This window comes from Protopterus annectens, chromosome 1.part0 (genome assembly GCF_019279795.1).
Source record: "Protopterus annectens isolate FY-2018-M chromosome 1.part0, PAN1.0, whole genome shotgun sequence".
Lineage (NCBI taxonomy): Eukaryota > Metazoa > Chordata > Ceratodontiformes > Protopteridae > Protopterus > Protopterus annectens.
In genome coordinates, this window is record NC_056725.1 from 1,164,712,061 (window position 1) to 1,164,962,060 (window position 250,000).

The following is a 250,000-nucleotide window of genomic DNA, read 5'->3' on the forward strand; positions in this document are numbered from 1 at the left end:
TCACTAACAAATAGTTTAATAATTTTAGAAATAAACAAAAGTCTAAGTGAGCTCGGGGATTAGAGGCTGATGAGTTGAAGTAGGCTCTTAGAACAAGAACATTTTCTCTTTGATTGTCAAATAAATTGTACATATGTTTGTATTACTTCTTGGAGGGTTGATAGAACTTTGTTGTGGGGGGAAAAGGTGAATGAACCACTGCTTATCACAAATAGAAGCAAAAGCAATAGAAGTAGAAGCCCAGCACACAACTGTGTGAAATCTAGCTTGTTTAACATATTCAAGCTGTACTCAAGCATGTGGGTTTCTTGTGTAAACATAAGCTTGAGGGAAAATTATATAAAATGCATAGAATAACTTTTTCTTTGCTTAGACATCATTTAGATTCAATTAGGAGCTACATATATTTGTCATTAAATATTTATAACTGGTTGTGACACTATGAAAATAATACACTATAGCAGATGAGTGAGTAATGATCAATCAGATGTTGAAAGACACCTAATAAAGTGTAGGAATGGTTATGCTCAACTTGGAATGACAGACAGTTTTGTCTGCTATGGAGTAATGTGGTTAATCCTCTTGTGCAGGATGTCTGAAAATAAAGTATGTAGTATCTTAGGTTCTAATCCTTCCTGGAACTTCTGTGAAAGAAACAGTAGTCTCTAACTCCAGACCCGGAAATAAACACCCGCAAATAACACACTTGCCCTAGTATTCCCAAGGATAATCTATTATAACTAACTCAGACCTAACCACAAACACCAAACACAAACCTCAAAACATGACAAACCAGATTATGTACAGGCAAGTACGAGCCACTTCCTAAAAACTCTAATGACATTTTCAAAATAGGAAGATATCTGACAGTAATGAGGAAAGAAATAAATTCAAGACAGGAAATGCACACTTTAATAGCATAACAATATGGGTATGAATATGAAAATTTATCTCCAGAAAAAATTAAGAATATATTTCAAAAACATGGCTGAAGGTGGCCTTATTGAGGAAGTGACTGAATGTATAGAGCCCATATTACAGCAAAAATTACATTAAAATACAATAGTAAGATTATTTATAGTGACTGCGTGTTCAAGTTTCATAATACCCTTATTCTTCAATATTTACTCTAGAGATAACAGCATGTAGGCATAGCAGTCTGTTATACATATAGTCACTGAAACATAGTAAAGGCATGTGATCACACAGTCATTGTTGTCAAAAGTAACTGTGCTATTTTGTGTACCATTGCATGTTTGAATAAGGCACTGCTTGTTTTACATCTCTGTTTGTATAATTTTAGATTCAAAAAAGAAGGGATGGATTACTTTAACTGGGGCATTATTTGCACCAGGATCAAAGGAACATCACTAATAAATATATATATATATATATATATATATATATATATATATATATACACATGGGTCTAGGACTATTCACTGAAAGCACATTTCACTGAAACACATTTGACTGTGCACAATTCACTGAAAGCTCAATTCACTGAAAGCACAATTCACTGAAACACATTTCACTGAAAGTTATATATGGCCTTTTCCCCACTGTAGTGTGACCCTGGAGTTAGTATATATAGTAAAGGGAGGTGTGGGGGCGTAGCTACCCACCTATTTTAAATATTTTGAACTATATACATGAATACTTGCAATTCCAATAAATTACTCTTTTCTGAACTTAATATATATCCAAATTATTTGGGGGGCTACGCCCCCCACACACCCCTTACTATATATATACTAACTCCAGGGTTGCACAACAGTGGGGAAAAGGCCATATATAACTTTCAGTGAAATGTGTTTCAGTGAATTGTGTTTTCAGTGAATTGAGCTTTCAGTGATTTGTGCAGTCATTTGACTTTCAGTGAAATGTGCTTTCAGTGAATAGTCCTAGACCCATATATATATATATATATATATATATATATATATATATATATATATATATATGTGTGTGTGTGTGTGTGTGTGTGTGTGTGTGTGTGTGTGTGTGTGTGTGTGTGTGTGTGTTTATACGAAATACAGCAAACACACACAATACTAAATATATCACCATCTCAACTGCCCTAGCTCTTACTGTTACCTGTAAATGATTGCATACATATATCCAAATGCCAAAACTCTTGGTATATCTGAAAGTTTCAACAATAAAATGTCATAATCACATATAACTTGCTCACGTACAATTGTAAAATACCACTACTGTTATATACCACTACTGTTATATACTACTACTGCTATATACCACTACTGTTATATACCACAACGGTTATACACCCCTACTGTTATATACCCATTACCGTTATATACTACTACTGTTATATGCTACTACTGTTATATACCACTACTGTTATATACTACTACTGTTATATGTTATTACTGTTATATACCACTACTGTTATATACCACTATTGCATTATGCTACTACTGTGTTATATACTACTACTGTCATATACTACTATTGTTATATGCTACTACTGTTGTATACTACTACTGTTATACTCTAAGACTGTTATATGCTACTACTGTTATATACCAATACTGTTATATACCACTACTGTTATTTACTACTACTGTTATATAATACTACTGTTATATGCTACTACTGTTATATAGTACTACTGTTATATGCGACTGCTGTTATATAGTACTGCTGTTATATACTATTACTGTTATATGCTACAACTGTTATATACCACTAATGTTATATGCTACTACTGTTATATGCTACTACTGTTATAGACTACTACTACTGATATAAGCTACTACTGTTATATGCTACTACTGTTATATACTACTATGGTTCATAGTTCATAGGTTAGTACTAAGCTAACTGCCCTTGCGGGTCATTTTAAGCCTAGCCAATCATCCCTTGTGAGCCTCAAACCCTGCACCTTGTGTTTGTAAGGCAAACACCTTAACCATTAGGCCACCCACCCAACCCAGTGGTGGTATATAACAGTAGTAGTATGTAACAGTAGTTGCATATAACAGTAGTAGCATATAACAGTAGTAGCATATAACAGTAGTGATATATAACAGTAGTGGTATTACTACTACTGTTATATGCTACTACCATTATATACTACTACTGTTATTTGCAACTACTGGTATAAGTTACTACTGTTATAAGCTACTACTGTTAAATGCTACTACTGTTATAAGCTACTAGTGTTGTATGCTACTATTTTTATATACTCCTACTGTTATATACTACTACTGCTAGATGCTACTACTGTTATATGATACTACTCTTATATACTATTGCTGTTATATACCACTACTGTTACATACTACTACTGTTATATACTACTACTGTTATATACCAGTACAGTTATATACAACTACTGTTATATACCACTACTGTTATATATCACTACTGTTATATGCTACTACTGTTATATACTACTACTGTTATATACCACTGCTGTTATATACTACTGCTGTTATATGCTACTACTCATATATTACTAATATTATGTAAAACTACTGTTATATACCACTGCTGTTATACGCTACTACTGTTATATACTAATACTGTTATATACTACTACTGTTATATGCCACTACTGTTATATACTACTACTGTTATATACCACTAATGTTATATACTACTACTGTTATATGCTACCGCTGTTATATACCAGTACTGTTATATACTATTACTGTTATAAACAACTACTGTTATACTACTACTGTTATATGTTACTACCGTTATACGCCACTACTGTTACATGCCACTACTGATATATACTACTATTGTTATGTACTACTAATGCTATATGCTACTACTGTTATGTACCACTACTGTTATATACCACTACTGTCATATGCTACTAATGTTATACCCTACTACTGTTATAAGCTACTACTGTAATAAGCTACTACTGTTATATGCTACTATTGTTATATACCATTACTGTTATATACTACTATAGTTATATACTACTACTGTTATATGCTACTACTACTTTTATATACCACTACTGTTATATGCTACCACTGTTATATACAACTACTGTTATACACCACTACTGTTATATACAATTACTGTTATATACCACTACTTTTATATACTACTACTACTGTTATATACCAATACTGTTATTTGCTACTACTGTTTATTGCTACTACTGGTATATACCAAGACTGTTATATACTACTACTGTTATATACCACTACTGTTATATACTACTTATATGCTACTTCTGTTAATTGCTACTACTGTTATATACCAGTACTGTTATATACTACTACTATAATATACCACTACTTTTATATACCACTACTGTTATATACTACTACTGTTAAATATGACTACTGTTATATACCACTACTGTTATATGCTACTACTGCTAATTGCTACTACTGTTATATACCAGTACTGTTATATACTACTACTGTTATATACCACTACTGTTATATACTACTACTGTTATATACTACTACTGTTATATGCTGCTACTGTTATATGCTACCAATGTTATATACCACTACTGTTTTATACCACTACTGTTATATACTTCTACTGTTATATTCTACTACTGTTATATGCTACTACTGTTATATAGTACTACTGTTATATGCTACTACTGTTATACACTACTACCGTTATATGCTACTACTGTTATATGCTACTACTGTTATATACTACTACTGTTAAATGCTACTACTTTTATATACTACTACTGTTATATGCTACCACTGTTATATACTACTACTGCTATATGCTACTACTGTTACAAACTACTACTGTTACATAGTACTACTGTTATATGCTACTACTGTTATATGCTACTACTGTTATATACTACTACTGTTATATACTACTACTATAATATACTACTACTGTTATATACCACTACTGTTATATACTACTACTGTTATATACCACTACTGTTTTATGATTCTACTGGTATATACCACTACTGTTATATACTACTATTGTTATATAGTACTACTGTTATATGCTACTACTGTTATATGGTACTACTGTTATATGCTACTACTGTTATATACTACTACCGTTATATGCTACTCCTGTTATATGCTACTTCTGTTATATACTACTACTGCTATATGCTACTACTGTTATATGCTACCTCTGTTATATAGTACTACTGCTATATGCTACTACTGTTATATGCTACTACTACTTTTATATACCAATACTGTTATATGCTACCACTGTTATATACTACTACTGTTATATACCACTACTGTTATATACTACTAATGTTATATACTACTACTGTTATATGCTACTGCTACTTTTATATACCACAACTGTTATATGCTACCACTGTTATATACTACTACTGTTATATACCACTACTGTTATATACTACTACTCTTATATACTACTACTCTTATATACCACTACTGTTATATACCACTACTGTTATATACTACTATTGTTATATACTACTACTATTATATACCACTTCTGTTATATGCTACTACTGTTAATTGCTACTAATGCTATATACCAGTACTATTATATACTACTACTGTTATATACTACTTATATGCTAATACTGTTAATTGCTACTTCTGTTATATACCAGTACTGTTATATACTACTACTGTAATATACCACTACTGTTATATACCATTGCTGTTATATACTACTACTGTTAAATACTACTACTGTTATATACCACTATTGTTATATGCTACTACTGCTAATTGCAACTACTGTTATATACCTGTACTGTTATATACTACTACTGTTATATACCACTACTGTTACATACTACTACTGTTATATACCACTATTGTTATATACTGCTACTGATATATACTACTACTGTTATATACCACTACTGTTATATACCACTAATGTTATATACTTCTACTATTATATACTACTACTGTTATATGCTACTACTGTTATATAGTACTGCTAGTTAATAGTAGTTTTTTTTTTTTTTTTTCCCAAGATGTGATGTATCTTTATATTGTATTTAGAACTCAACTATCTTCCTTTTTTTGCATTAACAATGTTCATATGTCTGTTATGTACTTGGAGCTTTTCTCCCCGGGCCTCCGCTGAAAATGGACATGTATCCAGTCGGACTCTCCCGGTTAACAAATGTAAAATAAATAAATAAATAAATAAATAAATAGTACTAATGTTATATGCTACTACTGTTATATACTACTACCGTTATTTGCGACTACTGTTATATGCTACTGCTGTTATATACTGCTACTGCTATATGCTACTACTGTTATATACTACTACTGTTATATGCTACTACTGTTATATATTACTACTGCTATATGCTACTACTGTTATATGCTACTACTGTTATATAGTGCTACTGTTATATGCTACTACTATTATATGCTACTACTGTTATATACTACTACTGCTATATGCTACTACTGTTATATACCACTATTGTTATATACTGCTACTGATATATACTACTACTGTTATATACCACTACTGTTATATACCACTAATGTTATATACTTCTACTGTTATATACTACTACTGTACTATACTACTACTGTTATATACCACTACTGTTATATACTACTACTGTTATATACCACTACTGTTTTATGCTTCTACTGTTATATGCTACTACTATTATATACCACTACTGTTATATACTACTACTGTTATATAGTACTACTGTTATATGCTACTACTGTTATATGGTACTACTGTTATATGCTACTACTGTTATATACTACTACCATTATATGCTATTACTGTTATATGCTACTACTGTTATATACTACTACTGTTATATGCTACTGCTGCTATATGCTACCTGTGTTATATACTACTACTGCTAGATGCTACTACTACTTTTATATACCAATACTGTTATATGCTACCACTGTTACATACTACTACTGTTATATACCACTACTGTTATATACTACTACTGTTATATACCACTACTGTTATATACCACTACTGTTATTTACTACTACTGTTATATACTACTACTACTGTTATATACTACTACTGTTATATACCACTACTGTTATATGCTACTACTGTTAATTGCTACTACTGCTATATACCAGTACTGTTATAAACTACTACTGTTATATACCACTACTGTTATATACCACTTATATGCTACTAATGTTAATTGTTACTACTGTTATATACCACTACTGTTATATACTACTACTGTTATATACCACTACTGTTATATACCACTACTGTTATATACTACTACTGTTAAATACTACTACTTTTATATACCCCTACTGTTATATGCTACTACTGCTAATTGCCACTACTTTTATATACCAGTACTATTATTTACTACTACTGTTATATACCACTACTATTATATACTACTACTGTTATATACCACTACTGTTATATGCTGTTACTGTTATCTGCTACTACTGTTATACACCACTACTGTTATATGCCACTACTGTTATATACTACTACTGTTATATACTACTACTGTTATATGCTACTACTGTTATATAGTACTACCATTATATGCTACTACTGTTATACGCTACTACTATTATATACTGCTACTGTTATATGTTATTACTTTTATATACTACTACTACTACTGTAATATACTACAACTGTTATATACTACTGTTATATACTACTACTGTTATATATCACTACTGTTATATACTACTACTGTTATATACCACTACTGTTTTATGCTTCTATTCTTATATGCTACTACTGTTATATACCACTACTGTTATATATAATACTACTGTTATATGCTACTACTGTTATATGGTACTACTGTTATATGCTACGACTCTTATATGCTACTACTTTTATATACTACTACTGTTATATGCTACTACTGTTATATTCTACCTCTGTTATATACTACTACTGCTATATGCTACTACTGTTATATGCTACTACTACTTTTATATACCAATACCATTATATGCTACCACTGTTATATACCACTGCTGTTATATACTACTACTGTTATATACCACTACTGCTATATACCACTACTGTTATAAACTACTACTGTTATATACTACTACTGTTGTATACCACTACTGTTATATGCTACTACTGTTAATTGCTACTACTGCTATACACCGGTACTGTTAGATACTACTACTGTTATATACCACTACTGTTATATACCACTTATATGCTACTAGTGTTAATTGTTACTACTGTTATATACCAGTACTGTTATATACTACTACTGTAATATACCACTACTGTTATATACCACTACTGTTATGTACTACTACTTTTAAATACTACTACTGTTATATACCACTACTGTTATATGCTACTACTGCAAATTGCTACTACTGTTATATATCAGTACTGTTATATTCTACTACTGTTATATACCACTTATATGCTACTAGTGTTAATTGTTACTACTGTTATATAACAGTACTGTTATATACTACTACTGTTATATACCACTACTGTTATATGCAGCTACTGCTATATGCTACTAATGTTATGCACCACTACCATTATATACCACTTCTCTTATATACCACTACTGTTATGTACTATTACTGTTATATGCTATTACTGTTATATAGTACTACTGTTATATGCTACTACTGTTATATACTACTGCTATTATATGCTACTACTGTTATATGCTACTACTGTTATATTCTACTACTGTTATATGCTACTATTGTTATATACTACTACTGTTATATGCAACTACTGTTATATACTACTACTGCTACATGCTACTATTGTTATATACTACTGTTCTATACTACTACTGTTATATACTACTACTGTTATATGCAACTACTGTTATATACTACTACTGCTATATGCTACTACTGTTATATACTACTGTTCTATACTATTACTGTTATATAGTACTACTGTTATATGCTACTACTGTTATGTAGTTCTACTGTTATATGCTACTACTGTTATATGCTACTACTGTTATGTACTACTACTACTGTAATATACTGCAATTGTTATATACCACTGCGGTTATATACTACTACTGTTATATACCACTACTGTTTTATGCTGCTACTGTTATATGCTACTACTGTTATATACCACGACCGTTATATACCGCTACTGTTATAGACTACTACTGTTATATAGTACTACTGTTATATGCTACTACTGTTATACAGTACTACTGTTATATGCTACGCCTGTTATATACAAATACTACTATTGTTATATGCTACTATTGTTATATACCACTACTGTTATATGCTACTACTGTTATATGCTACCTCTGTTATATACTACTACTGCTATATGCTACTACTGTTATATGCTTCTACTGCTATATAGTACAACTGTAATATGCTACTACTGTTATATGCTACTACTGTTATATAGTGCTACTGGTATATGCTACTACTGTAATATACTACTACTGTTATATGCTACTGCAGTTATATACTACAACTGTAATATACTACTACTGTTATAACCCACTACTGTTACATACCAGTACTGTTATATACTATGACTGTTATATACTACTACTGGTATATACTACTACTGTTATATGCTACTACTACTTTTATATACCAAAACTGTTATATGCTACCACTGTTATATACTACTACTGTTATATACCACTACTGTTATATACTACTACTGTTATATACTACTACTCTTATATTCCACTACTGTTATATACCACTAATGTTATATACTACTATTGTTATATACTACTACTGTTATATACCACTACTGTTATATGCTACTACTGTTAATTGCTACTACTGCTATATACCAGTACTATTATATACTACTACTGTTATATACCAATACTGTTATATACTACTTATATGCTACTACTGTTAATTGCTACTTCTGTTATATACCAGTTCTGTTATATACTACTACTGTAATATACCACTACTGTTATATACCATTTCTGTTATATACTACTACTGTTAAATACTACTACTGTTATATAGCACTATTGTTATATGCTACTATTGCTAATTGCTACTACTATTATGTATCTGTACTGTTATACACTACTACTGTTATATACCTCTACTGTTACATACTACTACTGTTATATACCACTACTTTATATGCTGCTACTGATATATGCTACTACTGTTATATACCACTACTCTTATATACCATTACAGTGATATAGTACTACTGTTATATGCTACTACTGTTATATACTACTACCGTTATATGCTACTATTGTTATATGCTACTACTGTTATATACTACTACTGCTATATGCTACTACTGTTATATACTACTACTGTTATATGCTACTACTGTTATATACTAATACTGCTATATCCTACTACTGTTATATGCTACTACTGTTATATACTACTACTGTTATATACTACTACTGTTATATAGTGCTACTGTTATATGCTACTACTGTTATATGCTACTACAGTTATATACTACTACTGTTATATGTTACTACTGTTATATACTACTACTGTAATATACTACTACTACTTTTATATACCACTACTGTTATATACTACTACTGTTATATACCACTACTGTTTTATGCTTCTACTGTTATATGCTACTACTATTATATACCACTACTGTTATATACTACTACTGTTATATACTACTACTTTTATATGCTTCTACTGTTATATGCTACTACTGTTATATACTACTACTACTGTTATATGCTACTACTGTTGCATGTTACTATTGTTATGTACTACTACTGTTATATGCTACTACTGTTACATGCTACTACTGTAATGTACTACTAGTGTTATGTGCTACTACTGGTAAATGCTATACTTCTACTGTTATATGGTTCTACTGTTATATGCTATGACTGTTATATACCATGACTGTTATATGCTACTACTGTTACATGCTACTACTGTTATGTACTACTACTGTTATATGCTACTACTGTTATATGCTACTATTGCTATATGCTACTACTGTTATTATTTCTAATGGAGCTTATGTTCCCAGGCCTCAACTGAAAAGGGGCTTGTTTGCCTACTCAGGCCTTCCTCGTAACCAAATGTAAATAAATAATAAATATTTTTATATGGATGTCTTCTATTTTGTTGAATACATATCTGACTGGAATACAGCACTGTGAAATGCAGCGACGACACATAAGGGCGAATTAACATTTGTGCGAATCCTATAATGTCAACCCAATTGCCAGTATTCCCAGGTTTGGATAGTAGGACTGGGTGAAGTGCTTGTTAGTTGATGTAAGACAGGAATGGGTAAGGTAAAAAGGTAAATATTAAAATGTTGAAAAATGAAAAAGTGGCAGTAGCGAGCAAAGTGAAACTGGAAACTTGGAACACAAATTCTGCAACTTCTGAGAAACACAATGTTATTTATTGTAGATAAGCGCTTTCGGTAGAGAGCAATCTCCCCACCTTCATCAGATCACAATTTAAAAATGAAACATCACACATTCTTATATACATATGCATCCCAGTCAATTAAAGAAACAATTAACAAACTTAACAAAATTAATACAATAAAGAAATTGGTTGTTAACCAATCAGCCACATTATCTAAGCCATTCTTGTTGAATAAACCGTTTAAAAAATGGGTGTTGTGTTATGGGATTGTGTTGATACAGTTATTGAGAAATGTTTCTTTATAAATAATTTTTGGTTTATTTAGGTCTATATGGGTTTTTTAAACCATAAAAAATTTTTCAGTCCCTTTCTATTTCCCTTTACTTCAATGGTTAATAACCTTTTTTCCTAAGAAAGTCTTCAGAAGACTATTTAAACAGTTGCCTTCTTCTTCTTCTTCTCTCTCTTTTTTGAATATATATAAATTTCCCCAAAAAGGCTCTGTAATGGTAGCCTTTAACACACATATATTCAATACATAAAAAGCATGCTGTTCTAATGGATAGTGGTTTTATAGTACATTAGATTTTTATAGATTTTTATAGATTTTACAGCTTATATGTTATATATGATGATTTTTCAAATTCGTCATTACAAAGAGGTTTTACATACATTCTTTTTACTTGTAGTCTTAAACAAGTACGAGTGTTCTATATTTAAATTAATTTAAATTAAATTAAAAGACCACAATAAGAAACAAGGTTTTTTACGGTCATTACATTAATGTATTTACACATATATATACTTTTTTAAAATATTTTTAAACGGTTTATTCAACAAGAATGGCTTAGATAATGTGGCTGATTGGTTAACAACCAATTTCTTTATTGTATTAATTTTAAGTTTGTTAATTGTTTCTTTAATTGACTGGGATGCATATGTATATAAGAATGTGTGATGTTTCATTTTTAAATTGTGATCTGATGAAGGTGGGGAGATTGCTCTCTACCGAAAGCGCTTATCTACAATAAATAACATCGTGTTTCTCAGAAGTTGCAGAATTTGTGTTCCAAGTTTCCAGTTTCACTTTGCTTGCTACTGCCACTTTTTCATTTTTTTCACCAGTTTGGCGTTTTTGTGTTTGTAAATATTAAAATGTGTATGAGTTGTCAGAGCTCACACAACAGCAGGAATGTAGAAAATGCCCTTTTTCTACTGTTGTTCGGTTTCATAGTCATATAGTAGCGGGGGGGGGTATAGTTCCGAAGCCCCTTCCTCACATATGGGGTACTGATGTCTCCCTTCTAAAAAACAGTGCTTTGTGTTTATTTTATGTGTCAGATATTCTGTGTGAGCACACTCTTTTATGGTGCTTTATTTCTGTGTTCAATGCTCTTTGTATTCAGTCTGTTTTGTTCTGACTTACTTTCCTGATAAATGTATATATACATATATACATTATATGCATATACACACATACACACACACACACACACACACACACACACACACACACACACACACACACACACACACACACACACACACACACAAGGTATATCAGACCTTATCCCATTCACATCCTTGTCTTTACCATGCTATGCACCACCACAGAGTGAGCCTTTTCAAATGCTGTTCCTGCATTATGGAATGCTCTCTCATTCCCTTCACATATATTACCCTCCTACAGCCTTTAAACCAGAATATGCAACTATAGCTTTTAGTGCAAATGCTTTGAAAATTATTAACCTTTTTCTGTACTTTTTTCGTCAGTCATACCTTCACTGAATTATTGATCTCATCAACAGAAAATGCAGTTTTTTCATGAAGATATTTACTCAAAACAATTATTTTTATGAAACTCGCATTTGATGCCTCAAAATTCAGCTGTTACATTAAAATCGACTGTAATCTGTATTGTGTTACTTGTATGTGACTTATATTAAAAGTACAAGTTCTTCTACATGTTTCCTCATTTATCATTGCATAATTGTGACTTTTTTACCTTAAGGGTCTTCTAGACAGTTAACTTATACAGTAATTTTAACGATAGTTAACTATAAAGTTAACTTTTTGAGAAAATACACAATTAATTACAGCTACATCCTGCAAATTTTGCAAATTTAATTTCTGAAATGATTTCATTTTTATGTATTTTGTATATGAAGGGGATGTTTCTGCTATCAGGGTCCTTTTAAGTGTTTTCCACAACCCAAAGGAACCATCCAACACATTCAACTAAAGGAATGATTATAAGCTTTAGTAGTGACGGCCTGGATTATACAGCAATGTAAAAACACAGGGGAACCCTGTGGTTAGATGAAAGCTAAATAAATCAACACTGTATGGAAAAGATACAGAAAGTGTACATGTAATTCTTTAACTATTATCAGCTAGAAAAGTGATGAAGAAAATTAAAAAGAAAAATGGTGTTATAATAATTCAAGTTCTTTCTAGGTATCTTGAACACACAAACATTTAAATCAAAGGGTGAACTGTAAAGTCTCCTTAAGATAACCATGCACGATAACAGGATTACTGCTATATTACAGCTACGATGTCAGAATGTAAGGTTGCAATACATTTTTAAGTTAAATACAACGATTGCCTGGCAGCACTGCTCCAACTGGCCTTTTGTATAAAACACTATAGAAAAAAGTAATTTTAAAATGACTTAGCTGCATATTTCAGAAATCAGAGGTAGCAAATGCATCAAAATGATATGTAATTACCAAAACTCTTATTTTAAATAAACCAATATTCATAAAATGACTGTAATGTGTTAAGAGTTATGACTCAATGCAGCATACATATTTTCAAATATTCTATGAGCTTTATATTATAAAATGCACAAAAAATGGAAGACAGCCTCAGGATCTCCAAATAACTCTGAACTTAAAAAAGAACTATCAATAGGAGCACATAATCAGTAACAGTATAATACTATTTACAAATGTGTCTTATATTTTAATCTTGTATTGACATCATCTGCTAAATGGAAAATATTTCCGGAAACATTTCATGACTGGGGTATCTCTTTGTTTTTTCCAGTAATGTTGAGTTGTCATTCATCCTGACAAAGAGAATATTCTGAAAAGAAAATTTTGATAAAGTGAATTAACAAATCAGTGAGTTAACTATAAGTCTTAGTTTCTTAAAAGTATATAATTTGGTGTTGCATTATTTTTATTACCTCCTCCTTGGAACCATCTTGGGTCACAGCTCACCAGCTCAACATACTTCCTTTCAGAAATAAGAAATTAGTGCATATGTTTTAAAATAAAACAAAAACAAACATAAAAAGTTTAATTTTTATATTCATGTCCAGGAATCACATTTGTCTGAACATTAAATACTCAGATCTCAGATGAAATGCACTTTTAAATACCTAACCGCAAGCAGACTGAAAATGATTAGATTTTACATCAAACTCCCATTACTAAATATCATTTCTGGGAAGAGCACCAACACACATTGACATATAATAAATTTTATTTTATTTTATTTTATTTTATTTTACATTTGTTAACCGGGAAAGTCCGACTGGACACAGGTCCATTTTCAGCAGAGGCCCAGGGAGATAAGCTCCAAACAACAAATACATAGAATAACAGGAAATTACATGGAACATTCGTTTCATGTTATGAGAGCTTTCATTGCAAACACACAAGGAGATGATACATACAGTATGGAACACATTAAATTAACAGTTCATACAAAAGTCAAACACTGAGGTATAGAGTATCAAAAGACATCTACTCAAAACACCTAAAAAGAGGCAGTATTACATATTCATGAAACAGACTGTCTGAGAGTAGTTGGGGTACAGAAGAGTTAACTTTTTAAGGGTTAGCCTGGTGAATGGCATGAGCATAACCAATTATTCTGAAAATGGTTTTTCAGGAGTTTTTTAAACTGAGTAGTGGAGGTGGTAGAGATTGTATGGCTTGGTAGGATGTTCCATTTTTTGGCAATGATGCTGGCAAAAAGGGATGTACCAGCATTATTTCTATGCTTGATGACTTTTATGAGGTTTATATCAAGGCAAACATTTTTAAGCTGTTTGACATAACTAAAAAGTCTGCAACAACGTATTTGTGTTGAATGTGGGAAGATGCCATTCTATCTGACACCATCAGCTAAGTGATCTGATTTGCAAGTTGCATGCAGTGTTCTGGTGTCTACACACACACACACACACACACACACACACATACATATATATATATATATATATATATATATATATATATATATATGTGTGTGTGTGAGTGTGTACTGAGAGGGTGAGAAAGAGAGAGAGAGAGAAAATAATGGCTGTCGTATACTTCTTATATTGGAATTCTTTTTATTTAGTCATGTACATGATGTAAAACTAAATCCAGTGACTGTATTTTTCTTTGGGACATTACAATGACTGCATTTTTGTAGTCGATGATGCTTCACATGCTCTTAAACTTATGATAATCACCTCTAAGACTGCCACTTCCTGAAGAAATAACATATTTTGTCTTACGTTGTTACTTAGTTGTTAATATGCACGATTATGATCAGGTCTCTGATCATAAATACACTTTTTATCTGTTTTGAGACAGGGATGCCAAGAAATTCACATAAAGATTGAAGCTTGAAAAGTAAATCTTGGTATCCATGTTAAGAACACATAGTAAGGATTATGTTCAATAAGGCCTGATCATAATCCTTTGTAGTGCATGGCACTTTATCTCCTTCATGTATTACCAGTTAGAGAAGAAAAGTGTAGAGATGCAAAAGGTTTTGCCAGCTTTTGAAGCTTTTGAGAGGTGATAAAATATGCAGTGCTGCCAAAAACAGCAGGCAGAAATGAAGTGTCCCCCTGAAGAATGAACAGCTTTAAAAGCTGGATACTTTGTTCTGCCACATGTTTTGTTTATAAGTGTGGCAGAGTGAAGTATCTATCAGCCTTTACAGCTTTTTTTACCTTCTGCTACCTTCTGCTGGTATAATTTGTCAGCCAGCACCATCCTTTGTTAATCTCTAGTGCAAGACCCAGTGTCTACAATAATCAACTGGGTTCTATGCCCTAAAATGTAATAAATTATATGTTTATGCAAAAACAACACAGGTGGATGATTTTCATTTATCTTATTACTAAACTGATAACAACAAGTCCTGGAAGTAGACAAGGATAACGTCTGAGCCACAATTATTTCCCCTCAGCATCTGATTAATGTATTTATTGCTGTCCTCTTAGATTTGGGGCATAATTACTGGCATCAAAATTTACTATTTTATTTTTACCTGTTGTTAGGGTACCATCTTAAAAGTAAACCAGAAAAGGTCTTTGATTATTTCAAGTAATTATGAAGGTAGAAGTGACAACTGACTAGAAAGTGTGGTAGGTGAATATGAGCAATGGAGGCTAGATAAGTGACTGAGGCTAGGTTAAGCAGACTTCAGGGAAGACAAGGAATATGGAATCACAAGAGAAGAGAAGAGACCTTGGGCCAAATTCCAAAAGAAAGTTGAAAACAGCACAGTGTGCCAAAGAAAGATGTTGGTGAACTAATGGTGATGTTATTCCATAATGGCTGGGGTACTACATGCCATACTAGTGGAAGATCTGCAAATACATCCCAGAAGGCAGCCAGCATGGCACCAAGTGAGTCTACTGTTACGCCAGCTCTCAGACCAGGAAATAATAGATGCAGGTTAGGCAGAGAGCTTGTACAGGATGTGTGGAGGCTGTGTACAGGCTATGTGCAGGATGTGTACAGGTTGTGTGTAGGATGTGTACAGGCTGTGTGCAGGATGTGTACAGGTTGTGTGTAGGATGTGTACAGGTTGTGTGTAGGATGTGTGCTCCCCACAACTTCATGTAGCTTGCAGGGTAACCTAGTCCCAGTAGAAGAAAAAGTGTGCTTGAATCTGGATATACTGGCCTCTGAGACATTCCAGCAGCATATGGGTGATGCTGTAGGAGTGTCCCTGGCAGTGGCTAATCATATTCTGGGAGAGTTCCTGACTACATCCAATTCCCATCAACAGCCATGGAGTGCAAGACTGCCATGGAACAATTCTATGCAATAGTCAGTTCTTCCCATGTCCTTGGTGTAACGTACCAGTAAATAAAACAGCATCATCTGGTTCTGAATGTCATATTAATAGAAAAGGGTTTCCATTGCTCAGTTGCCAGGAAGTATGCTCAACAGATGGTCTAATTATCAATATCATTGCAATATACACTGGTAGTGTGCACGATGCAGCCATCTTGAGGGAAAGTGAGCTGAAGTACACTTTCTAACTTGGTGACTTTCCAGAGGGGCTCTTACTTAGGTTTATAGGTTCATGGATTAGTACTAGGCTAATTGCACTTATGGGTCATTTTAAGCCTAGCCAATTTTTCATAGATTAGTACAAGGCTGACTGTCCTTGTGGGCATTTTAAGACTAGTTAATTATCTTGTTTGAGAATCAAACCCTGCACTTTATGTCTGTAAGTTAAACAACTTAACCTTTATACTAACTCCCCACCCTTGGTAAGTACAGGACCACAGCAATGATGTAAGACGAAGAAAGACTGCCAAAAGAAAGCAAGGAAACCATTTTTTTCAATAAACAGGTGACTGCAGTTACCCACTGTAGCCTTGGCTCATGACAGCATACAGACCCCTATTAACACCAAGACACATAACTCCACTGAATGGGTTTTTGGTGTGCTGAAAGCAAGAGTCAGATATCTGGACACATTTAGGGGGAGCATTGCAATACACACCAGAAAAGACTTCACAAATGGGCACTGTGTGTGCCATGCTGTACAACATGCTAACAACAAAACATGGTGGCCTGCCAGTCTTAGGTGTGAATGACCTACCCCATGAACTCCAGATCTCTGATGTGGAGCTATCAGAGCTGTCAAAGGGTGATCAGAAGGACACAAGGGTGAGAACATTCAGGCGTGGGTGACTGAGGCTGTGGCCATATATTCTATCTCAAGTGACATGGCAGTGTCTGCCTCATAACTTTGAATCATAACCGGTCACACATACATGGATAAAGCAGTGATGTTCACATAATGTTGTCCCATCACAGCAGCACAGGACACAACTACAGGAAAGAGACAGTAGTTGTCCAGATGGAACACCATACATACCATAACCACAATATAACCTCCCAAACATTAAACACATAAGTGTGCTAAAGAAATGAATGCATCTGTACAGCTACAGACTAACAGTAAGCACTGGACCACTTTAGGTAAGGTACATCATCAAAGGTTACCATACTGCCATGATGGCAATGTAGGCTGTAATCATATGTAATGTTAGTTTGTGAAGATAGCAGAAGCATTACTGTCAGTATATCAATGATTCTAGGAATGTGCATTAGTGGGATGTACTGCCAACAGCAGAACCTAAATGTGGGGTGTTGTACAGTAACAATGAGATGCAGTACACACATCATAGGAATGTGTAACATTGTAGGACACTAGCCTATGCAGCAGACAGCAGCAGTGATACTAACAAAATGGTAAGGTGTGATAACAAAGCCACATACTTAATAAGGTACATACATGTACGTGCCATGCCTGTCCTGTCCCACAAAAGGCAATAGTGTAATGCACAGGTGGGTGCAATGGCATGAATCATCTATATGTACAAATGTGTGCTATGCAACAAAGTATCAAAGCACAAGTATGATATAGCAGCCATGGAACAATGAACCTGCTATCATGTGCATTGGATGAGCCACCATATGTATAGGAAATATCTGCATAAGCAAGTATGAATGGAAATGCACACATGAGAAGTACACTTCATCAAGAGGATATCAAAAGTGAGAATTGAAATCACAGGTGCATGTTGTGTGATGGGGAAGAAGTTGCAGTAGTAAAAGAAATTGCCACAAGTATCACTGGTGTGCAAAATGAAGTACACCAGTACAATAATGGCAGACAGCAATGGAATATTAAATATAGAAATCAATGACATACCTATGAGGCTTTTTGCTGATGCTTTGGAGATATGGCTGATGTATGGTAGTTAGCAAGAGCAGGTCAAACAGCAGCAAGATGGTAATCATGTTAAGCAGTAAAGTTGTCAATTTATTAAAAAAGCTATCACAAGAACAAATATGTACAACACTGACACTTCCTGATGTCAGTCTACTATGTAAGCCGCATGTATAGAAAAATCCTGTGTCATCAAACAAGTCATAAACCACTAACAGCTAGAGCAGGCAGTGGCAGGCACGGTGGTCATCATTGGAACAGGATTAGGATGACCCAACAGGACACAGAATGGGTTAACTGCCATTACCACACTAAAGCCATCTAGGGCACCCATGATGATGGCTCACACCATTATCTTGGATGCCCCTGCCACATCCAGAAGCACTATGCCCACTGTGCTGTACTAAGGAATTGGATGCGATGACACTTTTAAGTTAGGATGCAGTATGAGTCTGAGCAGCACTTTGATGTGTATGTCTGGACTTGACTGCCAGGTTCTGAACAGAGTCACCAACAGCAGACGTGTGGACACATTGCAGCACAGACAATGATGTTCAAGAGTCACCCCACCAACTGGAGGAGATCTACTCATGAGTGTCAGGGCATTTAACCCCTGCTTTATATTATGAAACTGCTCCAGCACCACTGTGAGAAGGCTTTCAACACAGCATGCCATCATGTTGTACAGTCACTGTTGCCATTACCGCCCCATGCCTGCTCTGCTGACCATCATGTAACACAAGGAGCTGGTGTGCTACATGATCAGTAGCATGAACAAGTGCATCATTGCCATGTTGTTGATGTGAATGTTCTTGTGCCTTTATGAATATATGTACACCATCAGATACACATCCATGCACATCAGCTCCATTCCCACATGCAGTTCTATGGATAGTATCACTCCATTGTGGGGAAGAATCACCATCACTCCAAGGCTCTACTGGGGAGACAACAGGCCAAAGTCATCATCATGACAATGTCTGATGCCCCAATATCATCAGACTGGCCTGACACACTTTCCTTCCAATTAATGGCTATACCATGAACCACAAGACTGTTCTCTCCAGGGCATATCAATGCTGACTTCACTGCAGTGTCTTGTGTCTCACTGGCCATTCTTTCTGAATTTGGCACATCGCATCCCTCCTCAGGATTAGTGGATGGGTGTCTGGAGGAGGCAGGAAGGGGATGTGCTGCAAATACAGGTATGATGCATGTCATATACATTGACAGTGTGCAAATGAGGCAGGACATGAGTGAAACAGTCTGACAATTCACTAAAAACATAGAGCACTAATGGATTTACCTGATTGTTGTGGCCATGGGTGCTTCAATGACCCTGGAGAGCAATAAAAATCCAGTTAACCAGCAAACACATAATGATGCCAATGTAAAACAGCACATACATCCTGTCTCACGTGACATGTCCTTCTCTGACTCAACCACTGGTGGTGAGAACAGAAATGCCACTGTGATGTACAAACAGACACATACACAAGTCTGTATGAAGATCACACACACACACACACACACACACACACACACACACACACACACACACACACACACACACACACACACACACACACACACACACACACCATCAGGGTGCATATAAACTGATGCATGCAACACAATCAGAGTAGAGATACACATACCTGACAGCTGAAGTGGTTGGCAGGAATGCAAAGTCCCTATGCAAGTGAATAAGCATTAGTACACATATGTTTACAATGACATTTATGGGTATCTCAATATAACACCAATAGAGACTGTCTTACCTCTGAGTTGGCCAGCTTCCTTCAGTAATGGGCTTAACCTAGAGATTAAAGTGGAACATGAGCAACAAATGAATAATTATCACTCTTTACATCAGGCAGTGGCAAGTCAATGGTTACATCTGACCTTTTCTGAGTACAGAGACATGCACCCGAAGGCCAAGGACTTTGATCCAAAAGAGATGGCCTTCTGCAATTGAAAACAACATCATTACACATATGGTCACATTGGTACTTAAGGAAATCTCAGTTTAACACCTATAAAGTTTGCCCTCTGAGGTGACCAACCTCAGTTACTGGTGTGCTGAACCTGTAGGTTAAAGTGGAAAATGAGCAACAAATCAGTAAATATCCCTCTTAACATCAGGCTGTGGCAGGTCAATGGACATACACACAACCCTATCTAACAAGAGAGACAAGGCCAAGGATGCTGTTCTGAATGGGATGGTCCTATACAGATGTAAAACACATCAGTACACACAGTGCTCACAGTGTCACCTAAGCAATGTTCATTTAACAGCACTTACAAGCAGTTTTAACAGGTATTCCCTCAGCCATGTTGGGTCACTGGTGACAATGCTGGTTTGCCACTGTGAAATGCGAACTAACAGATAAGAAGTGTGAATGTATATCTGTGAAATACACACGTGGTATGATGTCCTGCATGTGAACAGTGTACATACCATTATGTGTCAGGACAGTATCCTCAATCCCTACCTCAGGAATATGATGATCTTGGCAGGTGGTATGGTGAGAGGCCAGAAATAATGCAGTTTCATCTGGAGGAGGTACTGGTGGTCTACCACTAGCGATATTCCTCTCCCTCTCATATCAGTGGAGCCTGTTGATTGCCCTGGGAATCATGTTTGGGCAACAGCAATGACTGGCATCCTAAAAGCAATTGTATCTCCCCCCCACAGCATTCACCATGTTGATTATGTTCCTCCATACCTGATTCCTTCAGAATATATCACCTGTCCAGCCTAGTAAATTCCTACCATATTGTTGCAAGGCCTCAAGTATAATTTCATTTTCCCTGTGAGAAAAATGATCACTTGTGCTGCTAGTGAAATCTGTAAAAATAAAAGGTGCACACTGCACATCTCAGGATGCATACATGTAGTATACCTATAGTCAGATCAGCATTAAAAGTATGGGAAGGTTTAATACTCCATGAGTACATTTTACTGCAGTGCAAAACAAAATATGTCAATTTACTATGTGTACTGCCACCATGTCCAGGTAATTATAGCAAACATTCACATTATCCAGCAGGTGATGCTTATCTCATTAAATATAAAGTACATGTGCTACACATACGCCCCGATCCACAGCTTAGGATATATTATACATCCAAAGATGGGCTTAGAACCCAGTTCTGTTGGAATGTTGACAACCTTATATGCTGCACATTACCACTACACCATCATTTCAGTAACAATGTTTATGGGTTATTCACACTTACATATGCAGAGCCAATTATCCCTGCCATATCACCTACACAAATGTCAATACAGTAATTCACACAGAGCTGCATAACTATGTAATGTACCTGCATATGATCAGCATATGCATCCATCGGTGTCAAACAGCACCTCAATACATTAAGAACATATGACCTATGCATCATAGCTCTGATGATTCAATGTGAACACAGAAAGAGGGTTACAGGCTGAACCTCTGAACGTCCTACCAGTCCCATTGAATGGCATGGGAGCTTTCAATGTTAAGACTCAGCATCAGTAGATATCTCAGACCATAATTATTACGATTGATTTGGAGAAAGTCTCGTAAACCATTGTTATCTGGAAACTGTACTATGGACTAACAAGTAGAACGGTATAAACTGTGGGTATGGTCAGACTCCATCTGTATCCACAGTTCACTATATGGCAGAAACTTCACTGGGAATGATGAACATATAACCATAAACATGCATTTGGGGAAGCCAACTCTTACCCTTTATGTAACTTATATGTTCATGTGCAGACAGTTTCATAGGGCCATCTCAATGTAATATGACTGAGGTGGTACACACAAGATGTTCTGACCATCACAGACCAATACTAACCCCTGTTGCTCATAATGGCAACCTAAGCAACTGACTATAGGAAAGCTTACCTTATGGGTTTGACATGTCAGAGAAATAAATCCAACAGTAAGGGCAACTCTGCACACACAGTTATTAAATGCTATTTGCACCATACATAATTAAGGAGCTGCATTAACATGGAATGTTATGGAATTGTGTCAGCAAACATCAGGGTTATTTCTTGAATCTCGGCATCTAAACCAGTCATGTGGCATAAGTGCACAGTGCTCAGTGTAAATGTCCACAAGTTTTCATGGAATGTGAATGTGTAACTCGTGCCCGATTCTTGACAATAGACTGCTACCACCCTATTTTCACCAATTTTAAAAGGTGATAATGATACATTTTCATTTCATTCTCTTGCTACCTACAAACTGAACAATTTTTAGAAAGCATTTTGATCGTTTATACCGATTTAAAGTTTATGTCAACTGATAGGAGACTGCAGCTCATCCAAGTATAGAGATGAATGGAGGAGTAGGCCATGTTGCCAATGTATACGCAATGTGATGCCGGGATGTATGCATTCCAGAGGAACTTCACACAGATCAACATATGTAACAGGATTGCCAGTGAGCTTTATGAACAGAATGGGATCTTCAGGACTGGCGTGCAGGTTTGACACCACTAAAATGACCTGCAGTATAGGGAATGTCAACAACTACAGAGTGGATTGTTGTGGTTCACGAACAGCCCCCAAATCCCTACAGTAAGTGCCATATTTCACACCTTAACACCTATAAAGTACAGTTTTGTACCTACCATAAATGTAGATGTTCGAGGATCCCCATTGCCGCAGTCCTTACTATTGGGTATAGTCCGCATCCAGTCGGCCCGAATACCAGAGTATAAGGCTGACGTCGGTCAGGGCGCATTAGACTGATGTCAGTACGTCAGGGTACTAATGCGCATGACCGACGTCATATCCTCAGTCTTTTCTTGCCCCAGATGTCAGAAGACCCTAAAAAGACAAGGTCCAAAATACCTGCACCAAAAAAAAGTACAATATATACAAGAATATATACAACAAATATAAGCATGTAACCTCACCTACACAACCACCCCTAAACACAGAGGGGAAGGAGGACTGCAGCAATGGGGATCCTCGAACATCTACATTTATGGTAGGTACAAAACTGTACTATGTTCTTCGTTCCCCATTGCTGCAGTCCTTACTATTGGGTAGAATCCCAAAGCAGAGGTAAGGGAGGCTGGCAAATCATAAAGAAGCAGGAGCTGACAACATGCCTTGCAAAACAGCTGTGGCAAAACCAGCCCTAGACTTAGAGTAGATAGGAAGGTGATAATGCTTAGAGAAAGTATGCACTGAACTCCAAGTGGCTGCTTCCAAAATATCCTTAGTTGCCACCCCCCTTAGAAATGCTGTTGAAGTGGCAGTAGCCCTAGTGGAATGAGGCCTAATCCCAGCTGGAATCTCCTTGCCATGATGGGAATAACAAAATGCAATGCAAAAGCCAATCCACCTAGAAATAGTTTGTTTTGACACAGGCTTGCCCTGAACTCAAAGCAAAAGAAACAAACAACTGCTGAGACTGCCTGAAATCCTTAGTCCTGCTTAAATAATAGTAATTGCCTGTGTACATCTAAAGTGTGCAAAATCTTTTCCCCTTTATTTTGGGGTCTGCATAAAAAGTAGGCAAATGAATAGTTTGGTTTAAAGCCACACTAGAAACCACCTTAGGCATAAAGGAAGGATTAGTACGTAATGATACCCTATCCTTATGGAAAATCAAAATGGCTCTACTGCCATAAGGGCCTGCAACTCAGACACCCTTCTTGCAGAAGTAATAGCCAACAGAAAAGCAGTCTTCCATGACAAGTATTTCAATTCAGCAGTAGCCGCGAGGCTCAAAAGGTTGTAGAGTAAGTTTTTCCAACACAAAATTGAGATCCCAAGCAGGAGTAGGAGCTCTCTTATATTCTTTGCCCTCTAAGAAACTGCTTGAACAAAGGATGCGAAAACAATGGTGGGTCACAATCATAATGAGCTGAAATTGCTGCAGCATGAATCTTAATGGAAGAGAAGGACAAACCTTTGTCCAATAACTCAGTAAGGTATTGAAGAGCCACACTCAAATTAGGCTCAGAAACCTGCAAATTCTTTGCTGTACTCCAAAATAAAAATCTCTTCCATTTTACACTTTCCTTGTACTAGGTCTTCTAGCTTCCATAATCACATTTAAAACTTGTTGAGGAAGTTGAGACCTGCTGTGTTTCAACACAGAATATGCCAGGCTGTTAGATGAAGAGAGTGAAGCTTGACATTGAGCAGATGACCATCCTTCTGAGATAACAGATGAGGAATCAGAGGTAAAGGCCATGGAGGCTTCCTTACCAGACTCCGTAGTAGTGGGTACCAGTGTTGCCGAGGCCAATCTGGAGCTATCAAAATCATCCTTGGCCTGTCTTGTCTGACCTTTAATAGTACCTTTGGAAGAAGAGGCAGAGGAGGAAAGGCATACACATGAAGGTTTTTCCAACTGAAAGACAGAGCATCCACTTTCCAAGCTGTGTGATGAAACCCCTTTGTGCAATACTGTGGCAGCTGGTGGTTTAGTGGAGAAGCGAACAGATCTATGTCTGGAGTTCCCCATGACACTGTCAATTTTGAAATACATGAAGATCCAGTTTCCACTGTGGGGATCCATGATTTGTCTGCTTAACACATCTGCTAAGGAGTTCTGTGCTCCAGAAACCTTGCCTGAAGAGTTAGTTGCAAGCTTAGCGCAGTCTCCCATAAAATCATTGCTTGCCTGCATAGAGGATAAGAATGTGTTCCCCTTGCTTGTTGATGTACCACATGACAGTTGTGTTGTCTGTTAGAATCAACACCTGCCCTGGAAGAAGTAACTCCTTGAAAGCCATTAATGCAAACTGGACTGCTAACATCTCCTTCATGTTGATATGTAGATGCTGTAGTCTGGCAGGCCACTTGTCTTGTATCCACTTTCCATTTAGATGAGCTCCCAAGCAATGTCCGAGGCATCTGTCGTTAAAATCTGACTCGCCTCTGGCCGGGTCACAGAGAGTCCCTTGTTTAGGTGACATTCCTGAGCCCACCACAAAAATTCTTTTTGAAGGCAAGGTATTATTTGAATGACAGTGTCCAAATCCTGGCAGTGCTGTGTCCATACATTTTGAGATACCATTGTAGCTTCCTCATATGCAGTTTGGCATTGGGAAGCACCAGAATACAAGATGCCATGAACCCTAATGCTTGAAGGACTGTCCTTGCAGTCAGCACGGACTGATGAGATAGTTGATGGAAGTAAAGTGATAGACTCTTTTGTTTGTCCGGGGTTAAAAAGGCCATCTGGGCTGCTGTATTCAGTCTCACACCCAGAAAGCACATGTCTTGAGAGGGTACTAGACTGGACTTTATTTCGTTCACAGAATACCCTAGGCATCTTAGCACTGCTATGACATATTCCAGATGCTGTAGAAGGTCTTCCTTTTCTTGAGCCAGAATCAGGCAGTCGTCCAAGTAAGGATAGATTTGAATTCCTTGAAGCCTGAAGTAAGCTATCACTGGAGCCAGAACCTTTGTGAATACTCTGGGCAGTAGATAAGCCAAAGGGCAATGCAGAGAACTGATAATGAGAATTTCCAGCATACTTCCTGCAACTTAGCCTTATAGGCACATGAAGGTAAGCTTCCTTGAGATCTAAAGTTACCATCCAGTGATCTTTGCCCAGCAGAGGTAAAAGCTGTTGTAACGTCAACATCTTGAACTTGGGAATGTCCAGAAAAGTGTTGAGGAGAGATAAATCCAAAATTGGTCTCCACGTGTTCCCCTTCTTTGGTACTAGGAACAGGCGAGAATAAAATCCTAGGCCCCTTTCTGATACAGGGACTGGCTGAATGGCCCCCATCTGGAGTAACTGAGAAACTTGCTTGTGAGCCTCTTTTCTTTGTGGAGGAGGAACGTCTGGCATGCCTTTGAAAGGGGCATTGTATGGAAATAAAATCTGTAACCGTGGTGAATGATATCCAACACCCATTTGTCTTGAGTAATTAAATCCCAATTTTCTTTGAAAAGAGACAGTCTTCCTCCCAAAGGAGCTGCCAGGCGAGAATCTACTGGCAGCTGAAAAGACAGGTCATTGGGTCTGTTGAAAGGACTGACCCTGCCCTCACCAGAAGTCTGAGCAGGTGAACTCCCTGTTCTAGGCCTAAAAGAACCCTGAGCCCTGCCCCTACCACGTCTAGACCTACCCCTAGACTGGGAATCATAAGCAGGATATGTCCACCCCTTAGCAGGCCAATTTCTACTAAACTTCGGTGGCTGCACCTGCAAAAATCTTTAACAGTTTGCATAGACTTAGCTTTGTCCTCCATTTTCTTTAAAACTGCTTCCACAGGCGATCCAAACAACACATCAGACTGTAAAGGAGCATCCAAAATCCTTGTCTTAACATGCTCAGCTAAATTCTGATCCTTCAACCAGGCATGCCTAAGAACAGAACTAGTAGCAGCCACCCTCGAGGAGGCCTGTACAGCATCAAAACCACATTGCAAAGAATGCTTACCCACTTGTTCAGACACATGAACCAAATCCAGCAATTCTTTACACTCAATACCTTCCGCCAAAGCATCCACCTTAGATTTTAATTGTGAAAGGAGATAATTCTGATATTTTAGCATGTGAAACTGACAATTCAATGCTCTCATGGCTAGAGTGGAAGAAGTATACACTTTCTTTCCCCACCTATCCAAAGCCCTTGCCTCTTTATCAGTGGGAACAGGATTTTTAATCACAGAAGCTTTAACACCTTTAGGCCCTTGAGAAATAGTTTCTGGGTCCGCCCTAGGACTCTTAAACAAATACTTATGAGCCGGGCACCCTATAATACCTATCAGGCTTAACAGGAGCAGGAGGCAAAGAGTCTGGGTTTAGGGAAGCCTCTGCAAAACATCTTCCACCACATTCAACACAGGAGGAATAGCTAAGGGCCTATGCTGGGGTAAAACAAGAATTCCCTAAGCCTTTTCCTGAATCAGAGTAATCCTGGCCTTCCCATTTAAAGTGCTCCCTCATGGAATGCAGAGTCTCTGAAAATGAGAAATCCTCAGGAGGAGAAGCTGTAGGAGTGGAATCATCCACATCAGAATCAGAATAAGTAGGATACTCCTGCAAGTCTTCATGAAGACTCTGAAGCCTCTGAACACTGTTCAAAACTATCAAACTCGGTTCCACCCTAGGCCTCTTATCAGGCGGGGCATAGAACCTCTAATCATAGTAATCAAATCTTCAGCCATTTTAAGCATATGTTTCTTAGGTACAGAACCGAAATGCTAGGAGAAGCCCCACTGAAGCTGAACTAGGCCTACCTCTCAAAGAAGTTTTGGCAACAGAAGGAGAGGCTCTAACTACCTTGGAAAGAGAGGGAAGAACAGTTACCTGAGAAGCCCCCTCAGCCTGGCCTACCACCTGAGAGGCACATCCTGTAACAGTAAAGTTTCTGCCTGAGACTCCATGGAAACTCCTGGCAAAACCTCTGGCTCCACTGAGCCTTCTAAAGAACCGACGTCCGGGACTGCCGGTTCATCAACCGTAGGCTTCGCTGTTTTGTCCTTGCGCTTCTTGCGGCATTTTATAATTGCAACGCTTCCCAAACACTAACCTGGCACAGTCTAACCTCCTCTTAATAGTGCGTTTGTTAAACCTAGCACAAGAGCGGCAACCAACAACGCGTGCTCAGGCCCTAAACAAGGTATACACAAGGTATGGTAATCCCTATGAGGTATCTGTTTCCCACAAGAAATACAGTTATTCACTTTTTCTGACATCCGGTTAAATACTGAGGCAAGAAAAACCAAAATGTTCCAACTCTGTTTCGGTCTGAAACTCCGGTTTCGGAAATATTTCAGAACGCCAACCTGCACTCGCAAAATTGCTTCTGCATCGGACCATGCGGCAAAAAAGACTGAGGATATGACGTCGGTCATGCGCATTAGTACCCTGACGTACTGGCGCCAGTCTAATGCGCCCTGACCTCTCTGGTATTCGGGCCGACTGGATGCGGACTATACCCAATAGTAAGGACTGCGGCAATGGGGAACGAAGAACATCATTTGTTTATTATTTACTGAAAGTATATTCTATGCTACTAATTTGTGATTCCTAAGTATTCATAGCATATTTAGGAAAAAGTAATGGCATCTACTAAGGTAGTGAAATGGGGTGCACACATGTTTATTATGCTCACACTATTGTTATAATGATATTATATGTATTCTGTGATACCATCATTACATTTGTTGTCATGCAAAACATGAATGAGTATTACCCCATCAATGGCCACATAACTGCACAGTCTGAGGTTATCCATAAATAAGCAATGCCTGAAATACAAGTGTGCAGAAATTTATAGTAACAGCATTCCTCACTCATGACTGTATGTATTTGAGAAAGCTTATATACATTGGTATGTAGTAAAAGTCCCTAATACACCCTGGAAAATGTATATTGTTGATTTGCTCAACTGGTTAATCAATGTAGCAGTTTTGTGTGAAGCTGAGTGATTATTGATTCAAAACCCACAAAAGCAATTTTTTACAAACTTGCATATGCATTAATTTCTTTGCATTAATTCAACAGCTATGATACTGCAATATGGTTGTGTGCTGCATTACTGAAATGTGTACACATGCGTAAGCCACAGATGACTACATATTTCTACATTATCCGGAGCACTTTGATGGTATTCCATATTATTCAGTTTAGTGGCAAGGATCTCTTTGTGCTTCAGTTACATTACTGATGAAAATTATTGACTGACTAAACTCAGTTTTAAATGTTCAGTAATGACTGCAAACATGCAATACCTTCTAAATGAATTAGGAATATGTGAGCAATGCAAGTGGACAGACATTAACTATGGCTGGGTTATGTGATTACATGTGTCTTAAAGCAAATGTGCAGATGGAATATTAAATATGCAGTATACCTGAAAGGATAGCACTCTAGGTACAGCCAGTAATTATATTGTTGGTTTCTTTTGTTTTGGGGTTCTTACACATCAGTCCTCTTGTTTCTGTAAATCCCACCTTTTGTTATGTTAGACATTTATGCAGGTATTGTGCAAAACAGCATCTCTAAAGACATCTTTGTGTTGCAGCACATACTCCATATAGGCCGTGGATGCAGTTGCCCCTCTCACCCCACCCCAGCTACACTGCTACAAATGATACACTCAGATATACATACACACATATATATCAGTATATGTTTAGCTATGCAGATATATGTATTATGTAAGCAGAGATATCATCATAAGTGCACACATAAATCTACATGAGCATTTGTATAGTTGCCTGCATATGTATTTTACATGCATGTATGTGCTGTTAGTTATGTGACAGTCTTACTACATCTCATATCTGAATGTGGCATACATGACACTTTGGTAAGCACAGTCCCCTAGTTATTGCCGTCCATGCACTATTAACCTTGTTTTGTTGTACAATCCACTGTGCTTAATGGTGATCACATCAGTCTTCATATCATTCAGCGGGATTTGCCTGCTGTGCATTCTGTGCTGAATATTCTCTGCTTAACATGTCTGACTCACAGAAACTTATTCTTCTGTATCACAGGACATGCAGCTTGGCAGGTAGCTTAGTGGCCTCTGGTGTAAACATAGGTGACTGTTGTAAATTTAAATTTAGCTTCTTCCAAGTTGATACCAGTTATGACAGTGTATACTTGTATGTATAAATACATATATGAGGTAATGGTACACGTCATTGCTTCAATGATCTTAGCTTTCAAAAGTGTGTATTATCACAATATGTACTAAAATTGTGCCATTTACTATTAAGTGCTGTATAACTAACATAGAATCGTTGCTGTTGTGCAATCTTTATGCTCACTGTATTCTTACAAATGGCAAGGAGAGAAGATGGAATAAATCTATGTGTACTGAGCAAATGCACAGACTGGAAGAGCAGCAACAGGAGCGAGTCATGTCTTCCATGCCCTTAGTTTTGCTGCCTTAGTTGTACCCTTTATTATTAATGTTTTTTAACTGCCTCCATTTAGCACTGTTTATGCAAATGATGTCACTAAATGCAAATGTGTATACAAGCTTCCCATAATGCAACACAAAGATAGATCTCCTACATTTAACTTTTGAGTGCATCACATTTGCTGCACTTACCATTAAGTGTAACCCTGCAGTTTTTATTGTGCTTAAACATCAGTACGTGTTAATTGTGAGAAAAGATGAAGTTTATTGACCCAACTTTAACAACAGTCATCTGTGTTGTCATTCTACTGGGATTTTAAATGTGCTTCTGTTGTGTATATGTTATGTGTGTTTTGAGCTTTTGTACTTGGTGCTTGGTGTTGTTGCTCTTTTGTTATCATGCATTGTTAACACTTTATATGTATAGATTCATAGGTAGGTACTAGGTTATCTGCCCGAGGGCATTTATAAGCCTAGCCAGGTTTTGTCGGCTTTCACCATCCCATTAATTAATTAACTGATCCTCTGTCAAGCAGAGCTAATGAAGTGATCCCTAGGGTGTATTTTCTGTTACTCATCCACCCGTCAAGGTTTCTTTTGAAGAGAGTTAGTGAAGGGCTTTGCCTAATGTAGTTTGGAATTTTGTTCCAAAGCATGGGGAGTCTCTGTGACAGGAATCTATCCCTCCAGCATGTTCTGTTTATTGTTGTGTGAGGTTTAGCTCACTAGAGCGCGTGGCTCGCAGTGACTTGGATTTCTTTAGGTGGAGCATGTCCATCAATTCTGAGTTGGACATGGCTTTGTAAATCAGGCAGAGATCACCTCTGAGTAAGCGATATGCTACTGAATACAGCCGGAGTTTTTTCCATCGGGCTGCATAGGACATATGTTTGAGGCCAGTAATCCTCTTGGTGAGGTATTTTTGTGGTCTTTCCAGCTGTTGGAAGTGTCTTGTGAAGTACATCCCAAATGGGGCATTGTAGTCTATGATGGGTCTAATGAGTGACGTGTAGAGTGGCACTATAACCTCTTTATTTCTAGATGCGAACTCTTTAGTAATTAGATGGGCCACATAGAAGGATTTCCTAGCTACTTTGGCAATATGATTGTCAAAGGAGAGACTACTATCTGAGTCCCCAGATCTCTTATTACCTCTTCTGTATTAAGGGGGCTGCTACCTATGTGTTCATTCGTGGGTGTTTTATGTTTCCCAAACGGGATGACTATGCATTTTTTGGCATTTAGTTTGAGGCCATGACTTTGACACCAGGTGTCCGTCTCATTAAGGCCCTTTTGTAGGATGTCCGTGTCAGCCAGAGAGTCAATTATGGCTCCCAGTTTGCAGTCATCAGTGAACTTGGTTAGCCATAGTCCTCTTGTGTTTGCCTGTACTTCTGAGAAGTATGTGCCGAAGAATAGGGGTCACAGGACCGAGCATTGTGGGACACCACTTGTGACTGGTTTAGAGTCGGACCTGGAGCCCACTATTCTTACCGTGTGAGTTCTGTCTGTAAGCCAGTTGGCAACCCATCTCATAACGTAGGGGTTTATGTTCAGGCTGGTGAGTTTTTCTGTAATACCCAAGTGAAGAATGGTGTTGAAAGCCTTGGTGAGGTCAAGGTAGGCTGTGTGAACCACCTTTCCCTCATCTATGGCCTTGGTGACTATCTTGAAGAAGTCAACCAGGTTTAGTAGGCATGATCTGCCCTTAACAAAGCCGAGCTAGGTCAGATCAAGTGTTTGGAGGTTCTCAATGTCTTTGTTAATGAGTTCCATGATGATGAAGGCTAGTCAGGCTTATGGGGCGATAGTTACTGGGGTCAGTTGTGGACCTTCCTTTGTGGAGAGGAATAACTGCTGCTGTGCACCATTCTATGGGCATGTAGCCTGTGGAGAGGCTGAGGTTGAACAGCTTGTTTAGGTGGGGGTTAGTTCATTCTGTAGTTCGTGCAAGACACAGCCTAGGACACCATTTGGTCCCATTGACACTGTGTTTTTGGCTTTTGAAAGGGCTGTTTTCACCTGTGTGTATATGTGATTTTTGGGACACTTCACTTTTCTGGTATTGTTGTGGGCCTTTTTGGAGGTGAGAGGAGGGTGAAGTTTACACTGAATCTATCTGCCAGGATGTTGGCAATATCAGTAGGTTCAGTATATTTTGTACCATTTTGCACTAGTTCAGTGCATATCTGTGAGTTGCCGCTTAGATTCTTAACATAGCTAAAGAAGGCTTTGTGGTTATCTTTTGAATCCTTGGCTATATTTTTTTCGAAGTTAGCCTTGGATGATTTCATGAGGGACCTTAGTTTCTTACTGATACTGATCAGGGATGTCTTTCCTTCTTGGGATTTGCTTTTTTTCTGAACTAGTTTCCTCCTTCTATTGTATAGCCTGTTTATGGCAGGGGTCCACCAAACTGGTTTCCTTCTCTTAGAGAAGTGAGTCTTGGTTTTGCTAAGGATGGCACAATCCATGCATCCTTGTAGGTGCTCATAGAGTGCATTTGTAAAGGTTTCTGCATCTTGGGCAGCGTTATCCTTTAGGATGGGGGCTGTGAAACTTACCACCTCTGTCTTAAGTAAGGTGAAGTTTGCTACAGAAAACTTTTTTACTGTGGTTTCCTTAGTTGGGGGTGGTGGTGGGGTGTGGACATCCAGAGTGATTAGTTTATGGTCTGATCTAACCAGTGACGGGTTGACCTCCGGTGTGGAACACCCGTCGCCCATGTTGGTGATGACCAGGTGTAATATGTTTTCAGCTGTGGTAGGGGAGTTTACCAGCTGATCCAGGGCATTTGAGTCTATGAATTCCAGGAAGTGCTGGGCCTAGGAGTTTGTACTCGAGTAGTTTTCCCAGTGATTGGTAGGGTAATTGAAATCGCCCAATATCAGGGTGTTTGGTAGGACCTTCATGTTTTCCAGTGTCTCCAGAAAGGTGGAGTGGTGGTCCTGGGTCATGGAGGATGATCTGTAGCAGGCCATAATTTGCACTGCAGATTTGCCCGATGTTAGTTGCACATGGATGATCTCAGAGGTATCATGCTGCACCACTAACCTGGAGGTGTAGGTTTCCTTGATGAATATGGATACACCCCCTCCTTTTGTGTTTTGGTCTGTGTTCTGTGGCTGAAATGTGTGGTATGAGTTGTAGTCCAGTAGTGCTGGGGTGCTCTTTGGAGCCTTGAACCAGGTTTCAGTTACTGCACAGATGTCGACGTTTTCCATACTGAAGAGTGCTTTGAGCATGTGAATTTTGAGATTTAAACTCCTGGCATTGAGTAGCATAACCCTCAGTTTTTTGTTAACTGTGTTGTTTACGGAGGTGGTCTTGGCCAGTATTCGAAAGCCTAGTGGTGACAGGTGCAAGCTGTCTCTTGCGAAGCAAAGCGGCTTGTCGAGCATGTCGTCCCATGCTGACAGACACCGGATCCCCTTTGAATGACACCAGAAGCTTAGCCAATTGTTGAAATTGATCATTCTTTCTTTATACTGAGGTATCATTCTTGGTGAGGGCAGGATGCTGCTCAGGGTCAGGGTCATACCAGCCTGGGCTACATGATCAGAGAGCTCTTCCATGTCTCTTTTTATGTAGTCCAGGGAGGTATGTCTCAGGTCATTCACATCAACAAGAACAATGACAGAGTCATATTTGTACTTTTTCTGGAGTGACCTGAGTGCTTGTGTTATGTGTCGGATTCTGGCTCCCGGCAGGCAGCTAACAGTAACCTTCTGCTTGTCCAGCCTAGTGAGTGGGACATCAGTGTGCCTGACTATAGAGTCACCTATTACTAGTGTGTTAGGTATGTTATTTTGCCTTTAGGGCTGTGATTGTGCAGCACACTGATTTTGTGTTTTATGTGTTGTCTGGTTTGTGATGGGAGTTGTAGGTTATTTGGGTGTCTGCTTTGGAGACCTCTGATGCTTTTGCAGGTTTTTATTTAGAGCCTCCATGTATGATTTTGTGTATTTATGTGTATTTTGTGCCAGTGCTGTTTTAGTAGTATTGTGTTGTATGATGCTGGTGCTCCAATGACTTCATTATGCACTTGTCTTGCCTGTTCATCTATTGCATGGACGGGTGCCATATCACTTTGTCAGTGCTTTTGGCTGAGTTGTATCATAGTATAGTGGTTGGATTCTGCTCTCCTTGCACATACATGTAGGTGCACTTGCATGTGTGCTAGGGCACTTAGCATATTATTTTGCACATTACTATATCAAGATACACTTTTGATGTATGTTGAGTTAATAGAGCTTGTTCAATTATGTCTGACACGAGCATATGTTTCATGATGACAGCTAGATATGTCTGCGTAACCTGCTTGTGTTGAGTGATATTTATGTATAAGTATGAGCTGACAGTGACAGCTATGCACATATGGCCAATTCTGTATATCATAAGGATAATTTGTAAAGTTGTGGCCCAATCATTCCAGTCACAATGTGACCTAAGGATGCCACAGCATTTACCTTACCCATAGTGTACTGTTTCACTACTTTGTATAAGCCTCACTACACTCCCATGAAATGTTTATATGTGACTAATTGTTTCATGGCACATATCCCAATTGGGATATATCAACATGTTTAACAGGTTGTGCATGCTACACTTACATTATTTCCTGTTATTGCATTATTGCCAGCTAAACTTATATTGGGAAGTTGTCCCATTCAAGTGTCTGTCTATCTATAGAGCAATTGGCTTTCCTACTGTGTTACAACCTGCACAGATTGGCTTTGCATGAAAATTATGGTATTGTTTACCATATTTTTGCAGCAGTTGTGTGTGTGTGTGTGTGTGTGTGTGTGTGTGTGTGTGTGTGTGTGTGTGTGTGTGTGTGTGTGTGTTGCCGAGACATGTAGCATGCTATCATTGAGAAACATGCACATATTACAGCAGAATACATCCTGCGTTCCCACATATGTTCCATACAATCATGTCACTGTAGAAGATGGTTTACCATTTTGAGGGGCAAACACAGTCATCTAACTCATTATAGATTAGAACCATCTATGGCTTTAATGAATATCAGTGCAGCACCCAACCTTGTTTCAGGCCTATAACATATACAGCTTGACAGCCTCTCTTGTAATTGTAATATGCATCCTTACAAGCCAATACTGTTAGTTTTATTATTGCAGGAACTCCTTGTGTATGTGAATCATTGTTCTTGTTCAGTAAACATACATTTGTGATTATATTCATATGTGTGCAAGTGTCATGTCAGTATAGAAATTAAGTGTTGTATCTGACATTGTGCAGTAATGTTTGCATACCTTGGCTGATATTTTACTGCATATTTTTATGCACTTGTGTTATGCAAGTGTGTTCCTCCCCAATCAGACTGTGATATTGTCTAACCTAGTCCTTAACTTTTATTGCTGCTGACATAGATGTCTTGCAAATGTGTTGTCCTTATCAATCTGACTGACATAACAGAGAAATGTGTACTGTGTTAGGGTTGGATATAGTGCACATTGTGGCATTACATCTACAGATGGGATAATGCTCACTATGTTTTCATATCCCATAAATGGTTATCTCCATATTGTACACAATTTAGAAATGTTGCATTATTATACATATTGATGTTATCTGTTGCCATTTGGGCTTTGGATTACAATGTTACTGATTTGTGTTTGCTTTCCTATTACAGAGTCCAAGACCTGCCCACCCATCCACAGGAAACAATGCAGGGATGCTTTACCTCTGATGGCAGATTCTGACTCCGAGGACTTGAGACATCCAGACAATGATGATGACAAGGGGCTGGGACCATCAGGGTTATTGATCCAGTAGAGAAGCAATGACAACCTCCACCTCCCCAGCCAGATAACTGAGGGACCAGATTTGAGATGCAATGACAGACATCATCTAGGCCCAGATGCCTGACGTGATGCTTATGTTTTTGAACACATGGCATGGACCACGTGTGATTTCTTCCAGGAGATTGCACGTGAGATCATTCATAATGTTTGACCTAATCAATGAGTTGCCTCTGGACCATAAGTATTGTCTACATGTTCCACTCATGTCATGCTGCAGCCATGGTGTCTTCCACTTAGGTTTTCTTTCAAGTATATGCACATATTTATGCACACTTTCCATACTGTGGTCATGCTTGTGCTGTGTACCTTGTGATCCTCACTTCACAGTCTGGCTCTTATGGCGTCTGCCAATTATCTTCATTTTCAGATGTGTCAATGCCATTGTCACACAAGCTTACACTGTTCTCATTTATGGTGACAGTGCTACAGATATGCAGGTCAGTATTCCTGCAATTTCCTTTGGACTGCCTAATCTGCATGCTGTGGCCCATGATATTGTCATTAACGATCCTATATGACCTTATGTGTGACATCTAGTTGTGACGTATATTGCAGGTCAGCAGTGACCACACAGATGTCATGCTGACAATGCTCACATGATTACATAGGTAATGACATATGGCATGTGTGAGACATTTTACCTGCTAACATTAGGGACATTCCCCACACACCCACTGTGATGGTATCCTGCTGTGAGGGTTTGTGCCGATGGGTGAAAAATGTGTTTACTTTGCACATGTATTTGTTGCCATGCTGGTGTTATGTATGTTTTTGGCATACTTGCTGCATTAGGGAGTTTGTAACATTTGTGACATAGATGTGTCAGAGACTTCCATATTCAATCTGCGCCTGTGTGAAATGTTTCTTGGACCTTTGTGTGCCCTGTATTATCCATTACAATTGTATTTCCATCATTATTGCTTACATTGCTCATCTGTGATTAGCCTGTTTCAGTGCTATATGTCATTAATGGATTACATTGAAGTGCAAAGTGTTTATTCGGTCTTGTTGTTACCTTCTTATATTAATGTCACCTGAACTGTATGATTGCAGTAGCCAGCCTTGTTTTTATGGCTCAAAACTACTGTACTGTGCCTGTAGCTTATTTTCTGCAATGTGTACACCTTTGGTGCCAGTAACACCTATTTACATTCCTCAGCAGTGATCATTCTACATAATATGCTTGCATTGTTTTGTATGCCCCTAAGAACACCCACCCCCAAGTTATGTAGTCATATATCTGACTCTTGCTCCCACTTGTGATGTGTTATAGGTGTGTATACCCCAATGTTCTTTGATTAGTTATACACAGTTACACTTAAAATGTGTATCCCTGTTTGTGAGTATGCCACCTGATCTCTTAGGTTTGCATGGCAGTACATATTGGTATGCGATAATCAACCTATATTTTAGTGCGTGCCTATGCTACTTGTTGTTTACTTGTTGCACGTCTTGTTTGTGAAACTTATACATGAACATTTGCATCCCGTCACATGTGCATGATGCACATGTTAGACACTGGACCCTTGCTGCATTCACCTTGCAGTGTCTTTTATGTCACACTTGCTATCAATATTGTGTTGGGCACAAATACATGTGAGATGGTTTTATTTGGACATGCATGTCCTCTATTTTTATGTGACTGCCTTTTCAGACATGCTTTGCCTTCATACTGTGGACATAATGTGGCCCTTTTCCAGCCCCCTTATAGCTTTTGGCCTTGTTACACATCTACATGTCATATATATATATATGTGTGTGTGTGTGTGTGTGTGTGTGTGTGTGTGTGTGTGTGTGTGTGTTTGTATGCACTTTTATGTACTGTGGCATTATCAGTCTGTAGGTGTACTGTGCTTGCAGGACACTCTGCCACCATAATAGTCTGTCATGCACGTGCAGTTCATATCCACACACTATGGTGGTCATTGTGATGCTTCCACATGTGTGGGATCTTTATTCCACTGACATACTTTCTAGGCTTCCTGCATGCCTGTGAATGAACAGGCCTGCTTATGTTCATTTCTTGTGCTTCTATGATACTTTTAATGTATTTGTATCACCATGTATTTTCTGCATGTCAAATTAACTTTGCATGCTATTGGTGGGGATATGTGTGCTGATTGTTGTGGATGCTCCAGTTGTATGATATGATTACATGACACATATCTACACTCATACCTCTCAACCTGAAAACATCAAAAATCTGGGCAAAGGCCCATGAAAAATAAGTACAATTGGCCAAAAATCTGGACACTGATTAACATAAAATTTGCATACATAATTATGTAACCCCATCCACTCCAATGAAATCGTGGGATACCAACATTCAAATGCAAACTGAAGAACAGACAAATATAAAACAACAAATATCCTTCAGAAAAGGCAAACTAACACAAAATGTGTTATTCCGATAACATTCTAAGTTTATAAGAACAATATTTAAAATCTATCCCTATTTTGGGGTTTATGCTCCCCATTATTTAAGGCTTTGTGCAGATTTCTTGTGTTAGGAAGTCAAGAGGTATGGTATAAAACTGTAATGTTTAACATTACTGACGACTGTAATCATACCTCCCAAATGTCCCTGATTTTGCCTCATATATTTGCCATGTCCCTCATAACACTTTTGATTTTTCTGGTGATTCACTGAGGATTATAGTAAGTCAATAAAGCCAAATGACTGTCATACCTCTTACTGTTCAGAAAATGCAACCCATTGCAAAACCTGTTGTTCTAAATGTGAATTAAAGTAATATTTTAAAATTGTCCCTGATTTTGGGCCTTTGTTTACCCAATTTCTGTTAGCTCTAGTCCTGATTCTTGAGCAAAGACGTTGACAGCTATGACTGCAATCCATTCAGTGATTTATCAACAATTTTACAAGCAACTAAACAAAATTATGAGGCAAAAATATGGACATACTGTAAAATTACTTCAGAGGTATGAGTATGGGTTCAGCAGGACACAAACCCCAATTATAACTGGATCAATATTCTGATAACATTTTTAGTGTAAATTGCTACACAAGACATTAAACAACTCATACCCAATGTGACTTGAAACTTGCGTAAATGTAAACTACTAATAAAGCATAGTGATGACATCTGGGTGCTATGCATTCACCATCAGGATCCATTCCACACCATTTGGTCTCAAACTCAAGTTGGCCACCCAAAGTATTTTATTGCATTGATACAGGCGAAAGCTGAAACTCTCCAGATCTCATGTCCCTCTCGTCCTCTAATAAAAACAAACTCACCTTCATGTCACTTATACCAAATGGCTACCTTCTACTGGCAATATGATGCTGGATAATGGTTTTTCCAAGCTACTGCTCTTACAAAAAAAAAATCCACAGAAAGTTCTCATCCTTTCTACCTTGTAACATTACAGTAAACATTTAATCAAACCTATCACATAGTTGTAATTCCTAACCATTCATTTCACACCTTTATAATCAGAAATGCGACTCTAAATATTACCCTATATATGGTGGTGTTAAAGCATGCACCATCCCTTAGCAACACCTGTATCAGAACTCATTCCATCAATATATTTGTTAGTTCTGCTATGGCCAGATCACTTGGAAATGTCAGTGTGCCACATTACGGGGTACCCTGCATGTGTATAGCACTGTAAGAAAAAAAACAGAAATATTTAATAAGAATAGTAGTAGTGTCTGTCATTCTTTAATTGTGCCCCTTAAAGAAAATGGCAAGTCACTGGCACTGAGAAGGCAGTAAATGTATCAATAAAAATACATATTGATGAAAATGACTTAACAACATTAGAAACATAACACTACTCAATACACATGCATTCTATAGAGCAGTGGTGTTAGGATTTATCATGCAGCGAGCATATCTCTTAACTTGCTAACCCAAAATTCTGGACAAAGCCAAAATTATTGAGGAAAAGCCTCCATATCAGGGACAACTTTGTAATATCATTGTAATTCACTTAAACATTAACAGAACAGAATGTACATCAACATGCACTTTCTTGAACAATAAGAAGTTTGAAGCTCTTATGTCTGGCATTACTGACTGAAATCTGCAGTACTTTATCAGAAAATCAAAAATTATGAGAAGCAGAGTAAAATATCAGGCAACATTGAGGACTTTCTGAGAGGAAAAGGGGCATTTGAGAGGTATTTCAAAAGTGATTTCTTGCAATTTTGGTTGGTACATTTGTGCATGTCTATGAACTGCATCTCAAAGAAACATCACATGCCAACATTTTGTGCAAGCTGGGCATGGATACACTCAGGTACAGACAGTACCGATTTGAACAATGTCCTGCAGCACCTATGGGTTAAGCATGGTGCGTCCGTGTTGATGTTTAACCCTTTACTTACTTGATAATCTCTATTAGTGTTAACCCAGATCATTTCTCTCAACTGTCCAGGGTTTTGCAAGGCATCCCAAATCATTCCTCTAGTCCCTCCATGCACAGATTACAATTCTTTAGTAAGTTGCTAATCACTAATACCATTACAAGGAACATACCTCATCTGGGGTTTTAAAACATTAATATTCCACATTGAAAGGGTTTGTCACACATACTTAACCGATATCCTTTGTTTTTATTTTTTTTTAAATCTCCTGCCCAAGTCTCCAAGTCTGACAAACAGTCAGGCACTGCCTAATGAGGCTGATTTCATCACGCATGACCCTGCACTTTGATAGCATTGTGGAATATGCTGGCGATGCGTGATGATGTTAGCCATAACTTAAAATTGTAAATACAAATTTTTAAAAAATCGGGAATTGAAGGGGCCACTCTGAAATTCATGCCATCCCATTATTTTGGCCTCAAGACTGGTAAATACCAAGGAATTTGGTACATTTGAAAGGTATATTTACACTGCATACCTGAAGACCATCTTTGTTGCCTTTGGCATGTAATATCTTCTGTGACAATTGCATCCCATTTCTCCTGTCCAACTATGCAGTGTGTATACTTATTGGGTTATTACACAGCCACTGAACTTGTTGGCTGCTGTATTGTGGCTTGGCTTTGTGCATAGTTGTTTGTCTCTTGTATGTAGGGTTGGTGGTTCAAGTCTGATGTCTGTTTTATTGCTCCTATATTTTCTTTGCTGGAAAGTTTAAGCCTTACGGAAGCTTGGGTTATACTTGCACTGCTGACAGCCTACTGAGTGATAATGTTTGTTGTTCATTGTGGTATACTGCAATGACAGCAGTCCCCAGTTAGTGATCTCTGCCATATGCCTACCATTGGTTGTACTCCTTTTGATACGACTGACACACAGTTTGCAACATCTCAGCACTGCTTTTGTACATTGATAGGTAATGTATTATTGTGGTGCACCATGGCTGGTATGCATACCTATCCTGTTCATTAACTTTCCTTCACCCATGCTTTGCAGTCCATATGTGTGTGTTGTCTGTATATTTCAATGACCTTTATGCATTCTGCATCCTGCCTGTGTGATGTTTTTACCCACTCTATTTCCCACCTCCACTATATGTAGCTTTTACATACTTTTTATTCTCTAAAAAAGGGCCCTATTCCCACCAAAAAAATCCCATGTCACTCTGACTCTCCCTCTGACCTTCCTCCATCCTCTTCAGTCACCCCACTTGTGTGACCTTCTTCATCACTCTCACCCTATAACAGATTTTCTATCATCCTATTTCCTTGGGGGGGGGGCTGTTACTTGTGTTTCCCCACACATGTCCCTTGTCCTTTGTTGACTACAGTTAGTAATGGTGATGCGGCCATGAATGCCACTTCACCCTAATTAATATTTGTATTCACTTTTTTTGAGATTGCAACTGATTATGCAAATTTATATGTAGTAGTACGTTGTTTCTCTGCTGCTTTTTGTGATGGGATCCACAATATACTGTGGATATTCATAGTATAATGGGATATTGCTGGCGCACCTTTATATTCTTCCAGTCACACATTATGTATATGTTTGTTTGGTTTTGTATACCTGTCAAGCATGTGCCTTGCTAATGCGACTATATCTACTTCTGTGCGCATTTTCATTGGATGCGTTTTTTTATTATGACCGCCGTTGTGGTGACATTACTGATTATCTGTTGTGGCTGCATTATGCTGTGATACACTTTTTGGTTGGATGAGTATTCTGTTCACAACTCAGCACTCTTTGTTGAGTTCCACAAATCTTTTGGAATCTGGCGGATACAGAATTTTTAAAGACAAAAGTGTGTACAAAGGGAAAACGAAAAAAATGATTGGGGAAAAGGAATAGTATTAACGATGTAGTAACCATTTTTGTTGAATTAAAATAAATGCCCCACAGTATTAAATAAAAACTTTAAAAGGCATAAATATTGTTGCACTTAACTTTTGTCAGTATTTGTTGAGAAATGACAGCATGCAACAATACAACAGTGACAGTATACACTAGTGGGAGCTAGATGTAAAGATGCTGATTGTTTACTTGAACAAAATATATAATTAAAAGTAGGCATGAAGTCTCATTACACTTGTTTTTTCAAAGATGCCAAAAAAAAAAAAAAAACAAGCAGAAATGATATTTACTATGCATAGCTAAATATTATTAAAACCGTTGAAGAAAAAGGATGGTAAGAGGTTATTTTGAATGCTGTAATATCTGGTAATTCATTTAAAGACAATTTAGTTCAGACTACTTTTGGCCAAGTCGTTCTGGCTGACTTTTGCTTGTGTGAATGTTGCACTGAGTAAGGGTTTTGTTTGTGTGAATTCCATTTGGTGGAATGGGATTGCTGCACTCTTGTGGATGGCAGTGGTTTTAGGGTTGGAGCTACCATAATGACTGTGGTTAGGATTAGGGTTAGGATTTTGTTTAAGATTATGTTTAAGGTGTGTCTGGTTCAAGTGTTCATATGCTAATATCTCATGACACACTTGCTCTCTGCCACTTACTCTAAATGAAAATTGATTTAACTCCCACCAGCCTACTCTGACTTAATTACATTGCCCTCTCACCAACTGATCCTCCTGAACTGCATAGCTCTACCAGAGCTCTAACTCTTACTCTAAAACTCACACCAAGTTCCTAACTCTAACTGTAGCACTCCCCTCTGTCTCCCTTGCCCTAAAGTCCCAGATCACTCCCTAAACATAAAAATGCAATTACCCTCTCCTTAAACCTAAATAAAGTCTGTGATCACTCCCTAACCCTAAAACTCTGCTCTCACTCCCTAAACCTGAAGTCTCAAATTAGCCCCAACCCTAAAACTCCATACTTATTCCCTAACACTAAACTGTTGTCCTACTCCCTAAAACTAAAACTCTCCTTTTGTCCCTAAACCTAAAGTTCTCAGTAATTCCCTAACACTAAAATTCCCATTCTATTCCATAAACCTAAAACTCCTGCTTCCTAAACCTAACCCTCCCTCCTCATTGCTGTCTTAAACCCTAACCTACACTCTCACAACCTCCCACTCCCTCCCCACGACTGCTGCACTTACCTTGCTTGAACTCAGCTACTGTGTTCAATGCGATGAGGCAGTTCCATTCTCTTCCCATGGCTGCTGCAGCTTGTCTGAACATATAGTCATATAGTGGGGCATAGAGGTCATTGCATACTTTGGATAAGTCAGTGTATTTTGTTGTTTCAGTAATTATGTTTCATTAAAGTAGCCTTCTTTTTTTAATTTTCACCTACCTAGACTACATTAGGTAGTCAACAATCAGTTTGTAAAGAGATATCCTTTATCCAATCTTTACCACTCATTTGTTGCAACTTCTCACCTCTATACAAAGCAGAATCAGTTTGTAAAGAGATATCCTTTATCCAATCTTTACCACTCATTTGTTGCAACTTCTCACCTCTATACAAAGCAGAATAGCTTAGACTCCATTGCATAGATCCTTGGGGTGCCTGATTCCACCACCACAAGTGCCAGATCCTTTTAGTGATGCTGACAAGTATCCAGCAAGTCAGTGTCAAACTTTGAAAACAGCCCTCCACATTTACTTGCGGGAAAGCTAATTGCAAATTACCATCTGTCAGACCTACCCAGACTACTTCTGTTTTGGAATAGCAATCCTCCTTGCTTCCCATATGGACCATCCAAAGATGAATGGCTATTGTTTTCCCTTCTTTTCTGGACTAGAGAGAGACATTTCACTCTTTATAAACTCACTACAAATTGATATAAGTATTTACAATAATTCCTATTGACATTTAAATTAAATGTATCAGTAAATTACTAGTATTTTAATGTGTTTAATGTGGCAAAAAAAAAATTCATACTGAATTAGTTTTCCATATTTTTGCAAGAGCTAATAATACAATTCTTTATTCAGATCATTATAACAACAACACAATTTATGTTCTACTATTACATCTGATGTGGGCCACAGGACCCTGCTTTACTCTCTCATGTATAAGGGGATACATCCCTTTTCTTGCATCATATACAATTGTGGTCTTTCATTTCCAGTTCTCCTTCATACAAATATTCTGTATTGTTAAATGCAAGCATTATCTAAATTATCCGTACTTGGGGGATTTCAGTTTCAGAAGACATTTGCATTCTTTATTTTAGTTATGTCAGGACTGTGAACTGCATCTACATCAGTCACATGGCTGGATGATAGAAAAAAATAACAAACGAGGGTCTTTATTTTGATACCAGTTTAAAAGAATAGTTACTATGGACAACTGATCTCTGTATTGCACTGGAATCCAGAGAATGTGCTGAGAAAGAGGTCCAGGGAGCCAGGCCCAATATTCTGTTCAGTAGATGCTCATTGTGAAGCCTGTTCTTGGGTGTGGATGATGTAGGTCAGGACAACAGTGCTTATTTCCTGTTTGCCCTTGAGGCAAGATGCACTTAGTGAGTTGTTTAGGGATTCATATTTGTGTGCTTAGTTTATACTTTAGACTTCAATCTATTTAGTATCAGTGGTGTGAATGAGAGACCATACTACTGGTCGCCATCAGAGTTTAGTTTTAAATATTTTTTGTGGACAAAGGAAGGGATTCAAGGACTGTAACTTTTGCCCACTGTACTTCACAGTGGCAATTAAGAAATATCACCAGATTCTGTCAAAAGCCTTCCTGGTATTAGCGATAAAAAAAATCCCTCCACACAATTGTCAGCTACAGTTAGAGCATCTGTAATAACTCTCAGGCTGAAAAATGATTGATGTTTGTTGACAAAATTCATCATCACCTCACTACTAGGGAAGCTATAACTTCTCCAGCCAGGAAGCCAATTTTTGCCAAAAGTATCAATATTTATAATATACTATTTGCTATTAAGAAGAGACTTCAGTCTCTATGAGGTTATATTTAGAGTTTTAACAAAAGCACAATATGAACTGCTTGACTCTATTTGTATCTCCTGATATTCTACCATGGAGTTAAATAGCTGGCATACTGAGAATGGCACCTCATGTGTCAATACAGTAAAGCCTTCTCTGCTTCTGTTGCTTTGTTGACAGATGCTAACTCATCTATAGAGACAGGGAGAGCTTGGAGCTCTGCTGCATAAGATGAAAAACTTGTCAGGTTTACTGAAGTCATGTATATTTCTAGTTGGTTTGAGTCATCCCAGCCTCCTGACTAGGGAGTCACCATATAGACAATAGAAGCACTGAAGTGAACAAACTCATATACCATGTGAGTACCAGAGTAATACACTTGAGAAGGCTCTCTATATCATGAGTGAGATGTGGTACTTGGTCTCAAAACTCTGATAAATAAACTGATTAAAACAAAAAATAATAAATTTTGAAATGTCATGTTACACCACTAAGGTGTTTTTACAGGAAGGCCTTTACCCCCATGTACCCCCATGTGGACAGCTATGTCCCCCCACTACTGCTCCTTACATATATTAAGTCTGACATCATGTTTCTGTGATGTGGAATACTCCAAGGTACCACAAACTTGGACTTAGTGTATGTTACTCCCATATTTGCACTTGTAATTCAACTATTCTGAGGCTCACAGTCCTCAAAATCTCAAAATCTCAAAAGACATCCACCAGAGAATGGGCCCCTAAGGAATGGGATATTATGGGGAGCTTGCAGAGTGGCCAGTTTATCAGCGAGAAATGTACCATGAATTGCTCCCACTGCTGCCTATTTAGTACTTGGGAACTGTATTTTCTGAATAATGGCTCTGTTTAACAAGATGTCTTTGTACACAGTATGGGCTGCAGACTCGCCCCCTTCCAGACTCCTGATGGAATGAGTTGCTACCACCTATGTTCTAGTTCCTCAACAACTCTGTCATACTTAAATGTACAAATACTGTGATGCTTTGCTGCAAATGTTTAACAGATCTCCAACATGCATCCTTTAACACAGATTCAGTCCAGGTCCTCTTTATGTGGTCTTGCCTTTGTGTCATGACCCTGATACAGCACCATCACTGAAGATATGAACCTCAGTAATGTTATACAGTATTGAGACTGCAAACCTTCATTGTAATTCTCTGTTTATAAAACCTCCTCCTCCCCTCTCTTCTCTATGCTGTTGCAATCCTAACTAACATACAGTCTACAACCTTGTCTAAACTCCAACAAACATACCACAAAATAGCTAGATTTGCCACCAACTCTCCTTACAACTCTCACCACTGCCTTGCACTCAACTGTCTGCAATGGCTGGAATTCCCACTAGACAACTCCTACTATCTCAGTTTCAAATCACAGCCTCTGTATAATACAAAGCATCTCCCTGCCCATCCCTCTCCACCCTGGTATCCTCTTACACCCAAACTCGTACTCTCCGCACCTCCGACCTCCTAGATATTTACCAACCTAACAAAAATGTTGGTAAACTACTGCAAAACTGCACTGTAGCCTAAGATTGGAACACACTCCCTGCACACATAAGATCCATTTCCCACCCTAAACACGTCAAAAAGGAACTTAGACTACACCTACTTAACACCAAGTCTTGCCCCTGTCAGGACACTACCTAACCCACTACACTACTGTATTTTTCATTCTTACTACAAAGACGTCTTACTCCACAACCTCCTATATTTTCTCCCTTTACACATAGTTTTACTAAAAGAACGCACCCATAAACTGTACTTGTACACCCCGTGTACAGACGTACATACTGATTGCTCTTCTCTAAATACCTCTCTATATTAGAATTCCATCTGTTACAATCATAGCTTTCTCTTTCAACATTCAATTGCTGTATGTATTTTCGCTGCAAAAGTATTCTTTTATCGTGTGTATGTACTGTACACCTCTGTAATTGTCTATATTGCAGCTTGGAGCTTATGTACTATAATTGTCTGTATTGGAACATTTCTCCTCAGGTCTCCACTGAAAATGGGCTCCTGGTCCAGTTGGACTAACGTGGTTAACAAATGTCAAATAAATAAATAATGTCCAGTGATCCAGAAGGTATTTAGTAGGAATCTCTTCTGCTACCACACATTTTGTTTTTTGCACTGAGATTCCAAAAGAAAATCTAACCCGGCTTCTAATCCAGAAGAAGATGAGGGATGGGTTCACTTTTTAACACTTGGGTGCAGACTGAATGTAACATAAAAGTCTGATAACATACCTGCCCACATAAACACAATTGCCCAACAAGTGATACACTTATGGATAAAAAATATACTTCTAATCACAACCTTAGAATATAAAAGTGGCAACTGAGTGAATCCTGGATCAATGCCGGAGAAACAAAGTCTGTCATATCTACTAGAGTGATACATAGTCCCCAAAACAGAATGAAACCTACCAAGTCTGCCCACTATCAAGATAGCCCTACCTTCACCATCACTGATTTGATCTTCCTGAGTCCACTGGCAAATATAAGTAAAAAGAACTACCGTCCTTCAGTCACTGACTAGTAAACGTTCCACCATCATATACCCTCTAAACTAGGCTGATTAGCCAAGCCACAGTGATGTGTTTCTTTTGGGTACACATCTGCAGAAAGATAGCTGAGAATGTGTAAGCACATGTTAACGGTCTTTCTTCTGTCTTGCAGCTTACTGACACTCCATATAATAAGCAGTACTAATCTAAAACTGCCTAGTAGCAGGACACCAGTACTCTGAGACAAGATCACCATGAAAACACAGAAAGCAGATTCACGATCACCATAAAACACTGTAATCAGAGTAAATATTTCACAATAGCAGTTTTGTGCCATGTCCACCCAGATGTACAAGGTCATAAATAAAACCGAAAAAAAGAAAAATATCACACATCTTAATAAATACAATATAAACAGCTCTGTGCAACATGCAAAATCATACCTGAAAGTCAACCTCAAGTGTATGTATGTATATATACATATATATATATATATATATATATATATATATATATATATATATATATATATATATCTCCACACCTCCAACCTCCTAGATATTTACCAACTCCAAAGCAAATGCAAATATGACTCAGTCATTGTCCATGCTGGTGTGAATGACCTGAGACGTACCTCCCTGGAATACATGAAAAGAGACATAGAGGAGCTCTCTGATCATGTAGCCCAGGCTGGTATGACCCTGACCTTGAGCAGCATCTTACCCTCACCTAGAATGATGCCACAGTACAAAGACAAAATGATCAATTTTAACAATTGGCTAAAATTTTGGTGTCATTCAAAGGGGATCCAGTGTCTGTCAGCCTTGGATGACATGCTCGACAAGCCACGTTGCTTCACTAGGGATGGCTTGCACCTGTCACCACTAGGCTGTTGGATATTAGCAAAGGCTCTTGCCACCCCCATAGTGCCTTTTTTAGGCAAGGCTCAAAAGTCAAACCCACCCCATAGACAGCACAAGGAACAAGAAACTAAGGGTAATGCTGCTAAATGCCAGAAGTCTTAACCTCAAGATGCACACACTCTAAGCTCTCCTCAGTATGGAGAACATCGATATCTGTGCAGTGACAGAAACCTGGTTCAAGGCTCCAGGGAGCACCCCATCACTACCAGGCTATACGTCATATCATGCTTTTCGGCCCCAAAACCCGGACCGAACCACAAAAGGAGGGGGAGTTTCCATATTTATCAAGGATATCCACACCTCTAGGTTAGTGGCATTGCACAAAGTATCGGAGACCATCCATGTGCAACTAACAGTGGGCAAGACTGCTTTTCAGTTTATAGCATCCTACAGACCACCCTCTCAAAGTCAGGAATCCCGCTCTGCTTTCCTGAAAACAATGTAGAACATGAAGATATCTCCAAACACCATTATATTGGGCAACTTCAACTATCCAAACATTGACTGGGAGCACTACCCAAGCCCCAGCACCTTAGCCCAAAGGTTCCTGGAAATTATAAACTCAAATGCTATGGAACAACTAGTCACCACTCCCACAAGAGGGGACAACATACTAGACCTGATCATTACCAACATGGGGACTCTATGCTCCACACCAGAAGTATATCCCTCATTGGTAAGATCAGACCATAAATTAATTTCACTGGATGTCCACATCCCGACCCCACCCCCAGCCCAGAAAATCACAGTGAAAAACTTCTCAAAAGCAAACTTCTCACTTCTCAAAACTGAAGTGGAATCCTTCAAGGCCCCAGGGCCAGTGGAAACTATGGCCCAAACTGCAGAAACCTATATAAACGCATTCTACGGACATCTCCAGGAATGCATGGATCATGCTATCCCAAACAAAACCAAGACCCAATCATCCAAAGGCAGGCGTCCAGTCTGGTGGACCCCTGCCATAAATAAACTGTACAACAGAAGGAGGAAGCTACTACATGATAGAGCAAAATCCCTAATAGGGAAGGCATCTCTGATCAGTACTAGCAAAAAATTACGATCTCTTATAAAATCCTCCAAGGCCAGCTTCGAGAGAAAAATTGCACAGGACACCAAAGACAATCATAAGGCTTTTTTCAGTTATATTAGAAACCTGGGATGCAACTCCCAGACTTGTTCTGAGTTGATTCTAAATGACAAAAAATACACTGAACCCACAGACATCGCCAATATCCTGGCAGACAGGTTCAGTGCAAACTTCTCCACCCCCTCCCCCCCAAAAGAGCAAGTATATATCCCGGCAGAGGGCTGCCTCCCAAACATCTTTGATGCTCAGGTGAAGGCCGCCCTCTCCAAAGCAAAAAACACTGCTTCCATGGGACCAGATGGCATCCCAGGTTGCGTCCAACATGAACTCCAAGAGGAACTAATCCCTCAAATAAAACAGCTATACAATCTCAGCCTCGCTACTGGATATGTGCCCACAGAATGGCGTACAGCAACAGTGGTCCCACTCCACAAAGGTGGAGCCTGTATGGACCCTGGAAACTATCGCCCCATAAGCCTGACTAGCTTAGTCTGCAAGGCTATGGAGAGGATCATCATGGAGCTCATAAACAAAGACATTGGGGACCTACAGACACTAGATCCTACCCAGTTCAGCTTTGTCAAGGGCAGATCCTGCCTTTTGAACCTGGTTGACTTCTTCGAAACAGTCACCAAAGCCACAGATGAAGGGAAGGTAGTCCACACAGCCTATCTGGACTTTGCAAAGGCATTTGACACAATACCCCACTCGGGCATCATAGATAAGATATCCAGCTTAAATATAAACCCCTATGTCACAAGATGGGTTGCAATCTGGCTCAAAGACAGAACCCACAGAGTGAGAGTTGCTGGAGCCATGTCAGACTCGAAACCGGTCACAAGTGGCGTCCCACAGGGTTCTGTCCTGGGACCACTCTTGTTCGGTATATACTTTTACGAGGTATAGGCAAACGTGGGAGGACTATGGCTCACCAAGTTCGCAGACGACTGCAAACTGGGTGCCACAATCAACTCTCCAGCTGACACAAACATCCTTCAAAAAGGTTTCACAGAGATAGATAACTGGTGCCAGCACCATGGTTTAAAGCTAAATGCCAAAAAATGTATAGTCATACCCTTTAGCAAAAACAATGTGCCCACAAATTACCACATAGGCGGAAACCCATTAAGTACAGAGAAAGTTATTAGGGACCTGGGGACCCAAGTTGATAGCAATCTCTCCTTTGAAAACCACATTGCCAAAGTGGTTAGAAAGACCTTCTACATAGCCCACCTCATCACGAAGGGTTTCACATCTAGATCAAGAGAGGTAATCGTGCCCCTTTATTCATCCCTCATCAGGCCCATCATAGAATGCAATGCCCCTTTTGGGATGTACATTACCCGACACCCAGGGACGTCGGGAGGCATACGCACTGTACTGATTTCAGTACAACTTATTTAGAAGGGGGGGGTAGCTTTTTAAATGTTTGTTTTTCGCACTTTACTGCACAATGACATCAGCCAGTCGGGTGAGCAGGAAAGGATTAGCGTTATGGACTATTTAGCCATTACACAAGGGGGAGAGGATTGTTTTGGAGACTATTTAGAAGGGCTGGTGAGTTTCGGAAGACCAGAGCAGGAGAGGAGTGGCGAGTGTGTGTGTGTGTGTAAATGCCCCAGGTGGGATGTACTGGTGGTGTGGTAGGGAATACCTCAGGCTTGAACCCTGTACCTTGTATGCAGGTGGTAAAGACCTGAATTCCCTACCCACCACCATTTGTAAAAAAATTGCAGATTTTTGCCTCATATTTGATCTGATCAATATCTGTATCGTATCTGTGGTTTTTAAATATTACAATGCTTGAAATTTGATGGTGCAGTGGTAGCAACGTAGCATTGATGTCTCACAGCTATAGGTTCTTGGGTTTGGTTCTTGGCTGAGGTGCCTTCTTTGTGGGGGGGGGTCTGTATCTTCTCCCTGTGTTTGTGTGGGTTTGCTTTTGTGTCCTCCCATGTTACAAAGACCTGTCTGCATTACTTTTTCCTGGGCCTCTGCTGAGAATTGTTTTTTTTTTTTTGTTCCAAGTCAGACTGTCCTGATTAACAAATTGACAGGCATTTAAATTTAGACTTCAGGTTTCTGAATGTTTACTTCCTTACATATTTGATGGTGCAGTGGCAGTATTGTTGCCTCACAGCTATAGGTTTTCTGGTTTGATTCTTGGCTGGGGTGCCTTCTGTGTGGAGTCTGCATCTTATCCCTGTGTTTGTGACATAGTAAAACAATGTTTTATTCTAGCAATAAATATATACTAACATAACCATTTTATAGCAATTTTTTTAAGTTTATGACTATTTGAAATTTGTCCTTATTTTTGGGACTGTAATACCCTGTTATTGGCTTTGTCCATGTTTTTTGTGCTAAGGTTGACAGCTATGGCAAGAACTGAATTCACTGAATATGTTTGAGGGCTGTATTCCCTCATTATTGGGTTTGTCCAGGTGTTTTGTGCTAAGAGGTTGACAGCTATGGTGAGAACTGAATTCATTAAATGATAGCCATTTAAGTTTCAGTCTTCCTCTCTTTCACAAAGCAGGTGATTTGGCATAGTGGTATGTTCTGACTATTTTGCACAGTAACCTTGGCAGTAAAATGTATGATGGTAACACAGCATTTTATTCTAGCAGCTTTCCAAGATTATACAAGCAATGTTTAATGTGTTCCTTTTTTTGCCCTTTTGACCCACCCCAATAAATTTGGCTTTTTCCAGACTTCTTGTGCTGCGAAGTTGAGATGTAGTTGAGTATTGCGTAGATTTTACAAGGAGCTGAGAGCTGCAGGGGAAGAGAAGTTTAGTGCTGATTATGCTAAGTCAGCTCACGTTGCTAGTAGCACAAAATGTTGTGTACTTGCTTTTAATGCAGAAGGTTGTTGGTTCTACTCCCATAAGGGGTGAATGCTGCTGTACTGAAAGTTAAGACACTAACTATGAGCCTGTTATCAGTTTGCCATCCATTTCCTATTGCAATATTACTAGCTTATTATTAATATAATTTAGGCAATTTATTCCTCAGGGACATCAGACACTTTATTTTTCGGTGAAGTCATGAAATATAAAGGTGATTGCTAGCAGCAACCTCTTCATTAGTTAGATTTATTTAACGTGGAATTATTTAGATGACTTTTTTACTACTTCAGAGATTGTGCATATTATTTACTGATAATGGTGGACTATAAAAGTTTGACTAGACTTTTATGATGGAAATGTTCTGAATTGGGCAGTTTTGTTTCATTGTTTACTGGAAAAATGTTCAAAGCAATAGGAAGGTGTATCAAAGAGCACATGTATGTTTCATATGCAAGGGGCCTATGATTTAAAAGCAGCCCAGAATTAATTTTTATCTGCCACGGGTAAATGTATTTTCTTTGAATGTGGGTTTTAATGTTGTTTCAATGAATGTGAGTTTCAAGGGCAGAGAAGTTTTAATGCCAAGTTTGTTTAGCAGATGTCTTAGTGTTTGTGCTGTAAAATGCAAAATAAAACTTTCAAATGAAGTTCAAATCATCATAGAAGTAAATCAGTATGCACATTAGTGTTTATGGTAAATGGAGTGAAATAGCAAAGTAATGGATCATTGGAATGGCTGCAGGGGGGAGGCTCCATTCGACCATGGTTTTGTGAGGGGAAGGGCGGCGAACTTAGACAGCCCCAGCTGAACTATACCTCCCAACTGTCCAGATTTTCAAAGAATGAATAGATTTTTTGCTTCTTATTTTTGGTTTGTTCCTCAATTTGTGGTTTTCTGGCAAATGATTTAGGAATTAAGTCACTAAATAATGACATTAGTTTCAGACTTTATAACCTTCAGAAAAATGCATGCTAAAATAAGATCTGTTCTATCAACTGTCCCAGTTTATACAAGAGCAATTTTTAGTACTGTTTATATGTTCCCTCAATATATTTGGCCTTGTCCAGATTTATTGCATTAACAGGTTGAGAGGTACATGCAAATAAATTGCTTTATAGAATTAGGCATAGCCAAACCTCAACTGTCCCTGATTTTGGCTCAAAATGTTGCTCTTCCCTAATGATCCCTCCACAAAATAGCAATTTTGGAAGAAAACATAGAGGGTTTACTTTACTTTTATAAATAACTGTAATGATCAGAGTTATACATTACTTTTATTTCAGAAATGCATGTAGATTCTCTAATTTTGTCAGCTGCTCTAAGTTAACTGTGCTCATATTAAAATGGTGTCCCTCCTTTGACAGGTTCCCAGCTGTATTGTCTGGCAATTTTATATTTTTGCATCACATTTTTGGTCCGTTTTCATAAAATTGCAGTTTTCTGGCAAATTAGTGGCAAATTGTTAAAGACTGAAGTTAGAAAATAATGCAGACATTTCAGTTTCAGATTTCATACCTTTCAGAAAATTCGTACTGATGCAAGACCTACTACTATTCTATTATCTTTCTAAGTTTATAAGAGCAATATTTAAAAAAATGTCCTTATTTTTGGGCCTTTGCCTCAGTTTTATTTATGAGTTTGTTGCTGTAAGAGGTTGAGAGGTGTTGTTTGTGTGTGTGTGTGTGTGTGTGTGTGTGTGTGTGTGTGTGTGTGTGTGTGGTAGGTAGCATACCTCTCAACTGTCCACATTTTGCAGAATGTCCAGATTTTTGCCCCATATTTTTGTCTGTTCCTCATAAATTTTGTGATTTTCTAGAAAATCATTGAAGGCTGAAGTTGCTAAATAATGACAGACATTTGAGCTTCAGACTTCATGTCCTTTAGAAAAATTCATACTAGCACAAATCCTGTTATTCTAGCAACTTTCTAAGTTCACGAGAACATCATTTAATATCTGTCCCTGTTTATTTTAGGCTTTGTCCATATTTCTTGCACTAAGAGGTAGGTAGGGGTGTGTGTGTGAATGAAACATCCTAGTTACTGGTAGCAGGTTGTTAGTAATTTACTCAAGCTCAAAACCTGTACCTTAGTTACAGAAAACAAAAGCATAAAGTCTCTACCCCAACTACCATGCTCCATTTTTCAAAGAACTGACATTTCAGGTTAATTTTCAATTCAAGGAACCGAGTTTGAGTGAATTTATATTATATTACTGAAGAGGCATTACAGCGAATGCCTCTTCATCGACACTAAAAGAGCGAACCGTGAATTACGAGAATGGCCATAGCTTGGCTGGGGAGGGGGGTAGCAGTTTGAGAGCTGTCAGTACAAATTTGAAAATCCTAGCTACACCCCTGCCGACACCTGCAGCAATTAGAAAGACCCCAAAAGTATCTCACCAAGAGGATCAAGGGTCTCAAACAGATGCCATATGCTGCTCGGTTAAAAAAACTCCAGCTCTACTCAGTTGCATACTGCCTACTTCGAGACGATCTATGCCTGACATACAAAGCTATGTCAAATCCAGAATTAATGGACATGCTCCACCTCAGTAAATCTAAATCCCTTAGAGCCACACGCTCGAGGGACTTGAACCTCAACACAGAAATAAATAGAACTTGCTGGAGGGACAGGTTCATAACCCAGAGGCTCCCTTCGCTCTGGAATAGAATTCCAGTTCATGTGAGGCAGAGCACCTCACTAAATCTCTTCAAGAAGAATCTCAATAGCTGGATGGGAGATCGTAGGTTTGTCCCAGGGATTACTCCCGTGTCACTATTAGACAGAGGCACAGTAAACTAAACCTTAAAAAGGGCACAGTATACTCAAATCAAGGGGTGGCGTAAGCCATACAGAATCGGGCTAGGCTTATAATTGCCCCAGGGCAGATAGCCTAGTATGAACCTATGAACCTATATATTTTTTATTTATTTTTTATTTATTTATTTTACATTTGTTGACCGGGCTAGTCTAGCTGGAGATATTTCCATTTTCAGTAGCGGCCCGGGGAGAAAAGCTCCACAGAAGTAAGATACATACAGAAAAACCATCATACAAAAATAATAATAATAATAATAGAGTTAGTAATAGAGTTTGCAAAAAACAAAAAACAAGCAAACCCTTCAATGTAAAGTACTACTACTTGAGTTAATTACTATAACATACAATTACAGTCCAGATAACATTATACAAGTTGACACATATCATTATCAGATAAAGTAAACAAGGATTGGAGGTAAGGAAAGTAGAGTAAAAAGAAAATAAGGGAGAAAAGGAAGGGATTGATTGTGGATAAGAGAGCAAGTTAAGGTAGATAACACATAGAGAAGCAGAGGGAGTAGAAAAGAAAGCCAAGTAGAGAAAAGAGAAAGGAGTAAGAGAGATAGTTTTAAATTTAGGTAGTACTAGTGGAAAGTTAATCAGGTTTACTACAGGAACAAAGCCAGTGATTTTGGAAATGCAGTTTAATATTTTGTTTGAAAAGAGGCAAGGATGTAATCTTTGTTATATTAGAAGGTAACAAATTCCATTTTTTCCCTACAGCATTGGTAAATAGTGAGTTGCCAGCATTGTTATTTGATTTTATTGTACTTGTTAGGAGTTTACTAGAAGAGCGGAGAGAGTTGAGATTGTTATAGGGGATTATGAGTTGTGAGAGTATCGGGGTATTATTAGGTTGGTACAGTATTTTATGGGCAATGCAGAGTTGATGGATTATAAGATAGTTTTGAAACTCTAGCCAGCCTAGAAGTTTTAAGTTAAGACAGTGATGGGTTTTATAGGGGTTACCAGTATATATATATATATATATATATATATATATATATATATATATAAATATGTGTGTGTGTGTGTGTGTGTACTGCACATTCGTCTGTGGAGCAATGCACTTACCAGGTTAACAAATACTAAATAAATAAAGTGATCTCTGAGTGTGTTCTGTATGGGCTATAAATATGTACCATAGAATGCCGATTCACAGCATGACACGCTGTGTGAGACATGTTGTAGCCAGTATTTGATGGATGCATTACCTGCCCAGTTCTGCTCTGCAGTGCTAGCATACATGCTTATGTATCCTTTCGGTCACTGCAACAGATACATATAAATCAGTCCGCCTCTGATGCTACTGTCTTCCTCTTCTTATTTAGTTATTTATTTATGGGACTTTTTTTTGCACGACCTCGCACCTTTTTACCTTCATATTTCCGGTACTACTTCTAGAACTAGGACTACTGCATCAGTTGGATGTGAAGAGGAAGTGTAACAGAGCAGAGCAATCAGCAGCTGTAAATATGCAGTCTTAAATGCCAGATCATTTTTTTTACATAGCTGAACTGGGTGGACCAACTGATGAAATAGCAGGGTGTCTCACAGATCACTTAAGTGACCACTTTGGAACCTACTTACTGAGAAATGACAGTAACCCTATTAAACTAATCAGCTTCCACCAAATTTGTAATAAGAAAAATCTTAACTTACAGATTCTTCTTAATATTCTTGAAACAGACTGGACTCCACTTAAGCAACTGCCCTTAGATGTTGCTGTGTAATACTTCAATGGCACCTTCCTTACTATTATAAACAGACTGGCCTTAGATGCTGCTGTGTAATACTTCAATGGCACCTTCCTTACTATTATAAACAGACTGGCCTTAGATGCTGCTGTGCAGCACTTCAGTGACACCTTCCTTATATTATAAACAGACTGGCCTTAGATCAGTGGCGGCTGGTGACTTCAAATCAAAGGGGGGCTGCAGGAGACAGCTGAATGGGTGTGGTCAATGGGGAAGGGGTGTGGCCAACCAGAAAAGGGAGGAGCTATGCTCAAAACCACAAAAACTAACTTTAATTAAATACGCTGCCCTGGGTGGCAAACCATCATTATGAGAGTCCAATCAAGACAAAAATAAGTGTAGAAGAATAACAATATTTCAATGCATTGGCTGCATGACAGCTTACTTAATATCTAGACGGAAACAAAAGGTTGTGAGGCATGAAAAAATAAATTACTTTTTAAATACATTACTGGAATGCCAGTCAAAATCAAGTACAAGCAAAACCAGAAGCACTCAACTCAAACCACTTCTCCTTGCACTGCAGTTCTAATTATAATTTATATTCAGCTTTATTAAAGTACCAAGTAACATGCTGAAAGTAGAAATCTCGGTGATGCCCCCATTTGTAAAAATGTTTCTTATCCAAAAAAGACCTGCTGCCTGACAACTATCTACTTGTTTCACGGGGAAAACATGTAAGTAAAAAATGAAAAGCAAACAAGAAACAAGCTCAAGATACATTGCTTAAAGGATTACTGTACAAGTTATGGACCACACATGATTGGTATTCTGTTTAGTTTACGGGTAAAGTCTGTAGAGATGACTGGAAGTCTCCAACAAGTGTAATGAGCTTTTTAAAATAATGGAATCCTGTCCTTTAATACCCAAGGCTTATACATTATCTAGTCAAGTATTCTCTGCATGGCAACAACAGAAAGGCTTTCAATGTTGGCAATTCTTTAACAGTATGCTTATTAAAGCTTACTTGCATCTTACGATCTCAGACAAACTTACATTATGGTCATTAAAGCATTGCTACTTAAACACAGAGCAACAGGCACTTTGAGTAATAAGCATAAATCAACAGTACAAAAATATGACAGAAACCAGACCTTTCTGCAAAATCAAGGACAGATAAAAGCCACTGTAGTACTTGCGTCTACCTTGGATGGGGGGGAACACACTGCACATTTACACTGCATAACTACTCCTTGCCTTGCTTGGACACATCCAGAGTCAGTACATGGTGGAGTGGGGTGCAACAAGTATGTCACAATTTGAAATGTCTCTGGCTGACTGTGATGGCCCTGACACATGTGTCATACCTCTCAACCTCAGAGCAAGAAATCTGGACAAAGCCATACACAGAAGTGGGGCAAATGCCCACAAATAAGGACAATTTTTAAATATTGCTCTAATAAACTTAGAAAGATAATAGAATAGGTCTTGCATTAGTATGACTTTTCTGAAGGGTATAAAATCTGAAACTCAAATGTCTGTCATTATTTTCTAACTTCAGTCTTTAGTGATTTGTCACTAATTTGCCAAAAAACACAATTTTATGAAAAATGGACCAAATGTGATGCAAAAATATAAAATAGCCACACAATACAGCTGGGAACCTATCAAAGAAGGGACACTTTAATAATAGTACTGCTAACTTGAGCAGCTGACAAAATAAAAGAATCTACATGCATTTCAAGTAATCTATAACTTTGATTATTAGTTATTTCTTAATTGTAAACCCTCCATGTTTTCTTCCAAAATTGCTATTTTGTGGAGGGATTATTAGGGGGAAGAGCAACATTGTAAGCCAAAATCGGAGACAGTTGAGAGGTTGGCTATGCCTAATTCTATAAAGCAATTTATTTGCATGTACCTCTCAACCTGTTAATGCAGTAAATCTGAACAAGGCCAAATATACTGGGGGAACATATAAACAGTACTAAAAATTGCTCTTGTATAAATTGAGACTGTTGATAGAATAACAGTTCTTACGTTAGCATGCATTTTTCTGAAGGTTATGAAGTATGAAACTCTATTTAGTGACTTAATTTCTAAATGATTTGCCAGAAAACTACAAATTGTATGAAGAACAAACCAAAAATAAGAAGCAAAAATCTATTCATTCTTTGAAAATCTGGACAGTTGGGAGGTATAGTTCAGCTGGGCCTGTCTGAGTTTGCTGCCCTTCCCCCCTGACAAAATCACGGTTGAATAGAGCCTCTGCAGCCATTCCAATGAACCATTACTTGGCTATTTCACTCCATTTACCATAAACACTAATGTGCATACTGCTTTACTTGTATGATGAGTTGGACTTCATTTGAAAGTTTTATTTTGTATTTTACAGCACAAACACTAAGTCATCTACTAAACAAAGCAATGCAGTCTCACAATGAAAACTTGGCATTAAAACTTCTCTGCCCTTGAAACTCACATTCATTGAAACAGCATTGAAACCCACATTCAAAGAAAATACATTTTGCCAGTGGCCGATAAAGATTAATTTTGGGCTGTTTTCAAATCATAGGCCCCTTGCATATGAAACATACATGTGCTCTTTGATACACCTTCCTCATTGTACTAAATTATATTCCTTGTACAATATATTCCAGTTGTTAGAGGCCGTTTTACATTTGTTTTGAACATTTTTCCAGTAAGCAATGAAACAAAATGCATGCACCCAAAATGACAAAACTGCCCAGTTCAGAACATTTATCATAAAAGTCTACTCAGACTTCCGCAGTCCAACATTATCAGTAAATATGCACAATTCTACAGTCCACCATTATCAGTAAATATGCACAATTCTACAGTCCACCATTATCAGTAAATATGCACAATTCTACAGTCCACCATTATCAGTAAATATGCACAATTCTACAGTCCATTATCAGTAAATATGCACAATTCTACAGCCCATTATCAGTAAATATGCACTATCTCTGAAGAAGTAAAAGTCATCTAAATAATTCCACATTAAAGAAATCTGTAACTAATGAAGAGGTTGCTGCTAGCAAACACCTTTATATTTCATGGTTTCATCGAAAAATAAATTGCTTGTTGCCCCTCAGGAATAAATTGCCTATATTACATTAAAAAATGATAAGCTAGTAATATTGCAAGAGGAAATGGATGGCAAACTGATAACGGACTCAGAGTTAGTATCTTCACCAAGGAGAACATTCTCAGTACAGCAGCATCCACCCCTTGTGGGAGTAGAACCCACAGCCTTCTGCATAAAAGGCAAGTACACAACTTGTTGTGCTATTAACAATGCAAAGCAGCTGCACTTAAGCAGTACTAAACTTCTGTTCCCCTGCAGCTCTCAGCTCCTTGTAAAATCTACTCAATACTCAACTTCGCAGCACAAGAAAACTGGAAAAAGCCAAAATGTATTGGTGGGGGGGGGGGGGGTCAAAAGCCCAAAAACCAAGGACACAAACATTGCTTGTATAATCTTGGAAAGTTGCTAGAACCATACATTTTACTGCCAAGCTCCCTGTGCAAAACAGAGCAACATACCACTACGCCAAATCAGCTGCTTTGTAAAAGAGGAAGACTGAAACTTAAATGGCTATCATTTAGTGAATTCAGTTCTCACCATAGCTGTCAACCTCTTAGTACAAAACACCTGGACAAACCCAGTAATTAGGGAATACAGCCGTCAAACATTCAGTGAATTCAGTTCTTGCCATAGCTGTCAACCTTAGCACAAAAAACCTGGACGAAGCCAATAACGAGGGAATACAGTCCCAAAAATAGGGACAAATTTCAAATATTCATCTTATAAACTTAGAAAATTTCTAGAATAAAAGGTTGTGTTACGGTTGTGTTACTATGGATTTTCTAAAGAACATGAAGTCTGAAATTCAAATGTCTGTCAATTTTACTGCTGACAGAATAAAAACAATTTTCAGCAGAGACCCAGGGAGAAATACTGCAGACACATCTTTGTAAAATGACAGGGCACCAGAGCTAATCCACACAAACACAGGGAGGAGATGCAGACTCCACACAGAAGGCACCTCAGCCAAGAATCAAACCAGAAAACCTACAGCTGTGAGGCAACAATACTACCACTGCACCATCAAATATGGAAGGACTTAAGCATTCAGAAACCTGAAGTCTGAAATTCAAATGCCTGTCAATTTTATTTAACATTTGTTAATCAGGACAGTTTGACTTGGAACAAAAAAAAAATCAGCAGAGGCCCAGGAAGAAATAATGCAGACATGTCTTTGTAACATGGGAGGACACAAAAGTAAACACACACAAACACAGGGAGAAGATAAAGGGACCACAAAGAAGGCACCCCAGCCAAGAAGCAAACCTGAGAACCTATAGCTGTGAGGCAACAATGCTACAATTGCCCCATCAAATATCAAGCATTGCAGCATTTACAAACCACAGATATTATGAGGAACAGATCAGATCAAACATGAGGCAAAAATCTGCAGTTTTTTTCACAAATGGTGGTGGGTAGGGAATTAAGGTCTTTAACACCTGCATACAAGGTACAGCATTCAAGCCTGAGGTATTCCCTACCACACACAAACACCTGTAGTAGCAAACCACAAAAACTAAGTATACTGCACTGGGTGCCAAACACTTGTCATAAGAGTCCAATCAAGACAAAATGAAGTGTAGAAGAATAAAAATATTTCAATGCATTGGCTGCATGACAGCTTAATATCTAGATGGAAACAAAAAAGGTTGTGAGGCATGAAAAAACAAATTACTTTTTTTTTTTTAAATACATTAATGGAATACCAGTCAAAATCAAGTATAAGAAAAACAAGCAGCACTCAACTCAAACCACTTCTTGCACTGCAGTTCTAATTGTAATTTATATTCAGCTTTATTAAAGTAACAAGTAACATGCTGAAAGTAGAAATCTCTGATGCCCCCACTTGTAAAAATGTTCCTTATCCAAAAAAAGACCTGCTGCCTGACATCTACTTGTTTCATGGGGAAAACATGATCAAAGTAAAAAATTAAAAGCAAACAAGAAATAAGCTCAAGATACATTGCTTAAAAGGATTACTGTACAGGTTATAGACCACGCGATTGGCATTCGGTTTATGGTTAAAGCCTGCAGAGATGATAATGAGACTCTTAAAATAATGTAATTCTGTCCTTTATTACAAATACTGGCATATGCATGCCAATACCCAAGGCTTATACATTATCTAGTTAAGTATTCTCTACATGGCAACAGAAAGGCTTTCAATGTTGGCAATTCTTTAACAGTATGCTTATTAAAGCTTACTTGCATCTTGCAATCTCAGCCAAGCTTACCTGATGGTCATTTAAGTATTGCTACTTAAACACAGATCAACAGGCACTTTGAGTAATAAGCATAAATCAACAGTACAAAAAATATGACAGAAACCAGACCATTCTGCAAAAATCAAGGACAGATGAAAAGCCACTCTAGTACTTGTGTCTACCTTGGATGGGTGGGATTCTCTGCACATTTACACTGCATAACTACTCCTTGCCTTGCTTCGACACATCCAGAGTCATTACATGGGGGAGTGGGGTGTAACAAGTATGTCACAGTTTGAAATGTCTCTGGCTGACTTGTGATGACCCTGACACATTTGTCATACCTCTCAACCTCAGAGCAAGAAATCTGGACAAAGCCATACAAAGAAATGGGACAAAGACAATTTTTAAAATATTGCTCTTATAACCTTAGAAAGCTAATAGAGGTCTTGCATTAGTATGAATTTTCTGAATGGTATGAAATCTGAAACTCAAATGTCTGTCATTATTTTCTAACTTCAGTCTTTAATTACTTGTCACTAATTTGCCAAAAAAACACAATTTTATGAAAAATGGACCAACAAATGTGATGTAAAAATATAAAGTAGCAACACTGGGAACATGTCAAGAAGGGACACTTTAATATTAGTACTACTAACTTGAGCAGCTGACAAAATAAAATAATCTACATGCATTTCTGAAATAAAAGTAATCTGATTATTAGTTATTTCTTAATTATAAACCCTCCATGTTGTCTTCCAAAATTGCTATTTTGCGGAGGGATCATTAGGGGAAGAGCAACATTTTGAGTCAAAATCAGGGACAATTCAGAGGTTTGGCTATGCCTAATTCTATAAAGCAATTTATTTGCATGTACCTCTCAACCTGTTAATGCAATAAATCTGGACAAGGCCAGATATATTGGGGGAACATATAAACAGTACTAAAAATTGCTCTTGTATAAACTGGGGCATAAATCTGGACAAGGCCAAATATATTGGAGGGAACATATAAACAGTACTAAAAATGCTCTTCTATAAACTGGGACAGTTGATAGAACAGGTCTTACTTTAGCAAGCATGCATTTTTCTGAAGGTTATGATGTCTGAAACTAGCTGTGTCATTATTTAGTGACTTAATTCCTAAATGATTTGCCAGAAAACCACAATTTCTGAGGAATAAATCAAAAATAAGAAGCAAAAAATCTATTCATTCTTTGAAAATCTGGACAGTTGGGAGGTATGGTTCAGCTGGGGCTGTCTAAGTTTGCCACCCTTCCCCCTCACAAAACCCTGGTCGAATGGAGTCTCCCTGCAGCCATTCCAATGATCCATTACTTTGCTATTTCACTCCATTTACCATAAACACTAATGTGCATACTGATTTACTTCTATGATGATTTGAACTTCATTTGAAAGTTTTATTTTTGCATTTTACAGCACAAACACTAAGACATCTGCTAAACAAACTTGGCATTAAACCTTCCCTGCCCTTGAAACTCACATTCACTGAAACATTAAAATCCACATTCAAAGAAAATACATTTTACTCGTGGCAGATAAAAATTACTTCTGGGCTGTTTTCAAATCATAGGCCCCTTGCATATGAAACATACATGTGCTCTTTGATACACCTTCCTATTGCTTTGAACATTTTTCCAGTAAACAATGAAACAAAACTGTCCAATTCAGAACATTTCCATCATAAAAGTCTACTCAAGCTTCTACAGTCCACTATTATCAGTAAATATGCACAATTCTACAGTCCACCATTATCAGTAAATATGCACAATCTCTGAAGTAGTAAAAAAGTCATCTAAATAATTCCACGTTAAATAAATCTGTAATGAAGAGGTTGGTGCTAGCAATCACCTTTATATTTCATGGTTTCATCGAACAATAAAGTGTCTGATGCCCCTGTGGAATAAATTGCCTAAATTACATTAAAAATAAGCTAGTAATATTGCAATAGGAAATGGATGGCAAACTGATAACAGGCTCATAATTAGTATCTTAACTTTCAGTACGGCAGCATTCACCCCTTATGGGAGTAGAACCAACAACCTTCGGCATCAAAAGCAAGTACACAGCCTGTTGTGCTATTAGCACTAAACTTCTTTTCCCCTGCAGCTCTCAGCTCCTTGTAAAATCTACTCAATACTCAACTGCATCTCAACTTCGCAGCACAAGAAGTCTGGAAAAAGCCAAATTTATTGGGGTGGGTCAAAAGGGCAAAAACGAGGGACACATTAAACATTGCTTGTATAATCTTGGAAAGCTGCTAGAATAAAATGCTGTGTTACCACCATACATTTTACTGTCAAAGTCCCTGTGCAAAAAAGAGTCAGAACAACATACCACTATGCCAAATCACCTGCTTTGTGAAAAAAAAATGCTGTGTTACCACCGTACATTTTACAGACAAGGTCCCTGTGCAAAACAGTCAAGAGCAACATACCACTACGCCAAATCAGCTGTTTTGTGAACGAGTGGAAGACTGAAACTTAAATGGCTATCATTTAATGAATTCAGTTCTCACCATAGCTGTCAACCTCTTACTACTGGGTTTGTCCAGGTGTTTTGTGCTGAGGGAATACAGCCCTCAAACATATTCAGTGAATTCAGTTCTTGCCATAGCTGTCAACCTTAGCACAAAAAACCTGGACAAAGCCACTAACAGGGTATTACAGTCCCAAAAATAAGGAAAAAATTCAAATAGTCATCTTATAAACTTAAAAAATTGTTATAATAAGAGGTTGTGTTACTATATATTTATTGCTAGAATAAAAAGTTGTTTTACTACGTATTTTCTGAAGACTATGAAGTCTGAAATTCAAATGCCTGTCAATTTTACTTCTGATGGAACAAAAACAATTTTCAGCAGAGGCCCAGGGAGAAATACTGTAGACACGTCTTTGTAAAATGGCAGGATACCAGAGCATATCCACGCAAACACAGAGATAAGATGCAGTCTCCACAGCCAAGAATCAAACCACAAATCCTGCAGCTATGAGGCAACAATACTGCCACTGCACCATCAAATATGTATGAAATTAAACATTCAAAAACCTGAAGTCTGAAATTCAAATGCCTGTCAATTTTATTTAACATTTGTTAATCAGGACAGTCTGACTTGGAACAAAAAAACAATTTTCAGCAGAGGCCCAAGAAGAAATAATGCAGACATGTCTTTGTAACATGGGAGGACACAAAAGCAAACCCACACAGACACAGGGATAAGATACAGACCCCACAAAGAAGGAACCCCAGCCAAGAATCAAACCTGAGAACCTGCAGCTGTGAGGCAACAATGGTACCAGTGCACCATCAAATACCAAGCATTGCAACATTTACAAACCACAGATATTATGAGGAACAGATCAGATCAAATATGAGGCAAAAATCTGCATTTTTTTTACAAATGGTGGTGGGTAGGGAACTCAAGTCTTTAACACCTGCATACAGGGTACAGGGTTCAAGCCTGAGGTATAGCACCTGGGGCATTTACACACACACACACACTTCCTATCAAACAGTTAAAAGCATAACTTCACACACAAGTCCCTATCAAAATGTTAAAAGCACCACACACTTACCTGTCCATTCTCCATAACGTACATCCAAATGCCTGTGCAATAATCCAAAGACCTGTGAGATCTGATGAAACCCCTTCCTGACAAGAGACTCAATTCCTGACTGCTGGTGTTGCAGTCTGGCCCTGATGTGTTTTCCCAGCGAGTCTGTGCACAGACTCTCCTCGTGTTTCCCTACCAGGACTGCCTGGAGCATGCGCAGTAGACTCACAGTAGTCTGGACTACTTTTTCTTTTTTTTTTTAATTTCTTTTTACTTTTTCTTGAGGGGGCTGCAGTCCGGCAGTCCAATAGCACAGGCCGCCCCTGCCTTAGATGCTGCTGTGCAGCACTTCGATGACACCTTCCTTACTACTATAAACAGACTGGCCTTAGATGCTGCTGTTCAGCACTTCGATGACACCTTCCTTACTATTACAAACAGACTGGCCTTAGATGCTGCTGTGCAGCACTTCGATGACACCTTCCTTACTATTATAAACAGACTGGCCTTAGATGCTGCTGTGCAGCACTTCAGTGACACCTTCCTTACTATTATAAACAGACTGGCCTTAGATGCTGCTGTGCAGCACTTCAGTGACACCTTCCTTACTATTATAAACAGACTGGCCTTAGATGCTGCTGTGTAACACTTCACTGACACCTTCCTTACTACTATAAACAGACTGGCCTTAGATGCTGCTGTGCAGCACTTCAGTGACACCTTCCTTACTATTATAAACAGACTGGCCTTAGATGCTGCTGTGTAACACTTCGATGACACCTTCCTTACTATTATAAACAGACTGGCCTTAGATGCTGCTGTGTAACACTTCACTGACACCTTCCTTACTACTATAAACAGACTGGCCTTAGATGCTGCTGTGCAGCACTTCAGTGACACCTTCCTTACTATTATAAACAGACTGGCCTTAGATGCTGCTGTGTAACACTTCGATGACACCTTCCTTACTATTATAAACAGACTGGCCTTAGATGCTGCTGTGTAATACTTCAGTGACACCTTCCTTACTATTATAAACAGACTGGCCTTAGATGCTGCTGTGTAACACTTCAATGGCACCTTCCTTACTATTATAAACAGACTGGCCTTAGATGCTGCTGTGTAACACTTCAGTGACACCTTTCTTACTATTATAAACAGACTGGCCTTAGATGCTGCTGTGCAGCACTTCGATGACACCTTCCTTACAATTCTAAACAGACTGGCCTTAGATGCTGCTGTGTAACACTTCGATGACACCTCCCTTACTATTATAAACAGACTGGCCTTAGCTGCTGCTGTGCAGCACTTCAGTGACACCTTCCTTACTACTATAAACAGACTTGCACCTCCAAGAACAGTTTGTGTCAAAGCCAACTACACACCATGGTTCACCCATGAGACTTGTACCCTCCTAAAAAAAAGGGGCAAAGCATGGCAAACTTGGGCTAAAAATAATCCTTCCAAAACTGTTTAATTTACCAGCAACTTAGAAACAGTGCCAAACACCAAATTAAACTACACAACAACACTACTATTCTAATTTACAATGGAAATATAGAATGAATCCACAACAATAACATACTTTATCCTGGCCAAACCACAACCCCCCCCCAACTTACCAGATAACACAAACAATATTGCTGAACAATTTAACATATTCTTTACTGAAAGTGTTTTAGCATTGACTAAGAATAGCAAGTCTCCCACAATGCCAGCACCCAACAATCCAAGCAATATTGTAGGTGCATTCTCATTTCAGAAAGTCCCAAAACAAACTATTGCAAAACTATTAAAGAAGTTGAAACCCACTTTAATGGCAGCAGATAACTAGCCAGCAGAATATGTAAAATGAACAGCAGACGTTATTGTGTTTCCTGTGTCAATGCTTATAAACCACTCTATAACAGAACAGTATGTCCCAGCTATTTGGAAAATTGCATATATTACACCATTACACAGCGGTAATTCAACAGAACTAACAAACTACCAGCCCATTGCTATACTTTCACTACTTTCTAAAATTCTGGAAAGATGTATCCACTTTCAACTTCTTAAACACCTACTAAACAATAATCTCCCCCCATCATCACAGCTTGAATTCTGACCACATCATAGCGCTATTACAGCTCTTTTACGTTTCACTAATACTATAAATGAATTCAGAGAAAATGGCAAAATAGTGTCTTCAGTCTTTTTGGACATGTCTAAAGCATTTGATACAGTTTCCCATTCTCAGTTGCTTTCCACTCTGAAAAAATTTAATATCAACCCTGGTGCTGTTAACTGGTTTCAAAGTTATCTATCTAGCTGCCAGCAAGCTGTGAAATGGAATCAAGATCTATCCCCACACCTTCCTGTTACACTTGGAGTCCCTCAAGGTTCAGTCCTAGGGCCCCTCCTCTTCAGCATATTCATAAATGATCTTAATACTGCCTCATCTCAAGCATCTATCATACAACAGCAGATGATTCAACCCTCATATGTGCAGCATCCACAATAACTCAACTTCTTACAGTTACACAAAAAGCTTTCTCTGATATTGAAATGTGGCTAGCAAACTCACAACTCATTCACAACCATAATAAATCTAAACTTATGATCTTTCATCCATCTAAACCTACTAACCTCCCAGCTAACTTTTATATAACTGCCAGTAATAATACTAGGATTTTCCCAGATTTAAACTATTAGGCTTCACAATCATCAACAGACTAAAATTTGACATATGCATTTCTAACACAATCAAAAAGATTCACAAGGAAATGGGAGCAATGTATAGAAAAAAATTATTAACAGACGCTGCAAGAATCGCCATAGCTAGAACCCACCTTCTCTCCTCACTCTTATATGCATCCCCCATACTTACCGACCTCAAAAAGTCAGAACTAAGTAAATTAGAATCATGTTATAATAAAATTGCCAAATTTGCAACAGATTCCACACATTCAACCCATCACTGTCAATGCCTCAAAAATCTTTCTTGGTTGGAACTACCTCATGTTAGAACTATAACCAATTAATAATGGCTCACAAAATAATGCACAATCTTAATAACGTACCTTCCCTAAATAATCTTCTACAACCTTACTCTAACATCCGTAGTCTTTGATCTTCTAACAAAGACTTACTCCAAGTAACCAAAGTATCCAATACAGCAGCAACTCTCTTTACTCTAAATTTGTTGCTAAAAATTGGAATACCCTTCCACATAGTATTAGATCCATAAGCAATCTTAATCATTTCAAAATATCTTTCAAAAGATACTTGTTTGAATCTTGGATTTACACATGTAACACTCCAGGTTAATTATTAAGTTAGCATTACTTATACAATTTGTTTGTACATACTAACTCTGTTAACATAGCCCTTCTAACAACACTACTTCTCTATAAGTAGTTACATTCCTAGCTGCAACTTTCACCATGGAAGTATTTCTAACTATGAGCTCCTTTGCCTAGGGGATTCTCCCTGCTTAATTTCCTAACTAATGTTATGTTCCTCCGCATATATAAATTCAACCATCTATTTGTCTATATTCAAGTGTTTAAAGTGTTGTTCTATTTGATACTATGTGCATATGTTTGTTTTGTAAATGTGGTAACCCTCATTTTTTGTCAATTTTGTTTATAATTTCTATTACTTGTTGTGATAATTTGTATGTAAGCTTAAACTGGAGCTTTTCTCCCTAGGCCTCTGCTGAAAATGGGCACTGTCTCAGTTGGACTATCCCGGTAAACAAATGTAAAATAAAAATAAATAAATAAAAATGTCACTTACTTCCAGACACCCTTCTATGGTGAATTATTTAAAGCAACCTGACAAGTGCTTATGGCACTGCCCTATCCCTGGGGAGATGTTAAGTCTCAGGCAAAAACCTGAAAAACCATACCCTCTCTCCCCGAGAGGAGGGCTGAGCCAAGATCTGCTCTCCCTCTCACCCTCTGCACCCATCTCTGATGGTTCCTGACCTGGTAACTGAACATGCATCATTTGGAGTGTTTGCTTCTTTATTTGTCATTATGGTAACTAGACTCATTCTTGTCAACTTATTCCACTCATGACTCTATCACAGAGGCACAAAATCTATCTGAGTGAACATTTTAGAGTAGTTCATCAACCTAAGCAAAAAATCTTTGAAGATGTAGGAGGAAATAGGAGTACCGGGGGAACACACAGTGAGAATATGCAAAACTCCAAACAAATTATAGCTAGAAGGCAATATCAGACTCCAGGACCCTTGGGCTGGGAACTAGTAATACATATGTATATTCAGTTAACTTTTTTTGTTTTAATTTTTGGGGACCCCTTTGTGTGCCCCCCAACTGACCATCAGATGCTTTTTGCATGGTGCTACTGCTCTTTTTTACCGTACTGTCCCTGTTTTAGTGCCTAAAACTGAAACCATTATCTATCATACAGAAACATACCTTCACACATGCTGCATTTTGTAATGTGCCTCAGTTCTTCTAAGTTTCTTCAGACATATTAATTCTTCATCTGAAATGCTTGCACATATGTGTGTGTGTGTGTGTGTGTGTGTGTGTGTGTGTGTGTGTGTGTGTGTGTGTGTGTGTGTGTGTCTATTTCTGTCTTTCTCTTAAGCATTACCATTGTGTCTGCTAACAGATGATTCTGACCAATTTATTGTCAGATCACTTCTATCATCAGCATGCATGCTTCCGCAGATGGATCTGTCTTGACTCTGTACATGTGTTAAAATTAGTATGTATTACTGTACACAGTTTGTTCCTGTCTGTCATCTAGACTGCATTTGTGTGGACAGCCCTTCAATCTATTTACCATGATGCATGATGCATTCCTAGTTGTGCCCATTTGTTCAGGACTGTCACGGGATACATATTTGGTATGATGTACAGCCTCAATATTCGCCATGACACACCTGATTTAGCCATGATTTTGCAAAGGATACGCTGGCATGTACACCTTTGATGTGTTTGTACTTGTCTACTTGCTTTACATTGGAATAAATATATTGCCTGGATACACAGTTCTGTGGTCCACATGATTCATATGCGTCCCCTGAATATTAACTATCCCCTCCTTTTATGGCTTCTAACCCTTGTTCCCTCAGCCTTTCTCAGACCATTTATATGTCAGTATTCTTATCCATTGTGGTAGCCTTCTGTTTGCATCACTTCCCATCATACACATTTCTTGTTAGATACTATACCTTCTTGTATCCTCATGTCAGAAAACAATCTCACAGTTATCCTGCTCCCCTTCCATAATATCTGTAAGTTACCATTTTCAGTCTTCCTTAAGTATATACCTATGCTTGATTTCTATACCCCCAATCCAATGTACTGTTCCTCTGCTACTGGTATTGCTTGTGTTCCCTAGTGAACCCAATACAGGAGGTCTGGGGCATGCAGCAGTTATATATTTAAATATACGTACATGTTACAGTACTGTGAGGCTGGGATAAGGTGCTGCTTTTGAGTGCTGAAGCTCATTATGATTGTAGACTGTTCGTACGTGTTTGCAGTTACAATAGTTTACAGTTCTTCACAAGCATTCATAGCCTCTAGCAAGAAGCTGAGACTTTCTGCAAAATTATGTCTTTCATATTTATATACTTTTCTATTAATTTTGCTGTATATAATGTTTGCACATTGCATGATTGTTCTAATCTGCTTCTGGCTCCTTTACTACTTGATGAGGGTATCAATAGGTTTCGAGGTTAGCAAAGGCCCTCTACAGTGCTTCTCCAGTGCCTTAGAATGCAGCGTTTTATAAACAGTGGATTGCAATACATGTTTACATGGTTCAATGCATAGATTAATAACAGGGAACTTTGCAATGCATTTGTCCCTCTTATTTTTTTTCATTTGAAGTAATTTATTCTTTAATGTTTCTACCATGTACAATGATCTCAAATTTTTAAGAGTTTTTATTCATTTTTGCACAAAAGTTTGAAATATGCATATTTAATTGTTTGCTTGTGTGTGTGTGTGTGTGTGTGTGTGTGTGTGTGTGTGTGTGTGTGTGTGTGTGTGTGTGTTTGCATTGGTTCAATCCACATGGCCCTTTTACAGATACTGCCTGGGAGTGTTGTCTGGTTAAGCCACTTTCAATGAGTCACACAGGAGGCATATAGTGAATGAATCAAACCCTGCACTAGTGGAAGACGGTAATTAACATCTCATAGCCTTAATCTTCTCCAATGGTGAACTCAGTGTACTCAGACTAGTACATTTTTTCTGAGCATCTCTTGGAAACTTCAACACTCAATAAGCATATAATATTTAGTACTGTATAAACAAACATTTACAGTACAGAGGCATACAAAGCATGCTTGTGTGAAAGGAACACACAGTTTTTTATGGGTATAAATTGTAACAGTTGAAAACAATATGTGCCCTTCCTATATGTCTGGGGGTAGCATTTTGAGGGATGAGTACATTTTTAAATGGTTGGTGGGTGGTGGGGATAACAGCATTAGGTTTGAGTGCAAAATGTAAATTTCTGACTATATCCCTCATCTCCTGCACTGTCAGACAAACATAGCTGTTACCTTTTAACCCAAACATTGTTAGCTTATGGTGAAATAAATCTAATGTTATATGTATGGTATTTAAGCCTACAAACAAATGTACTTTAACTGTTTACATTATTTTACTCCCAAACACTATAATTGTAGTCAGTGTTTCAATATATTAATTTGTTAAGCTGCAAAACATGTATTACTCAGTATCCCTAATGATACATTTACCTTTGCTCAGGATTTTAAATCCTAACTCTGAAAGACAAAATGTTTATTCACCTCATTAATTACCTGGTTGTCAGCTTGTGCCTGTTCCTTTAATATTCACGACTTAACTGCCCTACTCTTTCCCCCTCACTAAACCCGGGCACTATATTACAAAGCATCTCAGTATTCTGCATTAATGCTTTATAAAACAAAGCTGACCTACATAAACATGTAACTTTTCCTTTCTGTATTTTGGCAATTATGTGTTCACACAAGCTTCCATGCCTTTTCAGCCCATCAGTCTTTTAAACAAGAATGTTGTTATGTCTTTCGGCTTTTCCCGGTTAAGGGTCGCCACAGCGGAACTCCGGTCCGCTAATGATTAGCAGTAGATTTTTACGTGCCAATGCCGAGTTGCCAGCCCTGACGCACAACCTTCAACGAAGGTACGCCCATTCACGCATGTCTCCAGACAGAAGAAGCTCTAACTGAGAATCAAACGGGACAACGTCTTACTGTCACGCGACAGCGCTACCACAGCACCACCACCGCAGACAAGAATGTATGTCTGGTAAACACATGCAGTTTATTATTTTAAATATGTTTTAACTTTTAATGATACAAGAGTACTTAATAAGGATTGCCACAAAATCTGCTTTAAAATATGATCATATGTTGTCCTCATCTAGAATTAATTACATTCTCTTCCACTTTGTGTTCTACATTTGCATCTTAAAATTATGTAATCAGCTATACTAAAGACATTCAAATTCTTATGTTTTCTTTATGTTTTTTTTTTTTTGTGAAAACCCACAGTTTACTTGATGGTCTGAAAAATGATTCATACAATGCTCCCAAATGTATGCATTTCATTCCCCGTAATACACATCAAGTGTAACTAACTTTGTTTTGCTGGCTGAATGAATGTTTGTAGGCTGTTTAATTGTACAGTAATTGTACATGAGTCATCATATCTGACATTATTTCAATAAATGGTCTGCAAGCACTTTACCTTTTACAAATCTATTACAAGAAGACACATTTTATTGTATCTAGTAGCCAGATATCTATCTATATATCCATATGTATCTAATGCATATCTGTCTATATCTCTCTATATATCCCCACATTAGAATGTCAATTTCCTGTATTACAAATAATAACTGCAAGTCACAAACACAACTGTCTACTATCAATTATTTTAAAAAAGTAAATATGCTCTCAGTGCATAATATCTAATATCATCTGTTGTATGTTTTCAGAGTTTCAATCTTTTAGTAAAGCTAGCATACTTCTACAGAAATATAAGCATCAAATATGTTATTCATTAGCAACATCCCAGTTGAGAAAAGGATGGAGAGCTTTGCTTTTCTCATCCATATCTTCATCTCTTTCACCCTGTTTCTAAATTTATGCAATTGTGCATAATAAAATGTAAAGTCATTCTGCATGTTTGCATACTTTAGGTAGAATGTCACATTATACTTTTAATGCATTTGTTTGCAATATTTTTATTTGTTCATCCACACCATCACTCAGTCAGGATTATATGTGTGAGACAAGTATATTTCTCTGAGTGATGGAAATACAGGCATCTCTACAGGTGGCTAAGGTGAATTCCATTGAGTGTTAGACGCCCTAAGCAAAAGACACAGCACATACACTTATGGCTGTTTTCCATAGGAAATTACCTCTGTTTCAAATTCTAAGTATATATCAGCATTGATTACTTTCTTTTAGGAGGTTTCTAGCTTCTTACACCTGATGCACCCATAGAGTTAGTATATATACGTTTTGGGAATGCGAAGGCCTTGTTCCCTTCAATGGAAGATGCAGGGGTCATGCTCCTTGCAATAAATGCTTTATGTTAACTTTCTTCACCCTTCATGATGTCTGATACTATTTTATTGCCATTTCTGATTCTCATGGTTTTGTGGTTCAGTGATAAATTGTGAAACCAGGAATACTATACTATTCCTATTTTTAGAAGCCTTCTTCTTACTGCTAATTATACACAGAAATAACACAAGTCATGGTCCAGCTGTGACATATCACATATCACTGTGGAATTAGACTACAGAAGCATTGCACAATCAGTAACTAAATGGTGCAGAAATGTGAAAATATATTTTCCTGTGTTTTCTACTTTCAATACCAATTGTTGTCTTTCTGGACCTGGGATGTTTTTATGATTTGTATATTTTGTTCTGTTGTGACTTGCATTCATTTGTACTTATTTCTGCTTGTCTAATCAAAATGATTTTGGTTTTTGCACTCACCTTACATAGGGCTGAGCACAGCTCCATATGAGGGATACCTCTCACTGTGATACCTGCACTGAACTTTGTCTTTCTAACAGGTGTAGCATTTATACAACTCTTTTCTATGTGTATCTCTTACTTCACTTTTTCTTCATTATTTATATCTTTCCTTCTTTACTTCTGTTCTATTTGCATCCTTATTCTCAATATCGTAATATCCCTTTGTCTTCTGTACCTGAATTTATATGTCAAGGGATTTAGTAAAGTACTGCAGTTTATCTAGGTTCGTATCTGATTCAGTCATTGCTTTCTACCATGTTCCTCTCCTGCCACATGACTGTATTATCTTTGTCTTGATTTCTTTATTAATATCTGTAAATTCACAATTCATAGTTTGTTGCTAGTAACCTTGGCTACGACTACTGCATCTATGTAGAGCCATTGTTTTGTCTAGGGCTGCTAAATTTTTATTCACATTCCACTTTTTGTTGGGTTCAGAGTGGTTGCTTACTATAACACTTCATGGACCCTGCCATATGATCCTGATAATGTTTCACGCATCTTGCATACTTACTCACCTGCCATTTATTATGAATCTTTTAATGTCATCTCTTAAAGTAAAGCAGTTGCATAGTTCTGATGCACAGTGACCTATTCTTCCAGTGTGAACTTATTTTAGGTATAGCACAGATTACTTAAAATGATGCCAGTATAGAAATCTGTGAATACATTCTCTGTGTGCTTTAACTTTAAACTTTTCTCAGTATTTTTTATACCTTTTTCTTCTGTACTCATTCTAAGTGGTAATTCTTTATGAACGCTTCTGAAATGACACTTAAGTCTAAAATACTTCCTTGACTGCAATCTTTTTTTCTAAATTATCTTCCTTTGTTGCAAAAATTGTATGTGTGACCATTTAAAGAATAAAAGCGACATATAAACATTTACTGTTATTTAGTCATTTAGTGAGGTCAGACTCTTTGTAACACTTTAATATACCAGGCATGTCTTTCACAAACTGTTTCTTTAAATTCTTACAGATTCATACTGATTATTTTAGCAATGGTATTTATCCACATTAGCCTCCACTGTCCTCTTTTAATTTTGTTTTTCATCTTTCCCAGCTTCAGTGTCTTCTCTAGATAATCCTGTCTTTGCATTATGTGGCCAAAGTTTCTGAGTTCCAGTTTAGCTATCAGCCCTTCCAGTGAACGGTCCAGGTTTATTTTCTAAAGCATTGATTGATTTGATCTTCTTGCATTCCACTGAATCCTCCAAAGTTTTCTTCAACACCACAGTTCAAAAGCATTAATTTTCTGTTGCCTAGCCTTACCAATAGTGCAGCTTTCACAGCTGTATTTTATTACTAGGAAACCCATAGTGTTGACTAAATGAACATTGATTACAATGGAATGTCTTACATGTCTGAAATGTTACCCAGATTTACTATATCTTTCCATCCAAAAAAGCAATTGACCTTTAATTTTATGGCTGCAATTACCATCTGTGGTGGTCTTTCATCCCAAGAAAATGAAAGCCATCACTGCCTCCCCTTCTTATTCAACTACTTGCAAATGAATCATAGGCGTACAGGACAAAGTCTTTTGAGTAACAAACCACTTTGTCTGCTATGTACATCTACCTTCGTCTACAAGCTTTTCAACTCTTCCTCACCTTCAGCAATGAGAGTGGTATCATATGCATATTTGAGGCTGTTGATATTTCTCTCAGCAATTCTCATTCAAGAATCTGATTCATCTGAATTAGCTTTTTACATGCCATATTCATGTAAACTGAATAAGCAGGGTTACTGTGCATTCTTGCCATAGGCTTCCCAGTCTTAAATCAGTCAGTTACTCCATATTTAGTTCTAACTGCTGCTTCTTGTTTTTCATGTAGATGTCTGAGGAGGCAAATATGGTGACCTGCTACTCCTGTTATTCTAACAACTTGATATAGCTCATTATGTTTCGTATAGTCCGTGCCTCCAGAGTAATCAACAAAGCAGAAGTAAATATTGCTTGTCTTGACTTTGTTTTCTCCATTATTTTAGCAGATGCTGACAAGTTGATCTTTCATGTCTATACTCCTTCTAAGCTTGTACAACTAGCAGTTCTTGGATTACGTGTTGCTGTAACCTAGCTTGCAGGATTTTGTGCTTTACCTTTACAGCATGTGAAACACATGAAACTACTCAATAATTTCAGCTCTCTTGTTTTTTGCAGACTGTATAGAATTCTTCACCTCTGACTGTAACTAGCTAATAGGAATTCAAGTACTGACCGTCTGGTGATAGACATTTATAAAGCCATTTGTTAGGCTGTTGAAAGAGAATATTTGCTATGACCAGTGACTTAAGATGTTGGAATTCTACCAGTCTACATCTCTGTTCATTTTGTACTCCAAGGCCCAACCAGACTTATTTGTACTTTCCAACTTTAGCAGTCCAATCACATTTGATAAGTATAATTTGCATTATGTCCAAAAGACAGTGCAGTTCCTCATAACAGGCTATTTGACTCCTTTTCACATCTGCGGTTGGAGCATAAATTTGTATCAAGAGTAATATTGAATTTTTTGCCCTGTAATCTGATTCATGTCCAGTCTTGTGCACAGGCCAGTTAGATGGATGCTTAGGATGCCATTTGGCCAGGGACACTTCTTTGGCTTACCTACATATTTTTATTTCTTTCCTAACAGAGAAAGAAATAATCTATTGCTGTAGTGGTCGTCTTCAGAATGATAGTTTCTCAGCTTTTGCTTCAATCTCACCCATTTTCTACACAAAAAAAAATTGGGATTCATTGTACACATCATGGAAGGGATTGAGTCAAAAGCCCATAAAATTTGAATCTCTTAGGGTTTAAAATAGCAGCATGAAAAGACAGTTTGGATAGCAGTAGGTAAGTGGTCTTTTTTTTCCTAGTAGGGTACCAGATATTATGGCAGTGGATGGCATAAATTTCAATTGTCCCTGATTATCTCTCTTTATCTCTCATACTCTCTCTCTCTCTCTCTTTTTTTTTGCCCTGTCCCTACTAAAAACTTTTTGATTTTCTGGTCAATTATTGAGGATTATTACAGTATTAACAAAATGTATACTAATGCAAATCTGTTGTTCTAGAGGTTTCTAAGTGAATTACAGTAATATTTTAAAAAAGTATCTGGATTTTTGACCTTTGTCCCTCCATCATTTCTGGCTGTGACCTTGTTTCTTGAGCAAGGAAGGTGATATCCTATGTGGCTGAGTGGCTTAGATTAACATGCTTTTTGCATAAAGCATAACTCCTAGCTGAACCTGATTTTACAGAATGTCCCTGATTCTGTATTATATTTTTGCTTAGTCCTTCATAAATAGTTTGATTTTCTGGTAAATTACTTAGGATTACAGTAAGCCAGTAATGACAGACATTAACGGTTTGTACTTCTTGTTATTCCAAATATGCATGTTTATGCAAAATTTGTTGTAATATTAACCTTTTAAATTGAATTAGAGTGATATTTGTAAAAATGTCCCTGATTTATGCCCTTTGTACTCCCATTATGTTTGGCTTTTCCCAGGATTCTTGACCAAAGAAGTTGAGAGGTATAGAATGATGTAAGCTGGAAACTGTTACTGGTTTCTCAGAATATTCCTGATTTTGCCTCTTTTGGTCTGTAACCCACTAAATGTGTGCCATTTTCTGGTAATTCATTCAGGATTGCAGTCTTTAAATAATGACAAACATGAGTGAGTTGAGGTTCAGACTTTATTTCCTTAAAAAATATGACGTGTTATTTTAGAAGCTAATTATATAAGAGCAATATTTAACATCTGACCCTGATCTTGGCCCTTTATTACATAATACTTATACTAAGTGGTTGACAGCTACTCAAACACATTATCGTGCATCACTTATTTTATTCTTAACTTTATGAGACTTTTGCATTAGAAATGTATACAGACAAAGTAGCTATACTTTGAGGGGCTGTCTGTGGAAGAAAACTATGTGTTTTGCTTATAATACTGAATTTGCAAGATTATTGTGATTATTCTGGAACAATTTGTACAGCTATTATGATTTTTGTGGAGCAACTGGAATACTTTTATGTGTGTCTACCATTTGTGTTAAGTAAAGTTGAAATATGTTATTTGACCATTGAATTATCCCAATCAACTATGCGAAGTATATACAGAAGTGGTTACACCATCTGATGGGACTGGGCAATGACCGATGTCTATAGGTTAACATAACCGACTCTCTTGTTGGTTGCCGAGTTTAAATAATAATTAATATGGCTTTACAAAAGTAGTATGCATGTTATGTATGATGACTACTTTACTGTGATTACTGGGTGTTTCCATGAAATAAACTTGAAATACATTATTGTTACTGTAATTATTATTATTATTTTTTCTATCCTATAGCCTTTATATTTTGTGTATGTCATATTGTGACAGAAGTAGTGACATGCAATGGATTGTATTTGCTGAAATCACAGTAAAACTAGTATTGATATAGCTTGTGTTTCTGTGTGTTTGTGTGTGTGTGTGTGTGTGTGTGTGTGTGTGTGTGTGTGTGTGTGTGTGTGTGTGTGTGTGTGTGTGTGTCTGTGTGTGTGTGTGTGCATGTTGCAGTGTAGACATCATTTCTTTCACTATCCATCACAAACATAACATCACTGCACACTATAAGTGGCTATCATTGTTAATCTAGCAGGAGCATAATATGTGTGAAAACAACTAGTCACTGAAACGGCAGTACAGTGAGTAGTGTTGCCATCTTACAGTACCCGGCTGTAGTTGAGTTCTTGGCTACAGCTTCTTCTGTGTGGTATCTGCATGCCCTCCCAATTTTGTGTGGGCTTAACCATGTCCTCTGGTTTCTTCCAACACTCTAAAGACATACATTACATAAACTGGTATTCGTCTGATTTGCCTGTTAACTGTGCAGTGTTTGCTTGTGTTTGTGCATCTTCTAATAGACCTGACTTGTCAAGGATAGTGTCAGTATGTGTGTGTGTGTGTGTGTGTGTGTGTGTGTGTGTGTGTGTGTGTGTGTGAAAATAATAGAACTGATTTTCTTTGTAGGGCACATACATAACTCTGTGAGTAGTCAAAAATAGTTAACAAACCAGTGTTTAAAAATAAGGCAAAAATGCATCACACTCAGACTGAGATACTCACAACTTCTGGGGGCCTGGTAGACCCACAGCCCAAGCTGTGAAAGTGGATTTTAATACAGGCTTAGTGGTGGCCTGTGCCCAGAAACCCATGTAGTTTAAAATGGTTCTGCTCAAAGGTGTGCACAGAAGGTTGCTGGAGTTTGTGAGGGGAGCTGGGGACAATGTGTCTAATATTTTTTTAAGCTGCCTCATAATCATACCTCTGAGATGTTCTCAGAAGGTTGCTATAGCTTTTGTGGATTGCTGAGGACAATGTGGTGATTATTTCTTTAATTTTCCTCATAAACCTCAGAAGTGCGCACATAAGATCTCTATAGCTTGTCCATGGATAGTATGCTGTCTAGAAGCAACAAGTTGGAATAATTACTGTATTTGCTACTTTTTTATTTTCTTCATAATTAGATGACAGACATATATACAGGTGGGTATCTTTTGGGGGTACTGGTAAGGAGGCATTTTGTTTACATTTGTCTTCCAGCGACAGGTTGAAATAGATTGCTATTTTCTAATTGTTTGTCTTTTTAGATTTATCCCAGTCTGTTTTTAGAGTGGCACAAAGAAGTTGGATAACTTTTAAAGGTAGGTTGAGAGACATGCCACTTGAAATATATGACTGTGGGTGTTTGTACTGTCAGTCTCATCCCAATCTAACATGAAAGAATCACTGAAGTGACTGTCTTTGGGGGTGGGGGCACTATTCTCATATAGGATTTTTATATTCTCACAACCACTGGTCTTCTTGGTGTGTTGTGCACATTAAATCCTATACACAATTTATTTCTTCCTTAAAAAAAATATAAGACTGAATTTCTTCCATTACTCATAATTTCAGTTCAAATCATAACTGGATCAAAAGGTTAGGAAAAAAAGCTGTAAAATATACCTCAGACCCCTGGTTTAATTCATTTATTCACTATACAAGTATTACAGTGCAGCCTTGGACAGTCAGGTTGCATTGAAAGGATGCAAGGAAAAGCTGAGCAGAAATGCAATAGGTGATTAAAGGAAGAAAAATGTAACAGGGATGGTGCAAGCAGGAGTCCAGTATGAAAAAGAAGGGCACATGGTGGGGATGTGCATGAGGGAGGAACACTGGGCAGTGAGCGGGCTTGATTGAGTCCTTGCCTAGGGCCTTATTTCAGCTAAGGACAACCCTAGTGTGACTGAGATCATAAACACTACCCTTCTTAAATGACTTAATTTAAGCAAATTAAAAATTGAAATACTTATTATTACTTTCAAACTATATGGAGACTTGGAGATAGCAAATATTATAGGACCCAGATATATCAGAAATGCCACAGAAAATCCTCATACATTAACAATGCTTATAACAAGTCTGTCAGTGCAATGTATTATGTGTAACACACACAACAGTATAGTAACAACAGTCAAACACATTGACATAGATTTACATTATATCGCTACAAGCAGGTCAGCAACACAGCTGATTGAAGATGACCATTGCTAAAACAGTTACAAAAGGAAACTAAACAATGTCCTTTAAGAGTCATTTAAAAAACACACCACTAACATGTAGATAGAAACTGTCTGTATAGTGCTGATTGTAGGGAAAGGGTGTTTAGTAACCTAATGTGTAGGGTGAAGTTAGGGGCAGGGTAGGGCTATGATTACAGTCAGCACATATGAGTAAGGGGGTACAGGGCATCATACATACAACTCCTACCCCAACCCCAACCCTACAATTTAGGTTGCAAAAACTCTTCCCTAAAAGTATCACTAAACAAGAAATGCATACCTCAAAGCAACCAGTATCCAAGCACACCAAAACATCTATCCACTTCCATAGCTCTTAGTCTAACCCTAACCAGTGAACAAACTCCCATATAGGCTCATCCCCAAGGCTGAAGCTTTTGATATATCCAAATGTTTGGCATTAGTACCCAATCCCACTTACCATGTTTGTCATTCCCCATGCCCAACTGCAACCACACATAAAGCAACTTTGATGTTGTACAATTTGCTTCTTCCTGCACTTAACCACTAGTGCATTCAGTCAGTTCTAACAACAAAACAGTATTCAAAAATCTGCACACTTTATAAGTTGCATAGTAGACACACACACACACACACACACACACACACACACACACACACACACACACACACACACACACACACACACACACACACACACACACACACACACACACACACACACACACATGCGCGCGATAGGCACAGCTTTTCCTGGGTGTATAGATAAAATATACAGACCAGAACTTGTTCAGAAGCAAAGTCCATTTTATTGGATGGAGAGCTTGTACAAAAGCAGCATCCTCCCAAAATGTTAGTTATTGAACATCAGCTATAACTAACAGGCTATTTTCTTTCAAAGCTGCACCAAGGTTACTATACAGAATATAAAATCGCAAAATGGAATGGATGAAAGATGATTAAATCCATTTAATACTCAGTTCATTACCCACAACTTCCACACTTTTGCTTCCCAGATTACCTTTAAATAATGGCTGTTATAAAGTTGGTCTGAGATACTCAGGAATAAATAATGTATTTCAGTGCAGCAAAAGATTCCCAGAGATCATGAGAATGCCGCCTGTGATAGCAACTGGATATGGGACCTTAACCATCAAAATGATTGCCAGGAAAGTTTCACTTGCAAATTATGGCTGATAGAATACATTCCAAATAATTTCTGTACTATTAAGCTTTCTTTTCATATCAGATCTTTTAAGGTAATGTGCCAGGTCAGCAATAAGGCACCTGAAACAGTACTATTCAGAAGTGCACCCGTGAGCAGCAGTCAATTTGGAGTGCAAGGCAAGACTTTCAGAATGTTGTACAGCACTCTCTACAGAAAGAACAGTAGGTGTAGCTATTGTGCAGCTGTTGGGAGATCAGTTCCCCTTGTGCTGACTTTGGGGCAACAATGATCAGTGAGATAAAACAATAACAAATGATTCTGAGTTTGGGACTTCTGGAGTAATGGAGCTTGCCAAGTAGTGTCCCAAGGAATATGCTACTGAACTCCTTGAGGAAGACAATTAATACTGAAAAACATCTGAATCACTAAAGTACTAGAAAACAGTAAAAGAAGAAAAATTGCACTAAACTCCGAAAGACAGTAATGAGCTAATTTTACCTGAAGTACACATTTAACAGAAAAAAAACATTTGTAATTGGAAAATGTCAAATGCATCAATTACAATTTAGAAATATCATTAAAAATGATGGAAAGAGAGAGAGAGCGAGAGAGAAAGAGAATCTCAGTGTAAATGTTAATTTTATTTGGATATTAGTGCTGAGTTTCAACAAAACTTTAAAAACTGGACTGATATGTCACTTTTTCAGGGGAGCAAGAACAAGTACAACAAGGCAGCCTTTACAAGCGGTCAGAAAGTGCTGGAGTCAAAATGGCAGGCCTCATGAGCATTAGAGAAGCTCACATAAGAACAGTGGGCTTCATGGTTGGGAGGATGGCCTAATGGTTAAGGTGTATGCCTTACAAAGCAGGATCAATTGGATGTAAGAATAAAAGGATGTTTACTGCATCACACCTGATAGACTGTATTTAATCAATAAACAGTACCAAAAATGAAGGTCTGTGCAAAAATAATGGCATGAGGGGTGAGAGAACAACCAAGAAGCACAACAAAGTACTGATTAAGTCATTAATCCATAATTCCAAGTCCAGCTATTCTGTACAAAACAGCTGGAGTCTATAATAATAATATATGTCTATGTGTATATCTATATATATATATATATATATATATATATATATATATATTAATAATATATGTCTATGTGTATATCTATATATATATATATATATATATATATATATTAATAATATATGTCTATGTGTATATCTATATATATATATATATATATATATAAATTAAATAGATCTAGATGCAGATATATGGTTACTCTAGGATCCATCACAGATATAGAAATGTATTGCATGCTGCAAAACATCATGACACAAATGATCATACTACACTGATTGCAAATGCAAACCACACAGTTTACTTTGCTGTCAAGCAAAAGCGTGTTCTAAACAAAAACTACCCAAAATACAACAAAAAGCTGCATACAGTTATGCATCTGCACACAACTGCTACACTCATATTTGATACAAAGATCTTCAGACTCATATCTCCTGTCATGAGGGCTCAAGCCCTGCCCCCCAACTTATTTATGCTTGCTCCATGTTCACATAACCATGATGAAAACAATATTTCCAAGATTTATGATACAGCAAACATTCTGGAAGGCAACTATAGTATAATTCAAGAAATCTACTCAGCGTCTCCTTGTCCAGCAAAATCTACACATGCCAAAACTTAACAGCATCCAAACAAAATGTAACTGATGGACCTGGAGCATGTATAGTTTATGTTATTTATGTTTGATGACAACTGTAAACTGTGTGGTTTACAATTGCAATCGACTTAATGCAACGGTTTATGATGTGATTGGCCACAAGAAGTGTAATGGCTTGATATGTTGCAGTTTGATTAAAGGTAACAATTATGTAATATAATAGAATGTTATGCACACACACAGACATACTCACACAGACACACACATACACACACACACACACACACACACACACACACACACACACACACACACACAAACATATATATGTATATATCCATACAAAATTTTTTAATCTGTTTTATCCATCTCAATCAGAATATTTTGATCCAGTGATACTAGGCTACTGAAACCTTAACAATGCCTCACAAAGCACGTTATCCTACAACCCAGAAAGTATATATAAACAAATCTAAGGTTGTGCAGCCTTGGGGAGGAGTAAAAAACAAGCATCTCTTCTCTTCTTCCAAATGTCTATATGATCTTGGAGCTGAGACATGTACATCCAGTGAATGTGATTGATGACGTTTTCTGCATGAAGGATCCACAGGGTTTGGATACCTGCAAAAGCAAAGTTTGCCATCTTGCAGACCTACTCCCTCTAAGTCCTTCACTAGTAGGTCTTCAAGTGTTTACTAACATGGTTGAGAATTGTAAATCCCTGCCCTATAACCTTTGTTAATTACCTACTCTGTAAACCTACATTTTCTTATTTACATCTTTTTGTAAATCTTATACAGAGTGCTGCTGAAGTGAACCATTTGTGGTCAATACACTCCCCTGGTATACAAATAAATAAAATAAAATGAATGTCTTCTATAGCTTGCATACACACACACACACACACACACAAATGCATTTTACATGTAAAATGAAAATATTTCAAAAGTGGTGTTGCAATAATATATTCTCTGTATTACAAAAAGTGCTATGCCTTCCATTTTGTGCTGCTACACAAATGTCAGTCAGGAGCAAAGTGCATTTGTAGTCCACTCATAGCTTTAAAGGCTGTTATGCACTTTTCTCTGCCAAACATTTGCTGTTTGTATAGCACTGAGAAGTGTGTTACAGATTACAGCTGTCTGCACATTTCTGAAGCAGTTCTTTGATGGCTGCTTTCTGCAAGCCCCTCTAATAGCAGGGTTCTTAAATATGAAACTCACTATATCAAGCTTTTAATAGCTAGGTTCTTACATATTTAACACACTATAAAAATCTATTTTTCTTAATGCCAGATGATAATCAACATGATCCATATAAAAAAGGTATTTTAGCAAGGTCAGAAATAGAACCCAAGTCAACCTTTTACATTTAAACAATTGTGTAGAGAAAATGGAAGAAATTAGAAATGGCACAACTTACTATATAAAATATTAAGTATCCTACTTTTTACTGAGAGACATTTTTTTTAGCTTTCATATTGCCAGAAACCCCTATCCACTTACACATAACTTATACACATCAGTACTTCCATCTGTTAAAAGAGTGCTGAACGGAATATCAACTAATGTCAAATTCATGATAATGTATTCATCAATATTAGAGTGCTAGTAATACCACAATTACCACAAGACAGGAAACAATGCAAAAGTACCTCAGCTTTCTCAAACTTGCATCTCTGTCTGCATACTCAGTCATATGCCCTAGATATCTGCATCCCGCCCCCATCTACCATTAAGGAAACCAGCCAACTTCATGCTTCTTAAGACAGAAGTGGCGAACTTCATGACACCCATGCAGATGGACAATACAGTTATGACTGCTGAATCCTACATAAATGTTCTCTATAAGCACTTACACGAGTGCATGGATCGTGCTATACCAAACAGAAACATGATGCTATCCTCCAAAAAAAGGAAGCCAATCTGGTGGTCCCCTACCATAAACAAATTCTACAACAGAAGGACGAAACTGTTGCAAAAGAGAATAAAATCCCATGAGTGGGAGAGCTCCCTGGTCAGCCTCAGTAAGAAGTTGAGATCCCTTATAAGATCCTTCAAAGCTAGTTACGAAAACAAAATCGCCACTGATTCTAAGGGCAGCCACAAAGCATTCTATCACTATGTCAAGAATCTCAATGGCAACACCCAGATCTGCTCTGAGTTACAACACAACAGCATGAAAATTACAGAACCAACTGATATTGCCAACATCCTGGCAGATAGTTTCAGTGCTAACTTTACCCCCCCCTCACTCACCCCATAAAGTGCCCATATCTATACAGGAAAAATGCAGAGTCCCTGTAATCACATCTATGCAAGTAAAAACTGCACTCTCTAAAACCAAAAACACAGCATCCATGGGACCGGACAAGATCCCAGGCTGCATTTTACATGAACTTCAGAATGAACTGGCTCCCCACCTAAGCACCATGTTCAATCATAGTCTCATGTCAGGCTTTGTAGCCACTGAATGGTGCACAGCAACAGTTATCCCACTCAACAAAGGGGGAGCCACCACTGATCCTGGGAACTATGGTCCTATTAGCCTGACGAGCCTGGTCTGCAAGGCCATGGAACTCATAAACAAAGACATTGATAACCTCCAAACTCTGGAGCCCACCCAGTTCAGGTTTGTGAAAGGCAGATCATACCTTCGGAACCTGATCGAATTCTTTGAGGCAGTCACCAAAGCCATAGACGAGGGTAAGATGGTTCACTTAACCTATCTTGACCTCGCCAAGGCTTTCAACACTTCCCATATTCTGGAATTATAACTAAACTCACTAAACTAGGTATAAATCCCTACATCACAAGATGGGTTGCCAACTGGCTCACTGACAGAACCCACACTGTAAAAGTTGCAGACTCCAAATCTGACTTCAAACCAGTGATAATTGGAGTACCACAGGTTCAGTCCTGGGACCTCTCCTGTTTGGTATCTACTTCTCTGAAGTACAGGCTAACACAGAAGGCCTCTGGCTAATGAATTTCACAGATGACTGCAAACTAGGAGCCATAGTCGAATCCCCAAATGATGTGGACATCCTACAGAAGGGCCTCATTGAGACAGATGCCTGGTGTCAGATGCATGGCCTCAAGCTCAATGCCAAAAAGTGTATTCTCATCCCCTTTGGTAAAAACTCTGTACCCATAAACTATCACATAAACAGCAGTCTAATTAATGCCAAATGTGTGATAAAAGGCCTTGGGACCCAGTTGGACAGTAGTCTCTCCTTTGATAATCACATCACCAAAGTAATCAGGAAATCCTTCTATATGGCACACCTCATTACAAAAGGGTTCTCATCCAGAAAAAAAAGAGGTCATTGTTCCCTTCTACTCGGCACTCATTAGACCCATTATAGAGTACAACACCCTTTTTGGAATGTACCTCACAAGACATCTAAAGCAGCTGGAAAGGTCACAGAAGTACCTCACAAAGTGGATTACTGGCCTTAAACAGATGCCCTACACTGACCATCTCAAAAAACTCCAGCTTTACTCTGTAGCATATCGCCTACTCCGATGAGATCTCTGCCTAACATATAAAGCTGTGTTAAACCCAGAGCTGTTGGACATGCTGCACCTAAAGAAATCCCAATACCCCCAAGCTACATGCTCTAGGGACCTAAACCTTGTCAACACAATAAACAGGACATGCTGGAGGGATAGAATCCTGTCCCAGAGACTTCCTATACTCTGGAACAAGCTACCCATCTATGTCAAGCAAAGTTCCTTATTAGCGCTCTTCAAGAAAAATCTTGATAAGTGGATGGGAAATAGGAAATACACCCCTGGGATCACGTCTGTGGCTCTGCTCAACAGGATCACAGGAAATTAACTTTCTTGGCTGGCATAAGCCAGGAAACCTTGTTGGCTAGGCTTACTTAGGCCCTTGGGCCGATAGTCTAGTACCTAAGGAAATAGGAAATACACCCCTGGGATCACATCTGTGGCTCTGCTCAACAGGGTCACAGGAAATTAACTTTCTTGGCTGGCATAAGCCAGGAAACCTTGTTGGCTAGGCTTACTTAGGCCCTTGGGCCGATAGTCTAGTACCTACCTATAAGCCTATGAGCCTATAGCTTTTTTCTAACAAACTTACACTGTTGTTAAAAATGCTATCAGCAAATGTTATAAACTAGTGTGTCAGAAACATATTACAAAGACTTGTTTTCTCACCCTCCAGCATTCTGTCAATGATTTCTGTAATAACATCACAGAGTGCATGGCAAATGCCCCGTGACCTGTATTCAAAGTAGTCTAATTGGGGGCTTCCCTGTAAACAAACAGTGTTCAGATAACTTCACTTTCTGGAAAAGAAATAATATAGCTTCTGTGCAGTATCACACTATGCAGAACTAATTATTAGTATACCTTAGTTTTTAGCAAAGTAACTCACAACATGGATGAGGTAGAGCATGATCTATTTTAATACCTTGCATTGTACTAAGTTTAGTCAGCACTGCATATTAAGTGCATTTTGTCCAACTTCCTGTACAACATATATACTGACAATACAACTTCTGTCACCCTGAAAAAATGTGCCACGATATACTCCATTTATTGTATTTGCATTGTGGTGCTGTGGAGATTCAGGACTGCATTTTACAGTATACAAACTTGAGTATCCAATTGCAAATCTGCAGGACAACACAGCTAGAGCAGTTACACACCAGTGCCAACAGAATGCGCTTGTGTCTTCTTGAGCTACACAAGGACATGTCATTGTGTACTTTTAACTAATGCTGTACAATGCAGCTGTTGCTTTACCCTGTGACTGTGTATCTGCATAGGCCATGCATCATTCCTCTCAGGCTGTACTTCCTGGCCTTCAAATACTTCAGAGAGAAGCATTTCGCACATCATTTACTAACAGCATTGCACAGAATACTGTGCATCATAGACTAGAAAGGGAGGCACAAAACATGGTGTGACCATACTGGCCTGCAATCCAAGACACTGAAAGGCAAAAAGGACAGTGATGTCTAACCAGTATATGTAGCAGATATACAGTGACCAGGAATACATATGAACAGTACAGATACCTGGTGTTCTGTGTAACATCCTGACACTGAGTTATGCTAAGTGACATGGTAACAGGGCACATCCAATTTAGTACAACCAATATGTATTACATGGATACAAGTCATGTTATCCACTATCGCTTGGTATCTCACACATAGTGACATGGTTTGGAAAACAGTGGCAGTAGATACGTTCAGATGAACTTCATGCATCTGGAGCATTTCTCCCTGGGCCTCTGCTCAAAATTGGCTTTGTTCCAAGTTAAACTTTCACACAGTAAATAAATAAATAAATAAATAAAACTTGATTGTTGCATTTAAAATGGCATTGATAGACAGCTTTTAGAAATTAAGCATGCAGACATATAATCCCATAGTCATTTTCATGTTTTACAAATAGAACGATGCCACCCGGAAGTCATCAGCTATGGGATATATTGTACTACCAGCTGAAATAAGTCAATGCAGGAGTAAACATTTTTCCTAGCATTAACACACAAGTGTCCCACAGATGATGCTGACTTCACATTCATGTGGTTTTGTTAGGGTATACATGCATTCTTGTACTGTTGCTACACAAATAAGATGCCAATCTGGGCACAAATCAATGAGCAATATGTGTGCACACACAGATCAGAGTTAAATGTTTAGCAAGCACATTAGAGGACATTATATTGAAATTGTCATGTGACATTGTGGTGCTGTAACAGTGGTCAATGGAGTAAAGAGGTGTAATAAGTGTTTTATCCCCGGTGCTAATATACTGTTTTATGCTTCCTGTTTTTATGTTTAATATTTGTTTTTGTGTATCTGTTTTTAATTTAAATAGTGCTTCAATACAAACATAATAAACTAAAGGTGAACCTGAAGACTGTGATGTACACACACACACACACACACACACACACACACACACACACACACACACACACACACACATACACGCACATACCACACATATGCACATAAACTCACACAGCAATATGTAACATGCACACATGTCCAGAAGTACTGCATTAGCAAAATATATACAGTTTCTATTCCAAGCCTATTAATGTTGCCTCTCCCTGTCAATAATGTAAGATGTAACATTTTGTAGCTCTTTTTTTCTTCCCTTATTGTCATTCTGACAGTCATCCCAGTGCCCCATGTTCTTTGCTGGGTCTACTAGCAATCCAGTTCACACCCATGCCGGTGCAAAGATCTTTAGAGGGTCCTGAGGGAGGTTGCTGTCCATTTTCCATATGACATAACCACCTTCTTCCTTCCCTTCTCCTTTAAATGCAGCTCCAGTGGTAAAGTCCAGGGTAGGCATGCAATGCGGATGAGTAATGTTTTGCCATCCTCCAAGGCAGTTCAGCCATGCCCCCATCCTATTCTGCTTTATTTACACTATTCCTGATAACAACATCCCCAGCCTCCACCAGGGATCACCATCAGAGATGCCCAAAGGACTGCCTGCCACATCTACAGTCACCTGAGCCAGTAATCAAACCTGTGTCAGCTGGGCATCAGTAAGGGCCATATAAGGCTGCAGTATATCCCTCTATATCACCAGAGTGGCAAGATTTAATAATGTTAAATTCTGGTAGAAATATGCTAAGCAGATAGAAGTTCTATGGTATGTCATTATTAGTGCCTGCAGTCTACCTGAGCAACTTGTGTGAAATAAGCTAGTTTGTTAGATGGTTAATCCTATTCCTGACTGCATGTGTAGACATCTATGTTGAAGGATTTTATATAGATGAGTATAGACATGCACGTGGCTATGTAGACCACAGTGTGTTTGTTTGACCATATAACAGACCACCTATGAAGTGGTGTGCACACAGTATGTCTTGCTTTATACCTGATCTAAACTCTTCATCATCATGGTCACTGATACCCAGTACATGCAGCACTATGACATCCACAGACAATGTATGCATCTTGCATACTACTTGAATTAGCAAAATGCAGTCCTGGCTATGATCCAAACAACCTTTGCGTGATTACTTGCTAGAGTGCTTGAGAAGACAATGAGGAATGATAGCGTAGTGATGAGGCTTATGCCTCCTCACCTCTCAATGGGGGAAGGGTGAGTGTGCATGCAGGGTTTGTGTCTGATGTCATGTTCTTCATGGAGACTGAGTACTGATGACCAAAGATGTTAGAATCAAGGGAGGTAGGAAATTTGGTGATTTGCTCACTGTCAAAATGCTGCCACAGCCCATGACCTCCATTATCAGCCTCCCTGAGTGTATCACCCAGCATACAAAACTCCTCAGTGGGCAGCTGTATAACATCTCCTTGCCTGCCCATATTTTAGTCCTGGTGTACAGCGATGAATATCTCCACTTGGGTTTATGGGTTTTCTGCAAAGGTGGACCATCTCAGTGAAGGTCACGCTGATGCATTGACAAATGTCTGAGGAGTCATAGAGGATGGAAATATGGGAAAGCTGTATAGGAACAGCCTGAAGCCAGTAGGAGCCAACAGGATAAAATGTGCCATCAGTCAAGTCTGTGTTATGACTAGTAAAGGTACAAGCACTGTAAAACATGTACACATTAGGGCATGTCACTGTAAATGTAACATTAACCATGGGTATTAAGGTGCATCTCAGTATGATGACAGTAACCATCATATGGTAGTTACAGCCCACTTTGTAGATGGAGTGATGTGTGTTGCAGATTCAGATTGACATGCCACATGCACAGACATGACAGAAATGTGAAGACAGATTTTACAGAGTAATGTAACTAGCCGCTGAAAAGTCGAAGTTTTTTATGCTGAAGCACATCACATGTACTTCTAATACATTGATAAAATGTTTGTGGGAGGAGGTTAAAGGTATAGGTGAGTAATTTCACCTGCACTACTGATCTTTGTACAAGAAATAACAGCAAGCCTTCTACACTACAGGTAATAGTAGCAATCCATCTACACTACAGGTGACAGCAAGCCTTCTACACTACAGATTTAGCTGGATATAACACATTTCTTTTGTAAGTAGATTTATCTGGATATGATTCATCTAATCTATCAAACAGATTTAACCAGATATAACTCATCTACTTTGTAAAGTAGATTTAACTGGCTGCAGCTCATGTATTCAGTAAAACAGACTTAACTAGGTATAACACTTCTAATTTATAAAAAAGATTTAATTGGATATAACTCATCTAATCTGTACAACAGACTTAATTAGCTATAACTCATCTAATCTATAAAACAGTTTCAACCAAACATAACTCTACTAATCTAACAAATAAATTTAAGTGGATATATTTTCTCTAACCTATAGAACAGATTAAACCAGATAGTGCTCATGTAATCTATGAAGTGGTTTTAACTGGATGTGACTCATTTAATCTATGAAACAGATTTAAGTTGGTAAAATAATTTAATCTACAAAACAGATTTAACTAGCTAAACTCGTTCAATCTACAAAATGGTTAGAACTGGGTATAATTCATCTGAACAGTTTTAACAGGATGCACCTTAAGTTAAGTTAAGTTAAGTAGTAGGAGTAGATGAAGCATTTTTAAAATTGCCTAGACCCTCTTGCTTGAATCACCTCCATTAAGCGGTCCTGTAGTCTGGCTGCTCGTTGCGCCTCTCGATAAATAGAATTATCTTGTCTACTACCCAAAGGCTCCCACTCTAGCCTACCCAGGAAAGACTCTAAAATCCCTCTAAATACAACTTAGGTTCTTAGCAACCTCTGGAAAGATAACCACCACCAAGTATTCCTGAGAAGACACCACAACCCTCAAGGTGCCTATCGGAGTGATATCTCCCTAAAATAAATACTTCAGTTCTACTACCAGAAGGCTCCCACTCGAGCCTATCCAGGAAAGACTCTAAAATCCCTCTAAATACAACTTAGGTTCTCAGCAACCACTGGAAAGATAACCACCACCAAGTATTCCTGAGAAGATGCCACTACCCTCAAGGTGCCATCGGAGTGATATCCCCCTAAAAGAAATACTTCAGTTCTACTACCCGAAGGCTCCCACACTAGCCTACCCAGGAAAGACTCTAAAATCCCTCTAAATACAACTTAGGTTCTTAGCAACTTCAGGAAAGATAACCACCACCAAGTATTCCTGAGAAGACGCCACTACCCTCAAGGTGCCTGTCAGAGTGATATCTCCCTAAAAGAAATACTTCAGTTCTACTACCCGAAGGCTCCCACTCTTGCCTACCCAGGAAAGACTCTAAAATCCCTCTAAATACAACTTAGGTTCTTAGCAACCTCTAGAAAGATAACCACCACCAAGTATTCCTGGGAAGATGCCACTACACTCAAGGTGTCCGTCGGAGTGATATCCCCCTAAAAGAAATACTTCAGTGTATGTAGCCTACTAATATTTTAAATATTATTCTTTAACCTGTAGCTAGGTTATGTGTTAGGTATTTCACTTTGCCAGAGCGAGATAGCAGCCGACCGCAGACCGCTCATATGCCCAGCCCATACCATAGTTTTTACTAATATTATCTATTAAATCCTTAACTGACTAAAGTTTCTGCCATTCCTATGATAGCCACAAGGTGGTACCATGTACCAGGACTAGATGGATACTTTGTAACTTTCAAATATAACAGTGTTTAGACCCTTTTTTCAAGCTCTCCTACAAAGTTTCTATGCCTATCCTCTCCTAACTTACCTAATATATCTTTTACCCTGACCATATTGCTGAAATCAGCTGCTGTTTACACTGATTACTCTCTACTGAAACACTTACCTCATAGCTGCAATCCTCGACAGCTACAGATTGTTTTTTGTCACTGTGGCTTGTCCATCACTTGGCGCTACCCACTCCGTTCGCCCTGTGGGCGAACTCCGCTCCCCTACCCTACTCCCAAATTCCACCCACCCCCAGTGCACCTGACCTTATATGTCCATAGCCACACACCCCAACCCTCATCAACCAATTAGCCCACTACATTTCTCTTTATCAATTAACATTTTTGCCTCCATTTTGTTAACCCTAACTGTTCATCAGCTGATATTCCATATAACAGCCCCACCACGTACCTGGCCTTCTGTACTTCCAAATAGCTTATTCTCCACCTTCCTATACCCCACACTATGTATAGCCACTGCTGTTCAACACTCCTTAACATTCTTCTCTTGTCCATTGGGCTTACCTCTCTATTGTTATCTCATGGCCTAACTTGCTATGAATCCCTAACCTTTTGCTAAATTTCAACATCCCCTAAGACAAACAAGCTCACTCTCTCCTATAGCCTGTCTAACACACAGTAACATAACATCCTCTTTATCTTACCTCCTACCACAGTTTCTTAGACTAACCCATATTAAATATCACCAAATAAGAAAAGGAGACCCTTTTCTCTGTAAACTCATCAAACTATCATTTAACTCTCAAAATTGTGTACTTCTACATGGTGACACCCATCCTAACCCTGGTCCTAACATTACCACCCTTAATACTTATTCAGCCAATACTACCACTCCCCTCACCCTCACAAAAAGCCCAAACTCTCTACTTGAACATATCCTTAGCTGGCTCTCCATGTCCCTACCACAAGAAACCATACTCCTTGGTGATTTTAATATTGACTGGAATGGCTGTACCTCTGCCAACCCAACTACACACATAAACCTTTTTGGCTTCCATCAAACCATTACCTTCCCTACCAGAACCCACAAACCTAGCAAGAAACAAACCACCTTAGATTGGATACTAGTTAGTAGTAACCCCATTGCTTATAAAACAGGTATACTCCCCGACGACATAAGTGACCATTCTCTTTCATTTCTAGGAAAAAGACCCACATTCCCAATCAAATAGCATTTAGAACTACCAGAAGCAAGAAAAATCTCAACCCTGTTAACTTCCAAGCTGAGCTCAAAGCTTGCAATTGGTCTACTCTAAAATACCTACCCCTTGATGAAGCAGTTTCATTCATTAACAAAACATTTTTGTAAATCCTAGATCACCATGCTCCCACTTGCACTGTTATAATTAAGAACAAATGGGCTCCCTGGCTCTCTAAAGACACAAGGCATGACATTCAACTAAGAAATAAACTCTGGTCCAAATGAAGAAAAACTAAAAAAACAGTTGACCTCCTTAACCTTAGACAACTTTGTAATACCACAAAGAAAATCTATACTCCTTGACAAAAAAAACTACTACCTCAGATTCCAACAGACCCAATAGCAAAACCCATAAAACTTCTGGTCAGAAATCAATAAACTACTCCATCCAGGACAGTCCAAAACACTTACCCCCTCTAATTTAACTCAAAATTCTCCCGACCAAATTGATGACACCTTTAACAAATTTTTCTCTGAAACAGTCTAGTCACTAGCAAATACCTTACCACCTGTTACCACCTCCAAATTACCCTCACTATCCAACTTGCCCGAGACATTTCACTTCCAGCCTGTTCCGACATCTCTCATACACTCACTGCTTCTTAAACTTAAACCATGTACACCATCAGCTGACCTCCTCCCAGCTGAATACCTGCAAACTGCAGCTGGTGTACTTGCCTACCCTATTTCTATCTTAATAAGCAGAACCATTTCTGAATCCTACATCCCATCCTTCTGGAAAGTCTCACATATTATCCCTTTGCATAATGGAGGAAACTAAAATGAACTTTCAAATTTCCACCCCATAGCCCTTCTCTCTCCCTTAGCAAAACTTATGGAGAGATGTATCCACCACCAACTACTGCATCATCTCCTCCAAAATAACCTACCAGTGGACTGCCAACATGGCTTCAGACCATTCCATAGTACTACAACTGCTCTCCTATCCTTTACAGACTGCATTAATAAAAATAGGAATACTAACCAGCTGTCTTCTGCTCTTTTCATAGACCTCTCAAAGGCCTTTGATATGGTTAACCACCAACTATTGACAGGTATACTTAAATCACTTTCACTTGATTCTCAAGTAGTACAATGGTTCCAATCCTACCTGGAAAACAGAAAACAAGCAGTCCTGTGGGACAACAACCTATCCTCTCAGCTTCCAATCACCCTTGGAGTCCCACAAGGATCAATTCTAGGACCACTCCTTTTCACTAATTTCATTAATGATCTGAAAACCTCCCTTCCCCAAACTACCTGCATACAATATGCTGATGCTTTGACACTGATCTGTGCTGCATCCTCTCCAGAACTCCAAACCAGTACACAAAAAGTCTTTACCTCAGTAGAAAACTGGTTCCATCAACAATGTCTCCCCCTTAACCCCCAAAAACTAAATTATTACTGTTTTCTCCCACACAGAAGCAATGGCACTATCAACAGAAAAACCTCTGACAAAATACACAATACCATTAAATCAACAATCACACACATTAACTTGAATCACAAATCAGAATAGAGAAACTTGGATTCCTTTACAGAATAAGACTCTTTCACAGCCACAGCTAAGATTTGTATTGCCCAACTACTGGATCCCCTTTCTATACTAATGCCTCCAATTCTATACTAACCAATCCAATACAAATCAATCAACATATCACCCCAAAACTACACCTCTGCCTTTTCAAACCCACCATCCAAAAGATCTTAAACTTTGCTATCACCTCCAACTAAGAGATTAAACTTTCACCGCAACCAATTCAAACCAACCACACTCTTTTTAACTTAACTTATTTTCCACTCAGTTCTAAAATACACCTATAAATACAAACCCTACCTCAATTCCTATGAATCTCTAAAAAACACCAGATCACCCTAACCCATACAAGTAGTTCCAAAAAAATCTGAAAAAAATCAAGACTCACTATCTTTCTTACTTATAATCAATACTTGAACAAATAACCAACTTCCTTGCTCTTCCATACTTCCATTTACAAAAATCTTCAGAAAAAACCACTCTTCCTCTTCACAAAACCAATCCAGCTCCTCTTTGCTAATCTCCACAATGATGCTATACTCTGTAACCTCTAAAATTACTAAAAAAATCTTTATCTCCTAATAATTTTCTATCCTAATTAATTAATTAATAATTAATTTTTTCTTCTTTACCTCCTTACTGTGCTATGTAAACTCTGTACATAAACAAAATAAACAATACATAATGTCTCTGTATAATGTAAATATAACTGCTAAATCATATGCTAATCAGCTTCTTTCTTGTAATTGTTTTTTTTTCCTTCTTTTATTGTGGACTCTATGTATAATTATGTTGGTCTCGGAACTTTTTCCCTTCCTGACGGAAAAAATGGACATATATCCAGTTAGACTAGCCCGATCAACAAATGTAAAATAAAAATAAAATAAATAAAATATAAAAATGAATCTATAAAACATATTTAACTAGGTATAAAGTATCTAAACTGTAAATAATTTAATCAGGTATAAATCATCTAATTTATAAAACAGATTTAAGTGTATATAACAAATCTAATCTATGAAACAGATTCAATCAGGTATAAATCATATAATCTATACCACTGATTTAACTGGGTATAATCTAATTTATAAAACAGTTTGAAGCAGATATAACTCATTATAAAGTAGACTTAATGAGGAACGACTCATTTGAGCTGTAAAACTGACTGAACAAAATATAAGTTATCTAATCTATAAACAGCTTTAGCTCAATATGACTTAACTAATCCATAAAACAAATTTAAATGGTTATAGCTCATAAGATCTATAAAACAGATTTAACTGTATAAAATATTTAATAAGGCTGAACTTGACTGATCTATAAAACTGATTTAACTAGATATAGCTCATCCATTTGAAACAATGATACCTTGCCACTGCTCAGGCACCGTAACACAATGGTTTCAGCTAAGAGAAACTTCTATAAAATAACCTCTTCCCTGTGGCTCTATGCTACAAAAGTTACAACATTTTACCAACCTGCTTTCTTTTCATTAAATCCTTGACAACAAATATAACCAAAAGAACCCAATGTCAGTGTTTTGATGAACCAAGCCAATATACTACACATAAACTTCTCCACAGATCCACTGAGTCATTACATACTACAGCCAGTGCATCATTTTAATTTCTACCCATTCTAAATATTGTATATTATATATAATGTTATAAATTCTATAAATTTGGCAGGCAGTTTCTATGCACAAGAAACATGATAGGTGGGGTCTACATTGTCTACCTCCTAAAATATACATTTCATGTAGGTGATACTATACTCTTTACAGTATAGAGTCTTCTGCTCAGTACGCAGTATAATTGTAATTAACGTATGTTTAAAGGTGTTGTTTTTTACAAGGTGAATCATGGGACTCCCTTGGAATATAATCTCATTGGAAGTTGTTCTTACCAAAACATGCTCTTCTGTTTTGTCTATATGAAATGTTTTTATATGTGTGAAATACTTTTGCCTCTGGGGCCAGGTTTCATGGCTGAAATGATTCTCAGACCAATTAATTTACCTAAATAACAAAGTAGAGTAAATAAATAATTGGTAAAACAGATTCAGCTGGATCTATAAAACTGATTTAACTGGATAAAACTCAGTCTATTCTATAAAACAAATTGCATTGCATGTAACTCAGCTGATATCTAAAAAAATGTAATCAGATATGACACATCTAATGGATAAAATACATTTAACTCATCTAATCTGTATAACTGATTTAACTGAATCTGACTCATCTAATCTTAAAAAAGATAATGGGATATAACCTTAATCTATAAAACAGGTTTAACTGGATATAAATCATCTAATATATCTGAAGGATAATAATAATTATTTGTGTCTGGTATTCACATAGTACTCAGCAGTATTTTAAATGCAGAGGCCTGATATTCAGGGTGGGATGTCACAAATATTTTAAATTATAATTAATGATGCATGAGTAATATATCCTCTTCAATATGCACCTAGAACTATAGCCAACTTGGTTGAGATGAGCATTCTGAGACAATGTAACAATTGTCTCATGTTTACTGGCAGCCACCTACTACTTAAATAGAGTGACTTGGTGACACTATGTGAAAGATATGGTGATATAATCTTATTGGAGGCAAAGCTCTCACACAAAGCCACTACAGAAATCAAGCAAGTTGCTAGTGCAATACAATATCACATTAAAAAAAAAATCACACATAGTTCAGACCAAATGCATAGACTTTCATATGCTAAGGCTCTTAAAATAGCCTACCTTAACCACAAAGGTCTCCTAAATGTGAACAAAGAAGCCTGAGGCTCCTAGACTTTATCTCTATTAAACAGTTGGTCTGTACACTAACCATGGGTGATAAAATCCTTGACCATATGAAGAGGGACATGTTGGAGCTCTCAGAGTATGTGTCTGAGTTAGGTAGAAATCAAACATTCTGCTATCATCAAGAATTATGCCACAATACCAATAAAAACATTTTTTGACTTCAGCAGTTGGTTTGGCTACTGATGTCATTCAAATTAAATGCAATATATATATCTGTCTGTAAGGAGATGGTAGACAGTCCTTACTGCTTTACCAGGGATGGCCTGCATTTACCCCCACAAGGCTTTTATTTTTGTTTAAATCCTTATATACCTCCCACAGTGCCTTTTTTAGGAAATGTCAGTCTTCTAAAGCTTCTAACACAACAAAATAGAATCCAGTTAACATAGAAGTATTGCTGCTAAATGCTATGAGCCTTAACAAAAAACAAGACTCCCTACAGATACGCTTTACCTCGGAAAACATTGTCATTTGCATTATTATGGAGACCTGGTTCAAGACCAGTGAAAGCATTCCATCATTCAGGATTTCAGTGTCTCCCACATGTTCACCCCCACTGCATTTGATGACAGCACTAAAGATTGTGATATCTCCATATTCTTAAAAAAAATCACTTCCAGACTCATCAAATATGATAATGGGCTGAAAGACCTCCACATCCAACTTACGGTTAACAAAACCACTTTTCCTATCATAGCCAACTATAGGATCTGTTCTATGTCCTTGTCAGCCCATACCTCCTACCTAACTTGCCAGACTTGAACACCTGCCAGAGGTTGTATCTGAAAGAGCTATATATCAACAACTCACTCCACAGAAATAATCATATCTGATTTGACATGAAGCAGACACTTGAAGTGATTACAGCAGTACAGTGTTGGAGAGGATATGGGTCCTGTAAAATGTAGTCTGAGGCCTCAAAATATGTTGGCTTTGCTATTGGTCACAAAAATGTGAGTATGCCATATCCCCATCATTTGGGTTAGCCACTCCTGTGGGTCACTATTGTCTGACAAACATACATTATTGGATTCAACCCCCTGCTCATCTAGTTCCATATGCTGGAGAGCTGTGTATTATTTACTTCTTTCACAGGAGACTTAAATGTACAGCTGTCAGAAAGGACACATTTCAAGGTCACAGTTAAGCAATGTTGTGAATGGCTATGTATTGCCTAAAATGTATTTTGTGGGATCAAAAGGTTTTAGTCACGTTACTATTTACACAACTGTAACTTAGCCATATCACTCTCTAATGGGTAAGCCACTCTTATACATCAATTTTTTGGAATGTGTACTTTACCAGATTTAAAAAAAACTGCCTAAGCCTACAAGCTATAGAAGTCAGGATTAACTGCATGTGCCACAGGAAAAGTCTCACTTCAAGTGATACAGAACACATATTTAAATGGGATAACTTCATAAATGCACCAAAAGGCCTATGATTGACCAGAAAATATAGAAAGATTTGATGGATTGTTGGATAAGACAGTATTTCAGTTTTTACCACAGTACATGAAATGCCATTTCTCAGTACTTAGCACCAATATGGGATGCCAAGTGTCTCATAAAGGCTGAAAAACAAATTTAAAGGTTTGTTTTATAAGCCATCTCTGGGTATGTGTGCTTTATGTGAGTCTATTTTATGACAGATTAAATGTGTAAAAAGGGTTTGATAGGACAGTGGTGAAAATGGGGGCAAGCAGTGGAGGAAGAATAGAGGAATATGCAGGATACTGGTGGGAGAGCACCATAGCTATCTACTTTACCACAGGAAATGGTGCACTTCTAAAACTAATCTAGGGAATTTGCATAATCACTACATTGAGTGTGTGTGACAAGTTACTAATGTTGTGTGGCCAGTTGGACCAATTCAAGTGTGTCAGACACACAGACAGCAAAGTGGAGAGCTATGTATGGGGCATATTTTTTGTGAGATGGGTGCCCGTTTTTTGATTGAAGAGAAAAGAATGTTTGGGAAGATGGTTGGGAATAATAGGTGTAAGTAGGGAGGGTAGGGTAGGTAGCAGGTGCAGATATACAGGGCATACAAGACAGACACAGATGGTGATGGGCACAAAAGGTTGTGAGCCAACATGATTGGTGATAGGTTGGGGACATCAGATGTCCAGCTGCATCCTGTATGAGTACAATGAGAATCTAGTCTTTATCCTCAAACCTGCCATCACTGTCTCCTGTTCCAGAAACTTTACATTACATACTGGTCTACACAACGTACAGCAGTACCGTATACACTTGGGGTAATGACAAATCTCATTCCACTGCGGCCATGTTCTGACATATGATGAAATATGTGTTGCTCTCCTATTAATAATTTGCCTGACATCTAATGCAGATAATTGTAATGAATCACACTTATTTGAAGAAATACTGGTAACATCATACATATGCAAGTGTACTTTAAATTTACTATGATTAATGTTATGCCTAACACACTTCATAAATTACGCTGACTTGTCTTGCAAGTTTGACTTTACATCTTGCCAACTGTACCTTATGCAAAATTATTAATAAAGAGTCACTGGCAATACTTTATTCTGACTCTTTCATTAAAGCAATCTGTAATTTGGATTCAAACCCTGCATTACTTCTGATGCTACTTGGAACTTACTGTATTAGCACATTGAGCCACAGAGAAAGTCACATAGGTGTATTTTATGTATTCAGTACTGTCTAGTGTGCTGACTGAAACACACTGGCACCAGTCTCATTTGCACTACTGATGGCTAAGTCTTTGCACATGAGTTTAAGACTTGAAAAGTTATCTCTTCTTCATTAATAGTCACCATATCTCTCAACTGTACCAATTTTCCCAGAATGTCCAGATTTATGCCTTATGATTTTGGTCTGTTTTTCATAATTTGTGGTTTTCTGGAAAAGTAGTGTCAAACCCTTAAAGACTGAAGTCAGACAATAATGACAGGCATTTCCGTTTTAGACTTCATACCCTTCAGAAATTTCATGCAAATGCAGAACCTGTTATTCTACCAACTTTCTAAGTTTGAAAGAGCAATATTTAAAAATTGCCCCTATTTTTGGGCCTTTGTCTCACTTTTATTTATGGCTTTGTCCAGATTTCTTGCTCTATGAGGTTGGGAGGTATGATAGTCACCACTGACAGTCACCAACATGTAATGCCAATCATTGCATAAAGGATGAAGCAACAAAATGAAAAGTGCTGCGCTAAAGTCTTCAGATGCTGATCTTCTACAAGTAAAATGCTGACTGTAAAGATAAATAATTTCACCTGCACATCAAATTATCTAGATATGAACCCATCATATATGGCATAACCCTGAAATATTGACATTTTTAACATTGTCACAAAACATGCAATTCTCATACATCTCAATATTCATTCAGATTATAACACTTATTAAGGAAGGGGCCATGCAGGAGTTTACATAAGGTTGTGTGGTACACAGCACATACAAAAAATGTACACCTGTATATAAGAAATAGCTTGCTGTTATGAAGAATTGTTCAGACATATTGTTACAGCTGTGTTGATTAAAGATCCAGATCTACCCATTCATTATGCTACTGATTTTTCCTCAAACTTTAGGCCACAACAGATTTGTAAAAGCATGCATATAAATGTGTGCTATTGTTATAATCAATACTAAGAAGACTGCAGGTGGCACAGACCAAAGTTATCTTATCATCTCATCAATTGTACACACTTCTGTTGTTATAATCAAAACATTGGAAATTGCAACTGTACTTCAGGTTCAAGTACATCACGTGTGAATACAAAATTCAAAATATCCAAAATCCACATTCACACTCTGCATTAGCTGCACTTTTTCTCACAACTTATAGGATTAACTCATTGAGCCACAGAAGACGTTGCATAACATATATATATTTTTGCATTCAGTACTGTCTGGAGTGCTGACCAAAGCACACCAGCACCAGTCTCACTAACAATACTGAAGCCTATTTAACTGGACATGTCATATAAATGTTTAACTTTTTTACCTTGGGAAGGTAACTGTTGTGCACTGACAGTCACTATTAACAGTCACCAATGTGCAATGCAAGCATCGTTCAGAAGATGAAGTAAAAAAAACTTGAATCACTGTGATAACTTCTCAACTGTGTGGTCTTATACCATTAAAATGTTGACATTAATGATCCCTACTTTCACACATACATCACCTTCTATACAACTGAACTATGAAACCATGGCATTACCAAGAAACATTGAAAAGAATGAAAGTGTTTACCATGAAAACATTGAGATTATCAGGTACAGAAAGTGAAGCACACACACTTGGGTTTGTAATTCTAAAATTTTAATTTAGGGAGCACTATACCCATGTTCTCATACCTTTCCTTTGTCTTTTCACAGCAGAAGTCTTGTTGAATGTGACATTTGCAGAGGTTATGCTTCTGAAGCATATCACAGTACAAAATAAATGTCTGCAAGACAAGAATGTCCTCTTCCCTTTCTTTTGTGAACATAGCTCATTTTTGATGCATTTGTAACATGATTGCATTATAATTTGCAATGATTTTGACATTTTTTATTTGCATACATTTGTATATACTTGATAAATCTTAAACACACATTTTACTCAGAGGCACAGTTATTTTCTAACACTATTTAAGTAAAAGGGGTATCAAGGTTATCTCCTAAGTCAGTAAATGTAACAAAAACTATTTTCTGTAAACCTATTTCCTCTGACACCCTCTCTGTAAGTGTAATTCCCAGTATCAAGAGTGTTAAAGACTTACTTAGACATGCAGTATTGCTAATGAATAACACTCATAAGGTATTAGCTAGACACTGTTCTGAATGCTCACTCTTTTACTGGAAGGGCATGTGCACAACATAGTGTAGGTCTTTACACCTTGTTTACCTGCCCAACACTTCATGCAGATTGAGTAATTCAGGAATGTTAATGTGCTGACACTCTATTTCCATATTCTACATATCCAAAATGGTTAATCTATTCAGCATATGCACAATCTGGGGCTAAGGAACCTCTATCATATTTGGGAATAGTGCTTGGATTCCCGAAGTGATCCAAATCCAGCATACTGTTGTTTGACTGTGTAGACTTGTAACATGTGTGTTCTTTTGGGATAACTGGCTTACAGCTTCTGTTAAGGTGTGTTATTTTCTTTTAAAGGACTGCTTAAAGTATGAGTCAGTATATTTTTTCAGAAAAATGAGTCATGTCTGCACTTTGCACAACAGTGTTTGTAATGAAGGTATAACTCTTGCAAAGATCCTGTAATCTCTTTCATGGATTTCTGAAACATTTCTCTGTAAATGGCAGCACATTTCTAACTTGAGAAGCTTATGTACTTTAAAGTGGCATTTCTGAAACTGTTCATTAGTAGCAGCGTTTTATATGCCTGACATACTTCTATTCTATTATGAAGCTGTGTTATTGCCATTGTGGTTGTTGAGAGATGGGTTATTGTATGAGGCTGTGCTTTTTCATTAAAGAATGAGTGTTGTTTATACTTTGCAATGTTCTTTTTGTAATAAATGTTTAACAGTTGCTATTACAATTGTCTTGCAATGCATTCAAAAATTGTTTCTGGAAACATTTCCTGAGGATGTGGACAGATGTCTGACTTACCAAGCTTATTTTAGGTTAGAGTGTCATTTAATAACTTATTTCCTTGTTAATGCTATTCTATATCCTGGACATAACCAAGTATTTTCCCCTTATGAAGTTGTTTTATTGGCATAGGGGAGTATGGGGAATTTTACAGGTACTGGTTAGATGTCCTTATTCATCATTAAAGGTGATGCCCGCATAATTATTTATTTTCTGCCCAGTGTAAATCATCTCGTAAGCACACAGCTTTGTCTGACAACATTTTTTGCTCTACTAAAGGGATATGGTACCTTTACCAGCCATGCCATATAAACCTGCATTTTCAGATGCTGAGAATGAGGTAATAGTCCTGACCCTCATTCTCCATGGCTCATGCATCTTAGTGAAAAGGTTAGCTGACAGGCCCTTCCATTGGCAGGTTGTCAATGGTGCTAATGCTGTGGATGGCCATGGTCATGAATAGAAGGCTGTCAGACATAGGGCCAGTGATGTGACTAAGAACATAATGGGGCTGTTCCACAGGAATGGCAAGCTACTGGGGGGGAGTACTGCTACAGAATCACCATTCATGGACACAGAGGAGTTCCTGTCAACTATAGGAGATCCAGGCAGGTCAGAGGAGTTCTTCAATGCCATGATGAATTTGGAGGCAGAAGTGGAAGACAGCCATAGAATGCCAACTTCTGATGTTTATTTATTTATTTATTGATATTTTTGACCGGGTCGGAAACCTATTTTCAGTGGAGGCCCAGGGAGAAAAGCTCAGAAAAATACAAAATATTAATACAAAATGTAAAAAAATGCAGTACAGTTAAAAATAAAATTTAAAACAATGCAGTACAGTTAAACAGAGTTTAAACAAAAATCTAGATACATTCAAATGAGATGTTGATTTATTCTATAGTTAGGCAGTTATAGGGTTATTAGTTAGCAGAAATTAAAGGCTAACTTTGTTTATGGTAGTTTAGACATGTGCACATGGACAGATATGATTGTTAAGGTAGTGGTGTTAAAGTGCAGATTTAAATGTTTTTAATGAGTCCAATTCAGTAATTGTGTAAGGCAGGGCATTCTATAATTTGGCAATGGTATAGGAATAAAGGCACTCTCCTGCTCTTTTGTTGGGTTTGGTTATGCTTAAGCATTATCACTGGACTGGAGATTCCTGGGAGGGGTGTATGTTTGTAGAATAGTCTGAAGTGAAGGGCATTTGTCAGGATTGTTGATCAGTGAAAAAACAACATAAAACACTTATAAAATAAGTAACAAAGGGTCACAGCTCCAAAGACAAATCAAAACTTTAATATGAGAGCACTTTCGTTCATTCAAATCAAATGAACTAGACAAATTCAAACAGTAAAACCCCTCCTTATATAACCATGAAATCACATGACCAAAGAAATGCATTGCATCACAAGTTTAAAACTGATTGTTAAAAGGCATATACATATTTATAAAGATATTTACATATACCTTAAAAGAATTTTTAAGCACAAGTGGAGCATTATTAATATATAAAAACAATCAAAGAGGTGCATCCATACAAACCTGTAAGTACATAAAATATTATATTATAAGAACATTCTATACTGAATTTCATAAATTCATTCAGCATTATAAACTTTTAAGCTTCAGTAAACACATAACAGAACACTGCTCATTAAGGCCTGGATAACTATGCGCATTTAAAGTAAGTTGCCACCATAACTCCTGTCTTAGGTTCATATGTTCATAGGTAGGTACTAGGCTATCTGCCCGAAGGCATTGATAAGCCTAGCCAGATTGTGTTTGTTTTCGCTGCCCCCTTAGATTAGTTCCCTGTGCCTCTGTCCAGTAGATCCACTGAAGTGATCCCCGGGGTAAACTTTGTGTTTCCCATCCACTCGTCAAGGTTTCTCTTGAGGAGTGTTAATGAAGAGCTCTGCCTAATGTAGATTGGAATCTTGTTCCAAAGCATGGGAAGTCTCTGGGACAGGAATCTATCCCTTCAGCACGTCCTATTTATTGTTGTGGTGAGGTTTAGATCCCTAGAGCATGTGGCTCTTGGGGATATGGTTTTCTTTAGGTGGAGCATGTCCATCAATTCTGGGTTTGACATGGCCTTGTATGTCAGGCAGAGATCACCTCTGAGTAGGCGGTATGCAACCGAGTACAGCTGGAGTTTCTTCAGTCGAGCTGCATAGGGCATCTGTTTGAGGCCAGTGAGCCTCTTGGTGAGGTACTTCTGTGGTCTTTCCAGCTATTGCAGGTGTCTTGTAAGGTACATCCCAAATGGGGCATTGTACTCTGTGATGGGTCTAATGATTGATGAGTAGAGGGGCACAATGACCTCTTTTGATCTGGATGCAAACCCTTTTGTGATTAGGTGGGCCACATAGAAGGATTTTCTAACCACTTTGGCAATGTGATTATCAAAGGAGAGATTACCATCTACTTGGGTCCCCAGATCCCATATTACGTCTTCCATATTTAGGGGACTACCACCTATGTGCTAGTTTGTGGGTACTTTGTTTTTTCCAAAGCGGATGACTATGCACGTTTTGGCATTTAGCTTGAGGCCATGATTTTGACACCAGGTATCTGTCTCAGTGAGACCTTTTTGGAGGATGTCTGTGTCAGCCAGAGAGTCAAATATAGCCCCTAGTTTGCAATCGTCTGGGATCGTGGTCAGCCATTGTCCTCCTGTGCTTGCCTGTACTTCTGACAAGTATATGCCGAACAGGAGGGGTCCTAGGACTGAGCCCTGGGGAACGCCACTTGTAACCGGTTTAGAGTCAGACGTAGCTCCCCAATTCTCACCATGTGGGTTCTGTCTATGAGCCAGTTGGCAACCCCATCTTGTGATGTAGGGGTTTATGTTCAGGCTGGTGAGCTTGTCTTGGCTTATCGAGCATGTCATCCCAGGCGGACAGACACTGGATCCCCTTTGAATGACACCAGAAACTTAGCCAATTGTTGAAATTGATAATTTTTTCTTTATACCGTGGTATCATTCTTGGTGACGGCAGGATGCTACTCAGGGTCAGGGTCATACTGACCTGGGCTACATGATCAGAGAGCTCTTCCATGTCTCTTTTCATGTAGTCCAGGGAGGTACGGCTCAGGTCATTCACACCAACATGGACAATGACAGAGTCATATTTGTACTTGTTCTGGAGTGACCTGAGTGCTTGTGTTATGTGGCAGATCCTGGCACCCGACAGGCAGCTAACATTAACCTTCTCCTTAATCAGCCTAGTGAGTGGGACGTCAGTGTGCCTGACTATAGAGTCTCCTATTACTAGTGTGTTGGGTGTGTTATTTTGCCTTAAGGGCTGTGATTGCATGGCACACTGTTTTTTTGAAGTATGTGTTTCATGGTTTGTGCTGGAGGGGTGGAGGTTGCTTGGATGTCTGCTTTGGAGGTCTTTGTTGCTTTTGCAGATTTTTATTTTGAGCCTCCGAGTATGTTTTCATGTATTTATGTATGTTTTTTGACGGTGCTGTTTTAATGGGTCTATGTGAGACTGGTGGTGTGATGCAAGTATTTTCCTTCTCCTCTTGACTGTCTGATCCAGTCTTGGGTTGAGAGAGCTTAGCCTCCAGTTTGGCTGTATAATTGCATCTCTCACATGAATTAGTGTTTGGTGGTAGGAGGAAAGGGTTGTCTGTGTACATGAGGCAGTTGTAACATTGTCTCAAAATGCCCAGATTCACCAATTGGACTGGAGAGTACAGCTGAAACTGTCCTTTGGACATGCCTGGATAGGTACAGTGAACTGTTTTACTGATTGGCTGGTAAGGTCGAAAGGAGAGCCTTGTCCTTCTGTACAGTATAGGGGGGTCTAGTGCTAGGGTTTATAAGTGCTTGCTATGAGTTTTGAGCAAGTGCCGGGCTGGGAGTGCTGCCACATGCAAAAAACCAGGCAATTGTGGTTTATATAGCAGGGAAGTAAAAAAGAGAGCAATTAGCCCAAAATGGCCAATTAACAACTAATTTCTGGGCTGAAACCACTCCTCCAGGGACAGATAGGCTGTTCAAAGTTCCCCTCTCTCACAGGTGAACAGAGAAACTACCATATATATCTCAGATCAGAGTTGTAATCAATGCCCCTAGTAATAAAGTAGGATGAAACATAAATACAGTAAAAAAGCAGAAAAAAGTGTGCAAATATATATATATATATATATATATATATATATATATATATATATATATATATATAAACAATAGAAAATGAACAAATCAGAAAAACAGTTCAAATAAGCAGGCACAATAAGCCTGTGACCAGAAATTCGTGCAGACCACAAACCTAATGTAGAATAAATAACCTGGCCTGAAGCCCAAGTTAAAACAGAACTAATACACTTTTTAGAATAGCAGACACTGAGCCTTCAATCAGCAATTCCCAGCTTAGAAGGATGAACACAAATACAGTAAAAGCAGATGAATAAAGTGCAATTTTAAATCTTCTCTCTGTATTAAGAGAGTGAACACTAGGCTCAGAAATATATCTCACTGTATGTGGTTAAGTGAGCAAATGAGATGGACCTATTCAGTGAGACAATTAGGTATGAGAAAAAATAAAATACAGTACTTTCAAGTAATAGTGGTGTCCAAGGTCCCTAATTATTGGGTTTGGCCAAAGCATTATTTTCTGTTATTCAACACTATAAATGTGTTTCATAGATCCTTTCTTTGAACCTACAATCAGTTTTGCCTTGCCAAATATACATACTTTTATATCTAGCAGTGGCCTAAAAAGCAGTGAAAAATGCTGTAATTGCCATACCCATGATCACCATATCCCAATAGTTACATATAGTTACATTCACATTTTTTAACCTTTCTTTCGTTCCATTTACAATTAATTTTCTTTCTTTCTATAGTTTATAGTAAGCTCCTTTTCTTTACTCTGTACTCTTGGTAGTTTAGATCTAAGAAGATCTAATCTCCTTGTATATGGATACACCTTTTTTTTTTTAACAGGGGCCTTATGGACTCTGTAGTAAGGTGTACATGTAGTAATCAAGCTGACAATATATCTATTCTCCTGCTCAGGCCTAGTCATACCACGCTAGGATACAATCCAGAGCTCCTCCACGTCTCCTCTTTTCATGTGATCCAGGAATTTTATCTCAGATAATTCACACCCACATGTACAATGACAGAAGTCACATTGTTCTTGTTGTTGGGGACTGAGGTGCATGCATTATGTGGTGGATCGTGTTCATATGGTGTGTGTTGACCTTCTCCTCTTCTGACCAGCTATTCTGGTCTTGGCTGCTGGAGAGTGGCGTGGCTTTGGGATATATAAACTAATATAATAGCTAGTAAAAGAAGAGGAGAGAGAACTAGCAGATATCTAGGGAAAAACTGAAGAGCAGACTTTGGCACCACTCAGAAAGCTTACAAACAGTTCTGGATACAGCAAATCTGTATCCTGAACTAGACTAGTTACAGGAAAGTGGGAAACAAGCACAAATACTGGCTTTTAACCAGAAAGTTGAAAGAGATGGAAAAACTGTCCAAATTGCATCCACTATTCGAAAAAAAAATAAAAAACTGATTTTAGAAAAGAAATTAAAAAATTCTCTTATTCATGGGAATGCAAAAATAATATGACTATGGAAAATGTAACTGGAACTAAATGCTCTGAGGGCTTGCCAACATCAGAGTCATTAACTTGAACAAAGTGGAGGGACTAGTATTTTATGAATGAAGGATGATTATGTAGAATGGAGGAAATGCTGAAACAGGACAGTTATGAAAAATGAACTATGCATATAGGAAAATAATTACATATTTATTGTATTTTTATATTTGTAAGACCAAATAGACTCTGGTAGTTAACCTTAACAACATAAACACCTATCACATCTGTATCTGGCACACTCAATTCTCAGAAAGAATCTTGCTAACTCTTCTCTACACCCCATTATTGATGGGAGAAATTCAATACATTTGTGGTATGTAAGGTGGTTGATGGTATCTTGAAAAAAACGTGTAACAATAGGCATCAAATTTGTAAGAAGACTCGGTCATTTTTTTTAAGGGACATAATCAGGAATGCAGAAGAAGAGAGCTTCTTTTTTAACTGTGGATGTAAGACCACACAGTCATCATCCCCACAAGAACTGAATGGCTGGTAGATGTGATTGTAGAAACAGAAACCCTGCCTGCAAAATAAATTAAATTAGTTTGAGAACACTATACATCATTTTTGCAGAAATTTTTTTTTCATATTTAATGGTTACTACCTACTATAAATACCCCAATGCACAGTAATAACAATAGTGATAAGAATAGATATATTGTCAGCTTGATTACTACATGTACACCTTAAGGTGAGTCCATAAGGGGCACCCTGTTAAAAAACTGGTGTATCCTTATGGGAGACACAGATCTTAGATCTAAATTGGGCGTCCTACCAAGAGTTGTGTGTAGAAAAGGAGCTAACTTAAAAAATATATTGGAGAAAGAGCATAAATTGTACGACAGGAACCCAGGAATGGGTAAATGCGAAGCATGTAACTATTGCAGGTACATAGATATAGGTAGGGATTATACAATTGCTAACAGGCATTTTTTGCTCACTGCTAGATATGCCTGTAACTCTAAGAGCGTGGTATATTTGCAAGATGTCAACTCTGACCGGTGTTTTATATCAGCAAAACTGATCGTAGATTCAAAGAAAGGCTCTATGAACACATTTATAGTATAAATAGAAACAGAGAAATTAATGCTTTGGCCAACCACATTAGGGACAACTCTGGACACCACTTTAAATTTAAGGTGATTGACCAGGTGATGGAGAGCCCTAGAGGTGGGCATACATCCCTATTACTCAAAAGACAAGAGTTATGGTGGCAACTTACTTTAAATGCGCATAGTTATCCAGGCCTTAATGAGCAATGTTTTGTTATGTGTTTACTCAAGCAAAAACGTTTATTACGCTGAATGAATTTATGAAATTCAGTATAGAATGTTCTTATAACACAATATTTTATGTACTTACAGGTTTGTATGGATACACCTTTTTGATTATTTTTATGGATTAATAATGATCCACTTGTGCTTAAAAATTCTTTTAAAGTATATGTAAATATCTTTATAAATACATATATGCCTTTTAACAAACAGTTTTAAACTTGTGATGGAATGCATTTTATTGGTCATGTGATTTCATGGTTATATAAGGAGGGGTTTTACTGTTTGAATTTGTCTGAAGACGTTCATTTGATTTGAGTGATCAAAAGCACTCACAGATTAAAGTTTTAGTTTCTTTGGAGCTGTGGCCCTTTGTTACTTATTTTATTAGGATTGTTGATCGGCTTGTGGGTAAGTGCTAGCTGGGTGTGTAGGTTAGGTATTGGGGGAATTCAAACCAATTCAATTCTTTAATGGCCAGGCAGTGGTGTCTGTGATTAGGCATTTTAGAGGCAAACTTTCCTATTCTATAGTAGCAGGATTGTAATTTAGTCATAAGAGATGCGTGGAGGTTGGTGAACATGGGGCTTCCATACAAAAAGGAAGGACGTAGAAGTCTCTTTGCAAGTTTTATCCTGGTGGGCTTATCCAAGTATAGTTTATATTTATAGAGTTTGCCGAGCTTACAGCAAGATTTTTTTTTTTTTTTTTTTGCGTTGTGAATATGATGTTCACAGGAGAGTTTCTTATCAATTGTAATGCCTAAAAGTTTTGTTGTTTTTACTAATTCGATTTCAGTATTATTTTGTGAGTAAATCTTAATGTCACGACTTGGTGTTTTTGATGAGAATATCAAGAGTTTAGATTTTTTGGGATTAAGTAGAAGCTGTACTTTGTTTAGCCAGGCATCAATAGATAGGAAGGCATCTTGAGTTACCTTTAGGAGATCGGAAAAGTTATTGGAAGAGGAGATAATAGTGGAATCATCAGCATATTGGATGATTGTACTTTGTTGGGATGCAGTGTGAATATTATTAATGAATACATTGAAAAGAATGGGTCCCAGAATAGACTCTTGGAGAACTGAACTCTTGTGTTATTTATCAGATATTTGGATTGTTTATTTTGCTATTCAACAGATTGTTGTCTATTGTGTAAGTAGCTGAAGAAACAATTAATAGTATGCTGGTAGCAGTTTAGTGTTTTGAGTTGTAATAATTTTGGATGAGATACTGTGTCAAAATTCCATTTATATATAGATAAAATTGGGATAGAGGTATAATAGATGTGTTTAAGTGGTTGTTTTCTGTCTAATGCTTATCATACCTCTATCAATTTCCATTTTGTTTGTCTAGGCATATCTGGCATTGAGGTTCCATGACCACATGTACATGGTATGGGCATACATTCTTTTCTTCTTTTAGACATAGATTATTAAATATAGCTTAGTGAAATGTTTGCTTTCACTTGTATCTATTGTAGCTATTGTTAGTTTAAGCATCATACTTCTGATAATTTCTTCGTGCATTTTTCCTTTCTCACAGGCGAGGCTGCCACCAGCACTGTGGAGCTCCTACAACCAGATGTTGGAGTATCAGTAACTTAAGAAGATGAAGATGAGGATGAACAGACACAGTCTGTGGTTGCAGAGGGTATGTCTGACATGGATGATGTGTTTCCTACATCCTCTCCCCAGAGTTTGGACACAGTCAGTATGCCTATGCATACCCATGGCATGGACACATCTTGAGATTGGACAGCTTGAGGGAGACACAGTTGATCAGGGTAGAGTGGTTATTACACTTGCAGAGCTGAAAGAATCTCCCCCTAAACATTGTAAGTATGAAGTACCACACAGGGGTTTTGTTAGAGATGCTCAGAAGAGGTATGCTTTCCTCTGTCCCCCTGATGTTGCTGTGTCAATAGATGCTAAACAACATATGTTGGTGGCTGTCATGGAGGCACAGGCAAGTTCCATCAGGGCCTTAGAAGAGATAGAGCACTGCATGTTGTGCATTCTGATGTGTGAGACAGCATGAAATGTGTGTTTGAGTCCTCGGGCCAAATGAATGACAAACTGGATCATGTGAGTTCTGTTATGGGACATCTCCCGGGGAAGGGTCACACCCACATGGCTGAAGATCCGCTACATTGTCAGATGTTAGATAATGTGTGTATATCAGAGAGCATGTGCTATATGCTGTATCTTTAAGTAGCACGTCAAAGACTGAGAGTGCACTTATAAATATCAAGCACTTGTCATTCACAGTGACATTTTGAAAATGCAGCCAAGGAGTAAGCATGCATGATTACAGCAGTTAGTTTGTATACAAGTTACTTAAGTTAAAGTCTGTAAACTTCTATCATGATGTGTTTGTATAAAATAACTCTGCTTAAACAGAACCCATGAAGACTCTTCTATTGAGTCTAAAGCAGGAGAGAGACATGGTGTCAAAACTGGGATGACAGAGAATAAGATTTAGAGCCATGAGGTGCAGAGATAACAGTGAAGGTAAACTAAGAGAAACAAGCATGAAAAAGAGCCAGAAAAAAAGGCAAAGGTAATCAGAACACACACAAACTACTTGTTTTATAAAAAGAACAAAATGGGGCAGTACAAGGGCACAAAATGCATTATTAAACAAGCGGGAGGCACAAAATGCTTATTAACTAAGAAATGTTTAAAGTAAAGATTTTTGTTGAAACAATTAACAGAAAAGTAAATCAAGTGTCTTTAAAGGCAAAACGAGTGTGCTTAAAGGCAAAATGAGTATGTTTAAAGCAATGATTCTTATATATCCCATGTGCCTCTGACACAAGAGGTTTGGGAGGTCACTCAGTGGACGTTCTAGCTTTGCTGGAGTTTTCATTTTGTTTTACTGATTGGTTTTTCAGTGACCATCTTACTTGTTGTTTTAGTTTGTTGTTTGGGATATTTTTGGGATATTTTTGCAGTGACCCTAATGATAATGGACATCAGCTGAGTATAACAGCCCTGTGTTTCTAATGCTTAGTCAAACACTCTGCTTGTGTTGTGCTGATGAGGTCATAACAAGGCCTAAATATGCATATCCACAGGTAGTGGGGTTTAGCTTTATTGGCCTGAAATTGTCCATTAAAACGATGAAACAAGTCATGGACATTCAGAATTGCCAATTAGCTGTAACACCTGATGTTCATAAGGATCATTTGCATATATCCCATGTGCATCTGACAAAAGAGGTTTGGGAGGTCACTTAGTGGAAGTTCTAGCTTTGCTGGAGTTTTCATTTTGTTTTACTGATTGGTTTTTCAGTGACCTTCTTACTTATTGTATGAGTCTAAAAGAGAGAAATGTTTGGCATTTGGTCAGCAATGTCACAAGTGTAAAAAATGGAACCATTTCCAAAACGTTTGCAAACCAGGTAAACCTCAGACATTAGTAAAGAAAGGTCACACAAAAAAGTAGGTTGATCAAGTAGAGGTGCAGCAGTCTGTATCAGTAATTGGTGAGAGAGTTGATGTGGAGAATTTACTGGCAAAAAGCGAAGTGTTCTTCAGAGTCCAGATCAATGGTAAATCCACAGAGCTTAAAGTAGACACTGGTTCAAAGTGTAATGTTATATCAGCAGATACATTTGCTAAAGTGAGAACTAATGAGCAACTCAATGTGGCCAGTAATAGCGAAACTTGTTGCTTATGAAGGTGAAGAAAGTCAAACCAAAGGCTCAGTGATGCTTTAATCTTATTTGGCCAAGAACTGCTACAACTTGTTATTCTATGTAGTCAGAAGACAAGTACAGTCTTTATTGGGTCTTAAAGATAGTTTGAGAATGAATCTGCTTTTTTTACCAAAGTTCATCACACAAGTACATCTCCTAGTTCTAGTTTTTTTCTGAAGTCATTTTCTCAGAGTATGCTGTTTTCAATGATAGGTTGGGCAAACTTTCAGTAGTGTTTTCCATGAAGTTTGACCCAGAGGTCACTCCAGCAGTTAGACCAGCAAGATGAGTTCCGATAGCTATGCAAGACAAAGCTAAGGCTCATTTGGATAAAATGGTGCAGCAAAGTATGATTTGTCCAGTTACAGAACCAACTGAATGGGTGTCATCTATGGTAGCAGCTCACAAAAAAGGCTCAGACGAAATGAGAATATGCATTAACCCAAGAGATTTGAACAAAGCACCAAAAAGACCATATCATCCAATGCTCACAGTCTAAGATGTCACAGCTCTAATACCAAATGCCACTGTTTTTTCTGTTTTGGATGCAAAGAGTTAATTTTGGCAAGTGATGCTTGATTGCAAATCCTCATTATTAACAACTTTTGGTACTCTGTTTGGCAGATACAAATTTCTAAGAATGCCATTTGGAATAAATTCTGCAAGTGAAGTCTTTCAGTGTGCAATGGAGCAAATTTTTTTCGGGTTATCCTTGTGCCATTATAGTAGATGATTTATTGGTTGGAAGCAATGGTGAAGCAGAGCATGACAGAAACTTAAAGAAAGTTCTAGACAGAACACGTGAAGTAAACTTGATGCTCAACCCTCTGAAGTCCAAATTCAGACTCCCAGAAGTTACATATGTAGGTAATTTGTTTATCAGTACTTGCTTGAGACCAGACCCGACCAAGCAAGCCACAATTCTTGAGATGTCAGCGCCAGGCAATGTTCAAGCTCTAAAGCGTTTTTTAGACATGATCAATTATTTAGGTAAGTTTATACCAGACTTCAGTAAGGTGACAGCACCTTTAAGAGAACTGCCATGCAAAAATGTTGCATGGTTATGGTTAGAACAGCACCAGAAGGCATTTGATGACCTCAAGCAGAAATTTGCCACCCCACCTACATTAAGACACTATGATGTGAACAAACCAGTTACTCTTTCCTCTGATGCTTCAAAATGTGGTCTAGGTGCAGTTATATTTCAAGAGGGCAGACCAGTAGCCCATGCATCTAGAACATTACCCAAACTGAAGTGCAGTATGCACAAATTGAGAAAGAACTTTTGGCAATAGTAGTTGCATCTTCCAAGTTTCATGATTATATTTATGGTTGAGCTATTCAGATTGTGGCTGACCACCAACCTCTAGTTACTATTCTAAAGAAGCCTATGCATTCAGCTCCAGCAAGGTTACAAAGAATGATGCTCAAATTGCAAAAATACAACTTTAAAATGGTCTATACAAAAAAGTAAACTACTCTGTCTGGCTGATACCTTACCCAGATTGCCCAGGAATACAACGGAACAGCTTGATGCAAAGAACTTTGACACTGATGTGATGACAGTGCATCATTTTTCTACCACTCGGCATGAGTTGAGAAATCACACTAAAACTGATCCAATTTTGCAAAAGCTCAGTCACTACCTTAATATTGGATGGCCATCAAAGCAATCTAGTGTACCACTTGAAGTGTAAACCTATTTTCCCTACAGAGATGAAATTTTGATGGAAGATGGCATTATTTTCAAAGGTCCTAAAATTGTTGCTCCTGCTTCCTTGCAACATGAGTACATCCATATTTTGCATTGTGGTCACCCAGGTTCCACTTCCACTAAGAGGCGAATGAGAGAATTAGTATTTTGGCCTTCATTACTGAAAGACATTGATAAAGTACTTTCTTCTTATTCAGTATGCAATAGTACTAGACTGCACCTACAAATAGAACTGCTTCAGCTACATCCAGTTCCTGAACTACCTTTGTCAACATTAGCCACTGATATCTTTGAGTGGAACAATCAACACTACTTGGTACTGGTAGACTATTATTTGAATTGGTTTCAGATTGTTCTACTACCTAATCTGATATCTACTACAGTTATTACTAAGCTGAAATGTCATTTCTCAGTCCATGATAGTCTGCATTCTGACAATGGTACTCAATTTACTAGCCAGTTGTTTCAGAAATGTGCAAGAGAATGGGACTTTCTACACATTACCAGCAGTCCTGAGCATGCTCAGTTGAATGGCCTGGCTGAGCAAGAAATGCGGAGTGCAAAATAGCTACTTGAAAGGACAAGACGTGACAATTCCGGCATTTTCTTAAATCCACTTAACCTTAGGAATGTACCTCATGATGATGTTCTCGGATCTCCAGCTCAACTACTTCTTTCCAGGCAAACAAGAACTACGTTACCTATTCCTACCAATCTACTAAACCTAAAGCCAGAAATAATAAGACCATCAAGGCTCAATTATTTAAGAAACATTCAGTCCAGAAGTCATCATATGACAAGTCAAGCAAACTTCTTTCTCCATTAAGGGAAGGAGAAATGGTCAGACTTCAAACAGAAAAAGGTTTTGACTGCATAGGGCAAGTTATTTTCAAATGTCCTGAACCGAGATCCTACCTTATGGACTCGGAAGGTACACAGTACAGGCAGAACCATAAACATCTGTTACCTGTACCAGAATCATCATCACAACATTGTTATAGCGACTTAAACTCTAAATCTCAGAGAGAGACAACTATTGTTTCCATCCCAGAGGATGTTCCTACCTCTGATTCCATCCCTGAAGATGTTCCAAGTAAATCACAGATCGAACATTTTTCAGAGACAGCTCCAGTAGTTAAGCCCAATTCCCAATTTTATATCACACGTTATGGACAAGTATCTAATCCCAGTGTGAAATTAACTCTATAGTGCACGTATAAATATTAAGCACGTGTCATTCCTAGTGTCATTTTGAGAATGCAGTCAAGGAATAAGCATGCATGATTACAGCAGTTAGTTTGTATATAAGTTACGTAAGTTAAGTTCAGTAAACTTCTATCGTGATGTGTTTGTATAAAATAAATCTGGTTAAGCAGAACCCATGAAGACTCTTCTATTGTGTCCAAGTAGGAGAGCCACAATGTGTTCATGGTCACACAAAATACCACTTCCTTAAGTGATGGAGGTGTTCACACCAAAATGTGGCAGACCAAATAATCATGGGCCTTGTCATGATGAGTTTTCATCCAACAGACATCATTCATAATCAGGTAATGCCCTGACTTCTAGCCATGGTCATGGAACTAGCAAGGCAACTCTTGTCAAAGGTAATTCCCATGGTCGGGGCAGCTACGATGAGTTGAGTTTTGTACCATGCACAACTCACACCTGTCAAGGGTGCCTGGTTATAATGCTAGCACAAATCTTTTGGCTGTGTTCCTACAGACCCATACATAGTATTCCTCATGTTGCCTGTGCCATCACATACACACACACACACACACACACACACACACACACACACACACACACACACACACACATCTTGTATTCTTTAATATTAACTTCTTTACACCTGGTGCTACTGGTTCTGACAGTGCATACTTGCTAATAACCTCATTTCTCACACATACACACACTTCTTTTGTGTCAGGTAAGCTGTCCTGTAACTCCATCCACCCACCCTGTGCAAATGATGATGACTGTGCCCTGCCCTTTGCATACTTCTTTGTCACTTAGGGTTGTCTATGTCTGATGCACAGAATGGATGGCTAATGCTTGCTTACTCACATGACTGATTTCATCATGAAGTATGAACTCAGTTGCATTTTTGTCTGATTCTGCTTCAGTGTGACATTATGATTATTTGTTGGGCTCCTAACTGTATTAGGATTAGTAGTAGTACTACAGCCCTATGAATTATACTGTTTGCCCAGCACTTTGTGGAGATGATATTGAGATTGCCTTTGTCACAGTTGAGGTAACCTTTGTGTCTGTTGCATAGTAGTGAGCAGGCCAAGCATATGCATTAGGGTAATACCTAGTTGGTGCCCTCTGCTGGATGACATATACTCATTTGTATCTTAAGGAGACATGCTTTATTTTCTAGTTATAAGACATGTATAATTATGCTTGATCGTCTGCCTATATGGATGATGATGAAATTAACCTAACCCCTGTTGGTTTGTTTTACATGGTTTTATACTTATGCAAGGAAAATCCATTATATACCTTATAATAGCGTTGGAGTTTTTTGTGTATGCTGCATATTTCACTCAGTTTACTGCTGACATCCCTGTCAGTTGAGTAATATTTTGTCTTAATGCTGTACAGTACTTACATATGAGGGTAATCATTTATCACTTCCTTAAAGGTTCACCACTTACCTCAGTTATTTTTCTGCTCTGGGGTTGCCCCTGTCTGATGCTCACAGCACACAGCTAGTATATGGATAAGTAAAGACTGGTAATTTCCCATGCATCACTGTTACTGTTATTGTTTGTACATCTTAGCTTACTTTTTGTCTTTTCACTTAGATAGTAAGGGTGTGTACTATTCTCTGCCTCTTAGCCAGAGTCATAGCACATTGTGCATATCTCCATCTGCCATGATTATACCCAACTGCTGGTTCTTCATCTGAATCCTCATCTGTGTCTGCTGGCCCTGCCCGTGGTGCTGGGAACTGTAGCCCTTGTTCTCCCTGTTGAAACAGCTTCCTAGCAATAATGTTATGTAATATAGCACAGACTGTCAACACTTTCGCAGAGATGGCAGGGTCATACTGCAGGGCACCTCCAGATGTACCTAGATAGCAAAAAAGTGACTTAAAAAAGCTGAGTGCATGCATTGTTGTAACCTTGCTCAGTTGGGTTGTGTGCGTTTCTCATGGGAGTCATGAGCCAAGGTCCCAGTGCACAACCTGCATCCTCCACTAGATATCCTTGTGGAAAGTCACCCCTACAAAACCTCAGATATAGGTCAAAGATGTTCCATATGTGCAAGTCATGGAAACTGCCAGGATTACCTGCACACACATTACAGATTTTTCCGTGTGTATCACAGACCACCTGACAGTTGATTGAGTGATAGATTATTCTGTTTATGTACCTCCTTCCCTGTTCACCATGAAGGGCTTTTATTTCAATGTGTGTTCAGTCTATAGTCCCCAGAACCTCAAGAAAATGTGGTATGGTATAGAAATTTCTCATGTTGGTAGCTCTTTCCACTGAGGTATGTGGAAACCAGATATGCTCCCCTACAAGTTGCAGCATTGCGTTGAGCAATTGGTGGAGTATTCTTGAGGCTGGGAACTGTTACAGCACCACTGTGTCCCCTGTTGGTCTGTAAAAAGTGCCCATAGCTTGTATACAACTTGCATTTGCCTCCTTACAACCATAGCCATAAATAGGAAAGGTGGTCCATCAGTTTATACTTGGCCCTGTGGAAAAGAACTGCAATTATGCTGATTCCTTTAGAACTTTAAATAGGGAACGGCTGCCTGTGAAGTCATAAGCATTTCATCTTTTGCATATCAATATTTAGAGGACTGCAAGCATCATTTCATAATCACAGTTATCATTCCTGTGCGTGCAGCGAGGGGGCAGCTTGTGGCACTGGCTGCCGGGCTGTAGAACTCCCATTAAAAACAAAACAAACAAAAAAGTAGTTTCAAAGAAAACTTCAGAAAGCCGACTATTATTTTAACTTTATAAACAATAGCTGATTTATGCTGTTCTTGATGCTTGGAATGCTGCACATGCGAATGTAGGGAGTTCCGACATGCTCCAGGTAATTAAAAAAGGGAAAAAATGGTTAATCAGTTTAATTCACTTGCCAGGCTGTTTTTCGAAAATAGCCTGCAACTAGACTTTTTTTTCAACAATCTGATTGCAAGTTGATAGCCTTACAAACACAAGGTGCAGGGTTTGAGTCTTACAAGGGATAAATGGCTAGGCTTAAAATGGCTCACAAGGGCAGTTAGCCTAGTACTAATCTACCTACCTATGAACCTATAGGAAATATACCCCAGGGATCACTTCTGTGTCTCTTCTCAACAGGGGCACAAGAAAATAACTTTCTTGGGTGGTGTAAGCCAGGGAACCTCTTTAGCTAGGCTTACGTAGGCCCTTGGGCCGATAGCCTAGTACCTGCCTATGAACCTATGTCGCTGAAAGTGAAAGAAGTCACAACTGAAATTAGAAGTGTAGAAGCACCAACGTGAGAACGATTTTTTTTCTTTCTGTCTTTTTTTCCAAGCACTCTGCCTGATGCTGTCATCATACACAAAAGTTAAGTTCTTTGTATTTAAGTATGTGTGCGTGTGTGTGTGTGTGTGTGTGTGTGTGTGTGTGTGTGTGTGTGTGTGTGTGTGCTCGAGTGCACTCACACATGTGTTTTTATATGTGTGTGTGAATGTGTGCATGCACAGATATTAATTATGGCAACAGGATGGGGTATTTTGCAGTTATGTATAAAGCTAGTTAAAATAACAGCCACTGAGAATAAAGCTAAGGATAGTGTTCAAAAAGTATTTTGCCTGGGTTCAGTGACTATCCCAAATGCTGAGTTAAACTTGCAAGTCAAATTCCCTATACATGGCACCACAGTAAGCTTTAAAATAGTTAAAGATACTGATTTTACTATATTTTCACATGGCATTTATAGAAGCATCTTGAAGTCTGCAGTTGTATGAAGTTAAAATGGAAATGCATAACGGTGCAGGCAAACTGAGGTATATAGGAAGATTCTTAGCACTGACTGAGTGGAAGGGGTACAAGCATGAGTTTTGTATCGATATGATAGAAGGTCCATATGAGGGTAATCTGCTCAACAGAACCAGTACATGCAGGAAATTAATATGAATGTGTTTAGAGTCTGCTTAACTGCGAGTCAGTAAAGATAACACTGAAACCAGATGCTGTCCCATGTGCTTTGACCACACCCAGAAGAATACAATTTATATTACTCTCTAAATAAAAGTAGAAGTAGAATTCAAGGGTCTATGTTCTTTACTTGAAAGTACGGTTCATCAAACCTTACTTCTGCGAACTGACTTCCACAAAATGCATTTTGTCGAAAATGCACTTTCGTGGACAAATAAAAAAACATAAACATAAAAAAAAAAAAAAACAACACATTAAACACTGATATGCAGGGAGGCAAATACAGTTTGGTAAACTCAAAATCCAAGAGTGTAAGCGCTAGTAGTGCTGGACCAGACTTAGCTAAGATCAAAGCCGTAGCAGAGCTCAAACTCCAAACCTGTTACTGAGCTCTAACAAGTTCTACGTCTGGTACGTTTCTTGAACTTGTCTGTACCAGGTCTATCCACTGTGCTATGTCCACTGCCATATTTACTAAATATGGTCATGGGGAATTGCTCAAACCCAAGTCTTTAGCAAAGTTCAACAAATCAAAAGACCAGTAAAACCACGCCAAAAACTGGAAAATAAACAACCGCTGGTGGTCTCGACTGTGAAGGATGGCTTCCTGTTACTATAAATCACCTGTCTGACACTTTCAGAACGAAAAACGCTTGTAGCGTTTTACATTTATCTGTTTTAACTGTATAAATAAAAGTGCATTTTATTACAAGTACGCGATTTTTTGGAAAAGTAATTACTCAATTCATAAGGTGGTTTACAGTAACAGGAAGCCATCCTTCGCAGTCGAGACCACCAGCGGTTGTTTATTTTAAAGTTCAACAAATGCTGATGTAAGCTGAAGAGCCTACTTGATATCATGAAACTTTTAGTTATGTACTTACCATAACTTTGGATGTATGGGATCCATCTTGCCTACATTCATAACAGATGGGTTCGGAGCCGATCCGTCGGCTCCGACTCGGCCACTATACTAGAGCGAAGTCTCTCATTGGCTGGGCTACCCCTTATCCCACAATGCACCACTCCTGCTTCGCCAGATCTTGTTTGTTCGCTTTATACATTCATACAGATACAGAAAACACATATACCAATAACTGTAACCAACTAGAGACCTTCCATAGGAGAGGTTAGCAAGATCTATATTTCCTCCAAATCCAAAAGGTAGGGGGAAGGAGGGTGGGTATGTATGAATGTAGGCGAGATGGATCCCATACATCCAAAGTTATGGTAAGTACATAACTAAAAGATGTAATGGGATCCTATCTCGCCTCATTCATAACAGATGGGACAGCATCCCTAGCACCTAAAAACCCCGGGTGGCTCACTGGAACACACTCCTGAGAACTGCAGAACCAAATGAAGCTCTGCCTCGGGAAGCCACATCAAGCTTGTAATGAGAAATGAAGGTGTGCGGAGAAGACCAAGTAGCAGCCGCACAAATATCATCTATTGAAACTTTGGAATGAAAAGCTATAGAGGTGGCCATAGCTCTGGTAGAATGAGCTTTGATTGGGAAAGGCAGCTCCTTGCCTGAGTGGGAATAAATGAAAGAGATGCAATCCTTAATCCATTTAGCAATGGTGGCTTTGGTAACTGGAAGACCCAACCTACTCTCCGCAAAGGACACAAACAGTTGGTCAGATTTTCTAGTCTGAGTGGTCCTAGCCAAGTAAAAACGCAGTTGCCTGTGAACATCCAACTGGTGAAAGGTATATTCTGCTCTACTGGAAAAATTAGGAAAGAAAACTGGAAGCTCCAAAGATTGCTGAATGCATAAAGGGGATGCTACCTTAGGTAAAAAGGATGGATTCAATCTAAGGGAAACTCTGTCTTTGTGAAAGATCAAATACGGAGGGGAAGAACAGAGAGCCTGAAGCTCTGAAACACGCTTAGCAGAAGTAATAGCCACTAGAAAAGCCGTTTTTCCATGACAGGAATTTGATATCACAAGTGCCTACCGGCTCAAAGGGATGGGCAGTTAAGAAGGCCAGAACCAAATTTAAGTCCCAAGGGGGCACGGGATGAGCCACAGGAGGCCTGAGGAGCCAGTCTCCCCTAAGAAAGGACTTGCAAAGTCTGTTAGCCATTAAAGAGGGATCTATAGCAACATGAAAATTAGATATAGCCGCCAGCTGAACTTTAAATGTGGAGACTGAAGAGCCAGAATGAAATAAGGAAGCCAGAAATTCCAAGACCTGCGGAACTGAGGCTGTAAGAGGATCAACGCCTCGCTGTTGTGCCCAACAACAAAACCTTTTCCATTTGCTGGAATACAGCTTAACGGTAGACGGCTTGTGGGAAGAAGACAAGATATGCATTACTTCCGAAGAAAGAGAGAGATCTCTAACTAAGGATGGAAGTGGAGTAACCAAGCAGCCAGTCTCAGCGACCAGAGGGACGGATGTGGGAGTCCCAACGGATTGGATAACAGATCTGGTACTGGGTCCAGAATCCAAGGGCCCTGTTCCGAAGAAACGGGAACCAAACCTGACGGGGCCAATGTGGGGTGACCAAAATCATGTTGCACCCGACATGGAGAGCCTTCTGAATCACCCTCGGGAGAAGAGGAATTGGAGGGAAGGCATAAAGTAGACCCGGGGGCCAAGTGTGGGCTAGAGCGTCTGTTGGAGACTGTCCCTGAGAGGGCGTCAGAGTGAAGAACTCTCTGCACTTCGCATTGCTGGGGCTGGCGAACAAGTTGCAACAAGGGAGACCCCATTTGGCGAAGATCAACGCAGCCACTCAGTTGTTGAGGGACCACTCGTGGGGCAACAGGAGAGTCCTGCTGAGCCTGTCTGCAATCACATTGTCTTTCCCCGGAATGTGTGTGGCTACTAAGAAACATCGAGAGGCTATGGCCCAGTGCCATACTCTCATGGCCTCCCTGCAAAGGGGGTAGGACCTGGTTCCGCCCTGCTTGTTTATGTGCCAAACTACCGACATGTTGTCGGATAAAATCGCAACAGTACCCTGGGGGAGAGTATGATGAAGTGCTTGTAAAACCAGAAGCACTGCTCTCATTTCCAGGACATTGATGTGAAGGTGCACTTCGCGATCCTGCCAAGTGCCTTGGACAGTCCTGTCCAGATAATGACCCCCCCTCACCCTATCTGGGAGGCTTCCGTGGTCACTGTGGCAACAGGAGGCTGAAGAGCGAAAGGCCGCCCCCGGTCCAGGTTGGACCGACATAGTCACCAACGGAGATCTCGACGGCAACGCTCCGTAATCAGAATTAGGTGATCCAAGGGAAGTTCCTGGTATGACCACTGAACCGATAACAGCCATTGCAGCACTCACATGTGCAGTCTGGCTAATGGTACTAGGAGGATGGTTGCAGCCATCGTACCCAATAACTGAAGAATCTGTCTGGCAGGAACTCGAGATTTGGGTAACAAATTTTGGACCTGAGATTGTAGAACTTGAATTCTCTCTGATGGCAAAAATGCCCACATACTTTTTGTGTCTAACTCTGTGCCTATAAAGGTGATACTCTGAGATGGCCGCAGCACAGATTTTTTCCAGTTGAAAGAGATTCCTAGCGAGAGACCCAAAGTTACCGTGGCCCTCAACGCTCGAATCAGTAGATGCTTGGAGGTGGCAGTGAGGAGCCAGTCGTCGAGATAAGGAAACACTTGGAATCCGAGACTTCTCAAGTGAGCTGTCACTACTGCCAGACATTTGGTAAACACCCTGGGGGCTGTGGTGAGACCAAAGGGCAGTGCACGAAACTGGAAATGACTGGTTCCTAGGCGGAAGCGCAAATGACTCCTGGACTCCTGACGTATCAATATGTGATAGTAAGCATCCTTGAGGTCTATGGAGCACATCCAGACATCCTTCTCCAATAACGGGAGAATGGACTGAAGGGTGACCATCCGGAACTTGGACTTCTTCACAAAACGATTCAAAAGGCTGAGGTCCAAAATGGGCCTTACATCCCCTGTCTTTTTTGGCACCAAAAATAACCTTGAGTAAGTTCCTGATCTGATCTGGTCAGCGGAGACGGGCTGGATGACCCCTTTTTTAAGCAGCTTTGAAACTTCTACGGCTGCCAGATCCCATTGACTGGGTGGCACGTCCGGGATTTTCCTTGTGTGAGGAGGGGGCTTGAAAAAGGGAATGAGGTAACCTCCGGTTACAATGCGAAGCACCCACTGATCCTTGGTTATTGATTCCCAAGCCTGTGGGTGTTTCAAGAACGACTCGACTGGCTCCGGAGAAGCACAGCCGGGCCACATCCTAGGGACGTTGAGGATAGGAGGAACCACGAAAGGATTCATGGTCTCCAGAGTTACAGGGGCCTCTGCCACCTCTAGGACGGCGTCTTCCTGAGTCCCCCCCCCTGCCTCTGGAGGGGGGATCACTCGGTGGAGTAGAGAAGAATGTTTGGGATTTTCTGAACCACATTTTCCCTCCTCTCTGAGCCTTGGGATAAGGTCTAGAGGGAGCGGAAAAATGGGCCCCAACGGCAGTCAAGGTCTTGCCCTCCTGCTCGCTCTGAGTAAGAGTGTCCTTCACCTTGGGTCCAAACAAAGAAGACCCATCAAAGGGGGCGTCGGCGAAGGAAGACTTAAAGGCCTCCGCGAATGTACACAAGTGTAACCAGGCCTGTCTCCTAAGAGCCACTCCTGTGCCCGCTGCTCTACTCGCCCCTTCAGCCGCATAGGAGATGAGCCTCATGGACGAGTTGACAATAGAGGTCAGGGTAGACATCTGGGGCCTACAGTCTGAGCCAACGCCTCAGGAAGGTTACCCGCAAGGGACTCTCCTAACTCCTTGAGGATGTTCCTTTGGAGCCTTGTAAAATGACAAAGATAGTTCAGCGACCGCATGGTAAAGGTCGCTGAAGAAAGGGTACACTTCCCGTACCTATCCATGCTCCTAGAATCCTTATTAGGAGGATGAATAGACGTTGAAGCCTCTGCCACGTCCTGCTGAGTGGCAGATGCCACCACTATAGCATCAACTGCAACACCTTTAGTGAGGAATTCTTTCTGGGGAGGAGCTGAAAGAAACTTATTGGGCCTGGCGGGCACCGGTTTCGCTGTGTCAGGATGCTCCCACACCCTTCGAGAGATTAAGTCCAATAATTCGTCGAAGGGTGGAGACACCCAGGAGGAGGAGGGCTGGGCCCCAAAGGCCTTGAGGAAAACTGACTCCTCAGCGGAAGGGGCTTTGGATTGCCAACCACCTCTCTGTCTCAAGATCTCAAGGATATCCGAGAAAGAGACGTCATCTGAGGACGATTTAGGGGACCCTTCCGCATCCTCGAGGTCAGTATCTGAAGTGACGGATTCATCCTGGGAATCGACGTGCTTCCTCTTGCACAGTTTCTTCTTTGGGGGTTCATCCGAAGAAGATTCAGAAGGACCCCCCGGAAGAAGGGAACCTCCCAAGGGGGTATCCTCAGGCCCCAGGGCCCCACTGTCGTGGGAAAGAATGTCTCCAGAGGCACCAGTACCCAGAACTTGGGATGGTGGGGTAGAAACCTGCTGAACCGGCAAAGTCATGGCCAGCGCACTCCTCATGGCCTCAAAAGCAGGACCTCCAGACTCTGCAGAGGGCACTTGCTGAGAGACCACGGAGGTACCCGGAATGCCTGCGGCAGATGCTCCGAGGGGAAGACTGGGCATCGAAGAGGCGAGCTCTACAGTGTTGCCCTCGGCCCCCGCCGAGGAAGACCCGGTACCAAACCCTGACACCAAGGACAGGGTAGGAATGAAAGTCGGAGCAGAGGAACTCCAAGGGGGTCCCAGCTCCGACTGGACAATTCCGCTCCGATCCACCTGCACCAACTCCAACGGCTCCAAGGGGGTTGGAGGAGGAATCAAATGTATGGGATGCGGAGTGGGCTCCGAATCCGCGTGGGCTGGAGCCGAGATCATTTTGGTAAAAACTGGGGACTGGAACAGCCTCTGGATAACCCTATCCAAATCTGAATCAGATAGCCTTGAGGATTTGGAGGAAACAGATTGGGGCCAAGAAGACATCTGCCTCGGCTCCGATAAGGCAGGAGATCAGCTCCAAAAAGGTTCCAACACTGTTGGAGCCGAGACTGGACCCGACTGCAGCAGTGTCAGCGCCGAAGGCAGCTTCAGAGCCGAGGGGGAAGAGTCTGAGCCGAAAACCTCCATCGGCTCCGAGATCAATGGAGCCGAGACAGGTGAATGGCCTCTCGATGCACTAACCTGCGGCTCCGAAACCAATGGAGCCGAGGAGAGAAGCACCGAGGCAGACCCTTCAGCCATTGGCTCCAAAGCCATTGGAGCCGAGGAAGAAGAAGTCGAGCCTTGTTTCTTAATTGTCAGATCCGACGGACTGGTCGGAGCCGACAATCTATGCTTTTTAGACGTCGGGCCCGACGGACTGGTCGGAGCTGATGATCTCTTCTTTTTGGAAGCTGAAGAGGAAGCCAAAGCTTCTTCAAAAGAAGGCTTAACCAGACCCCTGAGTATCAACTTATCTTTCCTCTCCTGGAGAACCCTGGAGGAGAAAGCGTGGCATACACTACAAGAATCCTGTAAATGTTTAGGGCCTAGGCAGTACACACAGATAGCATGGCTATCTGTAAGAGACATCTTATAATTATATTTTGCACACTTCTTAAAACCCGACTTTTGCTCCTTAGACATTTTGACAAGAAAGCACAGGTGACTAGCAATAACACAAAGGGTAGTACTCAAATATGGGCTGAAGCCCTCTAACTTAAACGGGCTTAGCCCGCCACAACAGTGAAACAACAGAAAGGGAAACTACGTGGACAAAAGCCCTTTAACTTAAAAAAAAAATGGATCTAGCCCAAAATTAACTCTGTCATAAGGGAAAAACTTAACTTAAAACGGGCCTTGCCCAGTCCACAGAACCAATAAATTACAAATTTTCTCCAAACCCAATACAAACACTCACAAAGCTGTTAAAACAGCTTTTTAAGAGATTCCTGACAGAAACCCTAAGTGAAAAAATGACCAAAAGGTCAAAAACTTAACTTAAAACAGGCCTTGCCCAGTCCACAGAAGCTTGTGAAACAATAAAATACAAATTTTCCCCAAACTCAATACAAACACTCACAAAGCTGTTAAAACAGCTTTTTAAGTGATTCCTGACAGAAACCCTGAGTAAAAATGACCAAAAGGTCAAGAAAATCACTTAGCTCCAGCCAAGTCGAGACCACGTCCGTCTTGAAAAGCATCAAACGAGATCTGGGGAAGCAGGAGTGGTGCATTGTGGGATAAGGGGTAGCCCAGCCAATGAGAGACTTCACTCTAGTATAGTGGCCGAGTCGGAGCCGACGGATCGGCTCCGAACCCATCTGTTATGAATGAGGCGAGATAGGATCCCATTACATCCAACAGTTATGAGTGCTGATGCCACTAGGTATGATATAGGAGCTACATTACTGTAGGTAGATGGACAAATCAAGTGTTAAGACCTAGTATCTACTGTTCCAGAATACTAAATAATATAGAACAAACACAATCACAAATAGCAAAAGAGCACCTTGCAGATATGTGAGCAAGGTCCTCAGATTATAGAGTACACCGATTCTATTAAATTTATCACCACAACCCACTATCCAAAATAAGTTCTCAAGATACATGTTAAGACTTGAGAGTTTCCAGCTCAGACTGACCACAAACCACTGGCTCTGCATATTAATTTCTATGCTTTGGAGAAAGCACCACCAAAACACCAGAGGTTGCTTATGAGTTTGACATGTTTCAATATAAGAGCAATCCATATAGCTGGAAAGCAACTGATTGTGGCTGACTTTCTGTCAGAAAACTAAATACCTGTCCAAACACAACCTGATTCCAAAGGCAACTCTGTGGTGTATGTGCAGAGCATCATGGCAAACCAACCACCATGTACAAAAAGGCTTGACAGATTACAACGAGCTGAAAATGGTCAATAAATATATAAGGGATGTATGGCCTAACCACTGAATGCAGACAAAGCCTCTGTTGTAAAGGTTTATTTACTGCGCCTTTTTAAAAATATGCTGAAGTTTGTAAAGAAATGCATGAGTGATATCAAAGTCTGAATAAGAATAGTGAATAAGCCAAAATATCACAATGGTGGCCCAGTATCAACAGTGATGTTGCAAAGTTCGTGCTGGTATGCCAGAAATGTGAAATGTACAACCTATTATAGAGGACAGAACCATTACTAACAACTTTGGTATGGCATGGTCCTTAGTAGAAAATGTCCGCTGATGTGTGTGAGTTAGAATGAATGAGCTACCTTATATTATTGGAATATTACAATTGAGAGATATAGAAATTCTACATGTACCAGCAACAACCATCTAACAAATTAGGTAGTTTTAAAGACAATCTCTACCAGACATGGCATTCCAAATTAATTATTTACAGATAATGGTACACAATCATTATGGCTACATACATACTACTTCAAGTTCTCTTAACAACTGTCCAGTGAAGTAGCTGAAAAAGGCCCTCATGTCTTATTGGACTACTCCACACCAAGTTACTGGAATATGCCCTGCTCAGCTGATGTGTGGTAGAGAAATCAATACTACTATACCTGTGATGGAATCTATTAAGAAAAACTATCAAAAAGAGAAAAAAAATACTTACAAAAGACAGTATTACACCCAAACTCTACCTGTCCTTCAACCAGACCACCCAATGTGTCTAAAGTTGGAAGGGGATAGAGAATGGGAAACAATTGATGTTACAGTACGCAAAGCAAGTGAATAATGATCCTGCATGGTGAAAATAGATGATATCATTGTGAGTCATAACTCGAGAAATATCCTGGCCAGTCACGAGGAAAAGTCTGAACCAGCAATCGACATATCAGAGAGGCATGCTCAGATGTTCAAACCATGGATTTCAAAGTCCTCAGATAACTGAAGTGTACCAGTTCTATGAAATTTGCCACTACAACAAGCTATCCAAGATAAAGATGGAAATTCCAAATTTATGACAAGACACGAGACTACCCAGAGTGTCTTGAATCTCAATGTGACTGTGCCAAATTCTTGCCAGACTGTTTCAACAAGAGAAATTAGAAATGAGTCTAAAAGTTGTAATTATTTGCTGACTGCTCTTTCTTCCATGGGTTATGTTGCAGTAACAGTTTATCACCAAGAAGGTTCTCTACAAATGTGTTATAGTGAGTGCAACTACGCTTGTGGGCAGATAAGTGACTGATTCCTCTTTACTTTAAAATGTAAAGTGAAAAGCTTTTCTTTTTTATGGAAAAATTGCAGTGTTAGCTCAAAAAATGCTGTTTGAAATGTACTAGTTAAAATGTGTACAGAGTTTGAAATCTTTTCCTGAAGATGATGCAGTGCATCGAAGAATGGTAAGTCTGCACACCAGACATTTTGTATTTGTATGCAAGCATTGTTGCTCTCTCTGTCTCTCTTTGGGAGAGGTTTGATGACACGGTTCTGTGTGCAGCTTTCTACTGTGTATACATAGGTATGTATATGTGTATATATATATATATATATATATATATATATATATATATATATATATATATATATATACATATATACAATATAGCCACCTCATAAGGGCTAGGGTCTTATTGTGGGATAAAGTTTCATCCTTCTCCTCTGAGCTTATAACCTTAACCTCTCTGTTGCTTAACGTATCCATACTACTGTTACTTACATATCATGTTAATGTGAATTTATCTGTATGTAAATTTATGTGTTCTTTTTATTATGTTAATGTGAATTTATCTGTATGTAAATTTATGTGTTGTTTTTATTGTTGTGCTTTTCTCCCCGGGCCTCTGCTGAAAATGGACATGTATCCAGTTGGACTAACCCGGTCAACAAATGTAAAATAAATAAAAATAAAATAAAATAAAATATATATATATATATATATATATATATATATATATATATATATATACATATACATATACATATATATATATATATATATATATATATATATATATATATATATATATATAAATATAAATATATATGTATTTGTATATGTGTAAATGTCAATGTTGTCACAACATTTATTTCAGACACATATGTAGCCTCATTTTGTGCAGCTATGACAAAATTAAATATGCTGTCTCACACACACAGACACACACACACACACACACACACACACACACACACACACACACACACACACACACACACACACACACAACATAATTTGTACATAATCCATTGGGAAATTAGGGAAATTTGAGGATTTTTTGTTTTTATAGATAATGGTGGGAGGTGTACATACAAGAAGCTCAGAGAAAGTTGTGGAGACAGTATAGTGAAAAAAATGTGATAATGTATTTACACAAGACATTTATGTTGTTGCTTAAGGAGAGTATGCCATCTTATTCAGTAGGTTGGAAGTGTGACCAGGCACATGGACTAAATTTTCCATATCTGTCATCAGAATCATACGTCTATTGGTCAGAGTCAAAAAGTTCTGTATTAATGTACTGAAATGGCATGTCTGGGTATCAAATAAAAATGATTGCATGTGCAGTTGTTTTGTGAGACTGTGAAACATCATTGCAAACACTTAAAATGCCAAATTCTGAAACAATTTAGTCTTATGGCAAGGTGCTGCCTTGAGGTCTCATCAGTGGCGACTGGTGCAGGAAGCAACTTTTTGGGTGGGGCTAACTGGAATGGGGTGGGGCTCTATTGCAGCAGATCATTCATTTTTCATCTACACATTGCTTCAGTAAGTACTCACTCATTATTGCCACTTTACTGACTATATAAGCCTCAGGTGTCTAATTAATTTTATTAATTAATTAATTCATTCATTCATTACAATCAACAAGGTCAGCATCAGGTGAACTGGAGCCCTAGATAAAGGACTCCATTTCCCCCCATCACAAACTAGTCTCCCCAGCACATTCCTGGTATCCAGTGTCCCTCCCCTGCTTTCCTCTCATCCTGGCCTGACACCTTCCAGACAGATTACTTCTTTTACATTTTTTCACACTTTGACATACTCTTTAGCTCTCCCCCATGCTTTAACACATCTTAACTGGTGAAGACTCCAAAGTAATAAATTTGGAGACAGTAACTACATAAAGTCGGTAGGCTGGGGGCTGGAAGACCCCTAGAAGTCATAAGGTTCTAGATGGTATCAGGTATATCTTTGAGCTTTTTACAACCTTTTGACCTAATGATGGTCTGAACAAAAAAAAAAAAAAACATGAGTAAGGAAAGAAACATAGGCTTATTTTTTTTCTTTCAAGGAAGAACATGCATTATCTAAAGCTTAATATCCAGAGCTAATAAAACAGTTATTCCCAATAAAATAAGAAGGCAAACACTTGCATGGATATAAAAATCCCATCTGGGAATAGTGGATGCTTCTTACCCTTCCAAAAATAGTTTCAAAATGTGTACCCTTTAGGTGTAAGTCTTCTGCATTGTGCTAGAGAGGATGAAAGTAAAAGCACAAATGACCAGAGGCATTTATTACACAACTGAGGATCTGGGTGAAGAAACCAAAGCACATGGTAAAATCCATTAAGAAACATAGAATACATGCAGACTCCATACAGAAGGAATAACAGCAAGAAACACAACCAGCAAACTAAGCACCGTTCCTTAGATGGCAATACTACTCAATGCACCACTCTGCCATTGATCAGTTGCCATCAAAAACATCCTGCCCAGAGCACTACATGATACAGCAACATATTCAGTACAATGCTGATGTTATATAACACTATGATGGGAAGTGAAAAAAGTGAACAAAATTATGAAAATGTTGCTACTTCTAGATACATAGCAACTCCTCCCCACCATACATACAGCCATTTTCATCACAAATGATCCCCATACTCAGTTGCAGTTACTTTATTGATTGTGTATGCCTGAGATATCTGATTGTGTTAAACACAGACACACTACAGCATGCCAGTTGGCTTCATACAAATGCACACTACTTTTGCAAAGCCAGAAGAATGACTGCTTAACTTGAACAAATGACAACAGTGTTAGTCATTTTCATCCACAGATGACCCCTGTACCCTGCAATTAAAGCCACCGTTATTGATTGTCACATATCAGAATGAAATAATGTAAAAATAATAACACCTGACCACAGTAATTTACACACACACACACACACACACACACACACACACACACACACACACACACACACACACACACACACACACACACACACAGAAAATGTGACCACTTGTATGACTACGAATGTGCACTTTAGATGTTTGATTCTGCCAAATAAATTCATATATACATAAATAAACAGCACACATGAATTTATCCTCTCGAGTCACTGCTGTCAAAAGTGCAAAGCCACTGCAACCCATCTCCCCACATACCTTTCAACCTGTTAGCTGAAGAATAAAGGAAAAAGCTAATAACAATGGTGGTAACCCTTTACTTGTAAACCCTTCAATTCAACACAATCTATAACATTAAAAGCAACTGGAATAAAGGGAACCAACTCCCCATCCATGTGAAGCAGAGTTCCTCTAACTCAATTTAAGTGTAACTTAGACAATTATATGGAGAACAGGAAATGCATCCCTGGTTTGTCAGCTATGTCTGTAATGGACACAGGCAGCCTGTAAATGTTTCATTTCCCATGCCCCTGCTTACACTTATCAAGGGTACTAGAACTTGTCAAAGATTTGGGATGATGGCTAGGGTTAAAAGGGCCTTGTGGTCGTTAGCCTAGTACACACCTATGAACCTATGAAACTCTTCACCGCATTCTCATGGTATATCAAGCTATTCCATACAGTGTTACAAAAGTAAATCCTTCCAAACTAATTCCTGACAGACAAATATGAACTGACATGACAATGTTAGAGCTAAAACCTGAGCATAAAATTATTCCGTGCTACATAATTAAACAGAATGACCAAAACGCCAAAGCTTTGCGTAACAAGTTTTACAACCAATGTCACTTTGCACATGTAGACAACTTACCTGTCATTCAAATAGATCAAACTGTCCGCTGAACGTTAGAGGGACACAGAAAGCGTGACACAACAGGTGCTGCAGTACAGGAAATGCCTGAGCCAGGATCTTCCAAGGTGCAAATAAAAGGTGGTAGCATGGTTAGACAAAACAGAAGACACATTCATCTGGTTCCTGGTGCGTGTGAAAAAAAATCCAGTGTTTCTAAGAATCAAACAAGTCTGAACATGGAATAACCAGACTGATATGCAATATAACATACCTGTACTAAGAAGAGAGCTAACTCTCTGGGTGGAAATTCGAGTTTGATTATACACAGTGACAGACCGTGTGCTGTCCAACCAAGGAAATTGACCGTGTCTACTCCTCTCTCTGCTCCTGATCCTGTTTACTTGGCTTTGTCTAGTGAGTGTAAAATAATAACGCTTATTATAATAGCCTGTCTCAAAAGTTTTCCTTCTACAACTTCTAATTCCACGTTAGGTATCAGTTCCACAGTATTTGTCTGGCAGTTAGAACACATCATTGTCATTTTAAGAGTGTGCATATCCCATAACGCATTGCAGTTTCTAACCATATATCAGTTGTATTTAGTATGACTGAAGTGTTAATTTCATTTCTGTTGAGATGGCATGTTTTACAAAATAACTGCTATCTGTTTGACTAAAATGATGGTGTAGCCTAACATTTCTAAGACTACCAATGAATATTACGAGGTAACCATTACTGCACACTCTGACATTCAACACATAAAGCAAACTACACTAGGCTAATCATACACTAATATCCTATTGGACAGCAAACACTATCAACACTCTCCAGCAGGCTATTAATGTACAGATATCTTCTGGTAAAAAAAGACAAGTGTCTCTTCATGGCAGGCATTTTTCTATGCCTGCTGAATGCTGCTTTGCTGTTTAGCAAACGCAAAAAAAAATAATCAAAACAAAAAAGTATCACGTGCATGTGTGAATGAGTGAGTGAGTGAAAGTGAGTGTGTGTGTGTGTGTGTGTGTGTGTGTGTGTGTGTGTGTGTGTGAGTGTGTGTCAGTTTATGTATCTACTAAACTTCTCTTCTTAATAATTCAGGAAAATACAACAATGTTGACAGAAACACACAGAAATAGAGAGAAAGGGAGACTGTTCATCTTCTTTTTCATGTATTAAGGATATAGCCAAAGGTGAGAGGTTGGAATTGCTGAAATATATTATCAGCCTATAATGCCTGATTTCATTGACTGGCAGTAATCTTGAGTAATTTTCAGGGAATACACAGAAGGGATAGTTGGTAGGCATTGGGGGGCGGGGGGGTTGCAATACCTTACTCTATATGATTTTTTCTCATTCATTTGATAAAAATGAGACATTCCACTTCTGATACAATGTCATGCCACCAGCCTACAATGTCAGGTCCTGAACTATGCATACTTAATAATGGCACTAGACTTAGGATTTCAAGATTTCACTCAGAAAAGCAACATATCAAGGCACAGCTGCCATCACAGGTTCTTCTTCTTCTCAGTTGACTGTAAGTTGATATATATTAGGCATACTCAGCAGTGTTAATGGTGGATGAATATTTACACATGTATATAGACACACACACACACACACACACACACATATATATATATATATATATATATATATATATATATATATATATATATATATATATATGGTTTACTATCAAAATCTGGAACGGCAGTTACGCAAAACAGGGATGGTCGAATGCATGGTTCCCAGTTTCTGTAACACCATTCTGTAAATGTTTGAATCCACCTTAGCAAATGCTAGTGTGCATTCACTCATCTGAGGTCGATGTTCTGACTGGAGAGTGCACTACAGTGGGGATCAAGAAATTTACCCTTTTCCTCACTGTAGTGTGATCTCGGAGTTTGTATATATAATATGGAGGAGGTGTCAGGGGGCACAGGAGGTCTTGCCCCCTGCAAAACGTTAGTAGAATATCACCAGGAGTGAAGGTAAACTGGGTAATGTTGATAATATCGAAGTACAAATTATCGACATTACCTCTGTTTTTATTTTGATTAAATAACGTTTTTATTTTAGACATTTTTTGGTCAAGTAAATACATGCAGAACTGTGATCCCTGATTTTGATAGCAAACCGATATATGTATATATGTATACACACACACACACACACACACACACACACACACACACACACACACACACACACACACACACACACACACACACATATTTGTGTGTGTGTGTGTGTGTGTGTGTGTGTGTGTGTAATTAAGTGGCAGTGTGATCATGAGCAAAGATATGTTTTGGTTTTATTGCTAAGGTTGTAAAGTTGTTTTGAAGGTTGCATGGTGTGTTTGTATGTATGTTATGCACACGCACGGTTTAGTGCAGGATTGATGGCATCTATTTTATGTAGTCCTTGATCACCTGTTTAAGGATTTCATCATCTCCCATTCATAGATAAGCTTTCTCAACTAAACATTAATCCCTATGTTGTGTACCAGATAGCAAACTGGCTCACTGCAGAGTTCGCATTGCTAATGTAGTGGAGACCTCTTCTAGTCAAAGAAGTGTGGTCAGCTATGTTTCTCAGGGCTCCAGTCTGGGCCTCCTCTTCTTTGGTATCAACTTCTCTTGAATGTAATCTGACGTTAAAGGGCTTTGTCTCACTATGTTTGTGGAAGCCTTTTAATTAGGTGCAGTTGCTAAATTCCCCTCTTGTCTCTCAAATTCTCCATCAGAGTCTGGATCTGGCCAGTGCCTGGTGCATCATACATGTGCTTACCCTGAACACACACACACACACACACACACACACATGCAAACACATGCGCATACACACACACACACACACACACACACACACACACACACACACACACACACACACTGTAGTGCACTTAACGTTGACTCTTGCCTTCCTCTTATCACGTCACTCTGACTCCTGTTAAAAATGGATGTCACCATCAAGAATTTCAGTGATTTGTATGAAAGATATACTGTAATTACAACTTAAAGGGGTTACAACTTAATTGCATTTAATTGTGGATTTCAGAATGGAACAGCTGTGCACTACCTGATAATTTAATTGTAGCCCTGCATTTATATATAATGTCTTAAATAACGCTTTATCAAAGGTATGATAATACAAGTAAAGGGAACATTAACAGGGATCTGGCTTCTGTTTTGCTTGGAGTCAGCTATATGCCCATTCTAAAACCCCCATTGTACAATTAACAACATCTAATGGTAAGAGCAGATCCTGATCCAGAGCACCCCCCTCCTTGGAATAGACTCCCTCTACACATCAAACACTGCAACTCCTTAGCTATCTTCAAAACCAACCCAGATGCTTCCATCATTAATTATAAATGTATGCAAGGTATTTGCAATAGTGATTTTGTTTTTAATCTGGGAAAACTAGTATAGTCATGCTACTGCTTGGCTGAATCTAAGCTTCCTGAGGGCTCTCTGGCTGTAATTTTAGTAATGAGCTATGAACCTATGAACTATTGGAATAGTAATAGGAGCAGCTGAATTAAGTACTGAAACCTACAGTTTTTCTACAGTTTCAGCAAAATAAAAATATTCACATACATATGTGTGTGTGTGTGTGTGTGAGAGAGAGAGAGATTGTGGTGGATAACTGAAATTAGCTTTGCAAAAATCTTGTGGAAGCAAAATCGGGGACTTTGAAACGCACGGGTGTAAGATGGAACAACCAAAATGAAGATTCATGACCCTGTCAGTTTAAGTGTGCGGGCTTGATGGCATGGGCCGGACAGTTCTTAACAGCTATTGGTTTTGTATTGTTTTCTGGATGTCACAATTTAGTAGCAGCACAGTCATGTGAATGGTAAACTGTCTTAGCAATTATACACTAGTCTGCCATAGAAAAACCCATGATCAAATAATGAAATGAACTCTGTTAATATTCCAGAGATGTATGCATACATATACACAGATACATACATATTGTTAGGCATGCAACTGACTCCAAGCAAAACAGAAGCCAGAGCCCTGTTAATGTTCCTTTTAATTTTATGACCTTTTTGAGCTTTAATTATCAACTATTTACAAGGGATAATCCCTCATCATAGCTTTGATAAAGTGTTATTTATGACATTATATATAAACGCAGGGCTACAATTAAATTATCAGGTAGTGCACAGCTGTTCCATTCTGAAATCCACAATTAAATGCAATTACGTTGTAACCCCTTTAAGTTGTAATAACAGTATACCTTTCTTTCAAAATCACTGAAGTATCTTGACATTTAACTCTGTTAATAATCGCTGTTGAAACATTATATTAGTTTAACCTCAAGTGACAAAAGCTGCTGACAAGAAGGTACATCCATTGTGATTATTCTAGAAACATTACATTTATTCGCTGTATGAGTAAGGCTGTATTAAACAATCAGTTCTATAAAATCATTAAAATACTGTGTACCTGTCCTCCTAGCTGGAAAATATTGACGCAAAATATACATCGATGTTCATTAATGTAATATCTAATAAAAATTGGTTACTGTATTGCATATCTGACCACATTTCCTTCTTTCATTTAGTGCCTAGGTTGTAAAGCTTATTTAATGAATGAGTTTAAGTGATTAATATACTTTAGGTTCCCCAATGAAAGTATTCATGAAGCTTACTGGTAGTGCAGGATTAAGGTTTATGGGTATAGTCTCTACAAGGTGTCACCATGATGATGAGGATGATGATGAGATGATGATGATTCCGCCTGCTAAAAGATAACTTAAACCACAGGAAAGAACCATAAAAAAATATTTTAAAGTTCAAACACATTTCAATAACTTGAAGTCAGCAGGTTGTCTTAGTAGCAAGCCTGTCAGTAGAATCTTGTTACTTTTTCTTTAGACTTTAAAATATTGTAGATGTAAGACTTCAGCTCCACAAAAAGGCATAAGGCCAGATTAAAAGTGTTCATGTTAGCTTATCGATTTTCAAAAGGGACAAATTTGGAGGGTGTTTATTAGCCCTTGAACAGCTTATCCTATGTTGTCCATTGAAGCGTAAAGCAACATAATGTGATAACAAGGAATCACTAAGGCTGGGATTCACAGACGTGGACTGTATGGGTGTACAGCACTAATACTGGAGACAGTTATTGTGTGTTATGACTGCAGAGTTAATCATATATGTATTAGGCTATGAATGGTTTCTGTAAATTGGGCAAACAACAGCATACAGAAAGAAAGAATGAAGAGATATGCCATAGTAATGCAATAGACAAAGCTAGGCTGCAGTACAGAATGAGCAGCCTAGAGAAGCATTATTTTCTAGAGTGATGGACCCCATACCTAAGGGAAGATAAAGCGACCTAGTCAATGCATGCTCAAGTGCCCAATATACCAGTGAATAGTTAGCTCCTAGCCAGCATATCAGTGTGGATGTGCACAGCACAATAACAACCCTATTCAGCATTTAAATGAAAAGGAGACTTCATAATTAATTATCACATTTGAACTTGGCAGCTCACAGGTCATAAAAATGTACAGCTTTTAAAAGTTAAGCAACCACCAACAAACTGAAATAGATTAGCAGGAACCACAAAAAGATGGACCAGTCTTCACTATATACTTTATTAAAAAACAAAACAATAATGTGAAATTTCTCTGGTGCCTCGGCCCTTCGGCCTTTACAGAGTATAACTTCTTAATGCAGCAAATGTTTTATATAATGGAGCATACCCACCAATTATTCAATCAAACAATTTAGCAATTACAAGATAACATTACTACATTTAATCAAATAAGACATTTCCAGTTGCATTCCATATTAAGTTCCCTAGGGGACAAAGTATCAAATTTCAAAATAAAAATTTACTCTTTCTTCAAAAGTTTCCTTTTTATATCACATATATTACAAGGCTCATATTGTATCTGCTTTTAAAAGTTGTTTTTTTCTCTTTTGAAACCAAGTTTCTTTTATGGGGTAGTTGCGTCTCTGTCCACCACATTGGCCCTAACTTATAAAAATAAACACCAAGTCCTAAAACCTATAGGAAGGAATGAACTAGTGCCATAGTTCAGATGAGTGCATTTCTGGCTGCACTCTGGATAGCCAGTGCCAAAGTAGTGGCAATGGCACTGTTACTTATCAAATCTGGGGGCAGGATGGGGAGGTGGGCAACACAGCTTGTTGCATTGGTGACACCTACTGGAGTTTAGGTGTGCCACTTGCAGCAAGGAGCCCAGTATGCCCACACTGCATGCCACACAGCTTGGAGGTGCACTGCTTATGCAGGTGGTTGAACTTGTAAGGTAGCTTACATTCACTTCCAAAGTGCAGCTATAGTGTAGCAGACAAGCTGCTGTGGAGTGAAGATAGGATAGTTCATATGAACAAGAAACATATATATTTCATACGGCGGTAGCATTGTTAACTCACAGCAAGAGGTTCTCCCTTTCAATTCTCGCCTGGGCTTGGGAGTGCCTTCTGTGTGGAGTCTGCACGTTCTCCCCATGGTTGAGTAGCGTTCAAAAGACATGCATGCGTAAATGGGCGTGCCTTCGTTGAAAATTGAGCGTTGAGCTGGCACCTTGACATTTCATAAAAATCGACTGCCAATCACGGACCGGAGTTCTGCTGTGGTGACCCCTTACCGGGAAAAGCCGAAAGACAAACAACAACAACAACATGGATGGGAAACAGAAAATGTATCCCAGGGGCACTGTACTTCTAGTGGACAGAGGCAGATCCTAAATGCTTTATCCCATGCATGGGTCCTCTCAGATTATCTATGGTATGATGCCAGTTATTCACTTTGGGGTAGTATATAATTATCGAACATGGGATGGTTAAGACCAATCTATAACCAAATAGGATAGGTTTAATTTTGAGCATAAAAAAAGAAATTGGCTAGGCCTAAAATGTCCTGCAAGGGCCGCTAGCCTAGTGCTTACCTATGAACCTATGAACTTATGAACCTAACTGCAGGCTATCCCACTTTCTAGTAATTAAGTCTTGCCTTCATAAGAGAATAAATTGATGGGAGAACTTTTACCCTGTTGGAGCAATGCATGGAATGAATTAGTTCACTGTATGCATGAAGGGCACCCATAGGGCTGAAACTGCAGACTAAAAATGAGAAAGTAGAGAAAAACAACATTTAAAAACTCATTATTTCAATGAACTGCATCAACAATAAGTTTGCAAGTGATAAATCAGTAGGTATCCTGAGTAGAAAGGGGGTAGGTAGGAAAGTAAGAAAGGGGAGGAACAGGAATCAAATGTAAACTCAGAAGGGTAGTCAGTAGCTATGAAATTTTCGGCGAGGGTATCTTTTTGTTGGGAAAGAGTATATTTTGTAAGTTTTGAAAAGAAAGGTAGGTAGGAAAGTAATGAGACATTCCTGGTGCTGACATAGGAAGAGAATAGCAGGTAGCAAGGGCATAGAACATAGGTCAGATGGCATACAGGCAAAAACACAACACAACACAGACTAAGGTAGATAAGGGTGGTGTGCACACAAAATGCATGGAGTAGACCTTGGTGGATGCACACATTTAGACAGTGCACAACTGGTAATGGTTAGGGCTGTACAGTAAAGAAGGAAAATGGAAATAATCTGAGGATGGGGACAGGATGTGTTCCTGGCATGTTTATTGCTAAGCCAGCCCAGAGGGCAAAAAAAAACATTAAGAATCATTCAGCTGGGTGTCTGATGGTGTCAGGCGGTCACTCCTCCAGAGTATTAATGGCAGCAGCCATCTAGTTGCATGACTTCACTAGCAAAAGGAGTGTGATGTTTTCAATGATACGGGGCTCTAGCTGCCAACCAAGTTTGGTAGTGATCAGCTGCCACACTTCATGCCAGGAAACCCCCTTCCATCTTCAGAAGAGCGGCCCACAATTCAAGGAGCAGACACAAAAGACACCAGTGACTTCTCCAGATCAACATTAAAAGAGGAGTCTTCACTCCTCTGTCTTTTTTAATTTCTTCAAATCTTTTGGGTTTCTAATACCATGATGGAAATGGACCCCATTCCTAAGTCAAAGTACGATTAAAGTTCATGAAATTAGTATTGTTTCAGTCTTTGATGTCAGCCAAGAGTGCTCTTCATAGCACCCACAATGTGCACATTAATGACTCCTTCTGCAATTCATATGGAGTTACATGTATTGGTAATGTATCTAAATATGATTGTACATGCTTTTTTGACCTGTTGCTCCTACTACTGTTGGAACTGTCTGGGTATCGTTCTTCCACATTGCCCTTGTTTCTGCCTGGAGATCTTGATATTTTATGACTTTGTGTCTCTCTATACACAACATACTGTTGTCACTGGGTGTGGCAATTTCAGTGATCAAGTCTGCTTTTGCCTTCTTTTCATGGAGCACTATATCCGGTTTCTAGGATCTATATTTTGAACTGTTAGTAATGGGTGATCCCTTGTGATGTAGACTTCAGCATTTTCTATGATGCTTTGTGGCTCATGTTTCCAGTGTTTTTCAGTCACTTCTGAAAAATTATATACTGCCTTCTGTTGGTTTCTTGCTGTTACTTGCATTTACATGCATGCATACCACAGTTCATTTAACTATTTATTGTAATCAACTAGTCTATCACTGTATTGTACTGAGTACAATAAATACACAGAGAGAACCGTTTCAGTTAATATGCTTTTACTGTTACATTCTCCTTTCAAATCTACAAGCATGCAACACAGATGCTGTCACCTCTCTATGGCAAATTCCCAAAGCTTGTTTTTACACACTCATATTTATACCAAAAAGGTTGATATTTTTCTCAAAGACTGATGTATACCAGTTCTTTCTTTATATAACAGTTTTCCTTTGTTCTTCTAATTTATGATTTGTCCTTGATTCAAGTTCAGTGGTCCAAGGAAACTCAGTTATCTGAAACGTGGTGTTCCAGCACTCTCTGTTATCTTGCTTGATGTTACATCTCTTTACTTTGTTTATGTCCAGCTGCCATCTGCACAGTTATTTTTACAGACTTCGTTTCTCAATAACATACTCCTTTACATGGATGCCAATATCTAATTAAGCTATCCCAGCACACTTACTACTTTTATTTTTCAGCATTTTATACCATTTCTAAATTGACCCTTTATATTTCATATCATTCTTGTAGCTTTTTATTCAAGCTAATAATCATGCTAGCAACAGTTTGAAAAGACAGTGTATACTAAATAGAACAGAGTACTAATATTCTTTCGGTTCCCTGTGATTTTATTTGTTTGAGGAATGGACTATATTTCAGTTAAAGAAAGGACTGCATTTGTTTTGTTAGCATTATCATTTACAGCATTTACCACTTTGCTCATATTTACAATCATAACTTGTTGAGTTATTGTAACTGTCCGTAACCTGTAGCATATTAAATTCTAAGCCGTCATTATTATTATGACCCCTAAGACTACCAACACCGGATGTATTAACCAATTTAACAATTTGGTTCCAGATGATGACAACCCTGTAAATATATTCCACCAATTATCGGCAGTGTCAGCTCCTGTTTTTTCAGCCAACTTTACCATTTTGCTTTTACTATTATGCTATTTACTTCATGCTGTAATATGCTGCAGTTACAATGATCCAAGTAAGCTTTAAGATCGTCTGTGTCTTGCATTATTTTTCTAAACTTGTCTAAAGACAAATTAATGTTAGGAAACTGAACCATTTCATATTTCCACTGAAAGTTTGCCATTTTTTTAGTACTGGTAGAAAACACGTCTCATTTTCCCAGGTTAAATGCATGATATTACTGATACATCCCACAAAGGGTGTTTGCTTGTATTTTAACACTGGTTTATTTGAAACCACACATAAAAATTTTGGTGCCACTTCGACAAACATTTTGAAGTTTGAAGGCAATATTGTCCATTTGCACATATTTACAGAATGTTGTAAAAAACATGGTTCATAAATGGGAGAATGATGCTCACATATGAGACCATTCATACTTTCTGTACAATGTTTTAACATGTGCGTTTTGTTATCCATATCTATGTAATTTTCTTCAAGTTGAAGTAACCAATGTTCAGTATTGCTATAAGTAGACAAGAATATTATGGGTAATACCATGAATTGATACATTACTGTTTGTTTTGTTACATTATAATACATAACCTTACTAGTGCCATGGTCGAGTGGGGGTTCGAAAGACATGCGTTGAATGGGTGTGCCTTCGTTGAAGGTTGGGCGTCGGGCTGGCAACTCTACACCATAAAAACCAACTGCCAATCATTAGCGGACAGGAGTTCCACTGTGGCGTCCCCTAACTGGGAAAAGTCAAAAGACAAACAACAACAACAACAACAACCAGTGCAATAGTTGTACTCACACTGAGTCTGTTCTGTGAACAGTCTTACCCAGCTAGTGGATGGAATCCATCTGCTGAATAGTTGTCGCCACATGTACTCATTTTTTAACATCAGCTTTATCTGTAACTCATTTTGCTGTATTTTAACATACAATGATTGTAAAGTACATTTTGTCCAATCTGCAAATACAGATACATTGGTGTCAAATTGCAATCTGTCTATTAATGATACATTATAATGATTTAAAAAACCCTCTTGATAACGTACAGTTTGTTTATGTACATACCAAATAGTGGGCTTCCATTGGACTTGCAAATGTAGAATTTGTGATATGTCTTGTCCTAGTAACTTTAGTTTGTTTTGTAAAATTTCAATATCCACAGCATTTAGAGTTCCCACTCCTGCTCCTACTCCCCGTAAGAGTGTGTCATACCAGGCTCTTTTAAATCTGCCTTTTGTCTGTTTAAAATTTGGAAACGTAATGTTGAAGTGCAATATTGTTTTTTAGTATTGTTGTCCTTTCATGGTACAAGTAGATAGTATTTTTATCACTTGATCTGTATGAAGTACTGGTTTATTACCCAGAATGGTAACTATTCCGACCCATGGTCCTTTTTCTTGTATTACTGTGTTGTTTATACAAATAAACAGAGTATTAGTAGAAATTATACCTGTTCTTTCCCCTGTCACATTTATTGTTATTTTTGTGTTATTATTAACACACTGTGACATTTTTTGTATGCTTTCTTTCCTTGTCAGAATTGTTACATCTTCAGTTGGTAATGTACAGCATCTACTAGAGACTGAGCTGTTTACTGAAATGTTTATGTCAGTCTTTGATTCTTCTTCTACTTTTATTCCTAGGTTCATACTAGGCTATCTGCCCTAGGGCATTTATAAGCCTAGCCAGAGTGTGTTTGGCTTTCGCCACCCATTTTAAATGAATTTTGCTATGCCCTTTTTCGAGGTTAGTATACTGTGCCTCTGTCTAACAGTGACACAGAAGTGATACCCGGGGTAAACCTACGATCTCCCATCCACTCATCAAGATTCCTCTAACCTGGACTGGGATTTTATTCCAGAGTGAAGGGAGCCTCTGGGTTATGAATCTGTCCCTCCAGCATGTCCTATTTATTTCAGTGCTGAGGTTCAAGTCTCTCAAGCACATAGCTCGATGGGATTTGGATTTTCTAAGGTGCAGCATGTCCATTAATTCCGGGTTGGACATGGCTTTATACGTCGGGCACAGATTGCCTCTGAGCAGGAGGTATGCCACTGAGTAGAGCTGGAGTTTCTTTAACCAGGCAGCATATGGCATCTGTTTGAGCCCTTTGATCCTCTTGGTGAGGTACTTTTGGGGTCTTTCCAGTTGCTGCAGGTGTCTGGTAAGGTACATCCCAAAAGGGGCATTGTACTCAATTATGGGCCTGATGAGGGATGAATAAAGAGGCACGATGACCTCCCCTGATCTAGATGTGAATCCCTTCATGATTAGGTGAGCTATATAAAATGTTTTTCTAACCACTTTGGCCACATGGTTGTCAAATGAGAGATTGCTATCAACTTGGGTTCCCAGATCCCTAATTACTTCTTCTGTACTTAATGGATTACCACCTATGTGGTAATTTGTGGACACTTTGTTTTTGCCAAAGGGGATGACTATACACTTTTTGGTGTTTAGCTTGAGGCCATGGCTCTGGCACCAGTTGTCTGTTTCTATGAGGCCCTTTTGGAGGATGCTTGTGTCGGCTGGAGAGTCGAATATGGCACCCAGTTTGCAGTCATCTGCGAACTTGGTCAGCCACAGTCCTTCCGTGTTGGCCTATACCTCCGAGAAATATATACCGAACAAGAGAGGTCCCAGGACTGAGCCTTGTGGGATGCCACTTGTAACTGGTTTGGAGTCTGACATGGCTCCAGCAATTCTAACCATGTGGGTTCTGTCCTTGAGCCAGTTTGCACCCCATCTAGTGACATAGGGGTTTATATTTAAGCTGATGAGCTTATCTATAATGCCCGAGTGGGGTACTGTATCGAAGGCTTTTGTGAGGTCCAGGTAGGCTCTGTGGACCACCTTCCCCTCGTCAATGGCCTTGGTGACTGTTTCAAAGAAATCAACCAGGTTTAAGAGGCAGAATCTGCCCTTAACAAAGCCAAACTGGGTAGGATGCAGTGTCTGTAGGTCCTCAATATCTTTATTTATGAGGTCCATGATGATCCTTTCCATAGTTTTGCAGACCAAGCTAGTCAGGCTTATGGGGCAATAGTTTCCAGGATCCGTTGAGGCACCACCTTTGTGGAGAGGGACCACTGTTGCTGTATGCCACTCTTTGGGTACATATCCTGTAGTAAGGCTGAGATTGAACAGTAGTTTTATGTTTGGGTTTAGCTCTTCTTGGAGTTCATGTAGGACGCAGCCCGGGACACCGTCTGGTCCCATTGATGCTGTGTTTTTTTGCTTTGGAGAGGGCAGCTCTTATCTGAGCATCTGAGATGTCAGGGGGGCAGCACTTTGCTGGGATAGATATTTGCCCTTTTGGTGGGGAGGGGGGGAGAAGTTTGCGCTGAGCTTGTCAGCTAGGATGTTGGCAATGTCTGTGGGTTTGGTGTATTTTTTGTCATTTTGGACTAATTCTGAGCATATCTGGGAATTCTCACCCAGGTTTCCAACATAACTAAAGAAAGCCTTGTGATTATCCTTAGTGTCCTGTGCAATTTTTCTCTCGAAGCTGGCCTTAGACGATTTTATGAGTGCCCATAGTTTTTTGCTAATACTGATCAGAGATGCCTTCCCTTTTTGGGATTTTGCTCTATCATGTAGTAGCTTCCTCCTTCTATTGTATAGTTTGTTTATGGCTGGGGTCCACCAGACAGGACGTATGCCTTTGGAGGATTGGGTCTTGGTTTTATTTGGGATTGCATGATCCATGCATTCCTGAAGGTGTTCATAGAATGCATTTATAAAGGATTCTGCGGTCTAGGCCATATTTTCCACATGACCGGGGGTTTTGAAGGATTCCACCTCGGTTTTGAGGACTGTGAAATTTGCTTTAGAGAAGGTTTTCACTGTGGTTTTCAGGGCAGGGGGTGGAGTCGGGATGTGAATATCCAGTGAGAGTAGTTTATGGTCTGATCTTACCAGTGAGGGATACACTTCTGGTCTGGAGCATAGAGTCCCCATGTTGGTGATGATCAGGTCCAGTATGTTTTCCCCTCTTGTGGGAGTGGTAACAAGTTGTTCCATAGCATTTGAGTTTATAAATTCTAGGAACCTTTGGGCTAGGGTGTTGGAGCTAGAGTAATGCTCCCAGTCTATGTTTGGGTAGTTGAAGTCGCCCAATATAATGGTGTTTGGAGAGACCTTCATATTTTCCAGTGTTCTCAGGAAGGCCGAGTGGGGTTCCTGGGTTTGGGAGGGTGGTCTGTAGCAGGCTATAAACTGGAAGGCAGTTTTACCCACTGTTAGTTGCACATGGATAGTCTCTGATGCTTCGTGCTGTGCCACCAACCTAGAGGTGTGGGTATCTTTAACGAATATTGATACTCCCCCTCCTTTTGTGGTTCGGTCCAAGTTTTGAGGCCGAAAAGCATGGTATGAGGTATAACCTGGTAGTGCTGGGGTGCTCTCAGGAGCCTTGAACCAGGTTTCTGTTACTGCACAGATATCAATGTTCTTCATGCTAAGGAGAGTTTCGAGTGCGTGCATCTTGAGGTTTAGACTTCTGACATTGAGTAGCATTACTCTTAGTTTCTTATCTCTTGTGATACCTATGGAGGTGGGTTTGTCTTTTGAGCCTTGCCTAAAAAAAGGCACTATGGGGCTAGCAAGAGCCTTTACAATATCTGAAAGCCCAGGGGTGACAGGTGCAAGCCATCCCTAGCGAAGCATTGTGGCTTGTCGAGCATGTCATCCCAGGCTGACAGGCATTGGATCCCCTTTGAATGACACCAATACTTAAGCCAATTGTTGAAATTGATCATCTTGTCTTCATATTGTAACATCATTCTTGGTGAGGGTAAGATGCTACTCAAGGTCAGGGTCATACCGGCCTGGGCTACATGCTCAGAGAGCTCCTCTATGTCTCTTTTCATGTAGTCCAGGGAGGTACGTCTCAGGTCATTCACACCAGCATGGACAATGACTGAGTCATATTTGTACTTGCCTTGGAGTGACCTGAGTGCTTGTGTTATGTGGCGGATCCTAGTGCCCGACAGGCAGCTCACCATGACCTTCTCCTTGTTCAGCCTGGTGAGCGGGACGTCAGTGTGCCTGATGATAGAGTCACCTATTACAAGTGTATCAGGTGTGTTGTTTAGCCTTAAGGGCTGTGACTGTTCAGCACACTGGCTTTGTGCGCTATGTGTTGCACATGTTTTGTTTTGGGGTAGTGGTTGCTTGGGAGTTAACTTTGGAGGTCTCTGCTTCTTAGGCAGATTTTTATTTAGAGCCTCCGAGTATGTTTTTGTGTGTTTATGTGTTTGGTTTGCTGTCATGGTAGGTCTATGTGAGACTGGAATTGTAGTGAGTGTGGTTTCCTTCTCCTCCTGACTGGTTTCGCCAGTACTGAGTTGAGAGAGCTTAGCCTCCAGTTTGGCTATATGGTTGCATCTCTCACATGTGTTGGAATTTGTTGGGAGGAGGAGAGGGTTGTCTGTGTACATGAGGCAGTTGTAACATTGCCTCAAGATTCCCAGATTCACCAGCTGGACTGGAGAGGAGATTGACAACTGACCTTTGGACATGCTAGAATAGTATTGGGAATTCCTTTATAATTGAAAAAAAAAAGGCCAATGGGGAACAAGGTACTCAAGTGGAGTTTGTGAGGGTGTAGTGCTTTTAATATTTTAGTGCTGACTTATATAATTGCTTTAGTGAGCAAATGCCAGGTAAATTAAATGCAATGTGTTACAGGTAACTTAAATGCAAAAACGACAAACAGTAACTTTCTTTCAAGTGAAACAAGGAAATAAGTACAGTAAGCAATGCAGATATCACTAGGGATCCACAGAAGCGCTGAAAACCGCGTCTTAGGTGGAATTAGCATTTCAGGGAAATAACAAGCAAACAAACAACAAGCATACAAATAAAGCTAGATTCATCAGGCCTGGATCTAGTCTATGCTACAGCAAACAAGGTGTACCAATTTCAGTAAGAAACAGTTCAACTATGCAGGCACTATAAGCCTTTAACCAGAAATTCCCAGCCTCTCCTCCCACAAGAGTGCAGACCACGAACCTTCTTAATGTAAAATAACTGGCCTGAAGCCCAAGTGCTTAAACCAGAACTAATACACTTTAAGAATAACAGACACTGAGCCCTCAATCAGCAGTTCACAACTTAGAAGTTGCTTGACCCTGTTTAGCTAACCATGCTGTTATATTATTGTTAAATGTTATGCTTCTAAAGATAAACTTTGTTTGCATTTTACAACTGAAATTGTCTTGTATTCTATTTTGTGTAGCATTTTCCCAATTTAGTGTTATTTGTGAAATGTTTTAATAAACAACCTTGATTCCCTCTGTTTGGCAATCTACCAAAAGGAGTCCACTGAGTACAATACTTACAATAACAATCACATTTTTCATATTTATTAAAACTTGTTTGTCCTATCAACCTTTTTGGGAGTACTTTCAACAAGCTTTGCACAATGCTTGGCATTCAGTCTTGTACGTTGTTTCTAAAAAACAGTAACAGAAACTTTATTGAGTATCTACTCCCCCTCCTTTTAAAGGCAATGGATGTTGGTACTGATCACTACAAACAATGACTCTTATTTGATCCCTGTGAACTAACAAGGTCTTGTTTCTCTTGCTTGGTTCGACTTTAAAGACCAAAGGCCCTATTTGTTCCATTACTTCAAAAGGTCCTTGCCAATTGCTATCCCATGGACTGTCTGTCTGAAACGTTTTAAATAATACCTTTGTTGCAGAGGGAAGGTGTTGTTCCTGTGGCATTATGGGGACCTTTTTCTGTAAATGGAATACTCGCTCCCTTGCCAAGTATTCACACTGCTCTGTGATGTCTTTTAACCATGTTGGATGTTGTGCTACCTCTAACAAAGGTCTGTTATGTCCAATATCTGGATCAAAAGGTAGTTATGTGGGCATTTTCCTGCCTGTCATGATTTCAAATGGTGAAATCCCTGTCTTGCTGTTTAGGGTAGCTCTTACCCCTAACAAAATCCCTGGCAAATGTTGCACCCAATCTCTTTGCTTTTCCAAACATGATTTTTTTAGTCTCTCTTTAATGGTTCTGCTCATTCTGTCAACTATCCCGTTGGACTGTGGATGGTAGGGTACATGAAATCTTTGTTGTATTCCTAACCAATTACACATTTATTTGATTAGCTGACTGACAAATTATGGCCCGTTATCAGACTCGATAACTCGTGGCCATCCCCAATGACAAAATATGTTTTTCCATAAAGCTTCTGCTGTTGCCTCAGTGGTTGGTTTTTGGTAGGAATTGCTTCTACCCATTTTGAAAATACATCTACTGGTGGTAATGGCCCTGTACAGTCTATTTGAACTGCATATCATGGTCCAACTGCTGGCATGATCTTGTGTAACTGAGGCTTTTTACTTTTGGCATTAACCTGTAAACAGATTAAGCACTCTTCTGAAGCTATCCTACACAGCTTTTTTAAAGCTGGATTCCAATACTTTTCTTTGACCACTGGTCATAACGTTTCACTACCTACATGTCCTAGCACTTGATGATTGTATTTTACTAACTATTTTGCTAGTTGTTATTGCACATAAGGTAACTGTAATCCTTTTGTAGTAGGATAAACCCAGAATTCTCTAGGCGGGACCCCATCAATTATACATTGACTAGTCTCCTCTTCCAAACCTTGTTGCCTCTGAATTCGGACTAAATCCTCAGTGATATCCCTGTCCTTATCTACTACACTAATGTGCTGTTTGCTTCAGCTGATTGTAAATCACGATACAACTGCCATCCTGTCTTCGCTGCCTGTTTGGCTAAGACATCTGCTTTTCCATTTAATTTGAACACTTCTGAAGTTGGTTTTTGGTGGGCTTTACCTTTAAAATGCTGAATTGCCCTTCACATTCTTGTGCCGTTTGATTTTCGATATATTTTGCAAAACTTCTGCATGTCTAAGTTGTTTTCCTGCACTGCCTACAAAACCTCTACGAGCCCAAACTGTCATGTGTAAACGTAATGAGTTTACCACATATGCACTGTCAGAGTAAACATTGACAGGATTATAGTGCTGTAGCACATACAGTACTGCTTCTAATTCAGCCCTTTGAAATGACATCTGACCTGGGAGCTGCACCAGCTCTAGAACTCCCAAACTTTCCTTTTCTGGTACTACAGCAAATCCCATCGCATACCATCCATTTTCCCAGTGCCTAGCTCCGTCTACAAAGACAGAGGGCAGAAAATGATTGTAGTCTGGTGATATGGGGGATTTTTCTGGCTTCATCAGATTGTTAATGCAGTTAAGCTGCTTTCCCTCATATCCCGGCATGTTGGACAAATAGTATTTTTCTCCTGCTTGAATGATTATCGTTTTTGTACTGAAAGTGGTCGTCCACCGAGCAAATACTGCCTGACTGATACCGTCAGTAATCTGCTTCACTTTGAAACTGCCTACTAGTACTTGCACTGCATGATGCGGTGTCTGCACTATTATGGATGAAGAGACTGTTAGATACTCTGTCTGTTTGAATCCCCAATATATAGCCAATAATTGCTGAATACAGGGGTGATATCCCTTTTCTACCGGAGACATTTTCCGGGTGCAAGAGGTAACTGGTCTTAAAGTTTTTTTGCGTCCTCCTATCTCCCCTGTGTGGCCACTCTTGTAATAATACCACTGATAGTGTGTTTTTTCCTGCCGCCGCTTGTAAAACAAATGGTATCTTTGAGGTTGGTGTTATTAATTCTGTAGCCCTTGCCAATTTCTCTTACTTAGCTGCAAAAGACTGTTCTTCTACCACGCTCCATTCCAGACTGTTCTTCTACCACGCTCCATTCCAGACTGTTCTTCTACCACGCTCCATTCCAGACTGTTCTTCTACCATGCTCCATTCCAGACTGTTCTTCTACCACGCTCCATTCCAGACTGTTCTTCTACCACGCTCCATTCCAGACTGTTCTTCTACCACGCTCCATTCCAGACTGTTCTTCTACCACGCTCCATTCCAGAGTGCCATTATTTTTTTGCATGGACTGCATGTTGTACAAAGGTCCTGCCATCTGTGCATAATCTTCAATGAATTCTCTGTTGTAATTCATAATACCCATGGATTTATGCAAGTCTGAAATGGTCATGGGCTTTTCCATCTGTAGGATACCTTGTACTCTCTGTGAACACAGGGATCTCCCCGTGGGCTTGATAATGGCCCCTAAAAATGTGACTTCTTGTGAAAGAAACTTTATTTTTTCACTTTTTACCTTGAATCCTGCCTCAAAAACTTTTCAATTTTTTTAAATGCTGCTCTACTGTTTCTGACTGTACCAGTATGTCATCTTTGTAATGAAGCACTGATCCATCTTCTTTTAACTCACTTAGAATTTTGCCTACCATTTGGTGGAAAATTACAGGACTATTTTGAAATCCTTGCGGTAACCGCATCATAAGATACTGCTGATTGTTAAAGGTAAAAGCAAATTTGGGCCAATCCCTTTTCCTCAGTGGTATGGCAAAAAAATCCATTTGCCAAATCAATGACTGTGAACCACTGACTTTGTGGTTTTATATTAGCTGCTAATTCTGGAACGCCTAGAATTACACGTGCCCTAAGGGTAGTGTATTGATTTACTTTTCTCAGATCTATGACTAGCCTGTAACTGCCATCTTTTTTCTTAACTGGCCAAATGGGTGAGTTTGTTGGACTGTCACCTTTTACTATTATGCCTGCCGTTTCCCAATCTGCTTTGAACTTTTGCATGTCTTCCTCTGCTTCTTTTGGTACTGGGTATGGCTTTTGAAAAGCTGGTATAAAATCTCGTTCATTTCCTATTCCTTCCGGAATTTCTAGTTTTCCACAATCTGTCAGTTCTTGTGACCACAGAAGCAGAAACTGTGCCTGTTAGGACTGCCATGCATCCTGTGCATCTGCATGTACCTCCCCTTGCGTTTTTTCAGTGTCTCGTCTATTTGTATGGTACAGAATAAAGATCCTTCTGCGAACTTCCATATTATGCCATTTGGTACATCTATGACCAAACCAATTTTGTTCATAATATCCATACCTATAATGGTTGATGCACACGAAGGGTGCATCAAAAAAGATCCCTGTATGCCTGCATCATTTTCTGTAAACGGTATGGACACATTTTTACTACCCACTGCTATGCAGCCAGTGCCTTTAAAATCTGAAATAAATGTTCTTTTTTTAAGATTTGGTGGAAGTGGTCATTTAGTAATTGTAACAGCTGCTCCCATATCCAATAATACATTTTGCCATAGGGTCCCTCTACCCAAATATCAATTACTGGCCTTCCATCCCACCCCTTCGTAAAAGATATCAGGAAAAAAACTTCTTGGGTGGGGGGGCACACCTCTATTGTATATTTTCCCAGTCATCTGCATCTGACATTTCTTCAACTGCACATAACTGCAACTGTACTACTTGCTCTTCACCTTCATTGCTATCCCCTTCACTGTCATCTACGTACTTAAACTTTGTAACTTCTGCTTTTAAACCTTCTGCATATTGTGGATTAACAGCAGTGGCGGCTGGTGACTTCAAATCACAGGGGGGCTGCAGGAGACGCTGAATGGGCGGGGTCAAAGGGAAGGGGTGTGGTCAACCATAAAGGGGAGGAGCTATGCACAAAACCACAAAAAAACTAACTTTAATTAAATACGCTGCCCTGGGTGGCAAACCATCATTATGAAAGTCCAATCAAGACAAAAATAAGTGTAGAAGAATAAAAATATTTCAATGCATTGGCTGCATGACAGCTTACTTAATATCTAGATGGAAACAAAAGGTTGTGAGGCATGAAAAAATAAATTACTTTTTAAATACATTACTGGAATGCCAGTCAAAATCAAGTATAAGAAAAACCAGAAGCACTCAACTCAAACTACTTCTCCTTGCACTGCAGTTCTAATTATAATATATTCAGCTTTATTAAAGTACCAAGCAACATGCTGAAAGTAGAAATCTATGTGATGCCCCCACTTGTAAAAATGTTTCTTATCCAAAAAAGACCTGCTGCCTGACGTTTCATGGGGAAAACATGATAAAAGTAAAAAATGAAAAGCAAACAAGAAACAAGCTCAAGATACATTGCTTAAAGGATTACTGTACAGGTTATGGACCACACATGATTGGCATTCTGTTTAGTTTACGGGTAAAGCCTGTAGAGATGACTGGAAGTCTCCAACAAGTGTAATGAGCTTTTTAAAATAATGGAATCCTGTCCTTTAATACCCAAGGCTTATACATTATCTAGTCAAGTATTCTCTGCATGGCAACAACAGAAAGGCTTTCAATGTTGGCAATTCTTTAACAGTATGCTTATTAAAGCTTACTTGCATCTTACGATGTCAGACAAGCTTACCTTATGGTCATTAAAGCATTGCTACTTAAACACAGAGCAACAGGCACTTTGAGTAATAAGCATAAATCAACAGTACAAAAATATGACAGAAACCAGACCATTCTGCAAAATCAAGGACAGACGAAAAGCCACTGTAGTACTTATGCAGTGTGTCCTCCCCATCCAAGGTAGATACAACTACTCCTTGCCTTGCTTGGACACATCCAGAGTCACTACATGGGGAGTGGGGTGCAACAAGCATGTCACAATTTGAAATCTCTCTGGCTGACTGTGATGGCCCTGACACATTTGTCATACCTCTCAACTTCAAGAGCAAGAAATCTGGACAAAGCCATACACAGAAGTGGGACAAAGGCACAACAAGAAGGACAATTTTTAAATATTGCTCTAATAAACTTAGAAAGATAATAGAATAGGTCTTGCATTAGTATGAATTTTCTGAAGGGTATAAAATCTGAAACTCAAATGTCTGTCATTTTCTAACTTCAGTCTTTAGTGATTTGTCACTAATTTGCCAAAAACACAATTTTATGAAAAATGGACCAAAAATGTGATGCAAAAATATAAAATAGACACACAATACAGCTTCTACCTGTCAAAGAAGGGACACTTTAATATTAGTACTGCTACCTTGAGCAGCTGACAAAATAAAAGAATCTACATGCATTTCAAGTAATCTATAACTTTGATTATTACAGTTATTTCTTAATTGTAAACCCTCCATGTTTTCTTCCAAAATTGCTATTTTATGGAGGGATTATTAGGGGAAGAGCAACATTTTGAGCCAAAATTGGGGACAGTTGAGAGGTTGGCTATGCCTAATTCTATAAAGCAATTTATTTGCATGTACCTCTCAACCTGTTAATGCAGTAAATCTGAACAAGGCCAAATATATTGGGGCACATATAAACAGTACTAAAATTGCTCTTGTATAAATTGAGACAGTTGATAGAACGGCTCTTACTTTAACATGCATTTTTATGAAGGTTATGAAGTCTGAAACTTATTATTTAGTGACTTCTGGCAAATCATTTAGGAATTAAAACTACAAATTTTATGAACAACAAACCAAAAATAAGAAGCAAAAATCTATTCATTCTTTGAAAATCTGGACAGTTGGGAGGTATAGTTCAGCTGGGCCTGTCTGAGTTTGCTGCCCTTCCCCCTGACAAAATAATGGTTGAACTGGAGCCTCTGCAGCCATTCCAATTAACCATTACTTGGCTATTTCACTCCATTTACCATAAACACTAATGTGCATACTGCTTTACTTCAATGATTGGACTTCATTTGAAAGTTTTATTTTGTATTTTACAGCACAAACATTAAGTAATCTGTTAAACAAAGCAATGCAGTCTCACAATGAAAACTTAGCATTAAAACTTCTCTGCCCTTGAAACTCACATTCATTGAAACAGCATTGAAACCCACATTCAAAGAAAATACATTTTGCCAGTGGCAGATAAAGATTAATTTTGGGCTGTTTTGAATCATAGGCCCCTTGCATATGAAACATACATGTGCACTTTGATACACCTTCCTCATTGTACTAAAATTATATTCCTTGTACAATACAGTACACTTGTTAGAGGGTGTTTTAAATTTGTTTTGAACATTTTTCCAGTAAGCAATGAAACAAAACATATGCACCCATAATGGCAAAACTGCCCAGTTGAGAACATTTATCATAAAAAGTCTACTCAGACTTCCACAGTCCACCATTATTAGTAAATATACACAATTCTACAGTCCACCATTATTAGTAAATATGCACAATTCCACAGTCCACCATTATTAGTAAATATGCACAATTCTACAGTCCACCATTATCAGTAAATATGCACAATTCTACAGTGCACCTTTATCAGTAAATATGCATAATTCTACAGTCCATATTCAGTGAATTCAGTTCTTGCCATAGCTGTCAACCTTAGCACAAAAACCTGACGAAGCCAATAATGGGGAATACAGTCCCAAAAATAGGGACAAATTTAAAATATTCATCTTATAAACTTAGAAAATTGCTAGAAAAAGGTTGTGCTACTATGTATTCTGAAGAACATGAAGTTTGAAATTCAAATGCCGGTCAATTCTACTGCGGACAGAACAAAAACAATTTTCAGCAGAGACGAGGATTAATACTGCAGACACGTCTGTGTAAAATGGCAGGGCATCAGAGCAAATCCACACAAACACAGGCAGGAGATGCAGACTCCACACAGAAGCCACCCCAACCAAGAATCAAACCAGAAAACCTATAGCTGTGAGGCAACAATACTACCACTGCACCATCAAATCTGCAAGGAATTAAACATTCAGAAACCTGAAGTCTGAAATTCAAATGCCTGTCAATTTTACTGCGGACAGAACAAAACAATTTTCAGCAGGGATTAAAACTGCAGACACGTCTTTGTAAAATGGCAGGGCACCAGAGCAAATCCACACAAACACATGGAGGAGATGCAGACTCCACACAGAAGCCACCCCAACCAAGAATCAAACCAGAAAACCTATAGCTGTGAGGCAACAATACTACCACTGCACCATCAAATCTGCAAGGAATTAAACATTCAGAAACCTGAAGGCTGAAATTCAAATGCCTGTCAATTTTACTGCGGACAGAACAAAAACAATTTTCAGCAGAGATGCAGGGATTAATACTGCAGACACGTCTTTGTAAAATGGCAGGGCACCAGAGCAAATCCACACAAATACAGGGAGGAGATGCAGACAGAAGCCACCCCAACCAAGAATCAAACCAGAAAACCTATAGTTGTGAGGTAACAATACTATCACTGCACCATCAAATCTGCAAGGAATTAAACATTCAGAAACCTGAAGTCTGAAATTCAAATGCCTGTCAATTTTACTGCGGACAGAACAAAACAATTTTCAGCAGGGATTAAAACTGCAGACACGTCTTTGTAAAATGGCAGGGCACCAGAGCAAATCCACACAAACACATGGAGGAGATGCAGACTCCACACAGAAGCCACCCCAACCAAGAATCAAACCAGAAAACCTATAGCTGTGAGGCAACAATACTACCACTGCACCATCAAATCTGCAAGGAATTAAACATTCAGAAACCTGAAGGCTGAAATTCAAATGCCTGTCAATTTTACTGCGGACAGAACAAAACAGTTTTCAGCAGAGATGCAGGGATTAATACTGCAGACACGTCTTTGTAAAATGGCAGGGCACCAGAGCAAATCCACACAAATACAGGGAGGAGATGCAGACAGAAGCCACCCCAACCAAGAATCAAACCAGAAAACCTATAGTTGTGAGGTAACAATACTATCACTGCACCATCAATTATACAAGGAGTTAAACATTCAGAAACCTGAAGTCTGAAATTCAAATGCCTGTCAATTTTACTGCGGACAGAACAAAAACAATTTTCAGCAGAGACAGGGATTAAAACTGCAGACACATCTTTGTAAAATGGCAGGGCACCAGAGCAAATCCACACAAACACAGGCAGGAGATGCAGACTCCAAACAGAAGCCACCCCAACCAAGAATCAAACCAGAAAACCTATAGCTGTGAGGCAACAATACTACCACCGCACCATCAATTATGCAAGGAATTAAACATTCAGAAACCTGAAGTCTGAAATTCAAATGCCTGCCAATTTTACTGCGGACAGAACAAAACCAATTTTCAGCAGGGATTACAACTGCAGACACGTCTTTGTAAAATGGCAGGGCACCAGAGCAAATCCACACAAACACATGGAGGAGATGCAGACTCACACAGAAGCCACCCCAACCAAGAATCAAACCAGAAAACCTATAGCTGTGAGGCAACAATACGACCACTGCACCATCAAATACGCAAGGAATTAAACATTCAGAAACCCTTAAGTCTGAAATTCAAATGCCTATCAATTTTATTTAACATTTTTAATCAGGACAGTCTGACTTGGAACAAATAAACAAATTTTCAGCAGAGGCCCAGGAAGAAATAATGCAGACATGTCTTTGTAACATGGGAGGGCACAAAAGCAAACCCACACAAACACAGGGAGAAGATACAGACCCCACAAAGAAGGAACCCCAGCCAAGAATCAAACCCAAGAACCTGCAGCTGTGAGGCAACAATGCTACTACTACACCATCAAATATCAAGCATTGCAACATTTACAAACCACAGATATTATGAGGAACAGATCAGATCGAATATGAGGTAAAAATCTGAAATTTTTTTACAAATGGTGGTGGGTAGGGAACTCAAGTCTTTAACACCTGCATACAGGGTACAGGGTTCAAGCCTGAGGCATTCCCTACCACACCACCATAAGCACCTGGGGCATTTTCACACACACACACACACACACACACACACACCTCCCCAGTAAAAAGCACCATACACAAACTCCAGTAAAGCACAAGCACCATACACAAACTCCAGTAAAGCACAAGCACCATACACAAACTCAAGAAAAATAAACATTGTAAATTAAAAGGCACCTTACCTGAATGAATACATCCAGAGTTAACGTCCGTACATACATCCTTCCCGCGCAATACTGAAGACCCGCGAGATCCACATGCTCCTTCCCGACGAGATCCCTGAGGCTCTGTCCCGAGTCCCTGCTGCTCCTCTTGCAGTCCGGACGCGTCCCATAATCCTGGCGGGTCTGTGCACTGTAAAGTGCACAGACGCTTCCTTGTGTCCCCCTATGGGGACGGCCGGTTGAGCATGCGCATAGACCGATAAGCCGGGACTCGGTCTATGCGCATCTGCTCGCGAATTTTAAAAAAATGTTTTTTTTTATTTTTCATTTTGTTTTCTTTCTTTTTCTTTCTTTTTTTATGTTTGAGGGGGCTGCAGTCCGGCAGCCCTATGCCACGAGCCGCCCCTGATTAACAGGTATTTGGGCCTGAAAATCGTCCGGACAATCTACCAGACATATATCCCCCTGTGGTGTCATTTGATTTACTTTATAAATATCTTTTCCCTGGTTATAGCGCCTTTGCACCTTTACTTGTTGCTTTCCCGTATTTTCATCTGTAACTTGTTTAACAAACTTACCCTTCTTTTCTTGAGCTTCCCTCCATTTCCTGTAATATGGACAATCCTTTTCGAAATGGCCAGTTTGCTTACAGCAAAACCACTGTAGAACTTTGTTTTTCCCCCTGTTCTCTGACGTCCATTCGAGCAGGAGGTGCGGAAGCTACACTCTGCTGCTGTTGTTGTCCTTGATCTATTCAACAGCTTCTACCCCGCCCTTTTGTATGGACATCTAGAACTTCAAAAGGTCCCATGTCTTCATCTAATGCGAAGACGTGGTGAGAAAAAAGATTGCCATTATCATGCATTGTCTTGAATCTCATTAACTTTTGCACTAAATCATGCAAATGTTTTGAAGTTTCCAGATAAATGCATTTAATGTCACCTGGAACTCCCTTCACTTGCTCCAAAAAACAACGAATAAGCTGTTTTTGAGTGCCTTCATCTTTCATATCTTCGTCAGATTTATTAAACACTACCTGATATGCCAACTGAAAGTGATCTGCCTGTTCAAGCATTTTGTCTGAAATGGTAATATTAAAATGATCTAACAACCGAGTAGTTAATGGTTGTCCTTGTGTAAATGCCTGTAACATTGCTGCCATCCATTGCATCTGAGTGTTAAGAGGATAGTTTTTTAGCTGAATAAATGTTTTAAAACACTTAGGAATAAATGTCCAAAAACATTTGGTCAAAGAATCATTCCATGCATCTGCACCTGCCGTGTAATTGACCCATTCTTCAAAACTAACATGTTGTAAAATATACCTTTTTTATCATTCCATTTGGGGAGGGTCTGTAACACTCTTCATTGTTGATACAAATCAGCAAGTGTTGCTGCCCTATAATGTCTATGGGCTGCCTGACATTTTCCCCCGCTGCAGTTTCTAATTCTTGAAGACAGTCTCGTAAGACCTTCAGTTCTTCATCCAGTGCCCTGAGCTGTTCTGTATGTCTGTCTAAATCATATTGCATTTGTTTATACTTTTGATCTTTAGTTTACCCTTCCTCCACCTCTTTCTGTATCTGCTCTTTGCACTGCTGGCGTTCAAATTGCAGTGTGTCATAATGTGCAGTTTTATCCTGCTCTGCCTGTAATTCCTGTGTAAGCATGGCAAACTTTGCTTCCCAGTCCTGGAGAGTGTTATGTTTACATTCAAGTGCTTGTAACTGACCCTCTAGGCTACTTAAACATTGTGATAACAAAGTTGCCATAGACTGATGGAGATTATTCCACTCTGTCTGACTATGCCTTTGAAATTTTTTTTAACTGTTCATTTAACCTTTGTTTAGAGTCTGGTGATAAAGCTGAACTCCAGTCTGAACAGTAAATAACAAAAGGTGTTACCAAATCAATGTCTAGGTCCTGTAAGAGCTTATCTTTGAAATCAGTGATATATTTTAAAAGGTTTTCAACAGTACATACAGGAGAACCCAGAAGTGTATTTGGATCAGGATACAGAGGAAAAGATAAGGGCTGTTTTTCAGGAGACTTATCCCTGGATGTAACCTGTGTAACACCCTTTCTGTGGCACACTAGACAAATAGATTCATCATCACTGTCACAAAACACACATCCTGGTCTGTACTTATAAGTTTTGACATTAGGCATGTACCAATCATAGGTAAAAATCCATTTACACAAAGCATTAACATCAACATTACCTAATAAAGTACTGCATGTGCTACAGTTCTGTTTATACCAGTCTTTAAATCCTGACCATACATGTGCTGGACTGTCATTACTGTCTACCTGGAAGGTAGTTTTACATGTAATACTTTTCTATCTAATGGCACCCATGCTGTAGAATGAGAAACAAAAACTGTGGCTCGCCATTGAAAAATTATATACTGCCTTCTGCTGGTTTCTTGCTGTTACTTGCATTTACATGCATGCATACCACAGTTCATTTAACTATTTATTGTAATCAACTAGTCTTATTACTGTATTATACTGAGTACAATAAATACACGAAGGCAACCATTTTAGTTAATACGCTTTACTGTTACATTCTCCTTTCGGATCTACAAGCATGCAACACAGATGCTGTCACCTTTCTATCGCAAATTCCCAAAGCTTGTTTATACACACTCATATTTATACCAAAAAGTTTGATATTTTTCTCAAAGTCTGATGTATACCAGTTCTTTCTTTGTATAACAGTTTTCCTTTGTTCTAATTTATGATTTGTCCTTGATTCAAGTTCAGTGGTCCATGGAAACTCGGTTATCTGAAATGTGGTGTTCCAGCACTATCTGATATCTTGCTTGATGTTACATCTCTTTACTTTGTTGATGTCCTTCCAGCTTCCATCTACACAGTTATTTTTACAGACTTTGTTTCTCAATGCCACACTCCTTTACATGGATGCAAAATCTAATTAAGCTATCCCAGCACATGTGCTACTTTTATTTTTCAGCATTTTATACCATTTCTAAATTGACCCTTTATATTTCATTATCATTCTTGCAGCTTTTTATTCAAGCTAATAATCATGCTAGCAACGGTTTGAAAAGACAGTGTATACTAAATAGAACAAAGTAGTAATATTCTTTCAACTTCAGTATCATAATGTTTGCACAATCTCCAGTGCAACAGTCTTGCCACATTATTATGCCTTTCAGTATACAGTCCTTCTGCCATTAGTATGTTGCAACCAGCAACGAGGTGTGCAACTATTTCCAATTCTGTTTTACAAAACCAATATTAGTCTGTTTCTCCCACATGTTCATAGGTGCATAGGTGTTTACTAGGTAATGACCACAAGGGTTTTTTTAAGCCTAGCCATGCATCCCAAATCTCTGACAAGCTCTGATACCCTTGATAAGTGTAAGCATGGTCCTTGGAGATGAACCATTTACAGGTTACCTGTCTGAATCAGAGACATAGGTGCCAAACCAGGGATGAATTTCTAGTTTCCCATCCAATTGTCCAAGTTACACTTTAATTGGGTTAGGGAGGAACTCTGCTTCATGTGCATAGGGAGCCTGTTTCTTAGACAGAGTAGTCTCTGGGTTACATACCTATCTCTCCAGAAAGTCCTATTTATATTACAGGCAAGGTTTAAGTCTTTAGAATGGGTAATTCTGGTACTGTTCAATTTGTGGATATGCAGGAGGTCCATCTTAGTGGGGTCTGACAATGCCCTGTATGCCAGGCATAGATCTCCCCTCAAAAGCCTGTAGGAGACAGAATACAGGCATAGGGCCTTGAGGCGGTCTGCATAGGATATATTACTTATGCCCTGTATTCTTTTAGTGAGGAACCTCTGTGGGCATTCCAGTTGTTGGATATGCCTGGTTAGGTACATACCAAAGGGGGCATTGTAGTCAATGATAGGTCTGATGAATGCCAAATACAGTGGAACAATGACTTCCTTGGACTTAGATGCCACACCTTTAAGCCGGCGCAACATAGAATGATTTGCTCACCACTGTAGACACGTGATGATCAAAGGCTAGATTACTATCTATGTGTGTCCCTAAGTCCCTGACTACTGGGACAACTCTAAAGGCTGTGTTGTCAATATGATAGCTACCATGGATTGATGACTTCCTAAAAGATACTATTATGCATTTTTTGGCATTTAGTTTTAGTCCATGACTCTGAAACCAGTTGTTTGTCTGTGTCAGCCCCTCCTGCAGAACATTTAAGTCAGTTTGAGATTCAGTGACAGCTCCCAATTTGCAATCACCTGCAAATTTAGTCAGCCAGAGACCAGTGACATTGGTCTTGACTTCTGAGAAGTAAATGCCAAAAAGGAGCAGTCCAAGGACTGATCCCTGAGGGACTCCACTTGTGACTGGCCTCTTTGTAGAGGTGGACTCCCCAATTCTAACTTCCTGGGTCCTGCTGTGAGCCAGTTGGCTATCCACCGGGTGACATACAGGTTTGTACCTAACCTCTTGAGTTTGTCAACAATGCCCTAGTGGGGTATTGTGTCAAATGCCTTGGCCACGTCAAGGTAGGCAGTGTGAATGATTTTGTCTTCATCCATTGCTTTGGTGACCTTCTCAAAGAAGTCCACCAGATTGAGTAGGCATGATCTGCCCTTTATGAAAACTGGTGGGGGTCCAGTGTCTGGAGGTTTACTATATCTCCTATTGATCATCTCCATGACCAAACTGGGTTCCTTCCATGTCTGGAGGTTTACATATAAGACTAGTGAGACTTATATATCTCTATTGATCATGTATTCCTTAGATGGCCCACCTTTATATATAAGACTAGTGGATGACTGTTGCAACTATATTTATGCATTTTCCACATTTCTTGCCTTCTCACCTGGTCCTTCACCTTATATTCTTTTCTCCATTCATAAGGTATGAAGCCTGTTTGGAGGCTACAGTTAAATAGTAATTTCAGAGGCCCTGATAGGTCATGTTTCATGCTATTTAGAAGGCATCCTAGGATATTGTCTGGGCCTGTTAATGCAGTGTTCTTGGTCTTAGAGAGAACATTAAGGACCTGTTCCCGAGTGATAGTAGGGGAGTTATATTTGATGATATTTTCTGAGGGAGGGTTGAGGGGGAGAGAGGAGTAAAGCTGGAGCTTAATTTATCAGCCAGGAGGTTTGCTATATCTTCTGGCTCAGTATAGGTGGCTCCATTTACAATGAGCTCTGCACACAATTGTGTATTGCCTTTAAAGTTGTGGACATAGCTAAGGAATACTTTGTGGTTGTCGATGGACTTTGTAAACTAATGTGTACGTAGCCCACTATCTTGTGCTGCCAATATTAACCTTTCATCTCTTGGTTTGAATTCGCCTTTCATTAATCATTCCTGTGTTCATTCCTGATCAACATAAGGGTCTTCCAGACATTTTCTATACTTGCAATTATATTTATGCATTTTCCACATTTCTTGCCTTCTCACCTGGTCCTTCACCTTATATTCTTTCTTGTGTTTTGTGGCACATTCAGTTGCTGCCTGATTTTATCTACTTGTGGTTTGATTTCCATTCCTGCTTGACACTGATATGCTTCTGCTAGCCTAAGCAGGGAAGTCATCTTAGATTTATTGTCCTCGTGTTTCAAAACTTTCTCTACAGTTGGGTGTTGTAAGGTCAGCAGATATGTGTGGAGTCCCACGATTGCAGATCTATACATGTAATCAATTTCAAGGGGCCCACCCCTCCCTCAGAATGGGGAATATCTAATCTTGGTATGCACTGATTGTTATACATCATTTGGTGAGCATGCAGCATCCTTCTTGTTTTCCTATCTAATCTTTCCAACACATTTTGGGGCCAGTCAAGCACTCCAAAACTGTAAGTTAGGACAGGAAGATCAAATTGGTTTATAGCCTGGATTTTGTTCCTAGATGTCAACAGTGTTTTCATGATTAATTTAAGTCTCTAAAGTATTCCTTACTAAGTTTTTTTTGCATTTGTTCATGTTTTATTGTTGATCCTTCATCAATTCCCAAATATTTATACACTCCCTCTTGCTCATGTTCTTTTATATCACATTCTTGTCCCAAACTAAGCAATTTCAACATACAGGAACTTCAGTTAAGCATTTGCTGAAATGGAGCTTTTCAGTGTTAAGGAAGGAATCCTCTGCTGAGTGGCAGACCTGGAGGACAATGATGACCCAGTAGCAGATGCTCCATCTGGTAGAGACAAAAGTGGTCATGGCCACTCCTCCCTCTACTCAACAATTAGACCTGCAGAAGGATCACAGAATGGGAAATATCATCAGACACACATGAGAATAACACTAGTTCAGAAGTGAAGTGGGCTGCCGCAGATCACATACCTACCCTGCTGCCTGGACAGGTGTTCTCCCTTTCTGCAAAAGTGAACTATGTTTAGTTGTGCTCCTCCACTGCTGGAAATCAGACTGCATACTGTTATCTTTACATGCACAATGATTAAATAGAAGAAGACAATGGTACTGAAAAAACAAATACTTACATATGTACAAAGACAATACCAAGAAAGATGTGAAGATAACGGAACAAACCAAGGCACAACAGGCCCATAAAATAAAAATATATAGGATTTAATGTCAAGGCAGTAATACAAAGGTAAGCGCTTTCACTAATAGCTTCTTCAGACCATCTAAATCATGCCACACAATACACAAATAAATACTAGCCCCAAACCAATCAAAGTGCAAATTACATTAATTAATGGGCTGTCCTTAAACATCCAAGCATTTCCTTAAACGCATTTGTCAGAACAAAGCATGTGCATGCATAAAAATACAAATACAGACATAAACATACACACACACACACACATATATATATATATATATATATATATATATATATATATATATATATATATATATATATATATATATATATATATATATATACATATACATATATATATATATAGAGAGAGAGAGGGAGAGAAACATATAAATAAGCCTTCATTTGTTATTAAGGGTTCTAGATTTTAAAATCGGTTTAAGGGGGGGGCTTTCTCATTGAGACCTTTACCTTGGTGCTGCTGTTTAAATGAGTGACTCTGCCTGCCATATATGGATATCACAGTGTGCACCAAATGGACTTATTAGCATAGCCCCCACAGTATCTGGCTCTTGTTTGCGTGATATAGGCCATCAGCACTGTTTTGCACAGCATTTAACAACTGTGCAACTTCAAAGTACAGGAACTTCAGTTAAGCATCTGCTGAAATGGAGCTTTTCAACATTAAGGAAGGAATCCTAAATTACTTCATCAATTGCAACTAACCCTTTGGTAGATGTCAGTGAGACTGAGTCAAATATCATGATACATGTACAACTGTCCATGACTGAAAAGGATCTTAGGACATGTTCTCCTACCCAGTTAATAGTTGCTAATACATAAATAAAGTAAATGGGCCTCAAACTGCAGGCAGTATGCTTTATAGCCAGTAGTTCAGATAGAAAACTACAACATTTCTGATGATAATGTCTGCACAATGGAACACAGATTGCAAGGTGACCTGGGCATCAATTCACATGCCAGATACTATTGTATACAAGAATATTAAGTATCGTTCCAACCTGTAGGAGAGAAGGAACATTTTACAATGTCTCACACCTTTTAGTGTACAAGCAAAGATGCTGAGGCACTTAAAGCAGTCTTTCTAAACAACATAATTGCCTATCTCACACATTGTCAAAGCTAGGCCTCAGCAAGTCCAAAAGCACTTAGAAAAAAACCACATAGCACTGCACATACTCATACGTCAACTGTACTAAATTGCTTGGTATTTACCGGTTCTGAGGGAAATATAATGGGGTGCCACGAATTTCCGAGTGGCCCCCTTCATACCTCTCAACCATACTGAATTGCTTGATATTTACTGGTTTTGAGGGCAAAATAATAGGGTGACACAAATTCCAGAGTAGCCCCTTTAATTCCCAATTTGTTTTCTTTTTTTTTTTTGATGATGATGATGTCACCACTCCATCACCAACGTGTGGGGGGCGTGTGCAATGACATTAGCTTCTCACCTTGCTTTTGGTTTGTCTTGGCTGTAAAACTGGTTTGAATGTGGCGATTCAAATTGAAAGAGTAGGTGGCTTTTTTTGCGTGTACTTTTTTTTATTTCAGTGAAGCTACATGTATTTATTTCTGATTCCTGAAAGAGTTGGTGGTTGTATTATATTGTATTTCTTCCTCAGTCCATGGCTCGGACTAAGTTTAATTGTTTAAGTTAATAGTTAAGTATAAGTACTAGTGCACTGTTCACCAGTCCAGCAACAGCAAGGAGTGGGACGACGACTCAATTGACCCAAAACCTCTGCTTTTGGTGACATCCAGATGGGTAGGATAAGGATTATAGCTCTTTAAATAAGGGAATACAATGTTAAAATATTTTCTGTTGCTATTAGCCAATAGCATTAAAGTGGCTGGTGCACACCGCAGGCAGTGATGTCTATCTTCAAAAAAAGAAGTCAGCAAGTGACTAGGTGTAATCCAAAAAGTTTGGGCACAAAACCAAAAACATGAGGTTTAATTTATTCTTTGTATGCACCTCTTCTGCTATGTTTGTATTATTATTTTTTTACATCATGTATAGGTGTATATAAATGTGGATATTGCTGCTTGCTGAGTTAGACTTTCTGCAACCTTGTGTAAGATGGCAATGATTTGTTGGGTGCATCAGAGGAATGTTAAAAACTCATAGCCTAAGTATGATTAGTGAACTAATGAAGTTTCCAAGATTTTATCTTCTTGCCATTTATTAGCGGTTTTTGTTCTTTTATGGCCAAAGTGTTTGGTTTGACTATTCCCAGTTGAGCATTCTTGGTTAGTAAAACATAGCAGCATTTTCTATGTGGCGAGTACACCTATACTTGCTCAGCTGTTGAAGTTTTCTGATGCTGAAACACATAGTTGCAAGATATGCATTTCCTAAATAAGAGTAAATGCTCAGTGCCACATATCAGAACACAAAAAACTTTCTGAATAGTTTTAGACAGTATTGAGACATATATGTTTTAACTTTACGGCCACTGCAGAATATAACCGTAACCACTTGTCTGAATCCCATATTTTTGTTACCTGACGATGCTATGTGTTGTTCACTGTGCTTTGACTATGTAATCTAAATGTAGTATTACTTCAATTTAAAGTGAAATAATTAATTTCAGATCCTTTTAACTTGGATCCCAGTGTAACCTAAATACAATCCTTATGCATGGACAGTGTAGAGTAATGACGTTTGTCAGCTGTTTATTTTATGATTGGTGGAATCTGATTCCCTGAAGTTAAGCATGAGAAGATTATACAGAATTATAGATAATGGTCTTTATGAACTTTAATGACCAAGGCACTTCTAATTTATTTAAAGACTGATATACGTAGTTGTATAGTGTTACATGAAGTGTATTATTTTCCTTAATTAACATTTGTATGCATCTCACGTATGCATTTAAATTCTTTAGTTTTAAGCACGGGGTTAGTATCGGAAGTCAGGCAATATCAGAATGATAAGCACTTGTAAAATTCCTGCTGGTTTTAACTTGATGTATATTTAAATTGTTATCATGCAGATTGTGTTAATGGTTTGAAGAACACAGTGAATGGCCTAAAAATCATGACCTGTGCCTCTCAACTGACCATATTTTTGCTTTGTATTTTTGGTCTGTTCCTTGTAAAATGTTGTGGTTTTCTGGAAAATCATTGAGGACTGAGGTTATTAAATAATGACAAGACATTTGAGTTTCATACTTCATACCTCTCAGAAAAAGCATACTAATTCAAAACCTGTTATTTTTATTGACTAAGTTTATAAAAGCAATATTTAAAAGTTGTCCCCCCATTGTTTTTGGCTTTGTCAAGAATTCTTGCGCTAAGACATTGATAAACATAGTCTCTACTGAGCTCGAGAAGGCTGGAATGGGAGAACATTTGTCTGAGGCAAGCAAGTCTAGACTGAATAATAAGGTTGGTGAAGAAATTTTAAAGGATGATAGATGAAGGTCCAGGACTATAGATGGTCAGGAAGCTGGATGAGAATGTTTTTTTTTTTTCCCAGAGGATATTTGCTAATCAGGGTGGCTACCAAAAGCAGGAAGGGTTAGAGTGGAGCAATATTATGCTGGAGTAGGTTTTGGCTGATTAAACTATGGATGGCCTTGTGCTGCAGTTAGCTACCAGTCAAAATTATTACTGCAAAGAAAAAACTGTCTAGGAGGGTGCAGCATATAAAAGTTGGTATCCCGAAATCCCACAATTTCATCGGAGTGGGTGGGTTTACATAATTTTGCATGCAAATTTTATATTGATTAATGTGCAGATTTTTGGCCAGTTGTATCTACTTTTCATGTGCCTTTATCCAGATTTTCAATGATTCCAGGTTGAGAGGTATGCACATACTGTCAGTCTCAGTGCAGCCCAAAACACTAAGCCCCAAGGCAAGCAAGCAAGCACACTTCCCAGGACTCTTGTCTCCATTGTAAGCTATACTGATACCCCTCTAACTAGACTGAAGATGGAGAAGATCACTGTTAGTTGCTTATCTGGAACCAGAATCTGCTAAATCATGGATGCACTCAAGTCATTACACCACGGGTACCAGTATGATTCCATCATAGTCCATGTAGGTGTAAACAACCTGAGATGTACCTCCCTGGACTATATGAAGAGATAACATTATGAAGCTTTCAGACTATTTGCTTCAGGCTGGTGTGAGCCTGGTACTGAGCAGCATATTACCATCACAGAAGATGATGCCACAATATGAACAATAAATGATTGATTTCAACAACTGTCTTTGGATGTCACTCTAAGGGGATCCAATATTTGTCAGCTTGAGAGGATATGGTTAAAAGACCACGTTGTTTTGCCAAGGATGGTCTGCACGTCTCTCCTCTAGGCTTTCAAATACTGGCTAAAACTTTATCTACCCCATAGTGTCTTTTTAAGGCAATGCTAAATTGATAAACCAACTGTCATAACAAAATCAACTCAACTGAACCTCAAGGTTTTACTGCTTGATGCCAGTAACCTAAAATAAAACTACACTCCCTCCAAGCCCGACTTACACTTGAGACTATAAGCATCTGTGCAGTTACCGAGACATGGTTTAAAGCAGCAGAGAGTACCCCAGCAGTGTAAGGCTTCAGTGCCCTCCACACTTTTACACTAGTACCTCCACAGAAAAGAGCTAATGGAGGAGGTGTCTAAATTTACATCCGTAACAAGCATACCACTAGGATGGTCAAACAGGATGACGTGCTGGAGTTCCTTCACATTCAGATCACCATAGACAAAATCCTGTACCATATCCTAGCCAGCAATAGGTTTGTCTCCATGTCCCAAGAACCTCACAGTGCATAGTCAGACATCATGGAGACACTTAGTCTACATCCTAACACCCTACTCAAGGAATACTTTAATTACCCCTCTATAGACTGGGAACCCTACACAGCCTCAAATCTACAGCCACAGAGATTCCTGGATTTCATAAATACAAACAACCTTTACCAAATAGAGAATATGCCCACTAGAGGTTCCAGCATACTGGACCTCATGCTTACAAATATGGGAAAACGCTGCACCCCTGCCTCCAATATCTAATCCTCTCTGGTAAGGTCCAGCCATAGAGCTGTCTCTTTCAAAATCAAAATCAAAATCAACTCCATAATTCCATTTTAACCAGTAACAGTTAAACATCATTCCTAGGCAAATTACCTTTTATTAAGTGTTGTCCAAATCCAGAAAACACAGCAAACTATGCTGAATTGCTCTCAGAAACTCTGCACAACCATGCCAATGGCTGCATAGAGGCTGCTGTACCCATCAGAAGTAAGTCCAGGCCTAGCCCTAGAAACAAACCAACCTGGTAGCATCCCAAATTATATAGGATATACAACAAAAGGAAAAACTATGGCAGAAATTAAGAGAGGTAATTCCTATAAATATAGAAACTGGTAGTAGTAATTACGGTTGGTGTTTGGGTTTTGAATTTTCCTGTGATGCCACTGTTTGCCAAATCCACAAAGTGACTTGCTTTCCAAGCAATTTAATCCCATCTGTATTTCCAGACCAGTACCTATTTAAAGGATGCGTGTTCACACTGCACAAGGAGGAAAAAACAAAAAATCAGACATCTTGGTTGACCCTGCTCTCCCTAAGTCCACCAAGTATTCAGAACACTACATTTCTGTGAATCTGTACAGAGCTGATATAGCAGAGAGCTACAGTTTCCTGTCTGTGAGCAGAGTTGGAACCTTTTCCCATCTTATATTCCAAACTGATAAGTACACTTTTTGCAACCCAGTTTGCACTGTGCAGTATTTATATATTTGCTTTATTATTTATATATATGCTGTATTCTTTCTGTCCTTTGTTGTTGTCTGCACTTTATTTCTCAGGGTAACTCAGAAGCTAGTTTCAGGTGGGGGATGATGAGCCAGCACATCTTAACTGTTCATCATTGCCTGAGGTGTATTTTCTGTGTTATTCTTCCATTGCTAGAATCTCCTTGTGTTGTGACTGAGTGTGCTTCTAAAATAATCTGGAAATATAGAGCTGATAAGTTTATTTTTGGCACTTTTTTACTGTTCAGAGTGCTGCACTGTCTTAATTTTTGCTTGGCTGAGTTATTTATATATCTGCTGGCATTGTTTACTGATACTCTAAGTGCCTCCATTTTGATTTTCTCCTAATTTACTGCTTTCCACACTTGTTTTAGTTGTTTTTTTAATACAATTGCATTTATTTAAACTATATTTGCTTTAATACTGCTACACACTCAAGTGTGCTAGCTTGCACTGCATTTGAATTGTTTTTACTGCTGTTTTAGCTGCTTTTCTGTAAAAAGAAAACAAAACAAAAGTTCTAAGCTCATTTCCTGCCTTTCCTGTAACTAATCTAGTCCAGATACAGATTTGCTGTATCCAGGACTGTTTGTAAGCTTCTGACCCCCCCCCCAAGCCTTTCTGTGTTTGAGGGAAGCTTTCTAGCTTATCAGTGGGAGTGGTAAACACTAGGTGGCCTATCTACTACAAGAGGCATGGTTTCTGGCCCAGAAATTGTAGTTTATTGGCTGTTTGGGCAGTTTTTTCCACCCCTTTCAACTTTTCTGGTATAAAGGCCCATGTTTGTGCTTGTTTCCCACCTTTCCTGTAACTAGTCTAGTCCAGATACAGATTTGCTGTATCCAGGACTGTTTGTAAGCTTCTGAGCACCCCTCCCCCAAGCCTTTCTGTGTTGGAGGGAAGCCTTCTAGCTTATAAATGGGAGTGGTGAGCACTATAGCCTATCTACCACAAGAGGAGTGGTTTCTGGCCCAGAAATTATAGTTTATTGGCTGTTTGGGCAGTTTTTCCATCCCTTTCAACTTTCTGTTTTAAAAGCCCACGTTTGCATGGGTTTGCACTTGTTTAAGCTCCGTGGATCCAGTTTTGGTGTGCTGCAGACTGCAAGAGCATCAGGTAGGGGAAAGAGATACCCTAAGTGCCTCCATTTTGATGTATTCCTAATTTATTGCTCTCTGCACATATTTTTAGTCATTTTCTAATTTAATTGCATTTATTTAAATTGTATTTGCTTTAATATTGCTAGACACTCATGTGTGCTAGCTTGCACTGCATTTGAATTGTTTTTACTGCTGTTTTAGCTGCTTTTATGTTAAAGAAAAGTTCTAAGCTTGTTTCCCGCCTTTCCTATAACTAATCTAATCCAGATACGGATGTGCTGTATCCAGGACTGTTTTTAAGCTTCTGAGTCCTCCCCCCCAAAGCCTTTCTGTGTTAGATGGAAGCCTTCTAGCTTATCAGTGAGAGTGGTAAGCACTAGGTAGCCTATCTTCCACAAAAGGAGTGGTTTCTGGTCCAGAAATTGTAGTTTATTGGCTGTTTGGGCAGTTTTTCCATCCCTTTCAACTTTCTGGTTTAAAAGCCCATGTTTGCACAGGTTTACACTTGTTTAACCTATGACTAGTGGTGCTGAGCTGAGGTAAACTATTACTGGTGCCAGAAAGTCTGCTCTTCAATTTTTCACTTGAATCTTGCTAGTTCTTTCAATCTTGCACTTCAAATAGCTTAATTGCTTTGCACTTCAACAGGGTTTTGTAGCAATTATTGTAGCACACCTAAGTGCCATCAGCAATAGCTGTTCTTCACGGAAATAGCTCCAGTACTTAGTAGCTATGACCACCCCTCCTGGCATGATTAAAGGGCAGTTCCCTGTGCTTTCTCCTATTGGTGCACTTGGGCATTCTGAGGTAGTGTAGCAACTGCCTCATGTACACAGACAACCCTCTCCTGTTACCTCCCAACACTCAGACTTGTGAGAGATGCACTTATATCACCAAACTGGAAGCTACGCTCTCTCCAGCCAAGACCAGACTAGCTGGTCAAGAGGAGAAGGTCAACACCTGCACCACACCACACAGAACACATAGCCCTCCAGAACACCCACCATCACATCTCTCATATAAAAACACAAACCACACACCTACCTAAACTGAGGTTCTCAACAGAAATTTACCCAAACAGCAGAGACCTCCAAGACAGAAATGCACTTGATTACCACAACACAGCACAAACCAGAGAACACATAGCTCACCTCCACAGTGTGCCCCTCAACCTAAGCCCCTAAGGCTAAACACCTTGCCCAATACACTAATCATAAATGAGTCAATAGTGAGGCACACATATGTCCCACTCACTAGGTTGAATAAGGAGAAGGTAACTGTCAGCTGTCTATCAGGTGCCAGAATCTGACACATAACACACACACACACTCAGGTCAATCCACAACAAGTACAAGTATGACTCTGTCATAGTCCATGTGGGTGTGAATGACCTGAGACACACTTCCCTGGACTACATGAAAAGAAACATGGTGGTGCTCTGGGATTATGTGGCCCAGGCAGGTATGACCCTAGCCCTGAGCAGTATCCTACCATCACCCATAATGATACCTCAGTACAAACAAAAAATTATTGACATCAACAATTGGCTAAGTTTCTGGTGTCATTCTAAGGGGATTCAGTATCTATCTTCTTGGGATAACATGTCTGACAGACCTCGATGCTTTGCAAGAGATGACCTGCATCTGTCACCCCTGGGTTTTTGGGTACTGGCTAAGGCTCTTGCCAACCCTATAGTGCCTTTTGTACACAGTGTTCCAAAGATCAAGTTACCACCATAACAGCTATAAATAAATGCAATCTGAGGGTTATGCCTCTCAATGCTAGAAGTCTAAATCTCAAGATGCACTCGCTCGAAGCACTCCTCAAAATGGAAAACCCTGACATTTGTGCTGTAAAAGAGACTTGGTTTAAAGCGGCAGAAAGCACCCCTGTACTAACAGGCTATAACTCATTCCACAACTTTCAGCCCCGAAACATGGACCATAGCTCCAAAGGTGGTGGTGTCTCCATATTCCTAAAGGATATGCACACCTCCTAACTAGTAGCCCAGCATAACACATCTGAGATACGTCAGGTGCAACTAACATTGGGTAAGATGGTGATCCTTGTCATAGCCTACTATAGGTCCCCAACGATGTCCCTAGACTCTCACTCCATGTTCTTAAGCACCCTGGAATCTATCAAGGTCCAGCCCAACACTCTCATACTAGGAGACTTCATCTACCCCTCCATCTACTGGGAGAAGTACTCAAGCACCAATACACTGGCCACACACTTCCTGGAATTCATCATTTCCAATGCCCTGGACCTGCTCATTCTGACCCCAACTAGAGGAAGCAACATCTTTGAGCTGGATATTGCTATCATGGATGACCATTGCTCTACACCAGTAGTCAATCCCTCCCTGGTCAGCTCTGACCATAAACTAATCACCATGGAAATCCCCATCTCACCCACACACCCCCGCAAAGGTAACCACCTTGAAAATCTTCTCCAAAGCCTACTTTGGGCTCCTAAAAACAGAGGTGGTAAACTTCACAGAACCCATGCCAATGAAAAATAGCTGCATGAGAGCCAAATCATACACCAATGCACTGTATGAACATGTACATAAATTCATGGAACTAGCCATATCCAACAGAACCAAGATGCTCTCCTCCAAAAAAAGGAAGCAAGTCTGGTTGCCCCTGCCATTAATAAACTCTACAACAGAAGGAAGAAACTGTAGCAGAAAAAGGTGAAGTCCCAAGACTGGAAAAACTCTCTTATTAGCCTCAACAAAAAGTTGAGATCCCTCATCAAATCCTCTAAAGCCAGCTATGAAGGCAGAATTGCAGCAGACACTAAAAACAATCACAAAGCCTTCTATAGTTATATAAAGAATCTCCACAGCAATACCCAGATTTGCTCTGAGTTACTGCACAATGGTACCTCCTATACTGAGCCAACAGATGTTGCCAACATACTGGTCGACAGATTCAGTGCCAGCTTTACCCCTCCCCCCCAAAAGACCAATCGCAATACCAGAAGAATGCCAGGCACACAGCATTACTGCAGCACAGGTTAAAGCTGCATTGTCCAAGCCCAAGAATACAGCTTCCATGGGACCCAATAATATCCCTGGCTGTGTTCTACATGAACTACAAAGCAAATTGGCACCACATCTGTGTGCCCTGTTCAGTCACAGCCTCACCTCAGGCTTTGTCCATACAGAATGGCGCACTGCTACAGTCATCCCTCTCCATAAAGGGGGAGCAACTACAGACCATGGGAATGATTGCCCCATTAGTCTGATGAGTTTGGTATGTAAAGCTATGGTCACATCATCATGGACCTGATTAACAAAGATATAGGAAATCTCCAAACTCTAGACCCCACACAATTTGGCTTTGTGAAAGGAAGATCATGCCTGCTCAACCTGGTTGACTTCTTTGAGTCAGTAACCAGGACTGTGGATGAAGGTAAGGCAGTGCACACAGCCTTCCTCAATCTGGCCAAGGCCTTTGATACCATTTCTCACTCAGAAATTATTGATAAACTCACCAAACTAGGCATCAACCCCTATATCACTAGATGGGTTGCAAACTGTCTCACAGATAGAACATACAGTGTGAAAGTAGTAGACTCCAAGTCAGACTGCCGACGAGTCATGAAGCGATTCTCACAGGGATTGGTCCTGGGTTCTCTTCTGTTCTGCATATACTTCTCAGAAGTCCAGGCCAACACAAAGGGACTCTGGTTGACCAAGTTCACAGATGACTGCAAGCTGATAGCCATTATTAACTCCCCAAGTGATGGAGACATCATACAGAAAGGCCACACTGAGACCAATGACTGGTGTCAAAACCATGGACTTAAGCTTAATGCCAAAAAATGTGTCATCATCCCCTTTGGTAAAAACTCAGTTCCCACTAATTACCACATTGATGGGAGCCCACTGAACACTGAAGGTATTATAAGAGATCTGGGGAAGCAGGTTGACAGCAACCTCTCCTTCGACCACCACATTGCCGCTGTGGTCAGAACATCCTTCTGTGTGGCACATCTCATTACCAAGGGTTTTGCATCCAGGAAGAAAGAGGTCATCATATCTCTCTACTCTTCCCTCATTAGACCAATTATTGAGTATAATTCCCTATTTGGCATGTACCTCACTAGACACCTGCAACAGCTGGAGAGGCCACAGAAGTACCTCACAAAGAGGATCCTAGGCATTAAACACATGTCCTACATGGACAGACTCAAAAGACTCCAGGTATTCTCTGTCTCATATCACCTACTTAGAGGCGATCTTTGTTTGACTTACAAAGCCATGAAAGACCCAGCTCTGGTAGAAATTGTACATCTAAAGAAATCCCAATCCTTCTGTACCACAGACTCAAAAGACCTCAACCTCTGTACCGCAATCAACAGAACATGCTGGAGGGACAGGTTCCTCACCCAGAGACTGTCTATGCTCTGGAATAGACTTCCCATACATGTCAAGCAGAGCACCTCACTGTCCCTCTTCAAGAGAAATCTGGATGACTGGATGGGAAATAGAAAGTTCACTCCGGGGATCACTCCAGTGGGTCTACTTGATAGAGGCATTGGGAACTAACATCAGGCGGCACAATGTCAGGGCACTTCTATGGGCTAGGCTTGTAAAGGCTCCAGGACCAGTACACACCTATGAACCTAATCAAAGTGAATAGGCAACTAAGAGGGCTAATTAAATCAAGCAAAGCCAATTTAAGTTAAGATATCTTCCCAGGTGAAGGATAACCATTAGGCCTTCTACAGCTATTTCAGAAACCTCAAGAGCAGCACACAGCAATGTGCTGTACTGGTGGTTAATGGTGCCACAGTCACTGAGCCTGGTGATATGGCAAAGCTTTTAGTGGACAAATTCAGTTCCAACTTTACCTCCCTTTCACCCACAAGCATCCCCTGAAAAATACCCTCAAACATAACCCCTCCACCTATAACTAGGGAGCATATAGTGGCTGCACTCACTAAAGCTTGGAACATGGCCTCATGGGCCTTGATATTACCCCAGGATGCCTCCTAACTATTATAAAAGATGACTTTTCAGGACACCTGGAGTCATTATTCAACTACAGTCTTAAAACAAGTTTTGTGCCACAAGAATAGAGGACTGTGATCCTCATGCTCCTTCATTATAGAGTACCTTCAATAGATCCTGGAAACTACAGACCCATTAGTCTGTCTAGTCTTATTTGCAAAGCTATGGAAAAAAATTATCATGGAATGTATCAACAAGGGCATCGGACACCTCAAGTCATTTGATTCATCCCAGTTTGAATTTGTCAAAGGAAGGTCATGCTTACTGAATCTTTTAGACTTCTTTGAAAAGGTCACTAAGGCAACAGAATGTGGAAAACTTGTGCATACTGCCTTCCTAGGTCTGGCTAAAGCATTTTATACAAAACCTCACCTGGGCATTGCCAACAAAATTATGGAACTAGGTATACACCTATTTATAACATGCTGGATAGCTAGTTGGCTCACTGATAGGAGCCAGGAGGTTAAAATCAGTGAGACCACCTCCACAAACAGGCCAGTCACCAGAGGAGTCCACCAGGGTTCTGTGTTGGGCCCACTCCTCTTTGGCATCTACTTCTCTGAGGTCAATGTCTCCAATGTCAAAGGCCTTTGGCTGACCAAGTTTCCAGATGGTTGCAAACTGGAATCAGTCATTGGATCCCCCAAAGATGCGAATACCCTTCAGGAAGGTCTAATACAGACAAGTACTTACTGCAAAAGCCATGGCTTAAAACTGAATACCAAGAAATGCATTATAGTACCTAGTGGGAAGTCTACCACCCCAGATAACTAATTCATCAATAAAAAACCCTTAAACGTTGATTCACTAGTCAGGGATGTTGGAATCCATGTAGATAATAACCTAACCTTTGACCAGCGTGCGTCCAATGTAGTAAGAAAATCCTTCTATGTTGTTCAACTTTTAAGCAAGGTCATGACATTTAGGTCAAGAGAGAGAATCATGCCACTGTACTTGGCTCTCATCAGGCCCATTACAGCGTATAATGCCCTCTTCAATATGTACCTGAACAGACACATGCAGCAACTGGAACATCCACAGAGGTTCCTTACAAAAAGAGTACAGGCAATAAACACAATGTCCTATGCAGATCACCTCAAAGCCCCATCTTTTTACTCAGTATAATACAAACTTCTGAGAGGTGATCATTGCTTGGCATAGAGGGCATCCCTGGACCTTGTTTTGATAAAACTTTTGAACATCTACAAAACAAACATCATCAGAACTACTAGATTAAAAGACCTACATTTTGCTTGTGACATAAATAGGACATGTTAGAGAGACATATATTCTTCTCAGAGAATTCCCATTCTCTGGAACAGGCTTCCCATCCATGTGAAGTATAGTTCCTCCCACACACCTCTCAACCGTACAGAATTCCTCAGTATTTACTGGCTTTGAGGGAAAAATAATGAGGTGCCATGAATTCCCGAGTGGCTCCTTTAATTCCCAATTTTTTTTTTTGATTTTTTTTTTTTGTATTACCACTTAAAATTTATGGCTGATGTCACTACTCATCACCAGCCTACAGGGGTATGCTTGAAGACATCAGCTATAGCCCGTTGGACTATTTTGAGCTATTTTGGAGGGAAATAGGGAACAGCGATGGCAGATGTGCATAAGTTAAGTTTTTGCAGAGTCCGCCCACATGTCCGTAGGTTAGGATGAGAAATGGGCTCAGCCTCCAGATAAGAAAAAAAGAATAAAAAAATGTTATCTGATATGCCCATAATGCTGATTAGTGGCATAGTTTTTACCCTTTCGGCCAGCTGGTCTATTCAGAAGTACTGTTTATCTGATAAATGCCGCACTAGTTAGAATGAAACTGTGTTTTATCTGCTGTAAGTCCATTCAATTGTGGTGTGTATGTGTGTGTGTGTGTGTGTGTGTCTGTGTGTCTGTGTGTCTGTGTGTCTGTGTGTGTGTGTGTGTGTGTGTGTGTGTGTGTGTGTGTGTGTGTGTGTGTGTGTGTGTGTGTGTAATGCCCCAGTTAAGTATACCTGGTGGTTAGTGTTACTCAGACTGAAACCCTGTACCTTAGGTACAAGTAGCAAGAGCCTGAATTTCTTGCCCATACCACCACTTGTGTTCAATGTTTGAAATGTTTGGCTCATACTTTTGGTCTGTTCCTCTTAAAATGTGTGGTTTTCTAGCAAATTAGTGAGAACTGAATTCACTAAATCATGATAGCCATTTAAGTTTCAGTCTTCCTATCTTTCAGGAAATGCATGGTAATTTGGTAACACATTTTATTCTAGCAACCTTCCAAGATTATGCAAGCAATGTTTAAAATGTGTACTTGGTTATTGGGCTTTTGTCACCCACAATAACTTTTGTTTTTTTCCAGATTTCTTGTGCTGCAAAATTGAGAGAGATAGCTGAGTGTCAAGCGGATTTTACAAGGAGCTGAGAGCTTCAGAGGAAGAGCAGTTTAGTGCTGCTTATGCCAAGTCTGCTTGCATTGTTAATAGCACAATGGGTTGTATACTTGCTTTTGATGCAGAAGGCTGTGGGTTCTACTCCCACAATATGTAGATGGATTGCTGATACTGTACTATGCTGTACTTTTAAAGGCGGTGGATGCCACAGTCCTGAGAATGTCCTCCTTTGAAGGAGATACCTAGTAACTATGGCTAACTGGCTAGTTGGCTAACTAGTGCAATGCAAGCTTGACTGGAATTAAATCATCATCATCACCCCCCCCCTTTTCTGATTTTGTACATGGGGTCTGCTGTTGATTGTCAGCTTTCAACATCTCTCTTGATTCAATGCAGTGAATTTTAATTTTATAAAAGACAATTGTATTTTACTTTTATACAAGTTCAAAGTTTGATACACATTCACTATTCTGGTTATATTTTGTGTTTAATATTTGCCTGTTCTTCAATTTGTGTTTGAATGATGGTATCCCACAATTCCATTGGAGTGGATGGGATTGCATAATTATATATGCAAATTTATGTTAATCAGCATAGAGATTTGCACCTACTTTTCGGGTCTATATTACGAAAGCGAAAAACCCTATGTGCGAATACCAAAACATTGACCCCTAAACCGTGAACCGTGAAAATCCCGAACACACTAAAAAGCGAAAAAAAAAATTGAACTGTCATAGTCGGCCAACCCCACCACTACCTATAAACTACCTACCCAAATAAAATAAATAAACCACATACATACGCTAACCAAACCCTACTTCTAACCTAAAGTAAAGCACAAAACCCTACTTCTAACCTGACACTAAACCCCACTTACACAACTAACTATGCACTTTCCTTAACCCCTCCCTAACCCTAAGATCCGTAATTGCTGCACATTTCCCCTACGAAAATCTACACAAACAAAATAAATAAATTACATACATACATTTAACAATACCCTACCTCTAGCCCTACATTAAATCTAACATACATTACTTATCCAAGCACTTACCTTAACCCGCACCATATCCTAAACTCCGTAACTATCCAACACTTATGCAGCTAATCCACAGATGGGCCAACCATGGAAATTCGATATTTCCATTTTCTCAGTTTTCACCTTTTGCTCTAAGTCCCCTTTGCGCTATACGGTTCGACGTTTACGTATTCCCATAAACATTTTTTCACTTTCCTAATATAGACCCTATTTTTCATGGCCCTATGTCCAGATTTTTGATGTTTCCAGGTTAAGAGAGGTATGCCTCACTATCCCTTTTTAAGAGCAACTTGGACCAATGGATAGGTAATTGGATATTCACCTCTGGTCTGGTTCCTATGTCTCTGATGGACAGAAGCAGTCAGTAAATCACCACATATATAAATTAAATTTGTGAATCACATTCGGGTTGCATGGCTAGGCTTATAATGGCCTTAGTGGTCATTAGCCTAGTATACACCTATGAACCTATGAAGTGCAATGCATTCTGGATGTCCAAAAAACACATCACATGATGTAGTACAACAAAAGTAGAAACACTACCTGTATGTGAAATGAACCATTTCACATTATGTAGCAACATCTTTCCTTTAATGGGCGGCGCAGTGGTGCAGTGGTTAATGTTGTCGCCTTACAGCAAGAGGTTCAACGGTTCGATTCTCGGCTGGGGTGCCTTCTGTGTGGAGTTTGCATGTTCTCCCTGTGTTCACGTGGGTTTCCTCCTGGTACTCCGGTTTCCTCCCACATTCCAAAGACATGCATCTGGAGCATTTCTCCCCAGGCCTCTGCTGAAAACAGGCTCTGTGAAACCTAGTCGGACTTTCCCGGTCAACAAATGATAAATAAATAAATAAATAAATAAATTTAATGGAAAAAACACAAACATTGAACAAGACAACTAATGTACTTGAAAGTAATAGGTATGTGATACATTCTCCAATGTACTGTCATTTAAAACCATGTTTGCTTACTGTACTATGGCCATATCTAAAACATGGGCCATAATGGGTAACAGGCAGAAGTACACTAATAAACATGTGCAACTAGAACAGCCTGGGTTGTTCAACACAGTAGCTTGGTATGCATCTCTGCAGGTCAACAGATGCACACAAAATGTGCCCGACAACTGTACTAGTGATTGTAACATAGATCAGTAATGTAAACTTTTAATTATGTAAGCATAATCAGATTGTGTCAGTTGCTCAGAAGGTAAAACACATGCTTTTAACATTGAAAGATCAGAAAAAATGCTGTGGGTTCTATAGCCACACCAGGTATGGAGGATCATTTTTTCCAGTACTGTCATTGTAGTGCAAACATAAGGGAGGTGTTGCATTTCTGAGTGTGCTGTCCTTCAGGTCAGATAGTACACTGAGTCTCCATCTGCCTGAGCTGATGTTAGTTCAGATTAATGTAAAAGACCCATGGCACTTACTTTAATGAATAGGGAAATTTCATTGGGGCACTCTCCAAAAGCACAGTGCAAATTGCAAAGGCAAAGCTATGCAGACCACATATCTATTGCAAGGATATAACTGACAATTCCACAGTACAGATCTCATAAGAAATATTCCCTGAAATCATCAGCAAAGTAAGATTCACATGACCTGTCCCCACACCATAGTGACGCAGTTAACAGGTTGGTACATGTCTCAACATCTGAAGCAATATGCCTATGATATAACTGCACAGTGCATGTACAAATATAACAAAATATAGTAACACAGCTGTCAAGCACAGACCTGACAACAAGGCCACTCTAAAAAATCATACACAAAATGGCAGTGGGGGGATGCTATTGCTTCAGTATTATTATAAGACATAATTTCTGAACAAAACAGAATATTTGGCAACATGTAGCTAATATCCTGTAAAGGGTACAAGGTCATTCAAACACTGAATGACATTTCTAGGTCCCATAGTTAGTGTTTTTTTTCCCACTGTTGTTGCTCTCTGTGGGATACCAATAAAGTGGTATGCTGTGCAGTATGCTTTGTTTTACTGCATGATGCACTTAGTTTTATTTGCTCAGTGGATCAGAAGAGTTGAAATATGAATTAATTCTGAATCCGGATCAGGGAATAGACCACCTATGAATGCTGTTATGCTACCTTTTTGCATATTTGGCATAATCAAGCATGTAAATCTTCTTGTAGAATTCTGGTCATTTTAATTATGGCCAAATGCTCAGTTCAGCATCTTGCCTTGAGTATACATTGTTTTAAAACCTATCCACAATAGCTTATGGGTCACATTACATATCCCTAGCCAGAAGGCAAAACTAAATTATTCAGTGTACCCAAATGTAGAAATGAAAAACAAGTCACATTGTATATATATATTTTTGCAACATTAGTTGCATTAAGGATGTAATAGTCATCACATTCAAAACGCATACTAGCAGAGAGTTCAGAAGTACTGATAGCAAAGTGTTAACATTACCAGAATTAAAAATGAGAGGCCATCTCCAAACTCAAAGTATTCTGAAGAATTCTGTTGCTGTTACATTTGTTATGTTGTAGATAACACCTTGGAAGTGAGAAAAAGATAACATTTAGGATAGTGCATAAAAATGGCAAGCAGAGAGGATCAGACTATTGCTAGAGAATTCCCATTGCTAAGCTGCAGACTCTACATTTTTGTTTTGTATAGAATATTTTTATATTTAATTAAAAATGTAGATGCTTTAATCCATGACTTCCCTCAGTAAAATCAATAGACTTCATGCAGGCAGAGATCGTACTGGACAAGTATGCATTTCTTTGTGTCCTTAAAGGAAAAAAAAAGATGGTTGGGCTCTTTTTAAATTCAGCACCACCTAAATACTTAAACCTCTAATTGTGAAAACGTTGATTATACCTGCTGACATCACCTATTGTTTTAGTGTCACTGAAGAGCAAAAATGAAATTTGGTTATATTACATTTGGGCTGCAAATGAAGCAGTTGTTTTAAAACACTGATTGGCTTCAAGGTGACGTAGTTGCAATGAACTGAAACTGAAAGCTGAGGGCTTATTGACTGTGCATTTTCTTTATGTTTTATGTTTTATGTTTTATTTTATTTATTTATTTTACATACTCTTTACTCTGAAAGTACCGGAAAAAACTTTTTGTGCATATAATTATATTGCTAATATGAGGACTGCCACTGCATTTCTATCATATTTAGCTGACTCTTACTTTGCATCTGTGCATTTACTTTACTCTGCTGCAGTATTTTACTGCATTAGTAAATAATAGTACAGTTTTGCAAAATTTTATTTTGCACTGATGTACTTTTCTTTCTACTGCAATATTTTACTGCATTAAAACAAAGGTACAATGTCACACTTCAGTCTAGTTCTACTAATCAGACCCAGTTGGGTGTTCCATATGGAACCAAGTTTCAGTCAACTTATCTTCCTGTTAAGTTAGAGTCTTGGGTTCATTAGGAAATTGAGCTGCTCTAAAAATGCAGTTTTCATTTGAGTGGTGTTCACAAATTACATATAGCTATAAGTTAGTTCAGAGAGTTTAAATAGATTATACACTGCTGTAATAAAAAATAACTGCACAGAGTGTTTGGATATGAAAATCAATGTCTTGACGCATTTTATCCTTTGTGATTTTTCAAAAGCATGCATAAGCAGCTGTTCTGTGGAAAATAGAATGACAGTGTAAGAAAGCCTGGGAGAATGACATTTTCTTTGATTTGTGGTGCCAATAACGTGTTAGATATGTTGCGCTGCAATGATAAATATGACTTGTCTTTACCTAGTCTTTGCTTTGGAACTGAAAACAAGAGTTCCCTTAGTGAGGTTCATGTTCAAAATCAGGCTGCCAGATTTATTAGGCCTTGAGATTGGTTTTAGAGTTAAACATTTTAACAACTTCTCTAGCTTCAGCCCTCCCATATAGCTATCTATATACATACATATATATATATATATATATATATATATATATATATATATATATATATATATATATATCTACATGTGTGTGCGGGTGTATAATGAATCAAGTGACACCACTGGAGACAGTCTTATTAGTTTAAATAAAGTTTATTTACAATCTAAATCTACAAGTTAATTTCAATGGAACAATGAAAACACGCACAGTGTTTCCTTTCATTCCATTTGGGGGTTTGTTGGTACTGTTTTAAAGATCTCATAATGAAATGTCAAATGCTTTACAGTTCTTAGACATTGCAGCTCTGGTCAACCTGCCTTAGACATCCAAAATAAGGTTCCTGCTACAACTGGCATGTCACAAGCAAGTCCACAGTTTAGTTCTTGGTACTCACAGATTCTTCTTGTTAGGTTTCCTCCAACAGTCTTCACTTTTGGTCATCACAAAATCCCTGTCTAAGACAACCAAACCTCTGCCTTTTTTTGGGCTACAGTCTTTGATTTAAATAGAATTCTCACAGCTGTTTCATATCAGACTCTGCTGTGACATGATTTGCTACTGTAATGTGTTATCTGTTTATATATCACTAAGTCCACTACACAATATGATATATTCTCAGCTAACTCCTTCTAGAGACATTTTTACCTATGCAAATTCTTTCCAGAAACATCTTACTAAACTGATGTAAATCCACAAATGAGCTTTGACATAGCTTTTTCAATTATCATCATAGTCACCATCTTGTGTACTGCTCACGTGAACTGTCCTTTACATTTTAATACTCTACCACAGTTCATAGCTCTCAATGAATCAGAGACAAATCTTAACAGAATAAAGGACAAATGCAGAAATAATCAGGGACACTTTTAAAATAATTATTACTATTAACTTCAAACACTGACAGAACAAGAGAATGTAAATTAATATATATATTTTTTGAAGTGAAGGATATCTGTAACTATAATTATAATAAATAATAATTATTATTATTATTTATTAAGTATAATTCACCACATTTTCTCCAGATGTCACCAGTTTTACAAGGAATGAAGAGGGTCAGAGTCAAAATGTAAGTCCAAATCAGGGATATCCCAGGAAATTGTGCTCCTGGGTCCTCTCCTGTTTGGTATCTACATCTCTGAAGCACAGGCTAACACAGAAGTTATTTGGCTAACAAAGTTCACAGATGACTGCAAACTGGGAGCCATAATCGAAACTCCTAACGATGTGGACATCCTACAAAAGGGCCTCACTGAGACAGATGCCTGGTGTCAAGCTCAATGCCAAAAAGTGCATTGTCATGCCCTTTGGTAAAAACTCTGTACCCATGAACTACAACATAGGCGGTAGTATACTTAACACCGAAAGTGTGATAAGAGACCTTGGGACACAGGTGGACAGTGGTCTCTACTTTGATAATCACATTGCCACAGTAGTCAGGAAATCCTTCTACGTGGCACACCTCATCACAAAAGGTTTCTCATCCAGAAAAAAAGAGGTCATTGTTCCCCTCTACTCATCACTCATTAGAACCATTATAGAGTAGAATGCCCCTTTTGGTATGTTCCTCACAAGACATCTACAACAACTGGAAAGGCTGCAAAAATACCTCACAAAGAGGATTACCGGCCTCAAACAGATGCCCTACGCAGACTGTCTAAAAAAACTCCAGCTTTACTCCGTCGCATATCGCTACTCAGAGGTGATCTCTGCCTAACATACAAAGCTATGTCAAACCCAGAGCTGTTGGACATGTTCCACTTAAAGAAATCCCAATCCCTCGGAGCTACATGCTCTAGGGACATAAACCTTGTCACCACAATAACCAGAACATGCCGGAGGGATAGATTCCTGTCCCAGAGACTTCCCATACTCTGGAATAAACTACCTATCTATATCAAACAAAGCGCCTCATTAGCACTCTTCAAGAAAAATCTTGATGATTGGATGGGAAATAGGAAATTCACCCCGGGGATCACCTCTGTGGCTCTCCTCGACAGTGGCACAGGAAAATAATTTTCTTGGGTGGCAAAAGCCAGGGTACCTTTTTGGCTGGGCTTGTATAGGCCCCAGGGCCGATAGCCTAGTACCTACCTATGAACCTATGAACTTATGAAAATTAGGGATAGTTGAGAGGCACAGTTTATGCTTCTATCTAATGTTAATCAGAGAGTAAATGTCTGACTACAGACTATTAATCATTTTGTACTTTGGACTAAATTGGGGTTTGTTTATTGGTGTCCTTCTCTCAACATTAATTGAAAGAAGTTAATAGTAACAGTCTTTCTGGGCATATATTCAGTGCACTCAGCTAACTATACTTTCTCTGAGTATATGTTTTACAAATTTTTTAAATTGTTTGGCCACCCTACTCTGGCCTTTAATCTCCTTTCTTCACCTTTCTAAAGTATTAATTCCCCACTGGCTGGCTGCAACCTCACTGCTGGCTGGGTTAACTTTCCTCATGACTTAATGTCATTTTCTGAAATGAAACTAAAGGATAATGTGGGAGGATGACATAATGGTTAAGGTGTATAATTTAAAGACACAAGGTGCAGGGTTTGATTCTCAGATGGGGTAACTGGCTAGGCTCCAAATGGCCCAAAAGGGTAGTTAGCCTACTACTAATCTATGAACCTATCTATGATGAGATAAAACTAGCCCTAGTGTTTAAGATGATCAGGCAATTGCAGGAAAAACTGGACACCTTTCATCCTAAATAATGGTAGTACACAAATGCATAATGTTATCTAAAACTTGGTGGAACAGTGAGTTTCCTGAATGTGCTATCTTCACCCAGGAAGTGTTATTTTACTACCAAGTAAACATAAAATATCTAAGCTGTTATTGAGGGCCTCATTGATTCTATTTATTAAGCCTTTTTCATTGAGTAATGAGCAGGTGGCAAATGTGGCCAACATCTGAATATTGTGAAACTAGCAGTAACAAAGTTATTTCTAATTCAGTTCTGAAAACAAAATCATACAGCAGTAGAAAATCTATCTTCTTCTTCTTCTTCTTTCAGCATTTCCCGGTTAGGGGTCGCCACAGCGGATCACCTGTCTGCTCATGATTGGCAGTGGAGTTTTATGGTGTTGAGTTGCCAGCCCAGCGCCCAACCTTCCACAGAAGGCACACACATGCACACACTCACACCTAGGGCCAATTTGGAGTGTCCAATCTACCTACAGCATGTCTTTGGGATGCGGGAGGAAACCGGAGCACCCGGAGGAAACCCACACGACCACAGGGAGGACATACAGACTCCACACAGAAGGCACCCCAGCCAAGGATCGAACCGGAGAACCTCTTGCTGTGAGTCGACAATGATAACCACTGCACAGTGGAAAATCTATCTGTTTTATGGAAATTATAGGACTCATTCCTAAGTCAAGGCATAGTGAAATTGCATAAAACCAGTATTGTGGGAAGCTGGTGCCATGGTGTAGAGAAATAAAACCTTATGCCCCAGGTGACCCAGGTTTGATAAGCAGCTCAAGGGTCTGAGGTACTGGTAGGGAGGGAGAGATGTGAATTACCATCCTGGGGACGGGTGCTTTCATCTAAACCTTTTATGCATTCTAAATGACACCTTAAAGCCCTTGAAACCAGTATGTACTAGACAGAAAATAATGTTTTGGTTAATGTAAAGGTAATAGTATAAGTATTACATGTCAAAATGTCACATACAAATTAAAGATTATATTTAACTGAATGGGAGAACCTATACTGCATACTGTCTGTCAAAAGACCATGTTTTCAAACTGCAAATTGTTTTTATGTTACTTCTGCTTTTAACAAAAGTACTGTGATAGTGTGGGAGGGACAGAAGTAAATGGCTGATGAACAAAAAAAGGAAATTACCAGTAGAAAATATTCTATAAAATGAGTTTTGCTAATGCACATGTAGGACTAAAAATGCATGCAAAATTAGTGAAATAAGTATGCTCACAGAAAAGGGCTGATAACAAGAGTCACAAAAGTAATGCAGCTTCTGAATGGAAGAAATTCATTAAATTAAGGTTGTTTGGTGTAATCAAAATGTAAAATGTGCACACAGGAATATATTTTAGAATCACTCAGCTATGTAACTACCACTGAGGAAGTAACAACTGCATTTCATGTTCTTGTCATATTTATATAGTCTGACATGTCTCTAGTATTCTTGGAAGGTGATTTACCTTCCCTGATATGTTCAGCAAGTCTGCAAGAGAGTGGAGTTGCTCTCTCTGGATATTAAAGCTTGACCTTTTAAAAACAGCTACCACATCTGAAATATTTACTGGCTATCTAGTAACACAGGGATGGATGGACAGGTTTAGAAATTAAATGCTGCAGGCAAAAAAAATAAACAGATCAGTGCTTTATAATAACTGTTATTATGCCCAACAGAATTTGAATGAGAGAAATATCCGAACAAGCTTTACACTGCTGTTGTGCAGTGAGTCAGCTCTAAGGTTTTGCAAAAGCATTTATATAATTAATTTGTTGTTTATTTCTTAGGGAAGGAGGAAACTGTGTTTTTAAAGGACCAGAAAAATGTATAAAAACACAAAAAGTGATAAAACAGACTATGAAGGACCGAGTTGTAACAAATGTACAAAGAATATATGCTAGGTAGAATAAAATTTAATCTTTACTATGGCACAATTGGGTGCATTTGTTGTAAACAGGCTTGTTGATAGCAATAGATAAATAAATAAAGGTATTGATCTATATTTACAATAGTAATGCACAAGTAATGTAAAAGGAAACATGCCTGAATGATAGAAAACACAAAACTTTTTCTAAATAAAAATGGTGCAGAAGGTTCTTTTCAGGAATAGAAGAAAAGCAAATTAAAGCATCATAATATCAATTAGAAAAAGTATAGGAATAAATATTTAGGAACAAAAGAAGGACACATAGGTAAGATTTATAGTAGTTAAAAATCATTGGCAGAGTCTAAGAACTATACTGGCTCACTATATATTCTACCAAAAGAAGTGAGGCAGGATGTAAAGAATATTATATGAGAAGTTATAGCCTTTAATCAAGGATGTATGATAACAGGAAACTGGAACACTATAGAAAATAAGGAAAATGTTTCTGAAGCCCAAGATGCCACAGAATACTGTCTGAGAATATATACTTTGAGAAATATATGCATGTATTAGTGCTTATTAATGTAAAGAAAATAAGAAAAGAAACACTGAATATGCACGTTTCAGTTAAATATGATTTCTAGGCAATGTTAGGTATATGTTACATATGAAAAGAACACTGCAACTTCGTCTGAATCATGAAAACACATCTACTGGTAGTGTGAGACCATGCACCAATACAGATTAAGTTTTGTAAGCAAGTAAAGGTAGGTTATAAGAAACATCAGCATTTCTGATGTTCTTTCCCAAAAGACATCCATTTAATGATTAGTAGATCACACTTTAACTGAAATGCTATTAGATTTGAACATAAGAACTTGCAAAGAGCTCAGAAAATGAAGGTAAGAAATGTGGTCTCAATGAAAGCCAATAAGATATGGGATAATAGTCAAGGTAGGTATCCAGAGGACTTTAAAAAGTAAAAGATTTACAGAAACAAAGACAAATAAATGGAACACAAAGAGCAACTGAAAGAAGCTAGAATGTCTAAGTAAAAGTATTTAGAAAACATGAATGACCCTAGAGCAATGACTTGAAAACAGCATTTCAACTGTTTTTGCTTCTATAGAGCAATCAAATTGTTGGCTCAATATATGAGGCAACAAAAAGTTCAAAGAATGATAACACAAATCAGGAATTGTGAGAATGGCAGGGTAGAAGTGGACCCTGGAAAAAAAATACAAACATAATGGTGAATTATTATAGTGCATTATATAAACAAGATGTAGAGGATGAGAATAACACAGAGAAAAGGGTAACATACTTCAGACAATTACAGCTTCTTCTATTAACAGAAATAGAAAGAAGGGTATTGACATCAGAAATAAGGGAAACTGAAATTAAAGAAACAAGAAACCAGAGTACAGGGGAAAACCCTTGTTATGATGGAATTCCAAAAGAGGTGAGGGAAAAGAAGGAACAGGAGATAATAAACATCTGGCTAGGACTTTTTAACAGTATTTTTCTGGGGATGCCTTTGGCTTGGGAACTATCATTAGTGGCTATTATGGCAAAGATGCATGATAACAGTGTTTAACAATTTTGGCAAAAAGAAATGCAAAAATATTTCTGAAAATAATAGGCTTGAACCAGTGTGGAGTTATAGAATGTAGGTAAACATTATATTAACAGAATCCTTATAATTCAGAATGGTGCATTGGACAATAATAATATATTAATGTTAATAGATTTGGATGCTCTGGAGGCATTTGACAGAATGAGTTGGGAATTTATGAAGATATCTGTTGAATCTTTGGGTTTCTACAATCATAGATATCTACAGAGGAGCTCAAGATAGGTTGAAGTGTGGTGATGAGCTAAAGCAGTTAGCATTACAAGAGAAACTAGTCAGGTTGTCTACTTTCACTATTAGCCATTGTTTTATATTTAGAGCCATTAGCCATGGACATAAAACAATCAAACATGCTTGGATATAAATTGAAAAATACAAAGAAGAAAATAGTTCTTTTTGCAGAGAGTATAATATTATATGTTACAAGTCCAGCCCATTATCAAAAATTATATTTGATAAACTGAAATATTTTAATAGTATAGCAGGATTTAAAGTAAATAAAGCAAAAACAAAGAAACACATGACAGGTACAGAGTTTCCTCTTTTTTTGGGGAGGGTCATGACAGGATGAGATACTTGGGAATTTGGTTGAAATGGGAAGTTCAGCAAATATCCAAGGAAATGTGGGGAAAACTACTCAAAAGATTATAAATAAGATTACAGAAGCTATTATTTATTGACATTGATAAGATACAAAAGATTAAGATGTTTTGCCTCCACTCATTCTTTATGTTGGTCAGCTTTATATGTATGAACAAGACATGAGATATGGACTTCCTTTGGGATAACTGTGATGAGAGGAGGTACTGCCAGCCATGCTAGGAGAAGTAGGGCAGTGGATTTATGACTTGTGCCAGCACAGCTAGCTGGAGGTTTGTAAATAATTATATGTCATTTGTATATAAAACTGATTTGTACAGATGCTTGTGCTGAAAATTTTTGTGAGGTTTGCTTGTGTTAAAGTATATCAACAGTACATCCTGCTGAAATGAAAAAAAATGTACATGCATTTTTGCAACTGAATTAAATGTATATGACTTACTAGAGGATACTGGGATAGCAGAGGTTAACCAGCTAGCTTACTTTAAGCAAAAATAAGGGAAATGTAAATGAGATGTTAAACCATTGAAACAGCATCCCACAGTGCTGAATACGACTTGAGATGGTAGGTCTGGAAGAAGTCTTTGTTCATTAGCTCAGTAAAAAGATGGGAAACCCCAGGCACTGCCATAAACATTTAGATGTGTATTGTAGCCATCCAAGCTAATGTCCTGTCTCAGCTTCAAAGGGGATACTATGAGAACCTAGAGTCAGGTGACCAGATGAGGTCATTCTGCAAAGCATCTTGGATATTATATTTTACAGGGAGTAATCTCTGAGTATTGAGCATTTTGTTTTGGGGAACCTGACTAGAAAGACTGCTCATGTATTTTATCATTAGGGAATAGTAATTCTCCTAGATTCAGTCATGAACATAGCAAAGCTTAGTTTAGAGATTGTTTTTCTTTATTTGTATGAGTCTGTCCATCAATGTTATTTTCAATATTTCCTGTGATTTGAACTCTGTGGTTTATTGTACATATATATTCAGTATTTCCATTTTCTTCTATTATTTATTATTAAATCTATTTAAAACTTTTATTGTGGCGGGTCCTTGAAGAAAGTATTTAACCTCTGAGAGTACTTATATTTATTTGGTGACACTGTGTGGGCCATTCCAGAAGGCCTGGCTGTCTTGATCAACTTCTACCATTTGTATTGTATTAATATCGCACAGTATAATTGGACACCTTTTGTTAAGGGGCTTAGAGTCACTGGTTATGGAGTGTCTGATGGTGGTGAGAGCTACCTTATACTCTGTGCAGACGGGGACACAGCAGGTAAATCTGTGCCAGCCTTTCCCAGGTGTGTGTGTGAAAAATCAAATCTCTCAGTGTGTGTGTGTGTGTGTGTGTGTGTGTGTGTGTGTGTGTGTGTGTGTGTGTGTGTCATCTACTGGGGGCAGGTACACAAAGCACTGGGTTTACAGGAAAGGGTGCTGGAGGACTTTGCTTGGACACTTGGCTGAGGACCTAACCCTACAGCTGTACCAATGGGGGAGTCTTATTGGGGACCTGGAGGGAGACAGATATATAGATATCCAGACCATGGGCTTAGTGTGTTCCCTGTGTGCTCTTGAGAAAATTGTGTTTGATGCAGAGAGGGCTGCATCTGGAAATACAGAGCATATCCATTTGTATTCCAAGTGCACGTCCCTCTCCAGTGTCAGTGGTGAGGACTCAGGATCCTTGATTACTGGCCCAGCTTGGGGACATCACAATAACAAAAGAGAAAGACCGCAATTGGAAATATAATACTGACAAAGAAAAAGGGTGGTTTGCAGCTTCCAGGTTTGGAGGCCTGCTATAAGGCCATACAATTCAGATTAATATATTTGATGCAGGTATGGATTATATGCCCAAATGGAAGTACATTGCAGCCATTGTGCCCAAAAAGGTAACAACAGAATCACACGTGGACATCTGGGCAGATGTCGGAAATGAATATAAACAGCATTATGTACAGTCTTGTTTACATAAAGGTATTATGCAAATCTTTATGTTAAAGGGAGTTAGACCCTGGAAAAATAGACAAACACCAAAATAGTTACACTATATAAACAGTAATAAGAGAGAGACACAAGAGAGAAAGGTTATGCTCATTTAGAGAAAAAAGATCAAAGAACTGAAATTTTGGGAGCAGATGATAAAAGGAGATCTAAAATGGGATGAAGCTAACAAGATTTGGGTTGTGGAATTCAGATCAACTTGCATATAAAGGTCTAATATTAGAGGTCAAAGAAGATATGAAGAGGCTGGAAAGAAATATGGCCAAAACAAAAATAGTTGAGTTTATAACTGAGGCTAGAATAAAAATGGTTGACTGAAGAAGAGGAATAAGTAGAGCATAAAAGGTGATATTAGGACTTAAAAGATGTCATAGTACAAAAGCATAGCTAGCATGGAGTGAGTTATTAAATAATGATATTACAAATGAGCAAAAAGGTAGGATACATCTTATTTCCATATATGCAGCTAATTCAAGTAAATTTAGAAGTTTTGTATAGAAATGTTTATACAAGTATTTCTATATTCCTACAAGACTTGGAAAAATGTTCCTGCAAACAAGAGGCATATGCTGGAAATATGACAAGAAAGAAGGTCATGGGAGAATATACTCTGGGAATTTAAGGAGTTACTTCAGTTCAAAATTGACTTGAATAATATGCTTTTATACTTGGAAAATAATGTAACCTCAGTATAGAGATGTTTTTGTAGAGTTGGAATATAATAATAAGTGCTAAAGAAGTAAAAGTATTGCTATCATTAATATTTATAATTTTTAAGAAGGATTTAACTGGAAAATGGAAAACCAAAGTCAAAATATCAATAAGAGAAGTAACAAAATGTTACACAGATTAAAAATATGTAGTTGAGAACTATCAGAGATCAGAAACACAATTTTATAGAAAAAAATGGGCTGTATGAAATATTGTATTGGAATTTGAGCTTGAAGAGAATGTTGATATAGAACAAAGCACCTAAAATCTATATCTGTTTAAGCAAGTAGACTCCAATCTAAGGTGAGAAGTCACTCGTCCATTTGTTAAGACTTGTAGTAGAGTGTAAATGAAATAATATGGTCACCAATTAATTCTTGATCTCAGATTAGGTTGTAAATAGTTAATCTGATCGTTTAACTGTTTTAGTTTACTGAGCAATGCTAAATCAAACATGAGGTTAAGACTGAATAGAATAGCTGATTCTGAAATTTGGATCTGCATGCTTAACACATGGCACGTTATTGATACCTGAATGTAAGCACTGACTGCTTGACGTGAGGCTGATTTGTTAGTATTATGTTACTTATAATTATAAAATGGCTGCATCAGCAATCAGTGCCAAAACAGGAAGTGCACCATGCATGGGGGTTACACAGTATGGTATACTGGAAATAATATTAATAAAGTATTTACGAATGCTCAAAAATAAAAAAATATTCTCTGGATGTTTATTGCTGATTTGTTTTCAATTTAGTTATTTTTCCCTATTTATAATTTGTGCACCTACATGATATATACATATATATATATATATATATATATATATATATATATATATATATATATATATATATATATAATTCTCAAATATGTAATTAAAACACTAACTGTTTTCATGTTGTCACTGAAGTATATAAACAGACTGATCCTAAAGAATAACTTAACAGTATGGTAAACAATGTGAAGGAAATGAGTATATTTAGATCTATAAGACCTTAATAAATGGACTCAGAGGGAGAGTTACCCATTTCAGACAGTACATGAACTAACTGTTATATCGCCTAAAGCAAATTCTTTTCAGTGTTACATGCAAGAAGGGTGCTTAGCAAATCAAGCTGGATGAACCTATTTCAAAGCTATGTACCTGTAACACCTTATTTGACATGGTGGAAGGAGTTATGTTGAAACTGATGGCATTTAGGTAAAGGAAATTGACACTGTATAGCATGATATTAGACTGGTTAAGCTACTAGGCTGACTAAGAATACAAGGTCTAAATATGAATAAAGGAAAATGTCAAACTGGTATATTATCTATGTGTACAATAGAAATGCAAGAAATGCATCTTATCTACAAAACAGTCAAAGTTACATGAGAATTTGGGGTAGTTATATGTTCCATAATGCCTTGAAAAAAAGGCTGTAGTTCCCAGGATAAGTGGTGAATCTACCCTTGTGGTGTTGGATGATCATAGCTCTTCACTACACCTCTAACACAAAACCAGAAAAGAGGCTGAGAATGAACATATTTAGCATTAAGTTGGCGGGCCTTTGCTTAGTACTGCAAAGAAAACAATGAAGCACATTGTCTTGACCTATAGGACTAGTGTTTTTAGCCTTGGTGAATATCTGAAGTGGGGTACATTCATGATGGCATCTTGGGGAAATATAGGGGGAGATAATGTTTGAACTAAATGCATGCAAAAGTATTTTGGCTATGCATTCAGAGGCTGAGTCCATGTTATTGATTTATATCAGTTTAGTACAGTATTAGGTTTTGTTTCTGAGCTTTCTAACACACTGTAAAAGGCTTTGAGGTTGTGCTTAACAGAGATGGCACTTTTCAATTTCTTCTTAAAATTGGAGGGTTTAATGTTGCTTCTAAGTTCCTTGTTTAGCCTCTTGATCTTAACTTTGGAGCTTAAGGTATTCGTTTTTTCATTAGGACAATGGGTTTCTTACATTTGCTTTGCAGTTTACCTATGCTAAGAGTCTACCACTTGGGTTTCTTCTTACATTTAGTATTGTGTGAGTCAGATAGGGACCAATGCATTGAGGTGTAAATAGAAACTGCCCATAAAAGCAAAGATATATGCTACTGAGTCATCATGGGGATGGGGTTCTTAAATCACTTAATTTCCTCATCTATCTGCTGTACAATTGCCTTAGAGAAGTCTCTAAGGAATAGTGTTTGAGTACAGATTTGAGTTCATCCTCACAGTAAGTATTACTGAATAATGATCAGATCATTGATGAGACAACTGCAAACACAGAGCATAATGGGTTTGTGTTTGAGAGGCCTAAATCCATTATATTTGAGGCCTTAATTGGAAGTTGTACTAATTGGTCTATGGCATTTATATTTATGTAAGTTAGGAAGCACTGTGCATTCTTATTTTTAGTGGTATAGGTTTCCCAGTTTATAGATGGACAGATCAAGTCCACTAGAATAGTAGTGTCTGTTTCAATGCAGGTGGTCAGTAGTTTGCTTAGGTATGCCTTGTGAGCTGTGGGTGGCATGAAGAGGGTTTTGTAGTTGGCCATGATGTGGTTAGAATTCTTACTGATGGTCATCAGTATATGGACAAGCTCAAGATTGTTGTCTTTCGGTACGAGTATTGATGTGATTGAACTCTGGAGGAATATGGACAAGCCACCACCTACAACACAATCATTTCCGGAAGTAGGTCTGAACAAGTAGCAGTCATTGAAACCTGGTAAGGAAGGCCTGTTTTTACTATAGTGGAACCACCTTTCAATGACAATGCAGATATCAACATGTTCTATGGTCAAGAAGGCTTGTAGGGAGTATAGTTTCTTATTTAGATTTGTAATTTGAACAACACTGCTTTTGTACAAATTTGATATTGTTTGATTATGTTATTAGCCAGAGGAGATTAAAAAAGGATTATGGAGGGTGGTGGACATTTTGTCTAATATAAAAAAGTCTTTAGGAAGGAGGTGCAGGCCTTCTCTGACACAAAAGGTACCACTATTAATAAGCATGATGACACATAACACTAAAGACAGACAATTACTGAAGTCGGTCATCTTTTGTTTGCGCATTATGTGTGTTAGTGTTATGTGCCAGAGTCCAGTGTCTAAGATTTTTGAGATGCCAGTGATTGTTTAGCAGAGCCATAATAAGGTGGGTGGTGGTAAGAGGGATGGTTGTCCGAGATGTAAGCAATTAGGGAGCATAATTTAGCCCAGGTGCTGAAAGGTCACTGCTCTGTCTCTGAAGGAATAGCTGCAACAACACTAATGTACGCTAAGTGTACACAATCTGTATTCAAGAACATCCCTACCATATTTTTTGTGCTTTCTTGTCACTCAAGAAGGATTACACTAAGTTTACACGTATGCTACACTTTGTGGTAACCCTCATGAACCCCCCTTGATATTTAAGGCTGCAAGAAGATCAGAAGGAAACCTAAAAAAAAGACAGAAATTGATTATTCTGACCACAGAGGAAAGCGATCAAGCTGGGAAGGCCTCATTTAGGTAGAATAGGTGGTCGAGATACAAAAGCCAACTGATGAGGAATTTGAGAAATGAAAGATGTTCTGTAACAGCCATATTTTGTAGAAATACAAGAAAGATATTAAATGTGACTTTAGCAAAATGAGAAGATTAACCATTGTGGATCTAAAGTGGAAAGAACAAGTATATAGAATTATAATATTATATGCTGATACTTACCTGTAAAGAAAGGGAAAGCTTATTTAATCAGATTTTAGACTATGTAGTGATAAATATGAATATTATAATGGCAGAAGACTTTAACTGTGATTTAAGAAGCAAGCATAAAAAGAAAGGAAATTATATTAGAAAAATGTTAGAAGATATAAGATGTAGTAAGTTAAAACATTTGGGCAAATACTTGGGTCTACTTCAGAAGTCTGAAAAACCAAAACACTGAATCCCAAAAGACTGGAAATTCAAAATACTGAACACATTTTATTGTAGGGCAAGCCCGTCTGGACCACTCATGTGGGGGTGCACCCCCACACCCCCTGCTAACTATATATACCAACTTCAAGATCGCACAACACTGGAGAAGGGGCAAATTCCATCATTCAGTATTTTGAATTTTCAATCTTTTGGGATTCAGTATTTTGTTTTTTCAGTCTTCTGAAGTAGACCCCAAAAATTCATGGACTTACAAAAGGGGCATGTATAGATCTGAAATAGATTATTTTATAGTATCAGAAGGTTTAGTTATAGGAGAGGGGGAGGTAGTTGAAACATTGTTTTCTGATCACCTTGCAATATGACTATAGATAAAAGAAAATAAGGAATATATAAAAATAGGCAAAGAAATAAAAAGGATAAACCAGGAAGCATGGAATGAAGAAGGAAAGAGGTTAGTAATACAGTTATGGAGAGATTATATTACTGTGAGAACATTTTATAAAAATTGGTCTGAATGGCCGATTATATTTAAGGAAAAATATTAAAAACATGTTTTTTTTTACACTGGCAACATGATGTGAGAAAAGTAGAGGAAGAAAAATAAAAAAGAACATATAATAATGCATTGAAAGATTTAGAACATAATGACAGAAAGTACTTTGACTAAAAAAAAAGAATTATATAAAATAAATCAAAAAGAACTACAAGAATTGTTATATAAGTAAAGATATTTTTACAAGGAAAAAGAAAATGATTGAGTTACTTAAGCAGATTAGTGAAGAAAATGCTAGTGTAATGTGAGAAATAAAAAATGTAAAAGGATAAATAGAAGGAACTCAGGAAAAGATTATGAATAGTGTAGTATAATATGTGCAAGAAATATTTAAAGTCAAAAGAAAGTAGTGAAAAACCATGGAAAGTAAAACAGTCAACAGAAAAGAGAAAAAAGAATTGGAAAAAGAGATTTCTTTAAATGAGCTAGATAAAGTATTAGGACAAGTAAATATACATCTGGATGCTGGTCCAGATGGACTAGGGTATGAAATCTATAAACATTTAAGGGATTGGTAAAGAAAAGTTAAATTTTGAATAAATGGTTAAATGAAGGTGTTATGTATAAAGAGTTATGTAGTGGAATACTTAAATTCATATGGAAGAAGAAGGATAGAAGAGAATTAAAAATACTGGAGACCAATAGTATTGAATAATAATGATTATAAGATATTTATGAAAATAATACAAAAAATTGAAAATAAAATGGAAATTATTATGAAATCTAGCATATATAGTATAAAGGAGAAGAGTTGTCAAAATGTGTTATTGATAGAAAAATATGGATGATATTATGAAAAAAAAATAAGCAAAAATCATGGTAAAACATCTTAATAAGGCATTTGAAACAATTGGACTTGAAATCTTATGGGTAATAATGAAAGAATATAATATAAGTGAGAATGTTAGGAAATTATGTATGTTAGTGTATAGTAATAATAAAGTAAAAATCATTTTAAATGACTGGTTAAGCCAAGAGGTACATATGAAGAGGGGTGTAAGACAGGAATGTTCAATGAGGTGCAAACCCTTTGTGTTAGTTTTAAATGTGATAGTATATGGAAAAATTACAAAATGAAGGAGGTTGGATATATACCACCTGAAGGGTTAAGAATTCAAGTTCTGTAACATATGCAGATGACTTTATAGACTTTATAATAATTACAAAAAACAAAATGTGGAAAAAAGAAGTAATTAATTAATCCTCCTCCCACCACTGTGACGCACTCCACTCCTTGAACTGGCTGGAGCTCCCTCACTATCTCTCTTACATTCAGCTGTTATCTGCTCATAAACTAATTTTCAGACCCTCTAACTGCCCTTCCTTCTCTTCCGTACTCACCATGCATCATCCTGACAGATTACTCAGGTCCATCAACCAGAACCTCCTTGAAGTGTACAAACCCATGTGCACACCAGGATAATTTCTATTGTTATTCTCCCTTGCTCATCTATAGAATTCACTTCCACCCCACATTCGAGTCAGCCCAAACCATTCACCTTTCAAGACCTTGGTCCATTCCCATCTCTCTTCTCATTGGCAATGCTTGTGCTCTCACCCCACCTGACTCCCTCTATTTCATTCCTACTCCATCACCCTTTTTCTTTCTCAAAACTCAACCTAACACTACTCTCTGTTGCTCTATTCACCTCCTGCAATTCTTTCTACTTCTCACTTTATGAAACTATCAATACTGTACTCCAAAATACTTATTATAGTTTGCTTCCATTCAATATTTTGCTACAACACCTTGCTGAAATGTTATTAATACTATCTCCCGTGTCACTGTGTTTTTAATAGTTTTTGAAAATTGTATTATATTTTGCTGATATTAACTTTGTAATAATGTATATGGAGCTTTTCTCCCTGGGCCTCCATTGAAAATGGGCTCAATTCAGCCCAATGGACTTTCCCGGTTAACAAACTACAAATAAAATAAAACAAATAAATACATTGCACAAATGAGTGCCTAGAGATGATAAGGATGGCTTTAAATAAGGAGAAAAGTAAAGGTTTAGTTGACTTAGTAAAGATCGGGGGTATATACTTTACAATGAATGAAATTTCTGTGTTAGGTAATAAAATTTGGGAATAAAGATGTAAGTAGAATTCAATGGGAAAAATAATAGAATAAATAAAGTAAATGTGCCTATTCTGGAGAACATATAAATTATCATTCAGACAAAAGTCTTATTTGGTAAATTCAGTATTGATGAGAAAATAGCATACTTAATGGATTATGTTATCAACAGCATTTGAAAAGGAATTATTGTAGATTTTTTTTTCATTTATATGGGGTTCTAGATTAAACTCAGTGGAAAAAAAAATGAGTTTTGTATTGTAAATACAGAAGAAGGAGGTTTGGGGTTAATTAACCCAGCGGTATATGCTGCTTCATTAAATTGTACAAAGTGTTAAAATGGATAAATGAAAAAGATGGGAGATTAGTAGTAAAACTGTTTAAATATAAGTATGGTAAAATTGGAGTTATGGTAAAAAACAGTAAAAGAGAAAAAGAGCATATAAGTGGAGAAATAAAATGTTACCAATAAAAAAATATTTTTGTGGAAAATAAAAATTGATGATACAGAAAAAGATAGAAAAGTATGGCATAAGAATGTAATGATAAAACATTACTATGTAAAACCATGGGAAAATCTAACAGATGAAAAAACTGAAGCTATAAAAATAAGAAGCAAATGGTGTAATCGGAAAGCAGAATGTCAAGATGTTTTGTGGAGACTAGTAATAGATAAATTGCCAGTAAAAGGAAATATGCCATATAAAAAGAAAGTGATAGACTATGTTTACATTGTCAGGAACAAGAAACTATGTAACACGTGTTTTTGAAATGCAAAAGAGTAAAAAAGTTATGGGGGAACTATGTAAAGAAGATATTTTGAAGATGTAAAACAAGTGGGCAAAATAAACATAGATATGATTAAATATGGATATTATAAGAATAGAAGTAAAGAATATGTTAAAACAGTAGATACAAAGTTATTTTATTTTAAATGGGTTATATGGAATGAAACAATAAATTACATTATGTTTAATAGTAAATGGATTTTAGCAACAATTTTAAGTAAAATCAGATTGTAGTGGGGATCTAATAGGAATGAAAATAGCATGATTGTAAAGAAAACTATGAATATGTGTAAACAGATCTGTATATTTATATATTTGTGATATGTAAATATTTGTAAATATGTAAATCTTTTGTAAATAAGAATTATTTTTGTATACAAATAAAGGACCCCTATTCTTTTCAATAGGTGCCATGGGATCTTTTGCATCCACCTGACAGACTCAGGAGCGCAGTACCCCCTTATGCTGCACCTCAGTTTCAGCAATACATCTACCTGGTGGGGAACAGAACCCATAGCCTTGTGAACCAAAGGTGAGTGTGCTAGCTGTTGCATCACTACCATTCTACAATTACAGATTTCTGAATTGCTAACAACCTTCCATATTCTATTAGTAGTATAAAACTAAAAAATATAAGCTACATTAATGTTAGCAACTAAAACTCTTTACTGGTGTACATAAGACTCTATAGCTTCTTATTAGCTAAAGTGCATCCATTATATAAAAATGAGTGATAGTGGTGAAATTAAAAAAAAATGAGGTGATAGTGGTTAAATAATTATAATTCAGGGTCTGCCATCAGCTACACTAGTCCAGTTTATTGAGTCCCTGAGCTGTCTGACAGCATTCATTTTGCAAATTTGAGGAATCTGAGAAAATGCCTGACTAGGACTTCCCACTCAATGAACTAGTTTTCTCTGATGAGGTTCCAAACTTTGTGACTTGTGTATCCACCCTGGGCCTTGTTTTCTCCAGTCCTGGTCTGCTGTTTCCTTCAATGATGTTCGCTTGGCAATGGATAGAATCCTCCATTTGGCATAGTCTGACTTTGAAGTGTTGTCTTCCCACGTTCCAGATTGTTGGAATGTTAAAGAAGAAGAAAAAATGTCCAAGGGTTTTTGCTACCATTCTCTGGAGGGAAATTCAGTATGATTGACCTCATTAGGCTGCTCTGTATTTCTGTAAGTATATTTCTTCTCATGGGGTGCACCTGATTTTCAAGGTGAGAACTGATGCTGCCCTTTGCTTTGCAACATCCCATTTATACACCCAGTGCTCCTACTAAGTAATTAATTAATTAGAAACACAATACTCTCATTACCAACAATCTTACTTAAGATATTTATACAGAATATCAAATAAATACTTTAAAACATCTTTCTTATATGTTTACTAAATAACACATAACAATGGGATTGGAATGCAATGTATAATTCACTCCAAAGAAGGTGAAAGACTGAGGTACTAGAATAAAAAGCTGTAAAGTTTTATGATATGTGTGGTGAAGCTGATTTTTATGTTTTTTCTTTCATCATCCAGTTTCTTTGCTGCATAGTGATGGTATTTTTCATAACAGTCAAATCTCTAGCTGAGGAAGCCATGATTTCTTGAATGCTGCTACATACTGCACCATTGCCCCTAACTATGTTTCCATGTGATCTGTTTCTTTTGATATGCTGTGTAACCAAGGAATGGTAGGAATCCTGTTCTGATAACAATAGAGACCTGCTTTCAACAAGAATCAACAGTCTTTCACCTGCTGGTAGTATTTTGAATCAAACAAGTAATTCTTGTTCAGATATACTATCCTTGGTCACTGCTATAATTAAATATGATGATAGGGCTATGAAAATGCTTAAAAATATATTTTGATGTCCAGGTATGATGGGAGCAATTTTAGGTGTCCATCCTGAAACAAGCCAAGATCACCTCCCCCTTCAAAACATTTTACAAATTTCAATGCATTAGAAAAGAAACGTCTATAAAGAAAATGCAAGTGGAGTATCACATACCATTATAAGTGAAAATATTAAGATAGTATTTTTTATATTTTTATAATACGGAAGGGAATGAAAAGTGACTCAGAGCATTTGAGACAGGAAAAAAGTTGTCGAAATGTGCTGTGTTATCATAATACCAGAGTTTTTGAAGTGTGTTCATTAAAGGTGCATAGATATCAGTCTGGGTATGATGGTAAGTAATGAAAGGGTGACCTCTACATCATAGTCATTGCGATATTACAGATGATAAGAAAGTGGTTGGTGGAATCTAATCGGTGCTAAATGATTCAGTAGCACTAGTTAAATAGTATAAGAAATGTTATAAGGAAATTGTAAACAGTTTACAAAATCCAGTGAAACCAAAGCACTTCAATATTTGGAGATATGTTTGGAGTTCACAAAAAGAAGAAATGAGAGCTTTTTACATAGATAGATAGATAGATAGATAGATAGATAGATAGATAGACAGACAGATAGATAGATATGGCTCTACTACCATAAGGTCAAAGTTCGGAAATTTCAAAATTGTAATAAAAAAAATAAAAACAAACATTTTTTTTTACTTTCTGTACTCCCCACAACCCCTGCTAAATAAATATACCAACTCTGCGATCGCACTACAGTAAGGAAAATGGTAAATTTTCCATTCCGCGCTGTAAGGCAGTCTCCATTCAAAACATTTGAAGTTTCAAAACTTTGATCTTGTGATCTCGACCATTTGCAGTTCAACGTTTTGAAACTTATAGCTTGTGAAGGGACTCCATATGTACTTTATAAATGCATATATATATATATATATATATATATATATATATATATATATATATACAGATTAATCAACAGAAGTTACTTTCAAAAATGTAATTTGTAAATTTATAAAAATATCAGTAGAAGTACGTACCAGATAAAATGATTTTTTTCATGGTTTGGGAAGTAAAATAATTGAAAATGACAGCCCTGAGTAAGATACATTTGAGGATCCTTGACAAGTTGCTGGGCTTATATATAGATAATAGAGATTTTTTTAAAGATATTTCATAACTATTAAGTCAGAAAACAAGGAATACTGCCACATCTCCAAAATGATCAACACTTAGGTCAGTTCCAAAATACACGTGTCAAAGAAATGTGAGCAATGAAAAAATAATGGAGACAAAGACAGCCTTGAAAAAAATACCCACCAAGTCAAATAATGCCAGACTGTTACCCTATGTGGTAAAGCTTGAGGTTAAGACAAAAGTAAAAACACAAGAAAGGGCAGGAGTTTTGTCTAAAGTTCAGTGAAGTGAGTGAACAATACCTGTACCGAAAAAGGCAAGGTAGGAGATGTCCAAACCTCTAAGGACTTTAAGGTCACTGTGAATCCATTGCTACTTACTGCATAGTACCTGTTTCAGAATAGGAAATATTTTTTATATCTGTCACAGGGAGAGAACTATACAAACACTGTCCTGGTATAAGTAAGTCATCAAATGCAGCTGAACAAAGCTCCAATGCAAGTATTAACCATAAAATATGATGTGATCGTCTTTATCGGTTAGTATGAAGTAAATGTTTACAATTCATTAAAAAATGCACTAAAAGGGCAGTTCAATTGTGAAAGGTTGATGTATTTTCTGGCTTCTAGCTCGGCCATTTCACAAAGACAATGGATCAAGTCTTGCAGCTAATGCCAAATATGCAGTGCTACCTGGACAACATAGCAGTGACAGCAGGGTTCACTGGCTAAGACTCTCACAAAACTTGAAATAAGTATTACATGGATATCTGTGGCACTTGATAAACATGGCTACCTCCTCAGGTTACTCCATTATTATTGTTCGCTATGCAAATATATTGGATAATTTCTGTTCATTGTTGTCATTTCCTCTGTGCTGAATCTGAACATGATTCAGTGAGATCAATACTGTACCCGAGTTAATAACTGCATCAAATAAAGTGAAAGTAGTATAAACTGACATTTTCTGCTATTTAAAAATTATTTTAGATTGGTGCGGTATTGACATTTGACAGTCTAAAAGAAATAATCAAGATAAAGGAATTGTCACTAGTTATTCAAGCAGGGGGAAATGTAGACAGTAATAAGGATATGTTAAGCAATGTTTAATTTTGTCAGTATATTTACCCAGCACAGTTTGGGGAAAAACCTAAATTTTGGCCTAGGCATTTTGTAAGAGTATTTCTATTTTTTAAATAGATGAAAATGGCATAAAATTGTATGAGAGATACCAACTACAATGTAGGCAAATAAAAAAATTCATAAATAAATGTCTAATTAAAAAGATGCATATCTTTCTGTTAATATTAAGAATCATATGCTAATCTAGGCACTACTATTTTTAATTAAGTCCATGTACTTCTTAAATTCTGTTGCTACAATTACAGATGTTGCTTAAATATCACTGACTATTATTACATATTCACCATGTGTAACTGCTAATTAGTTTCATTTTTACTATTGATTATGTATAAACCATATGAAAATGCCAGTGTTATGTTTAAACTACAGTAAGGTAAAGAGTTAGTCATATAACTGAATACCTTCATGGTGATTTATCAGCATTATGGAAATGTTAAAACTCATTTTAAATTGAAACAAAGTGCAGTATTAATCATTAAGTCTGCTTGCTATTGGGTGAAGGAGAACATCTATATTATTGGAGATATTATGAAAACTATATTATCATGGTTCATATCGTCTAACAAAGATAGTATAAACACTTGTGTTTATTAGTATTTTGAGCAAATGTATAGACTGCGCATATATAATAGCTAGTAATACAAAAGAGTTCATGCAAATAGATTTGAATATAAAGAAGAGATGCTCTGTGGGGCTGTTTGAATATTGCAAGATATAATGAACCATTTATAAAATGGAAATGCTCACTCATCTTCTGATTCATTAAATATAAAGTGTGTGACTGTAAATTATATTAGATGAAGGAACTAGATAGAGTGTTTGGAAAAATATGTAAACCATTAAGCATATATAAATGTAAAATTAAATAATTTGATCCTGATGTTCTTAAAATGAAAAGTCTTGAAGCTATAAGAAATAAAAATATAGTAAACTTGCCAGTTATGACTATATTTATGTATTATTTATTTATTTATTGACATTTGTTAACTGGGTTAGTCCAGCTGGGCTTTTGGCCCATTTTCAGTGGAGACCCGAGGAGAAAAGCTCCAAGAAATACAGTAACAAAACAAATTTGGCTATTGTGTTATACATTGTTGGTAAAAAAAAAAAACATTTTAGTAATGAAACATTCAAGACATTGAGTTATACAGACATTATAATATTCAATGCATACATTGTAGCACACAGTTATCTTATTTGGTGGGGCTTAAGATAAAGGGGAGGAGAATAAAAAATAATAAGATAGAGTAATTTGTATATTGACAGATAGTAAGGTTTGAGCTATTTTTAAGGTGCCTAAAGTATAGAGAGGTATTAGCAGTAGAGGAATTTCTGATGTTCACACATATATATATATATATATATACATATATATATATATATATATATATATATATATGTATAGATATATATATATATATATCTCTGTATATATATATATATATATATATATATATAAATAGGGAAAAGAAGGTAATATACACTATAAGGTGTACGATGTAATAGAGGGGAGGTTAACAGTACGTATACTAGAGATGTAATAAGAAATAATGATATGAGGTTCAAGGTAATTGAGGTGGGAGAGCTAAGATAAGAGAGGGAGGGGATAAGTTGGGGTTGTACAGGAACAAATCTTGGAGCTAAGTAGATGGAGTTTGAGTTTTTCTTTAAAGTGGGCTGGGTGAATAGTAGAGCAAATGTCCGTAGGAAGTTTGTTCCAAGCTTGGGCTATAGAGCATTTATATAAGAGTTTGCCAACAGTTTTCTTTGGTTGGAAAGATTGAAGTAGTTGTAGGTTGGAGGCAATGGAGTGCGAGCAGGTTTATAGGAAGAGATGAAAGTTGAGAGAGCAAGACAAGATGCAGGCTTGTAGTGAATAGAGTGAACCATTTGAAGTTGTGAAAACAACAGTAAGTGAGGGAATTCAAGCCATTTAAGGGATGTAAGGGCTGTGAATGGTGTGTTTTGTATGGAGAGTTTGTGATGAATCTTGCAATCTTATGGTAGGTTTGCTGGAGTTTGTGTAAAGTTGTGGTTTGAATGTTAGTAAACAATGGGACGACATAGAGAAGTAGTGGGAGGAGAAAAGCTTGGGCTAGGGTGAGTCTAGCATTTGGAGTCAGAAATGTTTTATTTCGTTAGAGTAAGCCTAATTTCTGGTTGGTCTTTTTTATACAGTGTAGGTGGTGTAGGTTACATTTGAGTTCATCATCAATAATGACTCCAAGAAGTTTAGAATGAGCATCAGGTTTAATAAGAATGTTATTTGGGGAACTGATTGAGAAGGACGTTTTAAGGTGGGAGAGTGAGCGGGGGAGGAATAATAAGAGTTTAGTCTTTTTGGGGTTGAGGATGAGTAGGTTATCTGCTAGCCACTGTTCAGTAGATAGAAAGGATCGTTGAGTAAGTGAATGAAATTCAGAGATGTCAGAGATAGAGATGAGGGTAGAATCATCAGCGTACTGTATGAAGGAGAATTGCTTACATGATGTGTGAAGATCATTGGTGAAAATATTGAACAGGAGGGGTCCTAGGATGGAGCCCTGAGTAACCCCTGTTGGAACAGGTAAGAAGGGAGAGGAAGAGGAGAGCCATTTAACAGATTGTTGTCTGCCAGACAAGTAGCTAGAAAACCAGGAAATGGTGGAGGATGATATGCTGAGGTTGGCGAGTTTGGATAGTAGTAGAGGGTGGGAGACTGTGTCGAAGGTTTTAGATAGGTCTAAGAGCAGGCAAGAGATGAGTTTATTGTTGTTGAGGGCCTCAGCAATGGTGTGGGTAAATGTTAGGAGGGCAGTAGTTGTGCTGTGTCTTGGACGGAAACCGTGTTGGGTTGGAGTGAGAAGGTTATATTGGAGTAGGTGTTTGAGAAGTTGAGTATGAATGCCTTTTTTAAGAATTTTAGAGAGGGGGGGATAAGATGGTGATAGGCCGGTAATTGGATGGGTCTGTGGAGTTTCCACCTTTGTGTAGGGGAATGGTATAGAAAGATTTCCACGGGGTAGGCACAGTGGATTCTTGGATATATCTGTTAATGATAATAGATATTGGGAATGCTATTGAGTCAGCTGCTAATTTTAGGAAAACAGGAGGTAAGTTGTAAGTGGAGGGGGAGCAGGGTTTTAGCTTTAGAAGAAGAGCTCAGATGAATGATGTAGAGACAGGTTGTAGGGAGAAAGAATTGTTGTTAGTTGAGTTGAGAGGGGTAGGTGGAGGAGTAGTGTTGCTGCTAGATGATAAGAGAGTCTGTACAGTATTGATAAAGTGAGTATTTAGTAATGTAGCTGTTTCTTGGTCAGATGTATTTGGGTAGGGAGAGGGAGTAGAGGGGTGGCCAGGAGAGAGAATATTGTTAATGGCTGACCAGAATTTCTGAGGGTTTGATTTGCTCTTTACTTTACTAGATCAGAGTTAAAGAAGGACTTTTTGTCTAGGTTGATTTGTTTTTGGTTAGATTTCTGAGTTGTCTGTATTCTTGGAGGAAGGGTAGTTGCTTGGATTTCATCCATGCTTTCCATGCCTTGTCTCTTTGGAGCATAAGGGATCTAGAATCTTTAGAAAGCCACGGGGCATAATTAGCTTTTACTCTAACCTTTCTGGAGGGAGCAAGGAAATTAAGGGTGTTTAAGAATATGTTACTGAAGCTGGATACAGCATCATTTAGAGGGATCTTAGTCCGACAAGACCAGTTGATCGAGGAGAAGATGGAGTTGAATTCTGTAGTATTAAAGTACTACGGTGTCTGAACAGGTTTGATTTATTTGGTGGAGAGGTATATCTAAAAATAGAGGTAGGTAGGTGGTCACTAAGGTGATCTGGTAGTGCAGAGGGTTGGTGATACAGGTTAGGGGAGTTGGTTAGTATCCAGTCAATTATGGCGCTGGATAATGAGCTTTTATGGATTCTGGTGGGAGAGGTTACAAGTTGGTGAAAACCATGCAGATTAATGCTATTTTGAGGGGAGTCAGTTTTGAGTTTGGCCCAGTCAAGGTTAGTATCACCTAGAATGAGGGTTTCGTAGGGCATGTTTTGGGAGAACCAGGAGAGGATTTTCTCTAAGGTGGGTAAGTTATTTCCTGGGGGGATATAGATTGAGGAAATGGCTATTTTCTTGTGAGGATTAAGATGGCAGTTAGTGATGAGAAGTTCAGCAGGGTGAAAATCAGGGATAGGTGAGGGGAAGGGAGAGAGCTTTAGGTTGTCTTGAGTGAAGGATCGCAACACTGCCACCTTTTTTAGATATTCTGTCTAAATGATAAATATTGCAGCCTGGTGGGAGGATTTCATTGTTTGTAACATGTGGCTTAAGCCAGGTTTCCAATAGGCATAGTATGTGAGGGGTTTTCTGGACAATACAAACATGAAGCTCAGTGATTTTATTGGTTAGACTTTGTATGTTTAGAGAGTATACGGATAGGTATTTAGGTGGAGTTGGGTTGGGTATGGTAGATGGGGGAGAGGTGTTTAGAAGGTTGGGAGACTTGGGAGAATAGGGGATAGTATGGTTTAGTGCAGAGGTAGAGGAGAGTGGGGATGTGAAATTAGGTCTAAAGTGGGTGGAAGCAGGGTTGGGGTGGATGTCACCTGAGGTAAGTAAGTTATTATTAGGTACTGTGACTAGGAAAGTAGATTGGTATAGCTTGAACAGTTTGGACTTAGGTTTATAGGTTCGGGGGGGGGGGATATATGTAATCTGGTAGATCTTCTTAGGTAACAGTTGGGGAGGTTGAACAGAGCTGGGGGGATATCAAAGTAGGATGGAATAAAATAGGTGGTTGAAGTGTTTAAGGTATAGCAGGATGAAGTGTATGATTGATGGGGGGGGTAGGAATGGTATGAGATCTGAGTGGTTAGGAGAAAGAGGAGTAGGGAGGTTAGAATGAGGTATTGCATTTTAGTTAGGTAGTTGTTGAATAAGAATATAAGAATATGTTGAATAAGAATATATGCAAAGATGAGGCTGGTCAGTGAATTTGCATTAACGATGTTCTAGTAAACACAGTACAACTTAACAGCAAATGTTTGATATTAACAAGAGGTATGTATAGTAAAGTGACTCATCTGCATTCATATGTGATGGATGAAAGCTGATGTTTTAATAGAGGAGAAGTGGAAGGAATATTAGTTGTTCGCAAACATTCTTGGGATTTGTGTAAGCATATGTATGTTTTATTGGGATGACTGGTTGCCCTGACTGAGTAGATGACAGGCATGTCCTGTATATGTTTTTTGATTAAGAATACAATTAAAATGTAGAAGATGTGGGATTACCAAAGTTATTCCAGTTGTGAGTACTTTGCTTTATTCATTAGGCAGGACTGCATATTCGATGCTTAGGAAATATCTGAAATAGATGAAATGATAAAGGATCAGGGTGGAGTATTAAGATGAATACTGTTAGAGTGCAGACATTATAGTAACACATCGATGAAACTGCATACAACTGTGTCCCAGTATGATGCTGTGTATGTTGTAATAATGTCCTCGTTGAAAAACACCAAGAAAGACATGCTTCAGTGAATGTTAAACATGGAAAGTTTTTGTGGACCCAGTGCTAGAGTTAATAGAAGTATTCTCTACTTAAAGATAAAATATATTGTGGCCATTTTATTGACTGACACATACTCAGAAAATCACAAGAAAAAGTATAGGTTGCTCTTATGGTATGCAGATGTAAAATGTTTGACATCTGCAAGCCTAGCTCACTCTGCTGAGTTAATATTGAAGGTACTTACCTAATCTTCGTATGGTGTTGCACCTGCCAAATGTTTTAGTACACAATGGATAGGCATTAGAGTGGTCAGACTGTTGTACAAAGCACTTCAGGGTGACCAAGGACATGATCACCATAAGCTAATAATGCATTTTTAACCAGGTTATGTTCATATGCTTGGCATGTATTCTTCACTGATTTCCCAGATAATATGTAAAGAGCTGTCATGCTTACATTCATGTTGTTAAAGACAAGATAATCCAGTTTAAATGAGAAGCCCTTCATTTGGTATAGGGGTTATGCAAGTTCCACTAAGGTCTGTCTGTAAGAAGGTTTGCACTAATAACTGATCCCCAGCCACTAGTTTAAATTTTCTTTTTCTAAGAGAGGTATTTTCCAGCGATTGAGGTTATACTGCAGTACTCTGTTTTGGTGGTGTGTTACCAGGACACTGACTAAAAGGGAACAAAGCAGCACTGCAATGCTGAAGTTACGGGCTATAAGGATTATCATAGGGGAAGGCACAAATGCAGTAACAGAGCCACATGTGTTACTAGAACCTGCTACCAGCACGTACATTTTAGAAAGAGTAATGTTATTCTGTATCATCCCAGATGCATAAGGTTCTGGCAGATGCATGACAAAGTAGGGATAACAGGCTTCTCAACGGGTCATTGACTTTTTATTCCCTGAGCATCAGGTGCCTGAGTTCCTAATTGTTTGTGCCAGCAGGGATTCCTTTGTTGTGGGAGAGTTCTTCCTTTTTCATGTTTTTTTGACCATGGAGTTGTTATATATGAGTTCATAGGTTCATAACTCAATACTAGGCTAACTACCTGGAAGGGCCATTTTAAGCCTAGCCAACAGCAAGAGGTCAGACTCAAACCCTGTACTTTGTGTTTATGAGGCAAAAACCTTAACCATTATTTACCAAACCCAGCCACCCAGTTCGGAGGTAAGAGGGGTCTGTTTCCTATTTTAGAGGCATGGGAAGAGGCTTGCCCCTGCAAAAATTGTTTATAATTTGAGTTTTCTCCCTTTCATGTTTTGGACATTGTTTTTGTTTTTGTGTTTTTACATCCTCAAGTTTTTGTCACTTGAGTTTTAGTAGCAGAAACATGATAGTAAGTTATACCCAGATATGCAGCATTAAGGAGCACTTTTTTTCTATGCCAAGGTCCCCTGCTGCGAAAATCCAGAGTTGTTAGCCTGAAAACTACAGTCCAGGAGGGGCATCTTAGTGTTTATTGAAATTAATGTCTTAGAAAAAGGTAAATATGGTGGGCTGGGAGAAATAAGCAAATCAACAAGCTTATATTCACCTATGTCAGATGTTAGCTTGTAGGAAATGCAACAATGACATCCACTGGTAGAGAGCCTCTACACCCCTGGAAAGCATTATTTCCCCAATAACGCACACCTCAAAGGGTGCAGTTTTGCTTAAAGAATGGGCTATCTGTTAAATTGTTTTGTGTTTGTTTTTTACTATTACTATATGCTTTTTTAATATTTTGATGTAAGATTGTTTCTCCACCTAATGGGTCAAACTTGCTGTAGCACATGCAGTTGTTGGTGGGTGAGTATCTTACACTCAAACTATAAGTTATATAAGTATTTAATGTCTACACACACACACACACACACACACACACACACACACACACACACACACACACACACACACACACACACACACTCACAGCCACTTTATTATCTCTTGATGTTTCATTTTGATCTTATATTGCCCCTGATTTTGCTGCTCTGTCCCTTGTGAAATGATTACTTTTCTGGTATATCACTGCAAATTAAAGTCAAGAAAATAATCGCAGGCATTAAACGTGTCATACTTCTTACTGTATAAAGAATCTCTGCTATTGGGCTGACTGTTGCAGTCAGCATTCTGTTGCACTCGCGCTTACATTAAAAGTGTCATACTTCTTACTGTATAAAGAATCTCTGCTATTGGGCTGACTGTTGCAGTCAGCATTCTGTTGCACTCGCGCTTACTTCTGCTGTCTCTTACACATTCAAACTTATACTCAAACTCAGTATTATAACTGGACACGGAAGTGAAATAATGCAAGTTAGCTTTTTCATAATACGATAATGATTCTTTCTCTTTCAGATTCTTAGAAATGATTTATCAGACTGCACCTAGTTTAACTATAAGCAAGACTAATGTTTCCCTTTTAATAATATGCATTGCTCCTTGTAGCTACATTTAATTAGAGAAGTGGAATGTACGTGGTACAGGTGAAGATGCATTGCATTGTGTGGGAATGTTCCATGTCAGTATGCTTTTATATATTTCCTTGGTAACTGGGTAAATGTATCAGATACTGAACCCTTATCAGATATGACCTGGGCAAAGGCATAGGTGTACAGAAGCAAAATATAATATTGCAAAGCTGAGTAATATAGAATAACAACTAACAGAAAAATAATAAACTGATCCACAATTATCAATAATACTAAGTAAGTGACATAATGATTTGGATAGGAAAGATAAGACACAGAATGAGTATGCAAACAGTGGAACAAGACACAAGAAAAACAACAAGACACAGAACAAAGGCAGTAAGCAACAAATCACAAGATGCGGGAAAAAAGTTGTAAACACGAATGATATTAAAAGTGTACAATTTGCCTTAATTATCAATAAAATTAATCAAAACCATGATTTTTACTCAGCAAACAAGTAAAGGAAGACCTGTTCAGTAGAGTTCTTGGGTGTGTGCATTTATGTTATATTGCTGTGCACTCTCCATCCTGGGGCAAATGTACAATAGTTGTTCGCTATTAATAATCATTGATCAAGGGCATGACACCTGAGGAAGAGATGGGGGTGGAAGGGACTGTTCATTAAAATATCACTGTGTGAATATGAGACAGCTAAAGGAAGGATATAGACTGCTATGCACTTCAGCTGAAAAAAGGAGGAACCCATTACCCAAGTATGGCAAAATGTTAATTTCTGCATTTAGGACTGCATAGCCTGATAGCTGGCAGACTGTGGTTATGTAGCACAATGCTGCATAAAGTCTAAAGGTATTTTTCTAAATATAGGAAAATAGTTTAGGAAGTACATGAATAGCGCAAAACATGGAAACAAGGAAATGTGTTCATTAAAGTAGGTGGAACAAGAAAGATAATCAAAAATCTAATTACATAGCAGGTGATGTGATAACCACTTTCAACAAGAAGGGAGAAAACCCTTACAGAGGAAATAAACATGAAGGAAGGTACAGCAATAGTAAAAAGGATGGGGTCGACGGGGAATAACACTGATAAAGCAAGACTGCTAAATGAATACCTTTGTTCAGTTCTTACAAATATTTCCATACATGAGTTAGTAGAGCTAACCAGGTCAGCTGCAGTTCTTCTGCTGTAGAAACGTGCCTGAAAGAAGAGAGTGCATGATATAATGGTCATGTGGGATATAAATAATTAATGAAGTGAACAAATTGGAAAACTCTGTAGAGATCACAGATCCACAGGCTCAGACAGGATTGTGGCGGAGAGGGGCAGGCAGAAGAAGAGCTGAGAGGTGACAAAAAGTGAGTTGTTATTCCTCAGAAAGAGAGTTATCCTCATCATAGAGTGTCCCTTGGTGGACACCACAGGCTGGCTCCATTTTAAACAAATTCCATGATTGTCATAGCCAACAATTATACCAAGCCAGTGTCCTTAAGCAGCAGGCCACTGAATGGAAATCAAAATACAGTCATGTTTTAATGCAATGGCTAAAACAAAATAAAACTTCCATAAAACTACTGTGATAAAAACAAATGGCTGCCTAATCTGCTGACTCAGACATCACTTTCAGGACGTGCCAAGGTCCTTAACTGTGAGGAAATGCCCCTTACCCCTGAGTAATGTGGGGGCAAATTTTCATTGGATGTGTGTAATAAGGCATGAAGAGAGATTATCTGTGGACAGCAGAGAGCAGATTAGATAAAGTTTCTTAGACAGAGTTGATGTACCGATACTTATATGCTGACATAGTCTGACAGTGTCCATACATCTGTCTGCTGTCAGTCAGTCTGTCTAGGATGTACAGTATGTGTAGTAGAATGTATTGACATTTGAGTACATTTTGGCCATAAAATATTAAGGAGTTAGTGGTGATGGTTTGTTGTCAGTTGTATCTTGATAAAATGTCTGTGATACTGGAAATGATGTATATCATCCCTCCTCAGTTCTCATAACATTTAATATTATAATCTGTAATGCCAGCTATTGTGATACCTTTATTAAACATTTCCATGAAGCAGAAAGTAACAGATGAAAGCACACTTCACATCCTCTTTGCTCAAGAAGTCCAGACAAACCCAAAATAATGGGGGGACAAAGACCCAAAACTGGGAACAATTTTTAAATATTCCTCTAATTCATATTAAAGGTTAATAGAAAAACAGGCTTTGCATCAACATGCATATTTGATCAATAGGAAGTATGAAAGACTTATGTCTGCTATTACTGATTGACTGTAATCTTCAGCAATTTACCAGCAAATCTCAAATTTTAGGAGGGACACATCAAAAATATGAGACAAAATCAGGGACATTGTGGCAGCAGAGACGTATGGTTAAAAGTCCTGTTCTATTATACATTTTGGTAACTTAACTGTGTGATGAAGTCAATGCCTCCTCAGTGTTGCTGTTTGCTGTGAAGCAGACTAATCAAGTGGCTGTTGTAGAAAAAGATAAATACCATTGTACTAAAAACCCTCGAGTGCCAGTCGCTAGGATATCGCTGTCTCAATGCCAGGGGACTCTAGCATCTTGTAGCTCATATAGGCTGCCACTAGCACTCAAACACAAATATGAATTTAGGCAAGCAGCTGCCACACTGTACCTCAAAATGTTATTCGAGTTCAAGCAAGTTAAGTGTGGCAGCTGTGGGGAGGGAGTGGGAATATAGATTGGGCAAAGATAGGGAAGGAGATTTAGGGTCAGAGAGTGGGAGGAGAGTTTTAGGGTCAGGAAGCAGGAATTAAATTTTAGGTTTAGGGAGCAAGAGGGGAGATTTAGGGTTTGGAATGATCAGTAAATTTAGGTTTAGGCAGGTGGGTTGGAGTTTTAGGTTTAGGCAGTGATCAGGGACTTTGGGCTTAGAGGGGGCTAATTGGAGTTTTAGGGTAATGAAGTGAGGAACTGGTGGGAGTTTCGGGGTTAGAATTAGAGCTCTGGTAGGGCTATGCAGTTTTATATTTTATATTATCTGTTGGGAAGGTTAAGTAGTTATGAGAGATTGGACTTGCTGATGTTACACAGCTTGCTTTTTTGAGTATGTCTGTTACCAGCTACTAACACATGAGCACTTGTAGCAGACCTATCAAATACATGTAAAGCAAGTGAGATGTTATACCTGCTATCAGTAGGTAGCATCATATTTAGTACTCCATTTCCAGACATTAGACAGAAGTATGTGAAGCACATTAACAAGTTGTCTTCAGGGAAATGCTGTGCATCTAACATTACCTCTGATTGTACTTTATAAATATATGCATACATCAAGCTCTCTCTCTCTCTCAATATATAAACAGATAGATAGATAGATAGATAGATAGATAGATAGATAGATACGACCTAGTTTGTTATGTTGAAATATAAACCATCAAACAGTAAACATTGAAAAAAATAATTGAACCAACATTGGTGTAAAATACAAAAAAAAAAACACTTTTTTGCATTGGGCAAGCCCCTCTGTACCTCTCCAGATCCCTGATACTTATATATACCAACTCCCAGATCAAAGTAAAGTGGGGAAAAGGAGCCTCTCCCTTTCCCCATTAAATGCCCGAAAAACCAAAGTGAGTCGACAAATGTTATTTGACAAAAGGGAGTCAAAAATCAAACTACATTCTACACACACACACACACACACACACACACACACACACACACACACACACACACACACACACACATAGATACAGATATAAATTTCTCATTGCTTTTAGAGAAATATTAGTAAAGTAGATGTTAATGACTGATGATGAATACAGATTTTTCTTTTGTTGTAAAACATTTGCCTAGACATTTCCCTTCTGGTACTACCTTTATGTTAGTGAAAAGTGTTTGTGATGTTTTTGTTTCCTCTTTGTAGTTTTCCTCTGAAAGGATCCACAAAAAAAAATTGTCATTAACATCTACTTTACTAATATTTCTCGATACAAGTCAGAAATATTAAAACTAGATGTAATGATGAGCTGGAATTAAGAAAAATATATGTTTGTCACTGGGATCATTTCTAATTTCACTTAATAGTACTGATATTCTGGGGCTGACTCTACATCGTCTTCATATGGAGTTTAGACACAGATATAACTTTTTGCAGGAAATCGGTATTAATTCCATAATTTCATGCAATGAGGATGATGATGATGATGGTAGGACCTTTTTCCCTGCTCCTCCAAACAAATCGTGTAAAACCAAGAGGATCACAATGCATTGTTTTTTTAACTATAAAAAATCATTCAGGATATTCATAATACAGATGATTTCCTTTTACCTTCCTTCAGCTCTTTTCAGTTGTTAATTGAACCGATTGTTGACTGATGATTCATTGGAGCCTTCAAATTCCTACCCTGCTCATATTTTATTGCAGTATGAAAGAATTTTTTTAGAAATATTTATGCACGACTGACTTTTACTTCGGTAGAGGAAACACTGAAATAACTATTGTATTGAAATTATATGCATGCATTTTTAGGGGTTTCCTTGCTTTATGTTCTTTTTTATTGTAGAGCTCACGGTATTACACTGATGAAACAAGACTTTTACATGCAAAATATTACTTGTGGGTCTGATGATACATATGTAATTGCATAAGTTGCGCTCTGTAGTTGGAACTAGTTGCCTCTCACATCTAACAGCCAATGCCTAAAGAACAATGAAAATACTTACATCAGTATATAAGGTCAATGCAAATGTGCCAGCTCATGAATTATTTTATCGTCTGTAACACAATATTTTCTCACCTCAATTGTCAAAATTAAAAAAAAAAAACAGTGCTATAAGATGCATGTTTGTCATAGCTAACAAAGTATTTAATGTTATAAGAATAGACATGTTTACTTTTTCTTTCTTTTCCTGTAAAATGAAATGAAGCTTAATATCAACTACAGGCAGGGTTATTTTTAAGTAAATTTAAGTTTTTAGAACTCACATGGGCAATATGGAGGAAGCGGGAATGAATTTTTAGGGTTAGGGTTATGGAGCAGGAAGGGAGTCTTAAATTTAAGGATTGGGAGGGGAGGGAAGTTTTAGGGAGTAGGATGGGTGTTTTGTCCATAAAAAGAGGGGAAAAACATAGCGGCATATGACACTGGTTCCTTCTGAATTACTTTTGTAGTACAAACCTCATGAAATTTGCATTCTTAAACAATTTACCTTATTCATGAACCAAGCACTTGCAGCGAGAGCTGCTACAAAGCATTTCTTTGTATTATAACTTGTATTGTACTTGAACAATAATTAAAAATAATGAATGAGTGACACTTTCTGACAGCATAATCAGGTTTTAAATGGACAATGACAGATATTTCAGTCTGGTATAATTAAGTGTGCTGCATTTGATTTATTAAGCATTGACTCAAATATTTTAATCAGCCTACATCAGAGAATTTAAATTTCTGTTACACTAAATTCATCATAAACAAAGAATTTCCCATTAATCACAGATGTGCATCTTCTAAATTGTTTAATTAGCTGAACAGTATGCAAATGTAATATTATTAACTAGTGAATTAATAAAAGAAAGTTACTGCATTTCTTTGTGTTAGCTTAAAGGTCACAACAGACTTGAAGTGATATTGTGTTAATTTAAGCCTAGTAGTTGCAAACATGGGACGCTTTAGTTTGAGATGACTTGACTGCATCCATATTCTAATTGCATAAACAGGTAAGTGAAGTAGTGGGGGTAGGTATGTAAGTGGCATTTGTGGAGGCTGTGCTTTAACAATGGTCAGTGAGCTTTCTGTTTTATTCTAGGCAAGGTTTCTTCAGAACAATTTAAGACTATTTCCAGGGGCCTTTGAATGGTAAATGCTCTACAGGGCAACCGACTGAAAAAAAATTAAGAACATGATTTTCATAATCTGTTGAGTGTCTAATGCCCCATTTTAAGGCTGGAATTCAGAAGGGGCCACCTCCGGACACACAGGCTGCTTCCACTGATGACAGGCTTCAGAGACAGGCCCATCAAATTGATTCTATTTGGTCTGTAGGACACCATGGTGGACCATCTCCGTGGCCATCCTGTATGCAAGTAAGGCATTCTGGAGACTGGCCTATGATAATTGTGTGTGTGTGAATGTGCATGGGTAAATGGGTGAGTGTATCCATGACAGCAGTCTGGTGAGGGAGGCATGTGATCTACAGTGATTCTCTATCTGTCTATCTTTGTGACTGGGGCACTGTCTGTTAATGCATTTATATGTGTGTGTGTATGTGTGATCAAAGCAGGCGGATTAGGTAAGGTGATGCATCACAGTGAAAGATTGTGTGTGTGTGTGTGTGTGTGTGTGTGTGTGTGTGTGTGTGTGTGTGTGTGTGTGTGCGTGTGTGTGCGTGTGTGTGTGTGTGTGTGTGTGTGTGTGTGTGTGTGTGTGTGTGTGTGTGTGTGTGTGAGAGAGAGAGAGAGAGAGAGAGTGAATGACAGGTGTGACTGTGCCCACACTAGTGATAACATTACACAGCTCAGAGGCATGCAAATTAGCTGATAATGAGTTCTTTCCTCATTGTAGCTGTGACACCTGTGCACTGGCCCAGTAATCAAAGAGCCTCAATTCTCACCACTAGCACCAGTGAGGGGTGTCCATATTGGGAAGGATAGCAAATATACACACAGTAAAGTGCAATTTCCCTTAAGAGAACACAGAGATAACAGTCAGTCTGGGGCTGGTTTCTCCCTTCCTCTCCAGATCCCCAGTAAGACTCCCCACTGGCACAGCTATAGAGTGGGGTCCTTAGCCAGGGTCCCAAGCCAAGTCCTCCTAGCACTCTCTCTGTCCAACCAGTGCTTCGTGTCACTGCCAAGTAGCTGACACACACACACACACACACACACACACACACACACACACACACACACACACACACACACACACACACACTTTGAGATATGCTTTATATACAACTACACAAACACTCCTGGGGAAGGCTGGCACAGGTTCACTAGCTATGCCCCTTCTTTCCAGGCTATAAGGTAGTAATCACTGGCACCAGGATCCTTACTTATCAAATACTAAAAAGGCCCTTGCCAAAGGGTTTCCAATTATTACTGTGCAATATTATTATCCAAATGGTAAGTGTGACTGAGCGACAAAGATTATTTGGAGTGGCTTTGTACAGTACACAATGTACTCTAGAGCTTAAATTATCTTTACACAAAACAGTCACAGTTGAAAGGTTTAAAAATATTCAATAAATAAGCAATAAAACGCAAGACAATACTTCTTACTACACAGTGCCAGTCAAGAGTTCAGAGATCACAGGAAAATGCTTAAAATAATACAGTAGAATAGTTCTGACATAAATATAGAAAAACAGCTAGTCTAAACTTACTATTTTCTATCTATTCCTTAAGAGAAACACTAAAGTCTAAGATCCTACTTACATACAGACAAAGCAAAGGAAGTGCTGGTGAGTGGTCAGTTCTGAAGACAAATGCAAAATGCTCCCTCTCTGTCTCTGAGAAAGTCTATTAAATTGATAGTACATCCTACTGACTCATTTTAGATTACATCATTCCTAACAATTATCTGGTTTCTCAGGCTAACAGAAATTCTGCCTTAACAATGTTTAGTAAGTTTGCACCTGGTCAGGAAACTACAGCAATTAAAGACATTATATATGTCAAATCTAGCAATTAACTCTAGTATCAAAACAATAGAAAGAATGTGCTGGTTCAGGCACCATGGCTCTGAGCCTTGAAATCAAAGCAGTTGTAAAATACTTGACTTATCAGCTTTCTTACAACAGAGTGCACTATTGTTACACTTTTGCAGTTCAAACATCCAATACAGTCTTTTCTCATTTAAGAGAACAAGCATATGGCTTATATTAATATTTTCAAATGACAGAATTATCTACAAAATTCTATCTAGCTAGGCTGGCAGCCTTTGCATATATACATAGTAGCTATGCATGGTCTGCTCATAGTGGGGTTCTTTGTGAATTCCAGACAAAATGCTTTGCTTTTTTTTTTGCTTTTTAGTTTCTTATAGCCCAGAAAGGCTTAATCCTAGTTACATTGCTGACATGATTGTATTTTATAGTGATTTTCAAATCTTAATAGTGTTCTTGTATTTGATAACTTTTTCTGTCAGAATTACTTGAAGAAGTGTCAGTACAAACTTACCTTTGATAGACATTGTGTTGTAAGAATACAACAGGCAACTTATCTTTAAAATAAATTCAGCTGTACTTAAAACATATTAGACAACATCTTCAGATCACTGAAGAAAAGTTTTAATTCACTACATCAGTTAACACAGAAGCTTCAGACTCAGTGTTGACATTTCACTATATTCTTCTTAACTGGCCAAAATGGCAGTCATCATTCATTAAGAAAACTGTCTGCATGAGACTTATGGCTAATCGCTGTTCATCTGGCATTTTCATTGTAATTTGATCTGCATGACTTTGCAAATGGTCTTAGAGAGGATGTCTGCTAGTCTGAATGTAAACACTGTGATTAAACCCATTTAGTCCCACACCAGTAATAAACAGCCAGTCCAGAAGATGAAGTGCAATTTTTAGTAAGAGAATGAGGCCAAAAGTTCACAACCAACAGCAGGCTAAACACCAAATGTACCTGCCCGAGTACCTATCATGGGAGCAGTCACACACATTAAAATAGGGAGCCCACTAGAAATGTAGGCAATTAACAGTCCATTCAATTAAAGGAGAGATATAAGTGTAGCATAAAAACAAAGAAAATCAGATTAATGCAATGCATGGTGGTCTGTGTTTGAGATGCATTAAAATAGTACATCTCTCCAACTATTTCCACAGCAAACTTTTCAAGCACTAACTTAACACATTAAGTCAGACAACTAGACAAACTTGTTGATTAGGCCATACGTCCTGATTTCACTACCTTACCTTGGTCAAGATTCTCAATTCCTAGCAAAAAATACTAAAAATAAGCATTTTTACAGGGACAATCATCTATGCACCTCCCCCATGTAGACAGAACCTCACACACCCTCATATGCATTAACTCTGAGATCACGCTGCTATGGAGAAATGGGAAAAGTTTTTTTACTATATATATGAAACTGAGACATTCATATGTAAAATCAGCTCCCCATATCTTTTTCAAAGCTTATTGATTAATTTGACAAGGTTTTCAAGATGACAAGTGGGACACTTGAGAGAGACTCACTGAAGATGGTTTTGATGCAATGTCCATTGACAAAACAGCCTGGACCTGAAATATGTTCTGTTGTGGGCTTGAGAATATGGGTTCCTGACTCACATCATTGCTACTCCTAGATATATATATATATATATATATATATATATATATATATACGTGCGTAATATGTATGTGTGCTCAGTACACTGAAAGGACAAAACATCTATATCCCTAACATTGACATAATCATATCAAAAATGGAACATCAACAGCTACTTTGCATGTTACAAGTATTAACCTCAGAGAAGTCAATGTGAAAAAATTATTTATTTATTTATTTATTTGACATTTGTTTAATAGGAAAGTCCAAATGGGCATAAGTCTCATTTTCAGTGCAGGCCCACAGAGAAAATCTCCACTGACAAGTAATTTGTTTACATAATTACTACATGACATAGTAAGCAGAAATACAATGTAGCATATAGCAGTTAAAAATATAGAAAATAATACAAATTAATGGTTATGGTATACAATAAAAACTACATACAAGGTCAATATAATTAAATACAAAGAATGTGTACAATAAATATAAACAAGGAATACAAAAATCATGCAGGGTAATGTAGAATATTAGGTAACACTGGTAACATCTCTGAACATTGTAGATTAGACACGCGATAAGAAGAGTTAGGTGAGCTAAAGAGAAAAGTGCAAGTAGAGGTACAATAGAAATTAGGAAATGTACAGCAAGGGAGAGGGGGGTAGAGATACTGAGCTGAAGAAAAGAAGGTTCAGCAAACAGAAAAGGAAAGGAAAATTAGGATTTCAAGAAGAATTATTTTAATGACTGTTTGAATAAATGAATGGTGGGTATTGAACTGTTGTCCATGGGGGTTATCTTCCAAACTCTGTCCACAGAGTTGGAGTATAAACTATGTCCTACAGAGTTTTTGGTTTATAAATTGCTAAGAGTTGTTTTTCAGAGGAATGAAAGGGGAGGTTTAGAAATTAATGATTAAGAATAAAGATGATAGCTGGAGATGATGAGGGTTTATATATCATTTCTGACCAAGGAGGAGGTGAGTATACTCAAAGCAGTGGGATAATTGAAACTAGCTTAATGATTTAAGAGCAGATCAGTGATATGAATTATAGGGCTGACTGGCTACAAACCTAGCTTCTTTATTATAGCATAGCTGTAGTTTTGATGTTAGGGTGGACTGAATATTGGTAAGGAGGGGTAAGGCATTAAGCAGAGAAGGAAGGAGGTATGCACTTGTAAGAGTTACCATAGAGGGGGTGGTGAGATTTCTTCCCCCTGTGGAGTATGCCAGGGTTTTTTATGTTTTGTTTATGAAATTTTGAATATGGAGGTCAAATTTGAATTGATCATCTACTATAATGCATAGCAGATTGTGTGGGAAGCAACGTCTGCAACAGTGCTGTTTAGTGAGATTATTTTGAAGTCATCTTTAGTGTGTTTTAGACATTTAGGGTAGTTTGTAGTTTAAGTATTGCGGAGAAGTTGATTGTCATTTAGCCAGCTTTCAGTGGAGTTAAAGGCATTTTGAGTAATGGTTAGTAGGTGGGGAAGGCTATCAGATGTGCAGATGAGAGTAGAGTCATCTGCATATTGTATAAGAGAAGTCTGATGGGAGGATGTGTGAAGATTGTTAATCACTATGTTAAAAGGAAGAGGACCAAGAATAAAGCCTTATCAAACACAGGTAACTGGTAGGAAAGGGGTGTAGACAGAGAGACATTTGATTGATGTCGATCAGATAGGTAGCTAGAAAAGCAGTTAAGAGTTGAGTTAGAGAGGCCCAGTGCAGCCATTTATGAGAGTAATTTGGCATTAGAAACCACAAGAAATTATTTGGAGAGGTCTAAAAAGAAGGAGGAAAGTAATTTGTTGTTACCTCTGGTATTAATGATGGTGTCAAAGAAAGCTATAAGGGCAGTTGTGCTATGAGGGGCCAGTAGCCATGCTGACTGTGGGGTTAATTGGTTTTCCTGAAGTAGGTGATGTAGAAGTTATTTGTGAATGCATTTTTCCAGAACTTTTGGTGCAGGGGGGGGCAGGATTGTCATAATTCTAATGTTGGTTATTTCAGTGGTTTTGCCTACATTGTGAAGTAGAATGATGTAGATTGTATTCTAGTGATTGAACGTGTGATTCTTGAGTGGACCTACTGATTTAAAGAGAGACTAGATAGGCAATAGAGGTAGATGCTAAGCTGAGGTATTCTGTATGGAGATTGTCAGCAGAGGAAGAGCAGGGATTGAGTTTGCTTAATAAATGTTTTACATAGGAGGTAGAGACAGGTTTTAAGGAAACTCTGGAATAGTTAGAAGAAGGAGGTTGTACCAGGCAAGAGTGGGCTTGTGAGGAGGCTTGCATGAGGGTATCTATGGAGTCTATGAAATGGGAGTTAAATTTAGCAGTGGTTTCTGAGGTAGAGATTTCTGGGTAGTGGTTTTGGACATTGAGTGCCTCAGAATGTAAGATTTTGTTTATTGTAAACCCAAGTTTCAGAGAGATTTTTTTGTTAATTTGGGGGTCTGATGAGTATTGTTCCTTAATCCTGCCAAAACTGATCTGTTTTTAGTGAGGTTTTGAAGTTGTTTACAGCTTTGTAGATGAGCATGGGTTTTGTATTTTTGGTATTCTCTCCAAGCTTTATCTATCTTTTGCATTAAGTTAATACTAAAATGGGATTTTTACTGGATCTGGTTTGTTTTAACTAGTCTCCTTCTTAAGGGAGCAAGGCTGTTAAGACTATCTAGGAATAATGTGTTAAATCTAAGAATGACATCATCTAGTAATAAAGTATAGAGAGAGCGATATTAGGGTGTCATTAAAGACATCAGAGTTAAATCTGGTCAGGTTATTGCTTTCTTTATAAAAGTATTGTTTGGTATGCTGGGTTACAAGTCTCTGAACATACAGTAGGTGGGATGGTGGCTATCAAGGCAGTCTGGGAGGGTTCCATGTGGATAATAATGGGTATATGTTTGAAACCAGGATCCAGTCAAGAGTGGTGCCAATGTTGTTAGCTTTTTTTAAGTGAGCGTGGGTGGTTATGAATTGTGTGAAGCTGCGGAGGTTGATACTAGCCAATTAGTAATCTGATGTAAGGTTTTGCTAGTTGATATTGACATCACCAAGGAAAGCAGTTTCATAAGGTATACCATTAGTTATCCAGTGTAGGATATTTTGTCCTGGTGGAATATAGCAGACAATAATGTTTAGCTTTTTAATGATTATTTAATTCAAGAAGCAAGATAAGGAGCTCTGCACTGTATAATTTTGCTGGGATAATAGGAAAAGGAGAAAGAATTAGAGAGTTGGGAAACAAGATGGCCACACTACTTGCTTTTTTATGTATTCTGTCAGATTAGATGATATATACACTAGAGGAAGAATTTTTGTGTCTTTTATCTGAGGCTTGAATCATGTTTTGGTGGCTGTGATAATATCTGGTGAGTACTGAGTGATCCAAGAATGAAATTCAGCTACTTTATTTAGCATACTGTGGATATTTAAGGAAATGTTTTTTTAAAATGTTTAGTGGGTGTTGGACTGGGAATAGGGTGATGGAAAACTGTGATGTAGATTAAAGGTCAGGACCAGGGTTTGGATGTACATCACTGAATATAATGTTATTTTTAAGTATGATTAGACTGGTGAGATTTTTGGTACATTAGTATTTAACATGTATTTTGCCTTGTGCAAATAAAGACAGGAATTGAGTATTTCTTGTTTAAAGAAAAAGGGAAGGGGATATGTTAGATACATTTGGAGCTGTTGTCATGTTGGAGAGTTGGATATTGTTTGATGATGGTAACTAAGAGAGGGAGACTGGATAATAGATGTAATTGGTATTACGTAGCATTTACAGAGAGACAGAAAGGTAGATGTACAGAGGTGAAACCAGTTAGTAGATTGTAAGAGGGTAGTGATAAGGGGTTGTAGATGTTAGCTAGGTTATTAGTATGAAGGAAGCTTAAAAAGAGGTGTTGGAGGTTTAGCAGTAGAGTTACAGTGCAATGTGTTCAGTGGGTGAAGGAAGAAATAGGTGGAATATGAGAAGGATAGAGAATAAGGTGATTTTATAAGATGTAGGAAGAGGTAAACATATATCTTCTTGGGTGTGCTAAGCAGGAACAGGAGGGCATGGATGCAAGAAGAGGGGTGAAACATAGGACTCGGGCTAGGGTAAGGGAGCAGAGTGAGGATGAGTGCAGTGAGGATGAACAGAGTGGGGTCCAACCTGAGTCCACAGCAGAATGATAAATATAATCTGTGTGGTTTCTCTGCACAGGCAAGTTAATATGATACCAGCAAACCTTTATCTTTGTCTATATAAAATATATTTCAGGTACTATATTTAATTATTTTTGAAAGAGAAAAAAATAAATGACAGAAAAAAGCTTAGAAAAGTACAGGAATTAGTAGCGTACTTACTAGAGCTAAACTCTGCCTGTTAGAGAGAGGAAGGTGCAGACTCTATCTAGTTACTGCTTTGGATGAACACCCAATACTGTTTAGGCAGGTATACCCTAAAATAGTAAAATGATGCACTAAATCAAAGGTGACTTTTAAATAAAGGGTCTTACATTAAGTCCTCCAAGCAAAGATTTTGCATGTTATTTAACATAAACATAGAAAAGAACAGGGCCAGCTAACAGCTGAAGTTATAAATATGGAAAGTGAAAAGAGATGATGTCTCTAATGACTCAGGAGCATTACAACATGAGTGCAGGTTAAACTTTTTACAAAAAATTATGGAAATTAATTTGCAAAATGCAACATTTAAACTAGACACAATTGCACAGTACAATATTTTGCCTGAAGGCACTTTTTAAAACATTAGGATTTCAACAACTATATACATTATTGTCTGCAATGGCCTTATATCTATAAGGTTATGCAGACTGTAAAATGCAGGTTTAACAGTGAATAGCAATCATAAATATTCTAGACATTTTACAAATAAAGATGCAGTAAGAATAATACACATGTTCTTGTCAGAAGAGATAGGAATAGCCAGTTCCAAATGATTTCTTCATAGGGTTTTAGCTGTTGCACACGATTACTATGAATTAAATAACATTTGTAGAGAATAGTGACATGCCCAAGGTAATGCAAACTGCAGGACAAAGTGGAAAGAAGACAAATGTGACTCACAGGACTCAGAGAAAAAAAAAGCATTAGGAGGTAGTAAGGAAGGAAATGAGTCTCTCAAGGCTTAGAAGCACCTGGAAGAGAGGGGTAAAGGGTTAGAAGGAGACTAGAGGGAGAAGGGCACACTGTGCTAACTTTATACAAAGGGACGTAAGTCTCTGACCTACCATACCAGCTGTGCCAGTCACACTAACACACTGGACATCTTTTACTTCATGTCTGAACATTCACAATGGATTCTGCTCACTATCACTCACAGTCACACTCATTCTAACAGTAAAAATCTGAGGTAAAAAAATATATAAATCAAAATAAATCTTTTACTACCAAACAGCTGACAATAAACCACAAATCAGCACTGGATGGCTTCAGAAAAGCTCTGGAGTATCCTGTCTACAGCTTGTGTGTATACCTAACTAGGCACCTTGGGATGGCTAGAGTTTGTCTATTCTCCTACCAAACAGTTGCAGAATAAATAACAGACCAACACTGACATGCTCATATTTTCATGATGACAGCAAACCACTCTCCAGTTACCATTACTGAAAGAAAAATTGTCGATACAATATTGTTCAGGTCTTTATCTGATTAAAAAGAAAATAGTAATTTTCAAGGCTTGCCCTATATTATCACTTCTGTTGGTATATATGTTACTATAAACTTCATTCTACTGTAGTACATTGTTCTTCTTCTGGCTTTTCCTGGTTAGGGATCGCCACAGCGGAACTCCGGTCCGCTAATGATTGGCAGTAGATTTTTACGGTGCCGAGATGCCAGCCCGATGCCCACCCGCCCATTCACGCATGTCTTTTGAACGCCACATGACCATGGGGAGGACATGCAGACTCCACACAGAAGGCACTCCAGCTGAGAATCGAACGGGATAACCTCTTGCTGTGAGGCAACAAGGCTACCACTGCACCATCACGGCTTCACCATTCTACTGTACTGCATTAAAATGTATTATTTTGCTGTGACAAATTTGACATCACTACAATTGGCGGTATTCATAGTCTTGGGATGCACAAGTGTGTAGCATGCATCTACGAACAGTGGTGCCATGCAGATATGCAAGTAAGGCCAGTGCAATGTAGTTGCATTGAATATGGAAGCGCAAAGCAAATTTTGTGATCACGCCCTTTTTTTATAACTGTCTAAAGGTCATCTTTTTGAATATGTAAACTATTTCATATTTTTGTAAATAGAATGTGCATTAGAATATTGTAGGCAAGTGTGGCTGAGCCTAGTCATGCTTAAGGCATTAGAGTAAAGCTGCAAACTGTACAGCAACTAAAGCTTTTTTTAAATTAAAGGGGTTGGAACAGTTTCATATAGAAATATCCTTTTGTCGATACCCTGATGGTTTTATTAAATGATAGAAAGGGGTGATAGTAAAGACTGAAAAAGGGTAGACAAAGAAAGAAGCAAACACAGAAGGGAAACATCACGAGGTTTTGAGCTGGAGAAGGTGGGAGATGATGGGCACTATGTTTCTTTCTGGTAATAGACCCCCCCCCATTTTTCAAAAGTTTTTATTTTGTAAAAGGGTAGTGTGGATTGGAAATAGGGAAGAGGGTATAGGAGAAATGGTAAGAGAAGAAAGACCGAGGATGTCTCATCTGTGTACCTAGTTCACAGACCCTAAAACACTTCTACTGCAGGATGGTGTTGCAGTGGGGGTCTCTGATGTTGAGGGGGTAGAGGCTTGTGCTGGCATGGTGGTCAGTACCAACTGGGCGAGCGTGTCTTGACTGGTGTAATTCTCCTGTTCACTACCTCTTCAGGTACATCCTCAACCAAACTCCGAAGCCCCTGTTCAGTGAGGCTTTCCAGGATGCCACATGCCAGAGTACCTGCAGGGCCAATGCCTCTATTATGGATGGGCAGAGGATGATCTCTGCCTAGCCTGGGAAGTACATGCCTGGACTGCTACTGAGGGATTTCAACCTGTATAAATGAAAAATTAAATGGAATAAAAACAAAACAACAAAGTACAAAGAAACACATTAGCAAAATAATAAAGAAAAGAGAAAAAAAGTGGAGGGGAGAGACAAAACAAAGAAAGCACAATAAATCCACACAATACTGTTGTATTGCAAGGCATGAAGTCAATAAAACATACAAAGAAATATCTTTATTGAAGTTCTGTTGTGTACAGGAAGGGATTATGCATATACCTGAGGGTAGTAATTGGGGAAGTGCTTATGTAACTTGAGCAAATGTGTAAGAGTACTGCTTATGCATACTTGTGATGATTTGAAATGTTTTTGTGTTTTTCCAGTTCCATACTTTTCAAACATATTTTACTGTACACTGTTATAAAATATGGAAGAAATCACTATTTGCTGTAGTTAATCATGCTTAAAAATAACAGTAGCATATTTTCCTTCATCTCCCATCTATCTTTGAAATCCTTTCAGCTGCTAAGGTATATCAACAGTTGTTTGCAGGATTACCACAGAAATCAGTTTTAAAAGTGTTACTGTATTACTGTTTATGTTACCCTGAATTAAGTACAATCATTTTGACTATGATTGCTCAAGTAGTAAATATTTTATGGACACCTGTTACACTTAACAGAAGATTCTACCAGCCTCATGACTCTTTTGTTTTGTTGTTGAGAATTATAAAGGATTTCTTCCTCAACTACACATAAAATAGAAGATAATCTTGTTTACCTGTATTTGGCTGTATTCCCCAAATACACTTCTTATATTCCCTATATTCATTTTCATAGGTTCATAGGTTCATAGTTGTGTGCTAGGCTAATGGCCTTTGCAAGCCTAGCCCATAGGATTACCCTGGCATTGTGCCACCCGACCTTAGTTCCCAGTGCCTCTATCAAGTAGAGCATCTTGAGTGATCCCCGGGGTAAATTTTCTATTTCCCATCCACTCATCAAGATTTCCCTTGAAGAGGGCCAGTGAGGTGCTCTGTTTGACATGTATGTGAAATCTATTCCATAGCATGGGCAGTCCCTGGGTTATGAACCTGTCCCTCCAGGTTGTTTTGTTGATTGTGGTAATGAGGTTGAGGTCTCTGGAGCATGTGGTGCAGAGGGATTGGGATTTCTTTAGATGCAGCATTTCTGACAGAGCTGGGTCAGACATGGCTTTGTAAGTCAAGCAGAAATCGCTTCTAAGTAGGCGATATGAAACAGAGAATAGTTGGAGTTTTTTTGAGTCTGTCCATATAGGACAAGTGTTTAAGGCCTAGGATCCTCTTTGTGAGGTACTTTTGTGGCCTCTCCAGTTGTTGCAGGTGTCTAGTGAGGTACATGCCAAATGGGGCATTGTACTTGATGATTGGCCTAATGAGGGAAGAGTAGAGGGAGACAATGACCTCTTTCTTCCTGGATGCAAAACCCTTAGTAATGAGATGTGCCACATAGAAGGACTTTCTGACCACAGTGGCAATGTAGTGGTCAAAATACAGGTTGCTGCCAACCTGTGTTCCCAGATCTCTTATAACGCCTTCTGTGTTCAATGGACTACCATCGATGTGGTAATTCATGGGAACCCAGTTTTTCCCGAAGGGGATGATGACACATTTTTTGGCATTGAGCTTAAGGCCATGGTTTTGACACCAGTCATTGGTCTCAGTGAGGCCTTTCTGTAGGATGTCAACATCACTTGGGGAGTTAATAATAGCTTCCAACTTGCAATTGTCTGCAAACTTTGTCAGCCAGAGTCCCTTCATGTTGGCCTGGACTTCAGAGAAGTAGATACCAAACAGGAGATGACCCAGGACTGACCCTGTGGGATTCCACTCATGACTGGTCAGCAATCTGACTTAGAGTCAGCTACTTTCACACTGTGGTTTGTATCTGTGAGCCAGTTTGCAACCCATCTAGTGATATAGGGGTTGATGCCTAGCTTAGTGAGTTTTTCTATGATTCCTGAGTGGGGAATAGTATCAAAGGCCTTGGCCAGATCAAGGTAAGCTGTATGAACCACATTGCCTTCATCCACAGCTCTGGTGACTGACTCAAAGAAGTCCACCAGGTTGAGCAGGCATGATCTACCCTTCAGAAAACCAAACTGTGTGGAATCCAGAGTTTGGAGATTCCCTATATCCTTGTTTATTAGGTCCATGATGATGCGTTCCATAGCTTTGCATATCAGACTCGTCAGGCTAATGGGGCAATAGTTCTCAGGGTCTGTAGTTGCTCCTGCTTTGTGGAGAGGGATGACTGTAGCAGTGCGCCATTCGGTAGGGACAAAGCTTGAAGTGAGGCTGCGATTGAACAGTGCACACAGGTGAGGTGCCAGTTCACTCTGTAGTTCATGCAGAACACAGCCAGGGATATTGTCAGGTCCCACAGAAACTGTATTCTTGGCCTTGGGCAGTCCTGTTTTAACCTGTGCAGCAGTAATACTGGGTGCCTGGCAATCTGCTGGTATTGTGATTGGTCCTTTGGTGGGGGAGAGAGGGGTAAAGTTGGCACTGAATCTGTCAGCCAGTATATTGGCAATATCTGTTGGCTCGGTATAGGAGGTACCATTGTGCAGTAGCTCAGAGCAAATCTGGGTATTGTCGTGGAGATTCTTTACATAAATATAGAAGGCCTTGTGGTTGTCTTTAATATCTGCTGCAATTCTGTTTTCATATCTAGCTTTAGAGGATTTGATAAGGGATCTCAACTTTTTGTTGAGGCTGATAAGGGAGTTTTTTCCAGTCTTGGGACTTCACCTTATTCTGCATCAGTTTCCTCCTTCTGTTGTAGAGTTTGTTTATGGCAGGGGACCACCAGATTGGCTTCCTTTTTTTGGAGGAGAGCATCTTGGTTCTATTGGGTATGGAGATCCATGCATTTGTGGACATGTTTGCACAGTCATCTATCTTTGAAATCCTTTCAGCTGCTAAGGTATATCAACAGTTGTTTGCAGGATTACCACAGAAATCAGTTTTAAAAGTGTTACTGTATTACTGTTTATGTTACCCTGAATTAAGTACAATCATTTTGACTATGATTGCTCAAGTAGTAAATATTTTATGGACACCTGTTACACTTAACAGAAGATTCTACCAGCCTCATGACTCTTTTGTTTTGTTGTTGAGAATTATAAAGGATTTCTTCCTCAACTACACATAAAATAGAAGATAATCTTGTTTACCTGTATTTGGCTGTATTCCCCAAATACACTTCTTATATTCCCTGTATTCATTTTCATAGGTTCATAGGTTCATAGTTGTGTGCTAGGCTAATGGCCTTTACAAGCCTAGCCCATAGGATTACCCTGGCATTGTGCCACCTGACCTTAGTTCCCAGTGCCTCTATCAAGTAGAGCCACTTGAGTGATCCCCGGGGTAAATTTTCTATTTCCTATCCACTCATCGAGATTTCCCTTGAAGAGGGCCAGTGAGGTGCTCTGTTTGACATGTATGTGAAATCTATTCCATAGCATGGGCAGTCCCTGGGTTATGAACCTGTCCCTCCAGGTTGTTTTGTTGATTGTGGTAATGAGGTTGAGGTCTCTGGAGCATGTGGTGCAGAGGGATTGGGATTTCTTTAGATGTAGCATTTCTGACAGTGCTGGGTCAGACATGGCTTTGTAAGTCAAGCAGAAATCGCTTCTAAGTAGGCAATATGAAACAGAGAATAGTTGGAGTTTTTTGAGTCTGTCCATATAGGACAAGTGTTTAAGACCTAGGATCCTCTTTGTTAGGTACTTTTGTGGCCTCTCCAGTTGTTGCAGGTGTCTAGTGAGGTACATGCCAAATGGGGCATTGTACTTGATGATTGGCCTAATGAGGGAAGAGTAGAGAGAGACAATGACCTCTTTCTTCCTGGATGCAAAACCCTTAGTAATGAGATGTGCCACATAGAAGGACTTTCTGACCACAGTGGCAATGTAGTGGTCAAAATACAGGTTGCTGCCAACCTGTGTTCCCAGATCTCTTATAACACCTTCTGTGTTCAATGGACTACCATCGATGTGGTAATTCATGGGAACCGGGTTTTTCCCAAAGGGGATGATGACACATTTTTTGGCATTGAGCTTAAGGCCATGGTTTTGACACCAATCATTGGTCTCAGTGAGGCCTTTCTGTAGGATGTCAACATCACTTGGGGAGTTAATAATAGCTTCCCACTTGCAATTGTCTGCAAACTTTGTCAGCCAGAGTCCCTTCATGTTGGCCTGGACTTCAGAGAAGTAGATACCAAACAGGAGATGACCCAGGACTGACCCTGTGGGATTCCACTCATGACTGGTCAGCAATCTGGCTTAGAGTCAGCTACTTTCACACTGTGGTTTCTATCTATGAGCCAGTTTGCAACCCACCTAGTGATATAGGGGTTGATGCCTAGCTTATTGAGTTTTTCTATGATTCCTGAGTGGGGAATAGTATCAAAGGCCTTGGTCAGATCAAGGTAAGCTGTATAAACCACATTGCCTTCATCCACAGCTCTGGTGACTGACTCAAAGAAGTCCACCAGGTTGAGCAGGCATGATCTACCCTTCAGAAAACCAAACTGTGTGGAATCCAGAGTTTGGAGATTCCCTATATCCTTGTTTATTAGGTCCATGATGATGCGTTCCATAGCTTTGCATATCAGACTCGTCAGGCTAATGGGGCGATAGTTCTCAGGGTCTGTAGTTGCTCCTGCTTTGTGGAGAGGGATGACTGTAGCAGTGCGCCATTCGGTAGGGACAAAGCCTGAAGTGAGGCTGCGATTGAACAGTGCACACAGGTGAGGTGCCAGTTCACTCTGTAGTTCATGTAGAACACAGCCAGGTATATTGTCAGGTTCCACAGAAACTGTATTCTTGGCCTTGGACAGTCCTGTTTTAACCTGTGCAGCAGTAATACTGGGTGCCTGGCAATCTGCTGGTATTGTGATTGGTCCTTTGGTGGGGGAGAGAGGGGTAAAGTTGGCACTGAATCTGTCAGCCAGTATACTGGCAATATCTGTTGGCTCGGTATAGGAGGTACCATTGTGCAGTAGCTCAGAGCAAATCTGGGTATTGCTGTGGAGATTCTTTACATAACTATAGAAGGCCTTGTGGTTGTCTTTATATCTGCTGCAATTCTGTTTTCATATCTAGCTTTAGAGGATTTGATGAGGGATCTCAACTTTTTGTTGAGGCTGATAAGGGAGTTTTTTCCAGTCTTGGGACTTCACCTTATTCTGCATCAGTTTCCTCCTTCTGTTGTAGAGTTTGTTTATGGCAGGGGACCACCAGATTGGCTTCCTTTTTTTGGAGGGGAGCATCTTGGTTCTATTGAGTATGGAGATTAATGCATTTGTGGACATGTTTGCACAGTGCATTTGTGTATGATTCAGCAGTCATGCAACTATTCTCCATTTGCATGGGTGCCATGAAGTTAGCCACCTCTTTTTTCAGGAGCCCAAAGTTAGCTTTGGAGAAGTTTTTCATGGTGATTACCTTTGCCGGGGGGGGGGGGGTGTGGATTTCCAAGGTGATTTGTTTGTGGTTGGATCTAACCAGAGAGGAGGTGACTATTGGTGTAGAGCAATGGTCGTTCATTTTAGTAATGACCAGGTCAAGGATGTTGCTACCTCTAGATTTATATTAATCTGATTTTAGCTGTTGAATGCTTACGTGTAAGTATTATAATAATTCAGTAGTAAAAATTTCTTCTGCATTGTGTAGGATAGTGAAGATTTATGCATGCAGGTCTGTCTTTTGTTTTAGAAAATGCATGTATCACTCTGTGGTAAACCTGAACTGCAAAGGCTGAAATGTAACAATTCAAGGAAGTGTGAATTTCCTTTTGTGCAGAACTGCCACCCCCACCCCATACAATAATGAAGTAAAACAGCTTGTTTCCTGAAAGGGTACTTGTACGTCATCATTAAAGCAAAGTAACCCCTACTCCCCTCCCCCAACACTCAGTCTGAGTAGGGTGCAGTGAGTCATTTCAACCATGTTGTATGTGCAGCAAGGAATACCAATCAGTAAACAATTACAAATTTGCAATTCTTTTTTACTTATATTTAGCTATATCTCACAAAACCTGTGTTCTTGTAATAATTTGAAAAGGCTTTACAACTTTTTCAATGCAATGCTATACAATTCTTTACACAGATAACTGCAAGTTTTATTTGCGAAAGTATTACATGCAGTCAACATTACTTCTATTTGAACATAGCCATTTTATTTACAGTCTTGGACAGATTACTACTTTCACATTCTTTACTGTCACTTTTATTTCTGACTATAACCTTTTAATAGGTAGCAGTATTTTATGTCTATCATGAATAGATGGATAACTGACTACATGAAGTGATATTTATTTATTTTTTCTTAATGTATTTCAGAATGTCACCTGAAGTACTTATCTGAAGGCTAAGATATGTGATTGCTGAATTATATGTACTTGAACAATTTTTTCTATGACCCTGTTTTATTTTATACATGCTCACACACACACACACACACACACACACACACACACACACACACACACACACACACACACACATATACATATATATATATTCAGCTATATATTGATTAAAAACTGTACTTGCTGTAGAACTCTGGCCTACTTGCCCAAACCTGATTAACCCACATGGCCATCTGGTTAGCACTATGCTTTTGCAAGTCATCATACCTGTGATGGCACTGCTGACCAGAGCAAGTTATATCTGCTAGGGTTGACATTGGTAAGCTAACTCCTGCCAGGTATCAATTTTCTTCCAAGTGCTGGTACATGTGCACTCAAGGATCTTCTCCAGGTCTGAGTCATGCAGAAGGTAGATCATGATCACAGTCTCTTTCTCAGACCAAGCAGGAATGGGCCTCATGCCTTTACAAATGATGTTATTGTTCAAAGTGCCAGAAACTCTCTGCTGGGTGTGACATTACATTGACCAAACATTTTTTACTAGCAAGCTCATCAGACCAGGTATTGATAACATTGACAGGTTTAGTGTAATCACAAATGTTGTGTCACACCCTGTTTTGTTTTAAAGACAAACACTTACCACAGTAAACAATTACTAATAGATAATCTCTAACTTTATCTAAATAAAATGGAACTCCTGCATCTCGGCTGGTCCCCGCTCCGTTCCTCTACCCTACCCCCATTTCCACCCCTCCATATCAATTTCCTTTATAGTTAGCCTGACCACACCTTAATTCCCCACCCACCAATCCACACACCCCACACTCCTAACACCTCCCATTTCTGTTTAATCCCTCCGCACTACCAGCAACCCCACCCCTTGCTCTCTCCTTTTAAACTACCTTATCACACTACCTCCTTCCACACCTCTCCTTTTCTTACCTCTCACAACACATAACCAAATACAGCTTTCTGAAATCCAAATACTCCTCCATACTTTGCATTACCCTTCAGAGTTTTAACTACTGCTACACTACCAATATACCCCTCTCGCACTCATACTCAACACTCACTTTAACCACCCATAGTTAATTCTATATAGCTATGTCTCTTTTTAACATCTTTCTCTTCATATTCACCATCTACCTCTTTATCCTATTAAGGCTAACATCATTTCATACAACCCACCTGCCTCCTTGACCTTCTCCCACTAGACCTCTCAACTCTAAGGCCCTCCCCAGCTATACTGCTATCCATTCTAGTTTGTACCAAATGGACTTAATTCTACAAAATAAATTCACCCTGCTCTCCACAAAACATAACTCTTCCAGCTACCATTTCCATATATACTATAACACCAGCAAGAAACTGCCCCTCCCTAGCAATGTCTCTACTCTCTGTAACCTAGTCCTCTGTGGAGATATACATCCTAACCCAGGCCACTCTCCCCCTTCTCATAATTCTAACCAGGCCTCTCTCCCCTTCTCATAATTCTCTCCACACTTCCAAAACTTTAAATATCACCACTATTAATCTTCAAAGCATCAGAAACAAAACTCCCCAACTACATGCATGGTTAGGTCAACATAATCCAGACTTTACTGCCATCACAGAAACATGGCTAAAACCATATATTAAAGATTCAGAATTTCTACCCCCAAACTACTCCTGCCTTAGAACAGACAGACTCCACAAAAAGGTGGAGGTGTCGCCTTACTATTCCCAAGCACTTACACTGTTATTCCATATACCAAACCCATTCCCTCCTTTCCCTCAGTTGACCTACTAGTTCCCTTCCTTAAACTCAATAACTGCAAAAGCCTTTGCATCATAGTCATATACATACCCCCAGGCAACAATGCTCCAGTTCTTGAAGACATTTTAGCCTGGACTATCAATAATGTAAAAAATGAAACTATTATTCTAGGTGACATTAACATCAACTGGCTAGATATCACCAATAAAAACTCCTCTATAAACATCCACCTCCATAGTTACTCCCAGCTAATCTCTGACATCACCAGACCTGGCAAAAATGGAAACAATGGCTCCATCTTGGATTGGATCCTGGTTTCTGATCCTGATAAAATTTCTTTCTCAGGCACTCTCCCTCCCAGCATTAATGACCATGCTCCAGTATTCATAACCCGTAAGCCCACCTCTATACCCAACAATCACCAATTAAGGTATACCAGAGATCTATCCCACTTCTCCCAAAACACCCACAATGACATCCTGAAAAAAATAAACTGGAGCTCACTGAAATCCCTCCCTCTTAACAAAGCTGTGGATTTTTTAACTCCACATTCCTCAGGACTCTAAATAGTCTTGCTCCTCTCAGATTAAAAAGAATCAAAGTTAAAAATGCTTCCTGGCTAGCTAAGCACACAAAGCAAGTAATGTAATCCAGAGACAAAGCCTGGAAAACTTGTCAAAAAACAAAACCCCTACCAATCTAATGAAATATAAACAACTTCAGAACCAGGGTAAAAAATTAGTTGTTAAAAACAAAAAAGAATACATACAAACCTTCCAAGGCCAGCATAAACAAAATCCACAAAAATTCTGGGGAGCAATTGACACCCTCCTCCACCCAGGAACAAATATTACCCCAAGCCCAAACCCAGAAAAAAACTTCCTCTGAACTAGCCTCACTCTTCAACACATACTTTATAGATACCATCGCCAAACTTACAACTACCTTACCTCTCACCAATACAGACCCATTAGGAACACCACCAAATCTTAACCCTTCAAATCTCCTAACAACATTCTCACTATCACCCATTCCCACAGCCACCATTCAGAAGCTTCTTTATAAACTAAACCCTGCACAAATGCCCCTGACAACTTACCTGCAGAATATTTAAAAATGGCAGCCCCCTCCATCGCTTATCCAATCAGCATTCTCCTAAACAGGTCCATTAAAGAATTATGTGCACCAGATATCTGGAAGAAAGCTTTTGCCATCCCTCTTCACAAAGGAGGCAATAACCCTGACATCTCTAATTTCCACCCCATTGCCATTCTTTCCCCCATCTCTAAAATATTAGAGAAATGCATCCACTCCCAACTCTCAAGGCATCTAGTAAAACACCAATTGCTTTCCCCCACTCAACACGGATTCAGACCTGGACACAGCACAAACACAGCCCTCATATCCTTCTTAGACACAGTAAACAGAGCTTGCAATGCTGGCTCCTTAGTCTCTGCTCTCTTTCTGGATTTATCTAAGGCATTTGACACCATCTCCCACTCTCTACTAATTACTAAACTCTCCAGCCTTAACCTATTTCCCCACACCATACAGTGGTTTACCAACTATCTCAGTAACAGGCAGCAATCCACTAGGTGGCAGCACTCCTCCTCCCCATTTATTAATACTAAAACAGGAGTTCCTCAAGGCTCAATTCTTGGTCCTCTCCTTTTCAGTATATTTGTCAATAACTTTCATAATACTCTTACACACAGTACAGTCATCCAATATGCTGATGACTCTACCATCATCTGCTCCTCAAAATCTGTCACAGAACTACAACATCTTACCCAAGAAGCATTTACCTCCACAGAGCACTGGATGTCCCAGAATCACCTAGCCCTTAACCCCAATAAAACAAAACTATTACTATTTACCCCTACAAAATCTAGCCCTATTAACAAAACTCAATTCGCTGTAAGTGCCCAAAATAACACTATCATTGAAGTTGTCCCTAACACCAAACTGCTAGGGGTCATCATTGATGACAATTTAACTTTTGACCTTCACCTCTACAATAACATCAAAAAAACACATCAAAGACTGGGTGCCTTATATAGGCACAACTATTTCCTCAGTCTCCCTGCAAAAAAAAAACCTTGGCCTCATCCTTCCTACTTCCTACTCTTCTATATGGTGCCCCTATCCTCACCAACCTCCAATCCTCCTTAAAAAGAAGATGGACATTATTACAACAAAGTGGCTAAATTTGCTACCGGCGCAAAATATTCCAGCCACCACTGCTTCTCTCTCCATAAACTGAACTGTCTTGAATCCTCTCACCACCTTAGTTACATATAACTTTCAACCTGAAACCTGCCCTTCCATTGCATCTATACTGACCACTTACCACCCAGATCGCCATCTCAGGTCTGAAAACAAAATGTTATTATCCATTCAGAAACCTAAACTCTCAGCTGGCCAAATGATGTCTGTCTCCAAGTTATGGAATAATCTCCCTCCCACACTCAGATCAATCAATAATCCTGCTTCCTTCAAAAAATCCCTCAAACTACATTTTTCCTCTCACTGGCTATGCCTCTGTACCCCACCTAACAAACCCAACACCTGAATTCCTTCTCTTACTATATTCACAGTTTAACTGTTGCAATTCACTAAGGATTTTTTCTGTGTGTACTCCACCATAATTTCCCAGCACATAACTTCCTTCCCAAACTTTACACAGTTTAACTATCACAAATAGCAGGAATTTTTTTGCATGTAATTAATGCAATTACTATGTCCTTTTTTACTCAAATTCTTTTTATGATAATGTAATTATAGCAAAGACAATGTCCTATTTTTTTCTTTTCAAATTATCTTCTACTCATTCTATGTATCAAGATTGTTTCTTTCTCTTATGTATGTATTACTATTGAATTTTAATTATATAATTCTGTGGAGCTTTTCTCCCCGGGCCTCCACTGAAAATGGGCTCTTCTTGGCCCAGTTGACTTTCCCAGTCAACAAATGCAAGAAATAAATAAATAAAAATAAATAAATAAAATAGGTGCTGCCAGTAATATGGATTCATAACATCTCACCTTTTTTCTTATGTGTGCATTTGGTAACATGCATTCAGCTGTGACCTATCATTTTTTTCCTTTCTTTTATTAATAGGTATTGAAGAAAGGAATGTCAATGTTAAAGTGAGGAAGTATTTCTAAGACTTTTGTATTTATACTACTTGTTAGGGTACACCTGGATGGCTAATGATTAACATTCACATTCATTGCAACCAGAAAGCCAGATGACTCTGTTTTGAAGTTCATCAAGTGTATATTAGCTAGTTTTAGCCAAGCAGCATGTGTCCACAAACAGCTTGGCATTGCTGTGGAGTGCTGTGGAGTTTGCAGCCATGCGCAAAACATCCACACCTTTTCAGATTCATTCATGTAGCATATCATGCGCATTCACAATTGGCAAAAATCCAGAATATGCCGATGTGCATTATACTACAATTCATAGACGTATATAAATTAGCTAAATGTGTAAATCGGCCTGAGTTTATGCCACAAGGCTGAGCTGTGCCATATCGATTCATGAATAACTGAGATAGGGGATACATCGCTTAGGATACCTCAGACATCCAAAAGTAAGAAAAACTTTATAAAATAAATAATAGCTATTTACAGGGTGGTTAAAATTTCCCGTCATGAAGTGTGAATTGAAATGTATTTTCAACTGTATTGTGGTTTAACATTCAATAGTTGTTCAATAATTGTTTAAGTATTGGAAACTGGTTATAATGTGTTTGACATTGAAAAATGCCATAACCGAGCAAGACATCAGTGTTATTTCCATGCAGCTTACACCTTGGTATTGAACTTGTCAGTGCTTACTGTGCATAACACAGAAATAAAGATGTACAGTGAACCTGCCGTTTCTGTAATGTCAGTGAGGGAAGACTGCCTGACAGTGGCAGACAGGACTGCATTTTTGTACTGAAATGAATGATTTCAGTTGTGTTTTTTTTTGAAAGATCTTTGAATTCACCATTGTGTTAGATTGTTTCTGAGTAGTTGTGCTGTTGGCAGGAATAACAGGCTAGAGGCAAGTGTCTGACAGTAGCCCCCTTTTTCCCTGTATAGCACAGATGACAAATAAGGGATCCAGGCAAAGACATGATAACTTTAGCTGTGAAGAAATTCGTGTACTCACGGCAGCACTTAGGACATGGGGCAAACTGTTGTTTGTTAAAGAGGGACCCAGACAAGCTGAGAGGAGCAAAACATGGAGCTAAGTAGTTATTGAAATCAATACAGTTGGAGGCAGAAACATCTCTGGCACAGTCCAAGAAAAGAGCAAATGATGTGGTGGGACATGTTAAAAGCAAAGTCAGACAGAATGCAATTTCCAGGACAACTATGGGGAACCCTCAAATCTTTTTAAGTTAACACCAGATGTTGATTTTTTTCTGTCCATCCATGGAGATAACTATGACACAGATGATGGTGCAATAGGAGTAATTAGAGCTGACGGTGAGACCATTCCATCAAACCAAAGTCTGCAGCAGCATCTGATTTCATCCACTCCCAAAGGCTGGTTTAAAGTATACACCTTGTAAATGTTTAATACTGAATGCTGACAAACAGTACTGTCATTAAACATGTCACAATTCATTATTATTAGCTCAGCCTTGTACATCAGCAGCCAATGAAAATGAAGGCAGACTTCCTGGTGAGTGTCCTACTACCCACTCCCTTGTACACATGCTGTCCCGTATGCTGTTGTGGTATTATTGTGTTGTAATGATTTGTTTTACAGACTCAGAATCAGAAACAAACAGTTCAACTGTACCAATACATATGGAGGAAGTCTGCAGTAGGATGGATGTTGCGGATGCTGCTGCTTCTGCTGATGATGATAATGTAGTTGTATTTACGAGGCACCCTGAAGGAAGTGGCAGGCAGTCTCCTAGTGTAATGATAGGCCCTTTCACCTCAAAACATGTCAGTAACTCTACAGAAAGTGACACTGCATCACAAAGTCAAACACAGGTTGACATTCCACTCCTGCGTGTACATTAACAAACATGCACTTCAACACCAGTGCCTCCACAGCCAGAAGCACAATGTCAGGATGAAAGCAGGCAGTCTGAGGCCCCTTTGACCACAGTGACAACATTACAAAGAGGTGCTAGGCACAGAAATTACTTTGAACTACCTCAGGAAACACATAAAGCATTAGCAGTGCAACACAAAATATGCTGTGACATAACTGGGCTCAAGCCAGTTGAAAACAGAGTCATCTAGAAATGGTTAGATCCTACAGAGTACGCATGAAGATTTCAGACAGTAGTTTGAATTGGCAGAAAGAAGGGATAATGCCATGGTTTCAATGATGCACAGCACAGTGGCACACCAGGCATCATTTGCAGCTTCCATTCATACATTGGTTCAGACGGGCTCACTTCTAAATCCTGAAAACCCAAAATCTTAAAACCTAAAATCCTTGAGACCAAAATCTTGAAAGTTCAAAATACTGAAAATCCTTTTTTTAAACAAGGAACACCTTCATTAAACCATCAATTATGACATAAGCAATCATACATTTATATAAATGAAAACAAACCACATTGACACAATCCTAGTTGCAAGCATTTTACATCACAAACCATACTGACCCACTCCCAGTTGCAAACATTATACATCACGTATAATCTACCCAATCATTTTCAGAAGAACATTGCATAGCTTATTTAAGTCATGCCTTCTTTTAAAACTCATTCCTCACCTGTATGTATTGTTCCCACAATTCCCATTTTTCCTCTGTAGTTTGCTCCTACCCTTTTCTGAAGATCTCAATTCCAGTTGTTTTATCTCTGTTACTATATGCACTACTTCTAGTATAGTTGGTTTAGATTTTGATCACCATTTTCTAGTAATTGTTTTATTGGCAGCCAACATAATTAGACGCAGCAAGGCCTTACCAAGTCTAGGCAATTCCGAGTCTGCATCATAGCCCAGAAAAATCATCTCCCCCATCACACCAATCTGTTCACCCAGCATCTCTGACAATGCATCCCACAGGGAATCCTTAAAATCCGCCAACCCACCTCACTCCCAGAAGACATGTTCCCAACTATCTCTTTCTTCCTCATCACACCATCAACATTTGCTGTCTACCTGAGGAAAAATTCTCTGGATTCTACTAGGGGTAGAAAAACATCTATGCAAAAATATTCAAGCAAAAATCCCAAATCTTCTAGATTTTGTTCCATATTTGGGAGACATACATATATCCTCTCATTGTTTCTTTGTGAATTGCTACATTACTGATGAACAATTCTTTTTATTCTGAACATATCTCTTTTGTGGATCTGTAAATACCCCTAACCCCCACACAACTGGACTATTTTCCTGTAGTATCAGTGATCTAACCTGTATCATTCTGATTTACATTGACTCAAGATATAACTGGCTTAAGTAAATGAATGCCAAGATAATTTTAAGATTTTTAGGCACTGGGTACAAGCGCAACTCTTTACTACTCTAAACACCTTCTGAAAGCCCCACCTAGACACTCACAGCTCAGAATGTCATCTCCATCATACACACTGAATGCTTATGCAATAGGGTTCCATCCAAAGAGGAACTGTATAAAAAATCATAATGAAATAAATTTATGATGTTACAGAAGTAAAAGCTGGTAAGCCAACTGACCTGAGAACAGCAGTTTTGTATAGCTAATTGGACAACAAGGTAACTGCTTGAATAAATATTTCTTCAGTCCCTGCCATTGTGTTCACTGTATGTAAGCTACTGTACACATGACAATCACCCCAGGCAAATACAAAATGTGGGGCTTTACTCCTCTTGTTCATAAGTCGTGGTGTAATTCACCAATGCATTCCCCAGTCTTGTTGTGGGACTGTCCTGATGATAAAGGTTTGTTGGGCAATCATCTCTCTGGGCTTCCCACACCAACATCCCTCCTCTAACAGAATAGGCTTTCTGTCTGTCAGTCATTCCAGCAGAGTTTCAAAACAGATAAGAATATTGTATGCAACATCCAAATAGCATTACTTTAGTGATACATGCAATTTTTAGATTTTGAAATATACTACATGAAGCTATATGCATATATGCTGAGAAAGATAGAAATAAATCAGAATTCCCTTACTGCACTGCAAATAAGCTAACTTTTGGCTCATTTTCCTATTTTGCTGGGATCACAAAACATAGCATTTATAAATATTTGAGACATTATGTTAGCCTACATTCTCAAGGCTTCTGATATAAAAACATTTTGTTTCTTGATTCAACAAAGAGTTAAATATCAGATGTAATAAAATAAAAATAATTTAACACAAATACACAAGCACACATACACATTCATATACTATATACCACAGATGTATATACACATATCACATACCACACACACACACACACACACACACACACACACACACACACACACACACACACACACACACACACACACACACCACATAACACACATCACATCACTCCTCGCACACGCACACACACACACACACACACACACACACACACACACACACACACACACACACACACACACACACACACACATCATATACCACACACACACACACACACACACACACACACACACACACACACACACATACACACACACACACACACACACAAACTCACACACACCTCACATACCAAATAACACACACACACACACACACACACACACACACACACACACACACACACACACACACACACACACACACACACACACACCACACAAACTCACACACACCTCACATATCAAATAACACACACATCACACCACACCTCACACACACGAACACATCATATAAAACACACACACCGTGCACATACACACACAGACATCACACAAACTCACACATACCTCACATACCACATAACACACACATCACACAAACTCAGAAGTACCTCACACACCACACACACCGCACACACACACACACACACACACACACACACACACACACATACCACATACCACATACCATACACACACACACACACACACACACACACACATCACACAACTCACACACACTACATATACCACACATAGACACACACACACACACACACACACACACATTCATTAATACCACTAAAATGAATCATTCTCTGCTTGCCTACAAAAATCTGTCAGGTACAAATACTGTTACAGCACAACACATCTGTGCAGGTACTCATCACAAGATGATTAGTTTAGCTATAGACACGTATGCTGCAGTGAAGCATTTAGAAAGGAAACTACATGCCAGTAACAGTGTTTGTTTCATCGAAAGGAAAATATGTGCCAATTTAATGTGTGTTTCAAACTCCTACATATGAAATATGCTTTTCTAATTTTGTGTCATTCCTATACCCAATATCAAAGTAACAGCAGAGTAAAAAGCTAACTTAATATAGAATTTGGTTATTGACACTTAATAATTAATCTGTTACGTTTCACTAGTAATATATACATTACAGTGCAAATGCTTGATTTGTTATCCAGCTGAGGCTAGTATCAAAATTCATAACACAGGAAACTTGTCTTATTTAATTTTTTGTCGGTGACTCATCAACATGAACAACTCTGAGGATCATAGGATCATCAGGAATACATGGCAATTGAGTCATGTGACCATTTATGCCTTGCCGTCACCCACCTTCTGATTTAACCTCCTTTAAAGGGCGAAGCCAGTTAAGTCAGGGGTGAGTCTCCAGTATCCCATCCAATCAGGCATCTTCCACTTGAAAGGCGATAATGTATTACAATGCATAATATGGAGTGGGAGTCTATTCCAGAGATGGGAAGTTGCTGGGTAGTGA

At 38.4% G+C, this 250,000-nt stretch overlaps 1 long non-coding RNA gene across 1 annotated transcript; it reads right to left on the reverse strand.

The window, feature by feature from the left end:
• Positions 1–14,134: 14,134 nt before the first annotated feature.
• On the reverse strand, positions 14,135–137,056 carry LOC122801699. The gene is made up of 4 exons (XR_006364785.1): positions 136,986–137,056; positions 136,733–136,897; positions 14,491–14,540; positions 14,135–14,387 (listed from the first exon to the last, which is right to left on the reverse strand). It is a non-coding gene; the product is annotated as an uncharacterized LOC122801699 (long non-coding RNA).
• Between the last annotated feature and the right edge of the window lie 112,944 nt (positions 137,057–250,000).